Genomic DNA, 258432 nt, shown 5'->3' with positions numbered 1-258432 from the left:
AATCCTTAGTGAACAACTTAGTCAAATATGAAAGACAAAATACTAAAATAAAACTTATAGTAAATTTATTTCCAAATTTCCAATTCAACGAGAATCGAAGGAAAGTCGCCATCCCTTATTTGATCTCAAATTAACTTCAATTCTTACAAAATCAACTACACCGGATGTCTATTCCTAACGCACCAAGGACTGCAATATCCTCGTTCAAACATTGTCATCTTCCCTCTCAAGATCACAACAAAGCTATACCGTTGCACCTTCGAGAGAATCCATTCCCTTCAGGTTATATTTACTTCAAGAATCTTTTTTTGTTATCTTTAGTGGGGTGTTATAAGAAAAGTTGATATACAACAACTTAAGAGATGTTGGCATTGCAGTCTTGATTAATTATGAAAAATTGTATGTGTATTCTAACCATAATCTTTAAGGTATTCAAATGACAAATTAAATAAAACTTTCAAAGGGGTTACAAAGTCACACCTAATAATTTAATACTTTTGAAAAAAAAAATCCAGAAATTAAAAGCCTATGCCCACAAAATTTAAAAAACATTTTTATAAATTTTATTTAAAACCACATTTTTTATGGATTTGAACTACTAACCATAAGGAACATCTCTACAAAAATTTCAACATGTTTGACAATTTTAACTTTGACAAATGATGATTGCAAAAACTAAGACGAGTTTTTACCGTTATTTATTTTTTAAAAGTGGACAACAAATTTTAACTAAGTTAAAAGTATATCTCTAAATGAATTTATAAAAAAAAAAAAAAAAAATTTTTTTTTTTTTTTATTTTTTGTATATTATCCCTTTTTTTAAAAGTTTTTTTTTTTTTTTTTTTTGAGAACATGTAAAAGAAATAAAATTTCACACATTGAAAGATAATCCTTAGTGAACAACTTAGTCAAATATGAAGACAAAATACTAAAATAAAACTTATAGTAAATTTTATTTCCAAATTTCCAATTCAACGAGATCGAAGGAAAGTCGCCATCCCTTATTTGATCTCAAATTAACTTCAAGACTACAAAATACAAAATAACTATCTGAATGTCTATTATTCTAAGCGCAAAGGACTGCAATATCCTCGTTCAAACATTGTCATCTTCCCTCTCAAGATCACAACAAAGCTAGCTACGTTGCGCAGACCTTCGAGAGAATCCATTCCTCTTCGGTTATATTTACTTCAAGAATCTTTTTGTTATCTTTAGTGGGGTGTTTATAGAAAATTTTGATATACAACAACTTAAGAGATGTTGGCATTGCAGTCTTGATTAATTATGACAGTGTACAGGTATTCTAACCATAATCTTAAGGTATTCAAATGACAAATTAAATAAAACTTTCAAAAGGGGTTACAAAGTCACACCTAATAATTTACCAACAACAGTGAAAAAAAATCCAGAAATTAAAGCCTATGCCCACTGATTTAAAACCTCATTTTTTATGGATTTGAACTACTAACCATAAGGAACATCTCTACAAAAATTCAACATGTTTGACAATTTTTAACTTTGACAAATGATGATTGCAAAAACTAGACAGTTTTTTACCGTTATTTATTTTTTAAAAGTGGACAACAAATTTTAACTAAGTTAAAGTATATCTCTAAATGAATTTTTAAAAAAAAAAAAAAAAAACCCATTTTTTTTTTTTTTTTTGTATATTATCCTCTTCGAATAAAAGTTTTTTTTTTTTTTTTTTTTTTTGAGAACATGTAAAAGAAATAAAATTTCGACATTGAAAGATAATCCTTAGTGAACAACTTAGTCAAATATGAAAGACAAAATACTAAAATAAAACTTATAGTAAATTTTATTTCCAAATTTCCAATTCAACGAGAATCGAAGGAAAGTCGCCATCCCTTATTTGATCTCAAATTAACTCAGTACTACAAAATCAACTACACCGGATGTCTATTCCTAACGCACCAAGGACTGCAATATCCTCGTTCAAACATTGTCATCTTCCCTCTCAAGATCACAACAAAGCTATACACGTTGCACCTTCGAGAGAATCCATTCCCTTCAGTTATATTTACTTCAAGAATCTTTTTGTTATCTTTAGTGGGGGTGTTATAAGAAAAGTTGATATACAACAACTTAAGAGATGTTGGCATTGCAGTCTTGATTAATTATGACAGTGTACAGGTATTCTAACCATAATCTTAAGGTATTCAAATGACAAATTAAATAAAACTTTCAAAGGGGTTACAAAGTCACACCTAATAATTTACCAACAACAGTGAAAAAAATCCAGAAATTAAAGCCTATGCCCACTGATTTAAAACCACATTTTTTATGGATTTGAACTACTAACCATAAGGAACATCTCTACAAAACTTCAACATGTTTGACAATTTTTAACTTTGACAAATGATGATTGCAAAACTAGATTTTTTTACCGTTATTTATTTTTTAAAAGTGGACAACAAATTTTAACTAAGTTAAAGTATATCTCTAAATGAATTTTAAAAAAAAAAAAAAAAAAAAAAACCCATTTTTTTTTTTTTTTTTTTGTATATTATCCTCTTCGAATAAAATTTTTTTTTTTTTTTTTTTTTTTTTGAGAACATGTAAAAGAAATAAAATTTCGACATTGAAAGATAATCCTTAGTGAACAACTTAGTCAAATATGAAAGACAAAATACTAAAATAAAACTTATAGTAAATTTTATTTCCAAATTTCCAATTCAACGAGAATCGAAGGAAAGTCGCCATCCCTTATTTGATCTCAAATTAACTCAGTACTACAAAATCAACTACACCGGATGTCTATTCCTAACGCACCAAGGACTGCAATATCCTCGTTCAAACATTGTCATCTTCCCTCTCAAGATCACAACAAAGCTATAAACGTTGCACACCGAGAGAATCCATTCCCTTCAGGTTATATTTACTTCAAGAATCTTTTTGTTATCTTTAGTGGGGTGTTATAAGAAAAGGCGATATACAACAACTTAAGAGATGTTGGCATTCATCTTGATTAATTTATCTGTTCTTAAAAGGTATTCAAAACAAATTAAATAAAAAATACCACCTAATAAAACAATTAGAAACAAATAAACTTAATGCAAATTTTTAGATTTTATCCAAGGATTCCGACAATTTTTAACTTTGACAAATGATGAAAGGACAACAAATCCATTCAAACTATTTTTATAAAATTATATTTACAATTTTTTCAAGAAATGTTTTTTTTTTTTTTTTTTTTTTTTTATCTTTAGTGAATCATCTATCTTAAAAAATGTTATAATTGATAAAACAACATTTTAATGAGATGTTGGAATTGCAGTCTTGATTAATTATTATATTTACAAAAAATCTTTTCAACATATTTAACCATAATCTTAAGGTATTCAAATGACAAATTAAATAAAACTTTCAAAGGGGTTACAAAGTCACACCTAATAATTTTAACAAAAAAAAAAAAAAAAAATCCACCTAAATTTAAAGCCTATGAAATTAAAGCCTATGACTGATTTAAAACCTCATTTTTATGGATTTGAACTACTAACCATAAGGAACATCTCTACAAAAATTCAACATGTTTGACAATTTTTAACTTTGACAAATGATGATTGCAAAAACTAGACAGTTTTTTACCGTTATTTATTTTTTAAAAGTGGACAACAAATTTTAACTAAGTTAAAGTATATCTCTAAATGAATTTTAAAAAAAAAAAACCATTTTTTTTTTTTTTTTTTTTTTTTATCCTCTTCTAATATTTTTTTTTTTTTTTTTTTTTTTTTTTTTTTTGAGAACATATAAAAGAAATAAAATTTCGACATTGAAAGATAATCCTTAGTGAACAACTTAGTCAAATATGAAAGACAAAATACTAAAATAAAACTTATAGTAAATTTTATTTCCAAATTTCCAATTCAACGGAATCGAAGGAAAGTCGCCATCCCTTATTTGATCTCAAATTAACTTCGATTACTACAAAATCAACTACACCGGATGTCTATTCCTAACGCACCAAGGACTGCAATATCCTCGTTCAAACATTGTCATCTTCCCTCTCAAGATCACAACAAAGCTATACGTTGCACCGCCGAGAGAATCCATTCCCTTGAGTTATATTTACTTCAAGAATCTTTTTTGTTATCTTTAGTGGGGGTGTTATAAGAAAAGGCTGATATACAACAACTTAAGAGATGTTGGCATTGCAGTCTTGATTAATTATGACGATGTAATGTACAGGTATTCTAACCATAATCTTAAGGTATTCAAATGACAAATTAAATAAAACTTTCAAAGGGGTTACAAAGTCACACCTAATAATTTAATAACAACAAGTGAAAAAAAAATCCAGAAATTAAAGCCTATGCCCACTGATTTAAAACCTCATTTTTTATGGATTTGAACTACTAACCATAAGGAACATCTCTACAAAAATTCAACATGTTTGACAATTTTTAACTTTGACAAATGATGATTGCAAAAACTAGGCATTTTTTTACCGTTAGTTATTTTTTAAAAGTGGACAACAAATTTTAACTAAGTTAAAGTATATCTCTAAATGAATTTAAAAAAAAAAAAAAAAAAAATCCTCCAATTTTTTTTTTTTTTTATATTATCCTTTTGAATTTTTTTTTTTTTTTTTTTTGAGAACATATAAAAGAAATAAAATTTCGACATTGAAAGATAATCCTTAGTGAACAACTTAGTCAAATATGAAAGACAAAATACTAAAATAAAACTTATAGTAAAATTTATTTCCAAATTTCCAATTCAACGAGAATCGAAGGAAAGTCGCCATCCCTTATTTGATCTCAAATTAACTCAGTACTACAAAATCAACTACACCGGATGTCTATTCCTAACGCACCAAGGACTGCAATATCCTCGTTCAAACATTGTCATCTTCCCTCTCAAGATCACAACAAAGCTATACACGTTGCACCTTCGAGAGAATCCATTCCCTTCAGTTATATTTACTTCAAGAATCTTTTTGTTATCTTTAGTGGGGGTGTTATAAGAAAAGCTGATATACAACAACTTAAGAGATGTTGGCATTGCAGTCTTGATTAATTATGACGATTATGAGGTATTCTAACCATAATCTTAAGGTATTCAAATGACAAATTAAATAAAACTTTCAAGAGGGGTTACAAAGTCACACCTAATAATTTAATAACAACAGTGAAAAAAAATCCAGAAATTAAAGCCTATGCCCACTGATTTAAAACCTCATTTTTTTATGGATTTGAACTACTAACCATAAGGAACATCTCTACAAAAATTCAACATGTTTGACAATTTTTAACTTTGACAAATGATGATTGCAAAAACTAGACAGTTTTTTACCGTTATTTATTTTTTAAAAGTGGACAACAAATTTTAACTAAGTTAAAGTATATCTCTAAATGAAAAAAAAAAAAAAAAAACCCATTTTTTTTTTTTTTTTGTATATTATCCTCTTGAATAAGTTTTTTTTTTTTTTTTTTTTTTTTGAGAACATGTAAAAGAAATAAAATTTTCGACATTGAAAGATAATCCTTAGTGAACAACTTAGTCAAATATGAAAGACAAAATACTAAAATAAAAAAACTTATAGTAAATTTTATTTCCAAATTTCCAATTCAACGAGAATCGAAGGAAAGTCGCCATCCCTTATTTGATCTCAAATTAACTTCAAGACTACAAAATCAACTACACGGATGTCTATTCCTACGCACCAAGGACTGCAATATCCTCGTTCAAACATTGTCATCTTCCCTCTCAAGATCACAACAAAGCTATACACGTTGCACCTTGAGAGAATCCATTCCCTTCAGTTATATTTACTTCAAAATCTTTTTTTGTTATCTTTAGTGGGGGTGTTATAAGAAAAAGTTGATATACAACAACTTAAGAGATGTTGGCATTGCAGTCTTGATTAATTATGACGATTATGTAGGTATTCTAACCATAATCTTAAGGTATTCAAATGACAAATTAAATAAAACTTTCAAGAGGGGTTACAAAGTCACACCTAATAATTTAATAACAATAGTGAAAAAAAATCCAGAAATTAAAGCCTATGCCCACTGATTTAAAACCTCATTTTTTATGGATTTGAACTACTAACCATAAGGAACATCTCTACAAAAATTCAACATGTTTGACAATTTTTAACTTTGACAAATGATGATTGCAAAAACTAGACAGTTTTTTACCGTTATTTATTTTTTAAAAGTGGACAACAAATTTTAACTAAGTTAAAATATATCTCTAAATGAATTTTTAAAAAAAAAAAAAAAAATTTTTTTTTTTTTTTTTTTATATTATCCTCTTGAATAAAAGTTTTTTTTTTTTTTTGAGAAACATGTAAAAGAAATAAAATTTCGACATTGAAAGATAATCCTTAGTGAACAACTTAGTCAAATATGAAAGACAAAATACTAAAATAAAACTTATAGTAAATTTTATTTCCAAATTTCCAATTCAACGAGAATCGAAGGAAAGTCGCCATCCCTTATTTGATCTCAAATTAACTTCTCAAGACTACAAAATCAACTACACCGGATGTCTATTCCTAACGCACCAAGGACTGCAATATCCTCGTTCAAACATTGTCATCTTCCCTCTCAAGATCACAACAAAGCTATACACGTTGCACCTTCGAGAGAATCCATTCCCTTTGCGGTTATATTTACTTTCAAGAATCTTTTTTTGTTATCTTTAGTGGGGTGTTATAAGAAAAGTTGATATACAACAACTTAAGAGATGTGGGCATGCAGTCTTGATTAATTATGACAAGATTAATATACAAATTATTCTAACCATAATCTTAAGGTATTCAAATGACAAATTAAATAAAACTTTCAAGAGGGGTTACAAAGTCACACCTAATAATTTAATAACAACAGTGAAAAAAATCCAGAAATTAAAGCCTATGCCCACTAATTTAAAACCTCATTTTTTATGGATTTGAACTACTAACCATAAGGAACATCTCTACAAAAATTCAACATGTTTGACAATTTTTAACTTTGACAAATGATGATTGCAAAAACTAGACAGTTTTTTACCGTTATTTATTTTTTAAAAGTGGACAACAAATTTTAACTAAGTTAAAGTATATCTCTAAATGAATTTTAAAAAAAAAAAAAAATTTTTTTTTTTTTTTTTTTTTGTATATTATCCTCTTAAATTTTTTTTTTTTTTTTTTTTTTTTTTTGAGAACATGTAAAAGAAATAAAATTTCGACATTGAAAGATAATCCTTAGTGAACAACTTAGTCAAATATGAAAGACAAAATACTAAAATAAAACTTATAGTAAATCTTATTTCCAAATTTCCAATTCAACGGGAATCGAAGGAAAGTCGCCATCCCTTATTCGATCTCAAATTAACTCAGTACTACAAAATCAACTACACCGGATGTCTATTCCTAAACGCACCAAGGACTGCAATATCCTCGTTCAAACATTGTCATCTTCCCTCTCAAGATCACAACAAAGCTATACACGTTGCACCTTCGAGAGAATCCATTCCCTTCAGTTATATTTACTTCAAGAATCTTTTTGTTATCTTTAGTGGGGGTGTTATAAGAAAAGCTGATATACAACAACTTAAGAGATGTTGGCATTGCAGTCTTGATTAATTATGGCGATGTCTGAGGGTATTCTAACCATAATCTTAAGGTATTCAAATGACAAATTAAATAAAACTTTCAAAAGGGGTTACAAAGTCACACCTAATAATTTAATAAACAAGTGAAAAAAAAATCCAGAAATTAAAGCCTATGCCCACTAATTTAAAACCTCATTTTTTTATGGATTTGAACTACTAACCATAAGGAACATCTCTACAAAAATTCAACATGTTTGACAATTTTTAACTTTGACAAATGATGATTGCAAAAACTAGACAGTTTTTTACCGTTATTTATTTTTTAAAAGTGGACAACAAATTTTAACTAAGTTAAAGTATATCTCTAAATGAATTTAAAAAAAAAAAAAAAAAAAAAAATTTTTTTTTTTTTTTTTTGTATATTATCCTCTTCGAATAAAAGTTTTTTTTTTTTTTTTTTTTTTTTTTTTTTTTTTTTGAGAACATGTAAAAGAAATAAAATTTCGACATTGAAAGATAATCCTTAGTGAACAACTTAGTCAAATATGAAAGACAAAATACTAAAATAAAACTTATAGTAAATTTTATTTCCAAATTTCCAATTCAACGAGAATCGAAGGAAAGTCGCCATCCCTTATTTGATCTCAAATTAACTCAGTACTACAAAATCAACTACACCGGATGTCTATTCCTAACGCACCAAGGACTGCAATATCCTCGTTCAAACATTGTCATCTTCCCTCTCAAGATCACAACAAAGCTATACACGTTGCACCTCCGAGAGAATCCATTCCCTTCAGTTATATTTACTTCAAGAATCTTTTTGTTATCTTTAGTGGGGGTGTTATAAGAAAAGCTGATATACAACAACTTAAGAGATGTTGGCATTGCAGTCTTGATTAATTATGACAGTGTACAGGTATTCTAACCATAATCTTAAGGTATTCAAATGACAAATTAAATAAAACTTTCAAGAGGGGTTACAAAGTCACACCTAATAATTTAATAACAACAGTGAAAAAAAATCCAGAAATTAAAGCCTATGCCCACTGATTTAAAACCTCATTTTTTATGGATTTGAACTACTAACCATAAGGAACATCTCTACAAAAATTCAACATGTTTGACAATTTTTAACTTTGACAAATGATGATTGCAAAAACTAGACAGTTTTTTACCGTTATTTATTTTTTAAAAGTGGACAACAAATTTTAACTAAGTTAAAGTATATCTCTAAATGAATTTATAAAAAAAAAAAAAAAAAAAAAAAAAATAAAAATTTTTTTTTTTTTTTTTTGTATATTATCCTCTTCGAATAAAAGTTTTTTTTTTTTTTTTTTTTGAGAACATGTAAAAGAAATAAAATTTCGACATTGAAAGATAATCCTTAGTGAACAACTTAGTCAAATATGAAAGACAAAATACTAAAATAAAACTTATAGTAAATTTTATTTCCAAATTTCCAATTCAACGAGAATCGAAGGAAAGTCGCCATCCCTTATTTGATCTCAAATTAACTCAGTACTACAAAATCAACTACACCGGATGTCTATTCCTAACGCACCAAGGACTGCAATATCCTCGTTCAAACATTGTCATCTTCCCTCTCAAGATCACAACAAAGCTATACGCGTTGCACCGAGAGAATCCATTCCCTTCAGTTATATTTACTTCAAGAATCTTTTTTTGTTATCTTTTAGTGGGGGTGTTATAAGAAAAGTTGATATACAACAACTTAAGAGATGTTGGCATTGCGAGTCTTGATTAATTATGACAGTGTCTGGTATTCTCTAACCATAATCTTAAGGTATTCAAATGACAAATTAAATAAAACTTTCAAAAGGGGTTACAAAGTCACACCTAATAATTTACCAACAACAGTGAAAAAAAATCCAGAAATTAAAGCCTATGCCCACTGATTTAAAACCACATTTTTTATGGATTTGAACTACTAACCATAAGGAACATCTCTACAAAAATTCAACATGTTTGACAATTTTTAACTTTGACAAATGATGATTGCAAAAACTAGACAGTTTTTTACCGTTATTTATTTTTTAAAAGTGGACAACAAATTTTAACTAAGTTAAAGTATATCTCTAAATGAAAAAAAAAAAAAAAATTTTTTTTTTTTTTTTTTTTTTTTATATATTATCCTCTTGAATAAGTTTTTTTTTTTTTTTTTTTTTTTTTTTGAGAACAGAACATGTAAAAAGAAATAAAATTTCGACATTGAAAGATAATCCTTAGTGAACAACTTAGTCAAATATGAAAGACAAAATACTAAAATAAAACTTATAGTAAATTTTATTTCCAAATTTCCAATTCAACGAGAATCGAAGGAAAGTCGCCATCCCTTATTTGATCTCAAATTAACTTCAAGACTACAAAATCAACTACACCGGATGTCTATTCCTAACGCACAAAGGACTGCAATATCCTCGTTCAAACATTGTCATCTTCCCTCTCAAGATCACAACAAAGCTATACACGTTGCACCTTGAGAGAATCCATTCCCTTCGGTTATATTTACTTCAAGAATCTTTTTGTTATCTTTAGTGGGGGGGTGTTATAAAAAAGTTGATATACAACAACTTAAGAGATGTTGGCATTGCAGTCTTGATTAATTATGACAGTGTGTAATGGGTATTCTAACCATAATCTTAAGGTATTCAAATGACAAATTAAATAAAACTTTCAAAGAGGGGTTACAAAGTCACACCTAATAATTTAATAACAAATGAAAAAAAAAAATCCAGAAATTAAAGCCTATGCCCACTAATTTAAAACCTCATTTTTATGGATTTGAACTACTAACCATAAGGAACATCTCTACAAAAATTCAACATGTTTTGACATTTTTTTAACTTTGACAAATGATGATTGCAAAAACTAGACAGTTTTTACCGTTATTTTATTTTTAAAAGTGGACAACAAATTTTAACTAAGTTAAAGTATATATCTCTAAATGAAAAAAAAAAAAAAAAATTTTTTTTTTTTTTTTTTTTGTATATTATCCTCTTGAATTTTTTTTTTTTTTTTGAGAACATGTAAAAGAAATAAAATTTCGACATTGAAAGATAATCCTTAGTGAACAACTTAGTAAAATATGAAAGACAAAATACTAAAATAAAACTTATAGTAAATTTTATTTCCAAATTTCCAATTCAACGAGAATCGAAGGAAAGTCGCCATCCCTTATTTGATCTCAAATTAACTTCAAGACTACAAAATCAACTACACCGGATGTCTATTCCTAACGCACAAAGGACTGCAATAATATCCTCGTTTCAAACATTGTCATCTTCCTCTCTCAAGATCACAACAAAGCTATACACGTTGCACCACCGAGAGAATCCATTCCCTTCCGATTTATATTTACTTCAAGAATCTTTTTTGTTATCTTTAGTGGGGGGTGTTTATAAAAAGTTGATATACAACAACTTAAGAGATGTTGGCATTGCAGTCTTGATTAATTATGACAGTGTACAGGTATTCTAACCATAATCTTAAGGTATTCAAATGACAAATTAAATAAAACTTTCAAGAGGGGTTACAAAGTCACACCTAATAATTTACCAACAACAGTGAAAAAAAATCCAGAAATTAAAGCCTATGCCCACTGATTTAAAACCTCATTTTTTATGGATTTGAACTACTAACCATAAGGAACATCTCTACAAAAATTCAACATGTTTGACAATTTTTAACTTTGACAAATGATGATTGCAAAAACTAGACAGTTTTTTACCGTTATTTATTTTTTAAAAGTGGACAACAAATTTTAACTAAGTTAAAGTATATCTCTAAATGAATTTAAAAAAAAAAAAAAAAAAAAAATTTTTTTTTTTTTTTTTTTTTTTGTATATTATCCTCTTAAATTTTTTTTTTTTTTTTTTTTTTTTTTGAGAACATGTAAAAGAAATAAAATTTCAACATTGAAAGATAATCCTTAGTGAACAACTTAGTCAAATATGAAAGACAAAATACTAAAATAAAACTTATAGTAAATTTATTTCCAAATTTCCAATTCAACGAAGAATCGAAGGAAAGTCGTCATCCCTTATTCGATCTCAAATTAACTCAGTACTACAAAATCAACTACACCATTCCTCACGCACCAAGGACTGCAATATCCTCGTTCAAACATTGTCATCTTCCCTCTCAAGATCACAACAAAGCAATACACGTTGCACCTCCGAGAGAATCCATTCCCTTCAGTTATATTTACTTCAAGAATCTTTTTGTTATCTTTAGTGGGGGTGTTATAAGAAAAGTTGATATACAACAACTTAAGAGATGTTGGCATTGCAGTCTTGATTAATTTATGATGATGTAATGGTATTCTAACCATAATCTTAAGGTATTCAAATGACAAATTAAATAAAACTTTCAAAAGGGGTTACAAAGTCACACCTAATAATTTACCAACAACAGTGAAAAAAAATCCAGAAATTAAAGCCTATGCCCACTGATTTAAAACCACATTTTTTATGGATTTGAACTACTAACCATAAGGAACATCTCTACAAAACTTCAACATGTTTGACAATTTTTAACTTTGACAAATGATGATTGCAAAAAAAACTAGACATTTTTACCGTTATTTATTTTTTAAAAGTGGACAACAAATTTTAACTAAGTTAAAGTATATCTCTAAATGAATTTTAAAAAAAAAAAAAAAAAAAAAAAAATTTTTTTTTTTTTTTTTTGTATATTATCCTCTTCGAATAAAAGTTTTTTTTTTTTTTTTTTTTTTTTTTTTTTTGAGAACATGTAAAAGAAATAAAAGTTCGACATTGAAAGATAATCCTTAGTGAACAACTTAGTCAAATATGAAAGACAAAATACTAAAATAAAACTTATAGTAAATTTTATTTCCAAATTTCCAATTCAACGAGAATCGAAGGAAAGTCGCCATCCCTTATTTGATCTCAAATTAACTCAGTACTACAAAATCAACTACACCGGATGTCTATTCCTAACGCACCAAGGACTGCAATATCCTCGTTCAAACATTGTCATCTTCCCTCTCAAGATCACAACAAAGCTATACACGTTGCACCTTCGAGAGAGAATCCATTCCCTTGGTTATATTTACTTCAAGAATCTTTTTTGTTATCTTTAGTGGGGTGTTATAAGAAAAAGGTTGATATACAACAACTTAAGAGATGTTGGCATTGCAGTCTTGATTAATTATGACAATTAATACGTGTATTCTAACCATAATCTTAAGGTATTCAAATGACAAATTAAATAAAACTTCAAAAAAAGGGGGTTACAAAGTCACACCTAATAATTTATAACAACAAATGAAAAAAAAATCCAGAAATTAAAGCCTATGCCCACTGATTTAAAACATTTTTTTATGGATTTGAACTACTAACCATAAGGAACATCTCTACAAAAATTCAACATGTTTGACAATTTTTAACTTTGACAAATGATGATTGCAAAAACTAGACAGTTTTTTACCGTTATTTATTTTTTAAAAGTGGACAACAAATTTTAACTAAGTTAAAGTATATCTCTAAATGAATTTAAAAAAAAAAAAAAAATTTTTTTTTTTTTTTTTGTATATTATCCTCTTGAATAATTTTTTTTTTTTTTTTTTTTTTTTTTTTTTTTTTGAGAACATGTAAAAGAAATAAAATTTCGACATTGAAAGATAATCCTTAGTGAACAACTTAGTCAAATATGAAAGACAAAATACTAAAATAAAACTTATAGTAAATTTTATTTCCAAATTTCCAATTCAACGAGAATCGAAGGAAAGTCGCCATCCCTTATTTGATCTCAAATTAACTCAGTACTACAAAATCAACTACACCGGATGTCTATTCCTAACGCACCAAGGACTGCAATATCCTCGTTCAAACATTGTCATCTTCCCTCTCAAGATCACAACAAAGCTATACACGTTGCACCTTCGAGAGAATCCATTCCCTTCAGTTATATTTACTTCAAGAATCTTTTTGTTATCTTTAGTGGGGGTGTTATAAGAAAAGCTGATATACAACAACTTAAGAGATGTTGGCATTGCAGTCTTGATTAATTATGACAGTGTACAGGTATTCTAACCATAATCTTAAGGTATTCAAATGACAAATTAAATAAAACTTTCAAGAGGGGTTACAAAGTCACACCTAATAATTTTTACCAACAACAGTGAAAAAAAAATCCAGAAATTAAAGCCTATGCCCACTGATTTAAAACCTCATTTTTTATGGATTTGAACTACTAACCATAAGGAACATCTCTACAAAAATTCAACATGTTTGACAATTTTTAACTTTGACAAATGATGATTGCAAAAACTAGACAGTTTTTTACCGTTATTTATTTTTTAAAAGTGGACAACAAATTTTAACTAAGTTAAAGTATATCTCTAAATGAATTTATAAAAAAAAAAAAAACCCTTTTTTTTTTTTTTTTTTTTTTTTTTTGTATATTATCCTCTTCGAATAAAAGTTTTTTTTTTTTTTTTTTTTTGAGAACATGTAAAAGAAATAAAATTTCGACATTGAAAGATAATCCTTAGTGAACAACTTAGTCAAATATGAAAGACAAAATACTAAAATAAAACTTATAGTAAATTTTATTTCCAAATTTCCAATTCAACGAGAATCGAAGGAAAGTCGCCATCCCTTATTTGATCTCAAATTAACTTCAAGATTACTACAAAATCAACTACACGGATGTCTATTCCTAACGCACCAAGGACTGACTGCAATATCCTCGTTCAAACATTGTCATCTTCCCTCTCAAGATCACAACAAAGCTATACACGTTGCACCTTCGAGAGAATCCATTCCCCTTGAGTTATATTTACTTCAAGAATCTTTTTGTTATCTTTAGTGGGGTGTTATAAGAAAATCCGATATACAACAACTTAAGAGATGTTGGCATTGTTTCTTGATTAATTATGATGATGTAATACGTATTCTAACCATAATCTTAAGGTATTCAAATGACAAATTAAAATAAACTTTTTCAAGAGGGTTACAAAGTCACACCTAATAATTTAAGCTTGATTGAAAAAAAATCCAGAAATTAAAGCCTATGCCCACTGATTTAAAACCTCATTTTTATGGGATTTGAACCATAAGGAACATAACCAAAAATAACATGAACATTTCTAACTTTGACAAAAAATTCAACATGTTTGACAATTTTTTAACTTTGACAAATGATGATTGCAAAAACTAAAATGAATTTTTACCGTTATTTATTTTTTTTAAAAGTGGACAACAAATTTTAACTAAGTTAAAGTATATCTTTAAATTAAATTAATGAAAAAAAAAAAAAAAAAAAAAAATTTCCAAATTTTTTTTTTTTTTTGTATATTATCCTCTTGGAATAAATTTTTTTTTTTTTTTTGAGAACATGTAAAAGATTAAAATTAAACATTGAAAGATAATTGTTATAAGAAAAAGTGAACAACTTATTATCAAATATAACCATAATCTTAAGGTATTCAAATGAAAAATTAAATAAAACTTTATTTACAAAGTCACACCTAATAATTTAATAAACAACTTGATGAAAAAATCCCTTAAATTAAAGCCTATGCCCACTGATTTAAAACCTCATTTTTATGGATTTGAACTACTAACCATAAGGAACATCTCTACAAAAATTCAACATGTTTGACAATTTTTAACTTTGACAAATGATGATTGCAAAAACTAGACTTTTTTTTTACCGTTATTTATTTTTAAAAGTGGACAACAAATTTTAACTAAGTTAAAGTATATCTCTAAAATGAATTTATAAAAAAAAAAAAAAAAAAAATTTTTTTTTTTATTTTTTTTGTATATTATCCTCTTGAATTTTTTTTTTTTTTTTTTTTTTTTTGAGAACATGTAAAAGAAATAAAATTTCGACATTGAAAGATAATCCTTAGTGAACAACTTAGTCAAATATGAAAGACAAAATACTAAAATAAAACTTATAGTAAATCTTATTTCCAAATTTCCAATTCAACGAGAATCGAAGGAAAGTCGCCATCCCTTATTTGATCTCAAATTAACTCAAGTTTACTAAAATCAACTACACCGGATGTCTATTGATTGCAGGGACTGCAATATCCTCGTTCAAACATTGTCATCTTTTCTCAAGATCACAACAAATTTATACACGTTGCACCTTCGAGAGAATCCATTCCCTTGAGTTATATTTAAAAAAAGAATTTTTTTGTTATCTTTAGTGGGGTGTTATAAGAAAAGTTTTTGATTTTTTTTTTTTTAAAAGAAATGGCATTGCAGTCTTGATTGAAAGATATGATAGTTCAAGAAATAAAAGTGATCAAAGATGGCAATGAAGACAAAATAGAAAAAATAAAACTTATAGTAAAGTTTATTTCCAAATGTCTAATCCCAAGGATCCCGAAGGAAAGTCGCCATCCCTTGTGGCATTTGATCTCAAATTAATTCAAAACTTAAATCAAACTTTTTCATAAAATAAATATTGGGTACAAATTTTTCAATCCCTCGTTCATAATTGTTTAATTTATTCAAGATCTATGTAAAATGCTAATCTATCTTAAAAAAAAAATAGAGACAATCCATTCCCTTAATTATATTTACTTCAAAATGTTTTTTGTTTTTAGTGGGGTGTTATAAGAAAATTAATATAAATGTTTTTCTTTATTGTTACAATTTCAAGGTCAATCATCCCATTAAAAAGGATTGAAAGTGTAAGGTATTCTAACCATAATCTTAAGGTATTCAAATGACAAATTAAATAAAACTTTCAAGAGGTTACAAAGTCACACCTAAAAATTTAATAACAACAACATTGAAAAAAAATCCAGAAATTAAAGCCTATGCCCATTTGATTTAAAACCTCATTTTTTATGGATTTGAACTACTAACCATAAGGAACATCTCTACAAAAATTCAACATGTTTGACAATTTTTAACTTTGACAAATGATGATTGCAAAAAAACTAGAATTTTTTACCGTTATTTATTTTTTAAAAGTGGACAACAAATTTTAACTAAGTTAAAGTATATCTCTAAATGAATTTATAAAAAAAAAAAAATTTTTTTTTTTTTTTTTTTTTTTGTATATTATCCTCTTGAATATTTTTTTTTTTTTTTTTTTTTTTTTTTTTGAGAACATGTAAAAGAAATAAAATTTAAACATTGAAAGATAATCCTTAGTGAACAACTTAGTCAAATATGAAAAGACAAAATACTAAAATAAAACTTATAGTAAATTTTATTTCCAAATTTCCAATTCAACGAGAATCGAACAAAAAAGTCGCCATCCCTTATTTGATCTCAAATTAACTTCAAGATACTACAAAATCAACTACACCGGATGTCTATTCCTAACGCACCAAGGACTGCAATATCCTCGTTCAAACATTGTCATCTTCCCTCTCAAGATCACAACAAAGCTATACACGCCAGACCTCGAGAGAATCCATTCCCTTCAGTTATATTTACTTCAAGAATCTTTTTGTTATCTTTAGTGGGGTGTTATAAGAAAAATGATATACAACAACTTAAAAGATGTTGGCATTGCAGTCTTGATTAATTATGACATTTTTTTTTTCAAGGTAATAACCATAATCTTAAGAGATTTTTTTTTGACAAATTAAATAAAATTATGCAAACAAATTAAAATAAAAAGATGCCTAGGCCTAAAATTCATTTAAACGTAACATGGTTACAAAGTTATCGCCAACTTTAGTACAAAATTTTGATCCAAAGTCTTGAAATGCTTAATTTAGAAAAAAAACTATCCTTAAATGAATCATCTATCTTGGAAAGAATAGGCCGACAATCGCGGTGACCAATTAGAGAAGCAAAATAATACTCATAAATGTTTTATTGTAAATTCGGTAATTAGACAAATTAATGTAAATGTTTTCTTTATACAAAAGGTCAATCATCCCATATACAAAATTATTGAAATTGGGTATTTAACCATAATCTTAAGGTATTCAAATGACAAATTAAATAAAACTTTCAAGAGGGGTTACAAAGTCACACCTAATAATTTACCAACAAGTGTGAAAAAAAAATCCAGAAATTAAAGCCTATGCCCATTCGATTTAAAACCTCATTTTTTATGGATTTGAACTACTAACCATAAGGAACATCTCTAAAAAAAAATTCAACATGTTTGACAATTTTTAACTTTGACAAATGATGATTGCAAAAACTAGACTATTTTTTACCGTTATTTGTTTTTTAAAAGTGGACAACAAATTTAAACTAAGTTAAAGTATATCTCTATATGATTTTTTTTTTTTTTTTTAAAACCCCGTTTTTTTTTTTTTTTTTTTATATATTATCCTCTTCGAATAAAAGTTTTTTTTTTTTTTTTTTTTTTTTTTTTTGAGAACATGTAAAAGAAATAAAATTTCAACATTGAAAGATAATCCTTAGTGAACAACTTAGTCAAATATGAAAGACAAAATACTAAAATAAAACTTATAGTAAATTTTATTTCCAAATTTCCAATTCAACGAGAATCGAAGGAAAGTCGCCATCCCTTATTTGATCTCAAATTAACTCAGTACTACAAAATCAACTACACCGGATGTCTATTCCTAACGCACCAAGGACTGCAATATCCTCGTTCAAACATTGTCATCTTCCCTCTCAAGATCACAACAAAGCTATACACGTTGCACCTTCGAGAGAATCCATTCCCTTCAGTTATATTTACTTCAAGAATCTTTTTGTTATCTTTAGTGTTGGGTGTTATAAGAAAAGCTGATATACAACAACTTAAGAGATGTTGGCATTGCAGTCTTGATTAATTATGATAGTTCAAGAAATAAAAGGTGATCCGAGAGATGTTAGGCATTCAATACAAAAAAAATTAGAATTAAAAACAAACATTTAAAACCCAATGCAAAGTTTAGCTTGATGTCTAATCCCAAGGATTGAAAAATTTAGGCCTAAGACCCTCCCGTGGCATTAAAAACATTTTAACATGGTAATTTTAAGTTAACTTAAATCAAACTTTTTCATAAAATTACAAATTTTTTCGATCCAACGCCTTAAATGCTTAATTTAGAAAAAGTTATGACTAGAAAAATGAATCATCTATCTTGCAAAAAATAAAATAAAACGACAATGCGGTCCAAACCAATTACGAATAAAGTAATACTCATAAATGAATTTTATTGTAAAATAATGTCGGTAATTAGCAACACCTCACAAAACAAATTAATGTAAATTTTTTTCTTTATTCCAATACAATTTCATTTTTCAATCATCCCATATACAAAAGGATTGAAAAGTGTACATGTATTCTAACCATAATCTTAAGGTATTCAAATGACAAATTAAATAAAACTTTCAAGAGGGGTTCCAAAGTCACACCTAAAAATTTAACCAACAACATTGAAAAAAATCCATAAATTAAAGCCTATGCTCACTGATTTAAAACCTCATTTTTATGGATTTGAACTACTAACCATAAGGAACATCTCTACAAAAATTCAACATGTTTGACAATTTTAACTTTGACAAATGATGATTGCAAAAACTAGACATTTTTTACCGTTATTTATTTTTAAAAGTGGACAACAAATTTTAACTAAGTTAAAGTATATCTCTAAATGAATTTAAAAAAAAAAATTTTTTTTTTTTTTTTTTTTTTTGTATATTATCCTCTTCGAATAAAAGTTTTTTTTTTTTTTTTTTTTTTTTTTTGAGAACATGTAAAAGAAATAAAATTTCGACATTGAAAGATAATCCTTAGTGAACAACTTAGTCAAATATGAAAGACAAAATACTAAAATAAAACTTATAGTAAATTTTATTTCCAAATTTCCAATTCAACGAGAATCGAAGGAAAGTCGCCATCCCTTATTTGATCTCAAATTAACTCAGTACTACAAAATCAACTACACCGGATGTCTATTCCTCACGCACCAAGGACTGCAATATCCTCGTTCAAACATTGTCATCTTCCCTCTCAAGATCACAACAAAGCTATACACGTTGCACCTTCGAGAGAATCCATTCCCTTCAGTTATATTTACTTCAAGAATCTTTTTGTTATCTTTAGTGGTGGTGTTATAAGAGAAGCTGATGTACAACAACTTAAAAGATGCTGGCATTGCAGTCTTGATTAAGTATGATAGTTCAAGAAATAAAGTGATCTGAGAGATGTTAGGCAATGATACCGGCAATTAGAAACAAACCGACACCCAATGCAAAGTTTAGCTTGATGTCTAACCAAGCCTAGGCCTAAGACCCTTATTGGCATTTTCAACGTAACATGGTAAATTATGACAAAATTAAATTAAACTTTTTCATAAAATAAATATTGTTGGTACAAATTTTTTCCGATCCAACGCCAATAAATGCTTAATTTAGAAAAAAGTTATGACTATGTAAATGAAAAAATCTAAAAACGACAATAAAAAACTAATATTTATGAAGCAAGGCACTAAAGTAATTCATAAATGTTTTATTGTAAATAATTTTAATTAAAACCTCAAAAAACAAATTAATGTAAAATTTTTCTTTATTCCAATACAATTTCAAGGTCAATCATCCCATATACAAAAAGAATTGAAAGTGTACATGTATTCTAACCATAATCTTAAGGTATTCAAATGACAAATTAAATAAAACTTTCAAAAGGGGTTACAAAGTCACACCTAATAATTTACCAACAAAAAAAAAAAAAAAATCCAGAAATTAAAGCCTATGCCCACTGATTTAAAACCTCATTTTTATGGATTTGAACTACTAACCATAAGGAACATTCTACAAAAATTCAACATGTTTGACAATTTTAACTTTGACAAATGATGATTGCAAAAAACTAGACAATTTTTACCGTTATTTATTTTTAAAAGTGGACAACAAATTTTAACTAAGTTAAAGTATATCTCTAAATGAATTTAAAAAAAAAAAAAAAATTTTTTTTTTTTTTTTTTTTTTTTTTTTTTCTATATTATTTTTTTTTTTTTTTTTTTTTTGAGAACATGTAAAAGAAATAAAATTTCGACATTGAAAGATAATCCTTAGTGAACAACTTAGTCAAATATGAAAGACAAAATACTAAAATAAAACTTATAGTAAATCTTATTTCCAAATTTCCAATTCAACGGGAATCGAAGGAAAGTCGTCATCCCTTATTCGATCTCAAATTAACTCAGTACTACAAAATCAACTACACCATTCCTCACGCACCAAGGACTGCAATATCCTCGTTCAAACATTGTCATCTTCCCTCTCAAGATCACAACAAAGCTATACACGTTGCACCTTCGAGAGAATCCATTCCCTTCAGTTATATTTACTTCAAGAATCTTTTTGTTATCTTTAGTGGGGGTGTTATAAGAAAAGGCGATATACAACAAATTAAAAAGATGTTGGCATTGCAGTCTTGATTAATTATGATAGTTATTCTAACCATAAAGTGATATTCAAATGACAAATTAAATAATAAGGGAAACAAACCACACCCAATGCAAAGTTTAGCTTGATGAAAAAAAATCCAGAAATAAAGCCTATGCGCCTAGGATTTAAAACCTCATTTTTTATGGATTATTCAAATGACAAATTAAATAAAATTTTTTTTTCATAAAAAAATATAAAAGTACAAAGATTTTTTTTTTTATAAATGCTTAATTTAGAAAAAAGTTATGACTATGTAAAAAAATCTATCTTGGAAAAAAATAGATCAAAATGCGTAACTAATAACTAAAAAGCAAAAATTTCCAAAATGCCATAAATGTTTTATTGTAAAAAATCGGTTTAAAACAAACAAAAACAAATTTTAAATTTTTTTTTTTAAATACAATTTCAAGGTCAATATGTATCCCATATACAAAAAAATGAAAGTCTTGAAAGTGTACAAAAAAATATTAACCATAATCTTAAGGTATTCAAATGACAAATTAAATAAAACTTTCAAGAGGGTTCCAAAGTCACACCTAAAAATTTACCAACAACGGTGAAAAAAATAGAAATTAAAGCCTATGCTTATTTGATTTAAAACCTCATTTTTTGGATTTGAACTACTAAACCATAAGGAACATCTCTACAAAAATTCAACATGTTTGACAATTTTTAACTTTGACAAATGATGATTGCAAAAACTAGACAACCGTTATTTATTTTTAAAAAAAGTGGACAACAAATTTTATCTAAGTTAAAATATCTCTAAATAAATTTTTTTTTTTTTTTTTTTTTTTTTATTTACTCTTCAAATAAAATTTTTTTTTTTTTTTTTTTTTTTTTTTGAGAACATGTAAAAGAAATAAAGATTTCAACATTGAAAGATAATCCTTAGTGAACAACTTAGTCAAATATAAAAGACAAAATACTAAAATAAAACTTATAGTAAATCTTATTTCCAAATTTCCAATTCAACGGAATCGAAGGAAATTCACCATCCCTTATTTGATCTCAAATTAACTTCAAGATTACTACAAAATCAACTACACCGGATGTCTATTCCTCACGCACCAAGGACTGCAATATCCTCGTTCAAACATTGTCATCTTCCTCTCAAGATCACAACAAAGTTATACACGTTGCACCTTCGAGAGAATCCATTAAAAAAAAGTTATATTTACTTCAAGAATCTTTTTGTTATCTTTAGTGGTGGTGTTATAAGAAAGTTTCGATGTACAACAATTTAAAAGATGCTAACATTGCAGTCTTGATTAAGTATGATAGTTCAAGAAATAAAGTGATCTGAGAGATGTTAGGCAATGATACCGGCAATTAGAAACAAACCGACACCCAATGCAAAGTTTAGCTTGATGTCTAATCCCAAGGATCCCGCCTAGGCCTAAGACCCTCCTGTGGCATTTGCAACATAACATGGTAAAGTTATGCGCAACTTAAATCAAACTTTTTCATAAAATAAATATTGAGTACAAATTTTTCGATCCAACGCCTATAAATGCTTAATTTAGAAAAAAGTTATGACTATGTAAATGAATCATCTATCTTGGAAAAAATAGACTGACAATGCGGTAACCAATTATAGAAAAAAACTCGAAAGTAATACTCATAATTGTTTTATTGTAAATAATCGGTAATTAGCAACACCTCACAAACAAATTAATGTAAATGTTTTTCTTTATTCCAATACAATTTCAAGGTCAATCATCCCATATACAAAAGGATTGAAAGTGTACAGGTATTCTAACCATAATCTTAAGGTATTCAACTGACAAATTAAATAAAATTTTAAAGAGGGGTTCCAAAGTCACACCTAAAAATTTACCAACAACATTGAAAAAAAAATCCTGAAATTAAATCCTATGCTCACTGATTTAAAACCTCATTTTTTGTGGATTTGAACTACTAACCATAAGGAACATCTCTACAAAAATTCGACATGTTTGACAGTTTTTAACTTTGACAAATGATGATTGCAAAAACTAGACATTTTTTACCGTTAATTTATTTTTTAAAAGTGGACAACAAATTTTAACTAAGTTAAAGTATATCTCTAAATTTTTTTTTTTTTTTTAAAAAAAAAAAAATTTTTTTTTTTTTTTTTTTTTTTTGTATATTATCCTCTTGAATAAAAGTTTTTTTTTTTTTTTTTTTTGAGAGAACATGTAAAAGAAATAAGATTTCAACATTGAAAGATAATCCTAAGTGAACAACTTAGTCAAATATGAAAGACAAAACACTAAAATAAAACTTATAGTAAATTTTATTTCCAAATTTCCAAATTCAACGGAATCGAAGGAAAGTCGCCATCCCTTATTTGATCTCAAATTAACTTCAAGACTACAAAATCAACTACACCGGATGTCTATTCCTCACGCACCAAGGACTGCAATATCCTCGTTCAAACATTGTCATCTTCCCTCTCAAGATCACAACAAAAGTTATACATGGTTGCACCTTCGAGAGAATCCATTCCCTTTCAGTTATATTTACTTCAAGAATCTTTTTGTTATCTTTAGTGGTGGTGTTATAAGTAAAAGGCGATGTACAACAACTTAAAAGATGCTGGCATTGCAGTCTTGATTAATTATGACAGTTCAAGAAATAAAGTGATCTGAGAGATGTTAGGCAATGATACCGGCAATTAGAAACAAACCGACACCCAATGCAAAGTTTAGCTTGATGTCTAATCCCAAGGATCCCGCCTAGGCCTAAGACACTCCGGTGGCATTCGCAACGTAACATGGTAAAGTTATGCGCAAATTAAATTAAACTTTTTCATAAAATAAATATTGAGTACAAATTTTCCGATCCAACGTCAATAAATGCTTAATTTAGAAAAAAGTTATGACAATGTAAATGAATCATCTATCTTGGAAAAAATAGACTGACAATGCGGTGACCAATTACTGAAGCAAGGAACTGAGTAATACTCATAAATGTTTTATTGTAAATAATCGGGTAATTAGCAACACCTCACAAACAAATTAATGTAAATGTTTTTTCTTTTTCCAATACAATTTCAAGGTCAATCATCCCATATACAAAAGGATTGAAAGTGTACACAGGTATTCTAACCATAATCTTAAGGTATTCAAATGACAAATTAAATAAAACTTTCAAGAATGGTTCCAAAGTCGCACCTAAAAATTTACCAACAACAGTGAAAAAAAATCCATAAATTAAAGCATATGCTCACTTATTTAAAACCTCATTTTTTGTGGATTTGAACTACTAACCATAAGGAACATCTCTACAAAAATTCAACATGTTTGACAATTTTTAACTTTGACAAATGATGATTGCAAAAACTAGACATTTTTGGACCGTTAGATATTTTTCAAAAGAAGTGGACAACATATTTTATCAAAGTTTAGAGTATATCTCTAAATGAATTTTTTTTTTTAAATTTTTTTTTTTTTTTGTATATTATACTCTTCCAATTAAAGATTTTTTTTTTTTTTTTTTTTTTTTTTTTTTTTTTTTTGAGAACATGTAAAAGAAATAAGATTTCAACATTGAAAGATAATCCTAAGTGAACAACTTAGTCAAATATAAAAGACAAAACACTAAAATAAAACTTATAGTAAAACTTATTTCCAAATTTCCAATTCAACGGGAATCGAAGGAAAGTCACCATCCCTTATTCGATCTCAAATTAACTCAGTACTACAAAATCAACTACACCGGATGTCTATTCCTCACGCACCAAGGACTGCAATATCCTCCTTCATACATTGTCATCTTCCCTCTCAAGATCACAACAAAGCTATACACGTTGCACCTTCGAGAGAATCCATTCCCTTCAGTTATATTTACTTCAAGAATCATTTTGTTATCTTTAGTGGTGGTGTTATAAGAGAAGCTGATGAACAACAACTTAAAAGATGCTAGCACTGCTGTCTTGATTAATTATAACACTTCATAAAGTAAGGTAATCTGAGAGAGGATTGGCAATGATACCGGGAATTAGAAACAAACCGACACGCAATTCAAATTTTAGCTTGATGCCTAATCCCAAGGATCCCGCCTAGGCCTAAGACCCACCTGCGGTATTTGCAACGTTACATGGTAAAATTATCCGCTACTTAAATAAAACTTTTTGATAAAATAAATATTGAGTACAAATGTTCCAATCCAACGTCTAGAAATGCTTCTCTGAAAAAAAAAACGTTATGCATATGTTAATGAATCATTTTTCTTTGAAAGAATAGACTGACAAAGTTGAGGCCAATTACAGAAGCAAGGCATTCAGTAATACCCATAAATGTTTTTGTATAAATAATCGAGAATTAGCAACACCTCACAAATATTTTAATGTAAATATTTTTCTTTATTCTTATACAATTTGAAGATCTATCATCCCATATACAAAAGGATTGAAATTATATATGTATTCTAACCATAATCTTAAGGTATTCAAATGACAAATTAAATAAAACTTTTAAGAGGGGTTTAATATCGCACCTAAATATTTACCAACAATATGGAAAAAATCCTGACATTAAAGGATACCCTAACAACAAAATAAAAGTACATTACACGTTTTTTTCCACACACAATAAATTACCAACTATATCCATAATTAAACTAAACAACTACCAAACATTAACATGTTTCTTCTTAATGTGGTGCGAATCAAGTATTCTGATTTACCAAAAAAATCAAATATGTGAATTAGAATGAGGCCTTCCAAGAGTGCGTGAGATTTCACCCGCAATGCGATGTTACATGGCTTTGATAAAATTCATTATATACAATCCTTAATTATGCTCTCACTTATAACACTACTTGCTCAAGTTTATAGATTTGCCTCAATTACAATGTACGTTGGGCCATTAAAAGTGAAGCTTCGCTAGAACAATATCGTACCGTGCTATCCATGTCAATCAGCAGATATTATATGGTAATATCTTGTAACTCATCCATAGTGTTGACCATTCATATAGCCATGCCTGAAGGTTAAGAAAATCATTTATAATGAGAATACTTAAAGGTATACTCAAGATAGACTTATTATTAAATAATATAATACCTTAGCGAAAGTAACTACATTTTCTTGTGAATTAGGTAAAAGTTTGAATCTATATATTATAGACATGACTGCAAAACCCACACAACTAAGCCAGGGTTTTGAAATAAGCCAAATAGCTTTAAGGTTGCTCCGAATGGTATATTCTAGAAGCTGAGCGAGTTCATACAACTTCGTTAATTTTATTATATTTATTTATTTTTATTATTATTATTTTTTATTTATTTTTTGTATTATACACTCTTCGAATAAAAGAAAATGTTGTTGTTGTTGTTTTTTGGTATTTTTTTTGTGTTTGTGTAATATATACTCTTCGAATAAAAGAAAATGTTTTTTTTTTTTGCTTGAACATATAAAAGAAATAATATTTCTACATTGAAAGATAATCCTATGTGAACAACTTAGCAAAATAAAGAAGACAATGTACTTAAGTAAAACTTACACTAAAACTTGTTTCCAAACTTCCAATTCAATGGGAATCAAAGGAAAATCGAAGGAAAGAGGTTAGGCAATGATTAATTTATACATTGTTGTATGTGTGGCCTATGTTCAAAACTTGTATATTCAATATTTACACTCTAGGTATTACTGAAGGCACGAAGTGCAATTGAAGTTATTTCATAAACAGTATTTAAATTGATCGAAGAAAATAAAAAAATAAATAAAATAGTAATAAAATTAGGTTAAGTCAAATTTTTTTATTATAGTTATTTGTTCTAAGACCCATGTCTCTCAACTTCTCAAGTCGATTGCTAGAAATACTAATCTGTATCTACGGAGACCCTAACGTCATAATAAAAGTACACTACATGTTTTCGCCCACACACAATAAGTTACCAACTATATCAATAATTAAACTATACAATTGCCAAATATTAACATGTTTCTTCTTGATGTGGTGAGAATCAAGTATTCTGGTTTCTGGTCTACCAAAAAAATCAAATATGTGAATTAGAAAGAGGTCTTCCAATAGTGCATGAGATGTCACCAGCAATGCGAAGTTACATGGCTTTGATAAATTTCAATATATACAATCCTTAATTATGCTCTCACTTATTATACTACTTGCTCAAGTTCATAGATTGCCTCAATTACAATGCACGTTGGGCTATCACAAGTGAAGCTTCGCTGGAACAATGTTGTACCGAGCTCTCCATGTCAATCAACAGATAGTATATGGAAATATCTTGTAACTCATCCATAGCATTGACCATTCATATAGCCATGCCTGAAGGTTAAGAAAACCATTTATAATGAGAATGCTTAAAGGTATACTCAATATAGACTTATTGTTAAATAATTTAATATCTTAGCGAAAGTAACTTCATTTTCTTGTGAATTAGGTTAAATTTTGAATCTAGATATTATAGACATAACTGCAAAACCCACACATCTAAACCTAAAAGAAAAACCCACACAAGTAAGTCAGGGTTTTGAATTAAGCCAAATAGCTTTAAGGTTGCTCCGAATGGTATACTCTGAAAGCTGAGCAAGTTCATGGAACTTCATTTTTATTTTTTTTCCCCATAACATATAAAAGAAATGTGATTTCTACATTGAAATCTTATGTGAACAACTTAGCCAAATAATGAATACAAAGTACTTAAATAAAACTTACAGTAAAACTTGTTTCCAAACTTCTAATTCAACGGGAATCGAAGGAAAGAGGTTAGGCAAGAAGTAAGGTGATCTGAGAGAGGTTAGGCAATGATTAGTTTATACGTAGTTGTATGTGTGGCCTATGTTCAAAACTTGCATGTTCAATATTTACACTCTAGGTATTACCGAAGGCACAAAGTGCTATTGAAGTTATTTCTGAAAAAATATTTAAATTGATCAAAGAAAATAAAATATAATAAAATAGTAGTAAAATTAGGATAAGTCAAATCTTTTTATTCTAGTTATTGGTTTTAAACCCCGTATCTCTCAACTTCTCAAGTCGATAGCTAGCAATATTAATCTATATCTACGGAGACCCTAACAACAAAATAAAAGTACACTACACGTTTTTGTCCACACACAATAAGTTACCAACTATATCTATAATTAAACTAAACAACTGCCAAACATTAACATGTTTCTTCTTAATGTGGTGAGAATCAAGTATTCTGGTCTACCAAAAAAATCAAATATGTGAATTAGAAGGAGGCCTTCCAAGAGTGCGTGAGATTTCACCCACAATGTGATGTTACATGGCTTTGATAAAATTCAATATATACAATCCTTAATTATGCTCTCACTTATAATACTACTTGCTCAAGTTCATAGATTTGCCTCAATTACAATGTACGTTGGGCCATTAAAAGTGGAGTTTCGCTGGAATAATGGTGTACCGAGCTCTCCATGTTAATCAGCAGATATTATATGGTAATATCTTGTAACTCATCCATAGCGTTGACCATTCATATAGCCATGCCTGAAGGTTAAGAAAACTATTTATAATGAGAATGCTTAAAGGTATACTCAAGATAGACTTATTATTAAATAATATAATACCTTAGCGAAAGTAACTACATTTTCTTGTGAATTAGGTAAAAGTTTGAATCTATATATTATAGACATGACTGCAAAACCCACACATCAAAACCTAAAAGAAAAAACCCGCACAACTAAGCCAGGGTTTTGAAATAAGCCAAAGAGCTTTAAGGTTGCTCCGAATGGTATACTCTAGAAGCTGAGCGAGTTCATACAACTTCGTTAATTTTTATATTTTTATTTATTTTTATTATTTTTTATTTTTTATTTATTTTTTGTATTATACACTCTTCGAATAAAAGAAAATGTTGTTGTTGTTGTTGTTGTTGTTGTTTTTTTATGGTATTTTTTTTGTGTTTGTTTAGTATACACTCTTCGAATAAAACAAAAATTTTTTTTTTTTTGCTTGAACATATAAAAGAAATATGATTTCTACATTGAAAGATAATCCTATGTGAACAACTTAGCAAAATAAGTAAGACAAAGTACTTAAATAAAACTTACACTAAAACTTGTTTCCAAACTTCCAATTCAATGAGAATCGAAGTAAAGTCGAAGGAAAGAGGTTAGACAATGCTTAATTTATACGTTGTTGTATGTGTGGCCTATGTTCAAAACTTGCATATTCAATATTTACACTCTAGGTATTACTGAAGGAACGAAGTGCAATTGAAGTTATTTCTGAAACAGTATTTAAATTGATCGAAGAAAATAAAAAATAAATAAAATAGTAATAAAATTAGGATAAGTCAAATCTTTTTATTCTAGTTATTGGTTCTAAACCCCGTGTCTCTCAACTTCTCAAGTCGATAGCTAGCAATACTAATATGTATCTACGGAGACTCTAAGATCATAATAAAAGTACACTACATGTTTTCGTCCACACACAATAAGTTACCAACTATATCAATAATTAAACTATAAATGGCCAAGCATTAACATGTTTCTTTTTTATGTGGTGAGAATCAAGTATTCTGGTCTACTAAAAAAATCAAATATGTGAATTAGAAGGAGGCCTTCCAATAGTGCATGAGATATCACCAGCAATGCGAAGTTACATGGCTTTGATAAAATTCAATATATACAATCCTTAATTATGCTCTCACTTATTATACTACTTGCTCAAGTTCATAGATTACCTCAATTACAATGCACGTTGGGCCATCAAAAGTGAAGTTTCACTGGAACAATGTCGTACCGAGCTCTCCATGTCAATCAGCAGATAGTATATGGTAATATCTTGTAACTCATCCATACCGTTGACCATTCATATAGCCATGCCTGAAGGTTAAGAAAACCATTTATAATGAGAATGCTTAAAGGTATACTCAAGATAGACTTATTGTTAAATAATATAATACCTTAGCGAAAGTAACTTCATTTTCTTGTGAATTAGGTAAAATTTTGAATCTAGATATTATAGACATGACTGCAAAACCCACCCATCAAAACCTAAAAGAAAAAACCCACACAAGTAATCCAGGGTTTTGAATTAAGTCAAATAGCTTTAAGGTTGCTCCGAATAGTATACTCTAGCTGTAAATTGAGTGAGTTCTTGGACCTTTTTTCTTTTTTTTTCTTTTTTTTTTTTTTTTTTTTTTTTTTTTTTTTTTATACTCTTCGAATAAAAGAAAATGTTTTTTTTTTTTTTTTGTAGTATATACTCTTCGAATAAAAGAAAATGTTTTTTTTTTTCCATAACATATAAAAAAAAATGTGATTTCTACATTGAAATCTTATGTAAACAACTTAGCCAAATAAAGAATACAAAGTATTTAAATAAAACTTACAGTAAAACTTGTTTCCAAACTTCTAATTCAACGGGAATCAAAGGAAGGTCGAAGGAAAGTGGTTAGGCAAGAAGTAAGGTGATCTGAGAGAGGTTAGGCAATGATTAGTTTATACATTGTTGTATGTGTGGCCTATGTTAAAAACTTGCATGTTCAATATTTATACTCTAGGTATTACCGAAAGCACGAAGTGCTAGTGAAGTTATTTCTGAAACAATATTTAAATTGATCGAAGAAAATAAAAAAAAAAAAAAAAATAGTAGTAAAATTAGGATAAGTCAAATCTTTTTATTCTAGTTATTGGTTTTAAGCCCCGTGTCTTTCAACTTCTCAAGTCGATAGCTAGCAATACTAATATGTATCTATGGGGACCCTAACAGCATAATAAAAGTACACTACACGTTTTCGTCCACACACAATAAGTTACCAACTATATCAATAATTAAGCTAAACAATTGTCAAACATTAACATGTTTATTCTTGATGTGGTGAGAATCAAGTATTCTGGTCTACCAAAAAAATCAAATATGTGAATTAGAAGGAGGCCTTCCAAGAGTGCATGACATGTCACCAACAATGCGAAGTTACATGGTTTTGATAAAATTCAATATATACAATCCTTAATTATGCTCTCACTTATTATACTACTTGCTCAAGTTCATAGATTGCCTCAATTACAATGCACGTTGGGCCATCAAAAGTGAAGCTTCGCTGGCACAATGTTGTACCGAGCTCTCCATGTCAATCAGCAGATAGTATATGGTAATATCTTGTAACTAATCCATAGCGTTGACCATTCATATAGTCATGCCTGAAGGTTAAAAAAACCATTTATAATGAGAATACTTAAAGGTATACTCAAGATGATAAACTTATTATTAAATAATATACTACCTTAACGAAAGTAACTGCATTTTCTTGTGAATTAGGTAAAATTTTGAATCTCGATATTATAGACATGACTTCAAAACATACACATCAAAACCTAAAAGAAAAAACCCACACAACTAAGTCAGGGTTTTGAATTAAGCCAAATAGTTTTAAGGTTGCTCCGAATGGTATACTTTGAAAGCTGAGCGAGTTCATGGAACCGTTTTTTTTTTTTTTTTTTTTTGTAATATATACTCTTCGAATAAAAGAAAATGTTTTTTTTTTTTTTGTAGTATATACTCTTCGAATAAAATGAAATGTTTTTTTTTTCCAGAACATATAAAAGAAATGTGATTTCTACATTGAAATCTTATGTGAACAACTTAGCCAAATAAAGAAGACAAAATACTTAAATAAAACTTACAGTAAAACTTGTTTCCAAACTTCTAATTCAATGGGAATCGAAGGAAAGTCGAAGAAAAGAGGCTAGGCAAGAAGTAAGGTGATCTGGGAAAGGTTAGGCAATGATTAATTTATACTTGTATGTGTGGCCTATGTTCAAAACTTGTGTGTGACGAATTTAGATTCTTCCAATTAAACAATAGATTTTCCATCACAATCCGTCAAATTTTTCTAACGGGGACCTCACATGTTTAACCACGTGTCAAAGTAAGGATGATACATACTATGTAGCATACCATTTTCTAGATGATACATACTATATAGCATCCTTTTAAGGATGATACATACTATGTAGCATACCATTTTCTGGATGATACATATTATATAGCATCCTGTTGAGCCTCATTATCACTTGTTCTCACCATTCTTAGGGCATCTCCAATGGGTGGTGTAAAATTACACCTCCACTTAGGCTCTACATAGATGCCATTAGGATTTTACAACTCTAATTGCATACTATTGTATAGCCTATAAATATCCACACTCTATACTCCCCAATGGAGAAGTGTAAAAAAAATTAGATTTTAAACTCGGACGTCACTTAAAGTGACGTCTCTCTTTAATTTAAACTGGGACGTCACTTAAAGTGACGTCCAAGTTAAAAAATTACTTTAGAATTAGAAAGGGACACTTAAAGTGGCGTCCGAAATTTTTTTTTTCGGACGTTAGTTAAAGTGTCGCCCGATCTATTTATCAACTGATAGCGAGATGGGAAATTCCCCACCTCCTCTATCAACTAATACTCTATTATCTACGGTATACCACCCCCATTGGAAAGAGATTTTTGACATTTGGAGAATTGGAGTGCAAACTTTACACTCTATACAGTTTACACCCTCCATTAGAGATGCCCTTACTGGAAGTTTTGGTTTGCCAAAATAAGGATGATACATACTATGTAACATATAATTTTCTAGATGATACATACTATATAGAATTTTGTTGAGCCTCATTATCACTTGATTCTCACCATTCTTACTGGAAGTTAACTAGAGTTACCCAAAAAAAACCAGAGTTAACAAAGGTTGTAGTATGGGACACGTGTGTGGTGCAGAGGTGCTATGGACGGTTTTGCATCCTAAATGCTATGGACCGAAGTTTTTCTTTAATTAGTTGAAGTTGATTAAAAACTTCATTACTATATACCAAGGATCATATCTCATCACTCTGATTTATATTTTATTCTTGTTTATTAATGTGGAAATGACCCGGGTTCATTTCCCAACAATGGAACAATTTGTTATTTTGAACTTGATTTTTCATGTAATGTTGGAGGAGCCTACACAAAGCACTAACTTATATAAAACATATTTTTCATTTTGTTATTTATACAATTATGTACTTTTTAACAAAATATAAATAAAATTACATATAAAAGTTGTGAGGGCCTTAATGCAGGCCTTATGAGGGCTTTTGAGTGTCGGGCTGAGGGCAGCCCACATGCTTTCACATCTAGGCCCTTACTTACCCCTCAAAACATGAAGGTCAAGCCAGGCCAGCCTTCAAATTGCATGAGGGCTTAAATATGAAGGCATTTTCGGCCCATGGGCCGGGTCGAGCTGAGCGAGCTGAGGGATTGAGAGCCTTTTTTACACCCCTACTGAAAAGTATTGAAAACTACAGAATACTTCCAGTTTCAGTGTAATTTTACACTTTTTGGTTTGTTGAAATTTCGTTAGTTTCAAACTTCTTGGGTATGGCGGTATGGGCCAGATTACCTCCCAAAATCGAAAATAGAAAGAAAGGAAAAGCAACTATACTATCACTAATATCACCAAAGGCCGAAAATATCAATCGACATATCGGTTTTTGAGGTATCCGATATGGAGATATTAAGATATATCGGATAGATATATTGATACAATTTCAAACCAATATATATTGGGTTTTTGAGATATCAACATATATCGACTGATATATCCGATGTATATTGTTGACTTTGATCGATATTTGACCATCTTTGACATTTTTTTTTATTATTAAAATATCTTATATTTCCAAATCGGCGATATTTCAAATATATGGACATACCCAAAAAAAATTGACTTATCAACAAAAAATATATATATCATCCTATATACATAAGATTCGATATATATCAGTTTTTGACCCTCCGATATATCGACCGAAACAGAAATATTCAATCCAACAATTATTCATCGCAAGGAAATGTTAATGCATGGGATCTGAATAGTAGAAACCACCTAATGTTATTCAACAAAATGTTTATTCTTAAAATGAACAATTTAACACCCACCATCAATCTTAAGTAGCACAAATATTATTACAAGCAGAGTACCAGACTCGATTACAAGGTTCAAATATTTTATAATCAAACAGCCATCATTAAATGGGACATTACCTATACATAAAACACTTCGTAAACACAAATTAACTGCATAAATCTGCATATCCGGTCTTCACTCTACATTCCAAGATCACTACGATTAGCAACCTATGTAAACCTGCCTTCTAGAAATTGAAAAGTCCATTTGGTATAGTTAGTTGGTATGGAATTTCTGTTATATTTGGAGGGACATCGAAAATTGCAAATTGTTCCTCCATCTGCATGAGAAGAAGAGTTATTAATCTCTGTTAGAAATTGGCCGAATAGCCATTTTACATTTTTACCTCATCTAGAGCCAATTTTTCAACCTCGCCACCAAAAATATCAATATTTAGAAAAGCAGTCATATTATAACACTAGTATGTAATTATGTATATACGAGGCGACCACATTACTGATTACTATATTATTATTTATTGTTTACTTTCCCCCTATAAATTTTAAAATATACATATCATTCGAATTAATATTGTATTTTGAGTTTAAATTAACTTACCAAATTATATCACACTACGTCAATACAGAATATACAAAAGTATCAATATTTGGAGGGACAATCGGATTGGTACAAAAACTATTATGGAGCTTTTGCCAATGGACAGGAGCAGATCCAGGATTGCCACTCAAGGGGCCTGCTATAACTAACATACACTATAAATATATTTTTTTTGGGATAAATTATACACTATTATAATTAGTATATATATATATTTTTTACGGAAAAGTTGGGTGTGCTGCAGCTGCAACACACCCCCACCCCCTGGATCCACCCCTGCCAATGGAAATAAGTTTTTGGCAAGAATATAATGCCACTTTGAGTGACTACATGGAGCATAATAGATGGAACTTTCCCCACTCTCACCGATATCTTGGGTATACTTGGAGTTGAGATCTCATAGCTTCAACAGCCCGGCCAATGAAAAATGTGAGGATGAGTTAGTTTGGATGCACACACCAACTAGAAACATCTCGGTTGCTTCAACTCACGAGGAAATAAGAAATAAAGGGGATAAGCCTTATTGGGAAGCAACGAGTTTCTTTGGGAAGCAAAACTTCATCCAAGAATCGTGTCAATTGGATACAAAATGGAATATTCTGTCAGGTGCAATTAATACAAATGATAATGCAAAACATGAAATTCATATTAGCCTCAAGATGTATAACATGTAAGGACAGCACGGATACTCAGTCACACATTTTCTATGAGTATGGCTTTGCTGGGCAATGTTGGAATTATGCTACAAATACATTTGTGATGCAACAGATTCCATGTAGTCACATTGAGCTTGTAAAGGTTGGGTCTAACCTTGATTCACAAGCTAAAGCTCTTTGGGGAGCAACTGCTATCTCATGTCTATTGGCTATCTGGAGAAATAGGAACAAAATGATTTATGAAGAGGGGAAACCTAACTTCCCATCTATTTGTCAAGCAGTTCGAAAAGGCATCAATTTTGCAAAAAGATAAAAGGAATAACCTAATTCAAAGTTAGCACCCATCTATTCATTTGACTCTAAAGTGTTATTGGCTTATACCACCCATTGGAGTGTTAAAGGCTAATGTAGCTAGAAGCACAAGAGATAGTCCTGGCATTGCAGAATGGGGATTTGTCTGCAGAGATCATACTAGGAGGGTTAATGGTGTTGGGGCTGGAGGAATGGATGTCGATACAACCCATAATGCTAATTGGCAAGCTATTCTTGAGAGAGCTATACAAGCCACCAGTATGGGATGGATGAATATATGGATTGAATCCCAATCAAAAGTGGCAATTAATGCCTTTTAGTTGGATGAAATCCACTGGGGAAACAGTGCATGGCACAAAACAAAGAGTTAAAGTGGAATGGTTGAACATCACTCATACTGAGAAGGAGATTGATTTCTCAACCGAGACAAGTGCTCGACAAGGATGCTGACAACAAGGACTAAAGTTTGGTGGCATGGCAAACCACTCTTCCTGACAGAAACAGAAGACACAGCGACAACCTACTACAAGCAAGTTTAATAGCTTAAGTGTAGTAGCTCCTGAAAATCCATTCCAAAGACCTAAAATACAAACTGTAACTCTTTTTTTTTTCCATTTAAAACACACCATACATGTATCATTCTTGACTAATGTAGTCATCTACTTTCACCTAAAATCGTATCATAGGCTAATTTTGGAATATATTCTTGGATATTACATGGCTAGGATTTCATTAAGTACTGTTACTAAACGTGAAGTTAAAAAACAATGTCATGAAACAATGTCTGCATGAGTGATATACTAAGGTGCGTTCTCTAAAAGCTAAATATTGTAATTTTTCATTACCTTCTCATTAAGGTACTCATTTGCAGCTTTCAGTATGCCCTCCTTCAAAACCAAAACAAGATTGCATTAAAAAGTCACACCATGCATGTTAACATGTTGTAAACTTGTAATGACTGTTGGGGAATCTATTATCGCTCGTATGCAAATTAACCCCATCTAATTGAACCCTTGTTCGATAGCATTATATTTTTATGGGCACATAACATTTTTCGTTGTACCATGTTGTACCCATAAACTGACATATTTAGCCCATTACGGTAAATGTTTTATTAAGCATATGACTATTCGTTGTAGATAATTACGTAGTAATTATTGTTACTAGAAACAAAGCAAAAAGTTTGAATAGGAGGATATATGTAATTGGTACAAACAGGACACTCAAGCAATTCATAAACGCCAGTAGGAAAAAGAATAGTTGTTGTTGGTGTTGAAGCAGAATTAAGATGTTGTGAAAAAAATAAGAAAATTGATGATTGCAACGATGAGATAAAGATGAAAAAAAACCTTTGTTGGTTAATTTTGGGACTTTTCAGTTTTCGACAACGGAGAGTTCCCGTCGTACTCTCTCTCTTTTCTTTTCATATTTTTCTAAACAGTCAAATTAAATTGGTAATTAAATTCCTAATTAAATGTCATTTATGGTGGCGTACAATTAAAATTGATGTGTGAGTTTGGTATTTTAATTCACTAACACATTGAAACGACCAATTACTCATATTTAAAGTATTAGCCAATACTTCATTTTAAGGGAAATATGGGAACCGAGAATTTACAAAGGCTTAAAAAGGCAAAGCAGTCTTTCTAAGTAGTATATGGGTGTTTTGATTTAATTATTCATTTATGAGTATTATGCGTAAGAAAAATACCCAGATGAATTTAAAGGCCACATTGATTATAAGAGATGCTACTAATAGAGATGTTTTGTTTGAGAGATAGATACATACAAAACACAAACCACTGATCTATTTTTAGCAAGTAATGTAACTCAACTTCCCAATTGTAGCATATAAGATAGAAAATTTTCTTGATCCATAATTAACATATAGCATGCCTTGAATTAGGTAAAAGCACAATGGGATTTGAAGTTTTGAACTAACCTTATTCTTCAACAATTGTATTTCTTGAGACATCATCTCCATCTGTCAATAGAAAGTTGCGTACATATATGATCCCAAAGTCTAACTCATACTAGGGGATGGTTATATGAATTCTATCTTATAGTGACTCCAAAATGACTCCACCACTAAGTATAATGAATTAAAAACTGACTTTTTGTGGAGATATTCTCCACACAATAAAAATCATCCTCACAAAAAATCACTTTATTTGAAGATTGCAACCTCGTCAAAAAAATCGTTTAGAATGTTATGAAATTATCTAACGGCCTAACTTTTTTTAATTTCATAACAACTTTTAACAAGGTTAAACATATTCAATTGAGCTCATTTTTTATGGGGTGTTCTCCATCATGTAATGTATATCTCTACTAAGAATTAGCTCTCAATTCATCTTGTAAGTTCACTTTTAGGAGTGGAGTAATTTTAGAGTCACTATAAGGTGGAGTTCATATAACCATCATATCCCCCTCATACTATGTAACAAAATTAAAATAAATGGCAATGAAAATAAACATGTGCATAACAATGTTAATACCTTTGTTGATCGGATGTTATGAATCCAAGTCTCAAGATGCTTCTCTAAAAGATTTAACTCATTCAATGTCATAGTTCCTGACCCCCCTCCAAAAGTACACCTGGGAACATGGTATATCAATTACCTCTAAAAATATTATATATCTTTACTTCATTCTCCCTAAACATACCGGTGCACAGTGCCTACCTTAATTGTCAGACACCCTCTATTTATCCTATTGTATATTTATTTATTTATAAAAGAACCACATATTTTACCAAGGGCTGCCCACACCTAAAACAAAACCAAATAGGCAACACATGAAAATTAAATAAGCACCACTTAATATATACATTAAATTTGTTTAATTTTGATTGGGTTGGTTTTATCTTGCATTCAATTAAATCAACACACTTTTTCAATATTGACAAATTCAAAATTTCAGTCATTTCCCATAAAATTGAATGAATTGGTATATTCAAATGCGTGATTGAATAATTTTATTAAGTTTTGTTTTAATTTCAATTGTGATAATGTGGAGAAAAGATTATGGATTTGATTCGTAAATTATTATGAGACTTATTTGTTTTCGTGTTGGGGTTCCTCTAAATTTTAATAGTTTTTTTTTTAATAAGCCAAGTTACTTTTATTAAATGTATCAAAGATACAAAAAGGCCAGCTGGAGACTGTTGTCACATACCTACCGATAAGCAAATTTTGGTGTTGATGCAGTTGCCAAGATGGGATCAACTCTGAACCAAGGTGAGGTGGTGGAGCTCTACCAGACCAAGTTATGTCACTAGCCTAGAAAGTCCTTACAGGACTTACTACCGGTTTAACTAAACTTGGAAGTACTATTTTCACCTTATTTTGGATGTAAGCTCTCTGCTCTCGATGTAACATTCTTTATTAGATTAATAAAATATCTCTACTTGCGTGCAAAAAAACAAAAAAGGAAAGCTGAAAGGGCAGACTAGTAAGAGAGGACCTCACTTACAAGACCTGCAAGCTCTGACAGAAACAAATAACCAAAACATATACAGAAGAAAAAAAACACCCCAAACTACTCCCCTAAAGTACTAATCCCCTTAGCTCCTTGCCTCAACGATGATATCATGCCAATGTATAACAATGTCCTTGAAGTTATAGTTTGTTCTTTCCATTAAACCAAGTGTCCAATACCACAAGAATAATGTCTTAACTTCGATACAAGTACGTGCTACGTCTGGTGGTGTCCTCCTGAAAATGTGATTGTTTCTAGCCTTGCATATAGCCCAAATCACAACATAGGGCACCAATTTCCATATTTTCGCCCCAAACCCCCTACTTCTCAGCCTCAGCCATGCTACTAACCATTCCTTCACATTATCAATTGTGGGCAATTTTGATAAATTTTATAATTCAATTATTTTTTTAATAAATTAATTAGTATCTTCAATAAGTGATAAATTTTATAAATTTTTCTTGTTTGATTTTGAATATTATAAGATTTCGTAAAAGAAATTTGTGTTTTGATTATTAATAAATTATTTTAAAAGATTATTTCTTTTATTTCTAATTCTAGGACCCGTTTGTTTTGTGGTTAGTGTGTGGTGGCCTTGGTAAAATCAATGGTGTCTATATGCATGGCAGGCAAACTAAGCAGCCGCCTAGGCCCCAATTGTTTGGTCAAAATTAAGACTCCCATTTAACCTAACACCAACTAGATTACAAGTAGATTTTAGTCCAGTTCAGTAATTGCAACAGACATTCAAACATTGGGCCCAACGACCATTTGTGTAAAATACCTTATAGAAAAAAATATATTGCCCCCGTTAAAGAAACTCGCCTAGGGCCCATCAAAGTTCAGAGGGCGGCCCTGTCTATATGAGAACCCTTATTTACCTAATCTTCAGTTATAAGCAGAATTAATTAGTTTATACAATTGTACAGCTAGTAGTACATCATCAAAAATATAATATATACCCGAGACCTTTCTGAAGTAGCTGAATTTCTTGTTTCAGCATAGCTATCTCCTCTTCTGCTTCCTAGTAGTGGGGAAAACACATATTGTTATAATACTGAAAGCATGCTCCCTAGTAATTCACAATATAATTTTGCTGAATAAGGGCTTCCAAGATTGTTTCATTCCACAGTATGCATGATTGCTAGGGGGCTTTTTTGTTGGAGAAGTAATATATGTTCACCTTTTCTCATCCTAACTTCCTAAGAACCAAAGTTCACAAACATTTTTTTTATGGTAGTTCACAAACATTCAACTAATAAGCAACGCATACATCTATATCAGCATCATATAGGAACAATAGATGCATGTAAGATGTAACAATATCTTTCAGAAAAGAAGGAAGTCTATCCCCAAGATAGAATAATTTGCAAATGTTTACGAGGTATTAGGAGATCAGTACATACCATAGGCTGATTAGTTTCCTCTTCTGAAACTTGAACACCTTTTGCAGTTTGCAGCATGTACCTTTCAATCAGCTCTTCAATGGTTCTTTGATGATCAACAAAACAACCATAACATAAACTCACCATATAATCATATATACATTGGACTAGCTTCTACCATCAAGCAAAGACAATATAAGAGGCAGAGAAAGAGAAAGAGGATAGAGTCAGACCCTTTGGTGGAAAGTTCATAAAGCTTTCCATGATTGGAGAAAATTATAACCCCAATATCAGCATCACAAAGGATGGACAACTCCTTAGCCTTCTTAAGAAGCCCAGCTCGGCGCTTGCAGAAGGTCACCTGTCGGTGTACCTGGTTGTCAATTCTCTTCATCTGAACCTTGCCTCTAGCCATATATATCCAAAGCACTTGGTATGATTTAGCTGGTGATGGACTTCCTTGCACACAACCTCCCACTAGTTTGAACTAGCTTCGAGGTTGATATGCAGAGCTACTTTCTCTCACAACTTCTCACAAACTTAAAACTCCAAACTAGATAAGTGTGGAGAGGTTTATATGTTAAAAGGAATGAATAGATTCTCTTCAATTCCACTTCTCCATCTCTCGTAGAGGTAGAAGAATATATTGTCTGTGGGATCATTTTGTGCTTAGTCAGATTGTAATGCCTTTTTCATGTGCATCCCATGTATCCCTTCACAACCCAATGAGCTGCCCACATTTGGTTCCCTTTTATTCCTCACTTCGTATTGGTTGTGGTCTTCACTCTTCTCACTTTCTTCTTTGTTTTGTTTGACAAAATATATATCCTATTCTAGGTCCCACCACAAGTCATAGTTGAAGTCATAAAAGCTGCTTTTAAGTTTGAATGCAGATCAAAATCCTCATTTCTAGCCTTCAAGGTCACCCCCTATGTTTATGCGCAATGTGCTTCAAAGAACTGAAAGAAATATGTATAAAACTCTATCCGCAACTTAGCTCCTGAGCACTTGGTAGGAAACACTCTCCTGCCATCAAGAGATCAAGTCCCTACAAAAAATGAGACTACCCTACTTTTGGTGGGCACTCTAATGGCGCTTGCTCTAATGGCTGAATGGCAATGTTATTCCTCTCTGTCAGTGCTAAGACTGCCCTATGGAATATTATTATTAACTTCATTATTGCCAGAAATATATTGACGTAAACAAAATTAATACCCAAGATAACATACACATAACACATAAGGGTGTCTGCATATCACTATTGTCTCTAAAAGGAACTTTCATGTGAAAATTCGACCAGGAGTTTGCATTTCAAAAGTACGAGCACTCAACTATATATTCAGATGTGATGTTCATAGCAAGTATGAACCATGAAGGGTATGGGTTGAATTGTGGACAGGTGGAGTAACAAAAGCCCAAAATTACATGCTTTTAAAGCCGCAAAGTTGGAGAATCTTACAAAACAAATGCCATTCAATGGAAACCCTCATTCAGATCCTTTCAACCTTCCCTGTCACTGATTCCACTAAGATTTCAACGAGTTACACGTGGACAAATTCAGGGAACACATCCACGTGGAACTGTTACCTTTAACTATGTAAAGTTTAGATTCTCGATCATTTCTTTTTATTTTTTTTTTTTTTCAAAAGAAAAGGTTCACCAATTTAACTATAGATTAATCTTGGCAAAGGAGTTCCTTAGTCACTTCTTCGACATACATTTTAAAGTGTTTCGCATTTTCTTCGTTGTTAAGTTTTCCGTCCTCATCTATCACCAACAGTTTAAGCTAGTCCAACTCTACTGCCATGGTTATTGAATTGGTCTCATTCGCTCCATAGGTGGTGCTCTCAGTTAGTTACTATGCGCAGTATGCACACAAGCATGGTTCCAATCCCAAACTGACCTACATTTCAAACATCGTTGGCTCTGACCAAAATACAAGAGTTGGGACGGGTATTGGCTTTAAGCATGCACCTTCCAAGATGCATTGCGAAGTAGAGTATAAACTCCACCGCTTTACACAAAACTTTCATAGTACACAACTACACGCGCGTCTCTGCTTTTATAAAAGACAACAGCATATTATGTTCATCTTTTCCCCGAAAAGGTGAACTTGTTTTTGAAGTATCATATGAAAGACATAACATTAGACACGCTATCTACTTTTTTTATCCTTGACGTAGGTGATCTGGATTCCATATTAGCACAAAATTAACAGGGTTTTAATCCAATAGACCAATACAATCCTTGGAAATAGCGTTAAAAGTGGTATATTTATTTCATTAATCTTGACAAAACATACTACTAGACACACAAGTTGATTTATGTACAAGGAATATGTTCAATATCAGGTAGACGCTCAAAACCTGGTCGCAAATCCATAAACCATCCAAATAGTCTTAGATAGACAAACAATAAATAAATCTCATTGGACTATATTCTTCTGTCGCATGGAGAGAGGGGAGTACCGTAGATCCGATTTCTTTTAGGTAAGTCGATAAAGTAATATACTTGAATTCGGTATAACATGCAAATCAATTTACTAAGAAAAATACTTAATGGATAAATAGAAAAATAGTTCATGTGATTGGATGGTAAATTATATGCATATATATATCATATCATTAGGGAACATTTATATTTATAAACTTATGTAAGGTTCCCTAGTGATAAGAAACTTAAATAGATAGATTGATAAAATATGGATGCATGATTAATGAACATTATTGAAAGGTTGTTCTCTAGATGCTAAATTGTTTTTAAGTTTTGGCATCTCTTTTAAAACATTTCTTTTCTCTGGGAGCATGATATTCCTAACATTCAGGTCATTTCAACTTTCACTAAAGAAGTTCCTAGCAGGTTAAAACTATTGGTATAACCTAAAACTATACAGGCGCAGGAGTGATATCATAACGTACATGAGCTAGATTACTGTTTTATCTATAACAGAACACACCGTAAACCTTTAAGAACATACATATAGAACTACGGGTGTATACCAATAGTATGTTTATAATTCCTCCTTTGAAAGATAATAGTAGCATTGAGACTAGTTCCTATGAATCGAGCCCTTCATGGGAAATGGCTCTGGAGATATTTGACTGAGGAAGGCTCGCTGTGGAGGAAAGTTATTACGGCAAAATATGGGTGCAATGAACATAGAGGGTGGCCAAATTCTATAACACAAGCACATGGGTGTAGCCTATGGAAAGGCGTGTCTAGTGTTCTCTCTAAGTTCCGAATAGGCATCAAGTTCAAGGTAGGGAATGGTCACAAATGCATGTTCTGGTCAGATACTTGGCTCAACGACAAACCTCTGGCTGAGAGTTTTCCTCTTGTGTTTCAAGTGTCCAAAAAAAAGAGGGGTTTTATCTATGAATTTCCTCTCTTAGAAAATGATCAGTTGGCTTGGAATTTATCCCTGAGAAGAAATTGTAACGACTGGGAGCTTGAGCAGTACGCTATTTTGGCATCAACCCTTGAGACGGTTAAGCTTTCGACTGACGAAGATAAGGCTTTGTGGAGTTTATCGGCCTTTTCACTGTCAAATCTTTCTATGAAGTCTTAGCTGGCAACGTTCGCACTCAGGCTTCTTTAACACACCCCCTTCCCTGTCAAACTGGTTTGGAGTGTTCCAATTCCTTTGAAGGTGATATTTTTCTTTTGGAGTGCCATACATGGTCGCACCTTGACAGCGGATGCTCTTATTCATAGAGGCACCACTATTTCGTCTACTTGTTCTGTTTGCAATTTACTCGATGAGACAATTGACCATTTATTTTTGCATTGCTCTTTTGCTTTGGAGTAATGGGCACTTTTGATAGAACCAGTTGCAAGTGCGCGCGTTTCTGTTAATGGCACAAAGCAATTCTCTCCAGACTTTGTTGCATAGCTGGCCGAGAAAGAGGGGGACTAATTTTGGCTCCAAGTTGTGGGATTACTACCTTATGCAGTAAATTATGGAAAAAGAGGAATGATCACTGTCATAGAAGTGAAGGGGCTACTGTGAGGTTGCTCTTTTGGGTTTCTGTTTTCTTTTTTTTCTTGGCTGTCAGTGAGCAGTGAGCACCTTACTCACTCGTTGTATACGTAACGTATAGGAAAAAACACGGTACAATGGTTGCTTCTAGTGCGATTCAATTCTCCACAACAAGATAAAGATTCCCATTAAAATTTTCATGTAAATGGCTCTTAGCCAACGCATGTAAACTTTCACAATCAACCAATGGCATTTGCAGAGCAAACAAACGAAAATTTTGACACGCCTCCTCAACTCCATACTGTACAATTCTAAGTTATCACAACATTCATTATAGTTGATGCCTTTTGTTTGAGATTTACACAATGTCTTAGCTGATTATGCATCTAAATTACGAACCCAACAGCTTCTTCCATCTGGCATAGCCAAGCAGGAGCAGAAAGAGCAAGAAACAGATGGCCGAGATGACACCTACAAAGGGCCCAAAGACACCGTTGGTTTCATACAATACGCAAGGAATGTTCATACCAAATATTCCGGCCATAAGAGTCTCGGTAGCTATGGCAAATGATGCAATGGTTAATGTCAGCTGCAGTTGAATCAGTTCATTTCTCTGGTTGTCAAGTTGAATATTAACATAGTCCTCTGTGTCATCAATGTACTCTCGCACCTGGGGATTTAGCCAGAAACCAAGTTGAGACATACAAAAAGGCAACACTTTCAATAAGCCAAATATTAATCGTTTTGACAGTGAATAGAAAAGTAAATTGATACAGGCATGCATCTTTGAAAATATTTTCGCAAAACAACAATTCATTATAATAGTATAGGTACTTGGTGATAAATATACACGGTGAGGATAACAAAGAATGCATGTAAACATGCTTAAAACCCCTATTACCTACTATCTTCATTAGCAGAAAAAAAAAGTATGGCTCCTGAAAGGGGCAAGAGCAATGTGACCAACAGAGCTTACATGTTTCACCAATTACCCACTAAGAAAAAGAATAAGAGTGTCAAATATTAGCATACAGGGGCTTAACAATTTAAGTGAGCATGCAAGGAACAATCTATGTGAGCATGCATGCAAGCCGCTTCACTCTGTTTTCTGCATTGGCATTTTAGGAGAAAGGCGTCGATCTTGTATCACCACGGATCACTCTGATTTCTAAAGAACACCAACTTCAGCTTCCAATTTCATCACTCACTTTTAGCCAATGGAAAAAAAAAAAAAAGAGAACCTAAAGAGATACACGGCTGTCATGGGAAGCCATGCACTCATGATGTGCCAGAGAATCGATTGCATTACATTATAGAGACAATTTATCATAATTATAATACAACCGAGAAGTCATATTCGGAAATCTCAAACGATATTTGATAAAGCAACAAGGGAAAAGGTGGCAGTAAAAATTTGGAACAAACACTTCACAGATGCGGGAAGCTCCATACACAATTTTTTTTCCTGCCTAACCGCTTTATGCAACTATATTCTCCACATAATTTTTTTTAATAAAACCAATCAACTTTACAGAAGACATTAACAATAATTCGTCCAAACAGAATACAAAACTTCGAACACCAGTGACCAGTCAAACTATATTACCAGAAAACAGAACTCACCGACAAAATTTTGTTACGAGTCCCATCCAGCTGCATAAAATATGCCTCAAGCAACATCTCCAAATCTTCCACATCATTGTCATCTGAATGGTTGCTAGCAATTAAACTTGCACTCATATTGGAACTAAGACGACGCAGATTCGAAGCAGCACTGACAATACTATTTGAACCTGCAGGTCCCATTAACGCTTCAAACTGTTGATTTTGGATCCACTTTCTTGTCAAATATAATTGTGCCATATCTTCATTGTCATCTAAAAGATGTTCAATTTCATCTCTAACCTGATGAGAAAAGGTATGTATTAGCCTCTGAAGTAGCTGAATCGGCAGAAACAGGGAAAAGTACACCCCACACTTTTAAATTAATGCTACATTAGAATATAAAAGTAAATTATATCAACATCCCCAAAAAAACCACTTTAAAATTGTGATACTGTTTTGATAAATCAATACAAGGTCTAACTACTATCAATACTATTTACATTTCACTAAACTAAGCATGAACATATTTTCAAAGCATTAGGAAAAATAAAAACTAGTCTATGAAAATTGAATATATACATATACATAATATATAAAAAACTTGAGCCTACTCTTTCTATCTTCATTAGATGAACACAAAGACATAAAATGGTCATGGCGTTATAGCAAACAAATTATTTGTTATTGTGTACCATTATGCTACATTGCAATCTCTACAAAAAGGTAAATATATACAGAACATCATCCATGTACTGTGTACGATAAACACACCTTTTGCACGCGAGCCAGAAGACGGGTAAGATTGCTTTTGAGACTCCTCACAAGTTCGAGATTTTTAGTACTAACATTTCTAGCCAATTCATCCAATACAGGATAAGCATCTCTCTCAAGATCAGCTACACTAGAATCCAAAAATGTACATACAACTTCTAATGCAATCTCGAGTACTTGAAACTCAAATGGTAGCTCACATTGCAAACCATCTGCTGCTTCAGGTACCGGTAACCATTGCCCACCTGTCGAAGAAACAAATTCTTTCCCATCTATTTGACAATCCTCATTATTCTTGGGCTGGTTTTTATGTAAAAGCTGTTGCCTCAATTGATCAACGAATGGTAAAACTTCTTGGCATAAAGGATCTAATAACAATACTTCTTCCGCTGTCACTATCGCCTTTATAAACTCCAAATTTACAACCATTGCTTTTTCTCTAGCTGCATCAAAATTATCATATAAGTTTTTTTTTTATTATTATTTTTTCTAATGGGGAAAAAAAATGAGAAAAATTTACCAAGAATGTTGGAGGATTGAGAGAAAACAGGACCAAGAATCCTCAAATCTCTAGCGGGTATGGAAGCGCGTTTGATGATGGCGCTTTTTTCACATTCGACCACTTCTGTCTCGCCCAGTCGATTGAACCGCATCCATAATCGGGCACCACTTGCTTTCTTTTTGGCTTTGGTGGTGGTTGAGGAAGACACGACGGCGTTGTCAATAAGTGGTGGCGGGGCGGGGGGGGGGCTGATTAGTAATTTCTATTAATTTTTTAGGACCGCGCCGTGATATCTTACGGGAAAAAGAGAGTAGCCCTCTCTTTCCCATCGTTTTGCTTTTTTTCTTACGCCATGGAAATCAAAATATGTGTGACTGATTTCAGGAACGACCTCAATTTGTATTTTCCGTTATCAATTTTCTCACACCTTGCCAGAGTCATCTGAGGAAGGGTGTTAGTTTTAGGTGCTGTCAATGGGCCGGGCCAGGCCCGATGTCCGATTGAATCCGAACCGATAAAATAAGGACTTAGAATTTAAATGTTGGCGGGTAAGGCTATCGACCCGATAATGGTCCGGCCCAAAAACTAAGATTATTTTTTTAGTTTTTCAAATAAGTACTAGATAGCTGCTAAACAGTGAGGGCGTGAGCGGAGGGTGGAAAAGGGAGAGGGAGAGATGGGTTTGTAGGTGGGGAGAGAGAGAGAGTTAGGGTTTAGGATTTGGTTGAGAGGGAGAGGAAAGAAGAAGAAGGAGAGAAAAATAGGTGAGGACATTGCATGCATAAACCAACCAACTCTTTTTTTTGTGCAGATACCCCCTTCGTTAAGATTCGTTTTCGGCTTCGGCCACTCTATTATTAAATTTGTAACTACATAAAATGTTAATATACATAAAATGTTAAGAGGCTTGATGGATTAGTGTTGTAGTGCCACATATAAAACTTTGGTTCGAGTCTTACTATATTTTATTTCAGTTTTTTTTTGGAGAAATAATAAAAAAAAAATACACTATTTCCATGTTTTTTTAGAAAAATAATAAAAAATACACAATTTCCATATAACCTTATTGGATATAGGCCTGGCCGAAATCCGATCATGTCCAACGGGACCTAAACCGGGACTTGGACTTTCTAAATGTAAATATAATTTGGACGGGACTTGGACATGGGTGATTATCATGGACCAATAGATTCTAAAATCCGGCCTGTAAACAGCCCTGAACACAGGTTAGTACACCAAAAAAGCCTTTTTCAGATTTTTGGGTCATTTATCATGGACCAATTTTAGATGTTCTAAATTTGACCCTATTTATAGGGTTGGAGACGAGAACGAGTGGATAAAAAACAGTGAAGTCACCATTTGAACACATATATATATACTCGGATTACTTATTTTGAGCAGTGATTGTAGAAAACCGCTTCTGAATTTTATTGTTCGATTACATAATACATACAGATACTCATCTGTGCCCAAACACTAATAGCAAATACATGATACACTGACACACTGACACACTCGCCAGAAGCAAGACCGGTGCAATAGATAGTCTCTTATTTGGTTAAGGTGTTGTGATACCTGCAAACAAAATAATCCGAATTATTACCATCAAGAGGTCGACCACTATATCTTAAATCACCGGAAATCATATATAGGCGATAGAGTGTTTAATTTTTGTGTGTGAGCTTACAAGATGGAGAGAGAGGAGAGTTTAACTTACTTCCACACTTGTAGTGGCGAGGGACTTGTCTTCCACAACCTCTGAGAACTCTAACAGCATAATTCACATCAATTAGTAGTGCCAACTTTGGTGTAATAACAGGACATACACACTCAAAATGAGTGACCCTCAAACGTTGACAGCAATATGCACTTGGTGGTTTCCTATTTATCAATTGTTGACATGCACTCACCAACATTCTCCTCTCTTCTTTACACAGACCTGCTGTCAAAGCGGCATCAACTGTTGCCACCACCGTCAACACTATCAGCAATTGAATCAACCCCTTTCTCAGTGTAATTCCCCTCATATGCATCTTAGAGACTGATAAAATCAACGTACTAAAGTTTGGTATTTATAAGATTGAAGGCAAAAAGTCAATGACTCGGTGGACTTACCACTTGTGATTTGTGGATTAAAGGCCGACCATATTGAATTCAAGAGTCAAAAGACATGGCCACAAACAGGACGCTTTGTTGGCGTTATCCCTCACATGAGGAGAGAAAACGAAGTTCATTCTGCGTGGAATGTCAGAGCGCGACCCGCACTCAGATTGGCCTTGACCAAGGCGTGATCCGCGCCATGCCGTGGAAGACTTCCAGTAACTTCAGCGCAACCCGCGCCAAGTCTATTTTCAAAAGAAAATTGGGACCGCGAGTTTCCAATAAGAGTTTGAGTTTTTGGCAAAACCTAACACTCAGAAAATACACGAGAAGTCAGAGAAAACCCAATCTTGAAAGCTATCAAAATTGAGAGATAACATTTACAGAGAGACAACCTTGTAAAGAGATAAGAGTGATCTAGTAAGGTGAGAGACTAAAAGAAAAGATTGTAATCTTCATTCTCACTTTATAAAGGACTAGCTCTTGTAGAAGTAGGCATCATTGGCCGAACCACGGTATATCTTTGTGTTGTGGTTTGCTTTAATTCTATTTTACATTATTATTTGTTGTTAATAGTTGTTTAGCGAGTTGGGCATTTTAGTATAGATTGTAGTTGATATTTAAAATTTGTCTGGAGTTGAATTGTGTTCAAATACAAGTTATCTGTGTAGTGGGGGAATCGATTGGATTGGTATAAACCCCAACAAAGTGGTATCGAGCCGATTAGATTAACTTTAGGGTGTTATCCAAATTTTGGCCTGGAAGGTGTTTGACAAAATTCCTGAGAGAAAATTTAAGTTTAAATAACTTATAGAGATGGACAAGTCCGTGAACACTCGCATGACTAGTCTGAATAGGAAGAACTACACCATATGAAAAGCTAAGATGGAAGACTTGTTATACTGCAAGGACTTGACACTATCCATTGAGAATGAGAGAGTAAAACCAGAAAAGACTGATGAGACTGAGTGGAAAAAGCTTGACAGAAAAGCAATTGGATACATTCGACAGTGGATTGACGACAGTGTCTTTCACCACGTGTCTCAAGAGACTACAGCCTTTAGTTTGTGGAAGAAACTCGAAGACCTCTACGAGAGGAAGTCGGGCGAAAACAAAGTGATGATCGTTAAGAAGTTTGCCGACACGAAGTACCAAGAAGGTTCTTCAATGTCTGAGCATCTTAACAAATTACAGAATACCATCAATCAGATGCATTTGATGAAGATTGATTTAGGAGATGAAGTTGAGGTTTTATTTCTATTAGACTCTATACCCGAAAGTTTGGAGACATTAGCAGTCTCTCTACACGGAGCAGCCAAGGATGGAATTGTCACCATGGAGATGGCTACCACATCTTTGTTGAATGAGGAGACTAAAATGAGTTCAAAAGGAAGCTCCTCTCGCTCAGAGATCCTTGTCACAGAGAAACGGGGGAGAGATAAATACAGAAAACCATCTCGTTCTAGAGGTGATTTGTATAAATCTAGGGGTGAAGCTAGAACTCCTAAGGCGCAGAGAGGCAATATTACTATTGTGCTACCAAAGGCCACCGGATATAAGTCGCGAGAAACGAAGAGGGATGAGAATAATAACTGTGTACATGAAGACATGGTGCAGAGGAATGGAAACACAAGCAGAGATACTATTGCACTAGTCAACGATCTAGTGGAAATTGTATCAAATTGTGGTGTGTGCTATCTTAGTACCTCATGTCAGGATACAGAGTGGGTGATAGATACAGGAGCATCCTATCACGTCACACCAGCACAGGGATTTTTCACTACCTACAGCTGTGGTGAATATGGTGAAGTGAGAATGGATAACATTGGAGTCTCAAAAATTATAGGCATTGGATAACCTTAAACCACCAATGTAGTAAACTTATTTTAAAATACTAATGCAATTTAAAATGTATATGCATAATGATATGCATTTTAAAGTGCATACACAAAATGCATTTTATTATTTAGTAGTTCCGACCAACTACTATGAAATGCAATGAGTTGGTTTAATGTTTAGGGTTTAAGTTTATGGTCTAGTTTATAGGGTTTTTAGGGTTCAGGCTTAGGTGGTTGCATTGGTTATAAGTGAATTATAATATTTTAAAATGCATTGTAAAACATTGAGATCAAAATAACTTAATGAATTTTAAAATGTTGAATTAAAGTGCAATACTAAATATTTACTTATAATTTAAAATTTATGAAGTTTTAGAGATTATGGGAGAGAAAATATAGTTGTTCAATAGGTGCAAATAATTAAAATAGTGTATTTTTGTCAATTGCTGTAGAAAATGGGGATAGGTAACATGTGTCAAATTATGGTTTTGGTGTAGAAACTAAAAATATTATTATAACACCCGACTATTTTTATTTATTATTTTTATAATATATGATTAATAATAATAATAATAATAATTAATTAAAATAAAACAAAATAAAACAAAATAGGATAAAGATTAATGGAGAGAGGAAACGTGGGTAAAGAGGATAAACCCTCTTCCTTGTTTTCGGGGGTTTTGAAAAAAAATAAATAAATAAAATTACATAGGAGTTTGCACAAAGAGTTTTAACACAGAGAGAGTTTTACACAGAGAGAAAAAGAGAAAAATGAAGATTATTGGGATTGCTTTCTGACAATTGTTATGTGGCGTTTTTCGTTCTCAAGTTTATATTCATTCACGTCGCTCGTAAATACAACAAAGGTGCATAATTTATTTTTTTATCATTCACTGAACTATTGGATTTTCTCGTGGCTTATAGCCTATTTAAAACTTCTGTCAAAAAATATAATTTTTCCGTTTTGTTATGCTTATTCTCGAATGTCTGCATACTGTTGAAACAAAGCTCTGTGATAAATTAAAAAGATTTGAATATGAATCGATTTTAATTATTTATATATTGTTGATATAAAGTTGTTACTATTAGAATTGTTGATTTTGGGTAAATCGATTTTATTGGTTTTTGTTTGAACTGTTGTTGGTGTATGTCGGGTTGATTTGGGTTGTTGTTTGGACTAGATATGGTGGCTGTTGGGTTGGTGATTGGGTGGTGTATTGTGTTGAGTGGATACTGTCGAGTCGGGCATTTGAAGCTTGAATGGGTTGTTAATGGAGATCAAGATCTATGGTTGAGGAGGGATTTTTCGAACTAATGAATTAGAGTTTTTGTATTAGTTAAAGTGGTTGGGTTTTTCACCATAACCAATTTCGAATGATTTTTGGGCCGATTGGTGGTGGCGGTAGGTGGGTTAGTGCTTAGGGTTTGCTGGTTCGGTGGTTGAGGAAGAAGATGAGAGCGAGGGTGATCCTGTACACCTGGTCGTTGTTTAGTTTAGTTAGTTGGGCTTGGGCTGATTTCTTTTATTTTGTGGACTGGGTCCTTTTTATTTTAAGTGAATCAGAATGTAGTTGTTAGTGTTGGGCCGATTTTTGTTTTAGATCTTGGGCTTAAGTTTAATTTATGGTTTTGGGCCTTGAGTTGTTGGGCTGGGTTTTAAGTATTTTGAGTGGCATTGTTAAGTTTTGATATGGGTCGGTTTCTAGTTTGGGCTTTGATGTTTAGTTTATGTGGATCTGTTTTATTAAATGATATGTTGGTTAAACCATGGGTTGGTTAGTTGGGTCTGGTCTATGAACCATGACCTTAACCATGAACCATGACTATAACCATGAGCCATGACCTTAACTATGAACTATGGCTATGACCATAAGCCTGTTGACCATGAAAATGATATGTTGACCGCGACTAGGGCTAGAAATGTGAATGCTTGGTTTTGACCGATCCGACTTCCATATTGAAAACCCATTTAAGATGTTGGTTTGGACATTTAATAAAAATGAGTCCAATTAAAAAATGATTCGGATATGGATTATCCAAGGTTTTTCCAATCTTGAAAGATTTGGATTCAAATATGGTTTTATATTATAAATAGTAGGATCCTCCTATAGATACAAATCCAAAATATAAAATTTTGTTAATATATCTTCCAAATAATAATAGGTCTCTCTTTTTGTAGAATGAGGTGAGTTGATTGGGTGATTGAGAATTTTGGTGGTTCTATTGTGTGAGAAGATGTTAATTGGTCGGGTCGGGTCGGATCAATTATCCCATTTGAAATGGTTGTGGATATGGTATGCCATTTTGGATCCATTCGGGGTCATGGATCCAAGGATCGATTTTTATTGAAAAAATGGATCCGGGCATGGATATAGTCCGATCCGGTGTTAGAACCGCTCCATTTCGAATACTAACCAATGATGAATGCAACTATGCCAAAAGAGACTTGGTTTATGTTATTGACTTTTGAACTTTCGACATATTGAACTTTGTGAACAAATCCAATAATAAGACACATTTACACTCGATCAATTGTTGTATGATGTTGTCGAAACTTGTATAAACATGATTGGGCATTATCTAAAAAAAGATTTGACGTGGTATTATACAATTATATATATTAAAGACGATAGACTTTGATTTTGACTACAATGGGTGATAAGAACTACAAAGGTTTGATTCAATCTTAAAAGATTTATTTGATATTTTTTTTTATGGACTTTGAGTAAAAATGCAGCCACTATATTATATATTATATAGTAGTTATTGTGATAATTATATATGTACAATGTTAGTACTTAATTGTGTACATACTTGTGGTGGTTTAAAAGGTATTAATGAGGCATTTAATTAACGCGTTACTCATAATTGAGAATTAGGATATCTATGATTTATATAATTGACAATGAGGTGAGTTGATTGATTATTGTGTTTAGAATATTTATTAATGATTCTATTGTGTGAGAAGATGTTAACAAGTGTTGTAAAAAGTCTTGTGAAAATTTAATGTTTCGCTTTACATTTTTTATATCTCATTTACACTTTCTTTGAAAAGAAATAAAATGAAATTTTTATGACTAATCTTTGAATGTGAAAAGCCATTCTTAGAGAGGAACTAAGGCATTCATAGCCTTGCATGGGATGTACTTGATTTGGATTCCTTGAGTGTTTAAGTTTTGATGGATTAAATTATAAGGTGGATTCCTTGAATGTGAAGAGTTGTTCTTCGAAAATGACCTAAGATATTCATTGAATGTCATTGAATGACATGTTAGTGTTACATTAATGGGTATTTATTGAATGTGCTAATTTTGTGTTTGATGTAAATATAAGGTATTTATTTTGAATATGTCATGAATGATTTTTAGTGTTATGATGGGTGATTCCTATTGAATATGGTGGGAATGATTTTAAATGTATTAAATTGAATGTGCCATGAATGATCATATTTATATTTTTTATTTATTTTTAGACTTTGTTTATGTGTATGGAAAGCTCGAGAGATAAGGTGACTCACTCTAAAGATACGAGTTTACAATATGAAAAAAATATGTTTTCAAAAATCCAAAACTTTAACTTTAACTAGGCGATATTCCGATTGGGACATATGTCTTGTAGTGGTACTCGGTGTGAGTGAGGCACACGAGTATGTGCGATTTGACAAATGTGTGAAGTGTAAATCGTGGAGTAGGAATTAAAGGTTGGGCAGTGTTTATTAATAAATGAGTCAATGAGATAATTAATAAGCAAAGTAAAATATTAATTTTACATATGAGTGAGTTATTGCATATGAGTATTTATGTATTATGATATAATGCATACTTGGTTTGTGTAAGTTGTTACTCACGAGAGATGAATGTACTCCTTGGTTGTGATATTTTCTCGTTCTCATAAATAGACGAGTGTTTTTTAAGTAAAATATTGGTTTTATGTATGAGCGAGTTGTTGGATATAATTGTTATGTATTATGATATGATGCATATAATTTCTTACGAAGGAATGTGAATATGGTTAACGTGATATGATGGATATGGTGGTGTGACATAAATATTAATATTAGTGATATATTATGTCAGGTTATGTATACTCATGATGTTTGCAGTGAGAGTGAAATAAATATATACTTTAAAGGATTACGTTTTGTGAAATCTAATTTTGTTTTGCAGGAGGATAGAACTTATTAACTTTTATGCAAAGACATTGTCCTACCCTAACACTTAAGCGGTTATAGGTAAAATTTTAATTAAATTAATTTACGAGATAATGGGATTGAAATCTTACTTGGGAAGAAACTACATGCGCTTTGGAAAACGAAACTATCTTGTTTTCCAAGTTGAAATGGTTAGCAATGTTATATTTATTTATTTGGAAGATTGAATGTAGTACTGTATATGTTATTTTAGTCTTACTCATACCAAAGAAAATTTGAAATTGAATTTTCACTCACAAGTAGAACACATTTCTTTGTTTTGGACGTGGGTGTGTTCTTGGAAACATAGATGGTAGAATAAGTTTCGGGTTGAAGGGATGGATGAAGACACTTGATTTGGATTAAGTTTCTTGGATTCTTTGATGGGTTTAAGTTTTTACAACGATTGGACTATTTTGTTTTGAGACAGATGTAATAGAGTTTGTTAGAAATTATTGAATTCGTGATTGAAGAGTTGTTCTTCCGATTTTAATTTGATCTCATTTTTCTATATCGTGTTTGGTAATGGAGTTATTAGGATTTTTTTCATCATAGGTTTCAGATGATTGAATATCATTGTTTTTTTTTTATTATCTGAAATTTGGGGTGGGACAATTATGCATATGGCTTTGGAGTCCAAACAATTCTTAACCGACACCCTTAAACTAATTTTATGTTTTTATATGTAAATATAATTTTGCATATCTAAACTACTTTAAAAATCGCGACCCTCATCTACAATCCCACAACAGTGATTTTTTTTATTTTTTATATGTATATCTAAATCTCTTGGTCACTTTTTTATGATGTTTTGTCCCTATTTGAATTATTAAATTTCAATGGCTGCTTTTGTCAAAATATCGTAATATATATCATATTGCAAGAGTATAAAAAGAAATATAGGTTGGCTACGTTTTAGTTGTGTGGACATTCTTTTGCTACACATGTTACTCTTACAGTCTTACATGCACCAAAACCCCGTGCATCATACTTGTAAATATAAATTGAGGTACATATGACATCATGCCGGATTTGTCCTAAAGCTGGAATTCCTAACTGCTAGACCCCCGTAATTCGCAGCAATTCTGTCCTATGGGCCCGATCAAAGTACCGCTCACCACAAAGCACAACCCGTCAGTTGTCATAGAGGTACGCCCACAGTACAAGAACTCGCAAATGACCCCAGTCTACTGATCAGTAAACGACCTAAATAACTCCAGCCAATAATCTTGTTAACCATTAAAAAAAGTAACTAGCATTCCTAAATATAGTCCATTTAATTGATTTGACATAGACCTAAGTCCGGACGATTCGTCTGAAAGAGTTGGTGTAGAGCAGCGGACTGAAAATCCTGTATATCACCAGTTCAAACCTGATTCCGTTATTGCGGACTTGCGGCACTGATTGCAAACACAGGATGTATTGAGGTGGCCCAATGTAGAACATATATAAGCCCATGTCTTGGTATGTAAATATGTTAAAGTTGCTGCTTAGGCCCTCTTGAGAAAACAACCAGTAATGCCCACGGTTCATCGGTAGTGGTTTCATGTCTTTCATCTTAACCCATCCTAGTATCCTCCTTGTGTCTCCTTCTGACCTTGTGTACCGTCAATTTTGTGTTAGGGCCTGTTTGATCAGTGTATTTTTGTGACCAAAGATATATTTTCAGAGCCTTAATGAGTTGAACCCAATCTTATTATCTTATAGTGGATGAGCTATTATTAACTGAATCCTTCTCAACAATCCGAGTTGAACCATTTAGTATTCACAAAAAATGTGATTCTCTCGGTGTGAATTCGTGGTTGACGGCGCTCGATCAATTTTAGGTACAACTCAATGAAACTTTGAGTAACATTTAACTCTTATTTCTATCAGTCTATCGACTCCCATTTTAACATATGTAAAAACAGATATTATGAGTTTTATATCCATGGACAAATGCATACGATGAATCATAATATGATAACGTCGTTGTGCTTAATTTCACACCATTGAATTGGATGTCCATGCACTGATGCACCAATGTCAATATATGCTTCAATATTAATCATAATAAGTAAAAGAGATAGTGGCATAGTGCAATGTGCATCTATAGTGGGTATGAACAGAAAGCCAAAAGAGTAGCTATTGCATGTGCTATCCCAAGTGGCAGTATTGCTACAAACAAAACCTACCTCTCCCCACAAACCTTTTCTCTTCTTTGAGATTCTACTAATCTAGCATCTTTTCATCTTTTCTTGAGGATTGCTTGCTCGCACTGTTATATGTGCTTGGTCGTTAGGACCACTACATCCCAACCACCCAATCATTGACCATTTTTTTTTCACTCCACGGCGTTCAAACAGGCAAACACATCCCCCTCTCGCAACCCCAAAAGCATAGTTATTGTACTAAACTGCTAACCCACATCTTCCAAAAGGAAATTATATTATAGCTTGTGTAAAAACAATATCTTATGCTAGAATATAATACAATGCAATACAATGATGTTACATGGATTCTTTTTCGTTGCTCTCTTCTTGAAACATATCTGTAATGTGTTTTCTTTCTATTCACTGGTGTTACAGTACTATGACACAAAGTGCCGCGCTGCATTTTGCAACACATTGTTTCACGAAAATGACTTAATAGGATCAGATATTACGTTATTTACGCTTACATAAACTAATTAGTACTGGAGAGTGTGTAATGTGGTATACTCGTATTACTGTATTAGATATGTTTTTTCAAATATATAAGATGGTGGAAAGTCAGGATAACCTTTTCCACCTATATGTTTTTTCAATGGTTCAGTGTACCAAATAAGAAAAGTAACCATTTTGTTTCATTGTTCAACACTTCAATATGGGAATATAGATTTTAGAGCGCAACTTCCCATGAGACCAGTGTCCCATTTGTCCCTTGACCTCAGCAGTCAGCACAGAAATGAAGTTTCTAAAGGCTAATTCCGATCTCTCATTCTTTAGACTGTACACAGGCTGACAGGCAGCATAGCTATCTCCAGTTTCAGGTTTATAAAACTTGAAAATTGCGACACTAACCAAATATCCATTCGGCCATTCCTATTTCAATTTTCGAGTATTGTTTTAGTAGTACACGATTAAATGATGGTAAAAAAAAGGATATCATATTATCATATATGCCCCCCTCTCTTTCACAAAGAAGCGCCTCTTTCTGTGGTTACTTTCTGTAGTGACTGGTGATGCCCTCTCCCACATGTCTCTTTAATCCATTTTTAATTTTTATATTTTTTTTTTCCAGTTAAAACATGATTTTGTCTTTTGCAAATATAGTCCATTATTGCTAGAAAAAGGACTCTGAATGGACTGGTTATAGACTTATAATGACCCAGCTATGTCGTTTAATTAAGAAAGACAATTGGTCATTATCATTTACTTCCCTTTTTCTCTTTGGTAGGTGAAGATGAAGTTATGTGTTAATTTAAGATACCCTTTTTGAACGTTTTTCTTAAGATTGCCTTCCGTTTTGAAAAAATTGAGAGACATATCCACTGTTTAACATCTCCAGTCAGTTAGTTAACCGTTGACTCTATATAAATTATTTGTGGCTGATCGAGTCAACAGTTAACTAATTGACAGGAGGCGTCAAATACAAAAATATGTCTCTCGGTTTTCAAAACGGGAGACAATATGAAAAAAACATTTGAAACAGGGGTATCTCAATTTTACCTAAGTTATTTGTAATTTAACTTCACCATTTGAAAAAACACATTTGAAACAGGGGAACTCAGTTTCATAATAACAACTTTTACGTTTTTATCTAACTTCACCATAGAATCTTAGTTTTTTTTTTCTTAAAAAAATGTAAAGGTAAAAAATAAAGAGAAAACACTTCTGAAGTCTTGTTCAAGTACTACGCAAAAAGTTGTGATAATGACGAGTAAAACATTGACGTTAGACATCTAATTTGTACCACAATTTGAATATATATATATATAGACATCGACAACTCGACATGACATCGGAGAGAGCCTTCGGGCAATGTAACCCCTCAGTGTCCCGAATATAAAGTTTCAAATAAAGAATCACAAATGGAGGGCTACTCATCTAAAACCAAAAAGATTATCTAATAAGACAACGGCTAAAACTTTGCCGTGGTCATCATATTTTTTTCGTAGATCATTCATCAGTCATCACCATTCCTAATCTTATTTGCCAATTGATTCAAAATACTATTAATTTGGCAAGATAAATACACAACTGTTTGACAATAGATGTAAGTAATTATGTTGCATTGATGGAGCCTACCCAACACAATGTGTAAGCGACCAAGCATTATATGTGCGTTAAAAAGGTGTCCTGTTGAAAGATATGTCACCTTTAAGCAATCACTTTCTATCCTTCATTATATTACCTTGAATACCTTCTACTTCAGAATGAGGTGGCTCATTTTGAGGTGGAGGGAAAAGTACTCGTCTGATTTATCAAAGAGAAGAAATTTCATTTCCATTACATCCACATTTAGATTAGATTAGTTGTCATAAACAATATTACTAATTTTTTTTTTATGTCGCTGCATATCATAAACAATATTATTTTCAGTATTAGTGTCAACTAAGCATTTGCTTACATACTATATTGGACGAAATGGTGCCACTTGGCATCTGATGTTGAATTGGCACTAAAGCAGCTCTTTCAAGGGGTTGCTCATCAGGAAACTCAAAAACTGACGCACTCTGCATGTAGCAATTTTTCAGAAGATTGAAAAAAATCCCTTTAAATGCCCTAAATAATAAGAATTACTGCAAATAACTAAAACATACTAGACGTACCAAAGCAAGGAGATTCACGAAAATATCAAAATAATGAAAAATAAAACAAAGATGGGGCATATCTTTCTTCCAACAGAAGATTATCATATAATTTCCATCCCAACCATAAATGCGAAGTGAGAAAAAAAAAAAGCCATGTCATGCACCCACCATAAATTCTGCGTCTCTATCAAATATATGCATGACCCAATAAGGACCCACCACATTACACCAAACGACAGTACTTGGACTCCAAGGTTTCTGTCTTCTTACTGCAAATTTAGCCATCTCCCATCCAGCCTCTACTCTACTCTTCTCCCTACCTCTCTTTCTTTCCCCTCCTTTTGCTAGTCCTGTTTGTTTCTTTAGTACTACTTTTTCCTTCCTTCACTTCACATATGCACCACCACTTTGTTATTGAATTCTGAGCACAACACACCAATCCAGGCTATCTAAATTGTTCTCATGGCAAAGTTAGTGGTTGAAGTTCTTGATGCCAGTGATCTCATGCCGAAAGACGGGCTGGGATCAGCAAGTCCTTTTGTCGAAGTAGAGTTCAACCAACAGAGATGCCGCACTCAAACTAAGGTTAGGGAGCTTAATCCAGTGTGGAATGAGAAGCTTGTGTTCAATGTCACCAATCCTAGTGAACTCCCTAATAGTATTATTGATGTTGTCATGTACAATGACTCTAAAGGTGGTCACCATAAGAATTTCCTTGGTCGAATCAAGATATCTGGTATGTCAATTCCTATCGAGTCTGAAGCAACGGTAAATCGCTACCCCCTGGAGAAGAGAGGGATCTTTTCTCACATACGTGGAGATATTGCACTTCGAATCTTTGTCGGTTATGATCCTTCGTATTCAGCAACTTTGCAATCCAATGCCACCAGCGCTGTAGAGCCACCCCTTCAGGAAATCAGCAACAACTTCGACAGAGAAAGCATGATCAATGACCCGAAGAAGAAGAAGAAGAAAAAAGAAAAAGAAGTCAGGACGTTTCACTCCATTGGAACTAATACAGGTGTGCCTTTCCCTGTTTCTGCTCCACCTCCTTCATTTCCTGGCTTTAGATTTGACAAACCTGTGACAGTAGAGAAGAGAAGTGATTTTGCACGTGTTGGGCAAGCAACCGCAATGCATATGCAATTCCCAGGACAGCCTGAATATGGACTGGTGGAGACATACCCACCACTCGCAGCCCGTATGCGTTACAAAGGTGGATACAAGACAGCAAGCACCTTTGATCTTGTCGAGCAGATGCACTACCTGTATGTCAATGTAGTCAAGGCCAGAGATCTGCCTGCCATGGACATCACTGGGAGCCTTGATCCGTACGTCGAAGTGAAGCTTGGAAACTATAAAGGCGTCACCAGGCACTTTGAGAAGAACCAGAGTCCTGTCTGGACCCAAATCTTTGCCTTCTCAAAAGAGCATTTACAATCAAATTTACTTGAGGTAGTGGTGAAGGACAGGGATACCATCACCAAGGATGACTTTGTGGGAAGAGTTGTTTTCGACATGTCAGAGGTTCCCCTTCGAGTTCCTCCTGACAGCCCATTGGCAGCACAGTGGTACAGACTGGAGGAAAAGAACGGGGAAAAGACGAAGGGGGAGATAATGCTTGCAGTCTGGATGGGCACCCAAGCTGATGAGTCCTTCCCTGAAGCATGGCACTCAGATGCTCACTCCATCAGTCAAGAATCCCTGTCCAATACCCGCTCCAAGGTATACTTCTCTCCTAGACTCTTCTACCTTCGAATGCATGTTATAGAAGCTCAGGACCTTGTGCCGTCAGACGGAAGTCGCGCTGACATCTATGTCAAGATACAGCTAGGTAACCAGCTTCGAATCACTCAGCCTCCCACCATACGTTCTGTCAATCCAAGATGGGATGATGAGCTCATGTTTGTGGTGCCCGAGCCCATGGATGAGTTCATAATCATCACTGTGGAGGACAGGGTCGGTCCCAATAAAAATGAGATCCTTGGAAGACTTATATTGCCAGTTTCTGTTGCTAGACCAAGATTTGAGAGCAAGATGGTTGATGCTCGCTGGTTCAATCTGCAAAGTCCGTCCTCTTCTTCTACGGAAGATGGCAAGCCCAATACTGAGAAGAAAAAGGAAGTGAGATTCTCTAGCAAGATACACCTCCGTTTATGTATCGACGCTGGCTACCATGTCTTAGATGAGGCAACCCATTACAGCAGTGATCTCCGGCCATCAGCCAAACAACTCCAGAAGCCAACCGTTGGAATTCTAGAACTAGGCATCTTGAGTGCAAAGAACCTGCTTCCCATGAAGACCCATATCGGAAGGGCAACGGATGCATACTGTGTGGCCAAGTACGGGAACAAATGGGTTCGAACTAGAACACTCCTCAACACATTGGTACCTCAATGGAATGAGCAGTACACATGGGAGGTTTATGACCCGTGCACAGTCATTACTATTGGGGTATTTGACAATTGTCACATTAATGGGCACAAAGATGACTCTAAGGATCAGAGGATTGGAAAGGTGAGAATTCGGTTATCCACATTGGAAACTGACCGAGTCTACACCCATTATTACCCTTTGCTTTCCCTCCATCCTTCGGGTCTCAAGAAGACTGGAGAACTTCACTTGGCACTGCGCTTCACATGCACAGCGTGGGTGAACATGGTCAGTCTCTATGCCATGCCCTTGCTCCCGAAAATGCACTATATCCAGCCCATTCCAGTTCGTCACATAGATTGGCTGCGCCACCAAGCAATGCAATTAGTGGCGGCAAGGCTCGCCCGCGCTGAGCCACCGCTTAGAAGGGAGACTGTTGAATACATGCTAGATGTAGACTACCACATGTGGAGCCTCAGGAGAAGCAAAGCCAACTTCAACCGCATAATGTCTGTCCTATCTGGGATAGTAGGAGTCGGAAGATGGTTTGATGACATCTGCCACTGGAAAAACCCCATGACAACTTGTCTCGTGCATGTGTTGTTCCTAATACTGGTATGCTACCCAGAACTGATCTTACCAACGGTGTTCCTCTACCTTTTTGTGATTGGAATATGGAACTATCGATTTAGGCCAAGAAATCCACCGCATATGGATCCACGATTATCACACGCAGACAGGGCCCACCCAGACGAACTGGATGAGGAATTTGATACATTTCCAACATCAAGGCCGCCTGAAATTGTAAGGATGAGGTACGACCGCCTGCGAAGTGTTGCAGGGAGGATACAAACCGTGGCAGGTGACTTGGCAACACAGGGCGAGAGGGTTCAAGCAATACTGAGCTGGCGTGACCCAAAAGCCACAGCTATTTTCATCATCTTCTCATTAATTTGGGCCATGGTTCTATACGTGACACCAATCCAGGTGGTAGCAGTGCTGGCTGGGCTATACATGCTACGACATCCAAGGTTTAGAAACAAGTTGCCCTCTGTACCTGTCAATTTCTTCAAGAGATTGCCTGCCAAGTCAGACATGCTTCTCTGAGGAAAGAGAAAAATAATTTTATTGACAACTTTGTTTGCCGATTAGTATACAATATACCCACCAAAATCATTTCAGCACCAAACAAAAAAGGGAAAAGGAAGAAAATAAGGGTGTGGGGCTTTCCCTGCCTCCACCCACATAAAGAATCTTCACTTTTCCCACCAACGTATATCCCATCTACCTTTATTGATTCCAAATCCAGACCCCTCATCTCTATGTAATAAAGCCACTTTTTTTTTTCTCCTTAGTAAAGGATTAACTTTTTGGCTGTTCTTTTAGGATCTCTAGCAGCTTCATAAGGCTTTTAGATGGATACGGTTAACTCTTGCAGCTCAACTGCTTGAAGACTTGAGGGGGTTGAAAAGATCAGAATAAGATTTTCTAGAGTTTCAGAAGGTTACAACTCAGCAAGCTTCATACTCAATGCTACTCCCCAACACTATACATTTTTTCTAGGTTGGAGCAGGAGATAGTCATTTCATTTGCTTCATAATTTGATTTTACGTTCGTTATATGTAATAGACTTTTTGATCCTTGCTAATTGCTTGTGCACTTTTATCTTATTTTAAACGCTGAGGTCTATTCACTTTCACAACTCAGTTTAGCAAATCACCTAAATTATACCTTGAGTTTGTTTCAAGTTTCAACAATGACATTAAGAGCATTCCCAATGCAAGTCAATATTTCCCCCTCTTATCACCGCCACATGGACAGTATTTTCCTCTCTTATCACCATTTTAGTAAAAAACAAGATGAAGCTGCCAAATGCAAAAGTGAAAAATAATCTCGGACGGGATGTTGGATTCCGTCTAGAGGTTTTTTGATCGTAATATCCCGTCTGGTACTTTGTCTGAAGTTTTAAAAAAAAAAAAAAAAAAAAAATCGAAAAATACACGAGAACAGACATTCCGTCCAGAAAATTTTTAAAAAAAAACACACACGAGACGGAGTCCAATATCCAGTCCGAAATTCACAAATCAGCCACTATCTCGGTTGAAAGTTTCACCCTGGTCATGACTTGGGAAAATAGTCACCTTCGTGGTTTTCACCTCTGCATTGGGCACTGGATTTGAACAAAAAGGAGGTGAAAATTTTCACATTTCCTTCTTTTTCACCTGCATTCACCTGCATTGGGAATGCTTTAAGGGTGGAACTAACTATAACAATTGAACCAATGAGTTCACAAAACAAAGTATATGTCTGTAAGTTCGAAGAAGGATTTTTTTAAAAAAAAAAACAGAGAGATGAGGTTTACTGTCAGTACCTGGATTACTTTGAGCTCATACATTCCGTTTGAGTCACTGGATTAGGCTCGGAAAATAATCTGGATCATACCCGAAAATCTCACCCCAAACACAAACTGGATTTGTTACCAACGCTTCGAATTATCTTTCGAAGAAGCTCACAGGCATTAACCGATAGTAATTCTAACTGGTAAAAAACTTCAGCAGACTCGCAAAACGATAGTAATTTTGAGGATTGGGTTTTTAATGATGCCTGTTTGTGGACTGGGCTTAACGGACCACCCCAACGGCCTCACCTTGTGTGGCGTGCTATGATCATTCCGAAATCAGTAGCCTTTTTTTCTTGATATTGAATAAATAAAACTCCCGGCACTACCACTATGCTACGGAAGCACCACTGCCATTGTTCTGAAGTAATTAGACCATTTTAGGTGAGATAATTTCTTAGCATCAAACCTAAATTTTGGTGTTTTTTCATTTTAGGAGAGACACATGTTGATGAAAAAACACCAAAAAACACCAAATCGACCAAAATTTGGTTTCAGTTTTGGTGTTGTATCAAATCTCTCTCGCGACACGGTTTTTCCAACACCGCATGGGTTTGGGCTTGGGCTTGGACTTCCATATGGCGGTTTTGCCAAAACCGCGTGTGTTTTATCTAAATATTATGAACTACGTAATTGAAAAAATTAATAATTATGCAATTGACTGTGCAATTGTCAATTGTATCTAAAAATGATAAAAATAACTCAAAACTTATGATCCAAAATGATAAGAATGCTATAAAATGATCCAAAACCTATTATTATGATTATGTATCCAAAATGATAAATATGATCCAAAATATATGATTATGATTATGTATCCAAAATGATCCAAAATCTATCATATTACATAAAATTTATTTGGCTATTTTCTTACGCCCCTTACCACTCGATGACTCTCCTATTTCTATTTGGATGTTCTGAAACTGCTCCTCTAAGTTCCTAACCTGATAACCAAGATCTTTTCTGTCTGCACGAAGATTAACTACCTTCAACCTTAGGGCTGTCGATGGGTCGGGACAAGCCGCCCGATTGAATCCGAACCGATAAGATAAGGACTTAGGCTTTAAATTTAGCCCAAAAAGATTATTGGACCAGGTCTGGACATACCTATGTCCGATCCGATAATGGCCCAGCCCGAAATTTATAATAGTCTATGTGTTTTATATTTAATATTATTAATATATCTATTATATTTACTAGAAGTTGACATAGAAAATTGAAAGTCATATTGGTTAGTATTGTGTCTGCCACACAAAAGTTGTAGGTTTGATTCTTCCCACTTACAAATTTGATTAAATTTTAGACAAAAATAACAGTTCCCATATTATTGCTAACGGACCTAGGCCTGGCCCGAATCCGAACTTGCCCAATAGGACTAAGGCTAGGCTTGGACTCAAAAATATCAAATATGATTTGGTTAAGTCCGCCCCGTTGACAGCCCTACTCAACCTGAAGTTTTTCATATCCTTGATGTTGTTGCGTGTACACTTGCTGAATATCCTCATATGCTTTTTGAGTCTCGTCATACGCACGTTGGGATTGCCGATATGTTTGAGAATATGCCATCATCTATTTATTGGCTATAATGATACATGACAATCCTCATCCCCATCTCATATCTTTCCTAAAGAAATAAGGTGTGAATACATATTATACATATAATGAAGAAGATAAATAAAACAACTAAACTTAGGATTTGATCAACCTCTGAAAAAAAATTTAAAGCATTATTGTTTTTGGCGCATACGGGGAGTTAGATAATATGCATTCAAAGTTGTGGGTTACAAGCGTGTCGTGCGGATGAGGAATACATAGCTCACGCGTCTTATCCCTTCTAGGCCCACAAACTTCGAGTTGTGCCAACAAGGGCAACAACAACATTCCATATCGTTTGATCACCGCTCAACAAACAAATGAAAGTCCCAAGGACCACCACTACCATGAACTTCATGAACTTGAGTTATACTCCACGACTTAGCATCACTAACATCCGTTTGGGGCACATGAAACTCCATAACGCCCGAAATCCTGTCACCATAGTATCAAACCTACTGACAAAACACGGGCATGCCGCCACAACAAGATCATCAAAGGCGATGAAAAAAAACGCCAAGGTCTGTTTAAGATAATCTAATATCAACTGAAAGCACGAACCATTTGGGGTTCGACCAACTTGGAATCAACAATTATGTTTTTTACTCATAAAACCAAATCTCCAAATCTCCAAAAGTCCGTGGAATCCCGCAACTGAGGGACTTCTAAATGTTTGTGAAGATTTGTCTAACACCTTATCAATGTGGCATAATAATAATTTTTTTTCAAAACATAAGATAATTTTTGGTAGAATGACCATTTAGAAACAAAACATGCCCAATAAAAAACATAAAAAAAACTCTAACATACACATCATCACTCTCACTACCAGTTATATATAACAGTCAAAGCTGACTCTGCTTATGTATTAAGATCTAAGAGAGGTTCCATGTATGCAGTTTTAATATGAGATAGTTTAATACCAGAAAAATCATCCGCATCCAAGCGAGTAGCTAAACCAAGAAGATGAACCACCCCCAGTGTTGGATCCAGAGCTTCTTTGGACGCCAAGTGTTTTACTGCATTGTAAAGGACCTCTCTTCCTTTATGAAGAAAATTAGTGAAGTTCCTACAACGTTATTGGAACAACCCACTAGCTTTCCTTTTTGCAGTTCTATCATCCCATAATGACTCATGTCCCTTCTTCAAATCTTTACCAATACTCTTCATATCATCCATTGCTTTCCCTCTTGCTTCCTTCCCCCTTTCGAGAATCTGCACTTTCTCAGGTACCTTTTCTTTAACATTACTCAATCCTTCTTTAGTTTTTTCCATAGCTCCCTCCCCCGCCTCTTTTAAGTCCTATGCTATTTTGTAAGCACTCTCTTTAGCCATACCAAATGCTTATTTAGTTTTCCCAATAGCTGTTTCCCCGGCTTCTTTGGTTTCATGCGCTTTTTCAAAAACACTCTTTAGCCCTACCCAAAGCCTCTTTGGTTTCCCCTTTACCAAATCAAAATCATTTGGTTTCCTGAAAAAAACCTTACCTATTGTTTCCTTGGCTTTTCCCAATGACTAATATGCAAGCTTCTTTCTTATTCTCTAAGTCCCAAACTTATTTAATAAACGCCCTCCTTTGTTATAATCTTATGCTTACATTTACTGGTAACCCTGAATTGTAACAGAACAGAATGTTTTACTTATTTTTGGTGCTATATCTAGCAATCCTGACGACTTTTCCATCGTTTTTTTAAAATGTTTTTGGTGATTTATTATCGTTGGTGTTTTTCTAAAATTATTTTTCGATTTTTTTAAAAAAAAAAACAAGACCATATAGCCAAAATACGGAATTGCTTTTTAAAGTTTCATTCATTGAATATTTGTGATTTGCATTGGGAATTGGGAATTGGGAAAGTATGCTCTAATCTCACCCTCAGCTTGAGTACCTGTTGTAATCATGTTGTAGTCGAATTTATTACATGAATAGATGATGATGGGGTTCAACAAAGCTGGCATATGAGAAAGTAGCATTACCAAACAAATGAGTTAAAAACTGATGTGTCCCCACAAACAGTTGGGAACGATCTGGATTTTGGGTACTCCAACGAACCCAGCAGCAGCAGAGTGACTGAATAAAAAGGCACACTCTGTCAGAAATTAGGAATCTTTGCCTACTTTTGCCGCCGGTGCTTCCCTCTTATTTTATTTATTTTTATAATAATATAAAACTCCTCACCTGCTCTGCTATCTTCACTTTTTATTTGATGTTTCGTGTATGGGCTTCATCTCTTTTCAATTACTCCTCCCTTTTCTAAGTCTTGTCAGGTTCGTTATCATTTTCATCCAGATCTCAACATATTCATTTCAACTGCTATTTTTAATTTATCGGTAACTATAATGGCGTCTGAGCTTGTTATGGCTGCAACGAATGAGAAAATGAACGAAATGGATTGGATGAAAAACATTGAAATTTGTGAATTGGTTTCTCGAGATCCAGGGTATGTTCTTTAATTGCTTTATTTAAGCTTTCTAATGATGTTAATTACCATATTAAGTATACAGTTATGATGCAATAGGCTTGAAGAGTTCCAAAGTTTGAACCTTTATATCATTTTTTGGTATTGTATGAGCAGGCAAGCTAAAGACTTAATTAAAGCTATTAAAAAACGATTTAAAAGTAAAAACTCAAATGTTCAGCTCTGGGCCATTAATGTGAGTGCAATGTCTGTCTTTGCCCACTTTTTTTCGATATGTTATTGGTGTTATTATACTGGGGAGACTTGTTAATTATTCAATTGTCAATTGCTTTTGCAGTTGTTGGAAATGTTGATGAATAACTGTGGAGAACATATTCACAGTCAGGTGGTTGATTTGGGACTTCTTCCAATTCTAGTGAAGATTGTCAAGAAAAAGGTATAATATGCAACAGCCTAGTGTTACTGATCTCATCACCTTTTGTTTTGGTTGCATCCTGAATAACTCGCATTTTTTTTTTTTAATATTTGGTGTTGCAGTCGGATCTGCCCGTAAGGGAGAAGATATTTCTTCTTCTTGATGCAACACAGACATCCCTCGGAGGAGCATCTGGAAAGTTCCCTCAGTACTATGCTTCATATTTTGAGTTAGTGGTACGTGCATGTGTCAAACCTGCAATACTTATTTTTCAGCGGTGATTTTGATATAACAAAAATTAACTCAAGCCTAGTATTGCACGATGAAATGAGTTAATTGTCTAGTAAGTGAAAATCTTGTTATGGTGTCCAGCTTTACTGTTACATATGTTTTCGGTCTTGAGATAAATTTATGAACTACATTGCATGTTGGCAATATCTGCATGCCTGTAAAAGGTGAAGCTGTTATGATATATGTGGCTGTTACAACAGAGAAATGAAGGGTCAAATGAATATAAAGAAAACCTATTTGTTCCATTAGGAGCTGAAGTTTTTCTCAATATACTGCAGTTCCAAGTCTCAAAATTTGTTACTTTTAACTCCAGAGTGCAGGGGTAAAGTTTTCTCAAGCACCTCGTGTTCTCCCCATAGAAGTTCCTACCTCAATTGCGCAAACAAACAAGATATCTGGAGGGAAACCTGTATCTCCAAAATGTGCAGAGATTCCACAACAACCAAAACCTCAAAAACCTCCCGAATCAAGGTGCCTGTTCTCTTGTTTTACATATTCTGTAATTATCATTTTGTAGGTTCACCTTTTTCTTTGATTCTATTATAGAGAATACATAGAGAAATCTAATATGCAACTTTAGTTGTGAAACTACATTAGGCATAATTAATCCTATCCAGTTTACATCTGCTTTCAACCCTCTTTTTTGTGTTGGTTACTGAAAAGATGTTACCTTTTATGGGTAGAAACTCAAGTCTTCTGCTTGCACATTTTATACCGTGAAAGTAAAATTAGGAAAAAATTTCATGTTATGAGCTGACACTGGAAAATGCCAAAATTTCTGAATGAATTGTTAATTTAAGTTCACAAAAGATGGGTAGAACAGCCAATGCATAAAACATTTTCTCGTAACTGTGAGGGGTTTCAGTGTTGATATTGGGTCGTAAGTTAAGAGTTCCTATTCGTGGATGGCTTATGTGGGATGTATTAGGTTGAGAGTTTCTTATCTTCAGGTTGGAAAGATGATACCCTATTTCTTTTTACTATATTTCACGTTTTGATTTTGGTTTTTGTTTTATCCAATTTGTTTGAAAACCTTGCTCTGAGGTGTTGTGCATCCTAGATGAATTGGTGATAAATACATAAAGAGTCATCTAAAAGCCCAAGCTGATAGAGAGATACATAACCATTTAACCATATATGTCGAAGTTGTTACTGAGGTATATTTTGTTTAAGGTATATTATCATTCACTCTTGCAGTATAATTGAAAAAGCTGCTGCTGCTTTGGAGGTTTTGAGAGATGTGGTGAACGCTATTGATAGTCAGCATCCTGAGGTACAAGTCAAGTAACTCTTTATTTTTGCATGTATTATTTGGCAACTGCCTCATCTCATTTATGTTGCTTCCACCAATATTGGCTGTGTTTTGTATTCTAAGTCTTGCAGAGATTATTATCATATTGTGTATGCATTAAAACACTTACACCATGTAAATGACTTTGAATTATTTTTGCAGGGAGCAAAAGATGAATTCACTCTAGATCTTGTGGAACAATGTTCTTTTCAACAGCAACGTGTAATGCACCTTGTGGTAACCTCTCGGTAAGGCTTCTAGATTTTTGTGAATTAAAATGAGTGTATCATGGTAAGAGTTATCAGTACGCCAAATCAATTAGTTTTTATTATAATTCATTTGCAGTGATGAGAAAGTGGTTTCACAAGCAATAAAATTGAACGAGCAGCTGCAGAATGTGCTTGCTAGACATGATGCACTTCTTTCAGTTAACACTACTTCCATTGCCAGCCATTTTGCGCATGAAGAAGCTGAGGAAGAGGAGGGCGAGATGCTATTCCGAAGGTATTTTTCGCTTTAATTTTGTTCCTCCCGTCCTCCCCGACAATGGTTGAGTAGTCTTCCTTGACTTTATGCAGATTTCCAGTCAAACAACAGGACATAGTATAGCTAGTTAATATGAGATTCGATAATGTTGAAACTCCAAGTCTTTGATGTTAAATTGGATAAGAACTGCTGTTGGCAGATATCCTTAAAAAGTCAATTGAAATACATGATTAACATTTTTGATAATCTCACCATTTAAATGTTCCCATTGCTGCCCTCTCCCCTAGGGCAATTGTTGTGGAGAAACTATGACTTTTCCTACTCTTAAACATTTTTCCTACTACAAATTGGCCTTTCTTGAAACATTTGAGCATATTTATCAATTGTTTGGCACTTTCTGTTCTTCCTCCTAGATTTTTCAATTTTGTTATTTAAGTTACACAATGGGTGTAGAGGATATTGTTCTCAATTTTTTATATTACTTACTCTTTCATTGGTAGGACTTCTTAACCTCATATTTTTCAGTAGTACATAAAGAAGTGCTCTGCAGTTCAAACTTACCTTTTCAACATTATGTTTCACAGAATCAGAAAAGGAAAAGCTTGTATGAGACCGGAAGATGAAAACCACTTGCAGCGACCTGTGGGCTTGCTTGGATCTGCTGAAGGGGAAAAGCTGCATCGTCCACTTATACGGCCATTATGTTTGGAGCCGAAGGAATCTAGCACACCTGTGCCTGCTGTCATTCCTCCCCCACCTGCCAAACACATGGAGAGAGAGAAATTCTTTCAAAAGCGGGTAGATGGTTCAGCAATAGAAGGTAATGTGAGCGGCCTAATGTTGCACAGCCGCAATGCCAGCAGTTCATATAGTGAAAGTGTGGACTCTAGTGACTGATTTGGTATTTCTCACGTTAAGTCTTGCTCTTTGTGCCCTTTGGGACTGATACAGAAAATCAGAGAGGTTGATTTACTCGTTTGGGACAGTTCAGCTCCCAATACGCACTGCTTCTGCTGCAAAATTTGTCATTTCTGTGCGTGCCCCTATATCATTTGCAGCACCGGGTGGTGCACAATAGGGCCTGAACGGGCAGTGTGTGAGTGGTGGGATTTAAAATATATGTTTTACACGGTAAGCTTTTGTGCAAAAATGGTCCATATTGGGAGGATCTAACAACTGCACAGCTACCTTTTATCAATGATGGGAGCGTTAAGGTCTCCAACAGAAAAAGTAGCTGAGTAGTTCACATGTTTTCCGAACTTAATTAAAACCCAAAAGCAATATTAGTGAAGGGTGAAGTTTCTTCTGTCAAAATTCAGAGAATGTTTGCCAAATATATTTTAGCGAGCTGCGTGACGTACCTTGTAATGATACTTTTTCTTACCTCCTTGATGTTTGTATGCTGGTCTTGTTTTTGTGTTGTAATTCGTTGTTCCTTCATTTTGTTTCGTCGGACAAATTTTGAGGAATTTATGTTCGTTACAGTGCCTAAAAACAACTATGCTACATGCCCTTCAAAGTTCAAAATTCCTTCGATTCTCTTCCTTTCTTCAGCTCAATTAGTTCGCAATGAAAGAAGAGTGGCAAGAAATATTTGAATCCGTATTCATCGGCTTAATCTTTGCATTCGTCGTATAGCTAAAAAGAATACGAGTGGTGAAAAACCTATAACTAATAACTATTCTAACTGTTTGCTAGACAACAAGAGCTGCAATACAAACTGTTGTACCAACTGGGAAGAAAAGCTATAGAGTTTTCTTCCCTTGCACAGAATCCTTAATGCTTTGTCAATCAGGTCCACCACTCACAAGCTATAATAGGACTGATGCGTAATTGGCTATCATTCAGTTAAGCCCTACTGTGAGAACCATAAGCTCAAGTGCCAGAGGTGATCTTCATAACCATTCAGTTTGTCTTCCGCAACTGAAAGAAAGTGGCTCTTGGAATCCCAATACATGCCTTCATCTCACTGCCCATGGTTGGATTAAAGAATTGTCTGTCATTGAGTTCAAGAATCTTCATGAAGTCATAGCTGGAAATTTATCCCTGCAAATTCAGAATATTAGCTGGATATTCCATAGGTCCTCAGACAAGATCTTCATCCAGGTCCTCATGTCCTTGTGAAATCCTTAACAATTTCACGGAGTGCTGCCAAGTTAGTTGTTGTGGCAATAAATCAATCTACTACCAATAGTCTCTGCAAGAACAAGAACCATCTCTGAAACGATGGAACCGTATAGGGTCCCGAAGAATGATCTCTCTTCCTTCTACCTGCGAAACAAATTTCATTGTTGTATGACAATCTTGGCAAACCCTCAAGTTCTTCATGATCCTTATTGGAGCTGATTGTGGTAAACTGATAATGCCAAGAGCCAAAGCCAACTTCTCACTGTGGTAATTTGCAACAAAGTCCTTCTGTTCCTGCTGGGAAGCACTGAAACCAGGCTTCTTTTCTACATAACCTATTTTCTTGATCTTCTCCAACATTTCTCCTAACGTTTTGTATATAAGAGGGCTCTTTGAGTGGGACCTATCACCAACAACAAAAGAATGAACAGTTGCCCCAATTTGAATCCAACTTAGACCAGGCTCCTTCTTCACACCTCGCTCTTTCATCAGGTCTCTGATTTCTGTGGCCGGCAACTGTATGCCAGCATCTGAGTAGATGTTGTAGAGTAACACATAAGATGCAGCAGCTTGAGGTTCAAGCTCAATTACTCGCTTTGCAACACGTTCTCCAGTGACGGAGGCCCCATGGACTCGACAAGCACTGAGTAAGGCTCGCCACATCACAGCATCATTCTCAAAGCCAGACTGCATAATGAATTTCTCAGCATCATCCAGTCTTCCAGCACGACCAAGGAGGTCAACTACGCTCGCACAATGCTTCACGTTTGGATTTAGCCCGTGATCATTTTTCATGCTTTCAAAGTACCTATAGCCATCGACACATGAAAGGGTGTGTCAGTTATTTTAAAATGAAGCTTATGCTAAGAAAATCTTGAAATAATGCGCTTTAGTTTTGTAATCATGACAATGAAGTATTCCTCCCAGAAACAATACAACCTTTTGTTTGTTCCTATTGTCATTAGCTAATAGTAGTAGAACTGGAATTTCGAGATTAGAAAATTTGTAACATAAGATTTACCTGAGTCCTTCCTCCACGAGGCCTCCATGGCTACATGCAGTAAGAACTCCAAGAAAAGTTATTTGGTTTGGTGCAACACCACAACCATTCATTTCCTTGAAGAGACTGAGAGCTTCACTTGCACAACCGTGCTGTGCACGGCTTGAGATCATCACAGACCAAGTTACGATATCATAGTTCTCTGTCTCCTTGAATGTCAGATTGGCAGCATCAATATCCCCAGATTTTGCATACATACATATCAGCGAATTACCAACAATCACAAAGCACCCAAGTCCAGTTTTAACAGCATGACCTTGTATCTGCTCACCTGATCTTGAAGCAGCCAAGTTTGCACAAGCACTCAAAGCACAAGATATAGTGAATTCGTCAGGCTTCCTTCCAGATACCAGAAGTTCGCTAAAGAGACTCAATGCTAGCTCAAACTGTGAGTTTCGAACACAACCTGCAATCAGTGATGTCCACGAAACAATATCTAGTTTTGGGGTTGAGTGAAAACATCTGAGTCCATCCTCAATGCAACCAGATAGAGAATACAGATCAACAAGAGCACTCCCAATGAACTCATCTGATTGGAGATTGCTCTTAAGGATTTGAGCATGAATTTGTTTCCCATATTCCGATGCATCAAGAGCACTACAAGCTTTGAGAATACTTGAGAATGTAAACTTTGAGGGCTTAATTCCCTCTTTTCGCATTTCAGAAAAGAGATGCAGCGCTTCATCTGCATATTCTTCGGACACTTCAGTTTCTGACTGGAAAAATCCAGCGATCATTGCGTTAAACATGACAACATTTCGATCAGGCATGAGCTTAAAAATCTTGATTGCATTCTCCAAACCACCATTTTTCGCATACATGTCAAGTAATGCAGTCCCTACAACAACATCAAAATCCAGCCCAAGTTTGACTGCACAACCGTGAATAACTCTTCCAAATTCCCCTGAACCATTAAAGCATGCAGAGCATGCCTTTAAGACACTACCTAGCGCAAAACAATTCAACTTCAATCCAGACTTGTGCATTTTCACCAAAACTCCTAATGTTCTTTCCCTAAACCCACTTCTAACATAAGCAGCAATCAACGAGTTCCAAGAAACATCATCTACATTATCTGAACTCTCAAACACAAGTCTAGCATTATCAACCTTACCACATTTTGAGTACATATCAATAAGCGAATTAACTAAAAATTCGTGTACACTCAATCCACTAACTAAAATTAATCCATGTACTATTTCTCCTAACTTAATATCCCGCATTTGAGCACATACACCCAATGCACTCGCATAAGAAAACTTATTCAACGTTACATCAGCAACTCTAGCTTCGTGAAACACTTCCATCGCCTTTCCATGAAACTCCATCTGACAATACCCAGAAACTAACAAATTCCACGAAACAACATCTCGTTTCGACATACGATCAAACAATCTCTGCCCAGAATCGATACAGCCACATTTGGAATACATATTGAGAAGATTGTTTAACAAGTAAAGACATGGGTGTAATGAGGTCTTGATCACGTGTGCGTGAACTAGTTTTCCACTGATCAACGACCCGGTCTTAACTGAGGATTTGAGGATGTCACTGCAAGTAGCAGAGTTTAAAGGAAATTGGATTGGAGGATTTTGATGTTGTTGTTTGGCTTGTGGCCGAAGTAATGTGGTGAAACTATGGAAAATGAGACGCCCCTTATTAGTTAGTCTGGAATAAGTGTTTGCAAAATAATTGCGTTTCAACATTCAAACTTGGACAAGGAGGGAAAAAAAAGGCTTCTTTAGTATTCAGTGCGAACCAACTCATGTAACAAGATTCAAGATGTCCCTTATTTTATTGATTCTCCTTGTCCAGTCGCCACTGGGATATATATAAATGGTGCAATCCACTGGTTATAGCATTCCCAATGCAGGTGAATATCAAGTGGATGTGACAATTTTCACCTCCAAACGGTCAAAAACCGGAAAATAGAGGTGAGTATTTTTCCAAGTTAAAACGAGAGTGAAATCTTCAACTGAGATAGTGGCTGATTTGTAAACTTCGGACGGAATGTTTGATTCCATCTTGTGTGTTTTTTTTTTTTCCGTAAAGAATGTTTCATTCCTTTTTTTCGATTTTTTTCGGTTTTTTTTAACTTCAGACGAGACGTTTCATTCCCTCTAGCGTGTTTTTTTTTCGATTTTTACATTATTACAGAATCAAACATCCCGTCTTGTGCGTTTTAAAAAAAAAATCGGTTTCATTTTGGTACAGAATGTTTCATTCCGTTTCCGTGTTTTTTCGGTTTTTTTTAGTTTCAGGATCTTTCATTCCGTCTAGCGCGTTTTTTTCGATTTTTATATTATTACATAATCAAACATACCGTCCGAGATTAATATTCACATTTGCATTGGATATTCTCACCTTGCTTTTCACGAAAACGGTGGAAGGGAAAATAGAACTATCGTGGAGGAGAATAAGAGTGGCTTGAAATCTTGAATTGGGAATGCCCATAGGGGACGCTTATTATGACATCATTTCTTTTGATTTTGCGAATGAGGAGTACAAAAAAGTACCACATCCTCACATTGACATGAAAAGTAGTATTGAAATGAAATAAATATATTACTTCCCCGATGCTGTTCCGGAGTTTCAACTTATGCCAGAAATATATGCCTAGGAGCTAATGGCTTTCTTGTTGATAAAGTTTAGGATGGTACAATTTTTACACACTAAACTTAATGAGCTTCCTTCAGTTTTTTCTCTCTTCCATGCGAACCAACTCATGTAACAAGATTCAAGATGTCCCTTATTTTATTGATTCTCCTTGTCCAGTCGCCACTGGGATATATATAAATGGTGCAATCCACTGGTTAGAGCATTCCCAATGCAGGTGAATATCAAGTGGATGTGAAAATTTTCACCTCCAAAGGGTCAAAAACCGGAAAATGGAGGTGAGTATTTTCCCAAGTCAAAACGAGAGTGAAACCTTCAACTGAGATAGTGGCTGATTTGTGAACTTTGGACAGAATGTTTGATTCGTCTTGTGTGTTTTTTAAAAAATAAAATCAGTTTTTTTTTTCGTAAAGAATGTTTCATTCCGTTTTTTCGATTTTTTTAACTTCAGACGGGAAAGTTTCATTCCGTCTAGCTGTTTTTTTTCGATTTTTACATTATTACAGAATCAAACATCCCGTCTCGTGTGTTTTTTTTGGTACAAAATGTTTCATTCCATTTCCGTGTTTTTTCGGTTTTTTTTAGCTTCAGACGGGATGTTTCATTCCGTATAGCGCGTTTTTTTTCGATTTTTATATTATTATGGAATCAAACATCCCGTCCGAAATTAATATTCACATTTGCATTGGACAGTCTCACTTTGCTTTTCACAAAAACGGTAGAAGGGAAAATAGAGTTCACATGGAGGAGAATAAGAGTGGCTTGAATTGGGAATGCTCACAGGGGACGCTTATATTATGACATCATTTATTTTGATTTTGCGAATGAGGAGTACAAAAAGTACCACATCCTGACATTGACATGAAAAGTACTATTGAAATGAAATAAATATATTACTTCGCCGGTGCTGTTCCGGAGTTTCAACTTATGCCAGAAATATATGCATAGGAGCGAATGGCTTTCTTGTTGATAAAGTTTAGGATGGTACAATTTTTACACACTAAACTTAATGAGCTTCCTTCAGTTTTTTCTCTCTTCACCTCTAACTCTACTAGTCCCTCATTTCCCAAACCCATGTTTGGTTTCCTTCAAACTACCACCAAACATGCTTCATTTTAGTACTATTATACTAGTATTAAGTAACACATCAGATGTAGAACATGGGCAAATCACAATATTAGATCTTTTGCCATGGCGGTTTCTCAGGTTCTTGTCCACTTCTCTAATAATTTAATGCTAAAAAATATTTTTGCATGGAAATCTGTGAACTTCATATTGTTTATTAGTTGGCATTCATATTGTTGTGGTTTTTTTCATTATCTCATATAATGAAAACAACTCCAATGCATCTGGAGAATATAATAATATGAACTTTTGACAATTGAGTAAGAACCCACCAAGAAACTCCAGTGTTTGAGGTACAGAAAGAAGAAAATAAAACTTCTTTTCATGCATCTTTAGTACGCTGGAGTGGAAGAGTGTGGAAGAAATGGAGAGCAACCAAATGTTGGTAATGCAAGGGAGGTCTTTAGCTGAAACTCCCACTTGGTCTGTTGCATCTGTCACCACTTTCATGGTGTTTCTCTGTCTGTTCGTTGAGCGATCCATATATCGTTTTGGAAGGGTAAGTTATTCAGTTTTTTTGTTCTAGTACTTGAAACTGAGGACCATTTGAAGATATTCCATTTCGAGAATTTTGTTTTTTTGATGTTAGCTTTGTTGAATTTCTATATTCCCATTGTACTGTAGTGGTTGAAGAAGACTAGGAGAAAAGCTCTTCTCGCTTCATTGGAGAAGATCAAGGAAGGTAGATTACTCATCCTTGATTTTATTTTATGTAGATTACTCTTAAGAAGTTTTAGTAGAGAAAGTTGAAACTTGGTTTTGCTTGGATTTCAGAGCTGATGTTGCTTGGACTTATATCTTTAATGTTGGGACAATGGGCAAAATCGATTTCTGAGATTTGCATTGATTCTTCTCTTTTCAATAGTCGATTCTATCTCTGTTCAGAGGAGGATTTTGGCCTTATTGAACATTTATTTATTACTAATTCAAAGTTATCTAGTTCAAATCATACGGCTACAACCCTTGCTCCCAAGCATTTGCCATCCCATCTCTGCAGTGAGGTAACTATTAGCTTCCTTCTACTGTAGTTGGTCGTTGATTCAATTAAGCAAGTTTCGCTTGGTTTACGTACTAGTTTCTTCTTGCAGGGTCGCGAACCATTTGTTTCCCAAGAAGCTCTGGAACAGCTTCATCGTTTTCTGTTTGTTCTTGGGATTACTCATGTATTGTATAGTTGTGTAGCAGTTGGTCTGGCTATGATTAAGGTACAACTTACATTCCACATGTAAAGTACTATGTTTTTGTAATTGCATTCACAGGGTCTGTTCCTTTTCTCATAAAAGGATGCTTTGCTTACCATTTTTGTTTATTTGCGCTCAGATATATAGCTGGAGGAAATGGGAGAACCTAGCAAGTGTGATGGCTGAGGAAAGTTTGCAAGGTTAGCAATTTAAATAACAAGAAATCAAGAAAAATAACTGACTTGTAATAGTAATCATGATGGACTGAGTTGGTTTTGCATATTACAAATGACACGCCGATCACATGCTTTCACCTCAAATACTTTTTAAGGAGTAGTTGATTTGTCACTGAAATAGGCGTAGTGCTTGATGGGGTTCTTGACTAAAAAGCTGACAGCTCTACAGCATAAATCTCTTACTATGAAAGTTTACTGCTTCTTCATATTGATACTCTCTCTAGAAAAATGTCACTGGAAACATAATGCTTGGTTTGTAAGGGGGGGAAAAAAAAACAAACAAATTGACAAACGGGTATAAATATAAATCTGGAAACGAAGGCATTGCAACACAGCAGAAAAGGAAGAAAATGCCGATAGTCACTTGGATTCAGTGTAGCTGCTGAGAAGAAACTTTTGAAAAATCACTAGGTGACCTGTGTAAAACATAATGAATACTGTAATCTTTTTATAAAATACTGATCAAGATATTATGGTACCAAAATCTTTATCAACTTTGCTAAGGCTATTGTTGAGAACTTGAGGCTACAATATAATTGCTTGCTGTCTTCTTTCCCTCTGAAGTTGATGATAAAGTGTGCAACAGCTGCTATAACTTGATCAGTCAATCCTAGAAATGGTCTCAAACTTTAGTTTCCATAGGGCCTCTGGTAATCTGAATCTGATAAGATATCTTGACTGTGTTGTTGATTTCATTTCTGTACTGAATGTATAAAGCGATATGATGATTTTGGTAGAGTTTGGATATGTAAATTCCTTTTAAAATTACTTACGCTATTTGTGTGGCATGTTTCTGGTATTCAAACCTTTGATGCTTTCCACTACAAGTAGACATTCCATATGTTTTCTGTAATACTGATGTAGTCTCTCTCAGTGGTCAGTAGTAACTTCACCTGTACCAGTAATATTTATCTTGATTTTTACCTTACAGCAAAGAAGAATAAAGTGATGAGGCGGCAATCTACTTTTGTGTTCCATCACACGTCTCATCCATGGAGCAGGAACAGGATACTAATTTGGATGGTGATATTTCATGCTTCTTGTTTTGCCTCTGTTTAAGATACATGTTGAGCATAATTGCTTCTCAAATCTGTTTTCCAACTTACACTTTTCTGCACTTGTAGACGGCAAAGAAACACCTCTTTGTTTATTGTAATGGTATATTTGATATATTCTTGTCCATAGAAAAAAGATATGGCCTCATTTCTGTTTTTCTAATCGTTGCATATTTTACTTATCGAGCTGTTTGGGAAACCATCCAAGTATTTTACTAGATTAGATGGGAGCCTCTAATTGTGAATGCTCTGTATTACTGTATATGCTAGAAATATTTGATTCAAAATGCTTATGGCAGTAGCGAATGTCCTCCTCAGGTTTCGCTAGTTGGTCACTCTCGTCATTCATATTATGTTACTACGTTCTATTTAAATATTCAAGAGCTAATTAGATCTTGCATGAATACAGCCTGGGATGTTGAAAACTTTGAGACCTTACTGTGTAACAAGTTCTTTTACTTTTGCTTGATCAGTCTTCGTTTATTCGTTTCTCAGTTTAGGCTTAGATATCTTCTACTGACATATCAGATTGTTCATGATTTCTTAGTTTCGTTGATCAATATTATCTCACTAAAATGTGAACTTGATCATTAACTTGGTTGCTCGTGCAGTTGTGCTTTCTACGACAATTTAAGAGTTCCATAGAGAAATCAGATTACATGGCATTGCGTTTGGGTTTCATCACTGTGAGTTCCTAGTCTTCCTTTATTTAAAAAAAAAAAATGTGATTTTACAATGTTGCTAACTTGCTGCATAGTTACTCTTTGTGGATTACCCAGTGCTAAAAACTAGTCACAAGGATGCAAATAAGGATATATTAATTGATTTCCCTTTGCTTTTTTTGTATCTCCTTCTGATCCCTAAGTCTTTCGCTCTGCCTCTATTTTTCATCTCCGGCCTGCTGTAAAATCCAGAGTCAAATCACATTTAGTTTTGAAGTTAGCCTTACCTTATAGATTTACTTGTAATAAAAGATTGGTCTGCCAAGTTATTAGGTAAACTTAGTTAGATTAGGGTGAGTGGATAGCAAATTTATAATACCCTTGGGCATGAGGTAAACTTCTTTCAATGCCTGTCTTGCTCATCTTTTGGTCAATTTCACCATAGCCTTATCCATCTAGAGTATTAGAACTTTGTTTGTATAAAAGTTCATGTACCGGTTTTCATGTATCAGTTACATCGTGTGTTGTCCTTGTTTATCTCCTATGCATAGTAAATCTTATCAGAGAGGATAGGTTGCTTTTTCATGAAACCGACGTACATTCTAGACCATTGTTTGTTGAAATTGCTACGTTGAATATGTGACACTGCTCTCTGCTTACTTATTTAATTGTTCATCTACTGTTGCTTCATCATTTTACAACTTTTCTACTCTGATTATGGCATCTTATCAAGTGAAAGTCGACTTATTGTATGTTCATACTTTGTAGTTCATGTAAGAGCTACACATTTAGAACATAACTATTTAAATGTTATGCGTAGTCCGCCTCACTTGCATCTCCAGGGGAACACATTTTTCCATGCTTTGCTAGTATTACAGTTTTATGAGTATTTATTGTACCTTTTGCTATAATTTTCAGAAACACAAGTTGCCACTTACATATAATTTCCATAAATATATGGTCCGTAGCATGGAAGAGGAGTTTCATGGCATTGTAGGAATCAGGTAATACCTATATCTTAGTTCATTGCATTCATTTGGACTTATGGCGTAATTTCAGGGCATCCTCTTGCAAGTTGCATTAACTGTTTAGTGATACAAAACTCAGAAGAGGCAAGTCTGCATTATCCCATGCTGTTTCTTTTTTACTTCTTTTGTTAAAACGAAATTTAAAGCTTTACTGTGACAATTGTAGTTAAGTAATCTTATCTGCACTGTCGTCACAATCAAAGTTTCTTTTGCTACTACATTAATGGTACCGTAGTTGCAAATAAATGAGAAGTGATGTTGTAGTATATGAATTGGAAACCATTAAGAGACAGTTGCAATGTATTTATTCTAATTACACCCAAATTTTGTAAAATGTCTATAGTCCTGTATCAATTTTTTATATGCGTACCATTTTAAGGCTGTTCATGTAAGACTACTAGCAATTGCTTTGAAGGAATGGTCTAGGTTTAAGTATGAACATGTAAGAATTATGTTTATCATCCACTAGTAATTAGCAATTTTTTGAGTCAATCCTTAGTTAGTCGAATCTCCGTGTAAGACGTTTTCTGTTTATGATATTTTGCAGTTGGCCGCTCTGGGGTTATGCCATATTGTGCATATTTGTTAATATTCACGGTGAGTTTGTCTCAGACAATTTTGTTCTCTTATTCCTTGAATGAGTGGTTTCTTGAAAGAAAACACATGTTCTCTCTATGTTGCAGGACTGAATATCTACTTCTGGCTCTCATTTATACCTGTTATTGTAAACTTCCCTGATTTTCTTTTCCATTTATGGTTTTATATCAGTGGTAGAAGTTATGGTTGTTTCCTTATATAAGCTGCAGTACTATTGTTCCTTGTTTTCTTTTGCATTTTGAAGCTGGTCATGCTGGTTGGTACAAAACTGCAACATGTTGTCTCCCTGTTGGCTCTTGGAATTGTGGAAGCAAGTGACCCATCAGTCAGTACTCAAGTAAAGCCACGCGATGACCATTTTTGGTTCAGGAAGCCAGAAATTTTGCTATGGTTGATACAGTTTATCTCCTTTCAGGTTATGCTATAGCAATGTATATTTGTGACTTGTTATTGGTATGTTTGATTTATTATCCATGCTACCTAACTCTTTTATATTTTTGCAGAATGCCTTTGAAATGGCAACATTTATCTGGTCACTGGTAAGGTGATAAACCTGCCCAGAAGGCTATTGTCACTGGCTGAAGGGCTTAAATAATGGAGAACTGTAAATCCTTGTGATGTGATGGTTATTTTGCCAAATCTTTTTATTTATCTTTTGGATGGTGGTACAAGTTCTAAAAATCTCTACGTTTCCTTTCTAGTGGGGATTAAAGCAACAATCTTGTTTCATGAAGAACCATGTTATGATTGTTGTTCGCTTGGCTTCTGGGTACTTGCCTTTCTCTTCATGTTAGCTTGTTCTACGTATTTTTCGTCTTGCAATCATAATCACCCATTCACCCCTACTGAGATATACCAATTTTGTATTCTTCTAAGTGTGATGTTTTCTCTTTTCATTGTAAACAGCAAAGATGATGGATGCATTGTTTGACATTACCTTCCTTCTTTTTCTATATGCAGCGTACTTGTCCAGTTTTGGTGTAGCTATAGCACAGTGCCTCTCAACATAATTGTCACGCAGGTTTGCTCACATTCCGAGCTTTTTTACTAAATTTTAATCTTCAGTTTTTGCAAAGACACCAGCCTAGATTACTGATTGTGCTGAACTTTAAAATGAGAATGCTACTTTCATATGATTTTTACATCAAGAAAAGCTACTGATCAGCATCTATGTTTAAGTTTTGAGTGTGAGATCAACTGTATGCAATGCTGTTCCCTGGCCCGTTAAACACTTGATTCATGGTATTTCTTCAGAAATTTTAGAATGTTAATGGTGATTTATGCTTCATGAAATTTGCCGCAGTAGTCAGGAACCATTTTTCATTTGACTTCTTCTGTTGCAAACTGGCCTGCTTACTTATTTCTTCTTGTTTTGTCACTATCCAATGTTGGAATTTCAACATTTTACTCTTTCTTATATCCTTTGTTTTGTCTTGGTGTTTAGTAATACATAGTTTCAATTGAAGAGAAGGTATGTTGTGTATTGTCAGAAAAGTGACGTTCGATGTTTAAAATGATCAATGTAACTCCTGTTCTTGACTTCTTGGTGACTTCAGATGGGATCCAGATGTAAGAAAGCCTTGATTGCTGAAAGCGTTAGAGAATCACTTCATAGCTGGTGTAAAAGAGTGAAGGCAAAGTCTAGACGTGATTCCTTGCATGCCACAACAAGGTCCACGTGTTCCCTTGAATCAATACTAGATGATGAAACTGTTACAGTCGGGTCTGGAACGTTGTCTCGCTGCTCTTCAGCGGCCTCACTGAATCACTTTACTGTAGAATCCAAGGAGCAAGACGACATAATTTTTGAAATTTCCGATCAACCCCCCTATGATCATTCCTTCCGTACTTCAGAATATCCAAGTGATGATGTATCCATAGACCCAGCTGTTGACAGTATAGGAAGCGATGTTGGCGAAAACATGCCCCAAGATACTCTTCTTAACTTGTTTATGAAGACGTGATATATAAATTGTTCAAAACTAATATTTTGTTAGAAAACTGAAATTTCTCAGGAACTGATCCCTATTTCAAGTCATTTGATTAGTTTTTTCAGGGATGCTATGCAAAATCTGGGTCCTGAACCTTACATATCCGCAAGAACAATCACTGAAGTATGTAACATTGAGCTGCAAATATTTTAGACTTGGGAGTTTGGACCAACTCATCTGTAACATTGAGCATCTCTTAGCTGAAGTTCATTATCCTTTACAGTACGTTTTGTAGATTACATACATATCAACATAAATAGATAATCTCCAACACCAAATTCAAGTGCAATTAAAGTTTGGTGTTACTATTTATTTGTTGATATAAAACTTTACAACCTGTGAACTATATAATAAAATTCTAAGCAGAGACATGACTAAAAATTCTAAGGGATGGGTAATAGTCTTGTGGAGACATGCAATGTAGGCCCAAAAAAAAATGCAACCTTAAACGGCCTTAAAATGGGTGTGTTTTAGGAGTATCGACTATGCCACTATGGAGATATGAAACTTTGCAAGCGTTTGTCTCACAGTGACAACTGAAGATCTAATTTTTAAGTACACAACTATGAACCATCCATAGTACAAAGTCCAGTGGAAGGTTGTTGATTATAGGAATATTATGTAATTGGATGCAGTATCAGTGTACTTCCAAATGCAAGGAGATAAGTAATGATTATTGAGAGGAAGCCATCAAAAACTCGTAAATGCATATTAGAAATTCAAAAGTGTCGAGACAGAAATCAAAGCTGCAGAAATCATCATATTGGACATTCATACAAAAAACATCTAAATAGAAACCATCTATAGCAACCCGAATATGAATATCAATCCATCAACTTACTCTTTCAGATACATAATACTCGTGTCCTTGGAAACTAAACCAACGAAACAAAGAGACCTTATGGAAACATAGGCAGATCAACCAACACACTCCTCCTCCTTGTGAGTCTCAATAGTAACATCGGACGTTGGATAAGCGATGCAAGTGAGAACAAATCCAGCTCCAATCTGGTCGTCGTCAAGGAAGCTTTGATCCGACTGGTCAACAGCTCCTGCAACAATCTTCCCAGCGCAACTCGAACAAGAACCAGCACGGCATGAGTAAGGCACATCGATACCAACCTCCTCAGCCTGATCAAGAATGTAAACATCGTCGGGACACTCGAATTCTTCTTTGCCTTCTGGTGTTATCAGTGTCACCTTGTATGAAGCCATGGCTGTTATCCTACCACGTCCTGCCTTGACACCGAAAAGAGCCTGACCCACGTTAGGAAGAGAGCGTAGGCTCATTGCTGGTTGTCGACGTACGAAGGAAGTGTTGAACATGGTGCCGGATAAGGTGGTGGAAGCTGCCATTTTGACACTAGTGAAGTACCTCTACTGCTCAAATGTGAGTATGAATGTGAGACTAGTTGTGTAAACTGACGCGGAAGTTGAGAAAATAGAGTGCGTTAACGGTGAGGGATGAGTTGATAAGAAATCCTATCTGGCCAGGTGGCATGGTGTTGTGGTGCATTATCTTTTATAATTCAATCAGTTATCAGAATGAGCAAGTAAATTGGTTGGTGGATGTGGTTGCCACAAGCTCTAAGAAAATATGGTCTTCATGTTTGATAGAGGTGTACAATTGTACATGCCATATCCCACATACCAATCACTCCAGAAGTCTAGAACGCCATAATGGGTCCAGTGTGTGGCTCTACGCTTTACTGGAGCATCCTAGCAAGTAGCAACATCATTTATCAAACTTCTTTTTAGATTTGCGTCCCTTTTGTATGAACTCAACGTTCCAGGCACTGGATATTTGGATCCAAACAAGGATCATACAAATTTATTTGAAGAGAAAAGGAGCAACCCAAAAACATATGAGAATATGATAGCAAGGGGGTAGAAAGGTCGCCTCAGATGTAACTCGCAAGAAGACATTGGTTATGAGCTTACTACTAGAGTATACAATAACCAAATGAATACATTATACATAGGTTATGAGCTTCAACGAAATACATCATCTTTCCCTGGGATCACTTTATTGAATACAAATGTTACTAGTCTTTTTTCTATTCTTTTGTCAATCCAACTAGATTAATAGTTACAAGTAAAATCAGATGAAAGTGCCCGGTAATAATTTCAGTACACAACAATTGGTCATAATTCAATCCCAGAAGTTTTGGCCAAAACCTAGCCCCACCCTGAGCCCAACGTCTGACTTCTGACAAATGCTAAAACCACATGTGGAAGTAAAATGTCGATTATAAATGTACAAAAAAATTAACCAAGAAACATTGAACAAATGTGTTCTCATCTTAAAACACAATGTCATAAAAAAATACTGAGACAGGTGAAATGCAAAAGGACAGGCTTCACTTCCTTGACAGGGAGCCTAGCGCCCTGCATATTGGACTTGGGATGTGTTATTTTTCTTGAACTGTCCAGACAAAACTGTTAAGGAAAAAAAACACAAAGTAAACTCAAATGCTCAAAACAAGCTGGCAGTTCTTTTCCAATCAGCACCATTAAGCAATTTGTAACCCCTTTAAGGAAGCTGCCAAACACTCCCCTGCATCAGAAAGAGTAGTTTTTAAGAATTCTTCGATAATGTCAAACACCACAAGTGACAGTCAACTACTTTATTAACTCTATATAAGCTAGTATATTTCTTGTACAGGCTCACTGATCTCGAGTGCCAAATCCAAGATGTATGATTTTAAAATCTCATGTTATAACAAAGAGGTTGGTTTCCAGACTTGCAGACCTAAGTATGATCGATCAATAGGATGTCTAGAACAGGTTCAACATGTGTGTACAAACCTATGTCAGCACAACAATTAAATATAGCGCCCAGTTTTCATGCATACAAGTTCCTACTGATGCAGCAGAGAGAGATCATAAACATGAAGGAAATGAATCATGTCATAAAATTGGGTTAACTTCATACCTGGCACTTAATATAGACATAGCCAACTTCAGTTTCTCACGAAGGGTTCTCACTTCGATTTCTTTGGCTCAGTAGTAACCCTGGCTCCCTTGACGTTACAAACAGCTTCCTCCTTGGACTGAAGAAGCTTCAGCGCAGGATGAACATTGAGGTCTCCCCTAACTATTTTCTGGCCAACATCTAACTCACTTAAATCAACGTCAATGTAGGGTGGGACAATATCAGCAGGGCAAAGGTACTTAACCGTCCTGTTTATAGTATTTAAATAAGCCCCTGCCAGTGTTGCAGTATAACACTATATTAGTTTGCGGGTAAAAAAATGAGTGGAAAAAAACAATGAACCTAAGGAACTACCTAAAACAACCATCTGAATTTTTTTCAGTAATCGCCCCATGCAAAATCTCACGTGAGCTCAGGGAAACAAAAAATCACAAAACTAACATAAAGAGTGCAATCATGTTTTGTCCTAGTCTGTTGCTCTGTTAATGCATCAGGAACAGAAATTTCCAGATTTGGAACAGGACTAGCTAAGGTATTCACAAAATAATGTGAAAAAATTTAAAGACAATCATGTTTTGTCCTAGTCTGTTAACTGAAATTTCAGTAGAAATCTCGGATTTGGAACAGGACTACAAAGTATTCTCAAAATCTTGTTCAATGCTTCAACGACAAAAATATAACAATAAACAGAGTTCCATTTCACTGATCACTAACTTTATTAAGCTACCCAAAATTTTAAATGATAAAATTGGCGAACCTTTTTTTAGTCCAGGACAAACATCTTCTCCTCTGAAGACAAGAGGCACGTCAACCTTAAGCAAAGCAGATGAAGGGGCTCTCATGAACGTCACATTAAGAACTGCATCTGTTCCAGCATGGAGATGAAGCTGCAACAATCAAGAACATATGACAACAACATGATGTGAATCGCAAGTAGAAAAAGACTAGTTATTTATTATAAACTAGTACCTTGCGTGGCAAAACACGGATTTTCTCAATGATATCATCAGACTCAAAATCAGGTCGAACCTCCAAATTGAAAAGCCTAGAGAGGAAAAAAGAACGACCAAGATGATTTACAAGCTTCTTGATCTGATTAGTCCGCACAGAAATGAGGCGTTTGTTTCCACCTTCCTCTCCTTTCTCCTGCTCAAAAACAATGCTGGGCACACGACCAACTTTCCTTTCTTTAGCTGATATGTTCTTACCAGAAATAGACCGGGGTATTGCTATGATTGTCTCATCGTGCTTGGGATCGGGATTCGGAAAACCTTCAAGGTATGTTAAAGGTTGGATTTCAAGTTCTTGAACAGCAGCTGTAGCTGCTTGAGAGAAGAAGCGTAGTTGAATGGCTTTTTTCAGAAGAGGCCGTTGAATGAGCCACATATTCTCCTTACACAAAAACCCTACTCTCTTCCACTGTTAAACCCTCAGAATTCCGCTGAAATATCCCTAAACAGTTTTCCGACATTTCGTCCTGAGATATTGCGACTGCCCAGAAAACCAGAGAACAAAATTCAGTTTACTATTTTACATTTTGAGCTCAAATTCTCATAATCACATCTAACTAGCTCAATTTTGGAATAAGAGAATTGAGGGGAAAATAAGTAAACTCTTATCTTTGTGTATTGATTGGGTTCTATTATTATTAATACGGTTTAAGAATCTAATTCGTTAATTTTACATATGTTTTTTGGATGGGAAACCGATATTTTCAATAATTTTTTTTCTCGGTTTAACGAGAAATTGACCATCTCGGCCTATTAATCGGTCAATTCAATGATTAAATCAGTTTGGTTAGAAAAAATAAAAAAATCGGTAAAAACTAATCGGTTTACAAGTCGATTAATCCGATATTGATAGCATAGCTAGTAACAACTTTGTTTGCTTGCTTCTTGTTTTATTGCACGATTGGATGGCACGTCGAGCCTTTACGTAACACAGTAGCTTAGCAACCTGCAAAACCAGAGGAAAAATGGAATGGAGGACGATCAGAGGTTGATTTCGCTAATAGTCTGTTAAGACTCGAGTGGCATCACTGAGAAGAAAAACACCTAAATAGATAATCCAATGCATCTGAAAACTGATAGAGATACCTTTGTGATAAATAAAACTAAACAAAAAATATGGAAGGTGGTTCACAATAAGTTTATACATTAGATGGTTAAGACTTCCAGCATAATTTACCAAGTGAAGCCCGCTGACACATATTGCATGTGATATATCTCAATTTTTTAAATTTTGCTTTATCAAACACTTTGTATCCGTGTCGGAGACGGACACACCTATTCGTGTCAATGTAACTTACCTTACAACCAAAGACTTACAGAGTGACGAAGTTAGCCAAGCTGAACACACAGACAAACCTTAAAATAGCAAGAATTTTAGCTTGTGAATATCGACAGACCCCTTCTGCATTTCATGAAAAGTATACCAATCCATGTTAGGTTAAGACAAACGGACTCCTTTTCCCTTATATAGCAATGAATTCATCAGAATACATAGAGCTTACATACCTCTATGAAAAGGGAGACCAAAATGTTTTACTAGAGATGGAATGATGTAGACTCACTAACAAGACAAAAGCATTTAAAATGTGGCAATCAGAAGAAACAAGGACCAATGTTATCAAATAGAGGATATATTGGAAGGATTAACTGATGAATATTGGAAGAATTAATTGATGATAAAACCTTAGAGTTAGCAGCCAAGATGTATATCTTAGGAACATCCATATTTCATTTATGCTTATTCTAAACATTAGAACGTTCATAATGAAGTCTAGCAATACAAACATACTCTCCTGCCCATAAAAGTCATATTTAATGAATTTGCAAACTGTAGGAAGAAGAGCTAATTTGTTGTTGGACTTCCTATTTTTTCTGCCTCCTTTACCGAGCATAGGCGTTTGACAACCAGATAGTATACCAAAAATAAATAAATAAATAATCAATGGATAGTAAAGTGTAATGTTATGAGACTTCTTTACAAAATTTGTTAGCTCAGATATGTGCGATCCCCAAAGGCCTAGAGTATAGTCACAACTCACAACATATTTCTTTCGTGTCAGGGTGTGACAATGCCAATATCAGGGTCCGTGAGGACTGGTAACAATTTGCATGATCTGCAGCATATTACAATAAGGACAACATTATTTCGAATTTATTTTAAAATACTGAAATAAGTAAAATACAGTGTCCATCCCTACAAATGAGAGATTATTTGCAATAAAATATGACCTCGGACCACATTGGTGGTAGACATATATCTGCTTTCAGTTGTATTAGAGTTCAATCCATGATGTATCATCGTTATTCATCAACATCTGCAGACCCTCTGTGTCATGACATAGCTTAAGCCGTTCCAGATGGGATAACCTAATCAAAGGTAAGAAAACAAGTACATTTATAAACACAGGCATTAAAACCCACTGTTAAGAAAATATTCCATTATTTTCTAAAGATGTTTGATGGAACAGGTGGTTAGGCCAAGAATCAAGACCATGGCAAGTCCTAGCAACATTTTAAGAGGTTCATATATACAGTACATTTTAAGAGGTTCATCTATACATCTGATGAGAAATTCTAAGGAGCTTCCCCTCTTTAAGGAGAAGCTTGGTTCAATTCCTCTAAAACGAACAAACTTTTTGTGGACTCCAAAAAACAAACTTGATAGATTTTTAGGGGAAGGGTACCTACAAAAATCTAGTCCTTTGGAGAAAAACTATGTCTCCTTAGCATGTCTAACCATTGATTGTTTCTAAATAAAATTCAGCCATACCAACCAACATACAGATAAAGAAATGGAAAGAGTGTATCGTTTATACCATTTGCAAAGGAAGACATCTACCATCATCTGAGGCATGTTAAGAAACAGTTGGCTCTTTGAAACCATGGGCAACCTCTCAGCACAACATGAAACTCATCATATAGACCCCACTACTCATCTTTATCTTGCATGTTGAATTTCCATCTTCTATTGAAAGCCTCCCATGCTTTAATAGAATGTTACTTTAAAAGACTTGGTACTTTAAAAGCTTGAAAGAGTTCGGTTAGAATGTTAGATACTTTAAGGGGAGGAAGACGAAATGATATTCTGTTCCTCGTTTTGGGCTCAGATTACATTATTCTCATTTGTCATTCCATTATATACACAACTCCATTTATTTGTATAGACCGGCTTCGATCTTCGAGGTTTTCAGTTACCAAAGACGAAATGATTTTGGCATATTTCCTTGTTTTGGCTCAGATTACATACATTCTCATCTGTCATTCCATTATATACACAACTCCATTTATTTGTATAGACCGGCTTCGACCTTCGAGGTCTTCAGTTACCAAATTTGCCTAAAGATTTTGGCATATTTCATTCCATGTGTCGTGGTTTGTAAAACTCAAACATTCTTTTTTGGGCACCAAAATTGACTCCCCATCCTCAAAATACTGTTTTTTGGTGAAATGGAGATAGAGGGTGATGCACCACTGGACTCCGCCCAAGTACTTCAAGACCTTCACCCAAAAAAAAAAGAAATGTATGTACTTCAATACGGATGTTATTGTCCATGGTTACGGAACAAAGTGTTAATTAACAATTAGAATTTTAGAATTTAGAAGAAGTAATCATAATAAACTGAAGCCACTGGACACCACGAATTCTATTCAGCTTAACAGCAACAACAACAACAAGTAACTAAGGAATACATGGTAATTTTGCTTCAAAAAAAAAGTAAGCACCTAAACACAAACGCCATAAAGGCAGAGGGAAAAGAAGATAACTTTTCTCAATTTTTTGCTTGTTTATCAGCTTTTCTCCTGGCTCGACGCTTTCTAGAGCTTAGAGATGAATCAAACCCTCCATTTTCAGAGTCCAAGTCATCCAACTCACTAAAAGATTTCTGGTTTTTTGTCATAAGAAAATTCAAACTAGTTATTAATTAAACAAAAGTTTGAAGAACGACTAGAGTGTAAAAGGAAAGGTGGCATAGTAGTACGTAGTACCTCTCGAATCTCCGAAAAGCTAACTGCATAAAATGTAACAGCTGCAGCTGCAAGGATTCCAAGTACGGGTAGACCTATTTGTTGCACAGCATCCATATTATGATTATTATCTCTATCCTCACTCCCTCACTCTACCACAAGATAACACAGCTGCTGAAACAGTAGTGGTTATACATTCCTTGCGGGCTTTACGGACGTGGGCTGTAAAGATGGCTTATTCACACGTCCTAAATGACTTCTACGGGTGTTACTTAGTGGTTGACATGTTTACAATCCTATAAAATTGATTTTATTGTTTAGATGATAATTCGTGGTTGACATGTTTACAATCCTATAAAATTGATTTTATTGTTTAGCTATACAAATTAATGATAATTCATGTCATATTTTATTTTATTTATTTCTTTATTTTTTTAACTACCGCACACCTCATTTCAATAAGGCAGGCGTGTCCAGCACCTTGCGCCTAAGCCACAAAAAGAGTGATGCGCCTTAATGCCTTGACCACACTGTTCACACCAAAGAACTTTCCATGAAACCAAACCAGGGCAATGCACGAGCAATTGGATTTACCTACACTCTACAGTATTTAACAATTATGTATTTTTAGTCAAACCATTGTATTCCGGCAGTTTTATCATCCAATGGCCTTTCATGTTTCAATCTCTTCCGGCTTTTTTTTTTTTTTTTTGGCATCTGAAGTTTGAACTCGTTCTTTCAAATTATCTTTGTTTCCTTGTTTTAAAAAACGAAAGTCCGATGTATGATATTGTCAACAACGACAATTATATACAGTAATGACAACTTTGGAGCACATTATGAAATTATCCAGCACCTAAAAGCAATTATTTTAAACTTGCGTTAGTTTTGAGTTTGCGCTTTACCGACAGTTCAGAAGAAAACAAAGTCAATCAGGTCCAGTGATTCTCACAGCAGAAAGTGGGCTCGTGCAGTATTTAACCTTGCAATGAGACCGTTGAGACAATTCAACTTGAGAAACTAGTCATAGAAGTGTAATCGAAGATGGCAAACGAGAAAATTACAAAACCTCAAAGGAGAGTTTACAGTCTTTATGGAGAAAAATGATAGGAAATAATTTGCCCTTTTATGTGACAACAAAAATTGGGCTACATGGTTAATATGACTTTCTGGACTATAACAGTCTCTGCACTCTAATTAACGTAAATAGGCTACCACTTACAGCTAGGGAAAATTTTTAAGCCTTCTCAAGTCCGTATTGGACACAAAGAACATCACTCAACCTTGAATCCCTTACATTTCCCTCACAAACATCATCTTTGAGTTCATTTGGTGACTACGCTTTTTCAATGTTTGTCGCGGTAAGAACACAGAAGAAAGCTACAAATCTTACTGACCTCAGTGTGTTGCTAGTCACATTTTATGTTTCTGTAAATTCTCCTCACAAATAAAGTAGATCCCAGATAACCAACAGCTCCTGAACATAGAGAGACAAACATATGAGTCCCTTTGTAATAAAGGCATAACCCAAAATTAAACACAAGTCTCTTGAGCTAATTGAGACGAGGCAAAAGAGTTTGCCCTTACACTGAAATGAGAAGCTAAATTAATTAACGAACCTAGCATCACTACTAATTAGACTGAAAGCAAAACTTAAATTATCGGATAAATGAGAAGAACCTACCACATAGAATTCCTAAACCCAGACAAAACATCAAAGTGTATCCAAAATAGAAGCTCGTCTGGAAGAACCCTGACATTTTGGTCTTCATGTAGTAATAGTAAATGGAGTAGATGTAAACATAGACAGCAGTTGAAGCGGCAGAAAAGAATGAAGTCCACTGCCAGTGATAGTTCTCCGCATTAAGCAAGAAATAAGTCCCCACAATTGTGACACAAACGGTAACAATAATGAGAATAATGAAGACCAGCAGCATAAACCCATATACATAGTACACCTGTCAATGAACAAAGAAAGTCACATATTTAGGTATAAGATGAACTCCACTAAGCAACCAGGCTAAACCAGTAAAAGGTACACAATGTTGTCACCACAGAGTTCAAAAGCTGATGAGGCATTGTTTTGACAATGAAGAAAAGGCAGGGTCAATATCTTTAACAAATAACGCAAGCACATTTTTTCTTTTCTTTTTTATAAATAATACATCAATAAGAAAGAAGCAGGCAGTATGTGGTGAATGCGTGAAATATAGAAAGGTAAGCAATATTTATGAGGAATGCATTCAGTATCGATCTTCCAAAAATCATTCAATAAGACAAAAATTACAGGAAAAAGAACAAGGAAGAAAATACCACCAGATACTTTCATTTACCTTGTAATTCCAGAAAGAGGTGAAGACAAAGTACATCTCAATAAATATGCTACCAAATGGAAGCAGACCTCCCATCAGGGAGACAACAGATGGTGTTAAATACCATTTCTTCTCAGGAATTGGACGAGGAATGGTCTTTACACGACAAGGATTGTTTGGAGCACCACTCCAGTTTCTTCCGACCACTGTACCAAGAAGTGCTAAAGGAAAAGAAATGAAAGCCCAAATGACAAACACAACCACCAGTGTGCCAAAAGGAATAGCTGCTAGCGATCCATAGAATATAGCAATCGTGTTTAGAATGAAACCAATCCCAAAGCACATAAATGGGAAAAGAGATGCTGTGAGTATCATTGACTTTATCCAGCTTTTACCTGGCCACATCACACACAAATGGGGTTTCATTAAGACATGCTAACAGTACAAGTATCCTCTAATTAATGTCAAACAATGTGCTAAAGCTACTTATAGAACACATCTTTAAGATTAATTTAAAAGAAGATTAAAATTCCAACACACAATTATCAATCAAATTGGAAAGGAAGAGAAAATAAGCTAACTTAGCTAAGTAACCAATTACTAGCACAAGATGAAGGATGACAAATACATACCACCACTACGAGAGTACAAACCGCCACTCACGTAACCGGAAATAAACGACGTAAGGGCATAACAGACTATAAAAGTGGTGACAATCGCTCCTCGTCTGAGAAAAATAATTACAATTAAAAGAAAGAATAATACAATAAGCATAATAGGAACTAATACATGGTATAATAAAAAAGTAATCCACACATATCACAGCCTGGCGACAACGTACCCGACATACAACATCCCAATAATTGCCAATAGGATGACAAGTAGAATAAGCATTGCAAGCTGAGCACCTGTGCCAACAACAGCTGAAAGTATAACCAGACTGCGTGGAGATCGAAACACATCCCCATGGACAAGTTTCCAACCAGACTCTTCACTCACATCCCTCTCCTGCATATTAAACGTTGAAGACAGGTGTCAACCTTTGCACCATTACCAATAGCCAACTAATAACCCAAGAACAAGATGAATCCGCAACCCCACTAAATAAGAAAATGAAGTTAAAGGGCATCACCAATGTCTCCAGGTCATCATCTTCCCGTGCATATTTTGCATAGTCATTTCTAAGAGTTCGCATTAGTATCATAGACACCAAACCAGTGAGGAAGATGACCATCATGAAAGAATTGAAAATGGAGAACCAATGAATCTGCACATAAGAAGCATAATCAAATATCTCACAAAGGGGCAAACACAGTGAGGTATAAATTAAATAGTTAACAATGCCATAGCTACCAGAAGAGATCATTTTTAAATTACAAACAATCACTTCCACATGGTAACAAACGAGAGTCACAGCACAGTAACTTAAATACTATATGACAAAAGAAAAATAAGGTACAAATTAGAGAATATTGACCTGGTGCTCAAAGAAAGGATAGTCCAAATAAACATCAAATCGTCGTTCAAATGTGATATTTGTAGGTATCCATCTGACAGAATAACTCATGTCTAATTTTTTTCCAACTTCCAAGGGCTTAGGATTTTCTTGAGTGAGATTGACATGAATAATCTGCAATGTAAATAAAAAAGTTAAACCTGGAAGTGTCCATTAAAAGTCACATACGAAAATATTATGACCCATGTAACAAATCTGAGGTATAAACCTGATCGCCGTGGTATCTAACATTGATATTCTTATGCGTGTAGAGCACATGCTTGTTTTCATTGTTCTTAGTATGAAGTTCACCAACAAAACCTGACCAAAATTCAAGTACAAGATATAAGATCAAACTCTACAAAAGGAATATAAAAAAATGAACAAATGGTAATTGGTGCATACGTACCCCATAAAGGAAGATCGTCTGAGATACACCCAAGCCGGAACACAAGAAAAGATGATACAGTAAGCATTTTCACAGCATCAGCAGAATGGAGAAATAATTTGCATAATGAAGAAACACATACAAGAAAAGAATTCCACAAATCTACCAATAGAGATATAACATGGAGAACAATGCTAGGTAAAAAAAAAACAAAAAAATAATAAAATAAGAATATAAACATACCAATGAAAAACTCAAACCAGTATGTATTTTCAATTGCATCCTTGAACTGTTTAACCTTGGCTGCGTCCAGTTGAAGCTCACAAATGAAACTCTTATCCACATTTTCTGGAACAAAGAAAAATATCAAATGATTTTATTATATTTCCTCAGCCATCCTTCAACGGGGCAAAAAAAAAAAAGGGTGTGAAAGAGAAGTAACATACTCTGAAACTTTATTTCAATCTGGCTATCAATAAGTTCATTTCCACCTAGAACCTCGCCAAGTCCACCCCATTTGTGACCAGCATAGCCCGACAGATGGCAAAAAGGGAGGCTGTAGTAGTTGTACGTTTCTTGAGGATTATTATAAGGGCCAACCTTGTTTACCCAAAGGGTAACTTTATCTTCTTGTTGATACTACAGATAAAACACACAAAATCTATAAAATGATTGCTGAGATTACACCAAAAGAACTAAGTACCTTTTGACAACAGATTAACCCTCTGTTGCATGGGTATGCCCTAATTTCCTCTGTATCGCGTACCCGTGTCCTGCGGACACAGGTATGGACACGGACACCCGGAAACAAGCAAAACAGACCCTAATTCTCAGATCTCGCCGTGTCCAAATTGTCGTACCCGTGTCCAAACCAGACACTCCGTCCAGTACCCATGAAACACAGGATTAACCTATTCAGTAAGTTGGCCTTTAAAAGGCACAGCTCAATAAGAACTCGTGCTAATAGCTGGTATCATAGCGCCAAATAAAGAGTTATGAAGTTTGATTAATATCATACCCCAAATAGGTTTCCATGAGAAACGATGTGACTATTTCTAGGTTTGATAGAGCCAAAGAGCCCCCCACTAATCAAAGTACACCGATTACCCCCCAAACCGTACAAATGTTATTAGTCTCACAATGCCAAGTACATTTGCAATGTGTTGGGTATAAAAAACTTGGACACCCTCTCCTTATTAAATTATCATTAACTAAAATGGCTAAACCACTCATTCTATCTAGGGCCACACATTAGTAGGCAACTTGGATCTAAAATGCAATGAGATAATCAAATGTCGATCTAACTACACAAGTAACATTCTAGATCTGAATGAAATAGTGAAAATTTAGATCGAAAGTTTGCAGTTTTACCTTGTGATCGGATTCAGAAGCGAAGGTTAAAGGTGGCACGATGACGAGGCAGATAAAGATATAGAAAAATCGAACGGTCGAAAACATCTTACTTTATATTATTATTGTTATTGTTATTATGATTTGAACGAGCTCCTTTTGCTGTTTCTCTCTCTCTCTCTCTCTTCTCTTTTGAGTTTCGTTTTGGTTAGAGAAGAGAGAGAAAATTATATTCTGACTCGGCTTCTTATTAAGATTTGAGAGATTTCATTTAAGTGGTGGTTTCTTGTCTGATGCCTTTTTTTCCTTTCTTTTAATGTAGATCCGTAAAGGACAACCTGTTTGTATGATTGGAAAATAGCTACTCTTTCTACAAAACAATTGACCCCTTATTTTTCTAGTAAAAAACATTCAATTTACTAGGAAAATTGACCACTGGATCCAGATATCAACTTTGATCTGTGATCCGGCCCAATAGTTGGATCTGCCGAATCCTAATATTGATACTGTAGCACGACATTACCACTGTAACTTAGGTTGTTTTTAGAAGAATAGATTTGCTATTTAGAAAGGACTTACAATGCAGCACGTTTGTCTTAATTATTTGTAAAATTCGTTATCATTATCAATAAATTTAGGCTTAAAATAATAATAATAATAATAAATAATAATAACGATATTCCAAATTGAAAAAGTCGAAAAAAACATGACATCCCCATCCGCAACAAGAAATCACAAACTTGCATCCACAGATGCGGTTACCTCCACATTTGTTTCCACCTAGAGATGGTTTTTCGCAAAATTATGAATAGTGGAAGCAAATATACATGTGATACTTCCACATAGAGATGCTCTAACATAATAACATATATGCTATTTTTTTTAATTTGTTTTTCGTTTGCCTACAAGTTTTAGTGGGAATTCGTCATTTAAGTGTGCTCTAGAGAAGTAGCCTCTCGAGTTAAGTGACCTTTTGAAAACTTGTTGTATGAGAAACAATCTCACATTGTCAAATGTCTGCAATATCACTTCAAACCGGTAGAATAGGAGGTAGCAAAATTCAAACTCACGGCTCATGTCATAGCAACATGTAACTATGTAACCAAATAACCAATGCACCAAACTCCAATTAACTCAAAACAAACAAAATTGCCTTAGCTTCAAGTTTAGGCCAATATCGAACTAGACTAGGATATGCCCATAACATGTCTAATAAGAATATGATGGAATACGACTTTAGGTCTATGTGCCCAATAATGGAGAACGAATTTGTGGACAAACTTGTCCACAAACAGCAGCTTCTCATTGGTCCAACCCATTTTTGAGCACATAAACAGCTTTTTCGAGTAGAATAAACAGTTTTCTCAGACACCGACTCCACCAATCAGCATTTACTGTCTTGTGAATAGCAAATAGTAACTTGTCCACAAAGTTATTCTGCCCAATAATTGGGTGGGATTCAGTCGGACTTCGGGCAAACAACTTTTCCCCAAAAGCCTGGCCATTATTTTATTTGTAAGGGGTGTAAACAGTATACGATGTAATTTTTACACTCTACCCCCATCTCAAAAATACCTTTCTAGTGGGATTATAAATTGTAGGTAGTTGCAAGTAGGGCTATCAATGGTTTTTGATAACCCGATCCAAATCAAACCGATAAAAAACGGTTTGGGTTTTGGTAATTTGGTTTGCTTTTTACCTATTCGAAAACTGAACCAAACCGATAAGATAACATTTTAGTAATATTTATGATTAATTTTGTATATGTGTTATCAATTGTGTGCCTGAAATTAATCAATTTATTTTTAGATTTAATTGATTATATACTTTTCAGTTCGGGTCGGTTTTGATTTGTAATATATCAGTTTGGTTTCGGGTTTTCAATTTTCTTATCGATTTGGTTTCGACTACCCAATTTTTTTATCGGTTTGAGTTCGAATTTTTTAAAATCCGATCCAAACCGATCCATTGACAGCCCTAATGGCAGGTAACTTGTAAATGGAGTGGATAGTTATCCATATTGGATATGAGTTGGCATAGTCATAATTTTCTATGTAAGGGGATGCAAACAATATAAAATGTAATTTCTACACCCCCAATCTCAAAAGTACCCTTCTAACGGGGTTGTAAACTGTAGGTGGCAGCATGGTACAAAATATCAGGATATGGGTATTTATAGATATTCAATATCTAGATATGTATCGTGGATATATCATCCTCTTTGGGGATATTTGACATTGTTTCACATGCAAATATTGTGGATATATCTAAAATATCGACAAATATCGTGGATATTGTAGATATTTATTGATATATCGTGATACATTATTTATATTTATTTGAAATATAAAGGTAAGTATTAAATAAAATTGTTATATACACAAATATCGCCAAATATATCCAAATATCACAAATGTCGTTGAAATATCACCGATATTTACAGTCGTATATATCTCTAAACATATCGTGATATTTATATATATTTCTCTGAAATTTGAATAGATATCTCCAAATATCGCGATATGTTGGGATATTTTGTACTATGGGTGGTAGTAAGCAATTTCTAAATAGAGCGGGGAATTCTCAATCTTGAATAAAAGTTAAAGTGGCACGCGAGTTTAAAATATGTCCGAACGTCACGTCTATAGTTGTAAAAGAGGCCATCTGTAATTTTGAAAGTCTGCCGCCACTCCAAATGACACCCCTCTTCAATTCTAATGGGAACGTGGCTACAAGTGACAACCAAAATTTTAAATTAATTTTGTTTACATTTTTATATTGGGAACTACCAAGTGTGGATATTTGTAGTCTATTCATTAGTGTGTAGCGAGAGTTGTAAAATCACAATGACACATATTGTTATGGACAGTTGGTTATAACGAGTTTGTTTTTAGAATTATAAGATTTGTTATTTAAAAAAAATTTGCGGCGCATCTTGTTGCACGCTTGTCATAATTATTTGTAAAATTCGTTATCATTATTAATAAAATTTATACTTAAAAAAATTAAAAAAAAATAATAATACACAATTTTTTTTCAAACAATCTTATTCTTCTCTGATCTATTTTCTACAAAGAAAACTAGGTAGGAGGATACATTTCTAACATGAACTAATTAAAAAACAAAAACTCGCATCTCATATTTCAATCCATATATAACATAAGTAAAATACATTTTCAGTGTTTGACATCAATAACTCTACCATCAACAAACCCATTTAACTAATCCAATAATGGGGGCGAAAGCAGTGGTCTCCTCAGTGTTTCTCCTCCTTGTACCAACCCAGATCTTTTCTCAAACCCTAGCCTCTCACACTCAAATCTTACCTCCTCCACAACCCAAACCTCTTAGATTACTTTAGATCTCTCAACTGGAAGTGATGAAGAAGAAGAAAAAGAAAAAAAACTTATCTTTTTTCGTCTTCTTTGTTTGTATGTAGGGGTTTCTCTAACCCTTTGGAAGATCGGCACTGGTCTTGCTATTCAGTTTCTTGAGATATGGGTTATCCGTTTTTTGCAGATCTTATTTTGTATGAAGACCATAAATAAACCAGATCTAGGTTTTTGTGGGTGTTCTGTTGGTGGTGTTTGGTTCAAGCTAATTCTTCTAGGTCTAGCATCTCTCAATCGGCGTCAATGTCATGGGTTCAGCCCCTTGAGTCCGAATTTATGGTTTGGCTTTAAATTTTGTTTGTCCAAAGCCATGGCTCTCTCCCTAAATCTACCCCCTATCCGGATTGCTGGTTTGGGTACCTTGGTCAGGCCACCGCTCATTTATTGGGCTTATGGTGGGGCGTTATTTTTTGGAATTGCCAATCTGCTGCCTTTGTCGTGGAGTTTTATACTGTGCAATTTGAATTTGAAGACTTTCGAGTCTTTACTCTGGGAGATCCAACACGGTGGATGTACGAGCAAGTTTGAAGCTGGTCTGGAGAAGAGGATGGGGTTTCCAATGTGGTTTTGTTGCTGCTGTTGGGTGATTGGATTTGGTGGAGCTTATGTTGAGAAGACAGGATTTTTAGTGCTCTTGTTTGTTACAGTTGTACTGATTACATCCTTGTTTTTCTTGCTTTCAGCTTGTTGTCCTGAATGTAATGTTTTTATCTGTGAATGAATACAATCAGGCAATTATTGAAAAAAAAACTAATCCAACAATGGGTCTTTATAAATAACTGAGATAGTTAAAAATCCCATTTGCAACGACTTTATGGGTGTGTCCAATATCATCCAAGTTAAAAAAAAAAAAAAAGAATTAGAAAACTAAATGTGTGTAACACAATTTTATTTATTTATTTATTTTAAAGTAGAAGTTAGGAAGTGTTTTTATCGATGTGTCCATGGAAAAAAAAAAAAAAAATCGTACACGTGCAAACCGTGCAACTAATTAAACGAGTATTTTAAACCAACTCAATAGTCAGGTTGGTGAATCAAATCAGTGACTTGTTAGAAATGGTTGTCTCCACCAGTGGAGGTGCAGCAAGCCTTGAACCACTTTTGAGAGACACCAATTCAAACGATGTTGTTGAAGGAGTTGTAGACTACAAAGGTCGTCAAGTAACCAATAGATCAAACTACGGTGGATGGAGATCTGCATCTTTCATTATTGGTGTCGAAATTGCTGAAAGATTTGCATATTATGGAATATCTTCAAATCTCATTACTTATCTCACTGGTCCTCTTCACCAATCCACTGCCACTGCTGCTGAAAATGTCAACGTTTGGAGTGGCGTTGCTTCTATGCTCCCTCTTCTCGGTGCTTTCATTGCCGATTCTTATCTTGGCCGTTATCGTACCATCCTATTATCTTCTATTGTCTACGTTCTGGTTCGTCTCTCTTTCTCTTCTTTTTAGCATCGGCCTTATTTTTTATCAAGATGTAATCCATGTGTTTGTTGCAAGTTACTCCACGTGTTTGTTAGCAGCCTTTCATATAGCATGTTGGGCTTGGACTAAGTTTTGAAACCCAACTGATTTCGGATTGGGCCTGATGTTTAGCACTGCCCAACCCAAGTGACCCCACTCAATCACAGTCACAGTCACTTACTGTGAAGTCCACTACCACCTGGGTTGATTACTAGTAATAGGCAACATAGTACAAAATATCAGGATACCGTGGATATATCCCTCTCTTTGGGGATATTTGACATTGTTTCACATGCAAATATCGTGGATATATCCAAAATATCAACAAATATTGTAGATATTGTGGATATTTATTGATATATCATGATACATTATTTATATTTATTTAAAATATAATGGTAAATATTAAATAAAATTGTTATATACACAAAATATCGCAAAATATCACAAATATTGCAAATATCGTCAAAATATCACTGATATTTGCAGTCGTATATATCTCTTAACATATCGTGATATTTATATATCTTTTTCTAAAATCTGGATAGATATCCCCAAATATCGCGATATATCGGGATATTTTGTACTATGATAGGCAACACCTATAAGTGGGTGGTTTTGTGTGTTGGGTTCAGATTTTGGGTTATAGCAACATGCTAAGCAAATAATAGGCAATGGAAAAAGAATAATATGTAAAATTTAGTTGGTTTCTTACTTGTAGAGTTAACTTGCATTGTAGGTTGCATCTACATCTACTAAAAGCTTAAAGTAAGTAGGTAACTGTAGAATTTGACTCAATTGTTTTAAACCTTAAATGAGTGACAGGGTCTTGCATTGTTAACACTATCAGCTATTCTTCCCAAACAAAGCTCACCTGGCTGCCTGGACAGTGGCAGCAACAGCAGCAGCAGCAGCTCCTGTGCATCCCCATATTCTTTCCAAGTCTTCTTTTTCTTTTCATCTTTGTATCTAGTAGCAATTGCACAGTCAGGGCATAAACCATGTGTACAGGCTTTTGGAGCTGATCAATTTGACGGACGACACTTAGTTGAGAGCAAGTCCAAGAGCTCATTTTTCAACTGGTGGTATTTTGGTTTATGTGGTGGTACAACCGTTACAATCTTTGTCTTGAACTACATCCAGGATAACTTGAACTGGGGTCTCGGATTTGGGATTCCATGTATTGCAATGGCACTGGCACTCATTGTTTTTGTGTTGGGAACTAAGACTTATCGCTATAGTTTCAAAGATGATAAAAGAAGTCCATTTGTGAGGATTGCTCAAGTGTTTGTGGCAGCTGCAAGGAATTGGAGAACCACCCCTTCATCTTCCACTGCATTGGAGGAAGCAAAAACAACTTCTCCTCATATTAGCAACCAATTCAAGTAAGAGAAGTATATATATTTTGCTTCTTTTGAGAATGATCAGAATTCCGTAGTGTATGGCAAATTAAAAGAGGGTCATGTTCTATTTTGTTCATTTGTGCTCACATTATGCATAATGAGTGTGATTCTATAAACAAAAACACCTTGATAAACTGAGCATAAGTCCACCTTTAATTTGCTAGATCATAACACTATAGGAGTAGGACCTTTCAATTCATTTCACAGAATTATAATGAGTCACGACCCATGCATTAGAATGATACTACGGATCCACAGATCCAGCTGCCACATGAATTAGATCTCAAGTTTAGTACAGTTTGCACTTGAAAAAAATGTCACTTAACTACATCGGGACTGCTTAGCACCTGGAAACTAATAGACTAACGTACTAAAAAAAACTTTGAATCCTTGTCAGGTTCCTTGACAGAGCAATTAGTTCAGAAGTTGTCACTTCAGATGATTTAAGGAATGATTGGGAAGTTTGTAGCATCAGTCAGGTGGAAGAAGCAAAGGCAGTGTTGCGTTTAGCTCCAATTTGGGCTACTTGTTTGATTTATGGCATTGTATTTGCACAGTCCTCAACCTTCTTCACCAAGCAAGGCAGCACTATGGACAGATCGATAGGATCGAACTTCAAGTTACCAGCAGCTTCCCTCCAATCTTTTATTAGCCTTTCTGTTGTCATCTTCATTCCCATCTATGATAGAGTCTTTGTTCCTATTGCAAGAGCTATTACCGAGAAACCCGCAGGAATAACAATGCTGCAGAGAATTGGTTGTGGAATGTTCTTATCGGCGATTGCCATGGTGGTGGCAGCTGCAGTAGAGAAAAAAAGGCTTCAAGTTGCTATAGATTCTGGGCTACTTGACATTCCAACAGCAATGGTTCCCATGAGTGTGTGGTGCTTGGCTCCTCAATACATTTTGTTTGGGATTTCCGATGTTTTTACTATGGTTGGTCTGCAAGAATTCTTCTATGATCAGGTTCCAGTTGAGCTCAGGAGTCTGGGTCTTGCCCTATATTTAAGCATATTTGGAATTGGGAACTTCCTTAGTGGCTTCCTCATCTCTGCTATTGAGACGACAACTGGTGGGAATGGGCGGGATAGCTGGTTTTCAAACAATCTCAACCGGGCGCATTTAGATTATTTTTATTGGCTTCTCGCAGGACTCAGTGCAGTTGAGTTGGTTGCTTACTGGTATTTTGCAAAGTCATATAGGTATATAATAAGGTAACTGGGTAAAAGCAAAAAATAACCGGTCTTTATCTTGGCACAGCTTTCTACTACTTCTGTTGTTTTTGCAGTTGTTCCACATTTGTATGTGTATAGTAGGGGAACTGGGAAGTAGAATGTCTCGGGAACTCTATCTTAGGAGTTAGGATAATCATTGGTATATCTACGATTGGGTCTATGTTGTTGTGCTTATAGTGATTTTGATTACCCTAATGATCAATTATATTTCTTATTTGTGTTGTAGTAATAACATTCTACACAATTATAAACTTTGTAGATTTGTAACTATAACGGTATTTGGACCGACTTTGTTTCAATTAGCATTATGCAATTTTGTTTATGAAATGATTTAGTGTTAACATCAGTGTGCATTTTTCATAGTTCGTTGTCAACGGTGGAATTTCAAAAACACAAAAGGGAAAAAAATTGAAGTATTATTTGCCAGTGAGAAATTTTTTTTTGCAAACAAGCAAAACTGGCATGGCTAGTTCACAAACATTTTGCAAACAAACACTATTTTCCTATTAGAAATTTGTATGGCAAATGACTAGTGGGAACTTTATATTTTTCCACATTTGTCACTAAACACACCTCTTATTGTTGAATCTTATATACGGTTGATTTTAGCAATATGACAATATACTCAGATTCCACATTATGTGGAGACAGTGGAGTACAGGCTGACAGGCATACAACAGCAAGGAGAGAGAACTTCACTAGAATAGGTGAATAGGTGGTAAAAGTGGGTGGAGTAATGCTAGACCGACCCACTTATTTGACCTACTAAGATATCAAAAACCATAATTATTGATTTACATAAAATACATGTCAGCGTGTATTGGTCTATTGGAAAATGCAAACCAACATTATCTAAATAGTGAGTCACAATAGTAGGTCTAAAATGTAAGGTCCGCTAACGGTGAAAATGGGATAAACTTGGGAAGATAATTCTCAAACTCCAACTCATTTGGAGTGTAAACCCATGAAACATTTGAAGATAAAATTGTTAACTAACTCATTAGTAGTATTTCATATACATTTTGTTATTTTCCAAAACTGAAATATTCCGTTTAGAATTGCAAATAGGGCTGGAAATGGTATATACCCGAATCGACCATATCAATCAATTTTAATGGATAAGGTTTCTATGTTTGTGACTAGAATCCGACCCGAATATTCAAATATTTGAACAAGATTTATATTCTAATACCTAAAAATTAATTTATATATGAAAATCATTAAAATAGTATATTTTTTTGTGTTTTTTAATGGATATGGATATCCAAATCCGAATAGATCCAAAATATAGTAAAAAGTTTTGAGTGAAAATCTGACCCAAACCCGCTCCATTTTCAGCCCTACAAAACACTGATGCTATTTTGGCAATATATATAGTGTTGTTTACATCAAGCTATTGTGCAATAGAGAAGCAGGTGATAGTTCCCCAAAAATTGAACCTAAAAAAGACTTGTCCCTTTTTATTTCCCCTTCCCGCTTTTAGACTCATTTCACTTTACTTCAAAAACTTACTCTCTCTCTCTCTTTGCAACACACTTTGAGTTTGACCTTAGTTTTGACTGAAAAAATGGTGGAAACATTAGAGAGAAGCTCAAAAACAAGTAGATCTGCTAAAAACCAAGGAAAGAATCACATTGAGGAACCAATGATTACTAGTTTTAAGTCTAAGTCTAATAATAATAAGAAGAAAAACAATAAAGCCGGGTCTTTAAACCAACCAATGGAAGTTGAAGATGATGAAGATGATGTTAGATTTCTAGGGAATGCAATTGAACCTGAAGAAGCTCGGAAACTATGGCCGGAAAGATATGTTGCTAAAAAGGTTTATCTTTTTTTGATGTTATGTATTTTTTTGTCATGGGCCATTTTGATATCTGGTGTTATTGTTTTTTGTTTTTTCAAGAATGGTGATGAAGACAGGTTACTAGCAAGGAGACATTTTTCAAAAGCAAAAGTGGATCAAACTATTTATAGTCTATATGATCATGCGTATGTGCAGGTGAGTAATGAAAGAATGAATTTTTAGTAGTATTATTCACTATGTAATATTCTTATCAAGAGTATTATTTTTCAATTTTTAAGCAGTCTGAAGGTGAAAAGCTTAATTATATAGGAAGAATAGTGGAGTTTTTTGAATCAGAGAATAAGGAGCTTTATTTCAGAGTGCAATGGTTTTATAGACCGGTTGATACTGTAAGATCAATTGCTGACCTGGTGCAACAATTTGTTATGTTATTATATATACTGTGTGTTTATTGTAATGGTGTTTTTGGGGCTTGGATGTTTAACTAGGTCTTTAAAGAGGTTGTCACCCAAGAGCTGAATAACACATTCGATGAGAGACATGTATTCTATTCTGAAGTTAGAGACGACAACCCATTAGAATGTCTGGTTTCAAAGATCACAGTTTTACAAGTGCCCTCAAATGTATGCCTCTATCACTCTGCCCTCTTTAGTGCGTTTTCTTACGTTTCAGTCCAGACTAATTCATCTTATTAAACAGATCAGTTTGGCGGAAATACCGCAGTGTGATTTTTTTTATAATATGGCATACTCTTTGCCTTATTCAACCTTTCAAAGCCTACCAGCAGGTATATTACTGTTTTGTTTAGTATTGGAAAGTAAGGCATCTGATTACGTCATATGCTGCAATACTGACTGATAGCAAATCTGGTTAGATTCTTCAAGAGAGTTTCTGGATCCATCTTTGCCAAGTTCGAGTAAGGAATGTTCCGTGAAGCTTCAGAGGAATCCGAGATGAAGTTACTTGATTTGTATTCTGGCTGTGGTGCCATGTCCACTGGTCTATGTCTTGGGGCTGCCACATCCGGGGTTAAACTTGTCACCGTAAGTCAAAATAGTTGTAATATGTGTCATATACTGTTTCAGTATCTCATTAACAAAGTGTTGACTCATTGTAATGCTTACTGTAGAAATGGGCAGTTGACCTTAATAAGGACGCTTGTAAAAGCTTAGAGTTCAATCATCCAGATACCAAGGTCTGTTGATTAGTTGCTGTTATCTTCCCATGTCAATGAGAGTGCATACATTTGAAAGAATACTTTTTTTTTTTCAGGTCAGGAATGAAGCTGCTCTGGATTATCTGTCACTGCTCAAGGAATGGCAGAAGCTGTGTGTAAACTTCTCCTTGTTGGGGACCGGAGCTCAACAAGACACCAGCTGGAGTCAAGTATCTCTGAAGAGGATGTAGTTGGAGATGGGGACGCCATTCCTGAAGGTGAATATGAAGTGGGGAAGATACTTGATATTTGCTATGGCGATCCAAACGAAAAGAAAAAGCCTGGATTGTACTATAAGGTACTTGTAGGATGGAAATTTATAGCTATTCATTTATTTGAATGTTCTTCCGATTCAACAAGTTGTGATGCATATTTATATTTTAAAGCATCTGTATTCCCTAGTTCTTTAGCTTATTTTGAACAGTTGTTATCAGTTTGCAAATTTTTTGCTTACTCGACCTTTTGTTCAATCTAAATGTATATGGTTTGACATTCTTGGGAAAAATGGTTCTACTGAATTTTTTATTTTTAGTTTTAGTTGTAATAGATAATGCATTTTGGAATATATGTTTTTGCTATTGTTAATTTATTCAGTTTTACACTTTGCCTTGAATCTGTAGGTAAGTTGGAAGGGATATGGCCCTGATGATGACACATGGGAGCCAGCTGAGAACCTCAGGTGGCTATAAAATACTTGTGTAAATGCTATTGTAAGCTTTGTATGCTTTAGTATGTCTCTGTGTACTTAATGCTGTTGATACTTATTCTCCAGTGAATGCCCGCAAAAAGTAGAGGAGTTTGTGACCCATGGTTACAACTTGAATATCTTGCCTTTGCCTGTAAGTTCTTCTGTGAATTTCTTAGCAGCTATTTTAGTTTACAAGAAATACTTCTATCACCTATGCTCTGTTATAGTGCTTAATTCTTCTTATTGGCTTGTTTTGCTTGATTATCAAGGGTGATGTTGATGTTATATGCGGAGGCCCTCCGTGCCAAGGAATTAGCGGCTTTAACCGTTTCAGAAATATGGAAAATCCTTTGAAGGATCCCAAAAACAGGCAGCTCATCGTTTTTATGGACATTGTCGACTTTTTGAAACCACGTTTTGTTCTGATGGAGAACGTATTAGATATTTTGAAGTTCGTTAAAGGGTTTCTTGGAAGATATGCACTAGCCAGACTTGTGGGTATGAATTATCAAGCTCGCTTAGGAATAATGGCAGCCGGACGCTATGGCCTGCCCCAATATCGATTGCGTGCTTTCTTTTGGGGGGCTCAGCCCAATGAGGTCAATACATAATAATGCAAATTTTTGTTTTCCAAGGAAGGCCTGTTTTAGACTTGTTGCATTTTTTTTTTCAGAATCTGCCTCGGTTCCCCTTGCCTACACACCATGTTGTTAAGCAACGAGGCGGTATACCTTGTGAGTTTGAGGTACACGACTGTATGGGATAACCTTTTCTCAGTTCTACAAAACCTTCTATATGTTTTGATTGGAACTAAGATTTTTTCAAAAGTAATTTCTCTATACTTACAGGAAAGTCATGTTATAGAAGAAAACCCTTGTAATTTAGAAGAAGCTCTTCGTCTTGAAGATGTAATGTCAGATCTCCCTCCGGTATGTGCTCTTAAGTTTTTAGTAGTAGTGTTCAATATCCAAGTTAATTATGCTTGCTTTTGACACGATTTGATGTTCATGTATATGTAGGTCAACAATGATGAGATGAGAGATGAAATGCCTTACGGAAAAGTTGCTCAGACAAAGTTTCAAAAGCAAATAAGGATGCCAAGGCTAGGTGAGATTTTTTTCGTATTGGGATCATGGTACTTAAAAATGTAATAAGCAAGTTGCTAAGGTCTTTGTGCGCAAGTGAAAATTGCATCTAAGATATAAGCCGTATATCTCTTATGCAGTAATAGCTATACACTTTCATGTTGTATCTCGAACCACCATATGTTTTCTTTTTATCAGTCAAATCTCTGTAAGCTGTTATGCATGCGTATGCATCCATGTATATAATCTGATTACGATTGTTATTAATTTTTCTTCTAATTGTCATTGTCATTATTGTAGAGTTTGATGATTTGACAACTACTGGGAAAAAGGGGTCTGAGAATGCCATCTTGTATGATCATCGACCTTTGAAATTGAATGAGGATGACTATGCAAGAGTTTGTCGCATTCCAAAGCGAAAGGTTCTTTTTGATTGCTTTCAGTAAAATGGTTCTCAATTACTCCATATATGTGTATTGCTCACGACTACTTGTGCTTTATTTTTCTAGGGTGCAAATTTCAGAGACCTTCCTGGTGTATTAGTCAATGAAAATAATGTGGTTGAATGGGATCCTAAGGTGGAAAGAGAATTGTTACCTTCTGGAAATCCTTTGGTAATATACTCTGCAAATTATGAATATTTATGGCTCTACTCATTTCTTTTTAAATATTGCTATTCTCGGTATACCAGGTCCCTGATTATGCAGTGTCATTTAAGAAAGGAAAGTCATCCAAGTAAGACTTATTCCAGCACAAGTCTTTTTTTTTTGCTTATATGTTTTTTCTACGTGTTTTATTTATATCTGTTTACTCCTATTTTCTCATACTCTCCTCAACGATGAAGGCCGTTTCGGCGCCTATGGTGGGATGAAACCATTGCAACTGTAGTCACTAGGGCAGAACCGCATAATCAGGTCTAAAACTTATGATATGTACTTACCAATATGATTATCTATCTAGTGCATTATGACCGCTTTCTGATGTCCAAATTCTCAACAGGGTATCTTGCACCCAAAAGACGACAGAGTTCTAACTATACGAGAAAATGCCAGAGTACAAGGATTTCCAGATTACTACAAACTTAGCGGGATTGTTAAACAGCGGTAAACTTATGAATTCTCTCACTCTGTAGATTGGTAATTTGAGATCATGATTTGTATGGCATTTGAAAATATTCTCCAAGTCCTTTGCAAGGCTGAGTAATAGAACATAATCGATTGAACCTCTCCAATTTGATGTTTGAATACCTACAATCGTTTTTGTGACAATGAATTAAAATGTGCAATCTGCAAAGTGCTTCTCTCTCCGACTATAGGTCTATAGGTAATTGTACTGTAATATGCTGATGACTCCTGTGCTGAAATTTGAATACCTTATAAGAGATGGGCTCATTATGCTTGGAAGGTTGATTGTTTTCGTTATGCTGGTTGAATAGAAGTATTTCTTAATGATATTAGAGATATAATTTAGAACATATAACTGCTACTCTAGGCTCTGTTTGTATTAAACATATGGTTGAAGAGAATCTTAGTGAGCTTGGCAGTTGGGACACTTACTGATATACACATATTTTTGCCAATGATTATTTGTTTAAATGTGCTCTGTACCAAGCTTACCCTTATGTCCTAATATTGAATTAAATTTGTTTTCCTGTAGGTACTGTCAGGTTGGCAATGCTGTGGCTGTTCCTGTTGCCCGAGGACTTGGTTATGCGTTTGGAAAGGCATGCCAAGGAAAATCAGGCGATGAAGCATTGATCAGACTCCCTTCGAAGTTCCCTGACTGTTTTCAGCCCTCTCCTGCATCAGAAATTGGTGAGTCTAGCAAATAGTTGAGGTGGGAAGGGAAGCGGTTTCTGCATACTATCATTGTATGTCAATATTCTGTGGAAGGTGGTTCCTTGCTGATTAATGTGTGGTCGGAATTTGGAAAAGCCACAGGCCCTGATGAAAGGTCCGGACGGATCTTCAATTGCCGAACCAATCTTTCTAATGAAAATAGTATGGTTTGATGCGGTACTTGGATCTTAAGAAATTCATTTAGATAATTTAGCGTCTAGCTCTTGTGTTTGATTCATAGTCCCTTTTTAAACCTCACTAGCATAACAAGCAAAGTTATTGTTGTGGGCAAATATTGTCAATCTGATATTCCAGCTCAAATATTGTGATTAATTAGAAAATATTGACTTAACTGTCGATATTTTGCATATTAGTTTATATGTTGCAGCTTTAGAGTGGGGAAAGGAGGAAGAAGAGAAGGGACTTATTATGATCTCCTCCACAAAAAATCATTGTAAACTGGACAGAAAGAGAAAACAGAGAGTTGTAACTACCATTAAAGTTCAATAAAGCTTTGCTTAAATCATATCATATTGTCTATCAATCTTCATACATAAGCATCATCCTTCGTTCAGACACATCTGATACATCTGCTCACCACATTGGCGCTGTCCGTGCAAAGTTTAATTTTTGCCAAGTGCAAAGCACAATTACAAAGGTGAGTGAGTTTCTCACGCTGTAGGAACTGAACTAAACATTTGTACCCCCTACAAACCTTAAAACAAGCTAGCTCCCCAGTATTACTCTAGACCAGCCCAGCACCACGTCCTTGAAGACATAATTCCTTCTCTGCCTAGAAGTAGACAGATACCATAAGCTTCTTCACTTCCAAAATAGTTCCGTGCATAGACAGCTCCTTGTTCTTGAAGACATGGCTATTTCTCGTTTTCCAGATGACCCAGATCACCACGTAAGGGATGCCACACTCTGTTACCAAAGTTACTCTTACTTATATATACACAGGTACACTCATAGTCTAGAAAAAATGACAAACAAACGAAGCTAGAACTAGCAAAATGGGAAACTGATGGCACTGATACAATGTCAAGAGTCTTTCGAACTGGTTGAGACATTGGAGACCAAGCTTGGATTCTTCTTCAGCAGAGATGACGGAAGAAAATGGGGAGCAACAAAAGCCAATGCCAAACAGAGTAACACCAAACTTCCAACCCACCAAGCTTTATGTGGAATTCCAAGTAACAGTTCATCACATACTGCAATGATTAAGATGCAACAAATTGCGGCTAAATGAATGGTAAATGGTAAATTTGTCATAAATGGAAGATACTTCTAACCAGTGACTACGGTGGTATTTAATTGACCAAATACAGCAATTACACAGAAATGAGAAAGGTATCAACCTAAGAAGGAACTTGGGTATCACCAAAATTGTATGCATAGGATATGGGGATCAGTGATTTATCGACCACATTATATTTTCATTTATAATAGAGTTCATATTACCAAGAGAAAAAAAATTGCCTTGTTCAAGGTAACATCCAGGACTACTCGAGTACAAGTATATGACGGTATGATTATGCAAGACTATGTGGCAGTGCATCACTGAAAAGAAATTATACAGTTTGAAGGCATTGCCCTGCAGCTAAGAAGATCTGTAGCTCAGGAGATGGGTTCATCATTCTCCCGCTGTCTTTCTATTTCATACAAAAGAATCCACTTTTATGCAGTTTTAGTTGTCTGTAACCTCTGATCTATATAAAATCGTATAATCTTACATTTTATACAAAGCCCCAAAGATGGGTTAGAAAGGTGCAATAAAGATATCCACGGAGGAAAAGTTTTGTGTTGAATAGTTCAGTAACTGATCATGTTTTTCACGATCAGCAAGAGCACTATTACTGATACTGAATTCAGATGAATACTATTGTGACGTTTTGTTAGAAAAGCATCTTTGTTTTTCATTAAACTTGTCCATTTAGATGATAATGACGACTTCACAATGATAATATGTACATGGGTCAATTTTTAAAAGCCTGCAACTTTGGTCCTAGGGAAGCAAAGAAAGAATCCTTAAACACACAACTCATAAAATTCGTTGATTAAAAGGAAGAATAAGATACCTATATTGAAGATAACAGTTTCTCTTTCCCGTACATGTGGAATTGCTACAACCCCAGCAGGTTCCACACTAACCAGAACATACATGCCACCCCGATCAGAATTCTGCATTCTAAATTGTTATCAGAAAATAACATTATAAATATCACAAGCTCGGGATCACTATTGACTAAACATGATGACTTACCAAATCTTTACCATCAACCTTAAATATAAGTTTCTCGGTGTTGAGCAGTCTCCTTTTCCAATTATGTCCAAGCGCTGATTCGCCTCTGTTCAGTTCAATAGAAAAACTTGATGGGATCTGTTTTTCAAAAACCTTATTAGCTTTGATCATGAAAAAGTGCAGGAGAAAAAGGAAAAGGAAAGGGCAAAGAGAAAAAGGGAAGATAGTGTGTACATACAGAAGCAGGATAGGATATCTTCACCTCGTACCACATGGATGATTTCAGTCCATGTAGCTCATAAAGGCGCGAACCCATTTTCAAAGGTAAAGTTTCCTGCCACAGCTCCTCCCCAACATTCAACACTTTGCTGTCTACCCTACAAAACATGCAGTAAAGAAGCATTCACTCCTGTGACCCATTTTTCAAAAGCTGAATGACACCAAATATTGGATGATAATAAGAATACAAGATGCGACTACTATTTCTTAAAAACATATGCGATACTGACGACCATAAAACAAAATGCTGCAAAATTCTTTGGGATATAAAAATATCTGACAGATTCAAAATTCTCAATAAACTTCACGAGAAATGGTATTCTGGCGAACCAAAACTTAACTCATAAACGACATTTTGCGCTACGGTAACAACTTTATCTATAAATGCTAAGCATTTAACTGAGTTTCCTGTCATTTTAGCACCCACGAGACGAACCAAAAGTGCAATTGAGACAAATAAAGGCTTAGTAGTAGTTTCATTTGTTAATGTTTTGCATATGAAACTCATGCTTCTTTAGTCAGGGAGTCTTCAAGGAGGAGTAAATGCTCATAATCTTAGAATATTCAATAAGTAAATACTGATGAATGTAATAAGTAAATCGTGCTTACATAGTTTCATGGTCTTGAGATAGGGAGCCAATGATGAGCCAATAAAAGTATAGCAGAAAATTCATCTTGTAAACTGAGATAAGATTCATTGTAGTATGTTGCAGGAATCTGAAAAACATCACTCGGTGGCCTTGCAGTTTGATACAAGTAAAGAGTGTTAACTCATTGTTGATTTCAACTGATCTTATCCGTCATCCTACAAAAAGCAGAACAAACAATCTACATTTATTCACAAACCAGTCTAATGAGAACCTGTTTTACAAATATAGAGTTACAGATGGGAGAGACAAAAATAGGCAAGTATTGTTTGACACATTTTATCAAACTTTAGTTGTGTATGTAGAAATTAGTAATAATTACTTTCACTAGAGTCTCTAAGTAACAAATGTGCATGAATTGGACATCACTAACCTCACTAGCATAATAAGCAAAGTTATTATCTTTTTATGCTACTAATCTGTAAGACAGTAACTCATTCACTCTTTTGTTGGGTGGTTAACCAATATCATCCTTAAAATTCTTTTTTTTTTTCAAGGTTTTTTGTGATAATTCAATTCTACACTGGGATGCTCTTAGTTCTTACTGCCCACTGAAAAGTTACAATAGTTAGGGACTATGACTTGGCTATTTTTTTTTGAGGGAGTCTGAGTAGAACCACTCTTTTTTATTGTTTCACAAAACAGAAAATAAAGAGTCCATAGCTGAACTTCAAACCACACACACACATCCAAACTGTAGAAATCCAGCGTCACAATCGTAGGCTACACACTTGGTAAATTACTGCAGCTTCAGATCATGAAGCAACTAACTAGAGACCTTCCATGACACGGTCAACTTTCTACTTCTGTGGCATAAAGGGGCCCTCTGAGATGTAGGGCCTCTTTCTTTCTTATTCAGATTTGGACTTCAGCTCAGCATTTTCTTCAGACTAGTTCTCAACCGACCACAGACCAGCAGACACCTTTATTGCAGTGTCCATTCAGTTCCTCAAGGGCAGCAGCATCATCTCGTGTTTTAGAGCATTTTAGGAGAGAAACCAAAAAAACACTAAATTTTTTAACCAAACAAAAAAAACACCAACCATCTTTAGGATAAACATCAAATTTTCGACATTAAATGACGCGGTTTTGGATAAAACGTGCCATATAACCCATGCGGTTTTCTCAATACCGCGCACTGAAGCCTATCTTAAAAGCCCAAACACATGCGGTTTTGGAAAAACTGCATGATGTGTCACACATTAACTTTCTTATTTATTTTCTTTCCAAATCTCTCACGCGGTTTTGCCAAAATCGCGCTATAGAAGCACAAGCCAATATTTTAAGAGGTGCTCCTACAGCTATATTTTAAGCATGCGTGAAATCATTTTGCACTTGTAGTCGCTTCCTGCAATTTGTTTGAGAGATAATGTACCCAGGCATAGATGCTTAAGCAGAATAATAGGACAACTATAAAAATAAGAAACACGTAACACACCAAAACCTCAATAACTGCAGAAATAGCAATTCTTAGGCATTTTCTCAAACAGAATGTGGAAGATGAAAGTGTGTAAAAAGAAAAAGAAAATGAGATAGATAGAATTATAGAAATGAAGAAAATCAAGTGTACCTGAATAGATAATTTTTCTTTGTTGCTAAGAAGAAACCGTTGTTGACCTGATGAAGGAATGACCATTTATAGATAGACTGATAAAGCGACTGAGCCTTTTAAAACGAAACGTCGGCAACGTTTCAGAATGAAGAAGTGAAATCCAAAGGTTAGTTATTACGCCCGTGTTAATTTACTGAACCAGGACCATAAGCTAAGGCTCACTCCAATGATGCATCTACCCTCTATCTCCATTCCACCAAAAAAACTGTGTTTTGAGGATTGGAAGTCAATTTTGATGTCTAGTGGTTCGGACGATTCTACGCCATTTGAAGTGGGACACAAAACAATTTTGGTCCATAATTCTCCTCGATTTAGTGGAGCCAAAACGATTATCCATTCCAACGTCAGCCATAAGTGCCATTTCAGGTTTTATGAGACGACACCATCACCAGTTGGAACAAATGCACTCTCTAACCAATAATATTGGCTAACTCTCCATTTGAAATTGGGAGCCATTACCCAACCCTAAGGGGGTGTTTGTTTTTCCACTTATAAACTTGATTGAATAAAAGTTGTGACTTGTTTTACCCATTTGTTTTTTACACATAACAACCAAAATTAAAAAACTTAAAAGGGAAGGTGTAAAATTACACCTCCTAATGATAGGATTTTTGAGCTAATCAGTATTGTATATTTCATAAATATCCACACTTCTATCTTTGGAAGAGTAAAATTGGGATTTTAAACTGATCGTCTGACCCCATCGATGAGAAACTAGTACTAAAATCTGGCGTAGTTAAAAATAAAACCCGTGTGTTGAAAAACAAAATTCGGGGCGTTATTTTAACGTGACGTCCGTGTTTTTATTAACAGGGGGAATTCTCCACCATCTCTAGACTGAGTCACAATGGTTTTGCATCCATGGAGAGAGTTTTTTATATTTGGGGTGTAAAATTTTAATTCACCCCCATTGGAGATGCCCTAAAAAATAGTTGTGTTTACTAAGTTGGGATTAGACATAAAATTACATTTTGGTGGTCGATATAAAATTACATAACTAACCAAATAGAAATGAGTTGATGCAAAGGATTAATGTCTTTCCAAGACTTCATGATTATCATAATAAACAATATGTCTATTGTGGATTATTTAATGTATGGTCTATATGAATTTATTTCTATTTCCATTAAATTAATTTTGTATATGAGTCAATTAACTTCCCATTCCATATTAAAATATGGGTTAAATTGTAATGCCACTTTAAGTCTTGAAAAAAAACAAACATACCACTTATAATTAAAAACCACAACCATACTTATAAGTAGACACTTATAAGTAGCAAGTAATTATAAGTAGGAAAAACAAACACCCCATAAGTCTACCTAGTCCCGGGATCACCGTAATCCATCGACGAAAAAAATCCAACAATCGCGTAAGGTGTCCAAAAAAACGAAAAGTGGCCGAGAGAAAAACAAAAGTAATTAAAATGGTCCTATCCTTTTAAGTGTGAAGTGTGAGAAAGAGCTAACCAGTCATTGCAGATTATTTTTTCACACCCTCTTAAATTCCCAACCCAATTTTTCATTTTTCAGCACAGTGTCTCTATCTATCTTGCCCATAAGAGTAAGTAGTGCAGTTTTCTAATTTCTTAACAGCATCAAGATGAGAGTAGAACTTCTTGCACTCTCCCTTCCTTCTCCTGCCTCTCAATGTAAGCTCTTTTTTTCTCTCTCTCTTTCTTTATGAGCTTTGACTTTGTTGTTTGAATTTTGGTATTGTTAGGGGAGAGACTGTCTTCATCACATCAAGCTAGTACTCCTTCTTTGTCTATCAGGTAGTTATTTGGTGCAAACTGGTTTCAATGTATTCAGTATTGGTTTGCTGGAAAAATTTTCATCGGGTTTGGATTTTGGATATCAGTATTTTGTAAAGTAAGTTATAGGGAGCTCTAATTTCCAAAATGAAACCCAATTTGGCCATCGAGAAGAAAAAGATCACATCTTTATGTTGTACAGAGGAATAGCTCTCCTCACTATTGTGCTAGATGGGTCAATTATATATTTATCAGGTGCAAGCCCACAAATTTGGTACTGTAAATGCTAGTGTCTTTGTTTTGGTGCCAGCATGCCCCTACTGAATAATGCAAAAATAATGTCGTGCATGGATGCCATGTTAATAACCTAATATTGGTGCAAGTTTAGATGTACTTCTAATGTTTAATATCGTTTGTTATTCTGTGCTTCAGAGCGCCAAGGCCCACATGTACGACTCAAAGGTCTCTTCGTCATTTTGGGTCACAAATGGATGCTTCTATACGATGCTGCTCTCTAAAGAGGTTGGCAGTTACAACACATTCCTCAAGGTGGCTTGAATCACCATCTGTAGTCTCAAAGAAACTAAATGTCAAGAACTCTATGTCAGCAAGAGTCTTAGTGACCTCTGAAGCTCGAGATATAGCTACTACTCTTGTTGTTGGCAAGGAAGATGTGGGTGTATTGTTGCTGAACCTTGGAGGTCCAGAGACTCTTGAAGACGTGCAACCTTTCTTGTTCAATCTTTTTGCAGACCCGGTAAATTACATTTCCATCACTCTTCATTAGTTTGGTTAGCATGTTCAGTTTTCATGTACTAAAATGGGACTTCAAAACTGGCCAAAGCTACCATGTCTAGCTTGTGCAAGACCACAGGAATTTATGTTGCTCAGTTTGTAATTTATGTAATCAAGGAGATAAGTTCAGAATGTTCTCGATTCTAACCTTTCTTTATTGAATTTACCAATCTCTTATCAGAAAAGCTCTGAAAGCCCAATAAAAATTGTCGTGGCAAAGGGTAGTGAGATGGCAGACAAGATAAAAACAGCGTAGGAAAAGATAGAGTATATCTCAGGCTTTTGCCTTCATAAATTTTAGATGGGGTGTGACATTTAGGTTCTCACTCACTCTTTTTATGTATTGTAATCTGTGCTTTGCACTTTTCTCTCAATAAAGTCTACTTATAAAAAATAAAAAAATAAAAAAGAGTTTGTTTTCTGTATAATTCGATAGGAGTCTCTCAACCTTTATCGGTATTTGTCAACTTAAAGTTGAAGTGGTTTGCTGATCAAAAGAAAAATCAAGTCTCTTGAAAATCGAAGGGCCAAGACAAATTCTCCACACTTGCTGATCACGAAGTCCCTAATGACTTGCCCCTTCCAGCAAGAAGAAAACAACAGAAATACTTTTTGTAAGGAGATGTGTGTGAGTACAAATCCACCCAAAACTCGATGTAATTTCAAAAGTTTGAAACATCTTGCACGCAAAACGTATAAAGAGAGTTAGATGTACTATTTCTTCTGAAGTTGCTTCAAGTATATAACTATGTATCTATCAAAAGTGCTCTTCTCCATGAATTATGAGACACTCTCGAAGATCTCCAAGTCTTGGCAGTAATTTCTTGGAAGGAGCGGAGTTCTATTATAATTATGGATGTTAATGCAAGAAAATGTTGAGAAAGAATTTTTCTCCCGTACAAACCATAAGCCTATTACCTTACATTTTTTTTAATATTATCAAGCTTTTGTTAGTTTGCCTACTATATATGTACATGTTCCAGCATCGGATTGAATCTCTTTGTCAAGCTCTATTTTCTTATGGTTGACAGGATATTATTCGGTTGCCAAGATTGTTTCGATTTCTTCAGAGTCCCTTGGCGCAATTCATATCTGTGTTCAGGGCACCAAAGAGTAAAGAAGGCTATGCTTCTATAGGCGGTGGTTCTCCTCTTCGACGGATAACTGATGATCAGGCATGATTTATGTGCTTCCATTTGCATTATTTCATTTTTGTTTTGCATTTCCCGGTCAGGAGTCACTCTGAGGCTCTTATCCTGCACGAAATCTACTCAGTTCATTCAAATGATAACTCTACATTTCTATTTTTGTTGTTTGCATTCTAAATTTTTGTTCATTCAGCAAGTATAATTTGTTGAAGATGCATTATAGGATGCTTTAATATACGGCTTTTCAAATGTTAATGGTAGTTATTTCTGTGAGATACGTGACATTGAAACATTTGAGGCAAGAATCATGAGAGGATCTTTATTTAACATCAGCTTAACTTGTCAATTTATTATATGTGTATCTTAAACTGAGGGTTTTTATTCTATCACTTAACAGAGACGCACAGTATCATTCGATATTTCCTATGTTTCTTTATTTGAATTTGATGACCAGCTACGAGCAAAAAACAAGTGGTACACAGATGAAAATTACTATTCTTGAAGTTGCTATCAACTTAATAACTTAAATTTGTATTGAATTTTTCTGAAGTATTGCACCTTCTCATTAAGTGTATGACTTTTATACTGTATCTTTCCTTATTTGGCTGTCTTTTTTCTTTGGCTTAAGGCTGAAGAATTGAGGAAAGCTCTTTGCGCAAAGAATGTCCCAGCGAAGGTATATGTTGGAATGCGTTACTGGCATCCTTTCACCGAAGAAGCTATTGAGCAGGTTGCACTTTCGCCGGAATATAGTTTCTTATGTACTTAACTGAGCTAAAGTCCTAGACCATGCATGATGACATGAAATAATATCCTAATGTTTCATCCTATAATGCCTTTGATAAGCTATAAGCTATCTTATGGTGACCAAGCAAACAAAAAGTATATTTTATGGGGTACATCTGGAAGTTATCATTTCTTTTTGTATTGTTTATTGTTAAGTTTTAGGAATGTGGCATGTGAGTCATATAGGAAAGTGTCATTGTGGGTGTATAATTTCTCTGATGATACATGAGTGGGTAAATATGCTGGCCGGTCTCAAGCCTAGTCATTGGCAACAACTCCAACAGGATAACCAACTAAGTGTGCCTGTAAGGTTTTTGATTGAGTTGAAGTGGCCAATAGAAATTAAGGAGATGGCAAAGAGAAGGTTGGCTTGGTGAGTGAGGGTTGTCTAAAGTGCCATAGATGATAAATGTTTGTATGATCTAAGTTAACAATAGTGGATCTCTTGTAATTAACTAAATATCTATTACTAAATCTTTGCATTTCATCCGTGAATCTGGCATGTAGTGATCTCTCCCGATTGTACGGGGTCAAGCCTTACTTCTATGCTTCGAGTTCTTTGGAATTCAACGGCTTAGAAGGATTTATTTGTTAATATTTAATCTCTTTTTATTTTTTTTGTTTTTTGTTTTTATTTTAGATAAAAAGGGATGGAATAACAAAGCTCGTAGTCCTTCCTCTTTATCCGCAATTCTCAATATCAACTAGCGGGTCCAGCCTTAGGCTTTTGGAGAGTATTTTCCGGTAAATTAGCATACATTATATGATCGATCAAAAAGAATTTTATAGAACAAAATATACACCCAGACACACATCTGTACTCAAGCTTTATCATTGACAAGCTACTTCACTTGTATCTTATTTGAGAATGTTATAATGGTTTGTTAGGGAGGACGAGTATTTGGTGAACATGCAGCACACAGTTATACCTTCCTGGTACCAACGCGAAGGATACATTAAAGCAATGGCAAATTTAACCGAAAAGGAGCTGGAAAAATTTCAATACCCTGAAGAGGTTTATTTCTTTTATCTATTTATCTTTTGCGGTACTGCCTTACTGTCGGTGTGCCATTGTTGAACTAGCTGTCATTTTAATTGCCCAAATGGCATTGCCTACTTCCATAGAACTTAATCTGAATCTGTTACTTACGCTCACTTCTTCTTTTTTCACCTTAAAATCTCAAGTAGCAAAAAGTAATTGGTACAGCTGTACGAGTTATTGAAGGTCTTTTTATTCTTCGTTTTTTTCCTTTATATTGAACCTTACCAAAAAAAAATTTGCAGGTGATGATATTTTTTAGTGCTCATGGAGTGCCACTTGCTTATGTGGAAGAAGCAGGTGATCCTTACAAAGCAGAGATGGAAGAATGTGTGGATTTGATAATGGAAGAATTAGAGAAGAGAGGAAAAACTAATCCTTTTACTCTTGCTTATCAGGTACCTGCTCAATTTTATTTTATTTAGAAATATGGATGGATTCTCAGTCTGGTGACTCTTTATTGGAAGTCTCTGGTGATGCTATATATTTACTCGAGGATGAAAAAGAAGTCTATTTGTAATTCTATGAAAAAAAGTAGTCTCAACTCTCAACTCTCAACGTCCATACTATTCCATACTTTGCAGTCCATTCTTTTCAGATTATGAAGAATACGAAAGTTTTTCTATCCTTAATTGAACATTGCTTTTGATAGCTCTACTTGAACATTTATTTTTTCGTTTCCTTCTTTGCATCTGCTTGATATAAGAAACATCTTTTTTTTTTTTGAAACAGCGTGAGGAATATGTCGATAGCACCATGTCTGAAATTCACAATACATAAGATCTATGATCACACAGTGTTTTCTGATCCCTTCGTTGACCTAGACACAAAAATAAAGTAGGGGAATGCAACCATGAGAAGTCTAAGAAACCAAACCAAATATACTGAGAGTTTTTTACATTATGTGGTGACACTGCAAGGTATGCAAACATGGATTGCTCAATTCGAGCAAGAAATTTTTTCCAATATGGAGATTGTCATCTCACATATACTCAGTTACTCATTCAATCTTCTTTGCATCTTCCAATATCGACCATGCTTGGCTTTTCATGTATAATTCATGTTGTGTCAACACAACCAATGCTTTCCTTGTTATCAGTTATCATTAACTAGGCTTTCGGTGTATGTACAGAGCAGAGTAGGGCCTGTGGAATGGTTGAAGCCTTATACGGATGCTACAATTACTGAGTTAGGACAAAAGGGGGTAAAAAGTCTTCTTGCTGTTCCTATTAGGTATAGAATTCTGTGACCACTCTATCATTCATGTTGTCTCATATTGTTAAGTATAGAGTATGGAAGTGAAATATTTTTTTCAGTGAACCAAATATCTCATTTTATCGAATGTTATTTAATGTCTTAAAAATGCTTTTGTTTCACACATTTGTTACTTGATATGCAGCTTTGTTAGTGAGCACATTGAAACTCTTGAAGAAATAGATGTCGAGTACAAAGAGTTGGCTTTAAAATCTGGTATAAAAGAATGGGGTCGTGTTCCTGCCCTAGGGTGTGAGCCCACCTTCATTTCAGATTTGGCAGATGCTGTAATTGAAAGTCTCCCATATGTTGGAGCAATGGCAGTCTCAAATCTCGAAGCTCGTCAGGTATGCTTTCTTACCTTGCAATGAAGCCTGAATCAAAAGCTAGTTAGGTGTTCCTTGACCGTTTGTCAATAAAGAGCTATACTAGTATTCTCTAGGTCTTTCTCACCTTCCTTTGACACCCTTACTAACTGATTTGGACATGCGTTTTGCAGTCTCTCGTTCCTCTTGGTAGTGTGGAAGAGTTGCTAGCAACATATGATTCACAGCGCAGGGAGCTACCACCACCTGTAACAATGTGGGAATGGGGTTGGACCAAAAGTGCTGAAACATGGAATGGTAGAGCAGCCATGTTAGCAGTGCTTGTCTTATTAGTCTGGGAAGTGACCACAGGAGAGGGTTTCTTGCACCAGTGGGGAATACTTCCCTTGGTTCACTGACAGTTGTCGATCTTTCAAGTAACACATCCTCCGGCCTCTGTTTATACACTATTGGGTGTTTGTTTTCACCTTTCTAACACGTACAGATGTGATCAGGTAAAACACTTGGCTCATATAAAAATGTAATCCAGGCTTTTGTCACCAGTAAGAATAGTAGATCGGTGACCAGTGGAAGCACTCACGTCGCATCGCACTGGATTGGTGACCATGTAGCTCGACTGCTCGAGGGAGGAAGAAGACGACTAAAGAAACCAGAAGTACGTAAATTTGATTTTCGACCTCCCGAAGCACAACTGCGTGCTCTGCTCATGGTGAAGCATCTATTTTGTTATCAATCATTCAAAAGAAAATAAAAGGAACAAAAAAAAAGCACATTTTGTGGCTATCTTACCCAGTACAAGCTAAAATATTAGGGTAATCTTATCCGTTGTTGTTGTTGTACCTGTATGGCTGTATACCAGCTCTCCTATGTATACCAGCTCCCCCTATGTATTTGTAATCTACAACTACCGCTTTTGCGTCTTCATTAAACTTGTTGACTGGGTATGATCCATTATCCTAAGCCTTCCCCATTGGTTGTATTAAATTCTTGGTTAACAGATTGAGTTCGATTCTTCTGCAATTTGAGTTACGACCAATAGGGACACTAACTTGTTATCAGTTCTGTCCTTAAGAAGTCTCTCAAATTCATGTTCTTCTTGTCTCTATTTATCATCCGTGTCGTTGTATACATTAATCGTTTTAAAATGTAAAAGTGCGGCGGGCGAGGTGAATAGCTGATGACGCGAAGTGCAAGCAGTATACTACGATTGTCACATACACCCCTAAACTTTTTTCTAAGCAAAAAAAACCCTGAAGTTGCAAGTACCAAACTCAACGTGGCGTTTAGATATATATGATGTCATTTTCTTTTTTACATGACATCATCAATCATTTTATTGACATTGTAATTTGCTGTTGTTTAGAATTTGCGAACAATGAAGGAAAAATTAATAACAATACTTATTATATGTCTGAATTATTTGTAGAATTGAATAGAAATCAAACAATTTGGTAGCTAGGGATTTTTTCTCATGGCTATGACCTTTGAAATTGCTGAAGAAGATGATCAATTTATACAATTACAGGTGACCTCATTGATTGATTTCTACATCATCCATTTATTTCTTGCTACATTGGAAAATAAATTACAAGGTAAATAAAATGATATGATCGATGACGTCATTTACGTAAAAAATTAAAATGACATCATATATATCTAACGCCGTCTATGAAACTAATTGTTGCATTTGGTACTTGCAACTTCAGAGTTTTGGGGGTGTAAATGACAATCAAGGACAAATTCAGGGGTGAATTTTATCCTTGATCCGTTAAACTTATAGTGCCAAACTGCTAATCGGCTCACCTTCCCATTACTCAACTTCAAAGTTCAAACGCTTGGAGTTTTCATTATGGGCTGGGCCCGAAACTTCATAACCCGTGGGTCTACGCACTACATACTGGCCTTTTCACATCCGGAGAAGAAAAAAATCTCTATTAATCTTCATCCTCGATTGTTGTTTGAAGCTTCACAGACCACACTTTGAGCTTCATAGACGCAAGTAAGACACACACTTGTTTCTCAATCGTCATTTTTGTTTATAAAGATTATTTCTTGAATCACAATAATTATAATTTTAAGGTTTAATTTGAGACGTTGTTTAGAAACTAATCAAAGATGGCACGAAACGAAGAGAAAGCACAGTCTATGTTAAATAGATACATAACAGCAAAGAACGAAGAGAATAAGAAACCTAAAGAACGACGCCCTTTTCTCGCTTCCGAGTGTCGTGATCTTTCCGATGCTGATAAATGGAGGCAGCAGATAATGCGTGAAATTGGTCGGAAAGTAGCTGATATTCAAAATGAGGGGTTGGGTGAACATCGACTTCGGGACCTTAATGACGAGATTAATAAACTTATTAGAGAGAAAGGGCATTGGGAGCGTAGGATTATCGACTTGGGTGGTCAGAATTATACTAGGCATTCTGCGAAGATGACTGATTTGGATGGGAATATTGTTGATGTTCCTAATCCTAGTGGTAGAGGTCCTGGGTATAGGTATTTTGGTGCGGCAAAGAAGTTGCCCGGTGTTAGAGAGTTGTTTGAGAAGCCGCCTGAGTTGAGGAAGAGGAGGTCTAGGTATGATATTTTTAAAAGGATTGACGCGAGTTATTATGGGTATCGTGATGACGAGGATGGGATTCTTGAGAAACTTGAAGGACCTGCTGAAGCTGAGATGCGTGCTGCGGCTGTGAAGGAATGGCAGAGGATGGAAAATATAAAGCTAGAGGCTAAGAGAGCGGTTAAGAGTGGGGAAGTTGCTAATGCTGCGAATATATTGTTTGAAGAAGAGGAAGATGTTGTGGAGGAGGAGAGGAAGGCGAAAGAGGAAGAGAATCAGAAAGAGCAAGAGTTTGTTGTACATGTACCACTTCCTGATGAAAGGGAGATTGAGAAGATGGTTTTGGCGAAGAAGAAGCAGGAGCTGTTGAGCAAATACACTAGCGACACTCTCATGGTAGAGCAGAGTGAGGCAAAGGCCATGCTTAATATTCAGCGATAGTTATTCAGTTGATCCATTTTAGGTACTTGCCTGCACTCTAAAGAATATCTTTTTAATAATTTGTTTAGTTGTTTCCTGCATTGTATTGTCTTCATTGCTCAATAATGATCTCGTTGAACAAATTTTACATTTCGAGAATTAAGAACTATCTTTATCTATCTGTTGCATATTTTAATTGCTCTCATTTGTTGCATATGACTTATACTAAGCCCAAACAGAGAAGCTTATACTGTTTCTACTTCTATAGTTCTATAGAAATGAGTTGCTAAGACTACCATGAGGGGGGTATCTGTTTCTTTTTATAAGTTAAGTGTGCATGAGCCTTTTGTAAAAAGTTTGAAGATTTCCTTGCAAACTTCTGGAACAAAACTAAATTAAGGTAGTCTGGAGTTTGGATTGAACATATCTTCTCTTTTTGACCTTTTTCCAGAAAACTATATGTTTTTGAGTTCATAATCTTTTCAACACTCACCATATGTTTGTATACCGTTAAAACGATGTGGTTCATCTTCACATTGTCTGGGGATTATAAATATATATCAAAGTATCAAACTGACAACAGTTAAAGTGTTCTGCTCTGTATTTATCTAATGGTTGAACTGTTTTGGAAAGCGTTGTATCAGTAGATAATTGTATCATTTGGTCAAGTCCCTTCGTTCACCTTGGTTTATAATTTTGTGTTGTTAAAAAGGGGTTGCATAAAGTACAGATTTTAGGATTTTGATACGGCAATCATATCCTGACTCTTTACTGGTTGTCCATCTTTTGAAACTTCTGAACTTTTATTTAATCTTAAACTGGTAACAATTCCTTAATGAAATAGATCCAACCTTGTGTTGAGATTGCTCGTCGGTCTTGGGTCTCCCGCTCTGTTTTTGTGGGCGGTTTATATTCGAGCCTTTAGTTGTTTAAGAATCCTAACATCTTCTCTATTATATTGCCTTCTAACATATTAATTTTGAGGTAACGGGCAATGTAGGGGTATGGGTCGCCTCATAACAATTCCAAGACATGAACTGTAGGCCTATTGCATTATGGAATAGAAATCTTTCTTGTCTCTTTAGCCTTGTGGACAGAAACATGAATATTTATCTCTCTTATCTTGCAGCAGACGTGAATTAAAAAGTCAAAGGTCAATGCAGAAGAGGGAGAGCAATCCTACTAATTTGAATAGAAGCTGATGTGCTGTTGTTTACAGATAATGCCAAACTGATGAAGCCGTGGAGCTGCAAGTTCTGTTAAGTCCATTGGATCGTTTATCTTCTGCGTTTTTTTTTTGGCTTTGTTTAACTTTTTGTGTAATTTCTCCACTGATGAATCAAGGAAAAACATATAACTACCGTGTTTTAGTTGTCATATCTCTTGGAGCTCAATGTTATGTTGGATATAACATGATTGTACTGATGAATATTGGAAACATTGTTTCTTCTGGCTTCCTATCTTTTCAACATCTTGAGATGCCATTCTGATTTTAGATGATGAAATTAAGGCTGGGAAATGTCATTATGATGCCATTCTTATATTGATGTGCATGCATTGTCATCTATATATTTGGTGTCTGTGCCCTGACAAATTTTTGGTGCATTGCAGTTACACTTTTGCTTTATTGATAGTCAATTACTCGTATTTAGGGGCACATGTACTAGCAATTTAGCATTATTTGGTGAGTACCTGACGCTCACAGCTTGGATCTATACATATATAGTGTTTATTGTAGAACCCACCTTTGGGCCGAACAACTCAAGTGGGGAATTTTCAATTTGTACCGGGTAACCTCAAGTTGGTCATGCTGAGCGAGCACTTGGCGGGCTTACGATTATGGACCCTATGTTGACACTAGGTGAAAATTTATTGTCTGAATCATCCCAAAATTCAACGTGGAAGTCCAAGTATTTGCTCTTGTCGACTTCTTTCAACTTATTGGGAAACTTTTGGTTTCTTACATATTAAGGAAACCAATTCCAGATATTGTTTTAATATCTCAAATTGAACTCGAAATACTTACTACTATACTATATGGCAACTAACTAAAAGCATCCCTTTGAAGAATTTTTTTAAAGAAACTGGTGGTCGTAAATTCAATTATTTTGAAACAATCCACGCGACATTACCACTGTCGCACAACAGTTGGAGTGTCGCTCATGTACAATTTCAAAACAACCCACACGACATTATGGTGGCCAGGCAACCACCATTCCAAAAAAAAAAAACGACATTTACAAGACGAAAGTACCTTCAAAGATTGGTAATGTCGCTCCCCATCCAAATTGCCAAATTTACAAACAAGAATGCGAACAAGCAGGTGATGCGCAGATTATACTACCCCTAGAGATGCTATATTGCTCTAATAACAAAAGCTCGTGAAATTGGAAATGGAAAAAAACCAAAGTAAAAATAAAATGACTACCTAATTTTTGTCGTTAAATAAGAGTTAGCAGAAGCAAAATGAGGTGAGACATTCGGGGTGGGAGTCTCTGTGTTTGTGTAAAATACAAACAACTTTTTCACTCAACAAAAGTGGGAGGAGTTATTATACACACGTAGACTTGGTCACAAAACAAAAAGAAAGAAAGAAGAAAGGATTTATAATTCATTCATTCATTCATTCAAAAATCAAAACACAAAACGAGAGAGAGAGAACGAGAGAGAGAGAGAGAGAAAGAGAGAGCACACTCACTTTCTCTTACGCGTTTCAAAATCCCTAAAATTTAATTTCTCTTTCCTCTAAATCACCATCTCGGATCCAGATCCAGTTTTAGGGTTTGTTATTAACAAATCAAACGATCGATAGAAAGATTATAATTGTTTAGATCGAGCAGCGATGGATGCTATAGATGAGTTGATCCAGTTATCAGATTCGATGGTACAGGCGGCTTCACTTTTAGCCGATGAAGATTTGGATGACTCATCTTCTTCTACAAAGAAGCCGTCTACTTTTCTCAACGTTATTGCCCTTGGCAATGTTGTAAGTCTTCATCTCCTCCTCTATAAATCTATCTATTTATATTTGATCCGTTTTTTTTTTATCAATCGATCTGCCACTTTTTTTTTTTTTTTTTTTAATTTTATAGCTAGGGTTTGGATCAGTAACTATGTTAGGTAGTTGAATTGAACATTCGATGAGTTGCTTCAGTGCTTGTAACTACACTTTGTTTTGCTATTAGATCTTTTATATTGTTAGATCGTTTGTTGTTGGTAGTTTACTTCTTTTCGGATGCAAAATGTAGGTTCAGAGTAGACATTATGTTTAATGGCGTTAATTAGTCTCGCCATAAATTAATCGGGGTTAATTGTTTTTTAGATTTTTATACGATTGTTGTTGTTGACTGCTTGTGCTTTAATATTGTCAGGGTGCAGGTAAATCAGCGGTTTTAAATAGTTTAATTGGTCATCCTGTTTTGGTAAGTAGCCCACACCAACTCTATTCTTTTGCGTTCAACATCATAACTCATACCTCTAGCCACTTTGTTCTCTTCTCATTTGGCGGTTTTGAAATGTGTCCATTCTTCAGCCAACAGGAGAAAATGGTGCAACTCGAGCTCCCATCAGCATTGATTTGCAAAGAGATGGTTCTCTCAGCAGCAAGCAAATAGTGTTGCAAATTGATAGTAAAAGCCAGCAAGTTTCTGCAAGTGAGTCTTCTTAACAAATCGATCTACCATAGTGCTGCTGGTTGAGATTCTACATTTTTTATTTCCCTCATCTATCAGTTGCTTATTAGTCTACCCTGCAGATAAAATTACAAATCCAATCTTGTTCCTCACAAATATTTTTGGTGTGTGATAGGTGCGCTTCGGCATTCTCTACAAGACAGGCTAAGCAAGGGTGGCTCTGGTAGGGGTCGCGCTGATGAAATTTATTTAAAGTTACGTACCAGTACAGGTTTGTAATCTAATTTGCTTTGTAATTTCTTTTGTAATCTGTAGCGTGGAAATAATATAATGATACCCAGCGACACAAAATTGAATCTCATGGCTAAGACACTTAAGAGAACACTCTTATGTACCCGCAGCCTCATTATTGCCTGAAGAACACTAACTATGAATGCTTTTTGCACAAACATACACTACCATATTGTGTAGACACGTTTGCCCTGTCATTTAAAGTTATGCATATTTTTTTTGGTTGTTGTCGTAACATCATAATCTAAACTGCTTCTATTATGACCTTCTATGCAGCTCCACCTCTGAAATTAATTGATTTACCTGGTCTGGATCAGAGGATCATGGATGACGCATTGGTGAGTGGCAGTTTTTTTTGGTTCATCCTTGTTTTTAAGGATGCTGCTTGATGTGTTTTTTTCATGCTAAGTAAGTTGTTTTACTTGGACATGTCTTGCTTGTCAATAATTCTTCTTTTTTATTTATCGGATCGCCTGATTGGTCGTGGCTTCAGCTCAGTGACTATACTGAACACAATGACGCGATACTGTTAATTATAGTGCCTGCTTCCCAGGCGCCTGAAATTTCCACATTACGTGCCCTCAAACTGGCCAAGGAATATGATGCAGATGGTTGGTTTCTAAACTACTTCCGCACGAAACTCTTTCTTTTCTTTCTAATAGTTAGGTGGTACTGATTTTCATGTCAATTAAAGGTACCCGAACCATTGGTGTCATCAGCAAAATAGATCAAGCAGCTACGGACCAGAAAACTCTTGCTGCTGTTCAGGCTCTATTGATGAATCAGGGACCAAGGAGTACTTCAGATATCCCTTGGGTTGCTCTGATTGGTCAATCTGTATCTATAGCTTCAGCACAATCTGGATCTGTTGGTTCAGAGAACTCTTTGGAAACTGCCTGGCGTGCTGAGAGTGAAAGTCTAAAATCTATACTGACTGGAGCGCCTCAAAGCAAGCTTGGAAGATTAGCTTTGGTTGAGACGCTTGCTCGCCAGATACGGAAACGAATGAAAGTCAGGCTCCCGAATCTCCTTTCTGGGTAATGCATTTGCTGTTTCAATCAGTAACATTCAGTCGTGTATATCACTTAATTTGTGTTGGAACAAAATTCGTTAGGTTAATCACAAAAGAAATACCTAGCATGTTAGGGAAACCTACATCACAATGGCATCACTAAAGAAACAAGGAAGATAAAGGAGAGACCATAAAAAAAGCATGACCTTATTTATATTGTGCCTTGACATGAACATGTGTTTTTCATTTTTTAACCTTTACATAGTATCTGGTTATGTTTTAGTATATAAGTATATTGAACGGAATATGCAATGATGCTAAATGCTGATGATAAGGTGACGAGGGGTTCTAATTTGCCCGTTCAATCACATTGGTGGCTTTTAGGCTTTTTGTTTTACTTGTGTAAGGTCCTAACATTTCTATTCCATTCTATTGTTCAGATTGCAGGGTAAGTCTCAAGTAGTTGAGGATGAGTTAGTAAGGCTTGGTGAACAAATGGTAGACAGTGCTGAGGGTACAAGAGCCATCGCTCTGGAGCTTTGTCGCGAGTTCGAAGATAGATTTCTAGCACATATTGCTACTGGTGAGGTACGTGTTATCACGTATACAGAAAGTGGAAAAATTGAAGCCCAAAGAAAAATAAAACAGGAAAAAAATATTTTATAATGGGAAATTCTGACACAAGCATTTATTGACTTTTAAATGGATTTAACCTAACAAATTTAAATGTATTTACGTGCATTTAAATGTGACAACAAGATGTAATGTACAAAAGGGCAATGCTTCTTGTTATTGAATCCACCTTTTTTATCTTTAAACCTGAAGTACTAACTTGACTTGTTCTCCCAACTTCTGTGTTGCAATCAAAGTTTGATCAGTCTATTGAGTTGTTAGATCGTTTTTGGGTGCAAAACCTGTATTCCTTGGTGGTTGGCTTCTGCATTCTCACACTTATGTTGCACCTAACTATTTATATATAACCTTTTAAAGCAAGTACATCAACTCTTTAATGCATTGAGAAGAAACTAATCCCAGAAGACTCCAGGCCCCATACACCCAAACAGAACTCCACCCAAGTCTTAAGAGAACAAAGGAAACAATAGCAAAGACCCCTTAAAACCCTTTGAACCACCTCCTATTCCAGCACGACTAGTGAGTTATCAACCTTGGCTCCTGCCAGTTCTCTTTTCATCTTTTCAATTAGACCATATTATAATATTCGGATGAGACTTTACTTGGATTATTACTTATTGCATAAGAAGAGTTCTTTGTAAGAAAAAAGCACATCCTTCTACTTTCAGTTTTTCGTTGTTAACAAGTTTTCTTTACAGGGTAGTGGTTGGAAAGTCGTTGCAAGCTTTGAGGGAAATTTTCCTAATAGGATCAAACAGCTTCCCTTAGACAGACATTTCGACATCAACAATGTTAAAAGGGTATCTCTCTTTGTGCTTGTGCTCTTTTACATCTTTGATGTTCTTCATTCTTTTATTATTTTGAGGTTCTGATCTATGCTATTAATGCTTCACTAGATTGTGCTTGAAGCTGATGGTTACCAACCGTACCTTATATCTCCGGAAAAGGGTTTGAGATCTCTAATAAAAGGTGTTCTTGAACTGGCTAAGGAGCCGTCACGTCTTTGCGTGGATGAGGTAATGTTGTACTACCTAGCTATATTCTTTCATTTATATTGTTATCCGCTTCACACTCTTTGAATGGTTGATTGTGCAGACTGGATATCATAATTTCATTATAACCCTTGTATCTAAACATTGCATGCTTGCTGCAATCTGCTTTACGTGTTATACAGTTTTTCTGCAAGGCCCTCCACATTATATAAAAAAAATCTAATCATTTGGTTCAATTTCATTTTCCTTGTTCTTTTTTCAATTCCTGCTCCATGGAGTTTGTCAAAATTAGTGCTGCCATGCATTAAGTGATGTACTTCTGTGTTTTCTATTTTTATCGTAATAATTTTTGCTAATTAAGAAACGCATGTATGTCGGTTCCAAGGGTTAAAAAAACGCATTGAGGCTTAAACCTCATGGCACGCCTTAAATCTTTTATGGGTCTAGCACCTTGTGGCTTAATCCTTGCATGTTTTTATATTTCCTATATATGTTTTCATTTTTCTTGATGACTTAATCCCTCATAATAACTTCATTGAAGATTTAAAACTCCCTATTAGGTTATGTTTTCAGCATCGAAACACCTCGTTCTATTAGAAATCACAAACTACATCAAACCCCATCTCTCTCTCTCTCTCTCTCTCTCATATTTATTTATTATTATTATTATTATTATTATGGCTCAAGTCTCAAGCGCCTCTCAGGCTTACCTCAAGCCTCACAGAGGCAAAGCACCTTGAAGCTTAGTTCGTTTTTCTAAAGTCTGTTCACATCTTTATAATAGGTGATTGTGTTACAGATTATTTTATACGCTCCAAGATTTGCAATAGACATTCATGATTCCTGTTTTCTGTATACCTGCAGCTTGCATTTTGTTTTGTTTTCCCCTCTTTTGTGTGCTATACTAAATTGTAGTGATTTATATAACAGGTCCACCGGGTCCTGGTAGATATAGTTTCTACTTCTGCAAATGCTACACCTGGTCTTGGAAGGTATCCACCTTTTAAAAGAGAGGTAATGGCGCCTTGGCTTGGCTGGGATTTTTGATCATTTGTATCTTTTCATTTGTAGGAGTTTTACGAAGGTTATTTTACAACATTACATCTTTAGTCTTACCGTTGCAACGTTTCTATGAAACAGGTTGTGACAATTGCAAGTGCTGCATTAGATGGATTTAAGAACGAGGCTAAGAAGATGGTTGTTGCACTGGTAGATATGGAAAGGGCTTTTGTTCCTCCACAACATTTCATTCGTTTAGTTCAGAGGAGGTAAGCTTGATACATTATTGTTTGATTACATTTTAATGTGGATGGTGTTCTCTTTCTGGTATATGTGAAGTTACCCTTTTAACTGTTGATTTGTTTCCGCTAAATTGATTGGCAGCGAGTACTTATAATTTTTTGTCATATTTTATTATTAAAAATTAATTAGGTGGAAATTGAACTGTTTCTCTAATTGATAGTAATCTAATGAATCAGTCACATCTTGAAAATACTGAAATATTGGTGTGACATGGAGGAAACACGTTCATCAGAGAACCAATCTGGTTTTGAAATTAGATAAAATAAGTCAAATCTCGCCAACTCTTATTATTATTTATGCTTTAATGTTACTCTTTTATGATCCTTTGCCGTCATCTGAGTTTAGGATGGATAGGCAGCGGCGTGAAGAAGAAGTGAAAAACCGGGCTTCCAGAAAAGGAAATGAGGCAGAGCAGACTATGCTAAATAGAGTATGTGATATTATGATGTTCTTGCTTTCTATGGAACTTAGTTCCCCTGCAAGCCGCATGAGTTTGGTTATGTCTTGTTGAGGACTTACTTTTTTATTTTATTTTTTCTTTTTGTAGGCAACTAGTCCACAAACAGGACCCCCACAAAGTGGGGGAAGCTTGAAATCTTTGAAAGATAAATCAAGTGACAAGGATGGCCAGGAGGGTTCTGCTTTAAAAACTGCTGGGCCCGGTGGGGAGATTACAGCTGGTATGTGTAGAACTGTTTAGTATGTTATGTTGAATATGTATACATGGAAATTTGTAGTAATTAAGCACACACAGACATTACTCCTAGTAACAGGCAACCTTGAACAACTAATCGATCAAGGCAACCTCTCTCTCTCTCTCTCTCTCACACACACACACACACACACACACACACACAAGTACACAACACATACACACAATAACCCTTACAAGTACACGTTAACATTGCTATAATGGTAATTGGAAGATGTAGCAAGAGCTTTTTTTATTTGTTAAATTTGCATTAAACATTTCATTGATCTTTGAAGTGGATTTTCCAGGATTTTTGTTGAAGAAAAGTGCAAAAACTAATGGCTGGAGTAGGCGATGGTTTGTTTTAAATGAGAAAAGTGGCAAGGTATGTGATTGTACTTTTGCTTGATATGCAAGAGATAGTATATTAATATAAACATAGACTTGAATTATTATTCACTAAATTTCAGGAACAAGACCCCACCCCATCATCCCTGATACACCCTTCATGATTACAAGATAGCCAAGAAAAACAAGCAACTGGAAACAGTAAACTACAATCCCAAACTAGTAGCTAAGCAAGAATAAAAGCACCTAACAACCCCTGCCCATTAATACACTAACCTACCAGTACCAGTTGACTTAAATGTCGTCTTCCTCGTCATCTGTTCCAGTCTGTCCCTCCTCTTCTTCCCCGTCCACATTTTCTGCTCTAGTACTCCTCTAACTGTACTGGAAGTTTGAAAAGAAAGGGAGAAGAAGAAGAAAATTGTGAAACCTATGCTGTTAATTACTAGGTAGGCATAAAGGTTAGTTTTGTTTGTCTTAAGTACTAGACCTATTAAAAACAGTTTGAAGGAATGATGATACCAATGTCATCATCAGTGCCTTTTTTGGTTTGACATGAATTTATTAAAGAAATAGAGATAGTATAGTGGACTTGGTCTTTAGGTGTGAATTATGTAAAGGGCGATTGGCAGTCCTTCACCACGTGTATATGTATATGTATTACTGAACCACACTCTTGGTTTATATGCATTAGATTCTGATCTGTTTTTGTCACTGTCCACCGCATTTGTTTTACAACACAAAAATTGGCAATGGATTTGAGCTCACATCGAATTTTGGTGCTGCAGATTATATTGTATTATAAGAAAAGCAATAATTCTAGATTGATTTTATTGTTTGTTAACAGATTGTACTGGAAACATATAAGGATAGAAAGAGGAATAAAAAATTTCAGTTAAGATATGCGAGCCAGAAATCTGTGGTGAAGATCAGATTATATCTTAGACGTGGATAGGATGTAGGACTCTAATGTGGTTTATGGCTTGGCCACTTGGGGAAAAATGAAGTTCTGTTAAAGTGTTAAGCTCTTGTGATTTTTGTTTTTAGAAGTTGAGTTCTTGTGACTTTTATTGTTATTAGAACTTTAGCTCTTGTGACTTTTTTTTTGTTTTATACTCTTGTAATTTTTATTGTTTATTGAGTTTTGGTAAATAGCACTAAAGTGAGATTGTTTGGACCTGTCAACAAAAGCTTGTTGCTGGATCAGAAGTCCAAATTTCTCTTTGAGCGTTGCTTTGTTGACTGAAGTTTGATCTCACAATACCTCTGACTGATGCAAAATGATCTACAACAAAATTTCACACTCTATCCAATATGTTTAGACCATATACATATTAGTGTCTTTATTGATTTCACCGATATTTGCCTCCATCATTGTTGAGCTGTTTTGCCAACTTTTGACACTCGTGTTGTTGCTGTAATTTAAGTCTCTATATATGTGGTAATATTTTGATCTGTTTTGACATCAAAATTTATTGCAGCTTGGGTATACGAAAAAGCAAGAGGAAAGGCACTTCCGTGGTGTCATCACTTTGGAGGTATACTTTCATATTTCTGAGATAATTTTGAATGTAGTTTAATGAATGCGCTTAATATCGTTTCCTTTGGTATATATGAAGGCTACTGGAAGAGGTTTTTCCTTATATTATCACCTTATCGGTCTGAATGCCTATCACTGATACCTTGAAATGAACATTGTTGCAGGAGTGTAATGTAGAAGAGGTTCCTGATGAAGAAGAGCCTCCTCCTCCTCCTTCAAAGAGTTCGAAAGATAAGAAGGCGGCAAATGGACCAGATTCAGGAAAGGGACCAAGTCTTGTCTTCAAGATTACTAGCAAGGTTCCTTACAAGACTGTTCTGAAAGGTGTGTTCTTCCTTTCCAATCATGGTACATATCTTTGGTTATGATGAGCCTTGGTGTTGACCTTATTTTTTGACTTTGCAGCCCACAGTGCAGTTGTTTTGAAGGCTGAGAGTATGGCAGATAAGGTTGAATGGGTGAACAAAATAAGAAATGTTATTCAACCTTCCACAGGAGGTCCAGTAAAGGGAGTGTCTTCATCTGAAGCTGGTCTTCCGATTCGGCAAAGTCTTTCTGACGGTTCTCTAGTAAGTTGCAATCACTTTTATTGTGAAACCATTCTGAACATTGTAAGCTTTATAAGGCTAGAATTCTGCTGGTGTCCTTTGTTATTTGCCGACAACAGTAACTACGATAGGTGTGTATAGCCCTGTAACAATGATTATGGTAATTACTAATTAGTCTATTTTCATGATGTCCCCAATCTCCAGCGTACATTTCTTTGATTGCTGAACAGTGTATTTTCCTCAATAGTTTACTTCATTAGATTGTAAACATGGTACTCAGAAGGCTGACTGACCTGCATAATTTCTTCAGGATACAATGGCCAGGAGACCTGCAGATCCAGAAGAAGAGCTCAGGTGGATGTCCCAGGAAGTACGTGGCTATGTTGAGGCAGTTCTGAACAGTCTTGCTGCCAATGTCCCCAAAGTAAGTGTTATCCTTCTTATTTTGCAGTGTTTACCAGCTGAATAAGGTCCTCTAATATCTTATTTGATTATTTTTCTGGCTGAATAGGCAGTGGTTCTTTGCCAAGTGGAAAAAGCAAAAGAGGACATGCTCATTCAGCTCTACAGCGCAATTAGGTTTGTAATGGCTTGACATGATAAGCTAATGCTATTCTTCTAGCTCTTGCTCTTACTCTAGTTCATTTGTTTGCATGGTCTAGTGTACAAAGCACAGCCAGGATTGAGGAGCTGCTCCAAGAAGATCAGAATGTCAAGCGGAGGCGGGAACGGTTCCAGAAACAGTCCTCCCTCCTTTCAAAACTCACGCGTCAGCTTAGTGTCCATGACAACCGAGCAGCTGCTGCCTCTGGCTGGTCCGATGGTGCCAGTGGAGCAGGTAATCTCTCTCATTTCTATCTGATAGAACTTGTGATTCCAATCATATGTACTGCTTCTTTATTATTAACCAAATTCTTGGGAATATTTTTTGCAGATAGCAGCCCAAGAGTCAGTGCTCCAGTTGATGACTGGAGATCAGCATTTGATGCTGCAGCGAATGGACGGGTTGACTACAACTCAATCGGAAGGTCAAGTAGCAATGGTCACAGCCGACGATACAGCGACCCAGCCCAGAATGGTGACGAAAATTCAGGATCGAACTCTGGCAGTCGCCGTACTCCAAATCGATTGCCACCTCCACCACCACAGTCGAATTCCTCATTCTATAAGTTTTAGACAACTCCACTGCTTTCTGATGATTGGACGGGCGCGTGACTACTATTGGTCTGTCATGATTTTGAGCATTTGTTTGATTATGGACTGTTATGATAGCTGCAGAGGAAAAAGGGTGGCTGTGTACATAAGATTGCGTTCCCCTCATATTTTTTCTCCTCAAACCATTGGGCGTCAAGTCATACTTGAATCTGTTTATTATACTCGCTCCCTTTCCCTCCTATAAGCACTACTACCTTGGGGTTTTTCTATTTGTCCCATAGTTAACCATCCATTTTGAATACTACAGTGTAAAAGTTTGTAATGATTTAGTGAATTACCATTATCCGATGTTTTTATTATGAGTCACTTGTTGAACTTTTTGTGGTTTCTGCGTATTGAGAAGGTGAGGACTGAAGAATCCAGAAACGTTTCGCCAATGACCAAGTAGTGTTTTCTTCAACCTGCAAGTCACATATCCTTAGATTGTGCGGACAACTAACTGAATTACATGTTTCAAAAACCGCCGTCCCTACTGTTAGTCTTGATCTGTTGGTTAACTAATAGACAGTTTGTTCTGCTTGAAATAGTTGACATACGCCCCCTGAACAATTGTGATCCATTTTAAGCGTATATTTTACAAAGAAAACAAGCCGTTTGTTTTTACTTCAGTTTCTTGTTGGGGAGAGTTTGTGTTTTCAAATAACAAGATGGGGGACGAATTGGTCTGACTCAGTGAAGCACTCAAGGCTCGTGACCTCAAGAACTCATACTGTTCCTGCCTAGGACAGTGTGCAACTAAGCCACTAACAGAGGAAAGATCAAGAAAAAGCACCAGCCAAACTCTCTTGTGACGTATTTTGACAACATTTCAAAGGCTTAACGGCCTGTTTAACTTCCAGATCATAAAACTTGAGGAAAAAAGACAGAAGTATTGATTAATTTGGCCGAGCCTGGTAGACATAAATTTGGTCTTTGGGGAGCTATATATAACTGAGGACAAATACTCGGGGAGTTTGATTGGTTGGTGCTGGAAGTCCTCCCTATTTCAAGTGTTTGTAATACTATCACAATGCTTTTGAGCTTGCAGGGTATCTGATTTTAATTATATTACCTTGAAGAACTCAACTAAATGGAAAAGAATATATATACTATATTCATAGCAAGAGGATGATAACTATAATGGTACAACTCAGTAGTAAAATGGGCCAGGAAGACCTCATTCCAAAAAAAAACCTGGACTTCTGTATTCTGAACAAACTTGACACTATATCTATAAGAATCTTTGTAACAGCTAAGCAACCTAAAAGGACGCTTAAAAGAAAAATCGCTAGAGCCTTGTTCTCCATGTGACTCTGATTATTTATGACCCTTTTGACGTCCGATCTGCAAAACAATATCTGATTTCAGTATTCGTATATAAAAGAAAGTAATATGCAAAATAACTGATTTGGTAAGTTCGAGATGGAAAATTAATCTGATGCTGCATTCATGTATACTGACTCCAGTACTCCACTAACTTCTAGCCAAATCACTCATTTCAACAATAAATAGATGGACGAGGCATTTGATCTTCTCTGCTCATGAGTGGAACAGTATAAAACCTTCATTTAAAGCAGTAATAGTACGCGATATCAATTCTCAAACAAGATTCCAGACAAAATAATGTCCACAGAAATGTTTACAAAATAAGAGTGGGGAATCAGTTTGCTCTACGCAATACTCACGTTTTAAAACACTTTTTAGATCAACTCTAAATCATGAGATCAAGATCTTGCAGTCTTGCACCATACATCTTCTTCCAGGACATACTCTCTGTAGTTTTTACAAAACACATACTTTCAACAATTTTAAACACCTTTCTACGACAAAAAACAAGTCTAAGAAAGTGTAGCTCATCATCATTATCCCCATTGCGAACTCACCTCTTACCTATCCTTCCTGAATCAGACTACTGATTAATTACTATACACATTTCAGCGACAATTCACCGCTACACCTCAATAATTATAGGATTTCTGTGAAAGTTGTAGCAGGAACTTGGGGATTGAAGTATAAACCTTTTCACTAGCTTTAACACAATCTATGTCAACCTAGACACTGTATCTTCCTGGACTGCAAACAACAATTTCATAGCTAAAAAGGTGAGCTTATCTATGTATGAGAACTTAAGACAACCTTCGAGAACTTTGGTTGTGGAAGGTGAGCTTATCTATGTATGAGAACTTAAGACAACCTTTGAGACCTTTGGTTGTGGATCATCTCAATGCACTTGTTCTCGACTATTGGACTGGAATCCCATCGAACACGGTTGCACTGCCTATGAAGTGAGAAGTTCTTGTGTTCTAATGTATTTTGTGAGCTTATAGAAACTTTCTAATTTTTATTGTCCAAGTCAATACCTCTCCTCCACCCTCTCCCCTTGAAGTGAAACAGAACCCAAGGCTTACACAGCTCGAATTGGGAATAACACCTAGGGCTAGGATGCATTTGACACAATGGTTTTACCCAAACTGGGATGAAATGAGAATCTTAAGGTACCTCGTTAGTATTAAAGATAGTGGGTGAGTAAAGTTAAGGAAGAACTCCCACCTGAGAATAACATTATCTCTGACTAAAGTATCCATTTGCAAGGAAATAAGAGATTTCCAAGCGATAAGATCAGTGACATCTTTGGCCTGCGAACAAACAAAATTATGAGTTTCATGGTTACTGGACCCAAGAACTCCACCAAAAGATTTGAAAAAGGAAAGTTACATACATTGACCTCATTGCTGCGAACACAACTCTTTAGATTAGATGTGATTTTCTCCAGAAGTTCATCTTTTGCAGCAATTTCATCGTCAAGCTCTTTGAAAATGCTCCCATATCTGGAGTTTAGGTCCTCCAAATATCGCTCCAAAATAACTAAGTTCAAATCGAGAGATCGAACTTTCTGCATCAATATTTTGAGAACAGTATCCCCTGGCAGCCTCCCAGACTGCTGGGAGCGTGTTTCTAGAACTGCATCAGGGGCATTATTTTTCAAAACTTCAGATTTCACATGAGACTTCTCAGGTGAAGAATCATCATCAGTTTTAAACACAAAGTCCTGAAATAATTCATCGTCAGCAGTTGTCTCTGGCTGACTAACTTTGGGCGTTGCTTCAACTTTTGGTTCCTCAGACGTAAATGGATGATCTTGATCTGAAATCAAATCTTCCAGCATTCTCTCAACAGCATCCACTCCATATACTTCAACCGAACTCAGTGTACAGTAGAATTCTGCGCCATAATGGCTCAGCAAATTCAGTTTCAAATATCTCACCCATTTTGGATCCTGAAGTATAAATCTCTGTGCGTGCTTTACATTCCCAGCTGTGAAATTTCCGAGACAAACCCACCTGTCTGTTGGGTAAACTAAACTTCCTAATAGCTCAAAAGCCTTCAAGTTGGATGAGTGATGCTCAAAGTTTGCTATTTCAATTGTATCTACTAAAGTTTCTTCCGAGAGTTCAACGATTACAAACTTTTCCTCAGCGGAACAGGGATTCCGGAGGTACTTATCCTTGTCTTTGCCTAATACATTGGAGGCACCCTTCGCTTCTTTGTTAAAAGCTAAGACCTTTGCTCCTTTTGAGGCTGAAGCATAATTGTGTTCTTCTCCACCAGTTTCCAATCTGTGTGTGATGCTTCCAGCATGGCCTGTTACAGGCTTCCCTTTAGGACTGCTTGCGCGGCTCTTGAATTCGTCGAGACCAAGTGGTGCGGCACGGGATAGCCTCTCACTTTTTGGAGCATCCTTTTCTGGTTTCACCCCCAAAGTAGGAGGCTCTACAATAGCTTCATCCTTGACAGATGATGAGCTATTTTCAATTTCTTCACCAGTCAATGAGTCCCTGCTACAAAACTCGCTATCGGAGCTTGTAGTCAATGTACTAGGATCATATTCCTTAAGACTGGTACCAGTATATGAAAATTCAAGTCCTCTACTAGATCCATTCGGTCTCCTCTGAGCTTCATGCCAAACTGACTCATCCACTGGATTTCCAGATCCACCTACACACCATTGCAATAACAAAAACACATTACTAATGATTATGAGAATATGCATCTAAAATGTATCAAGGCAGCACTTCAAACACATTTTACAACAAACAACTGGCTTTCTCACAAGAGATACGAAAACAAACTCATTGGATAAATTCTCCACACTCCACCTTATAACAACATCTAAAACAGGACTATAAGAAGCAAATCCAATAACACATGACATATGGAGATTCTGTTTACCTGTGTAGTTATTATCTCCATGACTGATCCATAAGTTGAGAAACAAAACAATGACCCAAATAGCAAAAACCAAAGACAAAGACACTGTATAGACTCCTCCATATCTGTTTCCAGTAATAACTCCATTCTCCAAAGCTCTTCTTTCCAGAAGAGCTCTACGTGATCTCTGCATATCTTTACATTAATCTTTATTCCCTGCAGATCTTCATTAAAACAAAACTCATAAGTTCCAACTAAAATAGAGATTTAAAAACAAAAAAAAATGCTTCTTGATGATGAAGCTTAAAAGGTAGTGAGTCAAATGATACATAAAGTGGGATTCAAGCAAAACTGTTCAAGATTCAAATCCAACGGCTATATTCTATAATATTATTATTACCTGCCTTGAGATCTTCAAAATGATTGCTGGCTTTTTGCTCAGGTGGAAAGGAAGCTATTGTTGGGCTTTTTATAATAGTTTTCTACTTTGTTTTCTTTTGATCATCTTCCTTTTTGCCGACGTGTTGGACATTGAAATTGAAAGTAGAAAAAGATTGTAAATTTATATGAGGGTTTCAATATTTATTTACAGATAGAGGTAATGGAATGTGTACCACCGCACTAGTAGTTATAAATAATTCGTTATGTAACGCAGAAAGAAACATTCTTTACCAATAAAAAGAGGGAATATCTTACCATAATGAGCCTGCATTTACTCTGCTTATATCCTTCCTAATTTACCATCAAATTTTTTGTTTGGTAAATTGAGTCAGTCGACACGTGAAGTTAAAAACGTAACTGAAGGCAACAGCTCATGAGTCGTGACAGATTTTTTGACACCTCACTGAACTAATAAAAGATCCATTATTCTCTTGAATAATGTATGTATAAGAAGATCTTTAGGAGAAAAACCAAAAAAATGCTAAATTTTTAAACCAAACCAAAAAAATACCAACTAATTTAAGGAGAAATATTAAATATTCGATATTAAATGATACGGTTTTGGATAAACAACGTCTACGCGGTTTTCTCAAAACTGAAGCCAAGCTCAAGCCTACACTGTTTTCTATAAACCACTCGCACATCAATTTTATTCTTTTTATTTTCCAAATCTCGTGCAGTTTTCGCAAAACCGCGTGATTGAAATCCACTCTAGCCCAAAGCCTAATGCGGTGTTCAAAAAACCGCAGCGGTTACCGTGAGAGAGATTGATACAATAACACCAAAATTGAAACCAAATTTTGACCGATTTGGTGTTTGGTTTGGTGTTTTCATCAACATGTGTTTCTCACTTTCTCCCAGTATTTGTGATTCCTAACGAAACTTCAGAATTCCATCTAATATTTCGGTTTTTTAAAAAATCAGAATTCCAAATATAAAGTTGAAAATTTAATTATTTTGAAATCAATCGAAATTCCAAATATGATAAGAATTGAAATTTGATGAATTTCAGTTTTTGAATTTATTGGAATTCAGAGAATTTTAAAATCCCAAACTATAGTCCCTCCTGAAAAAAAAAAAACACAAAATTATTAGAAATTCAATGTTTGATGTTAGAATAATATCTCACCTTAAAATCCGAGTATCTTTAATTGACAATATAGTAATACTCGTAATCGGTAACCTCATGATTCCAGTACATGACTTGAGGCATGGACCCCACGTAAAATTATTGTGGACGTGTGTGTGCCAGTGCCACAACACCCAAACATAAATACGGCGCGTGGACTTTTGATGGTTATGTTGGATTTCCTCGAAAGAAACAGACGAGGAAAACACCAAAATCATCTTCCCTACTTTTTTCTAGTTTTCTAACTTTTCTTCTCACTCTCTTGAAACGTTGATGGATTCCAGGTGCTGCACATCTTCATCATCCATCATCAACAAACTTGTTCTGATTCTCGTTTCTCATCCGTCCAATCTCTCTTTCTCAGCTCTTTTTGTTCCTTGGAATCGTCATCTTTGGCTTAGCGTTTTTAAATAGCAATCAAGGCAGGACACCAAGAAAAAAAAAACAGGTTTACTCAAGCAATATTACCATGATTATGTATATGTGATGTTGTTGCAAATTTTCTTTTTTTAAACGTTGTTTTCATTAGCATGTGAACCATTGTTCTGTTTATACTTTTGGGAAGTTATGAGAGCTTGCTTCATCAAGGTTTTTGGCCAAACTTTAGAATTAGGCCATGTGCCTTTAACACTGCTACAATTTCACTCTATCCATGCTTTTATGATAATTTTTCACAATATATTCTTTAAATACGAAAGTACATAGGAATCAAGGGAAAGTACTCCAAGTAGCACTTCTTGAATAAGTATCTCATAATGTAGTTGTTGTGGTGCTTACAATTTAAGTACATCGTTCCAGAAAGAACAAAAACTATTTTGAGACAACTTCACACATTTGAGGTTGAAAATTGACACTGCGGAAATTCATTTGAGTTTATTGAAGTTGTAGAGTTCACTGTGTCTTTTATTTGCTTTACATTTTTCCCCACAAATTACATTCTTTTCAGGAAACATTATTTTCTTCGACAAAGTATTTTGTTACACCACTTGCATTGCCAAATTGGTTGGCATTATAATAACAGGCTAATATGACGGATGGTGTCCATGAACAATGGACTTCCAAGATGACCATATCTGCCATTCCTTCACGTTCAAAGTTATCGTCAGCGAAAGGTAGATCCCTTGGTTGGGCTGCATTTGATCTCAAGCAGCGAGGGAAGCAGGGCCGGGAACCTGAAAGTTACATTGATCCATATCCTCCCATTCAAAGCACGAGTACTGATGTGCCCCTTCCTGAAAGCTCAGCAGTTAGCAGTAATCCATCAGTGAGGTCTTTTTCATCAGTTGTGCAGCCCTCTATAGATTTTCCAGTTCATTGGGGGACTGGGAATCATTCCCCAACACAAACGATAGGTGGTCATTCTAGTAGAAACTTTGGGAATGAGGCTGAAATTGGAAACCATGTAAATCCTGTTATTGCAAAGCTGAAAGACCTCTACTGCTGGGCTGATGAAGGCTTGATTGAGGATATATTAGGTGCCGTGAATAATGATTTTGATCAGGCTTCCACTCTATTAAAATCAATGGTATTATCTAGAAGCTCTGAAGAGACAGAAAACCATGGGGCTCAGAGAGCGGACTTTGAGAAAACTACACAAGCAGTTAAAGGTGCTCGTATAAACGATGTGACAAACATTGCAGACTTGAAGTCTGCACTTGATGAATGTGTTTTTGAAACGTGGAACGAAATGACAGTTGAAGATGTTCGTACTGACAGTAAACTATATGACAGCACTGCACAACTAATTTCACGGCGCGTGATAGCTGCTCCAGTTGAACCCGAGTGGGAAGAGGATGATGCTTATTTGAGCCACCGCAAAGATGCAATACGGGCAATTAGGTATCTATCCCTTGTCTTGATACTTAAATGGTTCAACTATGCATACTTGCCTACTTTATAACTATAATTTATTTGGTAATCTAATTGTTGTGGACGTGCAAAGTAGACAAGCCTGTTTCAGAGTGTTTGTCACATTTACCCAGTTACATCAGCATTTTCTGGTTTCTGTATGTATAGTTGTATACAGGGCTATCAGTATGAAAATTTGCAATTTGATCCAGCTACGGATCTATCTGTATAATATCCATGGACAGGGTGAGTGGATAAGAGGGTACACTTCACTATCACTGTTTGAAGTTCATAAACGCTCTGAGAGCTTATCATATATTAACTACCTTTTCAATAACAGATCTGTTAGGATTGTGGGATATTGCCTTTATTAAGTTGAATGATAACTAGGAGTGTTAGGCACAGTGAGCTAGTATTTTCTGGTGGTCTTAGTAACTATGTAAAGTTCGAATCTCCACAAAGGCTATTGCTTATCACATACCTTTCTGAGCTGTCAATTATTAGGTCTCTGGGCCTTTATTAAGATTTTTTGTAGTTGCTATGTCCAATCTCATTTTTATAGAAACCTTGAGTTGCTTGATCAAATGGTAAGATCAGTACTTAGTTACTTCCTTGTGAAACAGGTTAGCATCTCAGCATTCTCGCGCAGCCAGCAATGCCTTTATGAGGGGTGATCACTTTTCAGCTCAAAAGCTCTCATTGCAGGCACGGGAAGAATGGAATGCAGCTGAGAAGATGAATATGAAGGCAGCAGAGGAGATATTAAGAATTAGAAATAGCAAAAATGGTATATGGAAGCTGGACTTGCATGGTCTTCATGCATCTGAAGCTGTGCACTTTTTGCAGGGCCATCTTTGGAACATTGAAATGCAGATTCCACTAAATCGGTCCGTATCCCCCAATAGATCTCTGAAGCCCACATCAGGGGACATTCATTCTCCTTCTGAGGCCATTACTTGTCTGGGCACCAATATGGCAGATAAAGAACAGGGAATATCTTGGCATAGACCAAGAGCACTGCAAGTTGTAACTGGAACTGGTAATCATAGCCGAGGACAAGCTACACTTCCTATGGCTGTGAAAAGGTTTTCTCGTTGAAAATGGGTCTCTCTCTCTCTCTCAATTTAGAGTCACATACTCTTTACACCTTAATATACTGATTGCTAGACTTATCGACCAATTCTGTGTATCTGCAGGTACCGTTTTGATGAGGCAAGACCTGGGGTGATTGACGTGCGGCCCAAATATCGTTATAAACCCACTCACGAGTTCTAAAACATATAGTGCTCGTTATTTGCCAATCTAAACTAATATTTATGTTTGCATTATTTTTCCTTGCAAACTTTGTTTTTTTTTACTTGATTCTTCAATAAATTGGCTTTCTTGTGGAATTCCATAGAGGGATCTCCGAGATAGTTTGTACTTTTAAGGAGGTCATAAGCATTGTGTCAGCTTTGTACATTTGACGTGTGGATGAATTCCCAAATAATAATAAAAATGTTATTTTCGCATTCACAATTTAGCGATATGCCTGAACTTGTTAATCTTGTTGGTTTCCTCATTCCCGGGATTGCTCATGTATATAGGTGAGATCTGATCAAGTTATTGTTCCTCATTGGTTTAGATGATTGGATCAAGCGAACTTGAGACACATTCGATCTTAGTGAAGAGCTCAGTATGGCCACTTTGATAGCCTTTTATTTTCTCATGTCTGTCAGTCATCCTATATGCTCTCTTTCAAAGTCAAGACATCTATGTCATTACTCAGAACTGAGATCATTCCATCCCTACAGGTCATGTAGACTAAAATGGAAACTCCAAACAATATGTCAACAATTGCCTTGCACTGCGGTATTTCAGCGTCCAACTGAAGGAAGATGGCAGTCTCGACAGGAACTAAATCAATTGTTGGCAATTTAACTGTTTCTTTAGTTATACTAGCTGGGAGCATCCTCCACACATTTTTGTAAAAACCACCAAAAAGCCAGAAACTTTGCATCGCTTCCCAAGTAACACAGACTTCGTCAAGCATGTCTCAGTGAACAACTCAGTCTGGCCTCTGGCCTCTCTATCCACCTCTTGTTATTTTCATGACTTTCATGCATTCCACAAGAAACCGTTTCGATTATTCTTGAATAGATGTCCCCAATTCAAACAGGTTTGCTGTGCTCCAAAAAACCACCTTGGCTGATATTTGCATACTTGCACAGTTGCACTATTGAACTTCAGCTCCAGCACACTATGTAACAGCAAAATGACAACTGAGGTGTCCTTGTTTGTATAACATTCGTCTGGGCGACTGTGCCAGGGAACTGATCCATTGTTATTGCTTACTTAGCCGTTTCAGGGTGGTGATCCCTCCAGCACCAGATTTTGTTTCTAATGAAGGAAAAGTAATGTGGCCCACTCCAGGACCTAGAGAGCAATATACACGCCGAAAAGTGCTAAACCAATCTAGCAGTTGAACTGATGAAGGACAACTTGGTGGTTGTGCTCAAGTAAAGTGAACAGAAAAGGAATAGCATTAATACGAGTCTTTGGTTGATCACCAATAGTCGCTACAAGAGCATGAGCCACTTACAAAATGGTGGAAACGATTTGCATCCCTCACTACAATCTCCCTTCGGACAAAATCTGAAGCTAGCTTCATGAAATTATGGCAATCTATGCAAATTCGAATGTTCTTCATAATCCTTATAGCGCTGCTACCATGAGCTGAACTAACCAATGCAAATGCTAAAGCCAGCTTCTCACTATGATAAGACAGCATTTCCTCTTTCTGCTCCTCCTCCATATCATGCAAGGCCAAGCTTTTCTCCGGATGATAACCCATCTCTTTTAACCGGCCAACCAACCATTCAAGTTCAGAATAGATGGCTGCTCTTTGAGGGTGGCGTCTACCTCCAGATGCAAACTCATGCACTTTATTCCCAATCTCAATCCAGCTCAAACCAGGCTCCTTCTTCACTTTACTACCTTTCATCTCCTTCCTGATAAGAGCTGCATTGTTAAATCTACTACTTGAATGGTATATGTTTGCCATCAATACATAACCTAGTGAGCTATTTGGCTCCAATTCCATCAGTTTCACTGAGGCAAGCTCGGCCATCTTGGTTTCACCATGTTTTCTGCATGCACCAATCAGAGCACTCCAGACCACAAAGTCGGGCTTGATAGGCATTTGGCTGATTAGAACCTCAGCCTCAAGTAGGCGTCCTGCTCGCCCAAGAATGTCAACCATGCAAGCATAATGATCACATTGAGGGGAAACTCTATACACTGAAAACAAGTCAGAGAATATCTTAATCCCCTGATCTACAAGTCCGGCATGGCTACATGCAGAAAGGAGGGCAACAAAGGTGGTGGCATCAGGTTGGACATTCATTTGTATAAACAGCTGCAATGCCTCCTTTCCTCGTCCATGCACAGCATAAGCCTTGAACACCGAGTTCCAAGATACCGTGTCGCGCACCTCCATACAATCAAAAACTTTCACAGAGAGATCAATGGAACCACAACGCGCATAGGCATGTATGAGGGCATTGCCAAGCACAGTGTGACCCTCAAAGCCGGATCTGATTACCAGTGCATGGACAGCAGAACCATGCCGCTCAGTTGCAAGGCCAGCACATGCTTTAATAACTATTGAAAAGGTATAGCAATCTGGACAGAAAAGCTGCCTACGGAACTGGCAGAAGAGAAGCAATGCTTTTTCTGGCTCCTGCTCTGCAAAGGTTGTTATAATTGCAGTCCACAATACGGCATCTTTACCACTTATCTCACAGAAGAGCTTATAACACTCACTAACATCTCCTCCAAGCTTTGAATAAGCCTTCACCAATGCCGTCACAACCTCAACCTCAGACACAAACCCACATTTAAGTACAAGACAATGCAGTTGGTGGCATTGCTCGAGAGCCAGTGCCATGCCATTGCCACTATTCTCAAAACAACACAAAGAGGCAATGGTGCTGACAAGAGTTGCGCGATCAAATTCAATACCCTCACAGTGCATTTGCGAAAACAATTCAAAGGACTTCCCACCAAGACCGCGAAGTTGAAACACTGCAATAATTGAATTCCAAGTAATGAGATTCCGCATAGGCATGGTTCGAAAGATGGACATACAATCATCATTATCATCACCCAAGTAGCAACCGTTGGAATACATTGTAATGAGAGCATTTCCTACGTAAATATAAGCATCAAAACATGTTTTCAAGGCAAGTGCATGTACCTGCCGGCCTCGGACACCATCGCATGAACTAAGAACACTAGTGTAGGCAAATTCATTGGGTCGGTGGTGGGCAAGCATGGCCGAAAAGAGAAGAAAACAATCGTCAGGCAACCCATGTTGTTGGTAACCAGTAATGAGTGCAGTCCATGAGACAACATTTGTTTCAGGCATCTCATCGAACAGTTTTCTAGCAGAGTCCAAACACCCGCATTTTGCATACATGTTGATGAGATGGTTTGTCAGGAAGAGGTTAGTAGGTTGGTGATTAAGAGAGAGAATGTGGTGATGAAGAGCTCGGCCTTCGTTAACGCGTAGGTTACGAGCACATGCATGGATGAGGGTGGCGTATGTTTGAGAATCGAAGCTGCTCATGGCGTAGAATAGCGAGAGGGCTTCATCAAGTTGGTCTCGTGCGCATAGGGTGCGCAGTGTTTGAAGTGACGATGATTCGGGTTCGGGTTCGGGTTCGGGGCGGGAAATATTACAAGGTGGAGTTGGATTGCAGGTGTTGAAGATGGTTCGGGAGAAGAGGCGCCTTGCTCTTGATGATCTCGTTGCTAACATTTGTTACAAGTCTAATTGCCAAAAATGGAGGGAAAGTTTTGTCTTTGTACTCTGAAATCTGAATACGAATGAAAAAATAAATGTATACCAATTGATTATTATTGAACAATTATCATGTATATCAGTCGGATCTAGCTATGTTGCACGGACACCATCTTGAGAATTTGTAGTTGCCCCGGTAGGGTACAATTTTTTTTTGCACGCAAGTAAGGAGTAGTGTTACGAATAAAAGAATGTGTTACGTATAGATAATAAGATTACATTTCATCTGACTTAACAGAATCTAAAATAGGATCGAAAGGGCACTCCACTCTTGGGACAAAACCTGGTCGAATGTCACTCCAAACAGCTTGTCTATTATCAAGAGTTGAACCCTGCCTTGCTGCAGGGTAAAACTTTACAGCGAAGACCACGCCACTATTCCCTGTCAATCAATTTGTACCTTCAGTTAACCAAATGATCTTGGTGCATCTCATAAAATTAGGAACCTAATACACAAGTATGACTAGCCATTGAATGGATATATGAACTCTACGTAGACCATTCTCACTATGCTAAATTAAGCTGTGTTGGTCACCATTCTGGTCAACTTTGCTAAACCAATACATGGTATTTGGAAATGTGGAACATCCAGTAAAAAAGTGATTACACAACAAGAAAGAAAAAATACCAAATTAATTGATCGAGTGATATGCATTTTTAACTGAAGTAAAAATCTAAAAATCCAAGATCAAATATTGGACTCACTGGCATGCTTTATCTCATCAGGGTGGGTCTTATCAGTCAGGTAAAGTGTCATAAGAGGATCAAAAGCACTGACGGATGGAAGTGCTTTCAGTATGGATTCTCGATAAGCCATCGCAGCAGCTGTTGTTGTAACAGGAGGTTTCAAATTTGGCACCACAATTTGCCCTTCCAAAATGATTTGCACTGTAACAGGTGGGACGGATACTTAGAATTAACGATCATAACTTTCAAGACTATGAACTCGATCAAAGTTTAATCAATAATAACCAAACACGCAAATGACTAACCTGTGAGAGACAACTGTTTCCAGAAGGTCGCCATCGCGAAGATGAAGATGCCAGTCATCAGGCTTTGCTAAAGAAAGTTCCATACTTACCCGAGTGTTTAGTCGACGAGGCCATCCAACCTTTCCATATGGAAAGCTTAATACCTAACAACAGAGGCTTATTAGTAAGTCCTTCCACAGAAGAACCAGTTTACAATTTTTCCAAGAAAAATTTATTGAATTTAGAGCAAAGCTATGCCTGAATAAACATATAAGCAGTCATTGAGTAACTAAACTCTAAAGTGGAAACATTGGCTCAAAAACAGAAAGAGGAAAACCTAGCTCTTAATACATGGTGCATATAAAATGTTCACTAGAGCTTTTTTACATCTTATTTATATATAAATGAACACCAGCTTTGTTCCTCTTTCATCCACAACATTGACAAACAATAAAAAAATAATAACAAAAAGGAAAACATTTAAGAAAAAAAAAAAAAAAAAAGTACCTTGCACGGATTTGGAGACGTTGTCATTCGGAATGCTCTCAAACAACCCATAGTTTCTCTGTTGGACAAATGTATGACGATTAAAAAGTATGATAACTAGACTTGGCACAATTTGAGGTTGGATCAATTGACATCCTAATATGGCAAAAATCAGCTCATTTTTAACTAAAAACACACACAGACTCATGGAATTTGTTTATATGTGAGTTATATAAAACAATTGAAAGAAATATAGAAGAACTCAAAAGAAGAATTGCAAAACAGAACAAGTAGAAGTCACGGCTGTAACTACAAATTGAGCTATAAGCCCTCATCTGCATGAGCATGTCTAGACATCTCATTTGTAAATTTACCCGCTCTCCCTCATGGCATTCTTTGCAGTCTATACTTACGAATAGGTATCAAAAAACAATAAAAAGAAGTAGAAACCAAGCCATAATATACATATGCAAAGTTGAGATGATTTAATTACTTTGTCCAATAATTATTCCGATCAAAATTGAAGGCCCAAGTTTTTGAATGGCTGTAACTACCTGTGTCTACAATTGATAGTATTACACCTTGGACAGAATACCCAAGAAAACCATTCTAATAGATATTAAATTCCTATAAAGTTCATCCACTCTTCCATTTAAGGGAGTAATCCATTTTTCTAATTGCCCACAACTTCTGCTCAAAGCTTCAATGCTACTCCTTAAATCTACATGGTGCGTTGCCTTTTTCTCCATACAACGCAGATTAATTAGTTGCCGCAAATTCTTAGAGGCGTTAACAGTTTGACTTAACTCAACAAGAACCACGTTGCCTGATTTTTTGCGTTGCTCAATTTCTTCCTTCACTTCTTTGTGTAATCCATTCAATGAACTTGACCACGATGTGGTTCCGCAGGAATTTATAGCTGGCAATCCACGCTTCGTCTTGAATGATAGAGCGATTCCAAGAACTCCACATGCAAATAAAGCAATGGCCTTGGATCCGTTTAATGCCTCGTTGAGTTGTGTGTTGGTGGTGGCTTCCTCAGAGCACCCTGATTTTGCAACAGATGAGGAGAAAATAGTGCATTGTGCCAACTTCTCTCCCATCTTCCTTAGGCTTGAGCTACACTTCTCTAACTCGGCGCATCTCCTTTCCATCGCTTCACAAGAAGTTAGCATAGCACTTGCTCGCGTTAACATTGCAGGATTTGGATCAGATCCTCCCTCTAGGCAATGTAGGACCATTCTCAAAGATTCGATATATTTCTTTATTGTCTCCATCCTTTCACGTAAACCATTACATGCATCGAGCAATTCAATGACATCTTCAAGGTAATCTTCAATTGTTTTTCGATCACTTTCACGAATGGAAACATTGTCAAGTGATTCAATTGTGAACTTTTGTGTGGCCACAGCAACCTCAATTGCTTCCATGAGCCATCTAGCACTAGCATAAGACTCATCTGGCATTTCACCATGGCGATGCAAGGGGTTAAGCTGGCTGGTGAGCCATTTATCATGTGGACTTTCTTGTGGCCAAGGTACCACAGAAGATGGTGCAAACCTGTCCGGAAAGTGTAAGGAAAGTGCACGAAGAAATATTGATGGTCTCATTGTTGGGAGGTTTGCAACACATGCAAATAATGGAGGATTCGCTAGACACTGAAAAGCCTTTTATATAAGTGCTAATTATTGTAAAACAAGTTTATCGAATAAAAAATATAATAATTATTGTAAAACAAACATTGATTATCATTGCTGGACATGAAAAGATACGGAAAGAAGGGAACCGTCAGCATATTCTCTCGGATCACTCCCTAATAATTGGCCAAAAGATCACCATGAGCTTTGTATCAGGTGGCGTGGGCTCGTAGTCCATAGAATTAGAGCCACGTCGAGGATCTTTCTGCACTAATTTTATTCAAGAAGATTTTGAGGATTTGAGGCCCATATCCTCAATAGCAGAGAAGGCATACGGTAGTGAGAATATAAAATCTAGGCATGGGATTGCACATTATATGGACATATATGCTGTCGACACAGAATCCATACACTTGTTCATATGGACACCAACATCGCCTTACGGTGTCTGAATGTCTACCACGTTAGGATCTAATGAAATATAATATAGTTGTGTTGTTTGCACCATGATAGGTACCTTATTAATAACTTATTAGTGTTTTTCTCCTACAAAAATATAGGCGCCTAATTATTGACTCTACGAATCAAAACCTCATGAGAGTTATGCAGTTGGGCTAGATAACTTGGGCTAAATAATCTCATCACACATGCAATTTGGGCTAGATAACTTGGGCCGAATGGGTTGAACACTATAACAGAAATGTGGTATTGGATTATTTTGAATCCATCAAAAGTTGTGCAGGCTTACATATTCACTGAGCTACGACCAGGACAACCGACTAACGGAGAGTGCAAGAGATACACTAACAAATGAAGCAGTCGAACATCAAAACAGTGTAGGATGTTGATCGGGCTGATTCCATCACACGAGAAGTGATTGTCCCATCTCCTAGCTGTAACTGGTCTTAAAATTAAATCATCTATGACTCTAAAAAATACAGTACTGGCTTGTGAGTTGTCATGTCGATGCATTCCCTTACTAAAAATACATGTCTTTTTCTTAGTCGAGATCCAAATATTTATTAGAGCAACTATCCATCTTTACTGCAAGGAGCAACTATCTGGCTTCTGGTTCCAAAAGATTGAGGAGATGCAATTAGAATCTTAGTTTGTACTTTGTAGTTCTCAGTGTAGATTTTTGCTTCTCACCAGGTACGAACATTATTAGAAAGAAAATGATAACAAAAATGCTATAGCTCTTTTGTATAAACTGTCCTTTTCACGCGACTATCATTTTTCTCACAATATTAAGGATGAGTATCAGTCCAATGTCAAGACTATTTCATTTATTTTTTTGGGGGTGGGGGGTGGGGGAATCAAATTTTCACTAAAATCTAATTAAATATATTTCCACTATTATATTGTTAGGTTGTTGTAGAGAAAGTAGGTACGGAATAAATTAGAGGTGACAGATTATGAGACCCACACTTCTTCGTGATACAAAGTTACAAACTACAGAATTCAATATTTCATACAGGATGTTAAAGAATGGGAGTTCTTTATAGAGTGGCTTGTGTTGAACTTTCACTGAAATGTCGCCACATACCATAGTACCATTGTGGAAAACTCCATTAAGATTTGTGAAGCTTCATGAAATTTGATTCTATGTCATCACCTGTCACCTATCACCAAACTTTTCCAGACCAGCAAATTCCATCTAGATGTGGAAAACTGTCGTCATTTGTTAGAAGGTTCACCTAATAACTACCTAATAGCTAAAAGCATATAGTAGTATCACCTTTCAAATTCTTAGTATTTGTTTCTAAAATTCGGAATTTCGTGGAAATCCAACTCTAGATGGAAACAAATTTGGTCGCATCACTTGTATAGCCGCATCTTTGTTCACAAATTTAAGATTTGGGATGCAAATGCGGAGCGACAATAGTAATGTCGCACGCCATTGCAAATGTCAGCCCATTTTTTTTTTTTACTTTGACCAGCACACCGATTGTCGTGTGGATTTTTATTTTTTTTCACTTTTTTTAACCTCAACGACAATACTAATGGCACGCGTGATAGGCCCTACAATTAAATTTGCAGCCGATATTTGCGAACACCTAGAGTTAGTTAAAATTTGCGTCTAATTTCTTCAAATTTTCTCTTCAAATTTAAAAATACTACCACCACCTACCTAGAGATGCTCCAACACCAGCACCAGCATTTAGTCAATAAATCGGTTACCTAAAAATCTGTCTTATGTATGGGCAACGTTAGCAATTAAGCATGACCCCACCATACCCAACCAACGAACATGGACTATCATTACTATCTTATCAGGAATCACGATTAATAAATCGTCCTGCACCAGCTTACGTTCAATCAGTTTTCATCGGCAAAGAAAACAAGTTGGTGTTTATTTAGAAGAGATGACTGAGAAGTTGAAATCCACATCCGCTGTTCTGCCATGGAAGATAAAGATTGGACTAGCTCTCCTTAGCAGCGTTACTGACTTCTCACGTCGCTCTGATGGTACCATTAACCGCCGTCTCCTCGGATTCTTCGATGCCACAGCCAAAGTTACTGATCAAATAAGCAATGGCATTAAGGTATCTGATATAAAGGTAGATCAAGAACGAAACTTGTGGTTTCGTCTCTATGTACCTACTGAAGTTCCAGCTGACACAAAGCTTCCAGTGGTTTTCTTCTTTCATGGTGGTGGCTTTTCTTTCCTATCTCCTGATTCAAAGGCTTACAACGCTGTCTGTCGTCGGTTTGTTAGGAAAACTCCTGCAATTTTCGTCTCTGTGAACTACCGTCTCACGCCTGAATATAAATTTCCAGCTGCATATGATGACGGCTTTGATACACTCAAGTTTATGGATAGGAAAAAATTTTTGAAGCTTTTCCTGAAAATGCAGATTTATCAAGGTGTTTCTTAGCTGGAGACAGTGCTGGTGGGAACTTGGCGCATTTTGTCGCACGCAGGTTCGCAGAAGCTGGAGCAGGCGAGTTTAATGAGCTCAAAGTAATCGGATTGATAGCAATTCAACCCTTCTTTGGTGGAGAAGAGAGAACTGAGTCAGAGATTCGACTCAAAGGAGCTCCATTAGTTTCTGTTGAAAGATCAGATTGGCATTGGAAGGTGTTTCTTCCAGAAGGAGCGAATCGGGATCACGAAGCAGTGAATGTATTCGGTCCTAATTCAACCGATATTTCGGGACTGGATAAGTTTCCTGCTACATTGGTTTTTATTGGAGGATTTGATCCGTTACAAGATTGGCAGAAAAGATACTATGAAGGGTTAAAGAGGGCTGGGAAAAAGGTTCATTTGATTGAATATCCAAATGCCATTCATGCTTTTTACATTTTTCCTGAATTGCCTGAAGCATCTATGTTAATCACGGAAGTGATTGATTTCATTCATAATAATGGTGATGTCAAGAAATAAAAAGGAAATGTAACAATAAAGTACCGCAATATAAGGCTTGACTTGTTTTTTTTGGTTTCTCTGTTCTTTTCTAGCAGAATTGTTAACATATTATCAAAAAAAAAAAAAAAAAAAAGAATTGTTAACACGAAATCAATGTGCAAAAATCCATATTATATTTCATGCAAAGTTTCGGAAGCTCATATGTAGTGTGATACTGTGATGGATGGGTTCGTCGGCGCCACTTGAAGTGGCGTGAAATGCAATTTTCAATTTCATACCCGCCCTTTTAAAAGTGGGAGTGGTTTGTGGCGGTGGTTTTGTGGAATACATTTTTTTTTTTTAAATTACGGTCCATATAATGGTCGGAACCATTGGACACCAAAATTGACTCCCCATCCTCAAAACACAGTTTTTTTATGGAATAGAGATAGAAGGTGATGCACCATTGGACTCAGCCTAAGAATCTATTCTATATTTCTATTCATAAATCTCATGTCGGAAATTGGTTAGGTTTAGCTATTATGAATTCAAACACATATCTATAAGTTCACAATATATCCAATGGTGCTAACTACTAAGAGCATTTCTAGGTGGTGGTAGTATTCTCTTCAAATTTGAAGAAATTTTTTGAAGAATCTGATCGCAAATTTCGACCAACTCTAGGTGGTCGCAATTAGTAGTTAGCACCAAATTGAAAAAGTTAAAAAAAATTTTTCCTTTTTTTTTTACATTAGTAGTGGTGTAAAATGCAATAGTAGCAATTAGTGGTCGCAAATGCAATTGTACTCCCCATCCTCAAACATTAGTTTTTGGTGGAATGGAGATAGAGGGTGACATTGCACCAAATTAAAAAACTCAGCCTCGCACCAAATTGAAAAAGTTAAAAAAAATAACTTCTGACATTATTTCTGTTCATAGTCAAAGTCTCATGGCGACATTCGGAAATTGGTCAGATTCAAATTGCCAAATTATGAATTCAGTCACCTAATTTAATATATAGAGTTGGAACAATATTTCCAATTTGAAGTCTTAACATAGAGATGCTCTAAGTGCCTAATCACATCCATTTTTTACGTTGTGCGCACACTGAATATAACTTTGTTTCAAACAATAACTCTTCATCAAATAAGCGTAAATCAAGGTAACTATATTGTGGCCAACCTGATATAAGACGGCTACATTCGATTAATGCACTAGTGTCGAATGTTCTCAATTGGACTACAAATTTAATGAATCAGTTTCACGTAAGAACTCTTCTTCCATTATTTTGGAGTTTTCCAAAAAATAAATAGACCAAAAATAAATGCAGATGGGTCTTCGTTTGGTAAGTTCATCGATCACTAGTTGTAGTTACATAAAACAGGGAACTGATAAGTAACGTAGATACAGACGAGGTGAACATATATCGAAATTATTTCAATATATTGGTGGTATATATCGAAATTGAGGGCCATAAACATATATCGACGATATTGGTATATTGCCTAGTTTATCATTATTTCGCTAATCCCAATTTACGCAAATTTGGTTTATCATAATAAAATCTATTATCAGTACATGGGTGTGAGAATAATGGCGTCGTTGTTGGCTGAAGGTGCTTGCGATTTGATGATGGAAAACTTTGAGGGGTGTTGTAGAAAAGAGAAGAGAAAACTGGCTAAGAAGCTTAAAAGAAAACAGATTAGAAAGGAGACAGCTTTGAAGGAACGAGAGGAAGAAGAAGCCAAACTGAATGACGAGGATGAGCAGCAGAAACTTTTATTGATAGAGAAGGAAGAGGAAGAGATGATGGAGATACAGAGAAATGAATTTCAAGAACGCGAGAGGTTGTGGTTGGAAAGAGTTGCCCAAAGAGCCCATGAAGAAGAAGAAGCTCAAAGAAATATTTTCCATCAAGAACAGGTCTTTTTCTATCGTTTTCATACTCTATTATAGATGTCAGGATTGTTTTTGGATTATTGCATTTTTTTTCATTGTTATTATGAAAATTTGCAGGTTGATAATGAGAATGAGTTGGAGGAAGAAGGTGACTGGGAATACATTGAAGAAGGCCCTGCAGAAATCATTTGGGAAGGAAACGAGATCATTGTTAAGAAGAATAGAGTCAGGGTCCCCAAAGGAAGTGCCAATACACAAACTAGCATTGAGGTAAGATGATTATATATTTGTTGTTTCTTTTATGTGGGCTTGTTTCATGGTTTTCTAATATTAATACCCTTAAGTAGAATGGAGATAGACCCACGTCAAATCCTCTTCCTCCACAGTCTGAAGCTTATGCGTCGTACAAGAATACATCTGTATCAGCTGAACAGGTTTTTGAAAGTGTTTCACAGCAAACACCAAATTTTGGAACGGAGCAGGTATTAGTCATCATTTTCTTCCCCTTTGCTCTTATAGTGAACCAATATCTTTTCTTGTGTTCTATTATAGTCCCACACGTATCTTCATTTTGCTTTATGTAGGATAAAGCTCATTGTCCTTTTCATATTAAAACTGGAGCTTGTCGTTTCGGAGTACGGTGTAGCAGAGCTCACTTTTACCCAGACAAATCGTGCACATTGCTTATCAAGAACATGTACACTGGTCCTGGCCTTACCTGGGAGCAAGATGAAGGGCTTGAGGTCTGTAACATAGCGTTTCAGTGTTGTTGTATCCTGGATATTTCTCTTCAGTTTTGTTATAATTTATATTATTTGACTACAAAATCTTGCTATAGCATCGTGACTACAAACTAATATTATTTGACTACACTGATACCAAATGCTATGTGGCATGCGGGACTGTTAATTTATTTAGATCCTTTTGCGGTTCCTTTATTCGATGTTCAGCAGAATGTCTGCTCAAGGTTCAATTGGATGGAGATTCAAGGTGCCTTCTGGGATTGGAATAAGACATTTTATAACGTTCTGTATCCTGCCCTATCCTACAGTGCTACATCTATATCAATATCTATAACTTGAGAGGTGGTCATTCTACCACCTATATGCATGTAATAAAATTAGCTTGCGTGTTACTATTATTTTCAGATATTTTTTTTCAGCGTATTTTTTTTTTTATTTAAGTGCTTCCGTGCTACTAATTTGTGCTGCAGTACATCCACTATGTAATTTGTTGAACATATTATCCTAGCATTTTAAGATTATTATGTATGCTTTTGGCTACTGTGCATCTGTGAGTCAGGTCTGTTTAGAACTTTGTTGAACATATTTTCTTGGTGTTTCTGTTCTTTGTGATCTTTCTTGGGTTTTATTTGCTTTGGACTTATTTCCTTAACGACTAATAGTTTGTGAGGAACTGTCTCTCTCCTGGAGTGATTGAAGACCTCTTCTGTTGTGGGCTATTATTTCCAGAATCTGTAATTCGCAGGTGACAGTATCTTGATTGTGGATGTTGATAGACATTGCTATGCGATATTGTGTGCGATGTAGATAAGCCTTAAGTTGTGAGATGTGGATGAAATGATTATTATGTGCTCAAGATAAGCCAAACATTTTAAGTGAAGAATCATTCTTTGACTGTTTGCCTAATTGCCCCAGAAGGTCACATTAATCATTGCCACGAGTCCATAACTTTAGCTACATAATATTAGTATGTCGAGGACTCCTGTAAGTACTTAGTTTTTAATTGCAGTAGATACAATCTCAAGTAATAAAAATGGAAAGAAACATATAATTTCAGGTTAGGATATTCATGTTCCACTGATTTGGTGATATTTCAAGTAACTATCTGAACCAGCGTCCATGTGTAGTGCTGCTATTGGGTCTACGTGTAGGCTTTCCTAAATATTCTCATTTCTGGCTTCTTTTTCTTTCCCCTATCACCTTAACAGCGTCATCTTGTTATGATCATTTTGTTATAACAAACTTGCTGACCCTAGAGTTTATCTATTAGTTGTTCTCCAAATGCTAGGCGTGGAGTATTTCTCCAATGGATAATCAAGGATGATCCCACATTAATGGATAGGAGTCAGGATTTTCCATGTAGCCCATGACTTTTTTTCTTTTCTTCTTGAGCGCCCCAAGCTGTTTCTCCACCATCACACATCTTGTGACCTTACATTTTTTACCTTTGGAGTCGGAACAATTATTAACGCAGAAATGAGGAAGGTCAATGCAGACAGACAAATTAACTCCTGATGCATTTTTGAATTCATGTGAATAATCTGAGAAGTTTGTGTGGTAGCATTGTTCGCAATTTGTATGTTTTCATGATATGATTGCAAGAAGATCTATAGCTGGCCAGTGCACAGTAGCAAGTTATTGTATTCAGATCAACTGATTTTTCGATGTTGGTAATGTTTTAGTTATGTTTAGTCGTCTTGGTTTATTTGCCTTTCAGTCTACAGATGAAGAGATTGCTCGCAGTTACGAAGAGTTTTATGAGGATGTACATACTGAATTCTTGAAGTTTGGGGAGATTTTTAATTTCAAGGTAGCATTCTCTTGTATTATTGTGTTTCATAATTGAACTGGTTGCAATACTTACATTGTGTGGGTACTAAAAAGAGAACTTTTGCAACATAAGCATGAACAATCCAGAGAAATAATGAATGATATAGTTAGCATTTCCCACATGGCCATTCATTAGAACAAGGCTAATGTTGAAATGCTTGGTATATGGGAAAGTCTGTTTTAAGTATATTAACAATAGAAAAGCAAACACTTTTTCATGAGCAAACTGATCCAATGTTTTCTTGGTGAACTTCAATTTTCGACGCCTCTTCAGTTTCATTTAAATTTGAAATTATATGAATGATGGTTGGGGTCTCATTTCATAATTTATAAAGGGAGTTACGTTTTTCAGGTATGTAAAAATGGCTCCTTTCATTTGCGTGGGAATGTGTACGTGCATTATAAGTCTCTGGAATCAGCCATTCATGCTTATCGGGCTATAAATGGGCGCTATTTTGCTAGCAAACAGGTATTTCCTCATATCAATTTGGTGATGTAGTCCTTGTTGATTGTTAAAGTATGCTTTGTTAATTTGTTGTTAAACTTCAATGCATCGATTGGAAAAATGAGGACCCTTGTTGCTTTGGTATAAAAAGAAAGGGAGTCATTAATATTCTTGCCCATTGTTAGAAATGTAGTTGGCGGTTACTATTTGTAGGGTGATTTTTTTATATTACTTTAAAAGTAAAATAAAATAAAAATAGAGGCATAGCACAAGTTAGACGAGGTAAGCATACACCTTGACCATATTGCATGGGGTTGGCAGACGCTTAACAACAACATTATCGTGCTTAAAATTTATATAACTCAGTTTTATCATTTTGTCAATTTTAGAACAAGAAAATAGAGTTGCAATCAATTTTTAGTTTCCAAGAGTGTCCACAGGGGCGGTGTGTGTAGTTAGTATGGTAATGTTTGAATAGTTCTAAACTGGATACCCAGGTCCACTATAATTCTAATATAGCATATTGGTCCTTTAGCACCCAATGGATAAAATGAGAGAATGAATATAGTGTATTAATATGATAAAATTATAGTATTACAAGTAGTAGAATGCGGTGGTAGAATGAGAGAATGATTGAAGGTGAAAGGAAAATAATAACTATAGTACTTGTTACTCCATATCTCAAAAAACGCCCCAATTGCAATTTCTGTTTTCCATCGTGTCTTCATTCATTTATTGTAAGTTTCATTTGCTTTATTGCTTTCATCTGCAAGAAGCCTGTTTCTATTATTTATTTATTTATTTTTATTCTGTTGTTTATTATTGGGGGTGGGGTTATTTGCATACTTCACTCGTTCAGTAAATTACCTCACCTTATTTATTGTTTTTCATTACGTGTATATTTTAATCTTGGTTTGATTTGTGTTTACCTGATTATAGATAACATGCGAGTTCGTTGGTGTAACCAGATGGAGGGTCGCTATATGTGGGGAGTACATGAAGTCGAGACTCAAGGTAAGAATAATTTCTATATTTGTTTTTTCTATCACTGGTTTTGAGTTTGTTTTGTTGCCAGGTTTTGCTTATTTTCTTCAACTCTATAATGTTGGTTATACTCTCTTTTGGACACATGAGGTTCTTTCTTTTAAGTAAGTTGTGGGGGGCAGCAGGACCCTATATCCTATATAAAATAAAATGCAAATTCTATTATCCATGGTACTAGAAAAGGGTTGTGTCAGGTTACCTTCCGGCTCAAGCCTACAATGCATTATATCGCTAGTTGCAGTGCATAACATTTAGGGTGGACTTGTTAGTTGTGACTGAGAATGAATACTTGGGGCCTAAGGCATAAGCTTCCAAAGTATCTTCAATTGTTCCTTAGTATGACACCAAAACCAGCTCAATTAATATAATCGTAGTATTTGAGCTTAATGAAACCAGGCGGATGGCTAGCCAAGAGCAAAATGGGATCTTACTGCCTGAAGGATATTTTGAATTTTAGGGCTTCTAACCAGCTATCTAGTTAAGCCCAGCTCCATGAAGTTTTGTAGCCTCATCTTTGCCAGGACACATTTGGAGATAACCTGCACTGAAGAGTGCAAGACCTTTCTTCTTTTTTACTTCCTTCATTTCTTTTTATTTCTCTTGTTGTATATTTTTCAATTTGTTGTTCCTTGTGAGTGAAGGTGTTCTTGGTGATGACTTTTTTCTTGTTATTGTCTTATTTAACAGACTTGTTCTCGTGGAACGGCCTGCAACTTTATCCACTGCTTCCAAAATCCCTGTGGTGACTACGAATGGGCTGATTGGGATAACCCTCCCCCCAGGTACTGGGTGGAAAAAATGGTTGCTTTGTTTGGACCTTCTGATGAAGTTGGGTCTGACAAACACATGGGGCAAGAACATTGGAGTTTTCCAAGGGATTCCAAGAAGATTAGACTAAATCATGAAAGGTATGCGCGTAGTTGTAATGGATCTTCTTTTCTTACAACTGCCATTGTGTTATTCATAATATTGGGTTTTTGCTCTTTACTAGCAGTAATTTGAGGTTTGTATGTGGCAGGCGTCACTCAAGAAGATCAAGATCTAAGGATTCTGACTCCTTAAGTAGTACTTCCAGTGGAGGTCACTCTGATCGAAACAGATATCTGCTGAGCACTCCTTCAAACAGGGAGGAGGGTTCTGCTATCAGTAGAAAGATGATAAGCTCTACTGATGAGAGTAAACGATATGAAGAGAATTCAAAGTCAGAGGGTGTTGATAGATACAAGGAAATAAGTATATTTCGAGATCATGGTTCTGGTGATTATTCTTTCAAGGACAGAGATAAATACTATAGCCGCTCAAGAGCACATCACCGTAATGAGGGGCGAGATCATTCTGACTATCACGGAAATGTCAAAAAGAAACATGGTAGCAGTGATTGTGAAGGGAAAGATCAATTACATTGTCATGATTCCCCTAGAAACTACTCTGACCTGGGCAGAAAACAAAAGAGAACTCACTCAAGCAGAAGGGTTTATGTGACTGGACGGATAAAGGCAGAAGATATTCATGCAGAACATAAAAAATCAGAAATTTCGGAGTCTAATAGCCCTCGTTTGCATGGTGGAAGATGCGATTCGCATGATAGCATTGAAACCATAGATCCTTCCGATAGATGGGAAAGTGGAACAACTGTTCCTTGTGAAACAGATAATTCTAGGAGTTATAGTTCTGAATATAATGAACCATGTGAAAAGATGCACAGGCCACATTTGCAAAGCACTGGTGTGTGCTTCAGAGAAATCAGATCTAGATCTCGGAGCAGATCAAGCCGGTCACACTCAATTAAGTGGAGTGAAGAGAGAGAATCCCCTGGTGAGGATCTACATTCTAGACAGGATCGTGAACACTATCATGAGAAGCGTATATCTCGTCGTGGTCATAAGAAAGATAACAAACCACTCAATGAGCGCAACAGTGAGAGTTTTTCTTCTGGAGACTATAGAGGAGAATCAGACATTGGGCACAAAGAAGATCCATCACTGTGTAATTCTGGTGGTCACCACATGCAAAAGCGTTCAAGTAGCACCGATTTGCAGAAAGACCAACGAAACCGTAAAAGGCGCAAGAGTGGAGAATGACAAGGATGGATATTTTCTGTAGGTGGTTAAAATTTGGAATTGTAATGGACAATGGGCGGCTGGAATGCAATCAAGAAACAGATCACCTGTTTAAGAGATACTATGAATGTTGAAGTTCACCGAGTGCATCACACTGGTTTGTTGTGAATTGTTCCTTCAGGGGTTGTACTGGTTAAACATTTTTAATGAGATTTATGCAGTTCTGATATTTCTGTTTCCGTTAATTGGTGTAAAAATTGCTTAATATGCTGTACAGGATGTATGTAGGTGGCACGGGATCATTTAGCATTTATTAATATACCTTGTGAATGGCTTCGTCGATTTCATTTAGGTACCTTTTTCATGGAAGCTATATGTATCTCTATCTCGATAAATACAAAAACTAGATTTACAACATAATGAGGATCGTAATTATCTATCGTAACAGCAAATTAGCAACACCCTTGCACTGGTTGAAGAAGGTTGGGACCTGTGAGCGATCAAATTTGAAAAGATCGATATTTGATATGACCACATATGAAAATTTTGCACTCAATCATATCCACATTGAAAAAATCAAGTAAAAACCTATGCTGCTTACAAGAAACTTTACCATTAGAGTTGGCGGGATTAATATATTACATCAGCGGAAACGGCTATTAGTTGTTTCTAGTAATGCAACTTTTTTAAGTACTTGTACAGACAACAGCATGTGAGATATTTTGAGTGGCTACATTAGCATTAATTTGGTCCATCAGATTCTCTTCACTATTGTCTGTTTTCTCAGCTACAAGTCACCATTTCCACATTGTATTCCTCTCCACAGGCACATGTAATGACATGTGAAATGCCCTGTACAAACGTAGATGTATTAGTAAACAAGATTTAATTGGAAGTATAAGATTTTTTATTTTATTTTTATTCTGGTTTTTCAATTCTCAGATGTCACCTTCAGCTTTTCAATTTGGCAGTGCAGGCTCTGCAAGTACTCCATTTCTCCTGCTTTGTCAGACAACAGAGCTTTGTGTTCCTCCTCCAAAGAGTTCATGGTCATCGCCCTTAGTTCTGGCTATTACCACCCATTGAACAATGAATAAGTAAATGAGTGGAAAGAGACAGATACAACCAAGTTTCAATAATAATCCTGAGGATTGAATCCCCTGACAACTCCAACACAGGAAAAAGATAAACATGACAGATTTCTCCACAAATTCTGAGGAGCTAGTTCAAATTGATAACATAGAGTAATCCACCGCCACCAATATAGGAAGCCAAATTTGATTGAGGAAAATAGAGCCATAACACCTAGAAATTGCATGTGACAAGGAAGAAAATTGTCCAAAACAAGCAGACAGTTCAGATGGTTCCATCATTTTCTCTAATCTCTTACACACATGGAACCCAGAGAAAATGGCCAAATCTAATATCGGATACTATTGTACTTGTGTATCGGTTCTTTTTGAAGTAGATTGCAATGTGCAATACATTGCAATCAAGAAAAATACATTAGCATAAAATGAATCTTTCACTAACCGGGAAGTCACTAATCTCACTCTGAATTTGCTTGACAGATTGCTCAATCTGGTAAGACACAAGGATGCAAAAATTACTAGTGTTGCAGAGCGTAATTATGATTCATAAGATAAAAAAAATAACAGCAACTGCATGCGCAAAGAGTAGTAGCAATGAATTTGAAAGGATATTTCTAGAACTGATGAGGTTCTAGCTGGCACGCAGAAAACACTTACAAAGACAGAATCTAAATGGTCATTCTATCCCTAAAGCAAGGGACTGCTCAGAGAACTCTAGAGACTGGTGGTCATATTATCTGAGTACTATGCAGCATAGCTTTCAGTTGGTAGCTTAAAAACACTATGGCGTAAAGAAGAAAATTAATTTCAGAAGTCATCTTTTAAAGTACCTTACCAAGTATGCATGCTTCCTAATGCTAGTTTTCGTAAAGTAGTTACTACTCACATTTCCTCTTTGACCAGGGAAAATAAGTTCTACAAACTAATGCCGCTAAGACAGTGTCTCTAACAACTCAAAAATCAACTAACCGAACCTGAAGACTACTTTTTCAACATAGTTCCCCTTGACAACATTCTCATTCAAAAGCGTGTAAATTTTGGATATTCCTACTGTATGGGCAAACTGAACCTTAATGCCTAAGGAGATGGAGAGCCTTGACTCTATAAGACTTTTCAGTGAACATGACAGCAAAGAAACTTCCAAACAACAATGTTCCTGTATTTTTGGAGTCAACTTCAGACCATTTCTAGAATCTAGAGTTCCTCAGCAGAAACCAAATGATTACGCAGGGTTTTATAGTTCAACTGCTGTATAAGAATCCTACCTTGCTGCAATCTGAAATAATATTTGAATTACTCCTTGTTATCTCATCAAGCTTAGCTCTCGCAGAGTCCAACTTAGCTACCAGGGTGTTGCAATGTCGATTTCTCTCAGTGTCCTGCTGAGTGAAAGAAATATAAAAAACAACTCCAACAAATGATCCCAACACAGAAACTTGATTAGTAGGAAGAAGAAAATAGAAAACACTATTAGTAGGAAGAAAATATAAAAAACTTGATTTATTGAAAGATACTGAGAAACTTATAATTCCAATTAATACACTTGGATTACTTTACGTTCCACTAGAGCCCACAAGTCAGATAAAAAAATATTGAAACAACAATAGAACACAAGACACCACTTAGGAGAAACGTACCGCTTGGAGTTGTCCCACTTCTGTTTTGAGATTGTGTGAGTTGATCCAGTCCTAATTATAATAGTAGAGTCAACCATAGCTTAATAAGATTGTAAATAACTAGAGCACGCACATTAATTTGAATAAATGAAAGGGCCTGATTGTAACCTGTTGTGCTTGTAATTTGACACTCAATTCTTCCATGACTTTGGTATAGTAAGACCTGTTACAATATTCCTCTTAGCAATAGAAACAGTAGGCGTAACTCAATGCTATGAGTATGGACTTGTACCTTTTCAGTTGAAATTTGGAAGATAAGCTCAGTCTTTCTTGTTGAATTAGCTCCAGTGTCTATACAAATCAATAAAGCCATGATAGTGTTGGAAACATATTGATTATGTTAGAAATTAGGGTTAACCTGTGAAAGGGTAGAGGATTCTGCTTCGAGGGATGCAATCTTTTTATGCTTGTCGAGAATTTGTAAACAGATTTCACCTTTTGATTTCAACATCAATTCTGTCTCCTCTTTCAGACTATTTATTTTCGATTTAGCTGCCAATTTTCAAAAACAATTTTAAAAATTAAAACCTAACAACATACGAGTTATAGAATCATAATTTGGTGGTAATTAATCAAAGACCTGATTCGAGATCAATTTCCATGGCGTGAATGGAAGTGATTTGAGTTTGTTCTTCAACTGAGTTCTTGGCCGCTTGATCTTCCACATCTTGAAACATCAAATCGATTCAATTGAAGATGAACCAACAAAGTTTATATTAGATCTGAAAAGTTTTAGAGAGAGAGAAAAAAAATACCGTTCATTTGAAAGCGCAACGACTTCATGTTCTGAAGATATTCCTCCATTTCTGAAAATCTAAACAAATTGAACAAATTGGTAAGAAGAACAGATGATGAATTGATCGAGAGTGAGAGAGTAAAAAAAAAATGGAGGGAAAACACTGATGAGATTTGTCAGGTCTTGTTTTTATAGCCAACGACCATGGGCTTTTGGGTCCACGTATATGAGCCCACTACCAAGTTCTAAGAAAAGCCCAATCATATATCTACGTGAGACCCAATTGCATTCATAAGAGCATTCCCAATGCAGGTGAAAAAAATGGAAATGTGAAAATTTTCACTTCCTTTTTGTTCAAATACAGTGCCCAATGCAGAGGTGAAAATGAGGGTGACTATTTTCCCAAGTCATTACCAGGGTGAAACCTTCAACCGAGATAGTGACTGACTTGTGAACTTCGGAAGGGATGTTGGATTTCGTCTCGTGTGTTTTTTTCGGACGGTTCCGCATGATTTTTCGACTTTTTTCGGTTTTTTTTTTTTTTTTTTTAATTTATGACGGGATGTTTCATTCCGTCCGGAGCGTTTTTTCGATTTTTACGTCCAGACGGAATCTAACATCCCGTCCGAGATTAATATTCACCTTTGCATTGGGCAGGAAGTGATAAGAGAGTGGATAATATTGCCTTGCAATGGGAATGCTCTAAGCACAACAGGATTTGACTAGAATCAGATCGTATTGTCATCAACGTTTAAGGATAAGTACAACGAAACTGAATACTATTATTCATCGTTTTTGTATGTAACTATGTATATACTACACAAAAATGTTTACTTGGTGGTACAACAAATGAATCCTCTCACAAAAGAATTCACCATGGAGAATCCCATGTTATAGCTACAGAGCAGCGGCGAGTAGTCGTCCTAACTTATTAAGTTAGATGTGCTCATGTGCAGATATAACACCAGTGAAGAAAATATGATCTGATAATGCGCATGTGTGCATATCCATTTTGTAAGTAGACAACCTTATATAAGCTGTAACTCCTGTAAGCACTGCCACAGCACTCCTCTGGTTTCCTTGAGTTTTGTTTTGTTCTTGCTGTATAGTCGAATGACTTAATTCTGTTTTGCATACAACTACGATCACCAGAAGATTCAACAGATAATTTCCAACATTTTTTGAGTTGTCTATTTTGGTAAGAACTGAGCTGCTGTGTCATTTCCTCCGCCCTCAAGGCGGGTCTTTCATTTGTTGATCCAAAACACCTAAAGTAACATAAATATTGCTTCTCTCTGGGTGAAAGAAATCTCCGGCAACAAAAGCATGCCTCTTGCACTCCACCTCAATCCAACTGCAGCCAGCTGGTTTTTTCAAATCTTTTTCCTTCATCAATCTCCTCAAGTCCTTGACCCCATCCCATCTTTCATCAGCTGCATATATATTTGACATCACAATGTAATTTCCAATATTATTGGCTTCAACCTCGAAAAGGTGATCTGCTACAATACGGCCTAGCTCCACCTGATGTTGGTTCCTACAAGCACCAAGTAGCGTACCCCACACATTTGTGTTAGCTTCAACAGGCATTGAAGTAACAAAATAATAAGCATCTTTCAAGCGGCCTCCTCGTGCTAGAAGATCCACCGTGCATGCATAATGCTCCATCGTAGGCTTGATCCCGTATACCGTCTCAATCGATTCAAAAACTTTCCAGCCTTCATCCATGAGGCCCGCATGACTACAAGCAGATAGGACTGCAGTAATAATAACATGATCGGGCTCAATGCCTGAAGTGAGCATCCCATAGAAAACCTGGAGTGCCTCCTCTCCCATACCGTGCATTGCATACCCACCAACCATTGCTGTGAACATTACCAGATCTTTCTGAGGGCTCAACTGAAAGAGCTTGCGAGCACTCTTTATGCTTCCACATTTCGAGTACACATCCAAAAGAGCTCCTCCCAAGCGTACATCTTGGAAACAGGACCTTACGACATATCCATGACACTGCCTTACTAAGTCCACAGAAGCCAAGCGGGAACAAACTGGAAGAACGCTCATAACACTCACCATATCAGGTTTCATTCCCGACATTTGTAGCTCATTGAGCAGACCGACAGCATGTTTGGGACAGTCATTTTCGGCGTATGCTCGAACCATCAGATTCCATGTAGTAAGATCCTTTCGAGACATATTATTAAAAATAACCTCAGCATCTTCCCAGGACCCACAAGTAATGTAACCTGATATCATTGTGTTGCCCGTGACCACATTTCTCTTACCTGACAAACTTTCAAAAGTCTTCAACGCATACTCCATATTCCCACATTTTGCATATGTCGAGTATTGCATTTCCAACGGTTGGTTCCTGACAATTCAGTAACAGTGCTGCTCTAAGTGAATAGCCGTGAGTTTCTTTAACCAGTTTCACACTTGAGACTACATGAAGTACCGCTAAAATCGTGATGGAGTCAGGTCTAATTCCTTCTTTGAGCATCTGGCTTACAAGTTCAAAGAATTGAATATGATATCCGCTCTCTGAATATGCATCAAGCATTGCATTCCATGATATCAAATCTTTTCTAGGGATCATTGAGAATGTCTGAAATGCAGACCTTACCTCATTGCATTTTGTGTAAAAAGTTATCAGGGCATTCCCTACGGCCGTGTCCTTACAAAGTCCAGGATGCCCAAGAACAAAGTCATGGATCTTCTGCCCCACTTGCAAATTGCGTAATTGGCCACAGACAGGAAGTATGCTGATGACAGTGACAGAATCTGGCTTGTCTACCCCTGTCGAGAGCAATTCATTAAACAACTCCAGTGATTTCTGGGAGGAACCACTAGAAGCATATCCTGCAATGATAGCATTCCAAGAAACTAAATCTCTCGACTCCATCCTACGGAACACAGATTCTGCTTCTTTCAACCGTCCAATCCTTGAGTAAAAACTCACGAGGGAGTTACAGACTGAAACATGACCCACCATATCTAACCTCCGTAAGACATAACAGTGGATCTCTCTCCCACAATAATACCCTCTATCATGCTCTATAGAGGCACAAACGGGTAGAACATTTGCAATTGTCGCGTAATTAGGCTTATTTAAACTCATAGACATCTGTCCAAACATATTCAAAGAATCAACAAAGAGCCCATTCTCAGCATACCCAGCAATAATTGCATTCCATGACACCACATCTTTGGAAACTATACCAGAAAATGCCACAAACGCATCATCCTCCACACAACCACATTTCGCATACAGTGACACTAGTGCATTCCCAACAAGTGTCTGTGATTCTAAACCCGACTTAATAATGTACCCATGAACACTCCTCCCAGAAGCTATATCTTTCAACCTAGCACAAACAGGTAAAACAGTAGCAACACTAATCGCATTGGGCTTAGGTTCCTCCTTACAAACATGCATATTATAGAACAAACTCATTACAACAGTAGAATCAACGAAACCTCGAGAACAAGCATACCCAGATAAGAGAATATTCCAAATAACAGGATCACTCATTTCGTCCAATCCATCAAACAGTTTTCGACAATCGTATAAGCACCCACATTTAGCATACATATTCATTAAAGCCTTAGACTCCGCTTGGTTCGACTCGTCGTAGCCCAACTTGAGACCATACCCATGCATGGCTCTGCCCAAAGCAATAGCTGAAAGAGCTGTACATGACTTAACAAGAGCAGCAAAAGCCAACTGATCAGGTCCTCTAAAACTTTTTCTCTGAGCTAAAAACAATGAAAGTGCTTCTCTGTGCATGGAGTTCAAACTGAAGTGTCTTATATTAGCATTCCACATTCTAAAATCTTCTCTCTCGGACATTTTGTCAAACAAACTTTTTCCATTGCAAAAATACGTTAAGAGTGCAGTTGATAAAGACCTGGAGATGAGAAGTGAGTTTGGTCTGAGGAGGTGGAGGGGCAAGTGGCAATTGGGCATTGGAGGGTGCTACATTTACACACTATAAGTGTAAACAACAAGTTAAGCTGGTAAAGAAGGAATCTTTTTTGTTTGTTCTATGGTTTTGGCAATGTATTCGCGGTTAGTTGGTTATCAGTGTAGAAAGAGAGTGAGAAAAGTTAATAGCTTTCAACTCTGTTTTATTTTAAGCTGGAAAAATGGAGAAAGCATGGAACAAGCTTAAGAAACTTTCTTCTTCTACTTCAAAATCTTTACCACCTCCTTCTAATTGGTCTGATTTCGACTCATCTGACACGCAATTTTCTGTATTCAGCAGCATTAGCAGCAGCAGTAACAGTAATAACAAGGTAAAATTGTATTATATGATCGTCCTTTTGAACTTGATCTCATCAAAACAACATCATATCATATATTTCCATATTTGGCAAATTTTGGTTCGGTTCTTGTTCGGGTTTGGATTCGGGATAGGGGAACGTAAGTTTTTTTCTAAGTATACACAACGAACGAACTAGCCGGGTCGTTTAAGCCTAAGGTGTTTGAATTTTCTCATTCAGCCATGTACACATGTATATTCAGTCCTAGTGTTTAGTGGTAGTGTTAGGATATAGTTTTATTTATGGTTTAAATTTAGGATAATGGAAGAGAAGAGAATAGAAGAGAAGGGCTGAAAAAGTTGCAACAATTGAAATTCACGTTAGTTTGGAAGTGACCAACACAAAACAACTTTTGGGGTCAATTGTCAAAACTTGAAAGTCTTAAAGATTTGTTAAGGTGGTAAATGCCTGGATATAACTTCTTGTTGGTATGCTTTTGCTAATTACCTATCTTTACTAAGCTTGTATAAGTTTAACATACGTTTCTTTTGTTTCTTGTTATTTTCCAAAATTTGAAGAAGTTACTATTTGGCTTCTTATTATAAGTGATTGTTGAATGCAGCAGAAAGAATGTGTTATCTGCTTAGGAAACATGAAGCCAGAGAAAGGCCATAATATCTTCACAGCTGGATGCTCACATACCTTTCACTTCAAATGCATTGCATCCAGTGTGAAGCATGGGAATCGCATCTGTCCTATCTGCCGCTCCACTTGGAAGGATATGCCACTACGACCTCCCACAGCCAACGTTGATTTACAAGGAAATCCTAATGCCGGTACCAATGGGATTTGTGCCATTCCTGTCAAACCATTGCTTCCGTGGTCTGAACCTCAGCATTTTTCAGATGACGAACCTCTTCCTCACATCCAGGATTCCCCCATCTCTGCTTCCCCCGCCAACCAACTAGTGAATATCAGAGCTTTCCCTGAGTTTGCTGCTGTCTAAGCTGCAGAGTCTCGACCTGCATTCTCTGTCCTAGTTGGCTGCGGTCCCCTTCACTCCCTGAAGACTCTTGTCAACGTGCTCGTGCACCTGTAGACCTTGTTACTGTGCTAGATGTAAGTGGAAGCATGGGTGGTATAAAGCTTGATCTCCTAAAGCATGCAGTCCACTTTGTCATAGATAACCTAGGTCCTGGAGATCGTCTCTCAATCGTTGCTTTCTCATCAACAGCTCGAAGGATCTTCCCACTCCGTCGAATGTCTGACACAGGCCGTGATTGTGCAAACCTCGCTGTCAATTCCCTTTTGGCTGATGGCTCAACCGACATAGCTGAAGGGCTAAAGAAAGGGGTCAAAGTCCTTGAGGAACGGCGTGTGCGGAATCCAGTGGCAAACATTATACTCCTCTCAGATGGCCAGGAAAGTTCTCATATTCGATATCAGGCTCTTTCAACAAGTTCATGGATCCCATATTTTCTAAACCTCTTGCCACCTTCTGTCTGCCGTACTAATGATAGGGCCGTAGGGGAGGACTGTCTGCCACCTATCCCAGTGCACACTTTCGGGATTGGAGCTGACCATGATGCCGCAATCATGCATGCCATATCAGATGTATCAGGTGGCACCTTCTCTTTCTTACAGGATGCATCCATCATACAAGATGCATTTTGCACGGTGCATTGGTGGTCTTCTAAGCATTGTGGTACAGCAGCTGACGCTTACAATTAGCTCATTGTCTCTTGGGTGTGCATTAGCTCAATTCCTTCTGGGAAACACTGGAGCAAAATCTTGAAAAAGGGCCAACAAGGTGTGGTTAACGTTGGAGATTTATACGCTGATGAGGAGAAAAATTTCTTAATCGAACTGTCAGTCCCAGTATTATCAGCAGCTGAAGTAAGTAAAGAATTGGATCCTACCACTCCACTGCTGAGGGTGGAGTGCTCGTACAAAGACATTCTTTCAAAGATGGCTCGAATGGACCATCTGACAGTAACTATTCGGCGGCCACAAAATCTATCTTCCATAGACTCAATAGTGTGCTTGGTGGTGGACCAGCAGAAAAATCGCTTGTTGGTAGCAAAATGCATAGCTGAAGCACAAGAGATGGCTGAAAGAGGGGACATAGAGGGTGCACAAACAGTACTGGAAAATCAAAGGTTAGCTTTGTTGTGATCTTGTTGTGATTTGTAATAGCCATTTTCAACAACAGATTCATAAGTGGTCATTTTCAACAACAGATTCATAAGTGGTCAAGAATATAAAACTCCCATTAGAACTTTACTCCAAATTGCATAATATTTAACTAAAATGAAATTCTGGGATTAATCTGCTCAGATATGATGGTTATGCGCATAAAAGTGTAAACTTAATATTTATGCACTGGAATAATAAAGTAATATGTTTCTATGTGAACGTTTGAGGTATAAATAGGTGGTAAACACTATTACACTAAGAAAATGCACATATATATAGGCATGCTCTACACATGAAATACATGGATATAGGCTTAGGAAGAACTATAATTATGGCATAAATTAAGAGTCTAAAGATTGAACAAATTATGCTAGTTACATATTAAGTAGAAACCTCTCTTGCTCCAATGCTCGGCTCATTTTACTGAATGACACCACTACCATCCCCTAATCCTTCAACGGAATATACCACAACTCTTAAGAATTGTCACTAGTTTCAGCATCCGAAGGCCTTGATTTGAAAAATCCACCACCACCTAAAGATCAATCCATCTCTCTCAGCTTCAAAACCAAAAACAATACAATCCCACATCCAAAACCCAAAGCCGCACTAGACCCCGTTAAAGACACTGCAGCACAGACCAACATTACAAAAGACTCTTGTTTACTATTCATATCTCTTGCAGCCATAGCTAATTCAATCCCAGAAAATAACAAAAGCACTCCCAAAATCCCAATAGGAAACTGACTCAATATCCTCACAAAGGAATTCCCAAATACAAGTCCCAAAACCAACTTCATGACCCCTAAAAAGAGTACAGAAGCCCCACTCCTTCCACCAAACCTGTATTGCCCAGCAAGTCCCCCTGCCCCATGACAACAAGGCATAGCTCCAAACCAACAACCAACTAAGTTCATTATTCCAACACTAACTGAAACTGCTGTCGCCGATACATCTTTTTCGGGGAAAAGATCAGTAGACAGTTTACAAACTGCAATCACCGAATTCAAAACCGAAAGTGGAATCTGTGGTATTGCAGCGCGAATAAATCCAGTCTTCCAATCATCCCAAGTAATCTTCACAATATGAATCTTTGAAGGACCAAATTTAAGTTGTTTAAAAATCGAAGGGTCACGTATAAAACAAAGTAATAAACCGAAAATGAATACCAAGAAAGCAGCTGGGATTGCCGATAAGATACGCATTCTTCTTCCACGACGTCGTCTACGTTGGTCTAGTTCTTCTGATTCAGTTAAAGACTCAATCCCATCATCACCAGAACCAGTAACAAGTACTATAAACAAAAGTGCAGATAACGCGACAATTAGACCATCAAGGCCAATCCAAGAACGAGAAGCACCAGATTTACCAGTAGCAAAATTCTGATCATATCTTATATATTTAATAGCAGAGAAAGCAAACTGTAAACCCTGCGAAAGTTGAACACCCCGAACAACGGGTAAAGGAATATATTTATATATAACAGACATGAGACCAGTAACACCAAGGACGAGTAAAACAGTAGCGGTACAAATACCAGCAGCCATAATTTGCGGAACAGTGAGATGAGTCTGCGATTCAGAGATAGCAACAGCTGCTATAGATTTCATGGGCTGAACGGGCATAGGAACACCAAAGAGAAAGCCAGTAATGATGTTGTAGAATGAGGTGAAGATTAAGGTTGTGCCTAGATCAAGATGGTTGACTATTGAGAGTGCTAGAACTATAGGGATATATGTACCTAAATCACCTACGGAACCACCTAGTTCTGACCAGACGTTGGTCTTCATTTGGAAACTGGTTCTGAATGGTAAGTTGCTCCAACGACGTTGGAGGAGTGGTGTAGTTGTTTGAGTCTGAGATGATGGTTCCATTTGGGAGTTGAGAGCGTGTAATGAGGAAATGATTTGTTGTGTGCCATTTGTTCGGAGATGTAGTTGGATTCAGTGAACAGTGCCACAGTGGCTCTTGGCTTTTGGTTTACAATAAGAGCCAGTTTCAACAATGTGAGTGCGATTTCAGGATTTTCAGGCCCTTCTCGTTTGTGGACAAATTGATGTACAGTACTGTGTGCTACAAATTCGTTTTTCAATCATTTTCAAGTATTCTAGCCAACGTTACTTGTTTCAAGCTTCGACATAGCCTAACAATGATAAACCAAACATTAAAGAGGCCAATTATTGTCTAAATCCACTTGAACCTGTCAATGGTGACGTCTCAAAGCGATCATTTATTATTATTATTATATATATATATATATATATTATAGATTTTTGGACCCGTTCACGAACGGACCGGAGGACTGTTTTTATATGATTTTTGGATCCGTTCACGGGACGTTTTCATACAAGATGCATTTGCACGGTGCATTGGTGGTCTTCTAAGCATTGTGGTATAGCAGCTGACGCTTACAATTATCAGTAACAGAAAACAACCAAGGCCTGTATTAGGCTGTCCTTAAGGAAAGATTTCGCCCTTTCTAGTGATGTAGAAAACAACGACGCCTTCTTCACACGATTTGATGGTGTCTGATGGTTTGACTCAGACTAACAAACTACTCTCTGTAACAAAGAATTATAGAGGCTAGGTCGGTCATAGTAGTCGGTCTCCTAAACAGATAAGGAAGAGAGACCACACTAGAACACCGAAACTTGTTGTTGAAGCAAAAGCAAAAACAAGTTTAGGCTTTTGGTTAATCCACTACCCACAACAATAATAACATTTTCTTTTATTCGAAGAGTATATAATACAAAAAATTTATAAAAAAAAAATAAATAAATAAAAAAAAAACCAACATTTTCTTTTATTTGAAGAGTATATAAAAAAATAAAAAATAAATAAAAAAAACCCAACACTTTCTTTTATTCGAAGAGGATATATATATATATATATATATATATATATATATATATAAACTAACATTTTCTTTTATTCAAAGAGTATATACTACCAAAAAAAAACCAACATTTTCTTTTATTCAAAGAGTATAATACTACAAAAAATTTAGAAAAAAAAAAAAAAAAAAAATGTTAAATGAACTCGCTCAGCTTTCATAGTATACCATTCGGAGCAACTTTAAAGTTATTTGGCTTATTTCAAAACCCTGACTTAGTTGTCTGAGTATTTTCTTTTAGGTTTTGATATGTAGGTTTTGCAGTCATGTATATAATATCATTGTTTCAGCGAAACTTCACTTTTGATGGCCCAACATGCATTGTAATTGAGGCAATCTATGAACTTGAGCAAGTATAATAAGTGAGAGCATAATTAAGAATTGTATATATTGAATTTTATCAAAGCCATGTAACTTCACATTGATGGTGAGACGTCTTACGCACTTTTGGAAGGCCTCATTTTAATTCACATATTTGATTTTTTTGGTAGACCAAAATACTTAATTCTCACCACATCAAGAAGAAACATGTTAATGTTTGGTATTGATATAGTTGGTAACTTATTGTGTGTGGACAAAAATGTGTAGTGTACTTTTATTATGCTGTTAGGGTCTCCGTAGATACAGATTAGTATTACTAGCTATCGACTTGAGAAGTTGAAAGACACGGGCTTAAAACCAATAACTAGATTTTACTATTATTTTATTTTTTTTATTTTATTCGATCAATTTAAATATTATTTTAGAAATAACTTCAATAGCACTTCATGCCTTCGATAATACCTAGAGGGTAAATATTGAACATGCAAGTTTTGAACATAGGCCACACATACAACAACGTATAGTACCACTTCAAAATAAAATGTCTCCAAATTCCCACATAGCCTACACATTAGAAAATATTTGGGTGTACCAAGATTAATACCACAAACAACATAATAAACACCTCATAACAAACCACGTTGTAGGCACTGGTAATACCTAGTAGATAGATAGTACCCAACAGATAAATTAAATGTGCACCCAACTAAAAGTAGGAAATATCCTTCCTAACTGAAAGAAAACAACTTTAGCGCACTAATTGGTGAATAGTTTAACATATATCCTGTTTCAGTTAAAAGTGCCCATTAATTGCATCCATATCGCAAGCTAGATTGAAGAAACATCCAACTTAACATTGAGTTAATCCCCTACACACATGAACACCAAAACCACGGGGAGACCTTCACTTTGGCTACAGACAATTATCTATCCCATTCTGAATTTGGGCTTGGTCGCTTCTCCAGTAGCCTGACTGAATTCAGATCACCGCTTGTTTGCACCGGCTTGGTGTATTGATCCCAGCCCATGATGTGTGGTAAGATGTACTGCACCAGAAAAGATTAACAGCATTTCAGAGGTTTCGATTTGTAATGCACAATCCTTATTTGTTGTTGTTGAGGCTCCACTCATTGCCAATTGGTTCCGAAAACTTAATTGTTGTTTTTTCACCTTCCACATGTAAATGTGAAACACATCTACACGACTACACTAACCATAAAGGCCTGTATACCTTTGTCCTCACCCTTTGATCCGCAGCCAAAAATCAAGGATATTAATGAGTAAAGATTTGAGTATGACTTACACTAAAAGCCGTGCGCAACACTGCAAACTCGGCCTTGCTAACAGGAACTGAAAATCGTTCATTGGTTTTCTGGATGTTATTCACAACAGCTGCACAGAGGAAATCATAAGATTGATCTCTGTATCCAAGAAGTAAAACTTGTACAAGGAAATACTATTTTACAAACAAATATCATTAATAATTAATACAGCTTTTATAGGGAGTACTATTTTTACAACCAATGTAAGTTCACCAGTATCGAATATTCATTTATCAAGAAGATATTCTGAAAAGATTCCAGAGACATATCCCTTTACTTTCAATTTCGAAACTGTCTCAAGGAAATTTTGTTGTGATGCCCCTCCGCTTTTGGTAAACCTCTGTTTCCAGAAATTTTTATTGAGGGATAACTCTGAACAATCAGATATTCGAGAGGGGGGGGAGCAACAAAAAGAATATAACAATATATTGAATAGAAAAAGATAGTGCACACAGAAAGTGTGCAAGGTTGAAAAATAGGGGACAACAAGTGCTGGACCTGACTCGAGATCTGGCCCAACCTAAAATCCAGTCTAGATCCAAAACTCCCCCGAGGCCAGATATGGTTTTAGAATCTTGGTTAGGGTCAGATAAGATTGACACAATAGAAGTAACCATGTCATATATATATACAAATTAAAAAGTTCACAAATAAAACAAATAATAATAACCTTGGATATTAATATGTTTAAGGAAACCGATATATCCTGGGAATAAGCAGAATGCTTACACAGATTAAAGAAAAATCCACTATCTTCACCGCATGGTGAAACCAATAAGCTCTTTCTAACTTGACCTGCATTACTGCAATATAAATTATCGTAATATTAGCAACCAAAAGGTTTATTGCATGAAGAGATGAAGCCCAATGCCCACTGGTCCACCTGGTCTTGAGCTTAACAAATTTCTTTTGCAACTCTATAACAAATTTTTAAATCATCAACTTATTTCACAACTCTATAATTTTTTTTTTTTAAATCTTTCACTTATTTCATACTCTAACAAAATCAATTATTTGAATGGAGTCTGATCACCAATACTGTCTCCTGTGGTGTGTCAAGGGAATGTGCTAAACATTGTTGGACGTGTGCTTAACTAACAGTATCGATAAAAAAATATATATATTATAGGATTTATAATATCCGGTGATGTTGAAAAAAATTATATTCATACTACCTAAGCAGCTTAGAAAGGCACTAAGATGAATCACATAATTTCACGACATCTTTTCATTGAACAGGTATGATAACTAGTTGCCGTTTCAGAAAGAAAGAAAAACAGCATAAAGATGTGCTCAGTACAATGTTATAAACATGTTTAGCAGATACTAAATGATTTCCCTTTCATGTTTATATTTTCTGTGTTAACTAATAGAATTGATTTCCCTTTCATTTTATATTCATCCTACTACTTTCATTTCTTTTAATGACATTGATGTGAACAAAAAATAGATTCATACTAACTTAGCAGCTTAACAAGGCGCCAAGATGAACTAAATGCATTCATGCTACCTTGGCAAGGAGCTGACATGAATTATTTCTCCTAAACCCTCAGCACATTCTTTTTAATCAAAATCAGTCAAGACCTGTTCTGCAATTTTAATGCAAGCATCTAACAGTCAACTTCACCTTGATTTCATGGAAGGGTCATGAAAAAACTCGCACGACTTGCCAGATTCAAGGCTTATCAAAGATCCAACTTCTGTAGGTGATAAAGCAAATACCTACATGGTAGAAAAGTCCAACAAATGGATAAAACATTAGAAGACACGACAACAACTCAGTATATGAACAGAATCTCAAATTTATAAAGCATATCAAGAAGACCTAATGAGTTTGTAAAATAAATCTGCCTAAAGGCTAGAAGCCTGTTGAAAGTCAAACTTGTAATGAAACATTGAAACACTAAGCCTAAAAAAACGATTGTGTCCACTGGACACACCTCACAAACGTCAATTTCTAATTTACACTACTTCTAAAACCCAACAAGCATGATATGCAACAACACAAAATATATACAAATAAACCACAGTGAAGAGTCAATACCTGCCTCCTTTCATAATCATACTTGCGCTCACCAACAGCAGGCATAAATGTCAACATAATGCAACCCTTCTTATCAATCCGATTATTAGTCTGTACAAGAAATAGAGAAATATTAAAAAAAAGAACGTCCATAAATCACTCAGATTCATATACGTGTGTATGTGTGGCCAGAAGAAACAAAGTCGTACTTGGTTGAATGTCGGTATTTTAGGGGCAGTCAGAAGTGCTGCCTTTCCCTTGAAAATAGAATAGTCAGCATTGACATAACCGGTACGGCTCCCTGCAGACACTGAATGGCATACAATTAAAACATCTTACAGAGAATACTAAGACGGATAGAAACTAAATATACTTTTACAAAAACATAACAAGTGGCATACCAGCCTGAGATGTGAAGCTGCGGGTCCATATAGAATTCATACTGTCACTGACCTTTCCTGATAACACTTTCTCAGTCACATTACTCCTGTTAGACCCAGGACAAAATAAACCTCTAGAAAACAACTAAACATATGGAAAAAGCAAAATAATAATAATAATAATAATAATAATAATAAATATCCTGACTGGAATGTATAATCCTTAATGAGTAACTCTTGTGGTTCATCCACAATACATGATTATTGGAATATCTTTAAACAGTCCCAACAATTATTATTATTTATTCCAGCAACAAAATGCAAGGTGAGTAAGTAGAGAATAAAAGTAATAATTATCTAAAGACGAAGTTAAAATACAACTATATAAGGGTTTAGGGTTTAAGGGGAATAGTGTTGTTACCTGTGCCTTAAGAGCTGGGTAAGCTTCATCATTGTTTTTACTTTTTAGTCTTGGAAATGAGGAGTGAGCTCTGACGATAGAAGTAGAGCAGTCTATTATTATGAAATGGAAAAATGAAATCAATGGACGGCCCTGATTTGGTGACTTACTTGGGATTTGGGGTATGGGCCACGGACCAAGTGGACATTAAAAAAAGCCCACTGACGAAGATATTACGAAGAGATTAGACCAGGCTAGGGGTGGAACTCGGACGGGTTAGGTCGGTTGAGGCATAAACCGAGTCCAATCCGAGTTTCAAATACTTTAACCCGAGCATGTAACCAAGTCCTAGTCGGTCTTTCAATTTTCAACTTAAGCCCTAACCCGACCAATTTGGATTGGGTCGGGTTATGTCGGATTGGTCAAACTTCTCGGACTGTTTTTGGAATTATGAGATAAAAAACACTAAGGTGTTGTTTGTTTTTTGACTTTTAAGCATTAAGAGGTGTAAAATATGTTTGTTTTTTTAAGTTGTTTCAGTGATCAGTAACTAAAAGTGTCTTCAGCGTATTGTGTCTAAGGTCTCACTGAACGCTGAAATTAGAGATGTTGAAGTACGGTTCCCTTTTTGCCCTTACATATGTCTATCCAACTTTGAATTGAAAAATCAAAGTTTTATTGAATGTCCACCAATAGTCGACATCTATAATAACCTCATCTCATATTTAAAACAAACATTTTTTTAATAAATAATAAATATATAAATGAGTTATTATTAGCCGAAATAATTAAATAGATAAATGATTTATTATAACATCATCTCATTTTTCTAACTAATTAGCCGAAAAATAAATAAATAGAGAAATGTATTTATTTTCGCTTCTATAATAATAACATGTAAATTAATTTAACTTGGTATTTTTATATATTTTGTTTTTATAAACAATTAAGTTGTGCTCAAAATAGATAACAACGGGTGAAATTGTCTAAATGATTTATATTAAGTATTAAGAGCCATATCATTTTGATATAAAACAAACTTGTATTTTAGAGTTCAACAAGCAGCATTCAGCATTCAGAAGATGTGTCATTTAGCATTCAAAGGGTCAGAAAAACAAACGATTCCTAAAATTGAAATCTTCTAATGAAATCAAAGAGATTTGTTTTTTTGAGAGGGAAACTAACCTTGTTCATTAAATTATTCTATCTAAAATAGAGATTTTCAACCTTATTTTGTACAAAAATAAAATGCTTAAAATATATACGTACATATATGCACACGGGCTCGGGTTTTTCATTTTTTTGATATTCTAACTCGAGCCCAACCCAAAACCAAATCGGGTTTTGATTTTACAAAACCAAGCCCAAACCACAGATATGATATATTAGCCCAGGACCAACAAAAATCGGGTTTTAGCCATGGGCTTTGGCTAAACCTACCCAAGGTACACTCATAGACCAGGCTCCACACACTTCTCCTTATCAAACAACGAGGTTTTAGAAGCGAACTCTTTTTACTACAACGAGGTTAGATGATGCAATGTTTTTTGTGTTTCCACTCGGACGAGTAGTAGAAACCAGACAGAAGAAAAAATGGCTGCTGCAGCGTCTTGTTTCCGCTTAAGACCTCAATCCTCCACTCGCCACATTTCACTTTACATTAACAGAAGAAGCTTTCACCTTAGAGGAGATGTTTTCACAAGAAGATCCAAAATCACTCCATATCACCAGCCCACCCGTCAATTTTCCCTTTACTCTATAGTGACCATCTCCACAACAAACGATAAGAAGAGGTACATCAGCTGCAGTGCGGGTGGCAAAACAGTTGATGTGAAACAGGGAGAAAAAGTTCGGGAATTCCGCAAACGCTTGAGGATTGTCGATGTGAAAGGTGGATTGGACGAAGGCTTGGATTGGTTAGGGAAGAAGCTTGTTGTCAAGGGCTGGGTTAGGACACTAAGAGTGCAGAGTAGTGTTACATTTCTCGAGGTTGGTTACTGTCTATAATAATGGGAATATATATTTATGCCCCTTACTTTTGCCTATGTTGTGGTGGATTGTGTTAGCCTCAGGAAGGACTAATGGTTATTTTATTCATTCTGTAATGTGTTCCTTGTCTGTTCTCCAGGTTAACGATGGCTCGTGCCTTTCGAACATGCAGTGTGTGATAAATTCAGATGCTGATGGCTATGATCAGGTATATATTCAATGCAATCACAACCACTTCATCAATTTTCAAAAGAAAGATTCTTTGTACTAATTTGATTTGCTTATAATTACTGGACCTCAATATTTATAATGATTGTGAGAAGTATTCGCAATTGCCTTAAATTAGAATGTCTTTGTTATGAGCATTCGAGATGACAATGATGTGTTAGTTTTTTAAAGTATACTATTAGGGGGAGTAGAGATTTCCAAATTCTAATATCTTCTTATCGTTGCTTTACGGCTTGATATAATCTTGATGAACACTAACTCCTTGGTCCAAACATAAACTGCATAAGTTAATCTAGTTTTCTGCATTTTCTATTAATTGTTACCCCATAATCCTTTTCATTTATTACTCTGCCTCCTCTCTTGTCTATTTTCTGTCTTTGCATTGCATCTCCTTAAAAATGCTTTCGGTCTTGCTAGGTCGAATCTGGCTTCATTTCAACTGGTGCATCAGTATGGGTAGAGGGTGTTGTGCTTATTAGTCAAGGATCGAAGCAGAAAGTTGAGTTAAATGTTGGGAAAGTCATCACAGTAAGGAAATTTTCTTTTCTTGTCAGAAATTTAATTCCCCCCCTCCCCCTATCTGTTCTACATGTCATGCACATGTTGCCTAAAAACCATGTGAACAACAGACCATGCATATGCTCATGATTTTAATCTAGTTGATCTATCCAACTGTAATAAATGCTTGCAGAGAGGATTTCTGAAGTTTGTAGTGTTCCCAATTTCAAAGTTTTTGACATGACTACAATAATAAATGAATAAAATGTAGGATGAGGTGTCTGACAAACTTCTGCTCACCCTCTTTACCCTTTAATCTTGTAGGTGGGGAGAAGTGATTCTTCTTTTCCTATTCAAAAGAAAAAAGTGAGCAGAGAATTTCTGCGAACAAAAGCTCATCTTCGTCCAAGGACAAACACTTTTGGTGCGGTATGCTTTTGTATCTTGATACATTGGTGTGGTATTTTTGGTATATTCCAGAGGTTGGTTCTTGTTTTTTCCTGTTTTGGGAAATAATCTGGACCATGTTTTCTGTTCAAGGTTGTTTCAGGTTGCTAGAGTGAGGAATGCTTTAGCATATGCTACCCACAAGTTTTTCCAAGAAAATGGGTTTGTATGGGTTTCAAGCCCAATTATTACTGCTTCAGATTGTGAAGGAGCTGGAGAACAGTTCTGTGTTACTACTTTGGTATGCTATCAAACTAATATTGTGTGATCTTTAGCTCTTTTAGTTTTTTCGAAGTTTTAACTGGTTATTGTGTGAAGACATCTAGTTCACGAGTTTATTGTTTTGATCTTCTGTTTTTTCCTTAAAACTTTTTAAATGTTTGTTAGTGTTTTATCTATATGCTATTGTATACTTAGTGAGACATCTAGTTTATTAATTGGTTTTCTTGAAAGTAAGTATAGCAGATGTTGGTACCTTTCCAATGATCGAGTGGATTTTTTGTAGACTGGTATCTACCTTTTTCTGTGAACATTTTAGCCTACTCATTTGATTGTTGTGTTCTGAAATGTGTATGGCAGATTCCAACCTCTGGGGAAAGCATGGACTCACCGGTTTGTTCCATTCCTAACACTGAAAGTGGGTTGATTGATTGGTCACAAGTGAGTCTGCATTCTAACTCACGTTCTGCTCTCTCTATCCTAAATTAGCTCAGAAGTACATCTATTTTACTTTTCCAACAGCATATCAACATATGTGAAAATATATCGGTTTCTTTACCTGGTAAAAACTACGAAGGAAATTATTTTCAGATCCAAGGTATGTCCAGAAAACCTAAACGTACAAAGAGAGAAGAAAAATAAATACAACCGAGCAATCTCATAAAGTTCTCAACCATTACTTGGTGTCCAAGACTAATAAGTGTATATCTACCCTTACACAATTGGCAGGAGTCGAGCTCTAAGAAAACCGTCTAAATAGTTAGCTTTTATGGGCAATAATGCAATATAACCTCCCCATGTGACACTAAAATGCACTCTGAGTGTCACCATTTCTTCCAATCCAGATTCCCAATAAGATTGCAAAGTGTTAACTCTAAAGCTGCTTACTGAAGAGCTAAAAGGACCAGCACACCCACAAGATAGTAACTTCGACAACCAACCAGGGCACACTCAAGTTAGCTTTGACTGTAAATAAATTTTCTATTTTCGACTAAAGACTAACTGAACAAACAAAGTACATTTAAGAACAACAAAAAATCAAAGTTTCACAAGAATCAGTGGAGTTGAGGATCGTCTTGAAAGAGAAAGACAGTGGTGATCCAATTTATTTACTCTTATCTACGTGTTTATGAATTGATGTTGTGAGTCAGTTTAGGCACATTTAATATGCCTGATTCCAACTTATTACCATTCTTGACGGAGGATTCTTCTTATGATTTAGTTTCAGTTTATTGAGCTTTTTCTATTAGTATATATTTTGTCTGTCATGCAAACTTTCAAAGTAGTTTTGAGATTACTAATGCATTTTTTGAAATTATTTGTTGTGGCAGGACTTTTTTGGAAAACCTGCATTCTTAACAGTCTCGGGGCAACTTAATGCCGAGACCTATGCTTCTGCTTTTTCTGATGTATATACATCCCATCCTTTATAGTAGATTAACTTAAATATGAATTTTCTTGTGGTTATCAACTTATCAAGGTTTTGATGTGTCCATTGGGTCCAGGTTTACACATTCGGTCCAACTTTTCGAGCAGAGAACTCTAATACTTCCAGGCATTTAGCTGAATTTTGGGTAGTTCTCATATCCTTCTATAGATTTCTTTGTATTATGTAATTAAAATCATAGACGTTTTCCTGATTTTGTTATATTCAAGATGATTGAACCAGAACTCGCTTTTGCTGATCTGAATGACGACATGGCATGTGCCACTGCCTATCTCCAATATCTTGTATGTCTCTTCTCGCACACTTGTCATCACATTATTTTACTCATTTCTGTTCATTAAAGTTTGTAGCATTCATGCTGTCATGTAATCTGTGTTGTATGTCAGGTCAAGTATGTCTTGGACAACTGCAAAGAAGACATGGATTTCTTCAATACCTGGATTGAGAAAGGAATTATTGATAGACTGAGTGTATGAGCTCACTTTGTAACTCCCTTCAAGCATTCTTTAATATCATGGAGTTTGATCTGGCTAAACAATGTATATAAAGCCAGTTTCCAGAGAAGCTGTTCTGATATTAGTTAATTTTTATTATTGTGCTCTCTCATATTGACAAATTCCACTACTTTCCGTGCCTTACACCTGACAGGATGTAGCTGAGAAACTTTTTGTACAATTGACCTATACAGATGCCATCGAACTTCTTCTAAGAGCCAACAAAAAATTTGAATTTCCGGTAATAAAGTTTTATTTTACACCCCTCTCCTGCTTTTAAGGATGACAAATGTAGTATATATTGGTATCCAGTACTTCCAGTCAATAAGTATGCTCTTTTTCAATGTGCATATTTCAAAGGTAAAATGGGGATGTGATTTGCAAAGTGAGCATGAACGCTACATCACTGAAGTTGCTTATGCTGGCTGTCCTGTGATAATTAGGGACTACCCAAAGGCATGTCATTTGTTAGATTCATGTTTAATATTTATTTGACATGTGTTAAATGTTCGTAATTAAGTTTCCTGACTGCAAAATCAACATTTGACAGGAAATAAAAGCATTCTATATGCGGCAAAATGAGGATGGAAGGACTGTTGCGGCCATGGATCTTTTGGTTCCTCGGGTAACATCAATATGACCTTGTTACTTAAATTATGCTGCTAATATTATTGTTCTATAACCCAGTTAGAGACTCTCTATCTCACACACGCGCGCGCGCGGCAAATGACATTCCCATTGGCACTCCCCATGATGCACATTAACTTTTTCACATTTTATGGTGGGTTGCCTTTGACACAAGTAAGACCCTTGAGTGCCTTACGAAAATGAGTAAATTCTTTGTTTGTTCGCCCAATGTCTTTTTAAGCAATGTACATGTTTAGAAGATTGCAATGAGTAACTTGCAAAAATGCCACTCTAATGAAAAATAAACTTTTATTACGAAAGTCATCTTTTTACATTTCTTAAGCTTACTACACGTTGGCATGCCTATGGGTTATGGCACACCCTGAGCAACACATGATTTAGAGACTTTTTTTTTGGTTTTAGTAGAACATGATACCATTTGATACTTCCTGGCTAACAAATTAACCAATTTGCACTGAAAGTTGAATCTCAAACCACACAAAACCAGCTGAGATGTCCATTCCCATCCATGTGTGTCTCTGTGAATACGAACATGTGTGTATTCGATGTTAATTGGTAAAACACAAATCATTTATTTTTAAGGTTGGTGAACTCATGGGTGGTAGTCAGCGTGAAGAACGCCTTGACTATCTGGATGCTCGTTTGGATGAACTAAAGCTCAATAAAGAAAGCTACTGGTGGTATCGTGATCTTCGTCGTTTTGGTTCAGGTCAAGATCTTTCTTTTCTTCTGTTTGTTAATTTTTTCTAATGTTGTTGATTTGTTTCAGTGCACTGATATATAAAAAATTTGTCGGGTGCATTATTTACTTTTATCTTCACCTTTTTTTTTAAGAATCTGCTTTTATGTTTTTTAGTTCTGGTTTTTCGGTTATGCTCTTTGATTGTTTTTGGCTGCCATTCTACATAAAGTTTATTGGGATTTAGTTGACGTCATTTCTTGTTTCTGTGTCCCCCAGTTCCTCATGCGGGCTTTGGGTTGGGCTTTGAAAGGCTTGTGCAGTTCGCAACAGGAATAGACAACATAAGGGATGTTATACCTTTCCCAAGGACCCCGGGTTCTGCAGAATTTTGACGTTTGACATATGTGAAACTTAGTATTCAATAATGAATTGAATTGCTTACCATGTTCAAAAACTTGTTTTTCGAAAAGTAAATGGCGATTGGTCAAGAGATTCTTTTTTCAGATTGAAAAATATTACTGAAACTTCTGTTAGGGTATTTCTGAGTTTGAAGAATGAACTGGTTTGGTAAAAAGAAATAGTAAGAATTGCTAAAAGGGTGTGATACAGGTTTTGTTCATTGTTTTTGTATAGAGTCCTGTATCCTGTCTATGGAGTTATATATCTTTGACCTTGGTTCCAGAATTGCATGATGGTCCATTTTGGCAAATCCTACTGATGGTGTTCCGTGCAATTTAAATATTTCCTTAGTTTCATGGAATTTGGTTGTGATTTCAAATTTTAATACATGACAATATGAGACTATTGATGTTTGATAAAAAAAAAAGTCGAAAACACGCGAGACGGGATCTAAGTATGTAACATCCCATCCGGAAAAAAAAACCGATTTTTTTAAAAAAAAACACACGATACGGAATCCAACATCCCGTCTGAAGTTCACAATTCAGCCACTATTTCGGTTGAAGATTTCACAGGTTTCATTCTGGTTTTGACTTGGGAAAATAGTCACTTACATATTCACTTTTGCATTAGGCAAAAATTTTAAATCATTTGGAGGTGAATATTTTCACATTCCCACCATATCTACCAGAACCATTTTATTCATTTTATGCACATTGAGTGTATCATGGAACAAGGTTATAGAGAAACCGGACTCAAAAATAAATAGTGAGGTGAAGCCATTCAGCATTTCTCTGTTTCAACAAACATCGTTAATCAGGTACGTAGCATGTGATCCTACTGAACCAATCATCTGTCCTATAATAATGCCACACACACCACATGACCACAATGCGAATACTTCAAAGAAGAAAAAAAAAAAGTTCACCACTCCAATGTACAAGATTGGGTGTGTTAAAAGTTCAAAATTTGAACAAATACGAGTCGGTCTAACTTATAAGACTAGAGAAGTAGAGAGTAACTGACTCCATTTCTAGTAATTGATTCATTTTATTAACCAGAATGAAACTTGTATGTGGAGTCCAGAGAGAGAGAGTGCTATAAAAGGGGGGAGTAGTAGTAAGAATTGGTTCATGCTTTCCTTATTTGTCCACCACTTTTCTTCCTCTTCTTCACTCAACTCACATTTTCCTTTCTTCTTCTCTCCGCAAACACTAGTAACTTTTCTGTCTTAGTTCCGTTATTCTATCTCATTTTCCGGTCATATCGGTCGGAAAGTTTTCGTTGTTTCTCTAGGTGAGCTTCTCTCTGTTTTATGTTTCTTTAAAGCTTTGTTTGTTATGTTCTCATTTCCTGTTTGCATTGTACTTGTTGTTTTTACTATTCACTGTTTAGTCTCTGTTTTCTTCCAAATATTTGTTCATCTCTTGTGAAAACATGTTGAATCGGTTTCATTAACTTCATAGATCGGTTGTTTGTGGTATAGTTTAGGTTGTAATTGAATCTATCACTTTATTTTTGTCTGATTTGTATATATATATATATATGTGCATGGTTTGATCTATATTTCTCCACTGGTTTTACTTTTCATTTGGGATTGTCGTTTTCTGGTTGTAATGTGAGTTCATAGAATATTTAAAGTTTTAGTTTCATGAAACTTGCTGCATGTTGGAGTTTTAGCTTGTAATAGCAGGGCTATTTTTGCTTATTTGAGTTTTTGATTGTTGTGTAGTTGTTTTTGTAACCTCATTTTGACTGCTCATCTAAGAGTATACTGTTTATCAGCTCTAGATGGAGTTAAAGAGGTGATATAGTTTCTATGTCAGATGTCTAGCAGCTAAGATGAGAGATTGATGATGAAAACGTTATTTGTGTATACTGTGGTGCGCGAGTGCAGTGTGTGTGTGTGTATTTGTAGGAGCTCATGTTCTTGGCCAGTTTTTCATAACTTTGTGGTATTGTAGGATTTATAGTACAGAGTTACACAAATTAATATGTTCCACAAGACTTGCAAGGAATAGATTCTATTTTCAAGAACTATTTCATAACCTTTGTTATGTTGAAAGCTTGGATGTTCTTTTTCTAATATGAGGGAAACTTGTAAATATGAGAATGTTGTGCCCTAGTCAGATTTTAAAGTTATCTAGTGTATGCAAACCAACACATACTTTAGTGGTCCTCCAAGCAAAGTATGCTAACTACTATATGAAGCCTCAGGGCTTTTATAAAATCTTGAATCTGTTTTTAACCCCTTGCTCTGTTTTTTTAATCAATACGGTTGTCCCAATTATGTATTTTCAGCTAGCTTTATAGACCCAAGTATGTTTTGAAGGAGTGGCGAGTATTTTGACTGTTGAAACCCAAGTCTTACACATCACATGAATACTTGATATGTGTGTGTCTGTATGTTCATCTGCTAAGTATTACCCTCTGTAAATTGTGCATGCCTTGACTTGTCTTCAATCATCATATGGTTTCTCATTATGGTTGTCAGAATTTCTTGGAGATGTATTATAGGGTTAGAGTGTAGCTATTCCTATCTATATCCAACTTGACCTCTAAGTTTCTATAAGAAACGAGAACAGAAAACCATGTTCAACCATAAAACGTTTATACCTAGAGCTGAAGTTTTGGAACTAGAGATTTATGTCTGTACTGTAATCGTGGGACTAGTTAGCACTTACCCTCAACACTCAAACAAGTTCCGATTAGTGAAATTATATTAAAACAGTGTTGTCAAGATGTATGTTGTCGATTCTTAGGCATGATGTTACATAATAACCCATGTAGCAATAACCCTTCATATTGTTTATTAAAAATAATGTGTTTGGCATTTTTGGATGAGGGTTTTTCTATCGACGCTGCCTTTTCTCCATTTGTCTGTTATTTTATTGTGATATCTCCATAACAAGCATAAGTGCATGCGTTTTATAGGTCTTGTATGGTACCTGTTTTTATTGCTATTTCTCATGTTTTCCTTTTAGTGTTTTTACCTTAACTTCTATTGCACTTTTTGGTTTATTTGCCATTTCCATGTTCTCTTTATTTACTTTCTGGTTGTTTGGATTTTTAAATCTCATGTTCAAATTGTTAGACAGAAATGCCTTATCAGTTATCAGTAAATGTTGTTTAACCAATGTGGAGATGTTACATAAACAAAAAAACTGCAAATACAAGTAAAAGTAATATATGTAAAGGAAAACGTGAGAAATGATAATGAAAAATATATTTTTCCTCTTTTGGGTGACTCACTGGCATTCAGCCACTAACTTTATGTAATTCTGATGCTGACCAAGGTTTCTTCTAAACTTTTGTTTTTTCGTTTTTTTTTTTTTTTGTTGTTGTTGTTGTTGTTGTTGTTGTTGTTGTTGTTGTTGTTGTTGTTGTTGTTGTTGTTGTTGTTGTTGTTGTTTTAATATGAAAATGATACAAAACATCTTATGAAATGTTGCATAGAGAATTTTTTTTGACCGAAAGGTCTGTTGGAAGAGCAAATATCATGACAGGAACCTTGTCTTTTAGTGGGCTGATCTATGTGTAACTTTTGGTTCTTAACTGCTAGACAAATTTCTTGTGCCATCTGGCCCTAATATGTTGCCTCTATTCTATATATATATATATATATATATCTGTTCTGGGTTGTAAATTTGTAACTAGATAATTCTGTTCTAAATAAATGCTTAGAACTTAAAATTTTGTTTTCTTGTATCCCATTATTATTTTTTGATTGGTGTTCAATTGTTTATTCCAACTTAATCAGTAGTCGTTTGATTCATCTCGATATCCTCACTTGGTTGCTCTTGAGTTTTGAATTTTGAACTGGAGTTTTTCAATGAAATGTTGCAGGAGGTTTACACCATCAAAGATGAGTTCTGGAAGAGGGGTTGGGAAGTTGTCTTTTGTTGTTCTTAGTGATTCACCATCATCAAAGGGAAAAAGTGTTCTCTCTCAATATGGAGATTCTTCTGGAGACTCAGGTGCTACTAACGCCAGCTGTAAGGTTGACCAACTGAGTCATGACATGGCTGACATAAGCCTTGGTTCTAACGACGACGGTAACTGGGAGAAATTTTCGAAGAAATCAAAGAACCAGGGTGGTGGTTTTGTGAAACAATGGGGTTCCCAGTGTTCCAATCCTAATGCTTGGGGTCACCCTAATGTGGTACAAAAACTTGGTATGAAGGGTAACAGCGGAACAGGAAAGGCTCCCGCTGGTGCTCGGCCTTCCACAATTGCTGACTATAACAGAAACTATGGGAGGGGAAATGTAATGCCCCATCCATATAATAGGAGCTTGGAGAATATGGCACCACCTGGTGTTATGCAGCCTCCACTACAACATGGATGGCAGCAGGGTGCTAGAGCTTGTTTCCCCGCTGCTGGTCTGGGTCAAGAATCTGGCGGAGGAGAAGACTCTGGATCTGATACTGGTGGTCATCAACATGAAAGCGATATTGATGATGATGATGATTTAATTGAAGATGACGACGATGATGATCTCATGAGTGATGACTTTGATTCTGATGAGAGCACGAAGAGTCATGAGACCAGGAAAAAGCACAAATGGTTCAAGACTTTCTTTGAAACGTTGGATAAATTGACCATTGAACAGCTGAATGAACCATCCCGACAGTGGCACTGTCCAGCATGCAGGAATGGTCCGGGCGCCATTGAATGGTATAAAGGACTGCTGCCTTTAATGGCACATGCAAAAACCAAAGGATCAACACGTGTGAGAGTCCACCGCGAGCTTGCCGAACTGCTAGATGAGGAGCTGATCCAAAGGGGAACGTCTGTAATACCATCTGGTGAAGCATTTGGGAAATGGGAAGGTTTGCGTGAAACAGTATCTGATCGTGAGATAGTATGGCCTCCAATGGTTGTGGTCATGAACACCCAACTTGAAATGGATGAGAATGAAAAGAAGGTATGAGTTTTTTAACTTTTCATCAAAGTGCTAGTAGTTTATCAATATTTTTCCAGTCTATTTTAAAATCCTGTGTTCGTTTGGTGATTTTTAATGAGATTAGTCAACTCGAGGTGGACTTTGTCCATTAGGGGACGTCTCATAAGAATTATATAACAGAAATTACATTGTGTTTGGTAACCACGATAAAAAACAATTTATATACTGGGTTGGAAAATGAATTATCTAGAAGATACATCAAGTACATGAACTGGTGCAAGGCCTTTTGGATCTAAAAGATATATTTGTTAGTACTTAACCAGAGTTGGTCTATATGTTTGATATTCTACATGATGTGCCTTTGACCTCATGATGCTTTGTTTCCTGACAAATCCAATAGAATAGAATAAAATCCTATGATAAGACAACTTCTTGTATCTATCTGCTGTTCTTTAGCTGATAGTTGTTGTAAAATACTTTTTCCTTTTACTGCTGTATCTCATATTTGTTTTTGTAAAATGCAATTTCAGTGGCTAGGGATGGGTAATCAAGAGTTACTCGATTACTTCAGTTCATATAAAGCGGTAAAAGCTCGTCATTCATATGGACCGAAAGGGCACAGGGGAATGAGTCTCCTTCTGTTTGAGACCGCTGCAATGGGCTATCTGGAGGCAGAGCGTTTGCACAAGCATTTCGCTAATCAAGGAACTGACAGACACGCATGGGAGACCAATCATGTACTCTTCTACCCTGGTGGGAAGCGTCAACTATATGGTTATATGGCACGCAAAGAGGACATTGACAATTTCAACTGGCACTGTCAAGGTTCTGTTCATAACTTGAAACCTGTGTGTGTGGTTTGTGCAAATGCACTTAGGTCTTTGTGTTTCTGATGTAGATTTATAAGCGGAAGCGATTAAGAAGAAGAAATCTACAACTTATATGAAAAACAATTAAGAACCCTAAAATAAAAAAAATAAAAAATCTCTTTTATTGACTATGAGAAAGAAAATCACTACTAAATATCAACTCCCTGAAACCCTAACCATAAGCCCTTATTTATATAAAATAACAATAAAGCAGCAACTAAACTAGTGGGCTCACTGCCCATGGGCTTGACCACCGAACCTTGAAAGAAACAAACTCATATTCTACATTATTTTCTCCAGTTTGAAAAGAACTCATTTCGAGTTTGTATACGCAATTGACTGATGAAATTCACTGTAGCTGACGCCCATCACTCTCCAATTGTTCAAACGAATTCGACCTCGAATTTTGCCCAGATAATTACTCACAAGAAGAAGAATGCACCATAATGTCTAGAAATTTGCAAAATCACCATATGCAAAGCAATGCAAGTAGAAAGATGTAAAACCACCCACATGATTTCTCCTTTCTATGAAAATACTACCACTTCCCAAAACAGAAAATACGCATACCTCCAATTGTAACTTTAGATGGACAGAACTAAAAAGCCTTGTATAATTAATATCAAAATCCTCCCAAACTGGATTGACATACTCAACAAAAAGATTTTCAGACAAAGGAGTAGTGACACAAAATTCAGATTCATCTGCTCCGTATTCATCAAATATTGGTGGAGTATCTAAAAAACTATCATGTTCCTCTTCTAGACAAACATAAAAAATAGGAGGAGAATCCCAATCAACACAGTTTAACTCCATATTACAGCCCTCACCAACAAATAAATCCTCAGTAAAAGAAGTAGAATAAGCCATAACGGGCATAAAAGTGGATGCATCATGGTTGGCCACTGTAGGGCTTGGTGCGGCTTGAACATGGCTTACTGTCTCGATTTCTATCATATTTATTTTTCTCATGTGATGTAAGAGAGAAAAACATACTAGATTCCCGTGCTTCAGCCAAGAATGTGGTACACATAGTGGTTTCTATATCTGGTGGTTTGAGCGGTTCCAAGATTAATTTCCTGCTGTTATGTAAGAATGAGTGAGTGTTCTTGGTGCCATCATGAATACTCCTGTGATCAAACTGCCAAGGTCACCCTAGTAGGAGATGACAAACGTCCATTGGAAACAATGCACATTAATGTATCTTCATAAGGTCCTATAGTCAGTGGAACTAAACATTGATAATTGACTGCCACTGGATCTCCCTTTTTAAACCATTGGATAGAAAATGGTTTAGGATGTTTAGTGGTTTGTAGTCCTAGTTTATCGACCATCTCTTAGAAAACTAGGTTATTAGTAGAACCACCATCAATAACAACAGTACACAACTTACCTTTACTGATACATCTGATTCTGAAATAGAATGGCGCTTCCATGTCTCCTTATCACCCTCCCCAATGATCATTGCTGGTGTTGCAACTAAGGAGAAGTGTATTGCTGACATTACTGGGGATTGTGCGTGTTTCTGTTTGGGACTTCTAACAGATGATTGTTTTTGCATAGGTATAGTTGGTGTTGTGTTATCAGCCCGTGGTGTATCCCACAAAGGCTCACCACGATTATGATTAGGAGTATCCCAGTCAATTGAAACGCTAGTACCCCATCCTACATCCCAGCCGTCTTCATAAAATTGATTTAACTCTGATTCTGTCATGTCAGTCAGACCTATCGACATAACTTTGTAAAGATTGAAACTTTAATCTTTAGAAGTAAAGATAATCGGTTTTTGACTTTGAAAGAAGAAAAATTGAATCTCCGATGAGAAAAGAAACAAAATATTGAAATTTAATTTTGGGTGAACAGTAACACTATGAACAATATCGGTGAATAGTGTTATCGTAAACAGTACCCGATGAACAGTAATACACAAATTTTCTCAAAAACACGAAAAAGAAGAAATAAAAAAAATTGGATTTTATTCAGGAACGATTCGTGTTCTGATACCAGATTTGATGTAGATTTATGAGTGGAAACGATTAAAAAGAAAAAATCTACAACTTATATGAAAAACAATTAAGAACCCTAAAATAAAAAGTCTTTATTGACTATGAGAAAGAAAATCACTACTAAACATCAACTCCCTGAAACCCTAACCATAAGCCCTTACTTATACTAATAACAATAAAGCAGCAACTAAACTAGTGGGCTCACGGCCCATGGGCTTGACCACCGAATCTTGAAAGAAACGAACTCATGTTCTACATCAGTTTCTGCTTGCATGACCACTGATTTCTTCAGTCGTAAGCTTGGTAGCTTACCACACCTGTTTTATATAGATAGGACTGACAATATACTATGTTGAGTCTGTTTTTCATTGTCCTGATAACTGATATTTGTAGGAAGTTGGTTCTTATTCTATTTCTCTGTCTTTTTGTTAGCCTGCCTTGTCATACTTCTTTTGGGTAAGTAACTTTGTTATTCTTGCTTTCACTAAAACAAGAATAATCATAATACTGCTACCACCCCATCACGATAAGCACAGACATAGACAGATAAGACGGAAAATATATAGATAATATGCATATTTGAATTATTGATAATGTGTTGAAGGTTGAAAACCGTCTTGTTGTTGTTTCGTGTTAGCTGCATCTTTGTTCAGTGACTTATAATATGCATATTGAATCAGTTGGGACAGGTGCTCCTGTTCATAATGTTTGTGTGTTGGCATGGCGATTTAATATATATAGTCAGGGCCTCGGCTTGCATGTTATAATCTAGATCTAGTCAATTTACTGCTTCTTATGATCTCACAATCCTGTCTCATTCTCTATATAAGGTAAAACAAAGTTAAAGTTTGAGATGAGATCATATCAAGAGATGGTAGTTGGGCCGATGAAAAAGATGAGCGAGGATAACCAGCAGCTGGTCTGGTTGAAGAACAAAATTGCGAGAGAGCAGAAGCATTCAAAGGCTTTGGAAGAGTCTTTCGGCGTGGTGAGTGCAAAGCTGCGGAAAACTATGGAAGAGAACAGAATTGTGAGGCAGAGGACCAAGATGCAGCATGAACAGAACAAGGAGGAGGTAAAATTCTGTCCTTTAGTGAATCTATTGTTTTATTGTAGTTCTAGTTATTAAGCGGTGTAGTACAGCAGGAGTAAGGAAGTTATATTAAAGATCTTTGGTCTTGTGAACCGTTGGTTAGCACTATAGAATTGATTGTTGGCTGATTTGTAGGCTTTATTGTTTGTGTCCATTATCTTTCTAATCTATTCTACCATTTTTTACTTTTTGAATTGAATATCTGTAGATGGATTATCAAGAGCAATTCTTTAAGGATCAAATGCGCATCATTCACCAAACCCTTGAGGACAAAGAAAGAAACTTCGAAGAGCTGCTGCAAGAAGAAAGAAAGAAAGTGAAGCAATCCACTGCAAATCTCAAAACTCAGGAGGATGACAAACTCAGGTAGTTACCACTCCCCTAGTTTTTCAAGTTTTCCATGACATCTGCTTCACTTGTCCACCATTTATATACCAGTTTTGATGTTTAGATTGAGTTTGCTGTCATTTTCTAGTAGTATTCGTCATAAGAGGTCTTCTTGGTATGACACCTAAGGTATCAGATGAAATGTCTATACTTGTTTAGTATGTCACCATTTTATTGGCCTTCACCTTGGTATTTCATAATTGCAATGCTAGATTAGTTATAGATGGACAATTTAATGTTTGCGATGTAAAGAAGAGGAGTTACGACACTGAACATGCTTAAAACATGAAAATCGATGGAAATGAGGAGTGGAGCTGGTCTCAGGTACTACTATGTCTCAACGTCAAACACATGCTGATTCACTTTTAAAAAAAATTATGTAGTATCAATGTTTATTTTAGAGAAAACTGCATGTATGATACTTAGTAAGTCCTTGGGGCTTTGAAGTCACGGTTCACGTAAATTTGATATGCGAATTTCAGTTATCATCCGATTTATACCGTAGATATTGGTTCTTATTGAATATGCGAAGGCAGTCCACATTTGTGTATATGGACTGGAATACCCACTAGTCTATTTACTAAGATTCATTGTTAAGAGTTAGCACTTGGCAGTGGTTATTTGGAAGGGTGCATGTAGGCAATATTTGGTATATATTATATTGCTCCGTGTTGAATTCCATTATATCTTCCATATTTTCAGGCGTGAGGAGATTGCTAATTTCATACAATCACAAGCCAAGGGCATCAAAGAGTTTGAAGCGGAAAGGGAGAAACTGATTAAGATGCATGAAGACAGGAAAGCTGAGATAAAATGCAAGTACCTGGAAGAAGAACTAGAGTTGGAAAAGGAATTTGAAACTTCTCTGACCAGGCTTATGGATCAATATGCCCCTCATTCCTCTGAAGTTCCCACCACTCCCTTTTAGGCTGATACATGAAAATAGTTGAGGACACTAGGAGTTTCTTGTTCCTTATCCTTGACCTCAAATATACAGAGTTAGTGGTGACTGACAGGTAGATCTTTACCATGACCACTTTTGAAGTGTAGACTCCACATAGGACAGGTAGATCTTTACCATGACCCCTTTTGAAGTGTAGACTCCACATAGGATTTAGGAGTATATCAAACTTATGGAACATGGAGTTTAGAGTGATTGATTGAGACAACGTTATTGTACTTCTAGTTGTTCACTTCAGTTCAACTATAGGCCTTACTGAAGACTTAGTTGTGAAATTTATGCCCCTTATTATTTGCTGGTTTTCAAAGATTACTTGGTAAACTAAAACAGGTTGACTGCAAGCTGATGATTCAGCCTGGATTTTCATTGGCAACAGTGTGTATGCATGACTTAAATAGAAGTTTCATTAAGAAGATGGCTTGTTAAGAAGTGCATTCTAGCATGTTTCAGTCCTTTTGAGTGTAAGTAACAGTGCTTTTTCATGCTGCACCTCTCTAGCACACTGAGGCATTTGTTGGTGTTAATAGCATACATGTTCAAGGATTTTGGAGTCATCCAATTAATGGCATATTAATTGGGATTGATGAATATGTAAGCAAGCAATCCAAGTTAATGTCGGTTATTCGATTGGAATGTCTACTAGCTAGTCTCTTTTGGCAAGACCTAGCTTTGGGAGTTCATCAACCTGAAAAATGTGCACCTACATTTAAACTTTACACGTTTCTTCGGCTGATCATGTTTTACTTCCATTGATACCAAAGCTGTCCGACTAAACAGTTTACTAGTTAAAATATTGCCCCATTGCCATTCCCGGTAAGTTAACATCCGTTCTCAATTCTCTAACCTTTGTTTGTACATCACAATCCTTGGTAAAACAAAAATTTCCTAAACGCAGTTCATGTTATTTGACATGAAGGTTGTGTGCTTCCTCGGGACAGCAGTGTTCCAGAGTTCTTCATAGGTTTCACTGTTCTTAGTAGGGTTTGAATATGAAAATGCTCTTATAGCTATGGAATTAAACTGTAAACTCCCAAAGAACACAGACTAGGTGTAAACTCCCAAAGAACACAGACTAGGTGTAAACTCCCAAAGAACACAGACTAGGTGCGTTCAATTAGGATTCAACACCCATAGTTCATAGGCCAATTAAATTCTAACAATAGATGTACACGACCAGTTAAAAGATTCATTTCGCTCATTTGTTCACTGCAGGTATCTCAATACACACCATGTCGAGAGCAATGGATAACCTTTCTACTCAGAATAAAGCAAGTAGCATAGATGAAAATAAGAAAAACAGTCTCCAAGTGATTCGCTACTGCAACATCCACAATAGCCCAAGGTACTGAACTACATATGCCTTGTTATTACAATCCAAAGCTTAGCATTACACATATATAATCAAAGGTCTTCTTACTGTGAATTGCTCATCAGAGAGAACTGGGGGGGGGAGATGATTGACCTACATGATGTTGATGACCTTGGTCCTAACCATGGTTTGATTGGAAGTTTGGTGGAGATGAACCCAAGAGACCCAAAATATACCTCAAGGGGGTAACTCCATCATTTTGATTGAAGTTCCAGAGAGAGGGAGAGAGAGAGAGAGATTCCTACAAGTCAGAAGATCAAACTCCAAATCCATTGTGGAGTTCTTTCATGGTTGATGACAAGGAGGTGACAAGCTAAATGTCAAAAACAAACATTATAGCCCCTCCTCTAACTAAAAGCTAATTCGTGCCAAAACTTCCATAGTTTGTAGTCACGATGTAAAATGTACAAAACAACTACCACAAGTATGTGAGTCAGTAGGATTTGCTTCCCTTCCAAGGGAAGATGGGTGGTTACACAGATCGATTATATGACTAGTGTTAATCAAGGTTGGTAAGATGCTTTAAGACACTTTTCGCTCATTTAAAACACCTAGCTACCTCTAAGGCTCACCTAGTTATCACAAGAAACTAGGGCATCCCATGTCCTAGCAACTTGAACACAGCTACTTCTAGGATTGAACTTGAAACAAAGGAGTAGGGCATTCCATGCCCTTGGTTTGCTAAACACACTCTTCAACATATTAGAGGTGTTTAGCTACAATTAGATGACTTGCCATTTGTGTTGTTGAATTTACATTGTGCAAAGTCCAAGTTAGAGGGATGTTGCTTAGCCTTCATATAGGCTAGCCAAATATTAGATGGTATGTATACATGTTTCGGTTCTATGCAAAGAATCCGACAAACTTGTATTGGTGCTGTTTAGCTCATCTTGAGCCAAAACGCATGCAAGGAAAGACGCCCATTTTGTTTTTATGACATGAAGAGAGAGAGTTCAAGTCCTCTCTTCCCAACATTTGAGAGATGATTTTACTTAATCCCTATGGGGGACTAAAAGTGGTGACAAGAGACCCCTCAGATCCTTCCACACTCTTGGGCTTCTGTTAGAGAGAAAGAAAGAGAAGGAGAATGAGAGAATTTTAACCATGGTTAGGCCGAAGGTTGCTCAGATAGTGTTGGAGTGAAGTGTGTTGGAATGATTCTGTAGGGAGGGACTGGAACAGTTGGAGTAGTGAGAGCCATGGTCACGCCTGTTGTAGAGTAAAACACACTGTTAAAAGACATAATTAGTACCAATTGGGAAGGCCAGTAATCTTCATCATTAAACTAATTTCTAAACTGAAAACAACTTTGTGAATTTGTGAGCATCTTAAGTACTCTTAATACATTGTAAACGACAAGAAAATATGGATTTATGATGCTAGTGATTTTACTCCACCGTAATGGAATCTTTAAATGGCCCCAACTACTAGGACCACACTTTGGCATAAGCAAAGTAACAGGAAAACAAGATCATGTCTGATCACAGTTTCTAATTCTTGTCCCTGGCATATCCAACCACAGGCTCAACTTAAAGGAATGAATTTGCAGTTTGTGCCCACCGTCAGAAGACCAGAATTAGAAAATCAGAAAATCTTGCCAAAATGTTGTGAAGATTTGAATCTCAAAGCATTCATCCTCACATTTATTTTCTCCATTCTATTAGTCTTAACATTTTTTTTTATTGCATACCATTTTCTTGTAAGTTAATTTCTTCTAGTTGAGGGTGTATGGGTTATGTTGGTGTCATTTTCCTTGATGTAAAGGCCACAAACAAAGGAGAAAGTAATGGAACAAACCTGCTTGGGTAGGTGCAGTAGGCCCAAGGGACATGGTTCCGCCATAGTGGGGTGTAAAACCGGTTGAGTTGATGGTTGAGTAGGGATAGAGGTGGTGGGGATACTGCAAGCTGTAGCCCTGCCCGGTGGTGTATGCAGATGTGTTCCCACCATTTCCCTGCCCAAACTGAAGATATGGGTAGTAGGCTGCCGTGGCCCCTGTCATCATCCCATTGCTTCCTCCTCCATACATGGGGTATTGCGTTGCTGCCCCTCCTCCGTATACGTTATAGTAGCTCTACATAAACCATGTAATTGAAAACAGAAAAAAAGGTTTCTCTTAATAAATAAAAAACAATCAATTTTTTTTTTCATCATTCCTGCTTTCTTAGAAATAAATAAGGATGTTCCTGGTTTCATTTCCTTCCCAGGAAAACTACTCATGTGAATGTGTGATTGTGTGACCAGTGACCAGCAGGCTACGGGGCATCTTCATTTTTATTTCAAACCATCACATTATCACATATATTTTTTTCCCGATTAACTCATATTATCACATTCAGAGCTTTGGTACGACGTACACACTGGGGCACTGCTCCATGGCTAGTGCCTTTAGGCTTTAGTAACTTTGGAGTTAAGAAGAAAACTACTTTTACTGACATTATATAGCCCAATAATATGTGTTTTAAAATTCTAATTTGGAAAAAGATCGATTACTTAATCCCAATCGCTAAAAGGGCCAATTCCACTTTTTATTTTCGGGTAACATTCGGGTAACATGGAACAAGTAGTATCAATTTGAAGTAGACAAAAGCAAAGAAAGGGGTCGGAAGCACAAACCGTAGGATAACTGTAGTCAGGCGAGTATGAAGAGTACCTGAAATTTTGTGACAAAAAATGGTTAAATTAATCAGAAGTTGGAACTTTCTAGATCAAGTTTTATGCGCACATTTGTTCTTTATGACAGGTAGAACTTATTAGATAAAATTTTATGCTCACATTCGGACTTTATCACGTGACTGTAATATGCAGCTATATAAGGCTATGGCAAACCAGTCACGCGTGCTAATTTTCACATGCAGGTGGTCAAAGCCTTTTCTTCTACAACTTGTGCATGGAGTGTCATACGCATGCATGAAGAAGCAGGGACATATTTTACTCTCTCTTTTTTTTTATCAAAAAGCTGCTGCCATATTGCATGAAATGCGTGGGAGATAAAAAAGAGAATCCGAGTTACCACCGAGTTAACTCGGCCTGAGTTCCAACTTTTCCAAGAGAGGGCTTTTTAAGTCTATAATTTTATGTTTCATATTTTCATGTAGGTTGCGGCATTGCAAGTAATTAACCATAGCAGCATAAATTCGAGCCATAACTCCATAAGTATATCATAAACTTACAACGAGCTAGCTTGATGAGAGACAGAAAAAATGGCCTTTCTAAATGTACGTGGTAAAAATTAACTTTGAGAACAAATCACAAATGCCCTTAATGGTACCGAACTACCGACAGTGATCAAGTCATTGATCCGAAGTCAAAACTGTATGTATATAAGTGTGATGTACTCATGTACCGTGCTTTAGAGATGCTCGTGCTGTCATGGGTAACGAACTAACGATGGTCATGAGCTTTTACTAAGGAATTGAGAACGTATAATTGTAAATGAACTGGCAATGCACGTGCAACTTCCTAATAACAGACTTATTAAAGCTCACCCATACACATTATAGGGAATTCCTTGTTGGATGGCATAATGAGGGAAGGTTGCTGCAGAAGCGAAAGTTGCTGATCCCACCCCACCACCTTGAAGGCCCCCAGTTGAATGAAAAGAGTTCATCACCCTGAAATTCCTGGCCCCACCTGGTCATCAAATTGTATCAAGTATTCGTCATATACACCTATATGGTACGAACATCAGCAAAACCATATAGTAATCAAACTGAAGGAATTGAAATGTACTCAGCTTCTTATCATCGTTTACATTGTCTATCTCTAAATGGATTTTTAATGTTTATTTTACCTTGTCCAATACTTCCATTGTAAGAAAATATTCCTTCTTGCACAACTACCAAGACAATATATAGCATAACTAACATTCACTGTGCTAGTCATCTAATCTTCAAGACTTCAACCAAATCCAAAGGCTTGCAAATCAATGGATCATGCAAAGGATGTATGTATTCCCAATAACTCTATTTTGATACTATATAGTTCAATCCAACCATATATACAAAAGTTGTTGCTAAAATGTGTGCGTGTAACTAAGTTATTATATATATACTAACATATACTAGCTCAATATAAACGATCCAATACGTAGACACTGATCACATACAAATAGTTTTCTCTAAAATTGAAAACTCCTATCTATCATGTATAGTTAGCTAGACCAGAAAATTTGTCCCTAACTTTATTTGATTCTTTTGGTACGGTCTTTTCTTATTTGCATCATTGCATGCCCGGTTTCAATTGTATATATGTTTCAAGTAAGGAAATGTGACCCTTGAGCATAAAGATTTTAAAACAAAGAAGTAATATATATATATATATAGATGATACCTTGTTTAGGTGTTCCGGGTCTGGATTTTTGAACACCCAAAGATGCCAGATTGCAATTAGCCCTCCTCCCATCAATCACAGGAGAAGGATCCACACATGCCCTCATGGCAGCTTCTTGTTCCCGAAAAGTGACCTGAAATAAAAAGTTTATTGAAATATATATAAATATTGGATCTTTGATTCTCTTCTTCCTCTAGATCCTTAACGTACATGAATATATTCACGTAACATCAACCCTTTAATAATTCACAAGTTTATTATTACACACATAAGATAAGATCCAATGGATTATATTGCATGTAGCAGTAAAAAAACATGGTAAAACCAGGCACTACAATAGTAGAGAAAACGAACGTAATGAAAAATGAAAAAACTTACAAATCCATAGCCTTTTGATCTTCCAGTGTTCTTGTCAGTGATGACAACAGCCTCTAAAATCTCACCAAACTGTTCAAAATATTTTCTCATGGTCTCCCTTTGTGTTTCCCAAGCTAAACCACCAACAAACACTTTAGTGTAAGTGGTATCTCCAAATTGACTTGCTAAATTTGCTGGAGTCATCTTTTCTTTTGATCCTCTAGACCTATGACTTACCTTCCAAAACTTTGATGAGCTAGCTAGATGTACGTACGTACCTAGTGCTATAAAAACTGATCTACAATGAAAAAACCAACTAGATCTAGAGGATCATCTATAAGAAAAGGAAGGAGGGAAGCTATTCAAGATCAGACAATTAGGTTAGAAGAGAAAAGAAGAGGAGAGAGAAAGGGAGGGAAGAAAAAAGAAAAGCTAAAGGTAGGAAAGCGAAAGACCCTCATACACTATGCAGACATGTATTATATACATCATTTTTTTTTTTTTAATATTGCAACCTTGCATTATTATTAACAGTTAATTTACTACTATAGCCTCCGTTATCAACAGTTATCTCTACCTCGGAAGTCCGTAATCACTAGTGGCAAAAACGGAACGCATGATTTCTACTTAAATCACGGGGTACATTTTCTGGACTTCTGGGTTTGGTTTTATGCAAAATTTTAGTGGCAAACATTCTTGTTTTTTTCAGTGAGAAAGCATATGGCGTCTTATGTAATCTGCAAAAGCACCTTCTTTTGTTTATTTTTTTTTCTTAAAATCCGTACAATATTACTTCAAAAGAAGATTACAAGAGTCCAGAACGTTTCAAAATCAGAGACACTGTTCATAGTTATTGGTATTCACTCACATCAAAGTTTGTTGGTAGCTCTAATTATCTCACCAAGACATCAAAATATTAGCAGATTATACAAGACTGCAGTAGTGCAGTTGTTATTATACATTTTAGTACACCTTTTCGTGTCATGGAGATTTTTATAACAAAACAATCTTGTGAAATTACCGATATTCACATAAATGCAGTTTCTGAGAAATTAAATGAAGATAAAATCTAGAGTACGCCAGTTTATGGGTACGATTGTATTGCATGGCAAGGTACTGGATTTAGGTTATCCTAGTCCTGTGATACAGCCAGCGCATGCTAGAAATGCTATTAAATTAAAGGGGTTGTATGTGATCCAAAGATCCACAAGGGAAGAGGATGCATGGACACGATATGATCAGTTACTACTAATTTCTGTCTTTGTCAATAGACCAGTAGAAAGGATTCATTTTTAAACTCTAAATGGCGGGGTAGGGTTAGGTCCTTATTAAGGGCTGCAGTTATTACTTATTAGGAATACAGTTGACTTGTTTGTGGGCGGCCGCCAATACCCCCTGATTCGTAAACGGGCCGTGGAGAGCACCAAAGTAGATGTGACGACATTCCAGTTCTTTGTTTCACATGATAGGGTGACAACAATTCAGCCCCACATGTTTTGTCATTTGTAACCTATGCCAACTTAACTCGCATATATGTCCATGGCCATGAGTCCTCAATTAATTAAATTTAAGGACCCAGAGTCCCAGAGTATGAAAATCGACAAAATATTAGTACAATTTTGTGCAAAAATAAATCGAAATACATGGAGTTTAGAGAAGTATACACAAAAAGAATGAGTGCTCAATCCACTATTATAAAACTGTTGCAGCCACGCATCATATGGATAATTTGGGGCTTGGTCAGTTGGTGTAAACTCTAAACCACCACCTGGGTCCGACAAATTTATAGCATAGGTTTTCACAAAATTTCTGTAGCCACTCAACTTCCATTTCCCAACCAGCCTGTAGTTTTGCAGTTTGCACGCACACTTCCAAAAAAAAAAAACCGTTAGAACTCCCGAGTCCTGACTACTGTTATGAAAATTGTAGGCCAGTTTGAAGAGACAAATAGTGGGTCAAAATGGACCGAGTAAAAAAAAAAAAACAAAAAATTGGATGGCTGGATGATATCAGCCAGCTGTGTCCAACTTACGCTTTGACCAGAAAGTGACAGCCAGCAACAAACCCCACTCGGTGCACAGTGAAGGCTAACATGCGGGTCTCAGAGTTTCCACTGGTGTGGACCCACTACCAACTCATTTCTACTCGACCAAGCTCGGCTTTTCATTTTAGATCTGGTGCGAGAAGAGCATGTGGAGCTCTCATTGTGCTGTTCAATGACTTAAAATAGTGAGAGCCAGAACGCTACATACCCTAATCATACATTCATATCGGTTGTACCAACTTTAATTCCGTTTAATTAACTAAACTTACAAAGTGACATCCAAGTGCACAACAAGTTGTTATACCGTGAGTGAAATTGTCACTCTAATTGAAATGACAGGACTAAACTTATTGGTAAGACTTTGTGATATAATTAACAAAATTAGTAAAGCAAACATATTTCAGATTAAATGTCCAAAAGTCCATTCTACATTTTTACGGCCTAAAATGCAGAACAAAGATAGTGTTACTTACTTGCATGCCAAAAGCAAATACCAGACCTCACATTTTAACCTTTTACCCAGAGGTAAATCAGCACAAAATACATGTTTCTTCACCACAAAACAGACAAACTGATATCTCCAACCAAATTAACATGCTGCAGTGAGCATAGGCAACTTGGTTTTGACACTATTGGAGGTCTTAAGGGAACCCAAAATTGCAGCCCATAAAAAGAGCTGACCGCTTACAAATCTGCTTACAAATCTTCGTGGTATAGATGAAGCCCAAGCCCAAGGCGCGCACAAGCACGTCGAAAAGCCATTGCTTCTGCCTTTTGCACTGGATCTCCAAAATTTGTGTCAGTGACGGAGGCAGTCCCAGTTGATTCCCTGTAAATCTATTAAGTGACATAAAAGTCAGATTTTATACGAATTAAATAAAGGGAAGAAGAAAAATACAGTAATAAGAGACAGAAGTTGATGTTTTTACAAAAACACAGTTACAGAGAAATAAGCTTCGGCAAACTGCCACAAATTACATACAAGGATGAGAAGTAGAGTAGTCAGTAGTAACCACATGTCCACATACAGTTGCTTGGGGACTGTTCGTTCCTCAAGCTACATAATACGAACATCTTATACAAACAGAAGATCGAGTGCAAAACAAAAAATGCCTAGAAGAGGCAATTGATTGTAATTCAGACCTAGTTAAAAAACATTAAGATATTGAACTCTAAATTCCCAACTGAGCTTCTATAAGAGAAGGGACGGATACCTTTCCAGAGCACTGACGCTTACTGTCTGTTTATATGAAGATGCGTGGTGTTTGTCACTCTTACTGAGAGAAAACATATTTATGCTACAACAGGGCAATATGCCAAGAGTACCTCACCCATAAGGTTTCCAATAACCACAATAACACAAACTGTTCAACATGAAATTCAATATAAAATCTAGTGTCATGTCCTTTCCCTCAGAAATATTTGTAAGAATATATGGATGCTTTGGTTATATCCTTAGAATATTCTAGGATATTAGGAATATTGTGGAGATGTTATTTAAGATCAATTAGGATCATTTCCATATTCATAAATTGTATTCTTCTATATAAACTCTACAAAGAGTCAATGTATACAACAACTTAAAACTCAATAAAATTCATCTTCTTATCAATTTCTTCATGGTATCAAGAGCTTAGATTCGATCCTAGGGTAAATTTGTTTTTCGGCGGATGGCTGCTACAATGCTGCCCGCCGGACTACTTTTCACGCTTCTCCTATTTGTCTAGTATTAGGACTTTGCTGCCATCGTTTTTTTTCCCAGTGTAATATCCAACCATCCATCATCTATAACCCCAAAATAAGCTTTTTGAGTTTGCTTTCCCTATAAATTCACGTGTTTATCAATTCATATACAATGGTTAGCCCATTTCATTTTTCTTTTTCTCTGTTTGGTTATTGGGTTAATGACATCCCAAACCAGAAATAAGGTTCATGCTTTGCTCACGATGGAGCGACATTGAGACCATCTAAGACCTAAGAAGGCTATGGCCAATGATTGAGCCCTCGGTGGAGTGTTGTCGAACCTATTACGGTGGCCTAGAAGAGGCCATTTTCATTATATCATTGGCGCCATGTTATTAAAATTGATGGAACATTCTTATCATTGAAGTATATTTTTAGAGGTATTCTTGTCACAGGGGATTGCATTCTTCAGCAACACAGGAATGTTTTTTGCAGTCTCATGTGGATTTTCCATCCCCATGAGATTGAGGGGGAATGTAAGAATATATGGATGCTTTGGTTATATCCTTGGAATATTTTACGATATTAGGAATATTGTGGAGATCTTATTTAAGATCATTAGGATCATTTCCATATTCATAAATTGTATTCTTTTATATAAACTCTACCAAGAGTTAATGTATACAACAACTTAAAACTCAATTAAATTCATCTTCTTATCAATTTCTTCAACATTATCTTTAGTATATACAAAGCACTAAAGACCCAAGCTTTTCTGAAATAGAGAACTCCCAATAAAGCTCTAGAGCTCTAACAAGGAATACATATTTCTCTTCAAGTGGTGCCAACTATATGAAGTTGAATCTTTGAAGCCTCCAGTGGTGGATGCCTGGGTTTCATCTGTCATTGGCGACGAGAGTGAGTATGTACTCAAACTATGACAGAATGAGCTTCTTGTACACTCCAAAATCTATGAAAAATAGATATCCTCACTTATATGTAAAATAACTTCACCTTTGTAGGTACTTTGCAATAACACAATGGAATTAAGAAACACGCCAGGTAAGAAACACGTCTGAAACTTTTGAAAACATGGATTATCATCATGATTAGGCTATCGATTTTTGTTTATCTTTTCCAGCTTCTATATCACTTAATGATTTCAAAATATCTCCAATCAAATAAAATAAAATGCCAAGAAAAATATAATGTAAGCATAGACACACAAATATGCCCTCTTGATATAGAAGTATAAAGAGCCTACCTCTGCATCAATCCCATATAGTGTTACCCGATAAACAACAGATACAGACTTGCCATCAGCAGAATAAGTGATGCTTCGAACATCGCCAGACCATTCTACAATTTGGTTTATCGATATGGCGTAGTATTAGGGAAAATACAATAATGCAAAATGCAAAGCATCTCAAATACGTCATAATGAAAGGAGCATATCTGACCTGGGGCATGTAAGTTCATGATTCGATTAATAATGTGCCTGCAGTAGTAGGGGGAACAAAATGGGTTATTTCCTGCCTTTCCAAACATTTCAGACAAGGATTACTACACTTAAAACACGGTTAATATAGCTGCAATCAAATAACATCATTAAAAAGAAATAAATTGCGTTTAAAAAAACATGTTTTAGACAGTAGAAAATGTAAATAAGAAGAAAACAACAAAATGTGGTAGTGAACTAGTAAAGTAAAGACATTTGAGTGGGCGTTACCGACCAGGGAACGTATCTGCTAGTAAAACCATCTTCAGTGCGAGCTTTAATGAGTGATTCGGGAACTCTTTTGTTGAGCTCTTTGAGAATATCAGACAATGGACGACTGATTCCAGAAGTTGGAATTTCATACTCGTCTGCTTCTGGGACTAGTACTTTTTCTTCTACAACTTTCTCTTTCTCCTTCTCCTTCACCTTTGGAGACGAAGCAGCTTTGGCGTAAGAACGCGAACAACTACTCCAAATTGCTGATCTGAAGTGACTTGGTGATGATGCTTGAACCAGGGTTTTGATTTTCATCAGAGAAGCCATTTTTGTTTTTGTTTCTCAAGGAGGGTTTTAGCAAAACACTAGTACAGCTCTAGAAGCACACACAAAACCCTTTTCATGGGCCTGTCTTAATTTTCATTCGGATCCCTCTTTTCATGGGCTTACTATGTATGTCGAAATCTGCATTTTCAATTTTTTATTCCATGTTGTATTTGCCTATCTTTTTCTTTGAATTAAAAATTGGGTTTTTCATTTTGTGTTATTAGGCGGGGTGTAATGGCTCCGCATTCTCTTAAAATCTGTGGGAATTACGCGAGTTGAAATGGCGTGGTTTGTAAAAATCCAAACGGTGGTGTTTAAAGTGGGGTGGAATATAAAATATAATTTCATATGGCGTCTTTTGAAGTGGAATGGTTTACAAAGTGTCCCCACCAAACCAAATGTTAATAATTATGAGAACAACAAACTACACTACCCCCACTACTTCTATTTTATTAAGGATGTATAGTGTTTTGCTAGTTATGTTTAAGAGGACATAACACTTTTGTCTTTTGCAAAATATGGGTTTCTATTGTACGCCATTTGAAGAGGCGCGGAATGGTTTAATTTTTTTTTTGGTTTTTTTTCCGCACTGGTTGAAATGGCCTTGAAAAAAACTTGGGTTTCAAACTGCACCAATTCAAGTGGCGTAAGATTGTTCACACCATTGATTCAACAAACCTACTCTATATCCGTATAACATTGTTTTTTGGAGGGATAGAGATAGAGTGACAGACCATTAGACTCAGCCTTACACTTTTAAGGAAATGCTAAATGCATTGGCGTTTTGACTATATTATTTGATCTGGTCCAAATCCGATCACCATTCTCAGTATGAATAACAAGTAAAACGGTCATATCCACCATATTCAGTGGAGAGCTTACCATCACAGTTGGAAAACCGACTAAAACTTCAACTTCAACCAAATTGTTTAGCTAACTTGAATAGATTGATGAATCTATCTTTTGATACTTTTGGCTTAATGTTTAGGGCTAATCGTTATGACCGTTCAAAGAAACCTAGAGTTCCCTAAAAACCTAGAATCCATTCAAACATTATTTGTCTCCCTGTACTGGAACTTAATAAGTTAATATAGAGACTGACGAAGAGTTCCCCAGATCACTAAGTCACTAAACAGTGACCTTTTATCCAGATTCTGGGGACTGTGACGACCTCAGCTCAAACTATAGAGTTACTAATCACTGTGCGCTCAGAATACCTCCATTAACAATTCTTTAACAGTAAACCTTGACAGTAGAGATAATAATTCAAACATGATTCACAAAAATTCACCATACTTAATCATGTATGCATATTCAAACAACCAAAATGGTACTTAAAAGATTTCAGGTCTAAATCTGCAACATTATTAAAAACAACCACCATACATATCAAAACATTTGAAAAGTGAATTGCCTACTGGCACCCATAGAATGGAAGAACAGTAACCACTCTCATTCTTTCTTTCCAATCCCATGCGACATGTTATAAATTCCTCGTACCTGAAAAAGACATAATATATTATTGGTTAAAATTATAAGAAAGAAAAACAATACACTTCCATGACGAAAAGACAATGAACTCACAATTAGAGCTCCGCATGTAACAGCAAGCCCAATGGGAATGGCTACTGAAGTGAGCTTATCAAGTGGCCCTTTCAGGTAAGTGTGTTTCTGAATGTTCTGGTAGAACTTTTGCTTCTCAAAAAGCTTCTCCCTGGGTCTGAAAGGTGCTTCTGTCATTCTGCACTGTCATTATACACAAAGTTAGCAACAACTCCATTAAACTGCCTTTGATAGCAGTCTGGTCCTACTTTCCTAAAGATTTTCTTAACAGAATTTCACCATCTCCAAGTCAAAAAAAAAACCCATAAATTATGCACCATGGATTACCAGTAGAATGATTTTGGTATAGTTGAACACATATATATATATATATATCCAGATTAAATCTTGACAATAGAAAGAAACAATAATAATAACATAATATTAAATCGTGAGAAAATCGAACCTTGTGTTGGGGACGGACAATATAGAAAGAAAAAGTAGGATGAAGATTATTAGATCCGGAATGAAAGAAAAGGGGTCTCTATCTATTTCTATGATGATGACTATTTTAATGGGCCTTGTATTGGATGGGCTTTTATTATCATACAGGCCCATCCATTTTCTCAGAAAATATAATAAATGGTGAGAGAGAGGGAATGTTTTTGAAATAATCGAGAGAGAGAGAGAGAGAGATGATTCTTCGAACGCCGGCTCCACGAAAAAGGAAGGTGGATGATTCATCTCCGGCTGACCTGGGTATTGTAATATACGAGGATCCCAATACACCGATTCATCATGAATCATCTGATCAGATGCTCTGCACTTACCAATGCCGTCAGATGGTAACTTTTTATTTATATATTATTCTTTCTATTTCAAATTTTTATTACTAATTCTATTATTATTTTAGGTTAAATCCGAGTTTCTGGATGCTTTGGACAGTGCAGAGAAGCAATCCCGTGATTATCAATCTAAATTCGAGACACTCAACAACCAATTTCAATTATCTGGTCTGTTTTTTTTTTTTTTTTTAATTTCAATTTGTATATTTCCTAATGACAAACTTTGTAATAATATATTTTCACACAGAAGCTGAGAGGAACAAGTTTCGAGACCAGTTCAAGTATGCGGACCAAGAACTTGCTGCTGCCAGAGGCCGTGAAAAGGACTTACAGGAACAACTACTGAAACAAATCAATGATTCTCATGAACGAATTCAGAAACAATTCAAGTCTTACAGTGAACTCGAGGTAATTTTCAGTGCCTGCCATCATTTCTAGTATGTACATTGCATATTAATTAATATATGCCTCTTGCGGTACAGGTGAAGTTCCAAAAAGAAGTTAGCTTTCGCAAGAAAGCAGAGTCTTCGGAAGGTTCAGCTAAAGAGAAAGCAACTTTGCTTGAGGAAAAACTTAACCATCTTTCTGCCACCATAGAGAGGGAGAGAAGACATCTTAACAGCGAGCTTTCACAGTTCAAGAGTGAGTCGAAGCTTTCCGTTTCTAGAATAAGTGCAGATGTGAGTAACTGCAAACATTGTCTTGTTCATCATTCTGTTGATTGTATTATTGGATATATAGCTGATTGTTCTTGTTCTAGCTTGAACGGATGCAATGCAGAGCTACTAATGCAGAAAGAGAATCAGACCTTCTGAAAGAGCAGCTGGAAGATCTTAAGAAAGAGCTAGATGAGGTTCATTGTTCTCTCCTTCTGTGTTTAGATATATTGATTGCATTTGGTTGAGTTATATCATGTCGAGTCTCTTTTGTGGCGTCTTTGGGCTAAGCGAGAGTTTCTTCATTCAGAAAATAAATTGGAGGGAACATCAACTTTATAATTGACTTCTTATCTGGTTACCAGAGGGTATCCTCACCTTATGGAATTTTATATGTTTTAATTTTTGGCTCAACTGAGTTGAATCTTGTTTGAATGTTGCGGATGACGGAATGTTATAAGTCCTATGTCATATTGTGGTAATCATGTTCCAAAACATATCCCAGTAATGCCAAATCATTTCCAAGTACTATCCTCTGTAACTGATTTAATGTCTTAATTATGACTCAATTATGTCTTTATAGGCACAAACTGTATGACAGCTCCAGGTTTTTGTTAATTTTTATTCTGATTTCTTCTGCAGTGTTGGCATCAGAAACAGGAAACTGAAAAGAAGCTTTTTACTTTCTCATCTCCATCTAATGAAGCTAACTCCACAGAGACCCTTGTTTTGGTAAAGCATCTGCAAGAAGAGCTCAGGAATTACGTAAGTTCATCGCCCTGTTGATCTTGGATTTTCGAAAGTGCTGTTCCTGTGTACATTACCGTGCATTATGCTTTTTAAGTGAGTGACAGACCTCCTTACTTGATTGACTTCTATTAAAAAAAAAATGGTTTCGCAACTTTAGGTTAGTAGTCCCATTAGTTTTCTACAATGACTCTTGATATTTGTTAGCTATTAATATTGGGTCTTTATGTTTCCATGCTTCTTTGTGTATATGCATCATATGTGACTTTTCATGTCTTATGTCAACAAACTGAGCCTAATTCTTCTCTTGGTTAGTGCTTAACTTAGCTGTTTATATCAACACGAAAATACCAAAGAGTGGCACTGGTGTTTTAATTACAAAAGAATGGATGTGTATGAAACAGATAAGATAATCTTGTGAAATTGCAAATATTTTCATGTCATATTTGTGGATTTTTTTTCTTCCCTACACATGCGTTCTTAAGTTTTTGTATTCTCTTTCTCTATAATTACAGTGTCATTTTTGGTTGCCTTGGCTTTAATCAGGAGTGCGAGGTACAAGAAGCAAGGAAGTTGAAATCCACTCATGAAAACAACGAGTTAATCAAACTGAAATTGTCGGAAGAGAAGGGTCGCAGAGAGCGGGCAGAATCAGAGTTGTTCAAACTACAAGAGATCCATCTTAGTGTGAAAAACTTGGAAGATGAGCTGATGACATGGAAGTCAACGATTAAAGAGATTCCTGGCGTTTCATGCCCTGATGATATATCCAATAAGCTTGGAAGCTTGCAAAAGTATGTATGCTATTCTGTTATTTTATGTGAGGGTTTGTTTACAAGGGAAAAGAAACCAACTTAAGTTTTTAGTTTCTTAACCCACTTGCTGTTGTACTGAAGGTCGAGCTCCTGAAACCATTTTGCCCTGAGCTCTTTAGCCCCTTAGAAGAAACCGGTGTGTGCAGGAAGAATTGCCACAGCCTGTAAACCTTCTTCTAACATAGCAAGTGCCTATAACAGTATCACTTATGAATATGTTTCTGTAAGGAAACCAATGTGTGCTGGAAGAATGCCCACAACCTAAAAAAATATCATCATAACAAAGCAATCGCTTATAATGGAACCATCTTTATAGGTAATCACCTATGTAATTCGCAATTTCTTTAATGTTAAGAGATCGGTTGGGACATTCTTCTATCTGTTTCCTTTTGCTTTCCTCAAATTTGGGGATTGATTTACCTTGCTCACAAAAGTAACATTTATTTTTTGGTGTAGAGAGGTTATTGAAAACATGTTGAAGCTTGGTGAGGTGACTGCTCGTTTGAAAGAGATAGAAGTAGTTTTGGAAGCTACCGAACTTGGGAAACAACATGCAGAAAGTGAGTCTAAACTGGCCAAAGAGAAGGCAGAACAGTCAGTATTAGAGATTATGCGGCTTGAACTGCTTGTAAGTTAATTCCCCCCTGCTAATTCACATAGTTTACTAGATTCAGTTTGTGCTCAGTTCTGAGCTAAAGCTTCATAATGATTGTGTGTTACAATTTTGTTCTGCTGCTTTTATAGTGAACTCCACTTCAAAATTAGATGCAAGTACCTTTAAGTCTTTAACTTTCACTTTTGCTCCTTGTGGCCTTAAATTCATCATCCAATTATTGATGTTTCTGTCGACTTATACAAACCAACAGATTTTGAACCTTCTAATTTTTCAATTATGGGAATTGAGTTGCATTGCAGATTGCACATATGGTTGTAATGGCATTCTTAGTTTGACATTTCCATTTTCAACTTTTTGTACTATGCTCTAAAATTTTAAGATGATTGTGTGTGTGTGTGAGAGAGAGAGAGAACTTGTTCAAAGTTTCTTTGGTGGGTTAAATATCTATGTTAAAGACTTGAGTCCTCAACCATACAAAGATCACATCCCACCTTTTTTTTGCAAACAACAAATTTATAAGGAAATAATATGCTCTTTGTTTGACAGTTGACACATTATTTCTCCCTCTTGATCTAATATGTAATTTTCTTATTTCAGTTATGTTCACTCCTTCTATTGTTTAATGGTTTTCACTTGTTGATTACAGCTTTCTTCTGCTAGTGAAGAAAGAGATAAGCTGAAAAAGGATGCTAGTTCTTGCAAGGCACAGGGAAAAGTGGAACCGGAGGCTGAAACGAGGAATGAGACTTTCATGCAGGTCAAACAACTCCGATATCCTTCTATTTGTTTTTCCCTTTTTGGGTGATTGCTAAACATCTATATTTGGACCATATATTGGAGAATACAGGGGTCGGAAGATTCTCTTGCTAAGAAGGAATCCTACACTAAAGAGCTGGAGAATAAATTATGTGAACAAAAGGAAGTCATTGGGCGGCAGCTTGATGAAATAAAGCTGCTCACAGAGCGGCTAAATAATGAATCCAGAAGAATAAAATCATTGGAGAGAGAAAGTGATCGCCTTCGTTCTGAGATTTCTCTTTTGGAGTCGAAGGTGTGTTTCCGGAGCTTAAACAATCTCTAATCTGCACATATTGGGTCCTTGTTTAGAAACATGTCCTTATATTTCCTTTTCCAGTTCGCGGAAGTATTATGTATTCTCTCTCAAGTGTTAAGCTTCTGTGTGGATGGATGTTTCCTAAGAAACTGCCAGTGATGCTTTTAAAGAAAGGGACCAATAAAATTATTTTGTTTTTACCATATTCGTGATGCCAAGTGCAAGGCATAAAATTGCACTTGGATGATATTTAATAGTCCGTATCTATGACTTTCTACTCACTGAGCCCTGAGGTTGTCCTATTCATATTATAGAAGATTGATTTGTGCCACATATATGTGTATGTATTTATCTTTCTCAAGTTATTACTTTCATCTCTGCAGTTGGGGCATGGAGATTTTTCTGCAGCAAGCACAAAGGTTTTGCGAATGGTAAATACCTTGGCAGTTGATAGCGAGGCAAAACGGACTATAGAGACATTACGGACTGAATTGCAGAAAACAAAGGAAAAGTTACAGGCTGTTGAAGAATTGAAAGGACAATCAGGTATCACTCATGATACTTTTATTCTTCATCAATCCTCCCTTTACAAGCTCTCAACTTACTCCAGTGCAGCAGTGAAGTTATTTTTTCTATTTTGAACTTACTAGAGTTGTTGGGGTTATTTCTTTTGTATCATTGCGTGAAACCAGTATTGCTTGAAAGTATGAATGAGTTAGAAACATTTAAAACATTTCTTTACTTTTTCATTTGTTGGTTAAGGGCATACCATTCTCTATCAAAGAAGAATCTTTGGTGTTCCTTGGCATCACAGACACAATATCTCTAGCTATTATGAACTTTCTAGTTTGTTATCACTTTTTTTTTTTGGTTTAAAAATTTAATTGATTTTTACCAAATTTTGTATTCACGGGGTTCTCTCACTGAACTCAAAAGTTAATTGTAGATGTAGTCAGGTAACTCGGCTTAAATGATGTATACTTGCTTGATCTGATTTATAGTAATCTGTACTCTGCTTTTCAGCTCATGCTGGAAACTTGATAGACTCGGATATTTCAGAAAAACTTGCACAATTTAAAGGGCAGATTGCTACATTGGAGAAACGTGAGGAAAGGTGATTATTAACATCTTCAGAAAACAACTATTATATTTAGGTGTTCTAAGGTTTCTGTCAACTTGAAAGGTGAAACCTTCTGTGCTGGTAATTGAAACAGATACAAGACAGTCTTTGCAGAGAAAATCTCAGTTTTCAGAAGGGCATGCTGCTCGCTTTTTGGTTACAAGGTACCAATAGTGTCCCTTTTGTGTCATTTTACCATCAAACGTCTCAAAAATCTCACGAGTAATTATCATGCATCGTCAACAATTTCCGAGTGAGATATAGAATATGGAAAAGAAACACAGAAACCAACCATTCTCTCGCTCCCCCCCCCCACACACACCCCACCACCACCAACCTTCTCTATCACATAACATTGGCATCTCCTTAATACAAGTACATTTTACTCGTTATTAATCCAAATCTGTCATTTGTTTTCTTTTGTCCACATAATCACGGAAGGAAGAAGGTTCCCATAGACTGTTGTCCTATTCAAATTGGCTCATTTTCTTTTGTATTCCTCTCAAATTATTTTTTTGGTACTCTTATGTTGCTTACGTTTCTTGCATTATCTTTCTTTGTAGATCGTTATGGATGATCATCAGCGTTCTGATGGAATCCCAGTCACAAGGTTTACTCTTCAATCTGTGTATGCTCAGAGTGATGATGAGAAGCTGGAATTTGAATATGAATCAGGGAACACTAATATATTGGTATGGTTTCCACTGTTTAACTGATTTCATCCAATCGTATCTTGCTCAGATGAACTTACTTGTTGAATTTAACCTTTATATAGGGGAATGATTATGCCTCTCAAGCTGAGATATCTCGTCAGGTACAGAGCCTGTTTACATCTCACGGGAAGTCTTACTTCTGTACTTACACCATAAACTGCTTAAATCGTAAAGCAAGTGTGCATGCATGAATGTGGATATCAATCTAACTAGTTTGGTGCCTTTCTATTGATAAAATTGGTTTGTTTGTAATGAGTGTACCATCTTAGTAATGTGCCACTTTCACATCTTTACATGTATGCCTGTATCTTCTTTCAGGTTGAAATATTCATACGAAAGATGAACTCAATACCGGCCTTTACAGCCAACTTAACCATGGAATCCTTCAACAGAAGAACCCTTTCTTGAGAGCTCTTGATGTGCTTATAAATTTCAGAAACGAAGCATTCATTTAAACAAGTTTGGAAATTTTAAATATTAGGTTCTGTAAAATTAATATAGGTATGGATGGATGAATGTGGTTTTCTGTACTTTTTAATGGTTATTATGAGATTCACAATTTATGGATACGTTACTATGAACATCAATGAGTCAGGTTATGATCCTAAGCTGTATCAGTTCAATGCAAGTAAAGAAAGTTATATGCTTTTATCTTGTACTACGCAGGTGAAATTACACTGCTCATGGTAAATTGTGATCTATGTAAGGCGGCAAAGCGTAAAGATTTAGAGCGAAGTATATTTAGACAGCTGAATGTACTGCCAACGTAAGTGACTGATATTGAAGGAACAAAACATACTTGATTCCAGATAATAATTTTCTCTCTGCCTTAAATTGCACGGCCACAGTAGTCAATTAGTTGTTAGGTCGGAGGATTGGGCAATGCACCTATGTACATGGCTTACTTCCACATGCATTCAATTGATAAACTAGGTGCCCGCCCTCTAACTTCAAATAAATTTGTTGATCTTTTACTTTCCATTTGTTTTGCATGTAACCATTTTTCAGATGTAAAATTTTGCCAACATAAAAGAAAGAAAAGTGTATTATACGATTTTATACCATGATCTTAGAAATATTGATAATGAACATTATATTTGAACCACTTGGCGCAGGTTGATCGGATAACAATCAGAAGGAGGACCGTCATAAGCCCTCTTAGCAATGATCGCATGCACAGTTTCTGTTGGATGGAACGCGTCCCAGAAGACATACTCCTTCCTGTTTTGACAAGGGACTGAGTAGGGAAGGCATGTTATCTGCCCTTTATTCCTCCCAATACCGCAACACCCTGTGTCTATAACCTTAAATCCTGCCAGGTAACAAAATAGCCATGATCAATCACCTTAACAAGTTGGAAACTGTTTGCATGGGAACACACTAGTGGGGAGGGTTGACACAATTTGCCACCCAACTTTCTTCTCTGTAGACTGTAGGTAATCATCTGTTCTCCAAGCTAGTTGTTATAATGAGAAAAACTATACTTTCCAATGTAGGTGGATACAAATATGATCAACGGTTGGTTATTTTAGACATAAGAGCCTGATAAATTTGATGCACAAATCAGTGAGTATATACTTAAACGTTTCCTCAGCGTTGATGAATTGTGCGTACGACACATCTGTGCCATAAAATTTCTGATAGACTATATATAGAGAGAGTCAGCTGAGTCGAATATAAATCTTACCATACATGGAAGGATTATTGAGTATGTCTCCAAAAGCTGCATAGGTGTTTCCATAGACAAAGACCGCATCGGTGTGATTGGCATTCAGGTTGTCAACTAGTGATCTAAGACGTTGGTTGAACAGCCCCACCATATCGTTCACGTAGTCTACACACCTTCCAGGTGGAGCAGTACCTGCTGCTAATTGGTTAGGGATGCAACCAAGTGGGCCTACTCCAGACAATACAAATTTCCTCAGTCCAGCTTTGTTCAATGTCTACAGATCGAAGTTTGATATATTTAAGTTAGAACCCATATTTTCTTACATCGACACAGTGGAATACAGATAAACTACAGTTTCTTAGCATAGTAATAGTATGCAGTAAATGTTGCCTCAGATACTAAGTTTCATGATATTGTCCTAACGTTTGTACCAATTCAGTTAAGTAAATTGCATAATCACACCAAATTACCAAAATCTGGTAGGTATAGTCATCGATGAGAAGGTCAGCATAGTGTTCAGGAGCGTAATAGTAGCTCGCAGGGTACAAAGAAGGCAAGAGGTAGTTGTTGATGTAGTCATTGCTACCCATGTTAACAACAGCTATGGATTTTGCCAGATACTGGCTCAGATTTCTTTCACCCATTTTATTCCTCAGTAGCTCTACTGTGCTTTCAAAGTTGGTCACTTGCTGGCTGAGGGAAAAGCGTTCTCCCTGCATGAACAAAAGAAAAAAGATAAAAAGAAAATTCCCGGAGGAAAGGCAATTAGGCAAACACATGCATGTTATCCATTAGAATATATACTAGATTACTAGATGAGTCTTAACTCAATTTTTGAACAAATTAAATCAAATCGGCTGAACTTATATGAGCACTTTTGGGAGTTTGGAACAGTGATCGATGAGAATCCTACTAAATGTTTTACCTGAACTCTATGATTTTAGGAGTTGAAAGGACTCCCTATGTTTCGATCGTTTCATCAGTTTATAGTGCTCTCTTCGCTTTCACACATAGCTTACAAGTTTATGTGCATTTCGAAGATGGATTTGCTAGATTGTAACATTTTTTTTTTCTTCTAAACGTAATCCAATATAAACAGTTACATGGCATTTTAAAATTGTCCCTTCATTTCAAATATAAACAGTTTTTATACGTGGACCAAGCAGAAGATGAAGATGGCCAAGTGTAGATTATATACAAGAAATTGGCCAGTCTCAGTAAGAATGCCACCAGCTGCTGAAGCATAATTGACTCCATGAAGTACCAAATCAACTGTTTTAGCATTTTGAAATGCTGGAAGATAAGGAAGACCCAAATGCTCTCCTACATAGGTAGGACAGGAAAGATTTTAGTTTCTCTGTTTGAAATGTCATACATTCATATATAGAAAATCAGAAATTTTCAACAAAAATCAGATGCCAAAACAGATTAAGAACGTTTAATATAAGATGTCGAGTATATAAGGGCAAGTTTACCAATGAGATCAATTGAGGTTTTTCCATTAGTAAATCTCCCAGTAGGCCCTTGATAAAAATCAATTCCATAAGGCACGTAGTTCGATTTTGCATACGATCTCAAATAGTTATTGTTTCCATTATCAACCAACGAATCTCCAAACACAAACATTGCTGGGACAAGTGGTGACGAGCCAACGACAACCTTACCTGAGAAGCATTGAAAGACGATCAAAGAAATGGAAAGAAAGCATAAGCATTGATTAACTAGAGTATTCATCCTTGAACTTTATCTCTTCAGTACTAGATAAGAGATGACCTTAGGCCTTGGGCACGCATAAACGTACATCTAAATAAAAAATGTAGGTTGGGACGGAGTAAAAGAGAAGATGCCGAACCAATCCCATTTGAAACGGCATAACAGTTTGTACGTAAGAAATGTAAGCAGAGTCTTGCTTTTCTAAGTGCTTTTTTCCTCGTATTCGTCCTGGTTTTGAGCTGTCTTCTTGCTCTTCTTCCCTTCCCCTTTGTTTTTTTCCGTTCTTTTCTTTACATTAGCAACAAGATTCATGCAGTTGGTTTTGGAGTTGGTTTCCGTTCTTACTGAAAATAAGAAACTTTTGGAGTTGGTTTCCAAAAAACCAAAAAATAAACTTATAGAGTTTAAAACAAAGGTCATGGAGTGTGCATGGGAAAAGGGAAAGGCACAGGCAAAGCAATGTGATCCAGTTCTGGCAATATCTCTGAATCCAACTTCACCTTGTCCGTTCTGTGAGGACACTGTTTATACTTTTTAACGTGTTGTCATTGGCTGAAACACAGCAAGTACGACTGAACTGATGGTTTGGATTTGTTGGTCAACATGTTTATGTTTTTTTTTTTAGTTTTTTTTCGATAAGGAGGTCAACATGTTTATGACAGAATCCTTATTGGCATGATGCCTCAAACACCTCAGGCACTCGGGCAAGACAAGTTTAAACATGTAAAATCCAGTCCAGAATGGAGGCGGATAATGCTACTTTTCTTATAGAATGCTATCTTAAACGAATAATATTAAGTGTTGCTAATTATCAGAATAAAAAAATACACCGTAACAAATCTTCATATTCCTTTCGAAAGATAAATTACAAGTTTACAATTAACAAGATGATGCATTCAATTTTATTTTTATTTTTATTCCTTTTTCATTTTCTTTTTTTTCTGACAAAAGTGCAATCTTCATATTCCTTTAGAAAGATAAATTGCTATTTGTATAAAACTACAACCAATGTCACATTGATAGAAGATCAAATTACACTGGATATGAATAGTGGTTCTTCCATTAGAGATTACTATAAGCAATTGATAGAAATATCAGGGCAAAAGGAAAAACGAAACAGAAAGAAAAGAACGGACAATGCATTCAATTTGATTTCATAGATGAACTTGAACGTTTATTCTATAGAAGTAGCATTTAATAAATGAAACAGTAGCAACCATGTGAAGAATTTTGTGAGTACACTCCCAACAGATGTGTTGGTTATGATTTATGAGCAAACCAAACAGTGGTTACAGCTTGAAAGGATTGCACGTTCATTTCTTTCAATCCCACCTATATCATTAGAAAGAGTAGTAAGAAAAAGAACACGGAGTAAATTTACTTAGTGTCGATGAACAGTTGAGATGCACCAGTCATACTACCAAATGCAAAATAAGGGTCTCAAAGATTGTCGCAAATTGCTTTTGTAAAATCTGTTGTTATAGAAGTGCCTCCAAGGTCAGCTGTTCGATACTTTCCTTCTGCGATGGTCTTAGTGATGGCATTATGGATCTGTTCTGCTTTGTCATGGAGTTTTAGATGCCTTAAGTCCTTAACATCAATACATCATAACTGCACTCAACAGTAGTGCCGTCGGGTTTGCAAGGTTCTGAAATCATTAGTGAGAGGTTAAAAATCGTATCTAGTCAAACAACCAACAAAGCCACCCAACAGATGAAATGAAAACAAAAATTTTGTGCATTAATTTTTATATGTACATGTGTGTATACACGTACTGTGTGTCTGTTTTCAATATCAATTGAAGTTGACCAAAATTACAAAACACATGAGGTTGCAAAAGAAATAAATAAATAAATAAAAAACACACACACACACACAATGTATCAAATGCAGACACGTGTCAACATGCAGACGATTCAAATGCTGGATGATATGCAAATGCTGACAACTTTAGGAGACGAGAATTCGCTGGGATCACACATCCAAAATAAGAAGCAAAACCCAATTTTAGGAGCATTGCTTTATATGGTTAGAGGAACTCCCCTCACTCTACATGCCTAGAACAAAGGAGTTGAACTACACAAAGTTGAATACAGTATATACCATGTGGAAGGATCATTATCTAATTAATTGACAAACTAACTTCCAGCCTATTCTGGTATAAAAACCTATATGTGAAGAGAATATATCGCACTCCTGGTTCGTGATGTCCTATCTATAGGAGTTCAAATACCCAATTGCTTTTTATAGAAAACTACCCAGCTTGCCATTTTGACACTCTAGCCGCACATTGTAATGGTGTTTACATTAATTCCATAGATCAATACAGAGAGCACCACCATTCCAATAAAATAAGTCCTATTCTACATCTATAAGAGCATTATTTTCAATGCATACATTTTATTTAGAGTTCAAAGTGATGTAATCAAGTTAAAAGATGATACTGGTTGAAGTCTTGAAAATTATCCACACCAACCCATACATTCTATATTATTGTTTTTATAATGAAACTTATCTTATAGATTCATTGGACACTTATGCTAAAATAGTGTGACCACTTTCTACTTGCCAACACCCCACATCTTTCTTCCATATTTGACCCCTAAAATGAAATGTAGTGATACAAAAATAATAAAATTGGTTGTTTGCACATGTGGCAAGTTAGGGCAGCTAATATGGAGTGGCACTTGATAAAGCAAATCAAACTTTATATTCCCTCAAAATGAAGTGTGGTGAGTTGTCTACTTGATATAGAATATGGGTTGGTGTGGAAAATTTGAATTGCCCACTTGACACGTAAAAGACTATAGAGTATATAATACAAAAAAAAAAAAAAAAAAAAAAAAAAATTGTTGCAGACGTGATCATGTTTGAGACATTTTGTGTGATCAATTTTGGAGGGCTGGGGTACAAGTGAAGAAAGAGGCTTTCATACTGATCCGAATGAGGGATGATCGACACTTCGGCCTGCGGATGTCTTGATTTACAGTTGGTCTGAGAGAAAACATGCATGTGTTGATGTAATTGGAGTCTCTCCATTGATAGAGTTGGGGAATGGTGACTTTGAGGTGGGAGAAGTTGCTAGGATGACAGCAACAGGGAAGATGGAGAAGCATGTGAAAGCTTGTACGACTAACCAACATTGTTATATTCCGTTCAGTTTCGTGACTTTTGGGTTCTTGGAACAACAGTCTGTTGAACTACTCAAGAGACTTCAGAAAGTTATGGACAGTAATGTTATGATAGCTGGTTCTAACGAGTTTGTTTTTAGAAGGATAAGATTTGCTATTCAGAAAGGACTTGTGGCGCAGCTTGTTGCACGCTTGTCATAATTATTTGTAAAATTCGTTATCATTCATTATCAATAAAATTTCCACTTAAAAAAAATCTTTTATTCAAAGAGTAAAATACTAAAAAAAAAATAATAAAAAATTATTGATAGATTATAAACTACAAATCCAAAAAAAAAAAAAAAAAGGTGTTGGAGACGTGATAATGTTTGAGACATTTTGCATTAGGCATTTTGGAGGGCTGGGGTACAAGTGAAGAAACAGGCTTTCTTACTGATCCGAATGAGGGATGATCGACACTTCGGCCTGCGGATGTCTTGATTTACAGTTGGTCCGAGAAAAAACATGCATGTGTTGATGTAATTGGAGTTTCTCCGTTGGTAGGGTTGGGGAATGGTAACTTTGAAGTAGGAGAAGTTGCAAAGATGGCAGCAACAGGGAAGATGGAGAAGAATGGGAAAGCTTGTACGGCTAACCAACATTGTTATATTTTGTTCAGTTTTGCGACTTTTGGGTTCTTGGAACAACAGTCTGTTGAACTACTTAAGAGACTTCAGAAAGTTATGGACAGTAACGTTATGACAGCTGGTTCTAACGAATTTGTTTTTAGAAAGATAAGATTTGCTATTCAGAAAGGACTTGCGGCGTAGCTTGTTGCACACTTGTCATAATTATTTGTAAAATTCGTTAACATTCATTATCAATAAAATTTCCACTTAAAAAAAAATCTTTTAATCAAAGAGTATAATACAAAAAAAAAAAAAAAAAAAGTATTGATAGAGTATAAACTACAAAAAAAAAAAAAAAAAAAAAAAAAAAAAAAAAAAATGTTCGAGACATGATCATGTTAGAGACATTTTGTGTGATCCATTTTGGAGGGCTGGGGTAAAAGTGGAGAAAAAGGCTTTCTTAGTGATCCGAATGAGGGATGATCGATACTTCGGCCTGCGAATGTCTTGATTTACAGTTGGTCCGAGAGAAAACAAGCATGTGTTGATATAATTGGAATCTCTCCGTTGGTAGGGTTGGGGAATGGTGATTTCGAGGTGGGAGAAGTTGCTAAGATGGCAGCAACAGGGAAAATGGAGAAGCATGGGAAAGCTTGTACGGCTAACCAGCATTGTTATATTTCATTCAGTTTCACAACTTTTGGGTTTTTGGAACAACAGTCTGTTGAACTACTTAAGAGACTTCAGAAAGTTATGGACAGTAACGGTATGACAGCTGGTTCTAACGAGTTTGTTTATAGAAGGATAAGATTTGCTATTCAGAAAGTACTTGCGGCGCAGCTTGTTGCACGCTTGTCATAATTATTTGTAAAATTCGTTATCATTCATTATCAATAAAATTTCCATTTAAAAAAAAATCTTTTATTCAAAGAGTACAATACTAAAAAAAAAAAAAAAAAAATATTGATAGAGTATAAACTACAAATCCAAAAAACAAAAAAATAAAAAATTGTTGGAGACGTGATTATGTTTGAGACATTTTGCGTGATGCATTTTGGAAGGCTGGGGTACAAGTGAAGAAAGAGGCTTTCTTACTGATCCGAATGAGGGATGATCGACACTTCGGCCTGCAGATGTCTTGATTTACAGTTGGTCTGAGAGAAAACATGCATGTGTTGATGTAATTGGAGTCTCTCCATTGGTAAGGTTGGCGAATGGTGACTTTGAGGTGGGAGAAGTTGCTAAGATGGCAGCAACAGGAAAGATGGAGAACCATGGGAAAGCTTGTACAACTAACCAACATTGTTATATTCCATTCAGTTTTGCGACTTTTGGGTTCTTAGAGCAATAGTTAGTTGAACTACTCAAAAAACTTCAGAAAGTTATGGACAGTAACGGAATGACAGCTGGTTCTAACGAGTTTGTTTTTAGAAGGATAAGATTTGCTATTCAGAAAAGGCTTGCGGCGCAGCTTGTTGCACGCTTGTCATAATTATTTGTAAAAGTCATTATCATTCATTATCAATAAAATTTCCACTTAAAAAGAAATCTTTTTTTCAAAGAGTATAATACTATGAAAATAAAATAATAATATTGATAGAGTATAAACTGCAAATCCAATAAAAGAAAAAAAAAATTATTGATAGAGTATAAACTACAAATCCAAAAAAAAAAAAAAAAAAAAATTATTTAAAGAGTATATACTACAAAAAAAAATGTTGGAGACGTGACCATGTTTGAGACATTTTGCGTGATGGATATTTTATAGCTGGTGTACAAGTGAAGAAAGAGGCTTTCTTACTAACCCGAGTAAGGGAATATCGACATTTTGGCCTGTGGATGGAGGTTGGGTTTTTGGTATGATGACGATGGTGGTGGCGGTGGGTGGTGAATGATGGGGATGCAACACGAGTGGTGTTGCTCTGTTTGTGTGTAGATCTGTTTTGCAAGACCTACGGTGGTAGTGGCTGCAGTGCTGGATGGTGGTGGCGATGGGTGGTGGATAGTGGGTGGTGGTGTATGTGCGGCAAAGGTGGTGGCAAAGGGATTTTTTTTTTTATATATATATAGTTGTTTTTGTAGTATATACTCTTCAAAAAAATGGAAATGTTGCTGGGTTTTTTTTATTTTTATTTTTTTGTAGTATATACTCTTCAAGTAAAAGAAAATGTTGTTGTTGTTGTTGTTGTTGTTTTTGTTTTTTTTGTTTTTTTTGTTTTTTTTTTTTTTGTTTTTTTTAGTATACACTCTTAAAATACAAGACAATGGTTTTTTTTTTTTTTTTTTTTTTTTTTTTTTTTTTTTTTATATAGTATATAATCTTTAAATAAAAGAAAATGTTGTTGTTGTTGTTTTTTTTGAAGTGGAAATTTTATTCATAATGATAACGAGTTTTACAAATAATTAGGACAAGCGTGCAACTTGCTGTGCCGCAAGTCCTTTCTGAACGGCAAATCCTCTCATCCTAAATATAAACTCGTTAGAACCAGCTGTCATAACGTTGCAGTCCATAACTTTCTACAATCACTTAAGGAGCTTAACAGATTGTTGTGCCAAGAAACCAAAAGTGTTGAAACTGAACGGAATGAAACAATGCTGGTTAGCTCAACAAGCTTCCTTGTGTTTCCCAATATTCCCTACCGCTACTCTATAAGCTGCTTCTCCCACCTCAAAGACTCCATTCCTAAGCCCTACCAACGGAGAGGCTCCAGTTACATCAACACACGCATGCCTCAACTAAAAACCAACTGTAGACCCAAACATCCGCAGGCCAAAGTGTTGATCTTCCCTCATTCGGATCAGTGAAAAAATTCACGGGAACCTCCTTTCTCACTTGTACTCCAGCCCTCCAAAATGCATCACATAAAATAACCCTGACATGATCATGTCAGTATTTGAAACCTGCAAAATGTATACAATGTACTGTCAATGATACTTCGTGCATGAATGTTCATGAAAAGATGTAAAAACTATTGCGTACATATTATATTAAGTATTTAAGAACAAATCCTAATTCAAATACTAGTGTGAGATTTTTATACAATTTTCATTATAGAAAAGGAAACAAGACTTTGTCAGTAAGTACACTTATTCAAAAAGAAGCTCTAGACAACCTAAAAACGGCCTAAATTTTGCTACAGGTTCTTACCACGCCCGAACAGAAGAATGTTTTGTCCTCAAAGTGTCAAGAGATGAAGAGAGAAAGTACCTGTGAAGCTTGAGCAAAAATTCAGCTAACACTGCGGCAAAAAGTGAGTCCAGCACAATATGCAACATGTCAAAATAAAGTTGAAAATATCACACCAATCAAAGAAAACAAAAAGATATCACACAATAGGAAAGAGATAGCACACCAAATGGGACATGTGCTTTTGTCTGAACACTTTTACGTGGTATGTACGTGAAAAGTTAATTTTTTCAAGATGGGTCTTTTAACGTTAGATTTCCTAGACGAAGATCGTGGCTTTGTAATGAGGTAGAATATATGGAAGAATGCATTACAAAGTAGTTAGACCAACACGTATATTCTGAATTGATGGCACAAACTTCAATAGAGAAAACTGTTTGGAGCATATAGAGAAGTGCACACGACTGTATTTTAGTAGAATAAGTTTAGTTAGCTTAGATTTGTGAGTTTTTTATTTGTTTTATTTTTAATGGTTTTTTCTTGTAATATATACTCTTCGAAAAATGAAAATGTTGGTTATATATATATATATATAGTTGTTTTTGTAGTATATACTCTTCGAGTAAAAGAAAATGTTATTGTTATTGTTGTTGTTGTTTTTTTTTTTTAGTATACACTCTTCGAATAACAGGCAATGGTTTTTTTCTTTTTTTGTAGTATATAATCTTCAAATAAAAGAAAATGTTATTGTTATTGTTTTTTTTTAGTATACACTCTTCGAATAAAAGGCAATGGATTTTTTTTTTTTTTTTTTTTTTTTTTTTTTTTTTTTGTAGTATATAATCTTCAAATAAAAGAAAATATCGTTGTTTTTTTTAAGTGGAAATTTTATTGATAATGATAACGTGTTTTACAAATAATTAGGACAAGCGTGCAACAAGCTGTGCCGCAAGTCCTTTCTGAACGGCAAATGATCTCCTCCTAAATATAAACTCGTTACAACCAGCTGTCATAACGTTATAGTCCATAACTTTTTACAATCATTTAAGGAGCTTAACAGATTGTTGTGCAAAGAAACCAAAAGTGTTGAAATTGAACGAAATGAAACAATGCTGGTTAGCTCTACAAGTTTCCTTGTGTTTCCAAATCTTCCCTGCCGCTACTCTATAAGCTGTTTCTCGCACCTCAAAGACTCCATTCCCAAGCCCTACCAACAGAGAGGCTCCAGTTACATCAACCCACGCATGCCTCAACTCAAACCAACTGTAGACCAATACATCCGCAGGCCGAAGTGTTGATCTTCCCTCATTCGGATCAGTGAAAAAATTCACGGGAGCCACCTTCTTCACTTGTATTCCAGCCCACCAAAATGCATCACATAAAATATCACTGACATAATCATGCGGTATTTGAAACCTACAAAATGTATACAATGTGCTGTTAATGATACTACGTGCATGAATGTTCATGGAATGATGTAAAAACTATTGCGTACATTTTATATTAAGTTTCTAAGAACAAATCCTAATTCGAATACTAGTGTGAGATTTCTAGACAATTTTCATCATAGAATAGGAAACAAGACTTTGTCACTAAGTACACTTATTCAAAAAGAAGCTCTATACAACCTAAAAACTGCCTAAATTTTGCTACAGGTTCTTACCACTCCCAAACAAAAGGATGCTTTGTCCTCAAAGTGTCAAGAGATGAAGAAAGAAAATACCTGTGAAGCGGAGCAAAAATTCAGCTAACACTGCGGCAAAAAATTAGTCCAGCACAATATGCAACATGTCGAAAGGAAGTTGAAAATATCACACCAATCAAAGAAAACAAACAAATATCACACAATAGGAAAGAGATAGCACACCAAATTAGATATGTGCTTTTGTCTGAACACTCTTACGTGAAAAGTTAATTTTTTCAAGATGGGTCTTTTAACGTTAGATTTCATAGACGAAGATCGTGGCTTTGTAATGAGGTAAAACATATGGAAGAATACTTTACAAAGTAGTTAGACCAACACATCTATTCTGAATTGATGGCGCAAACTTCAATAGTTGAAGTTGTTTGGAACTTATAGAGTAGTGCACGCGACTTTATTTTAGCTGAATAAGTTCAGTTGTGACTTTTTGATTTGTTTTACTTTTAATGGTTTTTTTTGTAGTATATGCTCTTCAAAAAAATGAAAATGTTGTTGTTGATGTCTTTGTTTTTTTAGTTTATACTATTCGAATAAAAGAAAATGGTTTTTTTTTTGTAGTATATACTATTCGAATAAAATAAATTGTTGATGTTGTTGTTATTTTTTAAGTGGAAATTTTATTTATAATGATAACGAGTTTTACAAATAATTAGGACAAGCTGTGCCGCAAGTCCTTTCTGAACGACAAATCCCCTCCTCCTAAATACAAACTCATTAGAACCAGCTGTCATTACATTGCAGTCCATAACTTTCTTCAATCACTTAAGGAGCCTAATAGATTGTTGTGCCAATAAATTAAAAGTGTTGAAACTAAACGGAATGAAACAATGCTGGTTAGCTCTACAAGCTTCCATGTGTTTCCCAATCTTCCCTGCCGCTACTCTATAAGTTGCTTCTCCCACCTCAAAGACTCCATTCCCAAGCCCTACCAACGGAGAGGCTCCAGTTACATCAACACACGAATGCCTCCCCTCAAACCAATTGTAGACCAATACATACGCAAGCCGAAGTGTTGATCTTCCCTCATTCGGATCAGTGAAAAAATTCACGGGAACCTCCTTCTTCACTTGTACTCCAGCCCTCCAAAATGCATCACATAAAATATCACTAACATGATCATGTCAGTATTTGAAACCTGCAAATTGTATACAATGTGCTGTCAATGATACTCCGTGTATGAATGTTTACGAAAAGATGTAAAAACTATTGCGTACATATTATATTAAGTTTTTAAGAACAAATCCTAATTCGAATAGTAGTGTAAGATTTCTAGACAATTTTCATCATAGAAAAGGAAACAAGACTTTGTCACTAAGTAAACTTATTCATAAAGAAGCTCTATACAACCTAAAAACTGCCTAAATTTTGCTACAGGTTCTTACCACGCCCGAATAGAAGAATGTTTTGTCCTCAAATTGTCAAGAGATGAAGAGAGAAAGTACCTGTGAAGCTTGAGCAAAAATTCAGCTAACACTGCGTCAAAAAAGTGAGTCCAGCACAATATACAACATGTCAAAAGGAAGTTGAAAATATCACACCAATCAAAGAAAACAAACAGATATCACACAATAGGAAAGAGATAGCACACCGAATGGGACATGTGCTTTTGTCTGAACACTTTTACGTGGTATGTACGTGAAAAGTTAATTTTTTCAAGATGGCTCTTTTAACGTTAGATTTCCTAGATGAAGATCTTGGCTTTGTTATGAGGTAGAACATGTGGAAGAATGCATTACAAAGTAGTTAGACCAACACGTATATTTTGAATTGATGGCACAAACTTCAATAGTGGAAGCTGTTTGGAGCTTATAAAGATGTGCACACGACTGTATTTTACTAGAATAAGTTCAATTAGCTTAGTTTTTGTGAGTTTTTTATTTGTTTTATTTTTAATGGTTTTTTTGTAGTATATACTATTCAAAAAAATGAAAATGTTGTTGTTGTTGTTGTTGTTGTTGTTGTTGTTGTTGTTGTTGTTTTTTTTTTTTTTGTATTTTTTAAGTTGTTTTTGTAGTATATACTCTTCAAAAAAATGAAAATGTTGTTTTTTTTTTTTTTTTTTTTTTTTTTTTTTTTTTAATAGTTGTTTTTGTAGTATATACTAAAAAAAAAAAAAAAAAAATTGTTTTTTTTTTTTTTTTTTTTTTTTTTTTTGTAGTATATACTCTTCGATTAAAAGAAAATGTTATTGTTATTGTTGTTGTTGTTGTTTTTTTTTGTAGTATATAATCTTCAAATAAAAGAAAATGTTGTTGTTGTTGTTTTTTTTTAAGTGGAAATTTTATTGATAATGATAACGAGTTTTACAAATAATAATGACAAGCGTGTAACAAGCTGTGACGCAAGTCCTTTCTGAACGACAAATCCTATCCTCCTGAATACAAACTCGTTAGAACCAGCTGTCATTAGGTTGCAGTTCATAACTTTTTGTAATCACTTAAGGAGCTTAACAGATTGTTGTGCCAAGAAACCAAAAGTGTCGAAACTGAACGGAATGAAACAATGCTGGTTAGCTTTACAAGCCTCCTCGTGTTTCCAAATATTCCCTGCTGCTGCTCTATTAACTGCTTCTCCCAACTCAAATACTCCATTCCCAAGCCCTACCAACGGAGAGGCTCCAGTTACATCAAAACACGCATGTCCCCCCTCAAACCAAGTGTAGATCAATACATCCACAGGCTGAAGTGTTAATCTTCCCCATTCGGATCAGTGAAAAAATTCACGGGAGCCGCTTTCTTCATTTGTACTCTAGCCTTCCAAATTGCATCACATAAAATATCCTTGACATGATCATGTCGGTATTTGAAACCTGGAAAATGTATACAATGTGTTGTCAATGATACTCCGTGCATGAATGTTCACGAAAAGATGTAAAAACTATTGCGTAACATATTATACTAAGTTTTTAAGAACAAATCATAATTTGAATACAAGTGTGAGATTTCTTGACAATTTTCATCATTGAAAAGGAAACAAGACTTTGTCACTAAGTACACTTATTGATAAAGAAGCTCTATACAACCTAAAAACTGCCTAAATTTTGCTACAGATTCTTACCATGTCCTCAAAGTGTCAAGAGATGAAAAAAGAAAATACCTGTGAAGCTTTAGCAAAAATTCAGCTAATATTGCGGCAAAAAGTGGGTTGAGCACAATACGCAACATGTCAAAAGGAAGTTGAAAATATCACACCAATCAAAGAAAACAAAGAAATATCACACAATAGGAAAGAGACAGCACCCCAAATGGGACATATGCCTTTGTCGGAACACTCTTACGTGGTATGTATGTGAAAATTTAATTTTTTCAAGATGGGACTTTTAACGTTAGATTTCCTAGACGAATATCGTGGCTTTGTAATGAGGTAGAACATATGGAAGAATGCTTCACAAAGTAGTTAGACCAACACGTATATTCTGAATTGATAGTGCAAACTTCAATAGTGGAAGCTGTTCGGAGCTTTTAGAGTAGTGCATGCGACTGTATTTTAGCAGAATAATTCAGTTAGCTTAGCTTTTGTGAGTTTTTTATTTGTTTTGTTTTTAACGTTTTTTTTTATTTTGTAGTATATACTCTATCAAAAAATAAAAATGTTGTTGCGTTTTTTTTTTTGTTTTTTTTTAATTTTTTTTTTTTTTATAGTTTTTTTTGTAGTATATACTCTTCAAGTAAAAGAAAATGTTGTTGTTGTTGTTACCATTTTTTTGTTTTTAGTATATACTCTTCGAATAAAAGAAAATGGTTTTTTTTTGTAGTATATAATCTTCAAATAAAAGAAAATGTTGTTGTTGTTGTTTTTTTTAAGTGGAAATTTTATTGATAATGATAATGAGTTTTACAAATAATTAGGACAAGCGTGCAATAAGCTGTACCGCAAGTCCTTTTTGAACGGCGAATCCTATCCTCCTAAATATAAACTCGTTAGAACCAGCTGTCATAACGTTGTAGTCTATAACATTCTACAATCACTTAAGGAGACTAACTGATTGTTATGCCAAGAAATAAAAAATGTTGAAAGTAAACAGAATGAAACAATGCTGGTTAGCTCTACAAGCTTCCATGTGTTTTCCAATCTTCCCTGCCGCGACTCTATAAGTTGCTTCTCCCACCTCAAAGACTCCATTCCCAAGCCCTACCAACGGAGAGGCTCCAGTGACATCAACACACACATGCCTCAACTCAAATTAACTATAAAAAATGTTATTGTTATTGTTTTTTTTTTTTTTTTTTTTTTTGGTAGTATATACTCTTCGAGTAAAAGAAAATGTTATTGTTATTGTTTTTTTTTTTTTTGTAGTTTATAATCTTCAAATAAAAGAAAATGTTGTTGTTGTTTTTTTTTAAGTGGAAATTTTATTGATAATGATAACGAGTTTTACAAATAATTAGGACAAGCGTGCAACAAGCTGTGCCGCAAGTCCTTTCTGAACGGCAAATGCTCTCCTCCTAAATATAAACTCGTTACAACCAGCTGTCATAACGTTGCAGCCCATAACTTTCTACAATCACTTAAGGAGCTTAACAAATTGTTTTGCCAAGAAACCAAAAGTGTTGAAACTGAACGGAAGGAAACAATCCTTGTTAGCTCTACAAGCTTCCTTGTGTTTCCCAATCTTCCCTGCCGCTACTCTATAAGCTGCTTCTCCCACCTCAAAGACTCCATTTCCAAGCCCTACCAACGGAGAGGCTCCAGTTACGTCAACATACACATGCCTCAACTCAAATTAACTATAAACCAATACATCCACAGGCCGAAGTGTTGATCTTCCCTCATTCGGATCAGTAAAAAAATTCACGGGAACCTCCTTCTTCACTTGTACTCCAGCCCTCCAAAATGCATCGCATAAAATATCCCTAACATGATCATGTTAGTATTTGAAACCTGCAAATTATATACAATGTGCTGTCAATGATATTCCGTGCATGAATGTTCATGAAAGGATGTAAAAATTATTGCGTAAATATTATATTAAGTTTTTAAGAACAAATCCTAATTCAAATACTAATGTGAGATTTGAAGACAATTTTCACCATAGAAAAGGAAACAAGACTTTGTCACTAAATAAACTTATTCATAAAGAAGCTCCATACAACCTAAAAAGTGCCTAAATTTTGCTACAGGTTCTTACCACGCCCGAACAGAAGAATGTTTTGTCCTCAAAGTGTCAAGAGATGAAGAGAGAAAGTACCTGTGAAGCTTGAGCAAAAATTCAGCTAACACTGCGTCAAAAAGTGAGTCCAGCACAATATGCAACATGTCAAAAGGAAGTTGAAAATATCACACCAATCAAAGAAAACAAACAGATATCACACAATAGGAAAAAGATAGCACACCGAATGGGACATGTGCTTTTTTAACACTTTTACTTTACTTGGTATGTGCATTGAAATGTTAATTTTTTCAAGAAGGGTCTTTTAACGTTAGATTTCCTAGATGAAGATCTTGGCTTTGTAAAGAGGTAGAACATATGAAAGAATGCATTACAAAGTAGTTAGACCAACACGAATATTCTGAATTGATGGCGCAAACTTCAATAGTGGAAGCTGTTTGGAGCTTATAGAGAAGTGCACACGACTGTATTTTACTAGAATAAGTTCAGTTAGCTTAGTTTTTGTGAGTTTTTTATTTGTTTTCTTTTTAATTGTTTTTTTGTAGTATATACTCTTCAAAAAAAATGAAAATGTTGTTGGTTATTTTTTTTATTTATTTTTATAGTTGTTTTTGTAGTATATACACTTCAAAAAAATGAAAATGTTGTTTGTTTGTTTTTTTTTTTTTATTTTTTTTTTCTAGTATATACTCTTCGAGTAAAAGAAAATGTTGTTGTTATTGTTGTTGTTATTTTTTTTTATAGTATAATCTCTTTGAATAAAAGATAATGGGTTTTTTTTTTTTTTTTTTTTTTTTTTTTTTTTTTTTTTGTAGTATATATAATCTTCAAAAAAAAGAAAATGTTATTGTTGTTTTTTTTTAATTGGAAATTTTATTGAAAATGATAACGAGTTTCACAAATAATTAGGACAAGCGTCCAACAAGCTGTACGCTTCCATGTGTTTCCCAATAGTGGAAACTGTTTGGAGCTTATAGAGAAGTGCACACGACTGTATTTTAGTAGAATAAGTTGTTAAGCTTAGTTTTGTGAATTTTTATTTGTTATATTTTTATATTTTTAATGGTTTTTTAAAGTATATACTCTTCAAAGAAATTAAAATGTTAGTTTTTTTTTTTTGTATTTGTTTTTATTAGTATATACTCTTAAAAAAAATGAAAATGTTGTTGGTTTTTTTTTTTTTTTTTTATAGTATATACTCTTCGAGTAAAAAAAGAAAATTATTATTGTTATTGTTTTTTTTTTTTTTTGTAGTTTATAATCTTCAAATAAAAGAAAAATGTTGTTGTTGTTTTTTTAAGTGGAAATTTTATTGATAATGATAACGAGTTTTACAAATAATTAGGACAAGCGTCAACAACAAAGCCGCATAAGTTCTTTCGAGCGGCAAATGCTCTCCTCCTAAATATAAACTCGTTACAACCAGCTGTCATAACGTTGCAGCCCATAACTTTCTACAATCACTTAAGGAGCTTAACAAATTGTTTTGCCAAGAAACCAAAAGTGTTGAAACTGAACGGAAGGAAACAATGATGGTTAGCTTTACAAGCTTCCTTGTGTTTCCCAATCTTCCCTGCCGCTACTCTTTAAGCTGCTTCTCCTACCTCAAAGACTCCATTCCCAATCCCTGCCAAAGGAGAGGCTCCAGTTACGTCAACACACACATGCCTCAACTCAACCCAACTACATACCAATACATCTACAGGCCGAAGTGTTGATCTTCCCTCATTCGGATCAGTAAAAAAATTCACGGGAACCTCCTTCTTCACTTGTACTCTAGCCCTCCAAAATGCATTACATAAAATATCCCTGACATGATCAAGTCAGTATTTGAAACCTGGAAAATGTATACAATGTGCTGTTAGTGATACTCCGTGCAGAAATGTTCATGAAAAGATGTAAAAACTGTTGCGTACATATTATACTAAGTTTTTAAGAACAAATCCTAATTCGAATACAAGTGTGAGATTTCTAGACAATTTTCATCATAGAAAAAGAAACAAGACTTTGTCACTAAGTACACTTATTCACAAAGAAGCTCTATACAACCTAAAAATTGCCTTAATTTTGCTACAGGTTCTTACCACGCCCGAACAGAAGGATGCTTTGTCCTCAAAGTGTCAAGAGATGAAGAAAGAAAATACTTGTGAAGCTTTAGCAAAAATTTGGCTAACAATGCGGCAAAAAGTGTGTTGAGCACAATACGCAACATGTCAAAAGAAAGTTGAAAATATCACACCGATCAAAGAAAACAAAGAAATATCACACAATAGGAAAGAGATAGCACACCAAATGGGACATGTGCTTTTGTCGAAACACTCTTACGTGGTATGTACGTGAAAAGTTAATTTTTTTCAAGATGAGACTTTTAACGTTAGATTTTCTAGACGAATATCGTGGCTTTGTAATGAGGTAGAACATATGGAAGAGTGCTTCACAAAGTAGTTAGACCAACACGTATATTCTGAATTGATAGTGTAAACTTCAATAGTGGAAGCTGTTTGGAGATTATAGAGTAGTGCATGCGACTGTATTTTAGCAGAATAAATCAGTTAGCTTAGCTTTTGTGAGTTTTTGATTTGTTTTGTTTTTAACGTTTTTTTTTTATTTTGCAGTATATACTCTTCAAAAAAATAAAAATGTTGTTGCGTTTGTTTTTTTATTTATTTATTTTTTATTTATATTTTTTTTTGTAGTATATACTCTTCAAGTAAAAGAAAATGTTGTTGTTGTTGTTACCATTTTTTTGTTTTTAGTATATACTCTTCGAGTAAAAGAAAATTATTATTGTTATTGTTGTTTTTTTTTTGTAGTTTATAATCTTCAAATAAAAGAAAATGTTGTTGTTGTTGTTGTTTTTTAAGTGGAAATTTTATTGATAATGATAACGAGTTTTACAAATAATTAGGACAAGCGTGCAACAAGCTGTGCTGCAAGTCCTTTCTGAATGGCAAATGCTCTCCTTCTAAATATAAACTCGTTACAACCAGCTGTCATAACGTTGCAGCCCATAACTTTCTACAATCACTTAAGGAGCTTAACAAATTGATTTACCAAGAAACCAAAAGTGTTGAAACTGAACAGAAGGAAACAATACTGGTTAGCTCTACAAGCTTCCTTGTGTTTCCCAATCTTCCCTGCCGCTACTCTATAAGCTGCTTCTCCCACCTCAAAGACTCCATTCCCAATCCCTACCAACGGAGAGGCTCCAGTTACGTCAACACACACATGCCTCAACTCAAACAAACTGTAGACCAATACATGCACAAGCCGAAGTGTTGATCTTCCCTCATTCGGATCAGTAAAAAAATTCACGGGAACCTCCTTCTTCACTTGTACTCCAGCCCTCCAAAATGCATCACATAAAATATCCCTGACATGATCATGTTAGTATTTGAAACCTGCAAATTATATACAATGTGCTGTCAATGATACTCCGTGCATGAATGTTCATGAAAAGATGTAAAAACTATTGCGTACATATTATATTAAGTTTTTAAGAACAAATCCTAATTCGAATACTAGTGTGAGATTTCTAGACAATTTTATCATAGAAAAGGAAACAAGACTTTGTCACTAAGTAAACTTATTCATAAAGAAGCTCTATACAACCTAAAAACTGCCTAAATTTTGCTACAGGTTCTTACCACGCCCGAATAGAAGAATATTTTGTCCTCAAAGTGTCAAGAGATGAAGAGAGAAAGTACCTGTGAAGCTTGTGCAAAAATTCAGCTAACACTGCGTCAAAAAGTGAGTCCAGTACAATATGCAACATGTCAAAAGGAAGTTGAAAATATCACACCAATCAAAGAAAACAAACAGATATCACACAATAGGAAAGAGATAGCACACCGAATGGGACATGTGCTTTTGTCTGAACACTTTTACTTGGTATGTACGTGAAAAGTTAATTTTTTCAAGAAGGGTCTTTTATCGTTAGATTTCCTAGATGAAGATCTTGGCTTTGTAAAGAGGTAGAACATATGGAAGAATGCATTACAAAGTAGTTAGACCAACACGGATATTCTGAATTAATTGCGCAAACTTCAATAGTGGAAGCTGTTTAGAGCTTATAGAGAAGTGCACACGACTGTATTTTACTAGAATAAGTTCAGTTAGCTTAGTTTTTGTGAGTTTTTTATTTGTTTTCTTTTTAATGGTTTTTTTTGTAGTATATACTCTTAAAAAAATGAAAATGTTGTTGTTGTTGTTGTTGTTGTTTTGTTTTGTTTTGTTTGTTTGTTTTTTTTTTTAAAAAAAATTATTTTAATAGTTGTTTTTGTAGTATATACTCTTCAAAAAAATGAAAATGTTGTTTTTTTTTTTTTTTTTTTTAAGAGTTTTTTTTCTAGTATATACTCTTCGACTAAAAGAAAATGTTATTGTTATTGTTGTTTTTTTTTTAGTATACTCTCTTTGAATAAAAGATAATGGTTTTTTTTGTAGTATATAATATTCAAATAAAAGATAATAGTTATGACAGCTGGTTGTAACGAGTTTATATTTGGGAGGAGAGCATTTGCCGTTCAGAAAGGACTTGCGGCATAGCTTGTTCCACGCTTGTCCTAATTATTTGTAAAACTCGTTATCATTATCAATAAAATTTCGACTTAAAAAAAAACAACAACAACAACATTTTCTATTATTTGAAGATTATAAAATACAAAAAAAAAAAAAAACAATAACAATAACATTTTCTTTTTACTCAAGAAAAGTATATAAAAAAAAAAAAAAAACGAACAACATTTTCATTTTTTTTGAAGAGTATATACTACAAAAAAACCAAAAAAAAAAAAAAAAACATTTTAATTTTTTTGAAGAGTATACACTACAAAAAAAACCATTAAAAATATAACAAATAAAAAACACACAAAACTAAGCTAACAGAACTTATTCTACTAAAATACAGTCCTGTGCACTTCTCTATAAGCTCCAAACAGTTCCCACTATTGGGAAACACATGGAAACATACAGCTTGTTGCACGCTTGTCCTAATTATTTGTAAAACTCGTTATCATTATCAATAAAATTTCTACTTAAAAAAAAACAACAACAACAACATTTTCTTTTATTTGAAGATTATATACTACAAAAAAAAAACCATTATCTTTTATTCAAAGAGAGTATAAAAAAAAAAAAAAAAAACAACACCAATAACAATAACATTTTCTTTTACTCGAAGAGTATATACTAAAAAAAAAAAAAAAAAAAAAAAAAAAAAAAAAAAAAAACTAACAACATTTTCATTTTTTTGAAGAGTATATACTACAAAAACAACTAAAAAAAAAAAAACCAACAACATTTTCATTTTTTTGAAGAGTATATACTACAAAAAAAACCATTAAAAAGAAAACAAATAAAAAACTCACAAAAACTAAGCTAACTAAACTTATTCTAGTAAAATACAGTCGTGTGCACTTCTCTATAAGCTCCAAACAGCTTCCACTATTGAAGTTTGCGCCATCAATTCAGAATATACGTGTTGGTCTAACTACTTTGTAATGCATTCTTCCATATGTTCCACCTCTTTACAAAGCCAAGATATTCATCTAGGAAATCTAACGTTATGACAGGTGGTTATAACGAGTTTATAATTAGGAGGAGTGCATTTGCCGTTCAGAAAGGACTTGCGGCATAGCTTGTTCCACGCTTGTCCTAATTATTTGTAAAACTCGTTATCATTATCAATAAAATTTCAACTTAAAAAAAAACAACAACAACAACATTTTCTATTATTTGAAGATTATAATATACAAAAAAAAAAAAAAAAATAACAATAACATTTTCTTTTACTCAAACAGTATATACTACAAAAAAAAAAAAAAAAAAAAAAAAAAAAAAAAAACAAGAATTTTCATTTTTTGAAGAGTATATACTACAAAAAAACCAATACAAAAAAAAATATATATATATTTTAATTTTTTTAAAGAGTAAATACTACAAAAAAAACCATTAAAAATATAACAAATAAAAAACTCACAAAACTAAGCTAACAGAACTTATTCTACTAAAATACAGTCGTGTGCACTTCTCTATAAGCTCCAAACAGTTTCCACTATTGGGAAACACATGGAAACGTACAGCTTGTTGCACGCGTTTGTCCTAATTATTTGTAAAACTCGTTATCATTATCAATAAAATTTCCACTTAAAAAAAAACAACAACAACAACATTTTCTTTTATTTGAAGATTATATACTACAAAAAAAAAACCATTATCTTTTATTCAAAGAGAGTATAAAAAAAAAAAACAACGACAACAACAACAACAATAACATTTTCTTTTACTCAAAGAGTATATACAACAAAAAAAACAAAAAAAAAAAAAAAAAAAAAACAACAACATTTTCATTTTTTTGAAGAGTATATACTACAAAAAAAAACCATAAAAAAAAAAACAAATTTTTAAAAACTCACAAAAAAAATTAAAAAGAAAAAAAAAACTTAAAAAAAAAAAAAAAAAAAAAACGGTAAAAATGGTCGTGTGCACTTCTCTATAAGCTCAAAAAAGCTTCCACTATTGAAGTTTAAGCCATCAATTCAAGAATATATGTTGTTGGTCTAACTACTTTGTAATGCATTCTTCCATATGTTCCACCTCTTTACAAAGCCAAGATATTCATCTAGGAAATCTAACGTTATATTAATTTGGTTTAACGCGAGTTTATATTTAGGAGGAGTGCATTTGCCGTTGCGTTCAGAAAAGGACTTTTGTATGCATAGCTTGTTCCACGCTTGTCCTAATTATTTGTAAAACTCGTTATCATTATCAATAAAATTTCAACTAAAAAAAAAACAACAACAACAACATTTTCTATTATTTGAAGATTATAAAACAAAAAAAAAAAAAAAAAATAACAATAACATTTTCTTTTAACTCAAAGAAATATACTAAAAAAAAAAAAAAAAACAACAAAAATTTTTGAAGAGTTTTTTACAAAATTATATTACAAAAAAAAAAAAAAAAAAAACAAACAATTTAAAAAAAAAAAAAAAAACCATTAAAATATAACAAATAAAAAAAACAAAACTAAAAAAAAACTCTCTATTTTTTCATTTTTGAAGAGTTATCATTATCAATAAAAAAAAAAAAAAAAAACAACAACATTTTTTTTTTTTTTTGAAGATTATATACTACAAAAAAAAACCATTATCTTTTATTCAAAAGAGTATACTAAAAAAAAAAAAAAAAAAAAAAAACAAATAACATTTTTTTTTACTCAAAAAAGAGTATATACTAGAAAAAAAACAATAAAAAAAAAAAAAAACAACAATTTTTTCATTTTTTGAAGAGTATATACTAAAAAAAAAAAAATAAAAAAAAAAAAAAAAATTCAACAAAACATTTTTTGGAACTACAAAATTTTATTAAAAAAAAAAACAAATAAAAATGTTTTATTTTTACAAAAAACAAATTGAAAATTAAAAACTTTGTTCCATCTAAAAAAACAACAACATTTTAAAATTTCAAAAAAAAAAAAAAACTTAAAAAATCAAAATTTCAAAAAAAAAAAAAAACAAAAAAAAAAATTTTTTAACAACATTTTCTTTTTTTATTTGAAAGATTATAAAGTCCTAATATTACTAAAAAAAAAATCATTAAAAAAAAAACAAAAAACAACAAAACATTTTTCTTTTATACTAAAAAAAAAAATAAAATACAAAAAAACAACAACAATAACATTTTTTTTACTCAAAAAAGTATATAAAAAAAAAAAAAAAAAAAAAACAAAAAAAAAAAAAACTAAAAAAAAAAAAAAAAAAAAAAAAAACAACAACAACATTTTCATTTTTTTATATATACAAAAAAAAAAATAAAATAAAAAAAAAAAAACAAAACAACATTTTCATTTTTTGAAGAGTATATACTACAAAAAAAAACATTTTTTTTGAAGAGTATATAAAAAAAACCATTAAAAAAAAACAAATAAAAAACTCACAAAAAACTAAGCTAAACTGAACTTATTCTAGTAAAATATGGGTCGTGTGCACTTCTCTATAAGCTCCAAACAGCTTCCCACTATTATTCAATCAATCAATTGAGATATACGTGTTGGTCTAACTACTTTGTAATGCATTCTTCCATATGTTCCACCTCTTTACAAAGCCAAGATATTCATCTAGGAAATCTAACCTTATGACAAATTTGGTTGTAACGAAGTTTATATTTAGGAGGAGTGCATTTGCCGCTTCGAAGGACTTGCGGCATAGCTTGTTCCACGCTTGTCCTAATTATTTGTAAAACTCGTTATCATTATCAATAAAATTTCAACTTAAAAAAACAACAACAACAACATTTTCTATTATTTGAAGATTATAAAACAAAAAAAAAAAAAAAAAAAACAATTTATTTTTTTTTTTTTACAAAAGAGTATATAAAAAAAAAAAAAAAAAAACAACATTTTCATTTTTGAAGAGTATATACTACAAAAAAACCAATAAAAAAAAAAACAAACATTTTAATTTTTTTTGAAGAGTATATACTACAAAAAAAACCATTAAAAATATAACAAATAAAAAACTCACAAAACTAAGCTAACAGAACTTATTCTACTAAAATACAGTCGTGTGCACTTCTCTATAAGCTAAAAACAGTTTCGACTATTGGGAAACACATGGAAACGTACAGCTTGTTGCGCGCTTGTCCTAATTATTTGTAAAACTCGTTATCATTATCAATAAAATTTCCAATTAAAAAAGACAACAACAACAACATTTTCTTTTATTTGAAGATTATATACTACAAAAAAAAAACCATTATCTTTTATTCAAAGAGAGTATACTAAAAAAAAAACAACGACAACAAAAACAACAATAACATTTTCTTTTACTCAAAGTATATATATACTAAAAAAAAAAAAAAAAAAAACAACAACATTTTTTTTTTTTTGAAGAGTATATAAAAAAAAAAAAAAACAACATTTTCAAAGTATATACTATAAAACTACAAAAAAAAAAATAAAAAACAACAACAACATTTTCATTTTTTGAAGAGTATATAAAAAAAAAACCATTAAAAAAAGAAAAACAAATAAAAACTCACAAACTAGCTTAACTACAAAACTTATTCTAGTAAAATACAGTCGTGTGCACTTCTCTATAAGCTCCAAACAGCTTCCACTATTGAAGTTTTCGCCATCAATTCAGAATATACGTGTTGGTCTAACTAATTTGTAATGCATTCTTCCATATGTTCCACCTCTTTACAAAGCCAAGATATTCATCTAGGAAATCTAACGTTATGACAGCTGGTTGTAACGAGTTTATATTTAGGAGGAGTGCATTTGCCGTTCAGAAAGGACTTGCGGCATAGCTTGTTCCACGCTTGTCCTAATTATTTGTAAAACTCGTTATCATTATCAATAAAATTTCAACTTAAAAAAAAACAACAACAACAACATTTTCTATTATTTGAAGATTATAAAACAAAAAAAAAAAAAAAAAAAAAAACAATAACACTTTTTCTTTTACTCGAAGAGTATATACTAAAAAAAAAAAAAAAAAAATTTTTTTTTTTGAAAGAGTTTATTTACAAAAAAATACTAAAAAAAATAAAAAAACAACATTTTAATTTTTTTGAAGAGTATATACTACAAAAAAAACCATTAAAAATATAACAAATAAAAAACTCACAAAACTAAGCTAACAGAACTTATTCTACTAAAATAAAGTCGTGCACACTTCTATAAAAAAAAACAGTTTTCACTATTGGGAAACACATGGAAACGCTGACTAACTTGTTGCACGCTTGTCCTAATTATTTGTAAAACTCGTTATCATTATCAATAAAATTTCAATTAAAAAAAAAAAACAACAACAACAACATTTTTTTTTTTATTTGAAGATTATATACTACAAAAAAAAAACCATTATCTTTTATTCAAAGAGAGTATACTAAAAAAAAAAAAAACAACAACAAAACAACAATAACATTTTCTTTTACTCAAAGAGTATATACTAGAAAAAAAAAAAACAAAAAAAAAAAAAAAAAAACAACAACATTTTCATTTTTTTGAAGAGTATATACTAAAAAAAAAAAATAAAAAAAAAAAAAACCAACAACATTTTCATTTTTTTGAAGAGTATATACTACAAAAATAATTAAAAAAAAAAAAAAAAAAAAAAAAAAAAAAAACATTTAATTTTTTTGAAGAGTATAGTATATACAAAAAAAACCATTAAAAAGAAAACAAATAAAAAACTCACAAAAACTAAGCTAACTGAACTTATTCTAGTAAAATACAGTCGTGTGCACTTCTCTATAAGCTCCAAACAGCTTCCACTATTGAAGTTTGCGCCATCAATTCAGAATATACGTGTTGGTCTAACTACTTTGTAATGCATTCTTCCATATGTTCTACCTCTTTACAAAGCCAAGATATTCATCTAGGAAATCTAACGTTATGACAGCTGGTTGTAACGAGTTTATATTTAGGAGGAGAGCATTTGCCGTTCAGAAAGGACTTGCGGCATAGCTTGTTCCACGCTTGTCCTAATTATTTGTAAAACTCGTTATCATTATCAATAAAATTTCAACTTAAAAAAAAACAACAACAACAACATTTTCTATTATTTGAAGATTATAAAATTAAAAAAAAAAACAATAACAATAACATTTTCTTTTACTCGAAGAGTATATACTACAAAAAAAAAAAAAAAAACAAAATTTTCATTTTTTGAAGAGTTTATACTACAAAAAAACCAATACAAAAAAAAAAACAAACATTTTAATTTTTTTTGAAGAGTATATACTACAAAAAAAACCATTAAAAATATAACAAATAAAAAACTCACAAAACTAAGCTAACAGAACTTATTCTACTAAAATACAGTCGTGTGCACTTCTCTATAAGCCCAAACAGTTTTCCACTATGGGAAACAAACACATGGAAACGACAAATTTTGTTTGCACGCTTTGTCCTAATTATTTGTAAAACTCGTTATCATTATCAATAAATTTTTCCAAAAAAAAAAAAACAACAACAACAACATTTTCTTTTATTTGAAGATTATATACAAAAAAAAAACCATTATCTTTTATTCAAAGAGAGTATACTAAAAAAAAAAAAAAAAAACAACAAAAACAACAATAACATTTTTTCTTTTACTCAAAAAGTATATACAAAAAAAAAAAAAAAAAAAAAAAAAAAAAAACAACAACATTTTCATTTTTTTGAAGAGTATATAAAAAAAAATAAAAAAAAAAAAAACATTTTCATTTTTTAAAAACTTTATTTTTTTTAAAATTTTACTAAAAAAAAATTTAAAAATTTTTTGAAAATAAAAACTCATGTTATATTACTTCCATATGTTCTCTATAAGCTCCAAAAAGATATTCATCTAGGAAAATTAAAAAAAAAAAAAAATACGCATTTGTCATGAAAAATTATTTTTTTTATCATTATCAATAAAATTTATTTAAAAAAATTTTCAAAAAAAAATAAAATTTGAAGATTAAACAACAAAAAACATTATCATTTTATTTCAAATAAAAAAAAAAAAAAACAACAACAACATTTTTTTTTTTATTCAAAATATATATACTACAAAAAAAAAAAAAAAAAAAAAAAAAAAAAACAACATTTTCAACAAGAAGAGTATATAACAAAAATAAAAATAAAAAAAAACAAAATTTTCATTTTTTTGAAGAGTATATACTACAAAAATAACTATAAAAAAAAAAACAAATTTTTTAATTTTTTGAAGAGTATATACAAAAAAAAAAAAACCATTAAAAAGAAAACAAATAAAAAACTCACAAAAACAAAGCTAACTGAACTTATTCTAGTAAAAAAAATCGTGTGCAAAAAAATATAAGCTCCAAACAACTTTCCACTATTGAAGTTTATGTAAAAATCAATTCTAAAAAAGAATATACGTGTTGGTCTAACTACTTTGTAATGCATTCTTCCATATGTTCCACCTCTTTACAAAGCCAAGATATTCATCTAGGAAATCTAACGTTATGACAGCTGGTTGTAACGAGTTTATATTTAGGAGGAGTGCATTTGCCGTTCAGAAAGAACTTGCGGCATAGCTTGTTGCACGCTTGTCCTAATTATTTGTAAAACTCGTTATCATTATCAATAAAATTTCGACTTAAAAAAAAACAACAACAACAACATTTTCTATTATTTGAAGATTATAAACAACAAAAAAAAAAAAAAAAAATAACAATTTTTTCTTTTACTTTCGAAGAGTATATATAAAAAAAAAAAAAAAAAAAAAACAACAACATTTTCATTTTTTGAAGAGTATATACTACAAAAAAACCAATACAAAAAAAAAAAAAAACATTTTAATTTTTTTGAAGAGTATATACTACAAAAAAAACCATTAAAAATATAACAAATAAAAAACTCACAAAACTAAGCTAACAAAACTTATTCTACTAAAATACAGTCGTGTGCACTTCTCTATAACTCCAAACAGTTTCCACTATTGGGAAACACATGGAAACGTACAGCTTGTTGCACGCTTGTCCTAATTATTTGTAAAACTCGTTATCATTATCAATAAAATTTCCAATTAAAAAACAACAACAACAACATTTTCTTTTATTTGAAGATTATATACTACAAAAAAAAAAACCATTATCTTTTATTCAAAGAGAGTATACTAAAAAAAAAAACAATAACACAACTCAAAAAACAACAAAAAACAAACATTTTCATTTTTTTTACTCAAAGAGTATATATAAAAAAAAAAAAAAAAAAAAAAAAAAAAAAAAAAAAACAACAACAACATTTTCATTTTTTTGAAGAGTATATACTACAAAAAAAAACCAGTAAAAGGAAAACAACTAAAAAACTCACAAAAACTAAGCTAACTGAACTTATTTTACTAAAATACAGTCATGTGCACTTCTCTATAAGCTCCAAACAGCTTCCACTATTGAAGTTTGCGCCATCAATTCAGAATATACGTGTTGGTCTAACTACTTTGTAATGCATTCTTCCATATGTTCTACCTCTTTACAAAGCCAAGATATTCATCTAGGAAATATAACGTGATGACAGCTGGTTGTAACGAGTTTATATTTAGGAGGAGAGCATTTGCCATTCAGAAAGAACTTGCGGCATAGCTTGTTGCACGCTTGTCCTAATTATTTGTAAAACTCGTTATCATTATCAATAAAATTTCAACTTAAAAAAAAAACAACAACAAAAACATTTTCTATTATTTCAAGATTATAAAATATAAAAGAAAAACAATAACAACAACAAAAAAAAAAAAGAGTAAAAAATAAAAAAAAAAACCAACAACATTTTCATTTTTGAAAGAGTATATACTAAAAAAAAAAAAAAAAAAAAAAAACAACATTTTCATTTTTTGAAGAGTATATACTACAAAAATAACTATAAAAAAAAAAAAAACAAATTTTCATTTTTTTGAAGAGTATATACTACAAAAATAACTATTAAAAAAAAAAAACAAATAAAAACTCACAAAACAAAGCTAACTGAACTTATTCTAGTAAAATCTGGTCGTGTGCACTTCTCTATAAGTTCCAAAACAGCTTCCACTATTGAAGTTTCACATCAATTGAATATACTGACTTGTTGGTCTAACTACTTTGTAATGCATTCTTCCATATGTTCTACCTCTTTACAAAGCCAAGATATTCATCTAGGAAGTATAACAACGTTATGACAAATTTTATTTGTAACGAGTTTATATTTAGGAGGAAAGCATTTTTTTATTCAAAAGACTTTTGCGGCATAGCTTGTTTCACGCTTTGTCCTAATTATTTGTAAAACTCGTTATTATTATCAATAAAATTTCAATAAAAAAAAACAACAACAACAACATTTTCTATTATTTGAAGATTATAAACTACAAAAAAAAAAAAAAAAAAAACAAAAACAATAAATTTTTCTTTTACTCGAAGAGTATATACAAAAAAAAAAAAAAAAAAAAAAAAAATTTTCATTTTTTCGAAGAGTATATACTACAAAAAAACCAATAAAAAAAAAAAAAACAAACATTTTAATTTTTTTGAAGAGTATATACTACAAAAAAAACCATTAAAAATATAACAAATAAAAAACTCACAAAACTAAGCTAACAAAACTTATTCAAAAAATACGGTCGTGTGCACTTCTCTATAACCAAAAAACAGTTCCACTACTTGGGAAACACATGGAAACGCATCATGTTGAAAATTTGTTGCACGCTTGTCCTAATTATTTGTAAAACTCGTTATCATTATTAATAAAATTCCCACTTAAAAAACAACAACAACAACAACATTTTCTTTTATTTGAAGATTATATACTAAAAAAAAAAAACCATTATCTTTTATTCAAAGAGAGTATACTAAAAAAAAAAACAACGACAACAAAAACAACAATAACATTTTCTTTTACTCAAAGAGTATATAATAGAAAAAAAAAAAAAAAAAAAAAAAAAAAAAAAAAAAAAAACATTTTCATTTTTTTTTTGAAGAGTATATACTACAAAAAAAATAACTAAAAAAAAAAAAAAAAAACAACATTTTTATTTTTTTTGAAGAGTATATACTACAAAAAAAACCATTAAAAAGAAAACAAATAAAAAACTCACAAAAACTAAGCTAACTGAACTTATTCTAGTAAAATACAGTCGTGTGCACTTCTCTATAAGCTCCAAACAGCTTCCACTATTGAAGTTTGCGCCATCAATTCGGAATATACGTGTTGGTCTAACTAATTTGTAATGCATTCTTCCATATGTTCCACCTCTTTACAAAGCCAAGATATTCATCTAGGAAATCTAACGTTATGACAGCTGGTTGTAACGAGTTTATATTTAGGAGGAGTGCATTTGCCGTTCAGAAAAGAACTTGCGGCATAGCTTGTTCCACGCTTTTCCTAATTATTTGTAAAACTCGTTATCATTATCAATAAAATTTCAACTTAAAAAAAAAAAAACAACAACAACAACATTTTCTATTATTTGAAGATTATAAACAAAAAAAAAAAAAAAAAAACAATAACATAACATTTTTTTTTTCGAAGAGTATATACTAAAAAAAAAAAAAAAAAAAAACAAAATTTTTTCATTTTTTTGAAGAGTATATACTAAAAAAAAACCAATAAAAAAAAAAAAACATTTTATTTTTTTTTGAAGTATATACTACAAAAAAACCATTAAAAATATAACAAATAAAAACTCACAAAACTAAGCTTTTAATGGAACTTATTCTACTAAAAAATCGTGTGCACTTCTCTATAAGCTACAAACAGTTTCCACTATTGGGAAACACATGGAAACGTACAGCTTGTTGCACGTTTGTCCTAATTATTTGTAAAACTCGTTATCATTATCAATAAAATTTCCAATTAAAAAAAAACAACAACAACAACATTTTCTTTTATTTGAAGATTATATACTACAAAAAAAACCATTATCTTTTATTCAAAGAAAGTATACTAAAAAAAAAAACAACGACAACAAAAACAACAATAACATTTTCTTTTACTCAAAGAGTATATATACTAAAAAAAAAAAAAAAAAAAAAAAAAAAAAAAACCAACAACATTTTCATTTTTTTTGAAGAGTATATACTAAAAAAAAAATAAAAAAAAAAACAACATTTTCATTTTTTTGAAGAGTATATTCATTTTTTACAAAAATAACTATCAAAAAAAAAAAAAAAAAAAAAAAAAAAAAAAAAAAAAAAAAAAAAACAAAACAACATTTTCATTTTTTTTGAAGAGTATATACTAAAAAAAAAAAAAAAAAAAACAATAAAAAACTCAAAAAAAACTAATTTAAACCAAAACTTATTCTAGTAAAATACAAAAATCGTGTGCACTTCTATATTTTCCAAACAAAAAAAAATTATTGGATTTTTGAAAATCAATTAAAAAAAAATATACGTGTTGGTCTAACTAATTTGTAATGCATTCTTCCATATGTTCCACCTCTTTACAAAGCCAAGATATTCATCTAGGAAATCTAACGTTATGACAGCTGGTTGTAACGAGTTTATATTTAGGAGGAGTGCATTTGCCGTTCAGAAAAATTTTGGCAGATAGCTTTTCCACGCTTTTTTTCCTAATTATTTGTAAAACTCGTTATCATTATCAATAAAATTTCAACTTAAAAAAAAACAACAACAACAACATTTTCTATTATTTGAAGATTATAAAATTCAAAAAAAAAAAAACAATAACAATAACATTTTCTTTTACTCAAAGTATATATAAAAAAAAAAAAAAAAAAAAAATTTTTTTTTTTCATTTTTTGAAGAGTTTATACTAAAAAAAAATAAAAAAAAAAAAAAACATTTTATTTTTTTTTGAAGAGTATATACTACAAAAAACCATTAAAAAATATAACAAATAAAAACTCACAAAACTAAGCTAACAACTTATTCTACTAAAAAAAAACAACGGTGCACTTCTCTATAAGCTAAAAAAAGGTTTCCACTATTGGGAAACACATGGAAAAATTAACTTGTTGACGCTTGTCCTAATTATTTAAAAAAACTTCGTTATCATTATCAATAAAATTTCCAATAAAAAAAAAACAACAACAACAACAACATTTTCTTTTTTTATTTGAAGATTATATACTACAAAAAAAAAAAACCATTATCTTTTATTCAAAGAGAGTATACTAAAAAAAAAAAAAAAAAAAAAAAAAACAACAATAACATTTTCTTTTTCAAAGAGTATATAAAAAAAAAAAAAAAAAAAAAAAAAAAACAACAACAACATTTTTTTTTTGAAGAGTATATAAAACAAAAATAACTAAAAAAAAAACAACAATTTTTTTGAAGAGTATATTACAAAAATAGTATAAAAAAAAAAAAAATTTTTAAAAATACAAAAAAAAAAAAAAACAACATTTTAAAAAAGTATATACTAAAAAAACCATTAAAAAGAAAAACAAATAAAAACTCACAAAAAAACTAAGCTTAATGAACTTATTCTAGTAAAATCTGGTCGTGTGCACTTCTATAAGCTCCAAACAGCTTCCACTATTGAAGTTTCGCCATCAATTCGAATATATCGTGTTGGTCTAACTACTTTGTAATGCATTCTTCCATATGTTCTACCTCTTTACAAAGCCAAGATATTCATCTAGGAAATCTAACGTTATGACAGCTGGTTGTAACGAGTTTATATTTAGGAGGAGAGCATTTGCCGTTCAGAAAGAACTTGCGGCATAGCTTGTTGCACGCTTGTCCTAATTATTTGTAAAACTCGTTATTATTATCAATAAAATTTCGACTTAAAAAAAAACAACAACAACAACATTTTCTATTATTTGAAGATTATAAAATAAAAAAAAAAAAAAAAAAACAAAACAATAATAATTTTCTTTTACTCGAAGAGTATATACAAAAAAAAAAAAAAAAAAAAAAACGAACAACATTTTCATTTTTTCGAAGAGTATATACTACAAAAAAACCAATACAAAAAAAAACAAACATTTTAATTTTTTTGAAGAGTATATACTACAAAAAAAACCATTAAAAATATAACAAATAAAAAACTCACAAAACTAAGCTAACAAAACTCCAAACAGTCGTGTGCACTTCTCTATAAACTCCAAACAGTTTCCACTACTGGGAAACACATGGAAACGTACAGCTTGTTGCACGCTTGTCCTAATTATTTGTAAAACTCGTTATCATTATTAATAAAATTTCCACTTAAAAAACAACAACAACAACAACATTTTCTTTTATTTGAAGATTATATACTACAAAAAAAAAAACCATTATCTTTTATTCAAAGAGAGTATACTAAAAAAAAAAAACCAACGACAACAACAACAACAATAACATTTTCTTTTACTCAAAGAGTATATACTAGAAAAAAAAAAAAAAAAAAAAAAAAAAAAAAAAAAAACAACATTTTCATTTTTTGAAGAGTATATACTAAAAAAAAATAACTAAAAAAAAAAAAACAACAACATTTTTATTTTTTTGAAGAGTATATACTACAAAAAAAAACCATTAAAAAGAAAACAAATAAAAAACTCACAAAAACTAAGGTAACTGAACTTATTCTAGTAAAATACAGTCGTGTGCACTTCTCTATAAGCTCCAAACAGCTTCCACTATTGAAGTTTGCGCCATCAATTCGGAATATACGTGTTGGTCTAACTAATTTGTAATGCATTCTTCCATATGTTCCACCTCTTTACAAAGCCAAGATATTCATCTAGGAAATCTAACGTTAAGACAGCTGGTTGTAACGAGTTTATATTTAGGAGGAGTGCATTTGCCGTTCAGAAAGAACTTGCGGCATAGCTTGTTCCACGCTTGTCCTAATTATTTGTAAAACTCGTTATCATTATCAATAAAATTTCAACTTAAAAAAAAAACAACAACAACAACATTTTCTATTATTTGAAGATTATAAAATACAAAAAAAAAAAAAAACAATAACAATAACATTTTCTTTTACTCGAAGAGTATATACTACAAAAAAAAAAAAAAAAAAAAAACAACAACAACATTTTCATTTTTTGAAGAGTTTATACTACAAAAAAAAACAAAAAAAAAAAAAAAAACAAACATTTTAATTTTTTTGAAGAGTATATACTACAAAAAAAACCATTAAAAATATAACAAATAAAAAACTCACAAAATTAAGCTAATAGAACTTATTCTACTAAAATACAGTCATGTGCACTTCTCTATAAGCTCCAAACAGTTCCCACTATTGGGAAACACATGGAAACGTACAGCTTGTTGCACGTTTGTCCTAATTATTTGTAAAACTCGTTATCATTATCAATAAAATTTCCACTTAAAAAAACAACAACAACAACATTTTCTTTTATTTGAAGATTATATACTACAAAAAAAACCATTATCTTTTATTCAAAGAAAGTATACTAAAAAAAAAAACAACAACAAAAAAACAACAATAACATTTTCTTTTACTCAAAGAGTATATACTAGAAAAAAAACAATACAAAAAAAAAAAAAAAAAAAAAAAATTTTCATTTTTTTGAAGAGTATATACTACAAAAATAACTATAAAAAAAAAAAACCAACAACATTTTCATTTTTTTGAAGAGTATATACTACAAAAAAAACCATTAAAAAGAAAACAAATAAAAAACTCACAAAAACTAATTTACTGAACTTATTCTAGTAAAATACAGTCGTGTGCACTTCTCTATAAGCTCCAAACAGCTTCCACTATTGAAGTTTGCGCCATCAATTCAGAATATACGTGTTGGTCTAACTACTTTGTAATGCATTCTTCCATATGTTCTACCTCTTAATAAAGTCAAGATATTCATCTAGGAAATATAACGCGTTATGACAAAATTTGGTTGTAATTTAATTTATATTTAGGAGGAGGAGAGCATTTGCCGTTCGAGAAAGAACTTTGGCGGCATAGCTTATTTGCACGCTTGTGTCCTAATTATTTGTAAAACTTCGTTATTATTATCAATAAAATTTCAACTTAAAAAAAACAACAACAACAACATTTTCTATTATTTGAAGATTATAAAAAAAAAAACAAAAAAAAAAAAAACAAAAAAAACAAAAACAATAACAATTTTCTTTTTTTTGAAGAGTATATACTACAAAAAAAAAAAAAAAAAAAAAAACGAACAACATTTTCATTTTTTCGAAGAGTATATACTACAAAAAAACCAATACAAAAAAAAAAACAAACATTTTAATTTTTTTGAAGAGTATATACTACAAAAAAAACCATTAAAAAGAAAACAAATAAAAAACTCACAAAAACTAAGCTAACTGAACTTATTCTAGTAAAATACAGTCGTGTGCACTTCTCTATAAGCTCCAAACAGCTTCCACTATTGAAGTTTGCGCCATCAATTCAGAATATACGTGTTGGTCTAACTACTTTGTAATGCATTCTTCCATATGTTCTACCTCTTTACAAAGCCAAGATATTCACCTAGGAAATCTAACATTATGACAGCTGGTTGTAACGAGTTTATGTTTAGGAGGAGTGCATTTCGCGTTCGTTCAAAAGAACTTGGCGGCATAAAACGCTTGTCCTAATTATTTGTAAAACTCGTTATCATTATCAATAAAATTTCAATAAAAAAAAACAACAACAACAACATTTTCTATTATTTGAAGATTATAAAATACAAAAAAAAAAAAAACAATAACATTAACATTTTCTTTTACTCGAAGAGTATATACTAAAAAAAAAAAAAAAAAAAAAAAAAAAAAACAACATTTTCATTTTTTGAAGAGTATATACTACAAAAAAACCAATACAAAAAAAAAAACAAACATTTTAATTTTTTGGAAGAGTATACACTACAAAAAAAAACCATTAAAAATATAACAAATAAAAAACTCACAAAACTAAGCTAACAGAACTT

General features: G+C 34.7%; 31 protein-coding genes, 3 long non-coding RNA genes and 2 pseudogenes across 62 annotated transcripts; 16 read left to right on the top strand and 20 right to left on the bottom strand.

Moving 5' to 3' along the window:
- Nucleotides 1-33856: 33856 nt before the first annotated feature.
- AGL12 (AGAMOUS-like 12) lies at nt 33857-40995 on the bottom strand. Of its 3 annotated transcripts, XM_086588448.1 has the most exons (8): nt 40505-40953; nt 40293-40377; nt 39849-39910; nt 37905-38004; nt 37349-37390; nt 36252-36293; nt 35249-35307; nt 33857-34160 (listed from the first exon to the last, which is right to left on the bottom strand). In XM_086588448.1, exons 1-8 carry the CDS (start codon nt 40684-40686, stop codon nt 34118-34120), a joined length of 615 nt encoding a protein of 204 aa, XP_086444574.1. In that variant the 5' UTR covers nt 40687-40953; the 3' UTR covers nt 33857-34117. The 3 variants fall into 3 exon arrangements, with proteins under 3 accessions (XP_086444574.1, XP_086444575.1, XP_086444576.1); XM_086588449.1 differs by lacking the exon at nt 35249-35307 and having other exon boundaries at nt 40505-40995; XM_086588450.1 differs by lacking the exons at nt 35249-35307; nt 36252-36293 and having other exon boundaries at nt 40505-40888.
- Nucleotides 40996-44411: 3416 nt separating this feature from the next.
- Nucleotides 44412-47638, bottom strand: LOC147472666 (magnesium transporter MRS2-4-like). The gene is made up of 4 exons (XM_086588444.1): nt 47147-47638; nt 46627-47069; nt 45874-46155; nt 44412-44920 (listed from the first exon to the last, which is right to left on the bottom strand). The coding sequence occupies exons 1-4, from the start codon at nt 47277-47279 to the stop codon at nt 44642-44644; spliced, it is 1137 nt and encodes a 378-aa protein (XP_086444570.1). The 5' UTR covers nt 47280-47638; the 3' UTR covers nt 44412-44641.
- An 894-nt stretch (nt 47639-48532) lies between these two features.
- On the bottom strand, nt 48533-49326 carry LOC147472665 (uncharacterized). Its single transcript, XR_015210732.1, has 2 exons — nt 48846-49326; nt 48533-48703 (listed from the first exon to the last, which is right to left on the bottom strand). It is a non-coding gene; the product is annotated as an uncharacterized LOC147472665 (long non-coding RNA).
- Nucleotides 49327-59695: 10369 nt separating this feature from the next.
- Nucleotides 59696-65205, bottom strand: LOC147472663 (uncharacterized). The gene is made up of 2 exons (XR_015210733.1): nt 64774-65205; nt 59696-59951 (listed from the first exon to the last, which is right to left on the bottom strand). It is a non-coding gene; the product is annotated as an uncharacterized LOC147472663 (long non-coding RNA).
- On the top strand, nt 60021-64072 carry LOC147472664 (FT-interacting protein 7-like). Its single transcript, XM_086588447.1, has one exon. The coding sequence runs from the start codon at nt 60492-60494 to the stop codon at nt 63507-63509; it is 3018 nt and encodes a 1005-aa protein (XP_086444573.1). The 5' UTR covers nt 60021-60491; the 3' UTR covers nt 63510-64072.
- Nucleotides 65206-68206: 3001 nt separating the features above from the next.
- On the top strand, nt 68207-72718 carry LOC147472662 (ENTH/VHS/GAT family protein). Of its 3 annotated transcripts, XM_086588430.1 has the most exons (10): nt 68381-68519; nt 68681-68831; nt 68967-69045; nt 69148-69246; nt 69348-69461; nt 69830-69987; nt 70714-70789; nt 70970-71055; nt 71153-71311; nt 71878-72718. In XM_086588430.1, the coding sequence occupies exons 2-10, from the start codon at nt 68731-68733 to the stop codon at nt 72188-72190; spliced, it is 1185 nt and encodes a 394-aa protein (XP_086444556.1). In that variant the 5' UTR covers nt 68381-68519; nt 68681-68730; the 3' UTR covers nt 72191-72718. The 3 variants fall into 3 exon arrangements, with proteins under 3 accessions (XP_086444555.1, XP_086444557.1, XP_086444556.1); XM_086588429.1 differs by having other exon boundaries at nt 68207-68831; XM_086588431.1 differs by lacking the exon at nt 68967-69045 and having other exon boundaries at nt 68366-68831.
- A 157-nt stretch (nt 72719-72875) lies between these two features.
- Nucleotides 72876-76327, bottom strand: LOC147472661 (pentatricopeptide repeat-containing protein At3g13880-like). Its single transcript, XM_086588428.1, has 2 exons — nt 74442-76327; nt 72876-74228 (listed from the first exon to the last, which is right to left on the bottom strand). The coding sequence occupies exons 1-2, from the start codon at nt 76184-76186 to the stop codon at nt 73478-73480; spliced, it is 2496 nt and encodes an 831-aa protein (XP_086444554.1). The 5' UTR covers nt 76187-76327; the 3' UTR covers nt 72876-73477.
- A 2114-nt stretch (nt 76328-78441) lies between these two features.
- On the top strand, nt 78442-85073 carry MLO4 (Seven transmembrane MLO family protein). Its single transcript, XM_086588456.1, has 15 exons — nt 78442-78720; nt 78846-78903; nt 78996-79222; nt 79310-79426; nt 79542-79602; nt 80570-80661; nt 81305-81379; nt 82274-82359; nt 82931-82980; nt 83067-83107; nt 83225-83395; nt 83484-83519; nt 83682-83749; nt 83941-84001; nt 84537-85073. The coding sequence occupies exons 1-15, from the start codon at nt 78586-78588 to the stop codon at nt 84942-84944; spliced, it is 1686 nt and encodes a 561-aa protein (XP_086444582.1). The 5' UTR covers nt 78442-78585; the 3' UTR covers nt 84945-85073.
- Nucleotides 85074-85661: 588 nt separating this feature from the next.
- LOC147472659 (ferredoxin-like) lies at nt 85662-86702 on the bottom strand. Its single transcript, XM_086588458.1, has one exon. It carries the CDS (start codon nt 86325-86327, stop codon nt 85890-85892), a length of 438 nt encoding a protein of 145 aa, XP_086444584.1. The 5' UTR covers nt 86328-86702; the 3' UTR covers nt 85662-85889.
- A 499-nt stretch (nt 86703-87201) lies between these two features.
- On the bottom strand, nt 87202-90349 carry LOC147472658 (Ribosomal protein L25/Gln-tRNA synthetase, anti-codon-binding domain-containing protein). Its single transcript, XM_086588457.1, has 5 exons — nt 89745-90349; nt 88876-89397; nt 88664-88793; nt 87907-88179; nt 87202-87528 (listed from the first exon to the last, which is right to left on the bottom strand). Exons 2-4 carry the CDS (start codon nt 89290-89292, stop codon nt 87956-87958), a joined length of 771 nt encoding a protein of 256 aa, XP_086444583.1. The 5' UTR covers nt 89293-89397; nt 89745-90349; the 3' UTR covers nt 87202-87528; nt 87907-87955.
- A 796-nt stretch (nt 90350-91145) lies between these two features.
- On the bottom strand, nt 91146-93143 carry LOC147472657 (uncharacterized). Of its 3 annotated transcripts, XR_015210738.1 has the most exons (4): nt 92904-93143; nt 92640-92800; nt 91733-92414; nt 91146-91283 (listed from the first exon to the last, which is right to left on the bottom strand). XR_015210738.1 is itself a non-coding variant. In XM_086588460.1 (3 exons), exons 1-2 carry the CDS (start codon nt 92997-92999, stop codon nt 92687-92689), a joined length of 210 nt encoding a protein of 69 aa, XP_086444586.1. In that variant the 5' UTR covers nt 93000-93143; the 3' UTR covers nt 91149-91283; nt 92640-92686. The 3 variants fall into 3 exon arrangements, 2 of the variants coding, with proteins under 2 accessions (XP_086444586.1, XP_086444585.1); XM_086588460.1 differs by lacking the exon at nt 91733-92414 and having other exon boundaries at nt 91149-91283; XM_086588459.1 differs by lacking the exons at nt 91146-91283; nt 91733-92414 and having other exon boundaries at nt 92529-92800; nt 92904-93124.
- A 740-nt stretch (nt 93144-93883) lies between these two features.
- LOC147472656 (transmembrane 9 superfamily member 1) lies at nt 93884-98966 on the bottom strand. The gene is made up of 12 exons (XM_086588453.1): nt 98449-98966; nt 97524-97716; nt 97321-97425; nt 97099-97116; nt 96919-97010; nt 96672-96824; nt 96327-96461; nt 96036-96202; nt 95827-95921; nt 95216-95589; nt 94567-94840; nt 93884-94359 (listed from the first exon to the last, which is right to left on the bottom strand). Exons 1-12 carry the CDS (start codon nt 98533-98535, stop codon nt 94292-94294), a joined length of 1761 nt encoding a protein of 586 aa, XP_086444579.1. The 5' UTR covers nt 98536-98966; the 3' UTR covers nt 93884-94291.
- A 3714-nt stretch (nt 98967-102680) lies between these two features.
- On the top strand, nt 102681-106253 carry LOC147472655 (protein NRT1/ PTR FAMILY 5.10-like). Its single transcript, XM_086588454.1, has 3 exons — nt 102681-103250; nt 104115-104674; nt 105090-106253. The coding sequence occupies exons 1-3, from the start codon at nt 102876-102878 to the stop codon at nt 105907-105909; spliced, it is 1755 nt and encodes a 584-aa protein (XP_086444580.1). The 5' UTR covers nt 102681-102875; the 3' UTR covers nt 105910-106253.
- Nucleotides 106254-107365: 1112 nt separating this feature from the next.
- LOC147472654 (DNA (cytosine-5)-methyltransferase CMT3-like) lies at nt 107366-112898 on the top strand. The gene is given in 22 exon segments (XM_086588442.1): nt 107366-107748; nt 107830-107925; nt 108012-108119; nt 108219-108353; nt 108430-108517; nt 108605-108664; nt 108667-108773; nt 108860-108925; nt 109003-109104; nt 109107-109244; nt 109567-109625; nt 109719-109785; nt 109904-110233; nt 110308-110379; nt 110483-110563; nt 110654-110741; nt 111020-111141; nt 111229-111333; nt 111411-111454; nt 111564-111633; nt 111719-111822; nt 112376-112898. Coding segments are annotated over 22 exon segments (2472 nt in total). The 5' UTR covers nt 107366-107493; the 3' UTR covers nt 112551-112898.
- A 155-nt stretch (nt 112899-113053) lies between these two features.
- Nucleotides 113054-117438, bottom strand: LOC147472653 (uncharacterized). 8 transcript variants are annotated; one of them, XR_015210730.1, is made up of 7 exons: nt 116102-116240; nt 115691-115886; nt 115041-115179; nt 114824-114940; nt 114639-114741; nt 113212-113771; nt 113054-113165 (listed from the first exon to the last, which is right to left on the bottom strand). XR_015210730.1 is itself a non-coding variant. In XM_086588437.1 (6 exons), the coding sequence occupies exons 2-6, from the start codon at nt 115807-115809 to the stop codon at nt 113602-113604; spliced, it is 648 nt and encodes a 215-aa protein (XP_086444563.1). In that variant the 5' UTR covers nt 115810-115886; nt 117299-117438; the 3' UTR covers nt 113054-113601. The 8 variants fall into 8 exon arrangements, 6 of the variants coding, with proteins under 6 accessions (XP_086444563.1, XP_086444565.1, XP_086444562.1 ...); XR_015210731.1 differs by having other exon boundaries at nt 115065-115179; nt 116102-116143; XM_086588437.1 differs by lacking the exon at nt 116102-116240 and adding an exon at nt 117299-117438 and having other exon boundaries at nt 113054-113771.
- A 1251-nt stretch (nt 117439-118689) lies between these two features.
- Nucleotides 118690-125461, top strand: LOC147472652 (ferrochelatase 2). 2 transcript variants are annotated; one of them, XM_086588421.1, is made up of 12 exons: nt 118800-118991; nt 119063-119114; nt 119526-119850; nt 120920-121063; nt 121665-121766; nt 122463-122566; nt 122711-122837; nt 123107-123259; nt 123994-124094; nt 124261-124462; nt 124615-124857; nt 124936-125461. In XM_086588421.1, exons 1-11 carry the CDS (start codon nt 118943-118945, stop codon nt 124837-124839), a joined length of 1584 nt encoding a protein of 527 aa, XP_086444547.1. In that variant the 5' UTR covers nt 118800-118942; the 3' UTR covers nt 124840-124857; nt 124936-125461. The 2 variants fall into 2 exon arrangements, with proteins under 2 accessions (XP_086444546.1, XP_086444547.1); XM_086588420.1 differs by having other exon boundaries at nt 118690-118991; nt 124615-125461.
- Nucleotides 125462-126362: 901 nt separating this feature from the next.
- On the top strand, nt 126363-128881 carry LOC147472651 (uncharacterized; annotated as a pseudogene). 4 transcript variants are annotated; one of them, XR_015210736.1, is made up of 3 exons: nt 126363-126440; nt 126544-127466; nt 128553-128881. The product of XR_015210736.1 is annotated as an uncharacterized LOC147472651, transcript variant X3 (transcript). The 4 variants fall into 4 exon arrangements; XR_015210735.1 differs by having other exon boundaries at nt 126379-126440; nt 126521-127466; XR_015210737.1 differs by having other exon boundaries at nt 126363-127466; nt 128556-128881.
- A 1015-nt stretch (nt 128882-129896) lies between these two features.
- ADL6 (dynamin-like protein 6) lies at nt 129897-139944 on the top strand. The gene is made up of 22 exons (XM_086588422.1): nt 129897-130409; nt 130795-130845; nt 130956-131076; nt 131231-131326; nt 131623-131684; nt 131840-131957; nt 132041-132383; nt 132799-132946; nt 133690-133791; nt 133888-134007; nt 134914-134997; nt 135124-135251; nt 135631-135715; nt 135833-135965; nt 136285-136361; nt 137806-137862; nt 138029-138188; nt 138270-138433; nt 138723-138836; nt 138924-138991; nt 139075-139250; nt 139347-139944. Exons 1-22 carry the CDS (start codon nt 130266-130268, stop codon nt 139586-139588), a joined length of 2793 nt encoding a protein of 930 aa, XP_086444548.1. The 5' UTR covers nt 129897-130265; the 3' UTR covers nt 139589-139944.
- Nucleotides 139945-140693: 749 nt separating this feature from the next.
- LOC147472649 (Galactose-binding protein) lies at nt 140694-144639 on the bottom strand. 5 transcript variants are annotated; one of them, XM_086588425.1, is made up of 5 exons: nt 144512-144639; nt 143837-144039; nt 142326-143602; nt 142157-142242; nt 140694-140950 (listed from the first exon to the last, which is right to left on the bottom strand). In XM_086588425.1, exons 2-5 carry the CDS (start codon nt 144006-144008, stop codon nt 140722-140724), a joined length of 1764 nt encoding a protein of 587 aa, XP_086444551.1. In that variant the 5' UTR covers nt 144009-144039; nt 144512-144639; the 3' UTR covers nt 140694-140721. The 5 variants fall into 5 exon arrangements, with proteins under 5 accessions (XP_086444551.1, XP_086444549.1, XP_086444550.1 ...); XM_086588423.1 differs by having other exon boundaries at nt 144216-144575; XM_086588424.1 differs by lacking the exon at nt 144512-144639 and adding an exon at nt 144220-144463.
- Nucleotides 144640-145558: 919 nt separating this feature from the next.
- On the top strand, nt 145559-148744 carry LOC147472648 (smr (Small MutS Related) domain-containing protein). The gene is given in 4 exon segments (XM_086588418.1): nt 145559-147224; nt 147857-148313; nt 148315-148337; nt 148430-148744. Coding segments are annotated over 4 exon segments (1371 nt in total). The 5' UTR covers nt 145559-146412; the 3' UTR covers nt 148509-148744.
- Nucleotides 147890-153382, bottom strand: LOC147472647 (Tetratricopeptide repeat (TPR)-like superfamily protein). The gene is made up of 2 exons (XM_086588417.1): nt 152782-153382; nt 147890-152458 (listed from the first exon to the last, which is right to left on the bottom strand). Exon 2 carries the CDS (start codon nt 152032-152034, stop codon nt 149779-149781), a length of 2256 nt encoding a protein of 751 aa, XP_086444543.1. The 5' UTR covers nt 152035-152458; nt 152782-153382; the 3' UTR covers nt 147890-149778.
- A 3944-nt stretch (nt 153383-157326) lies between these two features.
- Nucleotides 157327-158611, top strand: CXE18 (carboxyesterase 18). Its single transcript, XM_086588452.1, is given in 2 exon segments — nt 157327-158001; nt 158004-158611. Coding segments are annotated over 2 exon segments (1020 nt in total). The 5' UTR covers nt 157327-157536; the 3' UTR covers nt 158559-158611.
- A 1451-nt stretch (nt 158612-160062) lies between these two features.
- On the top strand, nt 160063-166779 carry LOC147472644 (Zinc finger C-x8-C-x5-C-x3-H type family protein). The gene is made up of 9 exons (XM_086588413.1): nt 160063-160442; nt 160536-160688; nt 160766-160900; nt 161003-161161; nt 162879-162971; nt 163344-163460; nt 164376-164450; nt 165168-165388; nt 165499-166779. The coding sequence occupies exons 1-9, from the start codon at nt 160098-160100 to the stop codon at nt 166559-166561; spliced, it is 2361 nt and encodes a 786-aa protein (XP_086444539.1). The 5' UTR covers nt 160063-160097; the 3' UTR covers nt 166562-166779.
- On the top strand, nt 161317-161974 carry LOC147472645 (uncharacterized). Its single transcript, XR_015210728.1, has 2 exons — nt 161317-161448; nt 161824-161974. It is a non-coding gene; the product is annotated as an uncharacterized LOC147472645 (long non-coding RNA).
- A 282-nt stretch (nt 166780-167061) lies between the features above and the next one.
- On the bottom strand, nt 167062-170202 carry LOC147472643 (tropomyosin). The gene is made up of 10 exons (XM_086588414.1): nt 170063-170202; nt 169888-169974; nt 169666-169799; nt 169540-169598; nt 169416-169470; nt 169269-169319; nt 168897-169010; nt 168074-168121; nt 167490-167609; nt 167062-167392 (listed from the first exon to the last, which is right to left on the bottom strand). Exons 1-10 carry the CDS (start codon nt 170109-170111, stop codon nt 167324-167326), a joined length of 786 nt encoding a protein of 261 aa, XP_086444540.1. The 5' UTR covers nt 170112-170202; the 3' UTR covers nt 167062-167323.
- Nucleotides 170203-170801: 599 nt separating this feature from the next.
- LOC147472642 (putative pentatricopeptide repeat-containing protein At5g08490) lies at nt 170802-174475 on the bottom strand. The gene is given in 2 exon segments (XM_086588411.1): nt 170802-172384; nt 172386-174475. Coding segments are annotated over 2 exon segments (2733 nt in total). The 5' UTR covers nt 174011-174475; the 3' UTR covers nt 170802-171276.
- Nucleotides 174476-174796: 321 nt separating this feature from the next.
- On the top strand, nt 174797-178418 carry LOC147472641 (E3 ubiquitin-protein ligase WAV3-like; annotated as a pseudogene). Its single transcript, XR_015210727.1, has one exon. The product of XR_015210727.1 is annotated as an E3 ubiquitin-protein ligase WAV3-like (transcript).
- LOC147472640 (molybdate transporter 2-like) lies at nt 176759-178508 on the bottom strand. Its single transcript, XM_086588412.1, has one exon. It carries the CDS (start codon nt 178374-178376, stop codon nt 177045-177047), a length of 1332 nt encoding a protein of 443 aa, XP_086444538.1. The 5' UTR covers nt 178377-178508; the 3' UTR covers nt 176759-177044.
- A 1840-nt stretch (nt 178509-180348) lies between these two features.
- ATWHY2 (WHIRLY 2) lies at nt 180349-184000 on the bottom strand. 2 transcript variants are annotated; one of them, XM_086588445.1, is made up of 8 exons: nt 183863-184000; nt 183463-183548; nt 183271-183371; nt 183083-183172; nt 182666-182760; nt 181768-181841; nt 181020-181108; nt 180349-180762 (listed from the first exon to the last, which is right to left on the bottom strand). In XM_086588445.1, exons 1-8 carry the CDS (start codon nt 183892-183894, stop codon nt 180640-180642), a joined length of 690 nt encoding a protein of 229 aa, XP_086444571.1. In that variant the 5' UTR covers nt 183895-184000; the 3' UTR covers nt 180349-180639. The 2 variants fall into 2 exon arrangements, with proteins under 2 accessions (XP_086444571.1, XP_086444572.1); XM_086588446.1 differs by having other exon boundaries at nt 183271-183362.
- A 1315-nt stretch (nt 184001-185315) lies between these two features.
- On the top strand, nt 185316-191177 carry LOC147472638 (asparagine--tRNA ligase, chloroplastic/mitochondrial-like). Its single transcript, XM_086588465.1, has 15 exons — nt 185316-185830; nt 185970-186038; nt 186476-186586; nt 186881-186985; nt 187107-187244; nt 187583-187663; nt 188554-188631; nt 188728-188796; nt 188879-188953; nt 189056-189139; nt 189318-189404; nt 189524-189619; nt 189714-189788; nt 190394-190520; nt 190770-191177. Exons 1-15 carry the CDS (start codon nt 185435-185437, stop codon nt 190883-190885), a joined length of 1707 nt encoding a protein of 568 aa, XP_086444591.1. The 5' UTR covers nt 185316-185434; the 3' UTR covers nt 190886-191177.
- Nucleotides 191178-191624: 447 nt separating this feature from the next.
- On the top strand, nt 191625-201527 carry SGS3 (XS domain-containing protein / XS zinc finger domain-containing protein-like protein). The gene is made up of 6 exons (XM_086588464.1): nt 191625-191712; nt 194739-195819; nt 196329-196623; nt 199504-199748; nt 199975-200132; nt 200856-201527. Exons 2-6 carry the CDS (start codon nt 194758-194760, stop codon nt 201079-201081), a joined length of 1986 nt encoding a protein of 661 aa, XP_086444590.1. The 5' UTR covers nt 191625-191712; nt 194739-194757; the 3' UTR covers nt 201082-201527.
- An 819-nt stretch (nt 201528-202346) lies between these two features.
- Nucleotides 202347-207620, bottom strand: LOC147472636 (RNA-binding (RRM/RBD/RNP motifs) family protein). 4 transcript variants are annotated; one of them, XM_086588469.1, is made up of 6 exons: nt 207194-207620; nt 206816-206948; nt 205978-206116; nt 205100-205136; nt 204281-204557; nt 202347-203712 (listed from the first exon to the last, which is right to left on the bottom strand). In XM_086588469.1, exons 1-6 carry the CDS (start codon nt 207374-207376, stop codon nt 203687-203689), a joined length of 795 nt encoding a protein of 264 aa, XP_086444595.1. In that variant the 5' UTR covers nt 207377-207620; the 3' UTR covers nt 202347-203686. The 4 variants fall into 4 exon arrangements, with proteins under 4 accessions (XP_086444595.1, XP_086444593.1, XP_086444592.1 ...); XM_086588467.1 differs by having other exon boundaries at nt 202347-203692; nt 207194-207606; XM_086588466.1 differs by having other exon boundaries at nt 202347-203692; nt 205972-206116; nt 207194-207562.
- A 1981-nt stretch (nt 207621-209601) lies between these two features.
- RAD52-1 (cobalt ion binding protein) lies at nt 209602-212982 on the bottom strand. Its single transcript, XM_086588462.1, has 4 exons — nt 212633-212982; nt 212360-212397; nt 212164-212258; nt 209602-210053 (listed from the first exon to the last, which is right to left on the bottom strand). Exons 1-4 carry the CDS (start codon nt 212938-212940, stop codon nt 209913-209915), a joined length of 582 nt encoding a protein of 193 aa, XP_086444588.1. The 5' UTR covers nt 212941-212982; the 3' UTR covers nt 209602-209912.
- A 1211-nt stretch (nt 212983-214193) lies between these two features.
- LOC147472634 (cytochrome-c oxidase/ electron carrier) lies at nt 214194-215061 on the bottom strand. 2 transcript variants are annotated; one of them, XM_086588408.1, is made up of 3 exons: nt 214949-215061; nt 214525-214681; nt 214194-214440 (listed from the first exon to the last, which is right to left on the bottom strand). In XM_086588408.1, the coding sequence occupies exons 2-3, from the start codon at nt 214678-214680 to the stop codon at nt 214393-214395; spliced, it is 204 nt and encodes a 67-aa protein (XP_086444534.1). In that variant the 5' UTR covers nt 214681; nt 214949-215061; the 3' UTR covers nt 214194-214392. The 2 variants fall into 2 exon arrangements, with proteins under 2 accessions (XP_086444534.1, XP_086444536.1); XM_086588410.1 differs by having other exon boundaries at nt 214525-214686; nt 214949-215055.
- Nucleotides 215062-215122: 61 nt separating this feature from the next.
- On the top strand, nt 215123-221697 carry MAD1 (mitotic checkpoint family protein). Its single transcript, XM_086588406.1, has 16 exons — nt 215123-215327; nt 215396-215495; nt 215575-215735; nt 215810-216007; nt 216088-216180; nt 216626-216748; nt 217277-217524; nt 218002-218173; nt 218808-218918; nt 219009-219212; nt 219599-219761; nt 220239-220329; nt 220430-220499; nt 220899-221027; nt 221111-221149; nt 221367-221697. The coding sequence occupies exons 1-16, from the start codon at nt 215178-215180 to the stop codon at nt 221454-221456; spliced, it is 2142 nt and encodes a 713-aa protein (XP_086444532.1). The 5' UTR covers nt 215123-215177; the 3' UTR covers nt 221457-221697.
- Nucleotides 221698-222080: 383 nt separating this feature from the next.
- LOC147472632 (GDSL esterase/lipase At5g08460-like) lies at nt 222081-224541 on the bottom strand. Its single transcript, XM_086588407.1, has 5 exons — nt 224193-224541; nt 223916-224040; nt 223188-223430; nt 222736-222991; nt 222081-222360 (listed from the first exon to the last, which is right to left on the bottom strand). The coding sequence occupies exons 1-5, from the start codon at nt 224449-224451 to the stop codon at nt 222140-222142; spliced, it is 1104 nt and encodes a 367-aa protein (XP_086444533.1). The 5' UTR covers nt 224452-224541; the 3' UTR covers nt 222081-222139.
- Nucleotides 224542-258432: the final 33891 nt, after the last annotated feature.

Source organism: Coptis chinensis, unplaced genomic scaffold (genome assembly GCF_015680905.1).
Source record: "Coptis chinensis isolate HL-2020 unplaced genomic scaffold, ASM1568090v1 utg920_pilon_pilon, whole genome shotgun sequence".
NCBI lineage: Eukaryota > Viridiplantae > Streptophyta > Magnoliopsida > Ranunculales > Ranunculaceae > Coptis > Coptis chinensis.
The sequence above is the reverse complement of the archived record's forward strand: the minus strand, read 5'-3'. Positions and strand labels throughout refer to the sequence as shown.

What these genes read in the sequence shown, in the direction of transcription:
- AGL12 (XM_086588448.1), bottom strand. Translation starts at nt 40,686, where the DNA reads ATGGCTAGAGGCAAGGTTCAGATGAAGAGAATTGACAACCAGGTACAC. An exon ending in CTACTTCAGAAAGGTCTCGG is followed by an intron (nt 38,005 to 39,848) that starts GTATATATTATA and finishes CCATGTTCCCAG; the next exon opens with GTGTACTTTTGGAGGGGGGT. An exon ending in ATAACATCCGATCAACAAAG is followed by an intron (nt 37,391 to 37,904) that starts GTATTAACATTG and finishes TTCTATTGACAG; the next exon opens with ATGGAGATGATGTCTCAAGA.
- LOC147472666 (XM_086588444.1), bottom strand. Translation starts at nt 47,279, where the DNA reads ATGCGGTTCAATCGACTGGGCGAGACAGAAGTGGTCGAATGTGAAAAA. An exon ending in TCAATCCTCCAACATTCTTG is followed by an intron (nt 47,070 to 47,146) that starts GTAAATTTTTCT and finishes ATTTTGATGCAG; the next exon opens with CTAGAGAAAAAGCAATGGTT. An exon ending in CTCGTAACAAAATTTTGTCG is followed by an intron (nt 44,921 to 45,873) that starts GTGAGTTCTGTT and finishes CTAAATCCCCAG; the next exon opens with GTGCGAGAGTACATTGATGA.
- LOC147472664 (XM_086588447.1), top strand. Translation starts at nt 60,492, where the DNA reads ATGGCAAAGTTAGTGGTTGAAGTTCTTGATGCCAGTGATCTCATGCCG.
- LOC147472662 (XM_086588429.1), top strand. Translation starts at nt 68,731, where the DNA reads ATGGCGTCTGAGCTTGTTATGGCTGCAACGAATGAGAAAATGAACGAA. An exon ending in TTCAGCTCTGGGCCATTAAT is followed by an intron (nt 69,046 to 69,147) that starts GTGAGTGCAATG and finishes TTGCTTTTGCAG; the next exon opens with TTGTTGGAAATGTTGATGAA. An exon ending in TGAAGATTGTCAAGAAAAAG is followed by an intron (nt 69,247 to 69,347) that starts GTATAATATGCA and finishes TTGGTGTTGCAG; the next exon opens with TCGGATCTGCCCGTAAGGGA.
- LOC147472661 (XM_086588428.1), bottom strand. Translation starts at nt 76,186, where the DNA reads ATGTTGAAACGCAATTATTTTGCAAACACTTATTCCAGACTAACTAAT. An exon ending in CTCGTGGAGGAAGGACTCAG is followed by an intron (nt 74,229 to 74,441) that starts GTAAATCTTATG and finishes CGATGGCTATAG; the next exon opens with GTACTTTGAAAGCATGAAAA.
- MLO4 (XM_086588456.1), top strand. Translation starts at nt 78,586, where the DNA reads ATGGAGAGCAACCAAATGTTGGTAATGCAAGGGAGGTCTTTAGCTGAA. An exon ending in GGCTGAGGAAAGTTTGCAAG is followed by an intron (nt 79,603 to 80,569) that starts GTTAGCAATTTA and finishes TTTACCTTACAG; the next exon opens with CAAAGAAGAATAAAGTGATG. An exon ending in TGCGTTTGGGTTTCATCACT is followed by an intron (nt 81,380 to 82,273) that starts GTGAGTTCCTAG and finishes TATAATTTTCAG; the next exon opens with AAACACAAGTTGCCACTTAC.
- LOC147472659 (XM_086588458.1), bottom strand. Translation starts at nt 86,327, where the DNA reads ATGGCAGCTTCCACCACCTTATCCGGCACCATGTTCAACACTTCCTTC.
- LOC147472658 (XM_086588457.1), bottom strand. Translation starts at nt 89,292, where the DNA reads ATGTGGCTCATTCAACGGCCTCTTCTGAAAAAAGCCATTCAACTACGC. An exon ending in TCCGTGTTTTGCCACGCAAG is followed by an intron (nt 88,794 to 88,875) that starts GTACTAGTTTAT and finishes TGATTGTTGCAG; the next exon opens with CTTCATCTCCATGCTGGAAC. An exon ending in TTGTCCTGGACTAAAAAAAG is followed by an intron (nt 88,180 to 88,663) that starts GTTCGCCAATTT and finishes CAACACTGGCAG; the next exon opens with GGGCTTATTTAAATACTATA.
- LOC147472657 (XM_086588460.1), bottom strand. Translation starts at nt 92,999, where the DNA reads ATGGATGCTGTGCAACAAATAGGTCTACCCGTACTTGGAATCCTTGCA. An exon ending in GCTTTTCGGAGATTCGAGAG is followed by an intron (nt 92,801 to 92,903) that starts GTACTACGTACT and finishes ACAAAAAACCAG; the next exon opens with AAATCTTTTAGTGAGTTGGA.
- LOC147472656 (XM_086588453.1), bottom strand. Translation starts at nt 98,535, where the DNA reads ATGTTTTCGACCGTTCGATTTTTCTATATCTTTATCTGCCTCGTCATC. An exon ending in TTAGATACCACGGCGATCAG is followed by an intron (nt 96,825 to 96,918) that starts GTTTATACCTCA and finishes TTTACATTGCAG; the next exon opens with ATTATTCATGTCAATCTCAC. An exon ending in ATTGGGATGTTGTATGTCGG is followed by an intron (nt 95,922 to 96,035) that starts GTACGTTGTCGC and finishes TATTTTTCTCAG; the next exon opens with ACGAGGAGCGATTGTCACCA.
- LOC147472655 (XM_086588454.1), top strand. Translation starts at nt 102,876, where the DNA reads ATGGTTGTCTCCACCAGTGGAGGTGCAGCAAGCCTTGAACCACTTTTG. An exon ending in CTTCTATTGTCTACGTTCTG is followed by an intron (nt 103,251 to 104,114) that starts GTTCGTCTCTCT and finishes AATGAGTGACAG; the next exon opens with GGTCTTGCATTGTTAACACT. An exon ending in CATATTAGCAACCAATTCAA is followed by an intron (nt 104,675 to 105,089) that starts GTAAGAGAAGTA and finishes AATCCTTGTCAG; the next exon opens with GTTCCTTGACAGAGCAATTA.
- LOC147472653 (XM_086588437.1), bottom strand. Translation starts at nt 115,809, where the DNA reads ATGTTTTTCAGATTCCTGCAACATACTACAATGAATCTTATCTCAGTT. An exon ending in AGATATCCTATCCTGCTTCT is followed by an intron (nt 114,941 to 115,040) that starts GTATGTACACAC and finishes TTTGAAAAACAG; the next exon opens with ATCCCATCAAGTTTTTCTAT. An exon ending in AGGTTGATGGTAAAGATTTG is followed by an intron (nt 114,742 to 114,823) that starts GTAAGTCATCAT and finishes TTTAGAATGCAG; the next exon opens with AATTCTGATCGGGGTGGCAT.
- LOC147472652 (XM_086588420.1), top strand. Translation starts at nt 118,943, where the DNA reads ATGAGAGTAGAACTTCTTGCACTCTCCCTTCCTTCTCCTGCCTCTCAA. An exon ending in CTTTTGGAGAGTATTTTCCG is followed by an intron (nt 122,567 to 122,710) that starts GTAAATTAGCAT and finishes ATGGTTTGTTAG; the next exon opens with GGAGGACGAGTATTTGGTGA. An exon ending in AATTTCAATACCCTGAAGAG is followed by an intron (nt 122,838 to 123,106) that starts GTTTATTTCTTT and finishes AAAAATTTGCAG; the next exon opens with GTGATGATATTTTTTAGTGC.
- ADL6 (XM_086588422.1), top strand. Translation starts at nt 130,266, where the DNA reads ATGGATGCTATAGATGAGTTGATCCAGTTATCAGATTCGATGGTACAG. An exon ending in AAGCCAGCAAGTTTCTGCAA is followed by an intron (nt 131,077 to 131,230) that starts GTGAGTCTTCTT and finishes GGTGTGTGATAG; the next exon opens with GTGCGCTTCGGCATTCTCTA. An exon ending in GTGGTGTCATCACTTTGGAG is followed by an intron (nt 137,863 to 138,028) that starts GTATACTTTCAT and finishes ACATTGTTGCAG; the next exon opens with GAGTGTAATGTAGAAGAGGT.
- LOC147472649 (XM_086588425.1), bottom strand. Translation starts at nt 144,008, where the DNA reads ATGCAGAGATCACGTAGAGCTCTTCTGGAAAGAAGAGCTTTGGAGAAT. An exon ending in TGGAGATAATAACTACACAG is followed by an intron (nt 143,603 to 143,836) that starts GTAAACAGAATC and finishes AATGGTGTGTAG; the next exon opens with GTGGATCTGGAAATCCAGTG. An exon ending in TTCGCAGCAATGAGGTCAAT is followed by an intron (nt 142,243 to 142,325) that starts GTATGTAACTTT and finishes GTTTGTTCGCAG; the next exon opens with GCCAAAGATGTCACTGATCT.
- LOC147472647 (XM_086588417.1), bottom strand. Translation starts at nt 152,034, where the DNA reads ATGTTAGCAACGAGATCATCAAGAGCAAGGCGCCTCTTCTCCCGAACC.
- LOC147472644 (XM_086588413.1), top strand. Translation starts at nt 160,098, where the DNA reads ATGGGTGTGAGAATAATGGCGTCGTTGTTGGCTGAAGGTGCTTGCGAT. An exon ending in GCTATTTTGCTAGCAAACAG is followed by an intron (nt 163,461 to 164,375) that starts GTATTTCCTCAT and finishes ACCTGATTATAG; the next exon opens with ATAACATGCGAGTTCGTTGG. An exon ending in ACATGAAGTCGAGACTCAAG is followed by an intron (nt 164,451 to 165,167) that starts GTAAGAATAATT and finishes CTTATTTAACAG; the next exon opens with ACTTGTTCTCGTGGAACGGC.
- LOC147472643 (XM_086588414.1), bottom strand. Translation starts at nt 170,111, where the DNA reads ATGGAGGAATATCTTCAGAACATGAAGTCGTTGCGCTTTCAAATGAAC. An exon ending in TTATTTCAGATTGCAGCAAG is followed by an intron (nt 168,122 to 168,896) that starts GTAGGATTCTTA and finishes GTGTCTTACCAG; the next exon opens with ATTGAGCAATCTGTCAAGCA. An exon ending in GTGAGATTAGTGACTTCCCG is followed by an intron (nt 167,610 to 168,073) that starts GTTAGTGAAAGA and finishes GGGTGGTAATAG; the next exon opens with CCAGAACTAAGGGCGATGAC.
- LOC147472640 (XM_086588412.1), bottom strand. Translation starts at nt 178,376, where the DNA reads ATGGAACCATCATCTCAGACTCAAACAACTACACCACTCCTCCAACGT.
- ATWHY2 (XM_086588445.1), bottom strand. Translation starts at nt 183,894, where the DNA reads ATGATGAAGCTTACCCAGCTCTTAAGGCACAG. An exon ending in ACCCAGCTCTTAAGGCACAG is followed by an intron (nt 183,549 to 183,862) that starts GTAACAACACTA and finishes TGGGTCTAACAG; the next exon opens with GAGTAATGTGACTGAGAAAG. An exon ending in CAGCTTCACATCTCAGGCTG is followed by an intron (nt 183,372 to 183,462) that starts GTATGCCACTTG and finishes TATGCCATTCAG; the next exon opens with TGTCTGCAGGGAGCCGTACC.
- LOC147472638 (XM_086588465.1), top strand. Translation starts at nt 185,435, where the DNA reads ATGGCTGCTGCAGCGTCTTGTTTCCGCTTAAGACCTCAATCCTCCACT. An exon ending in ATGTTGGGAAAGTCATCACA is followed by an intron (nt 186,587 to 186,880) that starts GTAAGGAAATTT and finishes TTAATCTTGTAG; the next exon opens with GTGGGGAGAAGTGATTCTTC. An exon ending in AGTTCTGTGTTACTACTTTG is followed by an intron (nt 187,245 to 187,582) that starts GTATGCTATCAA and finishes TGTGTATGGCAG; the next exon opens with ATTCCAACCTCTGGGGAAAG.
- SGS3 (XM_086588464.1), top strand. Translation starts at nt 194,758, where the DNA reads ATGAGTTCTGGAAGAGGGGTTGGGAAGTTGTCTTTTGTTGTTCTTAGT. An exon ending in TGGATGAGAATGAAAAGAAG is followed by an intron (nt 195,820 to 196,328) that starts GTATGAGTTTTT and finishes ATGCAATTTCAG; the next exon opens with TGGCTAGGGATGGGTAATCA. An exon ending in ATGAACAGAACAAGGAGGAG is followed by an intron (nt 199,749 to 199,974) that starts GTAAAATTCTGT and finishes GAATATCTGTAG; the next exon opens with ATGGATTATCAAGAGCAATT.
- LOC147472636 (XM_086588466.1), bottom strand. Translation starts at nt 207,376, where the DNA reads ATGACTCCAGCAAATTTAGCAAGTCAATTTGGAGATACCACTTACACT. An exon ending in CTGACTACAGTTATCCTACG is followed by an intron (nt 204,558 to 205,099) that starts GTTTGTGCTTCC and finishes TGGTTTATGTAG; the next exon opens with AGCTACTATAACGTATACGG. An exon ending in TACTGCACCTACCCAAGCAG is followed by an intron (nt 203,693 to 204,280) that starts GTTTGTTCCATT and finishes ACTCTACAACAG; the next exon opens with GCGTGACCATGGCTCTCACT.
- RAD52-1 (XM_086588462.1), bottom strand. Translation starts at nt 212,940, where the DNA reads ATGGCTTCTCTGATGAAAATCAAAACCCTGGTTCAAGCATCATCACCA. An exon ending in CATGAACTTACATGCCCCAG is followed by an intron (nt 212,259 to 212,359) that starts GTCAGATATGCT and finishes ACCAAATTGTAG; the next exon opens with AATGGTCTGGCGATGTTCGA. An exon ending in TATATGGGATTGATGCAGAG is followed by an intron (nt 210,054 to 212,163) that starts GTAGGCTCTTTA and finishes GTCACTTAATAG; the next exon opens with ATTTACAGGGAATCAACTGG.
- LOC147472634 (XM_086588408.1), bottom strand. Translation starts at nt 214,680, where the DNA reads ATGACAGAAGCACCTTTCAGACCCAGGGAGAAGCTTTTTGAGAAGCAA. An exon ending in TTACATGCGGAGCTCTAATT is followed by an intron (nt 214,441 to 214,524) that starts GTGAGTTCATTG and finishes TGTCTTTTTCAG; the next exon opens with GTACGAGGAATTTATAACAT.
- MAD1 (XM_086588406.1), top strand. Translation starts at nt 215,178, where the DNA reads ATGATTCTTCGAACGCCGGCTCCACGAAAAAGGAAGGTGGATGATTCA. An exon ending in CTTACCAATGCCGTCAGATG is followed by an intron (nt 215,328 to 215,395) that starts GTAACTTTTTAT and finishes TTATTATTTTAG; the next exon opens with GTTAAATCCGAGTTTCTGGA. An exon ending in CAGGGAACACTAATATATTG is followed by an intron (nt 221,028 to 221,110) that starts GTATGGTTTCCA and finishes ACCTTTATATAG; the next exon opens with GGGAATGATTATGCCTCTCA.
- LOC147472632 (XM_086588407.1), bottom strand. Translation starts at nt 224,451, where the DNA reads ATGAATACTCTAGTTAATCAATGCTTATGCTTTCTTTCCATTTCTTTG. An exon ending in AACCTCAATTGATCTCATTG is followed by an intron (nt 224,041 to 224,192) that starts GTAAACTTGCCC and finishes CTACCTATGTAG; the next exon opens with GAGAGCATTTGGGTCTTCCT. An exon ending in CAATAATCCTTCCATGTATG is followed by an intron (nt 222,361 to 222,735) that starts GTAAGATTTATA and finishes GTTACCTGGCAG; the next exon opens with GATTTAAGGTTATAGACACA.